Here is a 288,358-nt window from a genome sequence, read left to right as displayed (position 1 = left end):
GGTGTCAAATAATATTATATGCTTCTGTTTCCTGTTTTAATCTGAGGAGGTTAAAAGATTAAATAATAAAAAAAGGATTTTGCATGAGGGATATTTATAGGTTTATGTTCACTATCCTTAATTGTTTATGTAGTCTATAGTAAAGCACTTTTCAACTGAGTGATCGACAGAAGATAAAGTCTGTCTATTAAGTACATACAGACGGGAATGAGTTTGGGCAAGCTCAAAAGTTTGGTTTTTGCTTTCCAAAAACATCAGTCAAATAACTTGTATTCTAAAAACAATAATTTAAAAACTTCACAGCACAATATATGAATATTAATACTGTATGTTAAAGTACAAACACCAATGACACGCGGAATTCCTCCGAACTCACCAATGGCAAAGAGTTCAATTCCGGAATCCTTCAAGCTTCTGGCAGGGGGTATAACGTCATCTTGGGATTTTCCATCCGTAATCAAAATGCCAATTTTTGGAAGATCCGCTCTGGCTCCGGCTTCTGGCTTGAAACTATTTTCCAGGATGTAGGTTAAGGCAAGGCCTAGAGAAATATGAGGTTAGCCATGACGCCAGAGGTCATTTAAGAGATACGCCTCACACAAGGCGAGTGATTGCAGAGGAACATGGATGAGATTGTTATGGCTTTGATGGAGGAAACATTTTTTACAGTGTAGTCGGATATTTTTATGGTCTTTCTACCATGATTTATAAATATTAAAATGCAATGGAAAAGGATGTTCGGCATTAAGAATCTGCTCATTAGGGCAACCCTGCACAATTACTCCAAACATGTTCAGTCTTTAACTCTATAATGTCCAGATCAGTCAGCATAGAGGCAATAAGTCTTACGCCATGCGCTATACAAGAAAAACAAGGGGAACATACTTTATAGGCCTCTGAAAATCTCTGATCAAGACACAAACAGGACCACATTGTAGATTACTGTGCAGTTAGCCACTGCCTAATGTGTATTAGAATCAAGCTGAGAATTTTCCCTCAGCTTTGAAAAACCAATCAGATTCTAGCTATCATTTATTTAGAACATTCTACAAAATGAAAGCTAGAATCTGATTGGTTGCTATAGGCAACATCTCCACTTTTTTCAAACCCTACGGAAAACTCTCAGCTTGATACATTTACCCCCAGGGATGGGCACTTCCATTAAAATGACTGCTGATAGGTTATTACAGATAGGAGTCTCTTTCTTTGATTAAATGTATTGTTTTAACTTATTACTGAGAGTAAGGGTAATGCTGCGGCTCTATAACCTTTTGAAGGTTATAGAGCCGCACCATGCTTCCCTCTAAGTGTACCAGGTTGCCCATGATGTACTCTGTACTGGATTCCTAGCAATATTGTTACACCACCGTACTTATTTATAGATACTAAAATATTGCATGCAGGCTCACCCAAATCCTTAGCCAGGTGTTATTCAAAGTTACTCACAATAACAATACCATCTATGCCATGTATGTATAGTATAGCTGTAGGACAGTACCCGTGAGTGTGTTTCCGCCTTTGTACGGAAGATTTCGTACTGCATCTATCACAGCTTCCTTGGTGTCGTAGGCATTCAGGTGCCACTCTATCCTGGGATCTCCGCTGTACTGTGCCAGACCTGGAGCAGAGAGAAGAACATCCTCAGCTTTATGATGTAGTAAAAAGTTCATCTGACGTTTTTTCGGCTGTTAGACCAACAGTGACGGCCATTTATAAATGTACCGACGGCCGTCTTAATTTAATCAACTATCAAATTTATTGCAACTCACCATGAAATGACATTACTATTACCAGTAGTTTACCTAAACCTCACGTGCCCAATTTTTCACCTTGGTAACCTTTGGCAACAACCGTTTTTCCCAGAGTTCAAACTTCTGTTGAACTTTGAGGAATATAATTGGGAAGAAAAAAATCCTATGAATAGTTTCCTATATTTGGCATTGTATAGGAAGCAACAGGGGGTAAATGTATCAAGCTAAGAGTTTTCTGTCGGGTTTGAAAAGTGGAGATGTTGCCTATAGCAAACAATCAGATTCTAGCTATCACTTTGTAGAATGTACTAAATAAATGACAGCTAGAATCTGATTGGTTGCTATAGGCAACATATCCACTTTTCAAACCCGCTGGAAAACTCTCAGCTTGATACATTTACCCCCATGTGTCTTTAATCACTGAGGAATTTTTAAAACATCTGAGAATCCTGGTGTTCACCTTAATAAATATCAGGGACCTAACATTGCCTAAAGAAGAAGGGACGATGGTGAATGGACATTATTTGTTATTTTTATATAGCCATACAGTGCTATACACAGGGTTGTTAGACACAGCGTCTCTGATCCGTTGAGCCTACCATTTTAATTGTTGTGCTTAAGACACAAGGAGACAAAGCAAAACTTTCCATAAGGGTACATGTATTCAAACCGGGGTCTCCATCAAGTTTATCAAGGTCACCTTCATATGACCAGTGTATTTAGGGGCATATTTACTAAACTGTGTGTTTGAAAAAGTGGAGATGTTGCCTATAGCAACCAATCAGATTCTAGTTATCATTTATTTAGTACATTCTGCAAAATGACAGCTAGAATCTGATTGGTTGCTATAGGCAACATCTCCACTTTTTCAATCCCGCAGTTTAGTAAATATACCCCTTAGCCTTTAAGTTACCCTCTGTACTTTTTATACAGATTAGACTAAAAGTTATTGTGAAAAAAAAAATTCCCACCATAAAATTATTTTCTATTGAAACCATGTTTCCTCTTATTCATACCAGTCTAATGTATTATGTTTTATACTCAATTGTGCAAGAAAAACAATGTTAAATACATAGCAAAAAAATGTATAAATATGTATAAAAAAAGTATTAAATTTTAATCAGCTATATGTCATTTATTTCATATTTAGAGGGTTTTCCTCCTTACAAACTCATTATAATTGAAAGACATCCTCATCTATAAGTACTTTTAGGTGATTTTTAATTGATTGCTGTGTAAAATTAAACATAAGGAAGAGATAAGGTTAAAGGGCCTGATTCATTAAGGATCTTAACTTAAGAAACTTCTTATTTAAGTCTCCTGGACAAAACCATGTTACAATGCAAGGGGTGCAAATTAGTATTCTGTTTTGCACATAAGTTAAATACTGACTGTTTTTTCATGTAGCACACAAATATCAACTTTAAAATTCAGTGTACAAATAAGCTATCAAGTATTTGTGTGTTACATGAAAAAACAGTCAGTATTTAACTTATGTGCAAAACAGAATACTAATTTGCACCCCTTGCATTGTAACATGGTTTTGTCCAGGAGACTTAAATAAGAAGTTTCTTAAGTTAAGATCCTTAATGAATCAGGCCCAAAGTGTAACTGTTACCTATTATTTTTCATTAAATTAATTAATATCGCCTAATCATTCGCATAAAAACAATAGACGTTACCTATTCTTGTTTTATCAGCGCCGACATTGAAAGCGCCGACCAAATTCTCTATGAAGAGCCGGACAAGTCTGAAATTAAGTCTCCCGATGCTCCACGATCCGTCCACCAGGATCACTATGTCTGCATTGGCTGGAGTTTTACAAGAAAACTTAGCATCTAAAATTGAAAGGGGAGAATATATTATCAGAATAAAGTCATTACTTCATGGGAGTCACAAAATTTTACATTAAAAATTTACAGGAGATTTCCTTATAGGTGATCTGGTGTGCAGATGGAGCAAGTGATTAAGACAATACAAATCTACCAAAGTAGTAATAAAGATATAGTTCAAAAAATGACTAGGCTTAAAATTATAATTCTGTGGCTACCAAAAATTGTATATGCCCAATAAAAATCTGATGGAATTGACAGGATCTGCCAGTGAGTGGCCAGTTTAGGAGATTAGTTTGTGACTAGGGGTAGATTTATCAATCCTTCTAGAAAGGAAAAGTGGAGGTGTTGCCCATAGCAACCAATCAGATTCTAGTTGTCATTTATCTAGTACATTCTAAAACAATGATAGCTAGAATCTGATTGGTTGCTATGGGCAACAGCTACACTTTTCCTTTCTAGAAGGATTGATAAATCTAACCCTAACTGTTCTCGGCAGACAACAATAAACTTAAAAGGAGAAACGTCAGAACTAAGACAATAAATATAATCAAAACATGTTTTTTCTAATTAAATAAACTGCAATATCCAATTTTTTACGCAAATACACAAACTTTTTAAAAACGTGATAATTCTTGGTTACATAGCATAAAATGATGTTTTGCTGCAGTTAAAGTAGATTTGTTTTATTAATACATAAAATAAAAGTTGTTAATGTGAAACATTTCGATGGAAATAAAAAAAGTTCATATTGTAATTTTTATAAATAAAACTTTCAACGACCTTCCAAGAATTATAACACATATGTAATATGCAGACATTTTGCCACGTATTTTAATATCAATTCCTAAAAAAAAAAAAAATGGTAGTTATCAATATATTAAACTGTCCAGGAGTGGTGTCTGGCGTGTTGAAGGCCTTTTGGGGTATTAAACATTTAAATCATTCATAGATATTTGCTTTTGGCTGCTCCTTTCGGGTGAAATTAACCAGCATTTCAGGGTTCCCTAAAACGGAATAAACAAGAGTGAGTAAAGAAGTAATATACAGGGTTAGCATCACACAGAGAGGGCACAGACATATTTAAACTGCTTCTCTATCACATCACTGTCTGTTCCATCCATCTCATTGTCAGACACATCCACTGTAAAGGGATAATTGAACTGCAGACGTCAGCTTCCATGGAGACAGACTGGAAATGCCGATTTTTGAAAGTCTGAGGGTAAATCTATGTCTAGTACGAGGATTAAGTCAGAACTGAGCAGCAAAAGGAGATGTCTACTATAAATGAGGTTATAACAAAGCTATAACACACAATAAAGCCTTCAGTGGTTGTACGTATGGCTATTCCAGACTCAGAGCTGCATCACAGTTACCTAATACATGTAGTGGAGGAAAGACCTGAAGCTCTATGGAGGTGCCTCAGGTTACCTGGCTGTATGTAGCAGACACTGTCACAGAAAGTACTGAAAGTCTGTCTGTGCAATTATTTATTTAAATATATTTATTCACCACTCCGTTAGATAAACTATAAGTGACTGTTTTAAAAAATTTATGAGGTGTGAGGCTAATGATGGCCAGGCTAAGTAATAGATTACAGAGCGCCAGGCTGCACCATAGATTACAGAGTGTCAGTTTGAACCATAGTTTATAGAGTGCCAGGCTAAACTATAGATTATAGAGTGTTAGGTTGAACCAAAGATTATAGAGCGTTAGGTTGAACCATACATTACAGGGCGCCAGGCTGAACCATAGATTACAAGCCACTAGGCTGAATCATAGATTACAGGGCGCCAGGCTGAACCATAGATTACAGAGTGCCAGGTTGAATCATAGATTACAGGGTGCCAGGTTGAATCATAGATTACAGGGTGCCAGGTTGAATCATAGATTACAGAGTGCCAGGCTGCACCATAGATTACAGAGTGTCAGTTTGAACCATAGTTTATAGAGTGCCAGGCTAAACTATAGATTATAGAGTGTTAGGTTGAACCAAAGATTATAGAGCGTTAGGTTGAACCATACATTACAGAGTGCCAGGCTGAACCATAGATTACAGGGTGCCAGGTTGAATCATAGATTACAGGGTGCCAGGTTGAATCATAGATTACAGAGTGCCGGGCTGAACCATAGATTACAGAGTGCCAGGTTGAATCATAGATTACAGGGCACTAGGTGAACCATAGATTACAGAGTGCCAGGTTGAATTATAGAGTGCCAGGCTGAACCATAGATTACAGAGTGCCAGGCTGAACCATAGATTACAGAGTGCCAGGTTGAATCATAGATTACAGGGTGCCAGGTTGAATCATAGATTACAGGGTGCCAGGTTGAATCATAGATTACAGAGTGCCGGGCTGAACCATAGATTTCAGAGTGCCAGGTTGAATCATAGATTACAGGGCACTAGGCTGAACCATAGATTACAGAGCGCCAGGTTGAATTATAAATTACAAGGCGCCAGGCTGAACCATACATTACAGAGTGCCAGGCTGAACCATACATTACAGAGTGCCAGGCTGAACCATACATTACAGAGTGCCAGGCTGAACCATACATTACAGAGTGCCAGACTAAGCAATAAATTACAGAGTGCCATGCTGAACCATAAATTACAGAGTGCCAGACTGAACCATAGATTGCAGAGCGCCAGGCTGAGCCATAGATTATAGGGCGCCAGGCTGAACCATAGATTACAGAGTGTCATGCTGAACCATAGATTACAGGGCGCCAGTCTGAACCATAGATTACAGAGTGCCAGGTTGAATTATATATTACAGGGCGCCAGGCTGAACCATACATTAGAGAGTGCCAGGCTGAACCATAGATTATAGTGCACCAGGCTGAACCATAGATTATAGTGCACCGGGCTGAACCATAGATTATAGAGTGCCAGGCTGAACCATAGATTATAGAGTGCCAGGCTAAACCATAGATTACAGCGTGCCAGGCTGAACCATAGATTACAGAGTGCCAGGCTGAACCATAGATTATAGTGCACCGGGCTGAACCATAGATTATATAGCGCCAGGCTGGACCATAGATTACAGAGTGCCAGGCTGAATAATGGATTACAGAGTGCCAGGAAAACTATAGGTTACGGGTTTCCATAGAATTTGGATTTAGTGGGACTACTCTGAATCATGAATTTACTAGACTGAGACACCCTGCATTGTCTGTACCTCCAAGATGTATTGAAACATATTTCCTTTCTTATCATCCCTAGTATTAGTGAAGGCTTTAAATTGCGATTTTAATGTTATATAGCACTTAAACCTTTTTGGAGTGTTAATACATCGATACTGCTTTACAATGGCTGCTATTTAAGATCTGAATGATTTTGTAAATAATAAATAACATCTGTATAAATAGCAGTATCTAATGCGTTATACTGATCATGTCGGTGATCTTATAATGTGCTTTATGGGAAATTGCAGCTAATAAAGTTACAGTTTTTAGGCAACAGTCATATTTTAAAGGGGGAAGGTTCAAAAACTTGTCATAAAATTGCACCAGTCATCTACACACGATGGAGTCAACAATTGTGTGAGCTGGGTCGTATTTAATCTGTCAGGTTAGGGTCACACACAAAGCAATTGTTGGCCAAAAAAACAAACCAGCTGCCAATATCTGTACCTGTGTGACCAGTACTGCAGTCAGGGCCGGATTAACCCTAGGGCTAACTGGGCTACAGCCCAGGGGCCTATGGCATCCAGGGGGCCCTTGAAAGTGCTCAACAGCATTATTGATGGGGCGGGGGCACCACCGGCGCGATCAATGCTGCTGAGCACTTTCACTGCGGTCCTTCCCCAACGCGCTGTAGTCTCCTTACTGAGGAGATCTCGTGAGTCTCACTCTCACGAGATCTCCTCAGTAAAGAGAGCATACAGCGCGCCGGGGAAGGACTGCAATGCCAGGAGACGGAGGTAAGTGCCTTGGGGGCGGCTCGGATCACGGGGGGGCCCTCACGGGGGAATGGAGGCCCCCTTAGCCCAGGGGCCTCCATTCCCTTAATCCGGCCCTGACTGCAGTATATATAACTTCCTGATAAGAAGACGTTTCCTGTCCATTCTCTTCAGTTACAATGTTTGGGGTTGGAATGATTACACTGTTTTATGAGAACTGAACATCTTCTATGTATCTTCTCATATTACTGAACCAGAGTCATTGTTACAATATAAGATGTAGGAATTCTATAATTAAGTTGCTTTGGCGGTAATCCTACAAAGTTACTACAATAAACAAGCCTTGAGGCCATTCTCCCTTAAACAGAGACCAACTTCAAAACTGTATATAATTTATATTTATGTTTCATAATATCTCTAGAGGGTATAACGGTATAACTGTTAGCAGCTCTTTCAAGTGATCAATTGCATCATTTGTACTTCTCAGGATCAGATCAGGTTCTCATACAGAAGGCAGCAATGTAATGCTAAAGTTATCCTTGCATGCCCCAAAATTCCACCCTCCACCCTCTGTCCTCCCAGGTCTGTAATATTAAAGGGACTTCTAGGAAATAATCTGCAGACATTATACAGTTCTTATGTCATGAGTGGGTTCTCCTGGGCTAACACCGGAACCTTGACTGTGCCATGTAATCAACAGTGAATAGATATTTTTGTTGCTGAAATAAATGTATATTCACAGTGGAGCTGCAGCTGTTATCACTGTAGATTTTCTCACTTAGGTCCTGATTCAAGTCTGATCATATATTGGCCGTAATTTGTGTTTGAAAAGGACATGCATTGTTCCGTCCACATTCACATCAAAGCACTTCTTAAAATACGTTACGATTTGAGCAGAGGTGGAAATACGCTCCGTATAAATAGTACTCTGCGCTTTACGTAGACACACTTAACAGACCGAAGTATACGCATACCCACATGTACAATCATTTCACATCAGAACACACGTAACGGTTATTATATAATAACAACTGCTAACAGTATAATAATAAACTGTTTTTCAAATTGAATCCATTTTTTTAGTTTCATAAATTATTTAAAATTAACTAACAATTTAATTGACTCTTCAATGCTCAGTGTGTTTTGAAAATAAATCTTAAATGCACACAGTTATTATGTGATAGCTGCTGTTTCGCAGACGTGTAATTTTTTAATCAAGGATGATACAGTGTTGGACCTCCCTCGTTCCATCCGTCTCTCTCCTACTCTGTGCTCCTTCAAACGTGCACTCAAAACTCACCTCTTCCTCAAAGCCTACCACCCATCTACTTAACCCCCATCTCCTCCCTTTAGCTCGTCCTCCCTTCTCTCCTCTTGCCTCAACTGGCTCCTCTTGTGCCTGGTCTGTTTACCCTCCCTTAGGATGTAAGCTCGTATGAGCAGGGCCCCCTCCCCTCCTGTCTCCATACCTGTTCTTCTGCTCCGTCTTTACTGCATATGACTAGCCGGAGTTTCTGAAGTATTGGTACTTTTTGTTCATTGTTCTGTATGGTTTCACCCTGTATTGTCTACTGTTAGTACTGTGTGCGGCGCTGCGGATACCTTGTGGCGCCTAACAAATAAATGATAATAATAATAATATCATCTAGCACTTTCACCTACCTTGTAGCAGGTATAAAATATACAGATGAAAACATCCATACTTGCTATAAATACAGAATTTGAAGTTCCTGCTTCTGGTTTAACACCATTATTGTACATGGTCTAAGTTAGTCCGACCCTTTCCTCCCACTCAAGTCATAGGGGATCGTGTCAGAAGTGTATAGATATGAGTTACCTGCATTTGCGCTCATTGGTGTAACGTCCATTTCTTGGCGGAATCGCTCAAGATATGCTATGCAAACATATGTACATGACTTGAATCAGGCCCCCAACATCAATTATTTGTCAGTTTTCATATGTTGGCATCATTAGGTCGTGTAGTTACATTATTTTCACTAATGCTGGCTACACACGAGCAGATTTGTTTGGCAATTTAGTCATTTTAGATCAAAGTGATTGGTTATTGTCAAGTGTGTTTGAGGAGTCACAAAACATTACCATTGCTAAAAAAAAAAAAAAAAAGAATCAGATCAGAGATGCGACTTTGTACATGGTATATACGATTATTCGATGCCCACATTGGCTAACTGATGGTCGACAGAGAGGAAATCATGGAGACACATCCTTTGTGACGTAGCAGAGTTAAGTTTGACCCGAAGGGGTATATTTACTAAACTGCGACTTTGACGAAGTGGAAATGTTGCCTGTAGCAACCAATCAGATGCTAGTTATCATTTTGTAGAAGGAAATAAATAAATGATAACTAGAATCTGCAAATCGTCCTTCCTCTGCTGAGCCACTCTGCCAGTTTTTACATTGGTTGACTGTATTTCAACGAATCCAATATACAATTCTTCTACTAACATACAAGGCCGTCAACAAAATTGCACCGACATACATTTGCTCACTTGTCTCAAAATATCTCCCAACTCGACACCTCTGTTCTGCACAAGATCTATGTCTCTCTTCCGCTCTCATCACATCCTCCCATTCTCGGTTACAGGACTTTTTTCGGGCTGCACCCACTTTGTGGAATTCCCTCCCTTGCACAGTAAGACTTTCCTCTAGTCTTCAAACCGTCAAGTGTTCTCTGAAAACCCACCTCTTCAGACAAGCTTATAATATTCCTCAACCACCATCTTAATCTCCCCTATTACTACTCCCTACACAGCTAACACAAGACAACAACCCTCTGACCAACATTGCCACACACACAGCCCACTCAATACTTTTAACTTTGCATTCCAGCTGGTCCAATGTGCAATATGATGTAGCACATGTCCTTGTGTTTCAAACTCCCATTTTCCCATTGATTGTCAGCTTGCGAGCAGGGCCCACTTACCTCTCTGTTTGTCTGTATTACCCAGCATTGTCTTATTAAAGTTTGTTCCAAATTGTACAGCGCTACGGAATTTGCTGGCGCTATATAAATAATTGTTGATGATGATTGGTTGCTATAGGCAACATCTCCACTTTTTCAAACCCGCAGTTTAGTAAATCTAGCCCTAAGACATTTTCACACTGCTGGGAGCTCTCAATTGATATGAATAAAAGTGATCTTAATAATGACCAATGCAGTGCTAAAGACAGGTGGTGGTTAAGTAAAGTTAATAAGAACAAGATATACTGTAGATTTCTAGTAATTTTTTATAAGCTGGGTACACACTAGAGAAATTGCATGCAATTATTGTGCAGATCTCACGATTCAGGCTGGTTTGGTCAGATATCGCATTAGTGTGTATGCTCCCACGATCATGTATTATCATACCAACACACATCACATTTGTTGATTTGGTTTAATAAACTTCCTAAAAATCACAAACAACAATGGAACGATGTCGGGCAAATGTGGCAGTGTGTACGCACTCACTACCAGCAGCGTAGGCAGATACCTGTAGAGTGTACAGAGTCACAATCTTTTCAGCAGATGGTTATGACAGATGAAGATCACAGATCTAAAGGTAAATCGTGTAGGTGTGTACACATGAATCTGCATGATCATCGGGACTTTCAGTCATTGATAAAATCGTTACAGAAATTGCATCTATATAATTTTCTGTAGTGTGCACCCAGCTTTAGAGTTAGACTTTCATAGTCTGAAAATCTGCCTTGTAATAGAGTCCTGGGGGTAAATGTATCAAGCTGAGAGTTTTCCGGCGGGTTTGAAAAGTGGAGATGTTGCCTATAGCAACTATTCAGATTCTAGCTATCATTTTGTAGAATGTACTAAATAAATGAAATCTAGAATCTGATTGGTTTTTCAAACCCGCCAGAAAACTCTCAGCTTGTTACATTTACCCGCTGAACTTTTCTCTTCTCCTAAAGAAAGATGTACTCTATATTCTGCTACTACTAGGGGTCTAGAGAGCGTGATTTAGTGACCCAGTGTCTGGAAACTGCTGCCCTAATCCTAATTCTACCATCATTTTTCAATGAGTAAACCATTATGAAATGGCCTAGGAAAATCATCAATTGTCCACCATAACACTACATCTGCTGTTGCCCTTCTACAAAATGTTGGCTAAGAGGCTGCGATGAAACTTCTGCGCTGGGTCGAAGAGCGTCACCAAAGAAACTGTGAGCTCCGGACAATGACTGATGCACATTGTGTGGAGGAATATGTAATTTGATCTCATTTTCTGCCTTCTGGTTGAAAAAAAAAGCATATATTTATTTTAACCTTTCTGCATTTGTGTTGGAGATTTCAGTTGACCATTATCAATTCAGTTTGAAAAGATAACGGTCTGAGCTTTCATATTCACTTCCCTTTAATATTCACGACAAAAAAAACTTGGCAGACAGCCAGGACTAATGTTACTTTTTAATATTGTTACAACAAAGTTGCATCTTTCTTCATAACAGTAATTGTACTGCAGGCAAGCTACTTAAGTCATTATTATTATTATTATTATTATTATTATTATTATTATTAATAATAATAATAATAATGATGATTATAATAATAATAAATAAATCTGTTTATATATATATTCATATTATATAGTGCCAGCATTCTTCATAGAGGAGCAGCAAAGGTTTATAAATCATCTTATTATCGAATTAAGGAAATAAAATACATATATATTGGACACCGAATTGCAGTATCATCCACATTATTTTATTTATAGTTTATATTATGGAAAATGTCTTTGTTAAAGCGCTACATGCCTTTTAGTTTTTTAAAAAGCAAACCTGCTTCTGTATATATATATATATTCTCTATAGTACACTCAGTTTATAGTTTAATGATTGTCTTTAAAAAGTGTAAATGGAATGAAGATTAATGCTACGTTATTATAAGGTTCAACTTTTATAGACTGAATATTTGCAGTCACAGAACAGCTGTAAGACTCATCATGGATCAGTGCAGAGGAGCGGGGCCACATGGCGTATTTATATATATATATTATACGTCTGCCAAAGAGAACAGAAGGGCAGAAACTCTGATCTGCAATCCAAGATTTCACTGCAAAGAATTTCCAAATTTAAAGAAGAATTCTCCGAACGACGTGGAAAGTCAGTTTCCATCCAGCCCATTCCTGTGCACTAACGATACATTGAACCTTGCACATTGCTAATGCAAAGATGCCTTAAAACCTTAATTAGTAATGATGCATTGAACCTGGCTTATATGTATTATACAAATACAGCAAATCTTGTTTATTTCTATGGCAAAGATCCACTGTACTTGGCTTATGTCACTTGTAATGGATGCATGGATTGCTAAATGATAAAGAAATCATTTATGAAAAAGTAAAGAGAATGACTGTGGTTTAGTAACTACAGGATAATATAGAACAGCGCATGTGTAGTATGACTATGTTCCTCTGTGTGCGCATATCCTTATGTCTTAAATCTTTGTCTTCTGCCTTCTTCTTACTTCATCGATTCTCCTGGATTTGCTCTTGTTGACAGCTCTACAGACTGACAGTGATCAGCGTTTCTCCATTTCCCATATTCAGAATGACTGGCTGTCATCATAGCTGTCACATCTCATGTTTCTCACTGACCTAACCCTAAAATGCTGAAAGCACTTTCTTTTAAAAAAAACAAAAAACTACTACGATTTCTTTACATTATTGCAACAATTAAAAAATATATTGCGGTGAGTTGAGTAATATACTGATTAGTTTCAGTTATTTTTATGTGTGTTGCTTCTCCTCTCTCTCTCTCAATTCATATCTTAAAGAGAAATGTATGATTAAATGTATGATCTGCCTTTACTTTCAATGTCACAGACATTCTAACCATTTGATGACATTAAGCTGGTGGCCCTGCTTGTGCTGTGAGGCCATATACACCGATCAGCAACGACATTAAAACCACCTGCCTAATATTATGTAGGTCCCCCTTGTGCCCCCAAAACAGCTCTGACCCCTGGAGGCATGTGTGCCCCATGGACTCCACAAGACCTCTGAAGGTGTCCTGTGGTATCTGGCACCAAGACGTTAGCAGCAGATCCTTTAAGACCTGTAAGTTGCCAGGTGGGGCCTCCATGGCTCAGACTTGTTTTTCCAGCACATCCCACAGATGCTCGATCGGATTGAGATCTGGGGACTTTGGAGACCAAGTCAACACCTTGAATTCTTTGTCATGTTCCTCAAACCATTCCTGAGCAATTTTCTCAGTGTGGCAGGTTGCATTATCCTGATGAAAGAGGCCACTGCCATCAGGGAATATATACAGTACTTGGTCTGCTGCACTGTCTAGGTAGGTGGTACGTATTAAGGTAACATCCATATGAACGCCAGGACCCAAGGTTTCCCAGTAGCACATTGCCCAGAGCATCACACTGCCTCCGCCAGCTTGGCTGCTTCCCAAAACGATGCACACGCTTCTGGCCGTCCACATGATGTAAAAGATAACGTGATTCATTAGACTAGGTCACCTTCCTCCATTGCTCCATGGTCCAGTTCTGGCGCTCACATTTCCATTGTAAGCGCTTTCGGCCATGGACAGAGGTCAGCAAGTGGACACTGACTGATCTGTGGCTACATATCTCCATCCGCAGCGAGCTGCAGTGCGCTGTGTGTTCTGTCACCTTTCTATCATAGCCAGCATTAAGATTTTCAGTAATTTGTGCTACAGTATCACTTCTGTGGGATTGGACCAGATGGGCACGGATCAATGAGCCTTGGGCACCATGACCCTATCGCCGGTTCACCGGTTGTCCTTCCTTGGACCACTTTTGGTAGGTACTCACCACTGCATACTGGGAACACCCCACAAGACCTGTCGTTTTGGAGATTCTCTGACCCAGTCGTCTAGCCATCATAATATGGACCTTGCAAAGTCGCTCAGATTCTTATGCTTCTCCATTTATCCTGCTTCCAACACATCAACTTCACGAACTGACTGTTCACTTGCCAAACTTTGGCAGGTGCCATTGTAACGAGATAATCAGTGTTATTTACTTCACTTGTTAATTGTTTAATGCTGTGTCTGATCGGTGTATAAACGGTGGCACAAAATAGCGGTCATGAACTAGCGCAAGCAAACGTAAGCTCCTCCCCTTCCATGCAGGAAGGTCCAGTGGGGGGAACAGGAGCCTCCCATCTAGGTAATACTAATAGATCCCTGCAAAATGGATCTAATAATAACTGATATATTACTCTCTATTATTAGTATCTACATGGGAGACCTATTACAGTTTCAGGCAACTCCTCAAGTTCTCTCCTGTTAAAAAGAAAAGCTAGAAAACAAGGTGGGCAGGAATAAAAATAAGGTGAAACATTGGACCACAGGTCCTGGCTCTACAACTACCGACAGCCTGGAAAAAGACAGTATCTGGCATCACCATATTTGTTAATCTTCTGGGGATTTGACAATTGCTTAAAAAAGTAATTACTGCCTATTTGTCATCATCTAATCCCCAGAAAATAACAATACATAACAAATAAATACATTACTAAAAAATAAACTAAACACACAACACAAAAATAAACACACAACACAAATATAATAAACACACAACACAAACATAAACATACACATACAAAGAAAAAAAAGATTATGCCAGACACATCCAAAGTGCAAGAAATTATAATGTTGATTCCAGTTTACTGGACTTTGCAATAATTGACCTCATATTATTCTATTGTTATATTTTATATATATATATTATCATGATTCCCTCTGGATTTGCGTTCATCTTGAGCCTTCGGATGCTTTGTGTCACTGGTTTCGTACTGCTCTTTCTTTATAAATTAACCGTCATTTAAGGACATCATCAAAGTTTCGTTACTAAACTCTCCCCCGTATGCGTTACTCTGCTCTCCAGCAATCAGAAAATTACATCTTTGTCTTTGATCTTGTTGGGTTACAATTCAGCAGTCTTTGATCTCATGCTCGTAACATTTAAACCCAAACAATAAAACCTGCTGTCAAAACAAGAATAACTTTACACCTTAGATAAACACTTTTCATTTTCACGGATGATTTTCACTTAAACATGTTAAGTATTAGAACCTGCAATTACCGTTCTGTTTATGTAATAATACAATGAAATACATTATATAACATCTATTTATAATTGTTAACTGGTTGCTGACTGTTATAGCACTTTAACTATTGTGGTGAGTGAAGTAGGAGTATGAAAGGGAGAATGCTTACCTACCTACTTACCTACCTGCTCCTACTGTCAGTCACTGTGCTACAATAAATGCAAAAAGAAACATGAACGATTTGTGTCTACCTGCACTTTGTTTGAGAGTAATTACTGCAGATCACCCGTAGATAAGTGATGTGTTAGTGAGGACAGGGCTGCATGTGACAGGGGCAGTGACATGATGTGAGGAGGGGAATGGAGGCAGCAGGAAGCCACAGACTGAGAGTTATATAGTGGAAGGAGCAGGGTCCTCCAGCAGCACAGAGTATATCAGGAGATGAGTGATGTGTTAGTGAGGACAGGGCTGCATGTGACAGGGGCAGTGACATGATGTGAGGAGGGGAATGGAGGCAGCAGGAAGCCACAGACTGAGAGTTATATAGTGGAAGGAGTAGGGTCCCCAGCAGCACAGAGTATATCAGGGAGATGAGTGATGTGTAAGTAAGGACAGGGCTGCATGTGAGAGGGGCAGTGATATGATGTGAGGATGGGAACTGAGACAACAGGAAGCCACAGACTGAGAATTATATAGTGGAAGGAGCAGGGTACCCAGCAGCACAGAGTATATCAGGAGATTAGTGATGTGTTAGTGAGGACAGGGCTGCATGTGACTGGGGCAGTGACATGATGTGAAGAGGGGAATGGAGACAACAGGAAGCCACAGACTGAGAATTATAAAGTGGAAGGAGCAGGGTCCACAGCAGCACAGAGTATATCAGGAGATGAGTAATGTGTTAGTGAAGACAGGGCTGCATGTGACTGGGGCAGTGTCATGATGTGAGAAGGGGAATTGAGACAGCAGGAATCCACAGACTGAGAGTTATATAGTGGAAGGAGCAGGGTACCAAGCAGCACAGAGTATATCAGGAGATGAGTGATGTGTTAGTGAGGACAGGGCTGCATGTGACAGGGGCAGTGACATGATGTGAGGAGGGGAACTGAGACAACAGGAAGCCACCGACTGAGAATTATATAGTGGAAGGAGCAGGCTCTCCCACAGGACAGAGAAAAGTCATAAGGCTTCTATTTTAGGGGATTGGGATGTCAAATGCATCTTTATATAACTTGTTTTTCCAATCATCTTAGAATGTATTGCATTAGCTCTTACAACAATAAGAAGCACTCCGTACAGAACATACAGTAAATACTGCCAGTCCTGCCCTATAATGATTTATCCGCTGCTAGTAGGGCTACATATAACCATGTGCTAACAAATGCACCCAAAATAACCACAATGTTTAAAAAATTAATGAACTTTTAATGATCTATATAAGGCAGGGACATTGAGAGAATGCCGTGCACTTACTTTCACTGGACAGGCAACATGGCCCATTAATCTGTCCATTATAGTCTAACTGTACCTTGTCTTCCCACTTTGTTCCCAGATTCCTGACCTTGGCCTTTTACCTTATTTCTGTTCCTTCACTTGTGATCCCTGACCCTACAACACACAATGAATATCCTCTAGAGCGAAGATTACTAATCCAGAGACACCTCCCGGACCAGTGTCCCTCTAGGCTGCACCCTTCCTTATTACACTCCTTGACAGTTGCCAGTTTTAATAAGATGTTTTGAACGTGGGAACTTCTCATTCAATCATCACTCCGGGGCATTGAAGATGTCAGAGTGAGAGTGACAGACTTGTAGTGTTCTTCATGTACAGATTGGTGGAATCACATTTATATGTCCAGAGGTGTCATTACAGTTCTGAAGGGAAAGACCTAACATTTCTTCCTTTGCTATAATGGTGGAGGCGGAGAGAATACTCCATCTCATTTTACAGAAAATAGTGCACTATGCATTTGTGCAATAAATGAAACTATACATAGGTGATAAGTACTATATTTCAGCAATTACTGTAAAAATAACTGTAAATATTATTATAATCTGAAACCACTATCAGCATCTAAATCACATTCCCTCCAGTTATTTAGCATTAAAAATAAGCACTTAATCAGTGTGGGCAGACATGGGACAAACTAATGGGACATTTTAAGAATGTACCTGTCTTTGTTAATCTCATTGGAACTTTATTCTACCTTTCTGACTCAGTCTGTTCTTGGTTCACTTCCTATCTCTCTAACCGCTCCTTCTCTGTCTCTTCCTCTGGCTCCTCTTCCTCCCCTTCCCCAATTCCCATAGGAGCCTCTCAGGGCTCCGTCCTTGGCCCTCTGCTCTTTTCTTTGTACCCCTTCACTGGGCGGTCTTATCAGCTCCATCGGCCTCCAGTACCACCTCTATGCCAATGACACTCAAATCTACCTCTCTTCTCCTGTCCCCTCCCCTTCCATCCTCTACAAGGTGTCCTGCTGCCTCTCTGCCAACTCTTCCTGGATGTTGCAACATTTCCTCAAATTCAATATGGCCAAATCTGAGTTCATAATCTTCACCCACTCTAGAGACTCCTCCCCTCCCACCCTCTCCTTCACGATTGGTTCTACCATCATCTCCTCTTCACCCTAAGTCTGTTGCCTGGGGGTCACCCTTGACTCCTCCCTCTCCTTATTCCCTCACATACAATCACTTGCTCAATTCTGCTGCTTTCATCTCTGAAGTATAGCGCGGACCAGACCCTTCATCTCCACCGATACCAACAAAACTCTTATCCACTCTCTCATGATTTCCTGCCTGGATTACTGCAACCTCCTCCTTACTGGCCTCCCCCACACCTGTCTCACTCCTCTTCAGTCCGTACTGTGCGCTGCAGCTCGATCTACCTCTCCCGCCGGTCCTGCTTTACCTCACCTCTCTGTCAAGGTCTACACTGGCTCCCCCTCAGCTGCAGAATCCTCTTCAAACTCCTCACCCTCACCCTCACCTACAAAGCCCTCTAGCACCACTGCTCCAAATCTCTCCAACCTCGTCTCTTCCTATACTCCCTCTTGCCCTCTACGGTCTTCCAATCACCGCCGTCTCACCTCCCATCTGGACACCATCTCTCATTCCTGCTTTCAAGATTTCTCCCCTGCCCAGGGCCATCTTAACAACATTATGGGCCCCCGGGCAAAGCAGAGCACCGGATATAGATATAGATATAGATATATAGATGTATACAGATACAGATATAGATATAGATATATAGAGATAGAGATAGATAGATGTACTTGCTCAGTGACCCTTGAAGGTTTTTTTTTGCAGGTTTTTCTCTTTTGCAGGATTATTTATTCTCATTAAGAGCCGTGCCTATGGGGCCCCCTTGCCCGTGGGGCCCCCGGGCAGCTGCCTATCGTGCCCAATGGAAAAGATGGCCCTGTCCCGTGCTGCCCCCTTCTCTGGAATGATCTCCCCCGTGCTATCAGGCTTTCCCCCAGCCTGCCTAACTTCAAACGCTCCCTCAAAACCCATCTGCTCAGATTATCCTATCCTTCCTCCATCTAACCCTGCCCTCCTCTAACCCTCTTCACTATCCCTCTACACTCACCATACTCTACCTCCCCCTCACTCATCCTCCGCTCCTTCTCTCTCACGTTCATCTATTCCCTTACAGTCCTTGTCCCCTCACCCTATATCCCGTCTCTGTGTCTCCTGTCAGTCTCCCCCTCACCTTTAGATTGTAAGCTCCCTTGAGCAGGGTCCTTTATCCTCACGTCCTCTTCCTCTTACCTTTGCCCCCCGCTCCCCCCTCTTTTCTCTTTTGCGTCACTTGACTCCTGACGCTGTCTCTCCTCTTCTCCTTTGCCTTGGCATCTCGGTCTTTGCCCTGATCCTGTTAGTGGCGCCCAGAATAGTGAGCACAAGTTCAGTCTTCTCTCTTCACTCCCCACCTCCCTCCCTCCCCTCTCTATCTGTGCACTGGTCACTTCTACCTCTCTGCCTGTGCACCTACACTCTGCTGAGTTTGTACTTATTGTACTTATTGCACTCTGTCTCTGTTCTGCCTGTATGCTGTGTACTGTTACCCTGTACTGTTATCCCACGCTCATTGTACGACCCTTTGTGGCGCCTCATATATAAACGATAATCATCATCATCAACGTCAACATTTATTTATATAGCGCCAGCAAATTCCGTAGCACTTTACAATTAATAATAATAATAATAATCTCAATGGATCAATACTCATAATTTGTAGAATTCCCCAATACTAAAATGACTGATTCTCTTATGAGATCAGGGAGTCTGAGAAACGGAATCAACAGACAATGAATTTATCCGTTCTCTTATTTCTTCAAAACCTGAAAATCAATATCCTGCAGAGAGATCATACAAATCACCAGGCAAATCCCATTGTTTATAGATATTACTTGTCTGACTCAGAATTGTTTAGGATTCGCCTTCCAGGTTTGCAAGACGGTTAAGTCTGAACGTCTCTAAAGGTGAAGGGTAGCACATTTTAGCAATCATTTAGCACATTTACTTACTCCAAGAACCAGAGGTCAGGTCCTCCCAACATTCCAATAAGATTTCGGCGATGTTACAGTATCAGATGCTGCCAGGAGATGACTAAGCCGTCAATGCAGCGTTATACTCTATATGTAATCCCCAATTATTTAACTAGTATCTCTCCCAGCCACAGTCAGCAGCAAAGTATCAGTAAAATGAGGATCACTTACGATTCTGCAACTAGTGACATAATTGTTCACTAAGATTTCTGAATGACCATGTGCGGGTCCAGGGGCGCACGGAGGATTGTCGGGGGGGGGAGGGTTTCTCCCCGCAGACCCAAAAAAAACAAAAAAAAAACAAACCCCAGAGAGAGCTGCTGCGCACGTGCAGCAGCTCCGTTTCGCCAGCGCTGTCCTATACAGCAGCCACGGCGCTGTCTAAGAAGCGTCTGCGGCGGTGCTGTATACAATACAATACAGCACCGCCGCGGACGCTTCTTTGACAGCGCCGCGGCTGCTGTATAGGACAGTGGGCACTTAGTTAGCGCAGGGGGGGGTTTAAGAGACTCAGAAACCCCCCCTGCGTGCGCCACTGGGGTCAGTAAGGTTCATTGGCTCAGTAGACAACAGCTTTGTACCAAACACAGCACAAAATATGGCAGCTTTTTTAGTTTAATATTTAATGGGGTAAATAGGAAGCTGTATGTGGAAATGAGGCTTGCTCTTCATTTATAACTTTTCCAGGGGCGAATTTGTAGGTGTGCTTGGAGGTGGTGAATTGGGAATCTACGCACGCTACCATAAAGTGCTTGGCACACAAATGTTTCTTCTGAAAAGCAATGAGTGAAATCTTTAGTAAGGACAAACCCAACACATGTGGGACACAAGTCCCCACATTGTCCCAACATTTCCTTGTTTTAGCAGCGATGGCAGTACTTTGGTTAGATATTTGTAGGTAGGTGATATGGACAGGGTAGACAGTGCTTAGGCATTACAATAGTCTCACAAAGAGGCGAAAATCAAATATATTTTTTTCTGCAGGAAGCAACAAAAAGAGCACAAGGCTCCAAAAAGTGATGCACCCGGTACCCTCATTATGTATAAGTCTCAAAAAATAATTATAGGTAAGAGCCAAACTTATGAAAAGATTTTAAACTAAGAAACTTTGGTTTCCAACAGAAAGCGCGGTCGTCCCTCCTAATAATGTCAACATTAAATAAACTATTTCCCTTGTAAGAAGTTTCTGTGTAATAATTCTTCTTCTATTGCAAAGACAATTGAACAGTAATATCTGGCATCCGAAATGTCAGATGATTAATGATGACAACGCTCAATGAATTCCTACCTTCTGCCACTGCTACGTTTTCACTTTCAACCTTACGACTTGTGGTTTTTTTCTTTTTCTCCAAATCCTTAACTAAAGACAAAATAAACACATTGTGAGTTGAACTGAACCAGAGACTATCTATAATATTATTGGTGGAAGTAGGTGAGACATAAGCATTTATTGATGAAGATAAACACAAGGGGACTGGAGCCAATCAGAGGCAAGCTCAGCAAGGGAACAATACAATGTATTACAGACACTACCAGGGGCAAACGCAGGATTTGTAAAGGGGGGTTTCCACACTATGCCGCCAGTGGGCGTGACCAGCATGCATGGGGGAGTGGCTATAATATTAGACAGTGCTTGGCTGCTCTCCAACTCTTCCTAACCCCATTATATACATGGGCAATGCTGCGTGGTGCACGCAGCTCTCCCTTTTCAAGTAGAGCTGTGTGAAGGCGGGAGCAGGATCCAGCCACCTCAATTATACAGTGGAGGGGGGTTTCCAGGCACTAGGACCCCCCCCCCCCTCGGTTTGCCTATGACTACAGGGAATGGAAATAAAAGACACCAACCTCTCTCCAAAAGCAACAAGACCAATTCTAGGTAAAGTTCTCTCAAACACCAAATAAACATCTCCTTTTTCCATCCCACACTGAGCAGAGCTGCATTTCCTCACGAGGAAACTACACGCCCTGGAGGATTGGCAGCCCCCACCCTTCCACAAAAACTTGTGTACGGTCCAAATATTTAACTGTCTCGCATTACCACTTGCACTGTGGCTCCAATTCACAAATAACCGTTTACAAATGCTAAATCTTTCTTGCGTTGAAATGTAAAGACCCCAAACTGGAATACTCTTAAACCCCTTGAATCCTGAAAAACGTCTATTTCGTTGCATAAACCCTGTTTACATTTATTCCCCTCACTTGTAATACTGAATATACCAGTAAATATCTCTTCAGGACTGAAGGCACTATACATTTACACCGGCTGTATCATGCCTGCAATATTTATAGGGAATGATACCTCTTTGCTATAATCACATGGGGCTTGATTCATTAAGGAGCTTAAATTAAGAAGTTTCTTATTTAGGTCTCCTGGACAAAACCATGTTACAATGCAAGGGGTGAAAATTAGTTTTCTGTTTTGCACATAAGTTAAATACTGACTGTTTTTTCATGTAGCACACAAATATCGACTTTAAATTTCAGTGTACAAATAAGCTATCAAGTATTTGTGTGCTACATGAAAAAACAGTCAGTATTTAACTTATGTGCAAAACAGAAAACTAATTTTCACCCCTTGCAATGTACGATGGTTTTGTCCAGGAGACTTAAATAAGAAACTTCTTAATTTAGGTTACTTAATAAATCAGGCCCCTGGTGTTTTCATTGCATAAGACATTAGGTAATATGGCAATTATAACTACAATTATAATGATACAATTAAAACTAAAAAAAATATATAAATAGTTATGTAGAGTTACATAAAATGTGTTTCATATTAATAAATCTATAGTTAGACTCATGACTAATTACTTCAAGCATAAATCCATAGTCTTTATACCAGTGTATCAGCTATCAGCGCTGGTCACGGTTACCTACTTTTAAACTCTCCCCGAACTGGCTTGCTTTCATCGTCTTCATTAAATGCGATGACCTGTACGGCGTAACTGCGTTCGGGATCGAGTCTTTGAATGACTGCTCTGGTTGCAGTGTTTTGAAGATTTAGTTGGTTGGTTTTCCCACCTGAACAGGAGAAGACATTGGCTCAGATATCTTTCATCATGTGGGAATATTGGAAGTACAGTATCACCTACACAAAGGCTGGTAACGTTAATATTAGGGTCAAGTTAGAGCTGTGTCATAAGAAGTAGGAGTCATTTGACATCCGAGATACATTTTAATCTGCAATGCTGATCATTTGGTATGTTTAATTAACTTTTACTGCAAATACAGTACCGTTATTCTGCGTGATTAAAATGTGAGGAGCTACGGTATACATAAAAATGACATGAATCATTTTGCCAGCTACAATGCACAGTAGTTCACATATAGAAAGAAATAGGTACCTGTCTAGGGGCACACATTTCAGGGGGCCGCAAAGAACCATCGCATTCTTTTTTATTTTATTTTTTTCACTATTTAATTTTCCCTACAATATTATATTTGTGCTTGCACTTGGCATTTTCCCAGTAAAAATTATAGCGGAGGGAGTATTGGTTTGAGTGGCACGAGCATGAGGGGGCAAAATAATTATCAATCTAGGGTCTATTCACTTATAATGCCTAAATATGATGCAGCAACATGCGTATAATGAACTTTCATCGGACAGCACCACATTTATTCACTGGGCTTTAATTTGGATTTAAAAATGCAATTTTAAACACCAGTGAAAATGCATGTAAAACGCGTTAGGTTTACTTGCATTTGAGAGGTTTTTGGAAATCACTCCATTGAGCTCAATGGGACTGATTCATAAAGGAAAGTAAAGAAAAAAAAATGAGTAAACTTGGCAAAACCATGTTGTTTTGGAGGGGGAGGTAAATTTAAAGTGTAAAGACAGATTTATAGATGGGTAGGACATGTCCTAGATCAACTTTAAACTTCAGTGTACAAATTAAGTTATCAAGTATTTGTGTGCTACATGAAAAACAGCCAGTATTTAACTTATGTGCAAAATAATAAAGTCATTTGCACCCCTTCATCATCATCATCATTTATTTATATAGCGCCAACATATTCCGTAGCGCTTTACAATTGGGGTCAAACATAGTAAACTAATAAACAAACTGGGTAAAACAGACAAAGAGGTGAGTATGCCCTGCTAACAAGCTTACAATCTATTGGACAATGGGAGTTTGACACATGAGGTTAAGTCTACATTTGCAGTCTGACTGGGCCGACTGCAAAGGTAAAAATGACTCATAAGCTAAATGATCCTGTCACACAACAATGTTGGTCAAAGGGTAATTGTATAACGGGTGGTAATAGGGTAATGTAGTGAGGTTAAGAGGGTGGTTGAGAAATATTATAAGCTTGTCTGAAGAGGTGGGTTTTCAGAGAACACTTGAAAGCTTGTAACATGGTTTTGTCCAGGAGAAAACTTACTTCACTTTTTTAATATTGTGAATGGGTATGGGTTAATTGGAAACAATGGTTTACATTCAGGGGTTGAACAGTGTATCTGGGCCCTATATCAGGTTTTGGTTAGGAGCCCGGTTAAAAAGGGGAAAACCAAAACTTTACTTAATCACCTTTCCATGTTGCGCCATAACCGGCGCAACATGGAAAGGGGATTAAGTATAATTGTATTGTGAGCACTCTGCGTTCTGTACTGATTTGTCATGATATTCAAAGAATCCCGTTGTCCGTTTTATGACGCTTTGTATTCTATTCAGCCTGTAACAAAGATACTTCCTGAAGTAACTGGTCTGTGGGGAGCAGAATAAACTCATTTACTGTTTGTTGTCTGTTTCAGTCAGCTGCCTATGATATTAGACAAGTCCTTTTGGAAACAATGTACAATTGTGTCTCAAACACCAGAAACATTTCTCCAGAAAGATCCCAGTTATGAGTTTGTATCAGGCTGCAGAGGTGGAGGGTAATGTGCTAAGATAAATGGTATAATTTATATAAACAAGCAGAGACGAGGAATGAAATATAAATAGAGTTCTCAGGGAATCCTAAATTAGTCCAGGCTGTTATGCCTGGAGAAGAAACGGTTATCAGCACCAGAGAGTAGATAGTGAACCAATCATCTATAATGCGCTGTACAGAGAATATATTTCTCCAAGTCGTTCTGGACCTTGTGTGATCACGTGAGTGCAGCATAAGACCTCTACGGACGTTCCTACTCAATGGGGTCTGTTGAGAACAATGGGTTGCTTAGAAATATCTTCCCATCTCATTGCCGCAATGTAGCATTACTGGGTCATTCAGACAAAGTGGGATTTTACTCCCTCGCTTATGTCTGTGTCCTACTGCAAATTATGCACAGGGAACATGCCAGTGTGAGCCGTTCTGGAGAATGGCATCAAATATTTATGGTTTGAAGTCACATATGCAATCAATGGGCCTCATTAGAACATAAGTCATTTGTTGGGGGTAAAAATACACCATATAATAATCTTACACCAAGGGAGGTGGGCCATCCTCAGTACAGTACAGTGACCACTGTAGATGTGTAATTAGTCTTGGACGAATCCACAGATCCGTTTCTTGGGAGCTACCAGCAGCCTGGTGTAAAGATATATGCTGATAAGGATGACACCAGCAGCTCATCTGATTGGCTGTTTGAAATATTGACCCCTTCACTTTATAAAACTTACTTAATTGGTGATTTGGTTATTTAATGTCAACCCGCAGCTGTTTATGTGGATTGGCTGCTTAAATTTCATCACATTTATTTTAAATGGAAATTGCAAGTTTCACATTTATTAATGGAAGACATTCAATACTCGTATAGGATTGAAATTATAACACAGGTACATGTGCTGAGACAGACAGATAGATAGATAGATAGATAGATAGATAGATAGATAGATATGAGATAGATAGATAGATAGATAGATAGATAGATAGATAGATAGATATGAGATAGATAGATATGAAACAGATAGATGAATAGATAGACAGATATTATTACTATTATTATTATCCTTTATTTGTTTGGCGCCACAAGGGTTCCGCAGCGCCGTACACTGTACAAACAGTAGACTATACAGGGTAAGACATTACTGAACAATAAACAATAAATACCAAACTTCAGAGGCTCCAGGCAGGCTAATGCAGTAAGGACGGAGCAGAAGAACAGGTATGGATACAGGAGGGAAGAGGGCCCTGCTCAAGTGAGCTTACATCCTAAGGGAGGGTGAACAAGACTCAGGCACAAAGGGAGTCAGTTGACGCATATGGGAGGGAGAAGGGACCGGGAGGAGAGAGGGGATAATGGGTTAGGTGGAAGGATGGTAGGCTTTCAGGAAGAGGGGAGTTTTCAGTGCTCGTTTGAAGGACCTTAGATTGGGAGAGAGGCGGATGGAGCGAGGTAGGTCGTGCCAGTGAAGAGGGGCTGCACGGGAGAAGTCTTGGATTCTGGAGTGGGAAGAGGTGACCAGGGTGGAGGAGAGGAGATGGTCATTGGCCGAGTGCAGGGAGCGGGCAGGAGTGTGAATGGAGAGGAGGTTAGAGATATAGGGGGGAGTGGACTGGGAAAGAGCCTTGAACGTGGTGGTCAGGAGTTTGAAAAGGATTCTGTAGGGGATGGGGAGCCAGTGTAGGGCAAGGCAGAGGGGGGATGCGGAGGAGGAGCGGCGAGAGAGGAAGATGAGTGTTGCAGCCGCATTGAGAATAGAGCGGAGGGGGGCAAGGTGGGAGAGGGGGAGGCCGGAAAGGAGGAGGTTGCAATAATCGAGGCGGGAGATAATGAGTGCGTGGATGATGATTTTGGTGGCATCCTGAGAGAGGAAGGGCCGGATGCGGGCAACATTGCGAAGCTGGAAGCGACAGGCTTGGGCGAGGGATTGAATGTGGGGTACAAAAGAGAGAGAGGAGTCGAAGGTAACGCCCAGGCAGCGAAGTTGGGTGACAGAAGAGATGGTGGTGCTGTTGACGGTGATAGAGAGGTCATGGTGGAAGGGGAGCCTGGGGGGAGGAAAGACAATGAGTTCAGTTTTAGAGATGTTAATTTTGAGAAAGCGGGAGGACATCCAGGAGGAGATGGCAGAGAGGCAGTCGGATACACAAGAGAGGAGGGTGGAGGAGAGATCAGGCGAGGAGATGTAGAGTTGGATGTCATCGGCATTAAGGTGATACTGAAGACCGAAGGAGGAGATGAGAGCACCAAGGGAGGAGGTAGAGAGTGAAAAGAGTAGAGGGCCAAGAACAGAGCCCTGAGGGACTCCAACAGGAAGAAGGGAGGGGGTGGAGGAGGAGCCAGACGTGGATACAGAGAAGGAGCGGTTAGCGAGATATGAGGTGAACCAGGCGAGGACAGACCCAGATAGGCCAAGAGAGAGAAGGGTTTGTAGCAGGAGGGGGTGGTCTACGGTGTCAAAGGACGCAGAAAGGTCGAGGAGGATGAGTAGGGAGAAGTGACCCTTGGATTTGGCTAAAAGTAGATCATTGGTAACTTTGGCCAGGGCAGGGGGCGGAAACCAGATTGGAGAGGGTCGAGGAGGGAATAGTCCGAGAGGTGTCTGGTGAGGCGGCTGCAGACAATCCTCTCAAGTAGTTTAGAGGCGAAGGGGAGAAGTGAGATAGGGCGATAGTTAGCAGGAGATAGATAGATAGATAGATAGATATGAAATAGATAGATAGATAGATAGATAGATATGAAATAGATAGATAGATAGATAGATAGATAGATAGATAGATATGAGACAGACAGATAGATAGATAGATATGAGATAGATAGATAGACAGATAGATAGATAGATAGATAGATAGATAGATAGATAGATAGATAGATAGATAGATATGAAAATATAGATAGATAGATGTGAGATAGATAGATAAATAGAGAGATAGATAGATAGATAGATAGATAGATGATCGATAGATAGATAGATAGATAGATAGATAGATAGATAGATGTTAGATAGGTAGATAGATAGATAGATAGATAGATAGATAGATAGATAGAAGAATAGATAGATAGATAGAAGAATAGATAGATTAATAGATAGATAGATAGATAGATAGATAGATAGATAGATAGATAGATAGATAGATAGATAGAGATGGAGATAGATAGATAGAGAGATAGATGATCGATCGATAGATAGATAGACGTTGGATAGATAGATAGATAGATAGATAAATAGATAGATAGATCGATCGATAGATAGATAGATAGATAGATAGATAGATAGATAGATAGATAGATAGATGTTAGATAGGTAGATAGATAGATAGATAGAAGAATAGATAGATAGATAGATAGATAGATAGATAGATAGATGATCGATAGATAGATAGATAGATAGATAGATAGATAGATAGATAGATAGATAGATAGATGTTAGATAGATAGATGTTAGATAGGTAGATAGATAGATAGATAGATAGATAGAAGAATAGATAGATAGATAGAAGAATAGATAGATAGATAGATAGATAGATAGATAGATAGATAGATAGAGATGGAGATAGATAGATAGAGAGATAGATAGATAGATGATCGATCGATCGATAGATAGATAGACGTTAGATAGATAGACGTTAGATAGATAGATAGATAGATAGATAAATAGATAGATAGATAGATGTTAGATAGGTAGATAGATAGATAGATAGATAGAAGAATAGATAGATAGATAGATAGATAGATAGATAGATAGATAGATAGATAGATAGATAGATAGATATAGATAGAAACCTATGTTTACCTGATTTTGGTGTCACAAGAAGTTTATATCCTTTTATTTTATCTTTGGATGCTTTCCATGAAATCTGAACACTATCGTGTGCTACAACGTGGTATCTTAGTTTTGTCGGTGGGGTCACTGCAAAGTAGAGAACAGAAAAGTTTATGGTATATAAAACATATCCCAGGGATCATCAGACATGCAATAAAAACTCCTTAAAACCCATAAATTGTTGTTGTTTTTTAATATCATTCACATTACTACACTGAAACCAACATACATTATATTCCCGCATGACATACCATTCACAGAGGCTCTTACACTTACATTAGGACAAGACAAGTCATGTTAGAGGTTAGAACATTAACAGGCAACACTGAGAACACAAACTAATGGAGTGTTTAAGAGTTTTAACCCAGGATTGTAGAGAGAAAAACACCCTTTCATTAAAATTCAAAAAACTAATACATTGTAAGGGTTGTGTACCTTCAGATGACTTTGAAGCAGCAATCCCATGAAAAAATCAGGTGTGTTGTTTTTTTTAACAAAAATCATTGTGGCAGATTATAAGAAGAATGTTGCTATTTACCACTGGTTTTTTTCTTCAGGCTGCTAATAATGATTTATAATTGTGGATTACCATGGCAACCACAGTCACATAGCACATGATGTAGTGAACAGTTAGGCTTTGAAATGCCCCTCTGAACGCTGTTTGCACTGTTACCCCGCCCCCACCTCCCCCCTCTGCTCTTCCATCACATGACATGCTAACAGTTGTGAGCCTGTGTTTGAGTAACAGATGAAAGTGTCTGTGGTTGGCAGCCATTTTTGCTTGCCAACCAAATAGCGTTTGAACAGGAAATACTGATTTATTGTAGGATAGCTAAGAAAATTTAATATCACATGCATACATAAAAGGTACTTAGCTATTTAAGAAAAAAATATTCTATGTGGGATTGCTGCTTTAATTTATTGTCTGGTATGTGCCTTCCTGCTTCTCTGACATAAAATATTAAATTACCTTTATGGCTTTTTGAACTTTTTTTTATTCATCAGAGTTTTTAATTTTTAATGCTAAAGGATACAGCTCAACCCTGCCATGTCCTCTATATTGAGACCAGCTTTGGGGCATATTCATATAAGTGTTTGCACTCATCCCATCATCTCACCCTACAACCTGTCCCCTCAAACCTATTCCCTCCAAACTTCTCCGCTCCCTCTTCTCCACTGCATGCCCATCTCTAGTTCACTTCTTCAACCTGTCTCTCTCCACAGGCACATTTCCATCCTCCTTTAAACATGCGCTCATCTCACTAATTCTAAAGAAACCATCTCTTGATCCAACCTCTCTCTCCTACTACCGCCCTACTTCTCTGCTCCCCTTTACCTCCAAACTAATTGAGCGATTAGTTTACAAAGGCCTGTCTCACTTTCTCTCCTCTCATTCCATTCTCCACTCTCTACAATCAGGCTTCTGCCCTCAACATTCCACTGAAACTGCTCTCACAAAAGTGACCAATGATCTACTTACTGCAAAATCTAAGGGTCATTCCTCCATACTCATTCTCCTGGACCTCTCTGCTGCTTTTGACACTGTTGATCACCCTCTCTCCCACACACCCTTCACTCCATTGATCTTCATAACACAGTTCTTTCCTGGTTCACTTCCTACCTATCGAACGGCTCCTTTAGTGTTTCTACCTCTAGCGCATCATTCCATCCACTCCCACTGTCTGCTGGGTCCCACAAGGCTCTGTTCTTGGCCCTTTACAGATTTCACTGTACACCTTCTCTTGGAGAACTAATTCGCTCCTTCAGCCTCCAACCACCTCTAATCTGATGACACCCAAATCTCTATCTGTTCCCCTGACCTCTCTCCTTCTATACTATCTCATGTAACCAACTGTCTTTCTGCTATGCCCCACATGGATGTCCCAACGCTACCTGAAGCTCAACATGTCCAAAACAGAGCTTATTATCTTCCCTCCTGCCAGAGTCACCACCTGCCCTTAAATTTCCCTCAATGTCAATAACACCACAATTGTCTCAGTCTCCCATACCCGCTACTTGGAGTCACACTTAACTCCACCCTCTCCTTTATTCCTCACATCCAGACTTTCTTCCAGTCCTGGTGACTCCAACTTAAAAATATTGCCAGAATACGCCCTTTTCTTCCTCAACATGCTACCAAAACTCTTATCCTTTCTCTCATCATCTCCAGTCTTGACTATTGCAACCCCCTGCTATCTGGCATTCCTGACAACCGTATATTGACACTTCGATCCATCCTAATCCTGATCTTCCTCTCTCATCGCTCCACATCTACTGCACCACTTTGCAAATCCCTACACTGGCTCCCTGTGTCCTCCAGAATCAAATTCAAATTACTCACCCTTACCTAGAAAACCCTCAACAACACCACCCCTGCATACATCTCAAATCTCATATCAAAATACTCTCCCTCCCGCCCTCTTAGATCTACCTCTGACCTGCGCCTTGTCTCGTCTCTGGTAACCACCTCTCACTCTCGCCTACCAGACTTCTCCCGTGCTGCTCCCCAATTATGGAATTCCCTACCATGCTCAATAAGCGTTTCCCACAGCCTTCAAATCTTTAGACGCTATTTGAAAACCCATCTCTTAATAATATTTTTCCTAGGCAACAGAGATTAACAAGTCTGCTTGTCTATATAAACAAATGCTGAACAGCGCAGTAAGAATCCAGAAATGTAAAACTATATAGTTTAAAATCTAATAATTTAATTTAATAATGGAGCATTTTTATGGCCCGTGCACAAATTTATTCTGGGCAAGATACAACAAGAAGTATCAGTGTCTCCGACTATAACCACGTCAGGTGAACGGTTTACTTGGCTGATAGCATGTAATGTGTTCTTACGGTGATAGCGATCGCTTGAGGAAATGCTCCATTACGAATAGCTCCGAGGCTGAGTATTTAGAGAATGGCATCTGCTAATGAACCTACATAGTTTCCATTCCTCCGTTTACAAGATCAAACAAATGTGCACAAATTGTACGTATTCTGTTTGCAATTTCTATCCACTTAGGGTTGCATATGAAAAATACTAAATTGTGCATTCAAGATAAAGTAATATTTTATGGTAAACTCATTTTAAGATCTAATTTTTATAATTAATAAGATAATTATTAAGAGTACCTATTTTTTATATGTTTGTAATAATCTATGTGTCAGCTATAATACTGCTGTAATAAAATAGATTAGTCGCTACTTAGACTCATATGTAGCAACAAGTCAGGGAGAAGGAACATCAGAATAATACACTAAGGGTCAGAGTGTTAGGCTTCTACAGAACTTCGCACTTAATTAAATCTGTGCCTAATAGGACAGTTTTTACCTATGCACCTCATGTTATTTATTTAGATATATTTTGTACAATTTTATGCAGATTTTTCTACTACTTTTTTTTCTGGAAAATTTCGGACCAAGCATAATTTTTCTTACTATCTATAAAGAAGCTACTATGATTGAAATAAATTCAGAAAGAATTGTCACTAAAGTAAAATAAAGAATTTTCAATGAAAAATGAAAAACAATTTCCCTTCAGAAGGTTCTTATTTCTTTAACTTTTTTTGCCATTGTATTTTTTTAAATGTAATAAATAAATTTGATTTTCCCTTGGTCAATTATTTATTTTATTTTTACTTTGTTTTATAGTTAATGACCACTGGTCACTCTTCATTTTCTGCTTTTCCAATTTTTCCTCATGGTCTGTACGTCATTTGGTAGTTAAAAAAAAATCTGTTTATGCACAATTCTGCTACAAATTTTAACAATTTTAATCTATTGCATGGAAAATAATTTTAACATTATTTAAATGGTTATAATGATGTAGGCAGTTTTTTAGTTGCGGTAAGTTGCGAACAGAATTGAAACAAAAACATAAATAGGCCACAAATCCAAATAAAATTATGCATACATTTCATAAAATGAAAAGATAAGTTCAATTTATTTTTTAAACCAACTACCACACACATATGTGTGTTGGTGTGTGCGTGTAAAATAAATTTCTTCTAAGTACTTTAACGTAATTGTGCCTCTATTCTTACAAGGAGATAACCATCACCAACAAAGAACAAGCCATTGCCCATCACATTTCACACAATTCACCTGTATGTACAAAGAACAACACATTTTGTAAACACATTGGCCCTGATTCATTAAGGAAAGTAAAGCAAAAAAATGTGTAACTTTGAACCTTGGCAAAACCATGTTACAATGTAAGCAGTGTAAATGAGTTTATTATTTTGCACATAAGGAAAATACTGGCTATTTTTTCATGTAGGACGCAAATACTTGATAGCTTTATTTTTACACTGACGTTAAAAGTTGATCTACGACTTGCTTTATCCCAAATATAAATCTGTCCTCACATTTTAAAATTAGCTCCCCCTCCAATGCAACATGGTTTTGTCCAGGTGCAAAGTTACTGATTATTTTTTTTTTGCTTTACTTTCTTTAATGAATAAGGCCCATTAAGTACTACAGTGGAATGTATAGACTACAAAATATGCCAACAGCTTCACATAACTAGTATGTTTGCTGAATTTGCCTCTTATCTAAATATTCACAAATTGGGAGTTATGAACAATGAAATAAGCAATAGTCATAATTTCAGGTATTTTAATTCAGATATTGATATTTAATTATAAAGTGTTAGAGGCATACTAATGTAGTAATAATAATAGTTTTCACTTTTACTTTCATTTAATTTTTAATTTTTATTTTTTATTTACTTCACTGTTTAACTAGCTATGCAAAACTGGGTTGGCACATAAACACGTACAGCTAGGACATAAATCTACACACAAAATAAATTTGGGATTATTCCGTCGAGTCACCAACCTGTGCAGATTGTCTCTTATGTCATTGGGAACTTAGTGTCTGTGGAACAAAAGCTAATTTCTTGTGATAAAAAAAAATAAAAAATAAAATAAAAATAAAAAATAAACAAATAATTAAAATGTTGCTTGAGCTGCTGTACCCCCTCCCCCCTACAAAAATAAAATAAAAATGAAACATTAATAAAAACTAAAAATAAATTTAAAAAACACACAAAAAGTTAGCGTTTCCGAAGTGCACATAGGAATTCACAATGTGGATGGTCACAAACACTGTATCTATTTCAAACAGACAAGATTAATCCTTTTGTTGAAATATACTGATTATCCCACCGAGTGATCACTTCTGCATTTTAGACATATAGGTGAATTTGCATTCAAGTCGAAAGAAAGGTATTTGAAATCATGTCCCAACTTGACGATGTCCAGACATCCATCCATCCACGTTGTGTAACATATTCATAATGCAGAAATATGAAGTTTGTACAATAAGAAAAGCGAGATGACATTGAAATGAAAGGAGAAGCAGTGGACACATATGTAGTTATGCTCAGTGCCGTAAATGGTATTATATACATTGCATATTACTTATAAAGTTCCTGGAAAGCCTGTGACAAGGAAAGCAATTGTTAGTTAAGCAACTGTTTAGCTGATCTGAAGAGTTCATACATTCGAGTACATAGTTGTGTGGTTTCTTAAAAAAAATTGTAAATCTGTCAGAATCAAAAATTATATTATTTCAAGAGAAGAAAAAGAAAAATGTATTCACTTTGTTTACAAGGAAAAAGTTTTTATTTACCGTTCTGAGCTTACTAACTATAGATAATTATATGCGTAAAATAATTTCTTAATCGGGTGGAGGAGTGGAGGGAGAGAGAGAAGGAAGAAAGAAGGGAGAGAGAAAGAGAGATGATAGATAGATAGATAGATAGATAGATAGATAGATAGATAGATAGATAGATAGATAGATAGATGTGAGATAGATATATAATGAACAACATTCAATACTCATATAGCATTGAAATTATAACACAGGTAAATGTACTGAAACAGATAGATGTGATATAGAAATGAGATAGATATGAGACAGATAGATAGATAGATAGATAGATGGATAAATAGATAGATAGATAGATAGATAGATAGCTAGATAGATAGATAGATAGATATGAGATAGATAGATAGATAGATAGATAGATAGATAGATAGATAGATAGATAGATAGATAATGGAAGACATTCAATACTCATATAGCATTGTAATTATAACACAGGTACATGTGCTGAAACAGATAGATATATGTGATATAGAAATGAGATAGATATGAGACAGATAGATAGATAGATAGATAGATAGATAGATAGATAGATAGATAGATATGAGATAGATGGATAGATAGATAGATAGATAGATAGATAGATAGATAGATAGATATGAGAAAGACAGATAGATTAATAGATAGATAGATAGATAGATAGATAGATAGATAGATAGATAGATATGAGAAAGATAGATAGATAGATAGATAGATAGATAGATAGATAGATAGATAGATTAGATAGATAGATAGATAGATAGATAGATAGATAGATAGATATGAGATAGATAGATAGATAGATAGATAGATAGATAGATAGATAGATAGATAGATAGATTAGATAGATCATAAGACCACAATCTTGTACAGTCACTGTACAAATAACATCAATGTTCTTAGATCTATCTCAGTATCTGTACATGCAGGTAGATTGTAAAGCATATTTATTCTCTATATCTGTGCTAACTGGATCCAGTAACATCACCAGATAAGTCTGGTAAATTTAATGGTGCTGTTTTCATGGTGTCTAATGGGAACTATTCATTATGAGATGAACCAACATTTTGTCCATCTCTTAATTTCCATATTGCAAATAAGCCATTAAAAGGTTCTATTTCTATGCTTTACATTGAAGGGTAAATTAGGAACGAATAAGTTATTTTTCCCAGTTAAAATTATTTCTCATTTAAGGAATCACAATATTATATTATGATAACTTGAATATGCAAAGTTTGCACTAATGTAATAATTAATTGCATTTGCAGGAGCTGCCTGACATTGAGAACTAACGTCTCGTTTCAGGTATAAGAAGTCCTCTAGAATGTATATACATTCTGCAAATTAATTATGTTCAACAATTCTTAACTAGTTGTACACATTTAGGAAACCCACTATATAAATAAAAGAAACACTAGTTTACATTTATGTTCCATTATTGAATTGCACAACATTTTAATTTCATACCCTAACCTGAATACCAATAAATCAACCTAGATAAATGCCTAGGGTCTGAGGTAGGTAAAAGCAAAACTGGAATTATATTTGGGGCTACTGTTTGGGATCCAACGTAAACCGGCCAATCAACTAATTTACTTTCCAACCCGACCACATGTTCTAAAACAAATTATTAATATAAGGGAATTAAATAAAACAGAAAAGTGAAGTACACCCTCTAAAATGTTCCCTGCGACCTTCTTTGAGCGATACATTTTCTGTTTAATACACGCAATATCTTCCTGTGTGGCACATTATCAAAGCATGTAAAATGACAACTATTTTGTTCTTACGTTCTTATGTCTTCCCTACAGAGTGGGATAACTTCCTTTGCCTTCATCTAGGCATTAGCCCATTCATGAAACCTGTCTGTACTGGAACCATCACTCAGAGCCAAGATCTGCGTGATTTATCATTTGTAATAACAGAGATTCCTGGTGATGTTCAGTCACCTTAAAGCACCTACATTCAAATCATTTTTACGAACATTTCTAAACTCGGTAACATTTTGTCCCAATTTTAGTTATAAACCTTGTATGCAAAGTCTAATTCTCACTATATGCTGTTATTCCGCATGCATGAATAACTACACAGTACCACTTCTCTTGTTGTCTATGCTAGGTGTAATTTCCAATAGATTTTCTCATTCTCTATGTCTAGACTATTGCACAGTACCTCTGCTATGGTTCTGTATAGTTGGTTAGCTGTTCTTGTACAGTGTGAATGGACAAGTGAACAGAACAGGATACTTTGTTCTGTATGTAGGTTGTGAATTTGTTCTGTATAAACTAATACCCTTTATGTACAGAGAATTGCAGAGTAACATTGTTACTTCGGTTGGCGGAAACAGTTCCTGGTTCTGCATTCATGAATAAAAACTGCACAATACCACTACTCTTACTGTGATTGCTGAGTGTCATTCCCAGTATCCATTCTTATTCTGTAGCTCTTAGACTACTTTGTAACTGAATCCCAGACAGGACTTTAGTCCCCTCATGTCCAAAGAAGACAAAAGACCTGCTTTCGAGAAGTATTCAAATTTAAGACCTAGGGGTAAATGTATCAAGCTGAGAGTTTTCCGGCGAGTTTCAAAAACCAATCAGATTCTAGGTATCATTTATTTAGTACATTCTACAAATTGATAGCTAGAATCTGATTGGTTGCTATAGGCAACATCTCCACTTTTCAAACTTGTCGGAAAACTCTCAGCTCAATACATTTACCCCCTAATCCTAATCCTTACATGGCCCTATTCTAACTCTAAATATAACTCTATTATAACTCTAAATCTGAGCCAACATTAGCCAACGTGATTCTAGTGGGGCAAAAGATTCCTTTGTGAGAGAACCAAGAGATCACAGTGGGAAAAGATCTATGAGATTTCTTAACCCCTTAAATGCAGAGGACGAGTGGGACGTCTCCTTAGCACTCACGGAGTTAATGGACGAGTCATATTGGGAGTTTAGTACCCTACGTCCACTAAAGTGCACTGAAGGTGATGCACAGCAGTAAAGAAAAGTATTCAAAATTTAGTATCTGTGAAAACGCCAAATTGCTCAAAAGTCCTGTTACAAAGGATCACTGTAGTTCCAGGGAACTGTCCAAATTTTTCATCAGCCCAGCAGTATCTGGTGGGTGATTGGTCTCTTAAACCTTTGCTAAAGGGTAGCAAAAGTACTTTATCACGTGTTACTAAGAGTTCTATATGTTAAACAACTTTGCACTTTTGGCAACAACGAAATAAAACCTCGCCCAACAAAATGACTTTGCCTAGTCTGCAACTATTCAGCTTTTAACAAGGCAATAAATCGGTATCTTTATAACGTTCCGGGACTGGCTGACTTTACAAGGGGGGTCTAGGCGTGTGGGAACCTGCCCGAGCTAAATCCATCAACCTTTTTTTTTTTTTTTGCATAATTTTACTGTATCCAATTAACCTAATCCTGCGGGATAAATATGCTTCATAATTTACCTGTAGATATGAAAACCCCTCCGAGAGCATCTTAAGTAAACTGATATTATTTATAGAGTGAGGGGCCATCCGTTAAGATTAGTTTGTAAATCATCGGGACCCCAAGGCTTGTGTTCTTTGGCACTTAATTCAGCCCAACACAGCACTGCATCCAATTAATTCATGTTTCCATGTAGCGGCCTGCACTCGGCTGGGAAGCCGCTCTAATAATACGGCTATAAGCACCAATGTTATAAGCACGTTATAGTATAGACGCTAACTAACTCATTTCCATGGGCAGTCCAAGGTTTGTGCCTGGAAAAAGGTTTGCAACTGCCAATGTCCCTATTTTTCAAAATTGACCGTATGCGCCATATAATTTACTTTATTCTGTATATAAAATGCAAATACAATTATTGTCTTAACTTCCTTAATACGCCTTAACTTGTGAGCATTTAATAAATGTCAGTATAATCTTGTTTAGTGGACGTGTAACGGAATCTTGTGCCCCACAACACAGATCCAGGTGCAAATAATGCAATTAGCAATATCTTCCGTGACCAAATGACCCCATTGTTGTCGTGATTGCCAACCATAACGATAATAATAGCACTCGCTAACGTGACAATTAACACTTTACAATATTTGACATGTAATAAGCAATAACATGTATTAGAAAAACATCAAGGGGAAAAAAATGTTATTATAACACTGTGTAGAAATGTAACGGAAGTCTTGCGTTAACATTATGATTATTAGACAGAGAGTCGCATCCAGTTTGGATCCTTATTGGCTGTGACAAGCTAGAAGAGGTAAATGTGAGATAGAAGCAATACAGTTTATTATATATTAATATTACATTGGATAAACAGTTAAATGATAACACTGCTGAGCTACGAACGCACTGTCACATCTGCACACCAGATAAACCAGAGGCGGGGATGATTACCTTGAGTCTGGCCAAGGCTGGATAAAAATATTGTCACTGCCAGGAGTGAGAGGAAGACCATTGTCTGTACGCTGTGTTGTGTCCTCATTGTGTCCACTGGAAACCAGTCAGCAAGTCTGCAAATAAAACATAAAAAACATATATATTGTTCAAATAAAGAAATGTAACAGGCGAATATTTATACATTCAAATTTATATTTGTACATCTAGAGATAAGTAAAGTCTTTGAGACACTGTAGAATAGAACACACAACCTCCTAATGGTGCCCTGTAGCTGGTGCAAATGATATGGCTAATAAACATGTATTGGAGAGATACCCAGAGCTTGAATTGCACGAATGTGCGTACACTTAACCTCTGCACGCCCTACTGTATGCTGCCTACTTGCGGACACCCATGCCCGTCCAGTTTTGGTCCTTCATGTCGAGGTTGTCATTCATATTTGGACATGAATTGCATGTAATTCCGTTCACTGGCGTAACTCCTGCTCTGGCGCATGCACAGAACTATCTCACACAAGATACAGCACGCAACGGGACTGGATATAATATATTTTAACTGTGATGTAAAGCCCATTAAAGATATATCCATCAGTGCCAGCAATCAGCCGGTGAGGTGGCATTAAGTTGGAGTCATTGAGTTGGATGTTTAGAGGAAACGTCCACCTTACAGTATTCTCCACCTAATGGGCCTTATTTAGAGTCAGGAGCAAAACAAACAAACAAATGAGTAACTTTGCACCTTGGCAAAACCATGTTGCACAAGCAGCCGGTATTTTCCCTCCATGCCAAAAAAAGGCATTTGCGCCCCTTGCATTGCAACATGGTTTGTCTGGGAGCAAGTTTGCTCCTTTTTATCTGCTTTGTTCCTGACTCCAATTCAGGCTCACAATGTTTTAGATTCATCTTAAGTCAGGTCAGGGTACAGTTGAAGAAATGAATGTACCTATTGTGCTGCCCTCTGCTGGCTGCCGATGTCCATAACAAACTTCAAAGTTTGACTCTAATTTAACATCCTGTGACAGTGGCTCTTATAGGGTTTCCATGATTATTAAATGAAAACAGGGACACCCACATGACCTGAAGTTTATTTAGGACACAATCAACCTCATTCTTAATTTTGGTGTCAAATAAAGTAAAACAGAGGAACCTCTACATAGGCAAACAGAGGGGGGTTCCTAGTGCCTGGAAACCCCCCTCCAAGCCTGGGGCACGGTATAATTGAGGTGGCTGGACCCTGCTCCCGCTTCACACGGCTCTGCTTGAAGTGGGAGAGTGACAGTAGTGCACGCAGCATTGTCCATGTATATTATGAGGATAGTTGGAGAGCAGCCAAGCACTGTCTAAAATTATAGCTACGACCCCATGCATGCTGGAAACCCCCCTCTACAAATCTTGCGTTTGCCCCTGCTCTACATGCTTATCTTGGTACAGCCTCATCTAGAATACTGTGTTCAGTTCTGGAGGCCATATCTCCAGAAGGATATAATTACAGACTGTACAAAGAAGGGCAACTAAAATGGTGCATGGTCTACAGCACAAAACTTACCCGGAAAGACTAAAAGATCTTAATATGTATAGTTTGGAGCAGAGAAGGGAAAGGGGGACATGATAGAAACTTTCATATATATCAAGGGTTATAACAAGGTGCAGGAGAGAAACATTCTACAAAGGAAGAGAAGTATTAGAACACGAGGACATGTACTGACACTGGGGGGAAGAGAAGTATTAGAACACAAGGACATGTACTGACACTGGGGGGAAGAGAAGTATTAGAACACGAGGACATGTACTGACACTGGGGGGAAGTAGGTTCAGAGGGAATCTGAGGGACAATTACTTCACAGAAAGGGTAGTGAATACGTGGAAGAGCCTCCCATCAGAGGTGGTAGAGGCTAATACAGTACAGCAATTTAAACATGCTTGGGATAGACATAAGGATATCAAAGAACTAAGGATCAAATAGGGTTTGAGGTTACCATAGGTTAAAAAAAGGGCAGACTAGATGGGCCAAATGGTTCTTATCTGCCGTCAAATTCTATGTTTCTATGTTTGGTGCACCAGGAGGAGGCTGTATTGTGTTACCCATATATTTGTAGCCATATTATTTCTGAGTGTTGAGGAGCAGGTGAAATCAACAAATGATGAAGATGATAACAGTCTCTGGCACTCCGGCTTCCTATGATTGGACTGCTGGAGGTGATTGGTGCTTTCTTTATCACTCAGGTATATATTTTGCTTTTGTGTGTGTTTTAATCTTTTTTGTTTTACATGAGAAGTGGCGTTAAAATGAATGAATGCAAACAAACGCTAGTGTCTGTGATGTGTGCCTGGCGTAAGCAGTGCGCATATCCCAGGTGCACGGATGGGCGTAAATATGCAATTTTTAAGTCTGACTGTTTTTAAAGGTACATTACACTCATTTTGCAGCCATCCGGCATCAGCACAGAATGCGAACAACACGAAGTGATGAGCATAAAGTAAGACAACTATACAGCGTTTCTTCATCTTGCCTTCAAATAGTTTAACGCTCACTACAACGGTCTCATAAATAATCATTGGAGGGAAGGTGGACTCTGCTTGGTCTTGTCCCCACTGTAAACGCCTGTGTGACTGAAGGAAATTGCATCCTTACTTAACAATCAAAAGAATTATGAATATTTATAAGAAGCTATTTTATTGGGATAATATGCAGGCTAGTAACTCCAATCCAGAGCAATATACTTCTGGAAAATGCATGTATATGGCGGAGCTGCTCAGCGCAGGATAGGAACTGCTGTGAGTAAACTTTGTAAATGTATTTTCCTAAAAATATATTCTCCAGAACGTTATTTCTCTTACTTCCAGGCTATCACAATGGGTTGAAAATTCTCCAAAAGGAGTCACCATGTTTCCTTCTAGGTAATATAATGTAGCACACAAATACTTGATAGCTTATTTGTACACTGAAATGTAAAGTTGATATTTGTGTGCTACATGAAAAAACAGTCAGTATTTAACTTATGTGCAAAACAGAATACTAATTTGCACCCCTTGCATTGTAACATGGTTTGGTCCAGGAGACTGAAATAAGAAGTTTCTCAAGTTAAGATCCTTAATGAATCAGGTCCTACATTGTAAATAGGTGATATAATGTCTCCTTATACAATTTGAGTGGGGGGATTCCAGGTTGGTTCCATGCCCACAGAATGGTTTTCCTAGCTGCTACGCTTATTGTGAGTTAAAGCCTCTTCACTCCCCTTGAGATCCTCTGGTCCTGTAGGATTGCCCATAAGATTACCCCCAACTTACTACATTTGCTAAAGCATATCCCCTGAGTTTGAGCCAGAAAGTATGACCAGGGGGCACGCCCACAGCAGAATAGATGCTTCATCGTCATGACATCTGGGACAGTTATGGGATGAGTATAAATATGATCTGTGGAACACATCAAGAAATAGTTTACACTAACGACTGGCCAGGATGAGCCCACAGGATTCTGATGATACTGTTAGAAGGGGGGGGCCATAGGCAAACCGAGGGGGGGAGGGGTTTCCTAGTGCCCAGAAGCCCCCCTCCAAGCCTCGGGCACTGTACAATTGAGGTGGCTGGACCCTGCCCCCCACTTCACACGGCTCTGCTTGAAAAAGGAGAGCTGTGTGCACCTAACAGTAGTGCACGCAGCATTGCCCATGTATATTATGGGGATAGGAAGAGTTGGAGAGCAGCCAAGCACTGTATAATATTATAGCCACGCCCCCATGCGTGCTGGTCACGCCCACTGGTGGCGTGGTGTGGAAACCCCCAAATCCTGCGTTTGCCCCTACCCACAAACTGGAGCAACCACTGGACCGGGCTTGTTGTGGTTTCGCCGTATTCCCAGCTGTCCCGTACAAGTTGTAACGTGTGGTTATAGCTTTGTGTGACGGGGGTTTCTGAGCTAACTATACATCTAGAGGGTTATGTCAATCCTGGTCTGGGAGGACTCTGAAAACAATACTGATATAATGTTGTGTTTGGATTTAAGAAAAGAGGAAGGAATTAAGAAAGACAAATTTTTCTACTGCCTGGTGAGAGGTTGGCGGATGACTTGTCTATCAGACAACCAACTAAGGTGATGACATTTTTTTACATGCAATAAAGCGACAGGCTGCTCTCTTGTAAGTCTGAGGTCTGCACTAGAGGCTGATAGTATATATTTATATTATTAAGTCGTAGTAGTGGAGTACAAGGTAGTAGCTTAGCAAAATGTGGGAACAAGAGTAGTCGTGCATGTAATATGTAAATGTTCAGATATTTGTGATAGTAATAACTGGAAATGTGCCTTGTTGTGACAGCAGGATGTGGATATTTGGGTTTGGAGTGTTGATGACAGGAGATTGCCACAATACTGTTGACAATCAGAATGTTTACACCATAGTGTTGACAATCGGAATGTTTACCAAATACTGTTGACAATCAGAATGTTGACTGCATAATGCCAACAATCAGAATGTTGACACCATACTGTTGACAATCGGAATGTTGACACCATATTGTCAACAATCAGAATGTTGATACCATACTGTTGACAATCAGAATGTTGACACCATACGGTTGACAATCAGAATGTTGACACCATACTGTTGACAATCGGAATGTTGAAACCATATTCTCAACAATCAGAATGTTAACACAGTTAGAATGTTCATTATGTCGCCACAGTTAAAATGTCGAGATTGTGACTGTCAACGGGTTGCAATGTCGACAGTCACAATGTCGACAGAAAGCATTCAATTTCAAGCGGCAATGCTGGCACTACCGCCAGCAGTATATAATAAATAAACAAATAAATAAACAATCATCCATCAACCCAACAGAGATGTAACCAAGGAAGGGACATGATTCGGTTCTTAGGCTGTTAGGCGCATGGGCCAAACCTCACAGCCATTATTATGGCAGGGACAATGAAGGGAGCCAGCAATGTAACCCCCCTGGACTGGAAGCACTGTAGAACTCCCAAAAATTTGCACCATTGTTCGATTTTCGACGATGACCAATCTTTTAAAAGTCAGTTTTTTGTGGCTATAAGAACCGTACGGAAATAAAACTTCAGAATCTTGGAAGTAAATGCGCTTTGTGTTCAAATATATCATAGTCATCCCCGTATACCCACTGATGATGAAGATCATGATCTTCCACACATTTCTATGTAACCTATTGTTTCCAATGACACCATACCCAGTTCCGGATGTGACTCTGTTGTCTCTTCACTCACATTCACGGGAAGTGAACACAAGGGGGTGAAATAGTTAGATTTTAAGCCTGTCTGATAATGTTCACTTGAGAAAGCTTCATTCATTCATTTTAGTGTGACAGGGTAGTTAAAACATCTCTAAACAGCAAAAATTATGACTCAACAATTAGCATGTATATAAGGTCTAGACTAAATTCTGATGAATAATTTCAATATAACATAAAGTTGCAAACACAGCAACAGACCAGACAGATTGCAAGGCCTGATATCAAAGTTGCAAACAAGGGATATAAGTATTAAGTGGAGAGAACCCTTTCTCCAGCGATAGTGTCTATTTTCACCAAATATATGGTTTCTTCCTATTTATTAAACGCTCCCAGCAGTAGCCTTCACTGGGTCTTCCCTATGCAAAGCAAAAAGGCACAAATACCGCTACCGTCCTCCTATCACTATCTCAGGTTAGTGACAGCAGCGTTGGCACACAGGACAAAATGCTTTATTAGTTACTTACAGCACGTTTCCAATTTTATCTACATGAAAACTTTTTATCCTGTTTTTTTATTTATTTGTTTATACTTATTTAAATTTTTATTACAGGTTAGATTGACCAATATGGTTGCAGCTTTTGACATGTTGTGACATATGTATGAATGAAAGTAGCAAAAAATTATTTTAAAATACATCCACAAAATCCTAGAATATTTGCAGGTGCAAAATATACATCTCCTGACAGGCGTACACGGGTCTCCGTGCTGGTCTGGTCTGCTTAAGCTGCATTTGTGGGAACACGTCGCTACTGTACTCCACCTGCATGTGATCACTCCCTCCCTTGTTCCACCTCTCCTATTGTTAGCTGCCCTCAACTCTTCATATGCGCATAATTGGAAGTTCTCAGGCAGTCATCCAACTCACACCAGGGGCTAGATTTACTAAACTGCCGATTTGAAAAGCGGAGATGTTGCCTATAGCAACCAATCAGATTCTAGCTGTCATTTATTTAGTGCATCCTACAAAATGACAGCTAGAATCTGATTGGTTGCTATAGGCAACATCTTCACTTTTGAAACCCGCCAGAAATTCGCAGCTTGATACATTTACCCACCGGACCGGAATATGTCACACACTATATGGACAAAAGTATTTGGCCACACCTGTTAATTATTTAATTGAGGTGTTTCAACCTGATCCGTTGGCAGAGGTGTATAAAATCAAGCACCTAGCCATGCAATCTATATTTGCAAACATGTAGGAGGAATAATGATACGGGGCTGTTTTTCAGGGTTTGGGCTAGGACCCTTATCTCCAGTGAAGGGCAATCTAAATGCTTCAGCATATCAAGTCATTTTGGACAGTGCTATGCTTCCAACTTTGTGGCAACAGTTTGGGGAAGGCCCTTTTCTATCCAACGTGACTGTGCCCCAGTGCACAAAGCAAGGACTACACAGACATGGTTTGATGAGTTCGGTGTGGAAGAACTGGACTGGCCTCAACCCCATCGAACACCTTTGGGATGAACTGGAACGGAGATTGCGAGCCAGTCCTTCTCCTCCAACATCAGTGCCTGATCTCATAAATGCTCTACAGAATGACTGGGCACAAATTCCCACAGAAACACTCCAACACCTTGTAGAGAGCCTCCCAAGAAGAGTGGATGCTGTTATCACTGCAAAAGGGGGACCAACTCCATATTAAAGTATATGTATTTGAATACAATGTCATCACAGTCCCTGTTGGTGTAATGGTCAAGCGTCCGAATACTTTTGTCCATATAGTATCTATATATATATATATATATATATATATAAAATAAATAACCATAATAATTTAGGCAAGTAGTTTTCTGCAATACCTTATTGCCACGTGGCAGAGCATCATGTAGCTATGAGATCTACAGAGATTGCATAACTGCTGACAGAAAGCTCATTGCCTAAGGGAAGATATTAACCATTTACTGGAGTTAGTGACAGAGTAGTCTAACTTCATCCAAGCCATATAATCCTAACCAAATACAACATAATGTATTAATCCCATTCATTGTGATAGGTGGTCTGTGCCTAATAAGTGTACTCGGGGCACAGGTATAATGTCATTGTTGCATGGCACGGGGTACTCCCCAATTAATGGTGTCACTTTAAGTAAAAACAAAATAAATAAAAGTTAAAAAAGCCAAAACAAAACTCTTACTGTGCATCCAGCTCCTTCCTACATTGTGCCCCTGTCACATACTCCAACCCCCCCTCTCCCTTTCTTCTAATATGTGGAAGTTAAGGCATCAGATGTTCTGCACAGAGGGTGTGTGCCCGCACACGTGTAAACCTTGGCACTATAGAGGACATCACATACATACTAGTTGTAGTTATCCCAGATATTTGGTGTTTGATACCACGTGGGCACTGGGATGAGGAGAGAAAGTCCCTAAACATTGTGAATTCTAAATCTTGATTAGGTCTTTTGGGTCTGTATATCATTTAATGGTTATATGTGAGATGTCCTATCGCTGCCATAATCATCTCTCAACACTATTTAAGAGAATAACATTTCCACTGGGGCATGTGAGTGATACTCAGCTCCACTGGGGCGTGTGAGTGATACTCAGCTCCACTGGGGCATGTGAGTGATACTCAGCTCCACTGGGGCTTCTGAGTGATAGTCAGCTCCACTGGGGCATGTGAGTGATAGTCAGCTCCACTGGGGCATGTGAGTGATACTCAGCTCCACTGGGGCATGTGAGTGATTCTCAGCTCCACTGGGGCATGTGAGTGATACTCAGCTCCACTGGGGCATGTGAGTGATACTCAGCTCCACTGGGGCATGTGAGTGATACTCAACTCCCCAGCGACACTGACTGGCGGCTTTAAGGCTGAATGTACCACTTTACCAGGCAATATATATATATATATATATATATATATATATATATATATATATATATATATATATATATATATATATATATATATATATACTGATGGATGTGGAATCTGTATACCAGCCCACATAGACCACTGTATATACATATAATACCAGTAAGTATATATGAACCATAACAGTAAGTATATGTGAGCCATCATCATTAATTAGTTATAAGAGCTGACAAAACTCTGCATCCCCGGCAGTCAGTACAACAAATCATAGAAACAGTACAAAGACATTAGAGGTTGGCAGAGAAGGCGCAGACTTGAGACAAATGGCTTGGCCCTGAGAGCTTACAATCTAGAGGCAATAGGAGTAGATGTATAGGATAAATAATCTACATATTATACAGTGGGATAAATAATATATATATTATACAGTGGTGGATGTGGGGGTATATGGACAGTAGGAGCCAGGGATCAGGTATACTCCTTGTAGGGCCCCACAAATTTGACAATGAAGAAAGGAATTTTAATCAATGCTATAACTATACTGACTGTGTTCATTCAGACATAACTGGATAATGGACTGTTGTGAATAAACTGGTTTCGCCTGTCAGATTGAGTTATCTCTATGAAGAAATGTCAGAGACACAACTGACTTATTTAAATAAATGTTGAGCTTATCAACATGACGTGATGCTGCCCATAGCAGCCAATCAGATCTCAGCTTTGTATCAGTCTGTGTGCATCAGTCTAATGACAGCTGCTCTGGGCTACATCACATCATTATTCTTCGCTCTGTGTTATTAAATAAGCCCCATTGTGTCCTACTGTGTTTTCTTTCCACTGCATTGAAAATGAAGGAAGATGGGAGGGGCTCAGAAATGAATGATTGACAGGTGAGGAACCTCTGAGAAAGAGGAAAATCTCATGTTGCACTGGTCTGAGCATTCCCAACAATGATAAAAAATACATTCAATAAATAGGAATGGGTAAACAATGGGTTAAATACACTGATGAAAGCTGTCCACAAACAAGCGGATTGGGCCGATCACTGTCAAATTTGGCCACATACATGGGTGGCCCAAGTTTATGTAAGTCTGGCCAATCAGCGCTTAGCCCAAAAACCGGATAACTTCCAGACCGCAAACTCAGGCCAGGTGGTCTGTCATGATTCGATCAATTTTGGTCAGATTACAATCGAGGGTAGTGTTTGTTATGGGGAGACGCATTTGGTGGTATGGGGCCAATTGGCTACTGACAGACTGACGGACTTACTGGAGAGCCCTATATGATCTTCAGTGTCTGTACTGTATGACCATGATCATTATTTTCCATGGTTTTAGTTAGATTGTAAGCTCAATTTGCCAGAAAATCTCTGGCTGAAGACTATACGGTGATGTAAAGTTGTACGGAAGACTATAAAATAAAAACATAACAATTCATCAGTAATTAATACATCAACGTCTTCCCATCAATTCAAATACTAAACCCACAATTAATTTGCTACAGACAGTACATGTTGGGTGAGTTCATGTCCTTCGTTTCTTTACTCCGATGGCAATTTTATTTTGTAACACAGGTCTGGAATTCCTGGTCTTAGGAAAGAAAAACAGGGGAAAGAATCTGGAAGAAGCAGGTGGAAAGTGTTGAATTATCTGTTTTACAGAAGGTGTTCTGGATAAGTAGAATAACATACTGTCTGCCGAGTTTTTAAGGTTTGTTTAACTATAATCTAAGCCCTTTTTTATATAATTATTCATCTCACGCCCGTCCAGTGTCCTCAGTTTTGAAGTGGACTGGGTTAGAACAATTGTTAGCCAATAAGATGATCATAATGTGCACAGGAGCACAAAGCATTTCAGGAAACGAAGGAGCCTGGTCCGGAACCACGTAGAGTATTGTCTCTCGTCAAACTGATGTGCGAAGACTATGGTGTCAAACACAACTCTTTATACAACGCAGCTCATACATCCAACTTTTTCCGTGTATTATTTGCATTATAAGGGCTAAGTTTGAGTGACAGCCACAATCTCTTCCTGCACAGTTGCACAGTTAAAATTATATAGTATCCGGTTACAGATACGGTTGTGTAACATTTGTGGAACACAATCTTGGCTTCTCAGGTCCCCTGATTGATTTTGTCCAACTCCGTGGTACTTTATACAGCCAATAGGAAGTTACCAGTAATATCACAAATTCACGGGAAACATAATTACCAGGCTGACTCGCTGAATCTGTCAACGTGACTACACAAGCGCTTTATCCGCTTTACTAAATAATGTCTGTACACTGTAATGACTATTGCAACAAACTTATTGCCTCAACACGCCAGGAAGTCATTCTATGTGTTATAATCTGCACATATTGTGCATTTCAGCACTAAGGACAGGGCAAAGTTGGCATTTACTCTTCGGTCACAGATTTAGATGGGCTTCCGTGGCTAGGGACTTGTCATTGTCTCCAGTAACAGTTTTGTACTGTACACATTATTTTAGGGGCCTATTTATTAAGTGGAGAAAAGTCCCTTCTACAGCGAAACACCAGATAGAACGTCTTTTAGTTTATCAGAGCCTACCGTTGGCGGTAGCTATCGCCGGGCACAGAGACTGGCTGGAAAATATAAGCCCGGGGGTGAGACTCGGCTCAGCAGTCTATTAGGAACATTTTAAGGGAAAAAATGCATGTAGCCCAATGATCCGACCCAAGGAAGCCCATGATGGCACCGACCTGGGTGGGCGATACCCCCAGCCCACCAGCCCCTGGCTGTTTACCACAGGTGGTGGTTTTGGCTGGGTCCCCAAGTGCGGGCCCCCAGTTCCACTACACACGTGTGAACCCACAATGGGTTGCGCAGAGGGACCCTGCACTGGCTGGCAAAGGGGGTCCTCTTATCGCCAGTACCTCTGAGCATCAATCAGCTGCCCGCCGGGGACCTTTCTTTGGTAAATTGGAAGATAAGCACCAATAGAAATTCTTCCGTATGACCCAATATTGATCAATAGCCCCCTTAGTTGAAGTGTTTTATAATCCTGACATTGTGTCTGATGGAGGCGACTAATTGCCCATTCATGGTTTGGGTTCTGTATAGTTAAATCAATCTACTCAACTAAGATTCCACAACCGAGACCACAACCACAATACCACAGGCGTTGGAGAATTGCCCTCGAATATGGCAAAGAAATATACAGCGGATCCCAGAATATATATTAAAAACTGCTGTAAGAGTTCGAAAGAGTGCGGGTTTGAAAAAGTGGAGATGTTGCCTATAGCAACCAATCAGATTCTAGCTGTCATTTTGTAAAACGTACTAAATAAATGATAATAAATGATAAATGATATTTACTAAACAGCGGTTTTGAATAAGTGGAGATGTTGCCTTTAGCAACCAATCAGATTCTAGGGCCTGATTCATTAAGGATCTTAACTTAAGAAACTTCTTATTTAAGTCTCCTGGACAAAACCATGTTACAATGCAAGGGGTGCAAATTAGTATTCTGTTTTGCACATAAGTTAAATACTGACTGTTTTTTCATGTAGCACACAAATACTTGATAGCTTATTTGTACACTAAAATTTAAAGTTGATATTTGTGTGCTACATGAAAAAACAGTCAGTATTTAACTTATGTGCAAAACAAAATACTAATTTGCACCCCTTGCATTGTAACATGGTTTTGTCCAGGAGACTGAAATAAGAAGTTTCTCAAGTTAAGATCCTTAATGAATCAGGCCCTAGAATCTGATTGGTTGCTATAGGCAACATCTCCACTTATTCAACCCCGCTGTTTAGTAAATATAGCCCCACGTCTCAAGCACAAGCCCAGGGTCACTTTTAAAATCTGTCATTTTGAATCTTTAACAGAGCTATAGCAACTTATTTGATCTATGTAAACTTCTGGGTAGTTCTAATAACTGCACAACTATAAGACGTAGTCGGCTCTTTGGCTGTATGCCGTATACAGGAATGGTTAGGACCTATGGGCCTGATTCATTAAGGATCTTAACTTGAGAAACTTCTTATTTCAGTCTCCTGGACAAAACCATGTTACAATGCAAGGGGTGCAAATTAGTATTCTGTTTTGCACATAAGTTAAATACTGACTGTTTTTTCATGTAGCACACAAATACTTGATAGCTTATTTGTACACTGAAATTTAAAGTTGATATTTGTGTGCTACATGAAAAAACAGTCAGTATTTAACTTATGTGCAAAACAAAATACTAATTTGCACCCCTTGCATTGTAACATGGTCCAGGAGACTGAAATAAGAAGTTTCTCAAGTTAAGATCTTTAATGAATCAGGCCCTAGGTCCTGAGTCTATTGATTGCCTAATAACACCTCTGACCACAAAACTTCCGCCTCCCTGGTGCTGAGAAGTGACATCCAGGTGTTCATTTGATAGGGGTGGGAATTTGGGGGATTACAGCTCAGTAGGAGCTTTCAGTAGGCGATGTAGGGCTTCTCCCGTACCATACATACTCCATCGCCAGCAGACCCATCCTGTGCTAAGCAACAACAGCAGCCAGATGGTGTGAGCTTTACCTGTCCTTAGACATCAGCGTGCGACTGCAGACCCGTCAGTCACACACACAAACAGGGAGGAGGAGAAGCTTCCAAACATTCATCTACAACACCCACTGACGAATGGATTCTTATATTCACAGCTCGGGGCCAAAACACCTTTTGCAGAGGAATTCTTGACAAATGACTAATCCCTTTCTTCAGGTGGAGCAATCCTCATATCTCACCCCAAGCGGCAGATAGGAGAGAGGGATAATGCCTGGAAAATTAACCTCTGCTAGCCTTGATGGGAGCAGATAATTCCCCTAAGTGGAGGTGAGAAGAGCAGCAGAAAACAGAACTTGTGCACTGAAATAATATCTAGATAACACTGTTTGCAGGAGCCAAACTTGTTCAAACGGAGCATTAAGGCTCCACTCTCCTGGGGGGGGGCACTGCGTAATAAATACACAGCGAATGTGTGATCTGTATATTATATATCATGCAGGGCTCACATAAATGCATCCAATAGTAATACTTTAAATATATATTACTAAGCCGCAAACCAGACAGTGACCTTATGTAAGTAAATGTATATGAGATTCGGCTGCATTTGGGGGAAGGCAGACAGGACGGTTGCATTGGGCCTCCAGGTTAAGGGGGCAGTTCTCGACAAGGATTTGCTCTACATTCCAGGTGCCATATTGACATAACAATATGTGTTATATTGATGTTATTTAAGAAAAATAATAACAATAATTCAATATTTTTTTATGAACTGAAACTTTAATTTAGCCGAATACTCTAGCTGTTGACCACGAGCCTCTCGTTCCTATCCCTGGTTCTGATCAGAAGCAAAAACCAAACTAGCTAAACTCCTAAAGCATAGCGCTGATGTTACAAGCTGTTAGAACTTGTATATATTTGTGTTTCCATTGATAAATCTCAGGAATACACCATCTCGCCTACATGCAAACATTAAGTGCTACAATACCAGGAACATGGAAATTCAAAACTACTGGCCCATAGAAAGTCACTTAGGATTTCTTGCCAAAAGAAAACAACTTTTTAAATCATTTAAAGGCATGTGAACACCTGCAGTCTGCTGTATGTTAATTCTCAGTACAAGGACACCACCAAAGGAAGAGTTTACCCATCCAAATCCACACTTCGGAACTAAAAGAGGGACAGGGGTATTTGGATATAAAAAGGGGGACAGGAGATTCATTGCAATGGCGTTTCACCAGGCTTGCGCCACACGTGCCGCGCTAAAGTCTATAAAAGTTGTCTTGAGGATATTCTGGAAGAACATCATGTAGACGAGCAGCAGAGTGATATACTGAACTACAAGACAGTGAAGATAGGACCCCAAGCTACCAGTGTAATCTTGCAGATTCTTCTGTCTAGTACCAAGCACTTTAGTCCCTGCAAACCAGTCTGTAGTAACCCTACTGTTAGATACTTTCAGTAAGTTACATAGAAAGCAAAACATACCAGACATTGAGCATTCCCCTTAGCCTACCGGATCACCAGAACTGCTCATTTCTAAACACACAATAAAACCACACAATTTCAGTGATTAAATGGTCATTTTCTTGCAGCAACAATGTTAATGATTCTTCACTACTGGAAGATGTAATAATGATTAATGTGACAGTATTTAACCTCCATTATAAGTAGTAATCATATTCAAAAGATTAGGGTAGTGTTAGTAAGATGTGAGACCACCCTCTGGCACCAGCATTGCTCAGATTACACAGATAATGAGAATTCTATCTAGAATACAGACCCAGAGAAGTGGTGCTGTGCATTTGTCCTTATCCACATAATAACAACATATAGTGGGCATTATATTAATGACATAAAAAACAAGAGAAGTGATACTCTGCAGCTTTTTGTATAATAATATTATTATTATTATTATTATTATTATCACTATTTATTATTATCATTATTTATTATTATTAGTATTATTATGAATTATTATTATTATTATCATTATTTATTATTATTATTATTATCATCATTATTTATTATTATTATCATCATTATTATTATTAATAATAATAATAATAATAATAAATAATGATAATAATAATAATAATTCATAATAATACTAATAATAATAAATAATGATAATAATAAATAGTGATAATAATAATAATAATAATAATAATAATAATAATAAATAATGATGATAATAATAATAATAAATAATGATAATAATGATAATAATAATAATAATAATAATAAATAATGATAATAATAATAATAATAATAATAACTAATTCATATCACATATGCAGAAACACTTATTTAATGAATCACACATACACAGAATAAAACTACAGACCGTGAGACTTACATCCAATATACAGCACAAGAGACACTTAGCTGTTCGTACATTCAGAATGAACCCGGGCGTTACTGCACGATTGCCCAGACTAACAAAATAAAACCAGACACTGGTAACTGCCCCCAGAGTAAGAGAAGTCAAACTATGCATCTGCATCTAAAAAACACAAAAAAATCTCTCAATCACTAAAACTTCCTAAGGACAATTTTCTGAAAATCAGGACAGCCCTTGTAAAAAATAGGGACAACTACAGATATATTCAGTGACACATATACTATCAACTTACAGCAATGGTAATATATTAATGTATCGAGTCTGATACAAAGATTCCGCTCTCGACGCCTATTCCTATAGACTAATAACATTGCAGATTGCTGTGTGCATTAGAAAATGTATTTCGCACCCTTCACTGACTTCTTGTGTCTTCATGATAAAGCACACAGGTAATGCACAGAGCCAGAGCGCACATGTAACTAGATTGATAACTACAATAGTGTGTATTACAATCCCAGATATTGTGTTATTAATGACACAAATATTTCATGAATCATTGACAGATACAATGAAAGTTTTCAGGACAAGACATAAAACTCACCTGTAAAATCATTAGAAATAAAGTGATTTCAAGTGTTCTGTGCGGTGACCACTGAAGTTCAGATCCCTCTTGATGTTCTCATTTGCCTCCTACAGTCTGATCTGGGTCCTTCCCAGGCAGCCAGTGTTCCAGCTGCTCCCTCTTCCTCCGTACTTAATCTCAGCAAGTGGAAGAGAGGAAGAAAGCAGCGAGACAGCCAATTATACAACAAGAAGGTGGATAGAGAAAAGCCCCAACAGCTAATCACTAACATCTCCCAGCCGGCCCCTCCTTGTACAATTACCGTCCCAGCTCTGAATGAGGACTGAGCTGAGCCAAGCCTCCAGCCCCCAACTGCGCTGATCTGCACCCCTTGTACATGTATGTTTCATCTGACATGTGTAGAAACACATCTACTAATGCGTTACTAGTATGATTATTGTAATTAGATTGCAAGCACTGGGGGACAGCTCTGTGACAGTCTTACTGCTGTTTTTGTTCTGGATAAATTAGAGATTCTCAGGCTCGGTTCCTCGAGAACCGAACACACCCGAACTTAGGAGATCCGAGTCGGTTCGGTACTTTCGCACGCCCTCGGAATCGAAAACGAGGCAAAACGTCATTGTGACATCGTTGGGTCTCGGGAGTTTTGGATTCCTTTTTAAGATCCAACATAATGGTGGCTGGGAGGGAGGGCAGACCCCTATTTATCTTTTCTGCCACTGCTGTGTGTCAATGTGTCCTAGATGTGCTAGGAACTGCCGTGTGTTTGTGTCATTGCTCTGTCGCTTACCATCCAGCCAGGTCGCTGCAGTATTTGTCCAAAAGTGGATGAAAATAATATTGTGACCTGTGAGGTGGTCAAAATTTACTGTAAATTATTTGAAATTAGTGTTATTGAGGTTAATAAATAATGTAGGAACAAAAAAAGAGCAAAAATATGTGATTTTAGCATATTTTAGGCTTTTTCCTAAAAAATCCAAACCCAAAACCAAAACCTACGAGGGCGGTTTTGCCAAAACCAAAACACGAAGCTAATTCAGATCCAAAACCAAAACCACTTCACGGGGGTCAGTGAGCATTTCTAGTATAAACACCTTGCGTACACAACGCATTATTGGGCGCAATTAGTGCGATCTAGAGAACTATTTATCATGCACTTTTAAGCCTTAATTAATGTGGAAACGGCTGCACGATCAAGGCAAATTCAATTATAGCTACGACTTATCAGTAGGCTACCACTGGAGATATTGTAGATATTTTCCTGTGTTAACCAAAGTAACGCTGATACGGCTATCGCCATATTTCTCTGGGGAGACGGTGATTTTATCAAGCTATGAAAGGTTTAGCTATGTTAACAGCGGGGCCGCCCAGTCTCGGTGGAGGCGAATGCGCAGACTTAGGGGAGCGCATCATCAGTGAGCAAATCCGGCGAGAGAGCCCAGAAGTTTTCTTTCGCCTCTGGGGTTAGCAAGAGCCGAAAGTGTCTTATTAGGGTCCTTGCTGGGGCAAACGCTTATCCAAGGATAATCTTACATTTCTCCAAAACGACATCTCTGATCGAAGCGAAATGCGTCGATAGGAGATGCTTCTCGACAGCAGAAAATTGTGGGCAATGATAAATATATCCCTTAGTGTAAACCCAGCATTTATAGTGCTAATATGCTGGGAAGAACGCGGATACGTGTCTCCCGCATAGTTCCTGAATCCCTTCCGCCTGGGATGTCTATGGTGATGTCATTGTATGATGTCAGAAAATAAGTTCCGCTATAAGAAGTGTGTGGATCACAGTGTCCATTGTAAATTCTCGGCTTGGCATGAACTGATTGGCATGATTCCCGCAACAGCACTAGAACCGCCAGGTCTGGTCCAGCAATGGTGGCTGCAATTTTTTTTTATTGGGGGTTTACGCTAAATAGGCTTGGAGACACCCAGCAGCATGGGGCATTATGTATTTATAAATAAAGAAAAATTATAATAATAATTTACCCGGCACATCTTGTATTACTGAACAAAATAACATTAGGATGACCTGGGTTACACCATGCAAGTTCCATAAACCAATTTTAAACCAGCCAAAACCTGGCCAAAATGACTGAGCCTCCGTGTCCGGTGCTGGGCGCTGGTTCTGAGAGTCGTGTGGTTCTAGGCGTTGGTTGAAGATAGCGTTGAGCAGTTGGCGCAGAGCTTTGTCTCTGACTGGCTTTTGTTAATCAGTGGTTCGTGGCTGCAGGTGCTATAGAGTGGCTATTGGAGACTAGCGCCACACATGGGTTGTTCTTGGCTGGTGCTAGACACTGGATCAGGGTCGCTGGTTCCAGAACTGACTTTGGCCAGCTAGCCCTGGGCACTCTGTTTGCATCGCTGCCATTTTTCTCCGAGTGTCACTGGGCTCTGGTTCTGACACTGGCAGCTGGTGATGGTCAACAGCTTTGGGTGGCGGGGGATGTTGGGGGGCATCGGGTGGTCGTTTAGGATGCCTCAGAAACATATTTATACACAAATTGAGTTTTCCTCTTCAATAAGTATTTATTTCTATCATTTGGACCACATATGTGATGTCACCGTGGTCATACTACTGCTCCATGAACACGTATGTGACGTGTCCATGTTTACAAGACACTATAATGAAGGCAGATGATCTATACGGCTGTCATGTGGAAGAGGGGAGGAATGGAGGAGATAATTTGTAGGTCATTGAGTGCTGTCATTTACTGTTTCCCTTGGGAAAAATCTACACCACTTATTTTTGCCATCAAAGAGCAGAGAGCAAACAATGCATTTGTGATGGGAGGGGGAAGGCGCAAGGGTTCAAAGGTTTAATAAACAATAAAAACCCACCTAATCCAACCCTCGTAGTGGAATCTCAGGCACGACTTCTAACCAATCAGGTGGGTCATAAGGTAACAAATCAGCCTAGATTATTATTCAGAATACTTTATTCAAAGCAAAGGGAGAATTAAACACAGAACGCTGGATATAACATGAATTATTTGTCCTGTGCGGATTGTAGAGACATTTTAAGTAGTTATATTTTAACTGAGACTTTACAATATAATCTAAGGAGCTCAAGCAAGCATTAAACGGTTTGTCCTCCTCCTTAAATAGTGCAGAGTCCAGGACAAGAGAGAGGGGACAGGGGGCTGTAAACGAGGTACAGACCCCAACACTCGCCTAAAGAAGAAAGTCGAAAATACTAAATGCCACTATATAAGTAAAAATCTTTTCAGCCACTAGAATTCTTTGTCCTCTGACGCGGCAACAAGCGCTAACTCTGTATTTCTATTTGTATAGTGGGGTTTGGCGACACAGGAGTTCAATTAAAATTTGGTAGCGCAGAACAAATTGCACCTCCTTTTGCCTAGTTGCGGCCCATTGGTCACTACGTTCTCTGTTTGATCAGCTGATTTCACCACCCAATTGTTCCTGGTGGTCCTCTATACATGGGGCTGCGACATAATTGTCATAATTGTCCTAATTGTGTACTTTGTAACATCAAACATATTGGTAAACGTGGTTCCTTTCCACCAGCCAGACACTAATCGCATTCGTTTAAGCAAACAACACTTCATTGAGAGTAATTTATGACACAGTCTGCGAGTTATTAGTAACATCAAGGTCTTCTATGCAGTGAACAAGCCCAGACAGTTGTGAATATAGTCTATCTCCAACCCTTGCCCTCAGTGTACTCTTTTGTGCACATGGCAAAACTTTGTGTTAGTTAGTTATGAGCTCTGAGACAAACATAATGGAGAAGTATTGCAAAAGGAACCCCTTTCCCCGTCATATAGAGCATTGATGCACAACCAGCAGGACCACGAGGCCCCAACGGACATTTGTGGGGGCCCACGAGAAGCAGATAAAGAGGAGCCTTGGGGGCCTTGGGGACTGTAAGAGAAATACTATAAAAATATTTCCTGGGCCCCTCTGTACCAGATCTCATCATGGCTGTGGGGATGGACACTGTCCCAGTCCCCAATCCAGAAGCCCCAGTGAGTCCTGAAAATTCGTCAGTGCCGGCGAATCACAATGAATGAGATGCCAGATCTTATCACACTCTCATCACATAAGACTAAGATGCTTGGGCCCCCTACCACTAATGGGCCTGGTCCTCCTACCACTAAGATGCCTGGTCCTCCTACCACTAAGATGCTTGGGCCCCCTACCACTAAGCGGCCTGGGGCCCCTACCACTAAGATGCTTGGGCGCCTCTACCTCTAAGGGGCCTGGGCCCCCTCACCACAGATAAGTATTGGGCAGGAGTAATAAGTTAAAGAGCTGGGATGGGGAAGGAAACATCTTACGAGGAGGGGAATTAGCCCCCTGCATATAATTCTATCCCCATGGGGACTTTTAACTATGCTGATAGGTGTGGCGTGACCTCAAAAAGGTTCCTTCAACCCCTTCAAATGACTTCCAATGTGGCCCTAGGACCAAACAAGCTTGTGCAGTCCTGAGCATAGAATATCTCCTGCATAAGACAGGTGATAACGCCATAATCATCTCTATATAGCTGCATAAAACCAGGTGCAAGAGAGATCAAGTCAATGACAATGATATTGCGATAAATGTTTCGTTCTAGACTGTCGGGTTGTAAGTCAAACATTTTAATGTAAGCCAAAGACGCCATCTAGTGGTAATTTATGGGAACTGATTGTTTTTTAGTTTATTGCTATATACTGTTCTGATTTACATGTTTCTGTATAGTTATTTGCAGTATGGTTTGTATATCGCTCCAAATAATAAAGACCCAATAGCTTTTAATTGTAACGTCTTTTATTGGATAATCTGCCCCATTATAAACCTTTTTATTAGATATCTGCAGTGGCGCACGCAGGGGGGTTTCTGAGTCTCCAGAAATCCCCCCCTGCGCTAACTAAGTGGCCGCTATAGCTGCACTGTCCCATACAGCAGCCGCGGCCCTGTCAAAGAAGCGTCCGCGGCAGTGCTGTAGTGTATACAGCACCGCCGCGGACGCTTCTTAGACAGCGCCGCGGCTGCTGTATAGGACAGCGCTGAAGAAACGGAGCTGCTGTGCATGCGCAGCAGCTCTCGCGGGGGGTGTTTTTTTTTTGGGTCGGGGGGGAAACCCCCCCGACAATCCTCCGTTCGCCCCTGATCTGGCAGTCTAGACACTCAGTTGACCTAGAACACATGTCCTTCAGCAGCTCACAATACATTGTCACGCATATTTTTTGGTCCCACTCCCATGGGGTTAAGATTCTAGACACTGGCATTGAACCTATAGGACTGTCTGACTGTGCTTTGATTGGTTGATTCTAGAAGGACAGACTCCGTATGCTGGTCATCGGCAATGGAGATTTCCCAAAAGTCTTTCCCACTCACTTTGATTTTGCAATATGTTGGAGGCATCATGTACTCTTATACAATCAATAATTAACAACATAAAAATGATCAGATACTTTTTTGGCAAACTGCTAAGGCAGTTCTTTGGGGGTATACGATTTCTTTCATGACTAAATATAAGAAGACTCAAATGGAAGCGTATTTAGTTGCCCAACGGGAACTGACCAATGCTTTTACAATATGTAAACTGAGACCCACACATGAGAATAAATCTCTTTATTGTACCAAGAAGCCACAACTTTGATAACATAGTACAACAACAAGGGAATAAACAGATAATGCCTGACAAATAAGCATTTTATAAGTTTGGTAATAAATCCGGCAGATACTTATTAAATGGTAGCAGACCAAATCCGGATATTACAGCATTGTTTGACATGTAGGGAGAGTTACAAATCTGAGACAATGCCATTACCAAAGTTTTATTGGTTTTCCACTATAATCTCTATGAACAGGATCGGATAGATTATGATCTTAAACAGTCCTTCTGGAATTCGTTCACTTTACCTACAATTACGAGATCACAGGAAGAATCTCTCACCTTCACCTATCAACGCTAAGAAGTTTTTACGGTGATCAAAATCCTGGAATCCTATAAGGCTCCGAACCCTGACGGATTCAACGGTCAATTCTATAAGTTTCTCCAAATACCAAGTTACCGACCCTTTGAGGGATTTTTTTAAATCACATAGGGGCATATTTAACAAATAGTGATGGTGCACTATCGTGCACTTACCGTATAATCCATGGCCCTCTGTGTGTCCCGCATATTTCAGAAAGGTGCATCGCAGCAGATATCGTATAGTCTTACCCAATATTCTCTCCCTTACTAAAGTGACTTTATTCAGATACATTTCAAAATGGTTCCTGGACCAGGAACATTTTACAAATCATCCCTTAGAGGGGGAGCTCTCCCACCCCTACTCCGCAGCCTCAATATTGCATCTTCCAAATGCTTCAATTCCACCACAATTTCACCACGATCTTCTCTTTTGGGATCATCATCATCATCATTTATTTATATAGCGCCAGTAAATTCCGTAGCGCTTTACAATTGGGAACAAACATTAATAAAACAATACTTGGTAATAAATACAGACAGAGAGGTAAGAGAACCCTGCTCGCAAGCTTACAATCTATGGGACAATAGGAGTTTGAAACACAAGGACATGTGCTACATCATATTGCACAATGGACCAGCTAGAATGCAAATGTAAAAGTATTGAGTGGGCTGTGTGTGTAGCAATGTTGGTCAGAGGGTTGTTGTCTTGTGTTAGCTGTGTAGAGGGTGGTAATAGGGTAACCTACGTAGATTAAGATGGTGGTTGAGTAATATTATAAGCTTGTCTGAAGAGGTGAGTTTTCAGAGAACGCTTGAAGGTTTGAAGACTAGAGGAAAGTCTTACTGTGCGGGATACATATAAAGTTTGGACTCTTTTAATTTGGGGGAACCCGGGATTCTCTCGGAGTTTAGATAATGCCACTTTCCAAGCCTGGAAATTCAAGGGAATAAATGCCATAAACGATGTATATGACCCAGGGGGGAGGGGGGGGGGGGCGATATATATGGTTTTCTACGGCTTCGGGAGAAGTTTGACACTCCTGACACTCACTTCTACATGTTCCCACAGTTGCATCATTATATTTCTTTATTACTTACAACCGACTTACTTCCTAAGGCCATGGATAAATTAGACTCTCTGCTTGACTTTCTGAGATCTGAAACATTTTAGATACATTATTATTATGCAGAAATCATAGATGCTGATGGGACTGTGTCTGGGCTAGAACACAAGACTCTGGCATAAGGATATCCCAAGTTTGATTGATCCTGAGTTCTTTTTAAAACACTTTAAACCTACATGGAAATTTCTCACCTGTTCTAGGCTCCAGGACTTCCACCTTGAGACATTTAACAGGGGCTATATAGCCCAGTCTTAGAGCCAAAATATGGGTGAGGAGGAGACGGGGATGTGCCCTAAATCTAAGACACAGCAGGCAGATTTTATGCATAACTTGTGTAACTGTCGAAAAAAAATGCTAAATTTTGGAACAAAGTTAGAAATGTTATCAGCACATCCTCTGTCTTCCCCCCCCCCCCCCCCCACCTTCTTCTCCTCCCCCCCCCCCACCTTCTTCTCCTCCCCCCTCCTGCTGAGCACTCAACCACTAGCTAGAGCTTTGATCTTAATCATAGCCGTGTCATTTTAAACTTGCCGTCATGTCAAAGCCTAAACTCTCTTATAGTTCCATATATCTGCTGGTATTATATAGACAAGCTATTTACTGTTGTAGTCAAAGCACATCCTGATCCGATAATGCCATGCCTGGACATTCAGAATTCTCATCTTGGTTTTTAACTAAAAATCTTTGGATACCTCGACCATCCAGACCAGGGGTAGGCAACCTTAAATACTCAAAGAGCCATTTGGTCCCGTTTTACAGAGAAATAAAAACTTCGGGAGCCACAAAACCCTTATTATGCAGCCCCCTCTTATAGGTCCTACTTTTATAATGTAGCCCCCTCTTGTAGGTCCCATTTTTATAATGTAGCCCCCGCTTATAGATCCTATTTTTTATAATGTAGCCCCCTCTTATAGGTCCTTTTTTTTATAATGTAGCCCCCTCTTATAGGTCCTATTTTTTACAATGTAGCCCCCTCTTGTAGGTCCCTTTTTTTATTATGCAGTCCCCAAGAAAATATTTTTTTATTTACTATTTACTTTCTTCACTCAGGTGGTGTCCCGGTCCTGGATCTTCTGTTCTCTGCTCCTCCTCGGCGCGCTCTCTGTCAACTGAATGACGCTGGCGCGAACTTGGAGTCACGTCAGCGTCATTCCGTCATTCAGCCAGCAGGGAGCTGCGGCAGGGGAGGCGCGCTCTCTCCTCTGCCGGCTCCCATCAGTTTTTTAGATTTTTAGACAGAGCGCTGTCACCCCCTTTGCCACTGACAGCCAGACGAGCCGCAGCAGATGTCTCCTGGGGCTGCGGGTTGCCGACCCCTGATCCAGACACTTACCTTTTGACAGTTTACCAACAGTCAAATATAGACTTGTGGTAAGGCATTAAATTCAAATTGAAAACGGACTGCAGGATCCTTCACTACACATTTTGGCCAATGTACTGTACATTTCCCTCCAGGCATAAGTCGTGAATCATTTGAACCTTTGACATCCTACAAATCCTTTTCTTTTAAGAGACAGCACCGGGCTCTTGATTTTGCACTTTATGACAAACTACTACATTCCAGGGACCTAGCACTTAGACACTTACAAATTAGACATTTCCTCATACCTCGGGGGCTTGGGGGAAGACCCTCTGATGAGAGTCTTCATATCCCCATCACATTACTATATCTGGCCCTTTCCTTTCTTTGCAGCCACTGAGTTTAGGCAACAAAGTACAACTAGGTGGGAAGTGGACATTCTTGGCCAAGATCTGGGGTGACATGTCCAGGACTCCGATTTGTGCAATTACAAGATAAAGGGTGAATAGAATTTTATTGCACTGGTAAACTCAAACCAGACTAGCTAAAATATATCCTAGTACCTGTTCTATATGGTGTTTTAGAGGGCACCAAGATGAAGGCACTCTATCACCCGGTCACACAGGAGCTCTGTCAGGTGGTCTAAAATGTACCTTTAAACAGGTCCACGACCGCCCTTGTGCGCTTGTGATTGAGATCTCTGGCTGAGGTTAGTGGGTCACATTCTTACTGCAGCAAGAGGTTTTTTTGTTGCCCTTTGCCAGGGTCATGTATCCTGATTAAGGAAACCAACTTGATTCAGTCTATAGAAGCCATTGGGGCTCATTGGAAAAATGTTTGGCTACAAGCTTCAGTGGCTCCCTTGACCGGAGTTCAATTCCGCAAGGAAAACTCTAAAGCTGAACAGAATGATCATTTGACCTGGACTCCCAACTCCAAAGAAGAATAGAATGACAATTTGACCTGGACTACCAATTCCAAAAATGAAGAGAATGACCATTTGACCTGGACTCCCAACTCCAAAGATGAACAGAATGACCATTTGACCTGGACTCCCAACTCTAAAGCTGAACAGAATGATCATTTGACCTGGACTCCCAACTCCAAAGATGAAGAAAATGACAATTTGACCTGGACTTCTAACTCCAAAGATGAAGAGAATGACCATTTAACCTGGACTTCCAACTCCAAAGATGAAAAGAATGATCATTTGACCTGGACTCCCAACTCTGAAGCTGAACAGAATGAACATTTGACCTGGACTCCCAACTCCAAAGATAACCAGAATGATCATTTGAACTGGACTCCCAACTCTAAAGATGAACAGAATGACCATTTGACCTGGACTTCCAATTCCAAAGATGAAGAGAATGACCATTTAAACTGGACTTCCAACTCCAAAGATGAAGAGAATGACCATTTGACCTGGACTCCCAACTCCAAAGATGAATAGAATGACCATTTGACCTGGACTTCCAATTCCAAAGATGAAAAGAATGACCATTTAACCTGGACTTCTAACTCCAAAGATAAAGAGAATGACCATTTGACCTGGACTTACAACTCCAAAGATGAAGAGAATGACCATTTGATCTGGACTCCCAACTCCAAAGATGAACAGAATAACCATTTAACCAGGACTCCCAACTCTGAAGCTGAACAGAATGATCATTTGACTTGGACTCCCAACTCCGAAGATGAACAGAATGATCATTTGACCTGGACTCCCAACTCCAAAGATGAATAGAATGACCATTTGACCTGGACTTCCAATTCCAAAGATGAAGAGAATGACCATTTATCCTGGACTTCTAACTCCAAAGATGAAGAGAATGACCATTTGACCTGGACTCCCAACTCCAAAGATGAAAAGAATGACCATTTGATCTGGACTACCAACTCCAAAGATGAACAGAATAACCATTTAACCTGGACTCCCAACTCCAAAGATGAAGAGAATAATTATTTGACCAGGACTCCCAACTCCAAAGATGAATAGAATGATCATTTGACCTGGACTCCCAACTCCGAAGATGAACAGAATGACCATTTGACCTGTACTCCCAACTCCGAAGATGAACAGAATAACTATTTGACCTGGACTCCCAACTCTGAAGCTGAACAGAATGAACATTTGACCTGGACTCCCAACTCCAAAGATAACCAGAATGATCATTTGACCTGGACTCCCAACTCTAAAGATGAATAGAATGACCATTTGACCTGGACTTCCAATTCCAAAGATGAAGAGAATGACCATTTAACCTGGACTTCCAACTCCAAAGATGAAGAGAATGACCATTTGACCTGGACTCCCAACTCCAAAGATGAATAGAATGACCATTTGACCTGGACTTCCAATTCCAAAGATGAAAAGAATGACCATTTAACCTGGACTTCTAACTCCAAAGATAAAGAGAATGACCATTTGACCTGGACTTACAACTCCAAAGATGAAGAGAATGACCATTTGATCTGGACTCCCAACTCCAAAGATGAACAGAATAACCATTTGACCAGGACTCCCAACTCCAAAGATGAACAGAATAACCATTTAACCAGGACTCCCAACTCTGAAGCTGAACAGAATGATCATTTGACCTGGACTCCCAACTCCGAAGATGAACAGAATGATCATTTGACCTGGACTCCCAACTCCAAAGATGAATAGAATGACCATTTGACCTGGACTTCCAATTCCAAAGATGAAGAGAATGACCATTTATCCTGGACTTCTAACTCCAAAGATGAAGAGAATGACCATTTGACCTGGACTTCTAACTCCAAAGATGAAGAGAATGACCATTTGACCTGGACTCCCAACTCCAAAGATGAAAAGAATGACCATTTGATCTGGACTACCAACTCCAAAGATGAACAGAATAACCATTTAACCTGGACTCCCAACTCCAAAGATGAAGAGAATAACTATTTGACCAGGACTCCCAACTCCAAAGATGAACAGAATAACCATTTGACCAGGACTCCCAACTCTGAAGATGAACAGAATTACCATTTGACCTGGACTACCAACTCCAAAGATGAAGAGAATGACCATTTGATCTGGACTCCCAACTCTGAAGATGAACAGAATGACTTCACCTACATGCCACATTTTGTCATGGTGTTGATATTTCCATAAAAATGGACATCTTACATTAGCTTCTGGTGTTTAGGCAGGAGAATCCCTTTTGTCCTCCACAATGGAAGTCTTAATGGTAAAAACCCATATGGTCCTCATCTGAGACCAACCTATATAAGGAAACACTTATTAACCGATTTTGACTGCCGTATAGAATTGCAAATGTTTTTTGCAGGTATTGATATAGGCGTGGGATCTGTTCTCCAGAAACCAATTATCCAAAAAGGTCCAAAACCAGAGAAAAATAAGAGTAAACGATTGTTGAGAATTTCTAACGCACAGACATAATCACTAAGGGACCTTGGATGTTAAACATGTTCATATTAAATCATGATTTTGATCTTATTACAATATTTTAATATTGATGTTCCACAAATTAATATCTAAGGCAGCATTAGGTTGACCCGTTACCAGCAAGTTTGGGAACCACAGAATTATCCAGTACGGTGCAATGAATGAAATGGTTTGTTGGAGAGTACTGTCAGCTCTCTTGTTTTACACGTGCTTCATATGAGTGACATTGACCAAGACTTTGAAGATTGCTATGAATGTCATAAACAAACAAGGCTGCACTTGAAGTTCACCATTCATCACAAGGACATGTAATTACCGTGATGGGGTTGCTGTTCTGACAACATGATTGGTGACCTCCTTTAGAAGACAGGTAAGTATCTGTATCCACATATAGTACAAGTGTACATTCTTATTCAGGTCATCTTTCATGACATTGTCTTAAGCATGTTTACATCTGCAAATGCCTACAAGTGTACATTCCTCATTTTACTATTTATTAACAGTTATTTATTGCCTACATATTCGGCGGGGTTTTAAAATATTTTTATTTTAGGTATTCACATTAGCGTCTGCCCTAGTAGAGCTTACAATCTATATTCCCTGCCAATAAATTAGTAGGGTGTGGGAGAAAACCGGAGCACCATGATGAAACCCATGCACACACGGGTAGAACATACAAATTCCACACAGATAGGGCCCTTTCTGGGATCAAACCCATGACCCCAGGGCTATGAGACAGTAATGCTAACCACTGTGCTTTCTTTAAAATAAAGGGACATTTCCAAATGGAAAAACGCAAACATGTTGCTATGTGGTATGATATCCATGTGCATTCCTCTGGAAGTCGCACTGGGCAGACAGTTTGTGTTTGCAGAATTTTGGTGGAATAATAAAAACTCTGCCTGTTCGAGATAAAGGCTTTAAGGGAACACACATAGGATGACAGAAAGATGAAACAATCTCTGTAGTAAATGATGCAATAGAGTATCTACAATTTATAGTGAAATCCCTTTAAATTTGGAGTTACTAACACTACATTCACGAATGAATTGTACCTGCATTATTACTAGAGATGCTCGGGCTCGGTTTTCTGAAAACCAAACCCACCTGAACTTAGGGGATCCCAGTAGGTTCGCAAGCCGGCTCGGTACTTTTGCGTGTCCTCGGATCTGAATTGAGGCAAAACGTCACCGTTGTGTTGTCGGATCTCGCAGGTTTTGGATTCCATAAGTACCTCCCTCCCCAGGAGATCCAGCGCCATTGCTCACACAGAAACAGGGGTAGTAGTGTTCTTGTCACTCTCCAGTCTCCAGTGACATTGCTCAGTGCCATTGCTCACACAGAAACAGGGGTAGTAGTGTTCTTGTCACTCTCCAGTCTCCAGTGCCATTGCTCAGTGCCATTGCTCACACAGAAGCAGGGGTAGCAGTGTTCTTGTCACTCTCCAGTCTCCAGTGACATTGCTCAGTGCCATTGCTCACACAGAAACAGGGGTAGTAGTGTTCTTGTCACTCTCCAGTCTCCAGTGACATTGCTCAGTGCCATTGCTCACACAGAAACAGGGGTAGTAGTGTTCTTGTCACTCTCCAGTCTCCAGTGCCATTGCTCAGTGCCATTGCTCACACAGAAGCAGGGGTAGCAGTGTTCTTGTCACTCTCCAGTCTCCAGTGACATTGCTCAGTGCCATTGCTCACACAGAAACAGGGGTAGTAGTGTTCTTGTCACTCTCCAGTCTCCAGTGCCATTGCTCAGTGCCATTGCTCACACAGAAGCAGGGGTAGCAGTGTTCTTGTCACTCTCCAGTCTCCAGTGCCATTGCTCAGTGCCATTGCTCACACAGAAGCAGGGGTAGCAGTGTTCTTGTCACTCTACATTCTCCAGTGATATTGCTCAGTGCCATTGCTCACACAGAAACAGGAGGGGTAGCAGTGTTCTTGTCACTTGAAAAAAAATGAAAGGAAATTAATGTTATTGAGGTTAATAATAATGTAGGAACAAAAAAATTATGTGATTTTAGCAACAAAAATTGGGATTTTAGAAAAAAATAGGGATCCAAAACCAAAACCAAAACACACAAGGGCGGTTTTGCCAAAACCAAAACCAAAACACAAAGTTAATCCAGATCCAAAACCAAAACACGGGGGTCAGTGAACATCTCTAATTATAACTTGTGAATTTGGCCTTAAGGGTGTTACCCGGTCATCAGGTTTGTTAATTCGTAACCTTTCTAACATACCATGTACACAGACCATGAGGGTGCCATCTCCGACTACACCAATGTTCCCCTGTCAAGGACTAATAATAATCCCTGGCCCCCAAGAGCACACCAACTCACATTTGTAGCCACATGGTAGCAGTGCACATGAGCTCTCCTATATAATAGGGCAGAGTTGCTCAAACCCAGTCCTCAAGAGCTACCAGCAGGTCATGTTTTCAGGATTTCTGTCTGTAGAAACAGTGGGGATCATTACTGACCCAGCCAAATCGATTGTGCATGATTAAAGAAATACTGAAAACATGAACTGTTGGTAGCGCTTGAGGACTGAGTTTGGACAACTCTGAAACACGTGTAGCTCGGTGTGAATAGAGTTCTTGTTTTTAAGATACACCAAAATGGCTACTTTTTGTATCCCTGCCTTGGTTTATATATATGTGAGAAATTAATATGACTAATATAAAACATTCCCAATATAGAGTATTTGTTTGTCTCTATAATCTTCTAAAACCTTTTTTTTTCCTTAATCGTTTTTAATAAGTTTTAGCAAGTAAAACATACAACATGTGTATGTTTTCCCCGTGTTTGTGTGGGTTTCCTTCAGGTGCTCTGGTTTCCTTCCACACTCCAAAAACATACTAGTAGGTTAATTGACTGCTATCAAAATTGACCCTAGTCTCTCTCAGTCTGTGTATGTGTGTTAGGGAATTTAGACTGTAAGCTCCAATGGGGCAGGGACTAATGTGAATGAGTACTCTGTACAATGCTGCAGAATTAGTGGCGCTATATAAATAAATGGTGATGATGATGATGATGATGATGATGATGATGATGTACCACAGTGGTGTTTTAGGCTGAGTCTTCTGTATCGACCTGGACACTCGTGAACACTACCTAGACGGGTTGCAGGGACAACATTGTCGGGTGGAGAGGCAGAAAGAATCGCTTCTGGAGCACCTCCACCTTCTGTCACAAATATATGTCAATCAGACCATTTCAAGCATGGAGAGGTTGGATTCCTGGAATAAGGAGCACTCAGGGTTTCCATCTTAAAACTAAACTGGACTTTAGTTATTACCTTTGTTAAGGTGGGAGGGGGAGCAGCGTTCCATGCCTGCGCTATAGCGGCCCTGGCAGCAATAAGGATATGGTTAAAGACATACCGGGCATGTTTCTGGGCTTGTGGAGGGTAACATTGGAGGAGGGCAATTTCAGGTACCGGGAAAAGAGATTGGTTGGTGACCTTATTAGCCAGGTCAGAGACCTGTACCCATAATGATTGTAAAACCAGACATGCCCAGAAAATATGGAGCAAATCCCCTTCCATAGGGCATTGTCTCCAACATAATTTCGAGTGGGACGGCCACATTCTGTGGATTCTAGTGGGGGTGAGATAAGGTCTATTAGTCAATTTGCTAAACATTTCAGTATGATTTAAGCATTTGGACATACAAACAGAGTTTACATATACGGCGTAAGGGTTAACTGTAGATCTGTTTCCCAAAGGAGTTGACTAGAGTTTTTAGAAGATCATAAACCAAATGTTCTATTCATAATCAGAAGGTATTTCTCGCTTAGGACTCAATGATGTCATCATATGAAATGTGTACATGTATGGAAAAACACAAAAAACATACAAGGCCACATAGCGTATTATGTGTATACACAGTGCCATCCGGTACGTGACTTTTATATTATTATGTGGATGCGTTTGCACATGTGTGCTATCCAGTTTTATTATTGTTTTTATCTGTGCCATTGATATTAAATGTGTATTTTGGGGTAATGCACGAAGTTGTCTTCGTATGCTTCTTTTTACATATTCCATGCTCTATCGCTCTTCTGGAGATATTTCCGTATTTGTTCATATGAGGAGGAGGAGATTGGATTTGAAAAGCGCATATTACTCTATGGAGATGTAAGCATACACCCGAGAGGGTTTTTGAGGAGAAGATATCACGAGTGTGGTGCTGTGAGGAAAAACGACATATTTTAGGACTTTTACACATACTATCCTTCTGGTGGTGGACTTGAAGTATTAGATGATATGTTTACATAATACGTTATGTGGCCTTGTATGTTTTTTGTGTTTTTCCATACATGTACACATTTCATATGGTGATATCATTGAGTCCTAAGCGAGAAATACCTTCTGATTATGAATAGAACACTTGGTTTATGATCATCTATGGGCATGAACGGAAGCGCAAGTGTATGTACTCAATTTTTGTATATATCTATGTGATTTTGAATTAGTTGTGGAAATTCTAGAGTATACACGCGGCTGCATGCCGGAGTGGAGCGCCTGATAGAATTGATTATCTATTCTATATAAAGAGTTTTTAGAAGTTGGCTCCCGGGAGGTAATCCCATATCAGAAAGTAATCCCTGTTTTATTGTCTCCGTCTGTTAGTTTTGTAAGGAATAGGGCTGGGGGGGGGATTGGAGAGTCCGGTTGAGTCTTGGGAGAGAGGACGCCCAATGCCTAATTGCATATGAAATTGGTTCTGCATTGCATGAAAGAAATGAAGGAAAGTGCACCCTGAGCTTCAAATAAAGTACCTATAACTTCAATACCATTAGTTATCCATAAAGACAGATTAATATCTGGGATCAGTTTAGCTAAAGCCATAACAGATAGGCTTTTGGTCGGGAGGACAATAATAGAAGATGTCTCCACTAGCCTGTCCCATGCTCCCAACGAGTCTCTGGTTAACCAAGGTAAAGGCGCACTAGGGGGGCGCCACTGCTTGGGTATCCAAAGTAAATCTTGTAAGGGAAAGTGGAGGTTGCCAACCCTCTCCAAGTCCACCCAAAGTTTTCTTATGTAGGGGGAGCGTCTAATCTCTAAGCTGGGACAATTGGCACGCAAATGATATCTAGCTAGGTCTGGGAGCGCCAATCCTCCTCTTTGTCTGGTTAAAGAGATTCACGCGCTAGCTATCCGTGGGGGTTTATTTTTCCAAACATATGAGCACATGATAGAGTGTAACTTAGCAAGCAAAGGTTTTGGTAATGCCAGAGGTAGTGTACAGAACAAATTTTCGGCAATATCATCATCTTAAAGGATGCCAGCCTACCCAACCAGGAGACCTCGCTGCACATCCAAGACTTCGTCAGGGTGAGAATTTGGGGAATCAAAGCTGCAAAACTAAGGTCTAGAGTATTATCTACAGAGGCGGTAATTTGGATGGCCAAGTAAGATATCGCCGCCGCCTTCCAAGAATATGGGAAGGAAGCCCCGAGGCTCGTTACTCTGGATTGAGGTGAATTGATAGGTAAGGCATCTGATTTGGTGGTGATTAATTTGTAATAAGATGCTCCACTGTAAGAGTCTAGTATATCATGTAAGGATGGCGGCGAAGCCTCCGGGCTAGAAACAAATAATAATATGTCATCAGCAACAAGACACAGTTTGTGTACCATATGATTGATAACAACAGCGGGGAAGGTCTTGGCCTGTCTAATAGTTTGTGCTAAGGGTTCAATTGCTGACGGTACTAGACAACCTTGTCTAGTACCGTTCAAGACCTTAAAATGATCGGACAGGAAGCCATTACTGTAAACTCTGGTTGTAGGATCACTATAAAGGACTGTTAATCCCATTCAAAAGCCTATCTTTAAGGCCAAAGCGGAGGAGGACCTGCATCATATAGCCCCAATGCACCCTATCGAAGACTTTCTCTGCATCATACTAACTCCGACTGGGCCTCCGAGATACTCTCAATGATGTTTAGGACACTCCTTGTATTGTCTGAGGCCTGTCGACCGCTAACAAAACTCACCTGATCAGGGCGGATTAGGTGTGGAATGAGGCTTTGTAGTCTATTAGCAATAAGCTTGGCGTAAATTTTTATGTCAGTATTCAACAAAGCAATAGGTCTATAATTGGAGCAATAGGTCTATAATTGGAACAATATGCGGGGGTCTTTTCCAGGCTTTGGGATAGTGATCAACTGAGACTCGAGCACTTCAGTGGGAAAGTGCTTCTGATCAGTACTAGCATTATAAAGTTGCGTAAGAATTGGAGCTAAGTCTGATTTAAAAGTAATAAAGAAATTATTAGTATAGCCATGTCACGGGCACTAGGAGTCTTTGCCCAGGATATCACCAGATGATGGACTTACCAGAGTGATATAGTTGGTACTATGGTTCTCTGGTAGCAGGGTGACAACGGAACAGGAGAAACAGCAGATGGTGAGAGAATGCTCGAGGAAAGTCTATGACTAGCAGCAACTGGTAATGAGTAGATGAATGTACACGAGGAACCAGATGGACAAGGGAACGTGAGGAAAGTCAGTGGTCTGCGTATAGCAAGTTGTACCACTGCTATAGTGAGGAGGAACGTCCAGGAGTAGCAAGGAGGTAGTGAGAGTCAGCGGTCTGCGTATAGCAAGTTGTACCGCTGTCTATAGTGAAGGAATGGAATCCAGGTGAAGGTAGGTAACGGGGAAGTCAGTGGTCTGCGTATAGCAAGTTGTACCACTGCTTATGTGAGAGGATACTTGAGGCTGGTGTCACAGGGAACAGGAGTCAGTGGTCTGCGTCAGCAAGTTGTACCACTGCTATATATATGTGAGGAGGGACACGAGGAGATGAATGTAAAGCAGAGTATACACGGGGCACACAGAACTTGATCCCACGATGATATCCACAATACAACGATAACTGACAAGCACTGCTTGAAATATACAAAGTCACAATAGCTATCCAGGCAATAGTAAACAAAGTCAATGGTAACAATAGCTTCAATGGATAGGAGGCTCCTGAGGAGAACACAACTCAGTCCAGATGGATATGCAATACAAAAGCAAAGTCAATGGAAGGTATGCATACCGCGGTTCAGGAGAGCAGGCTGTCAGAGAGACGTGCAGGGATACCTGAACGGCTGAAGGCCGGCAGGAGGAGAGACCACTGGAGAGTGGAAGCGGTAATCAGGTTGGTGCAGCGCACGGCAGGTAATCCAGAATCAACGAAGCAATACTCAGGAAGCCGTAGTAAGTGGAACTGGAAACATGAAGAACACGGGAGAGTTGAGGTTGTCTGGTATCCAGTAGTAGAGGTGGAGGCAGCGGAGAGCTGACACGATAAACCCTGGAGAGATGAGACGATCAGGAACTCTGCAATAGTAACGGAGGCAGCGGATAGGAATCAGCTGAGTGCAGGTACGATGAACACAGGAGAGTTGAAGTGAACAGGAACTCTGTAGAAGTCACGGAGGCAGCGGATAGGAATCAGCTGAGTGCAGGTACGATGAAGTCACGGAGACAGCGGATAGGAATCAGCTGAGTACAGGTACGATGAACACAGGAGAGTTGAAGTGGTCTGGAAACCACAATAGCAGCAAACAGGAATCAGCAGGAGCTGAATACACGAGGAACACAGGAACACCTTCAGAGGCTCATGGGGAATGAGACTCCAAGATCAGGCAACCAGGTAATGATCACAGGTGGTTTAAATAGGGAGGGTTGCCTGATCATCCAATCAATTAAAAGCAACAGGTACTGAAGGCTTGATAAGGGCTGCACATGCGCAGACCCTCAGGATGGCGGACGGCCACGGTTCCTGAACACACGGGAAATGGCACTCACAGTCCGGTGAGTGACAAGCCATCTGGGCCAGGGGTTTTGTCCTTCGGTATGTATTTTATAACATCTTCAATTTCTGTTTGTGTCCAGGGGGTATCAAGGGTCGTGGCAGTGTCAGGATCTAGTACGGGGAGATTCAGGTCTTGTAGAAAAGTGTCAATTGCTTTACTATTGGGTTAAGGGTCCTCCTTCAAGTTATATAAAGTGGTACAGAACTTTGTAAATAAATGTGCTATGTCTTTAGGGTTAGAAGTTTTTTGTCCTCTCTCATCTATCAAATATTTGATTCTATTCCTGGCTTGGTGGCCTCTCAATTTTCATTTACCAGCTCTATTACCAGCGACATGACATTTTTGTTGCAATCTATTCAAGTCTAGTTGGGTACGTGGCATAAGTAGCTTCTGTATTTGTGCCCTTACTTGAGTTAGTTCACTTTTTAACTCTCTAGAGGGACGGGCCTTGTGTTGTGTTTCAAGTACTTGAAGATTGGCTTCTAGCTCATTTTAATAGTGGTCATTAGCTCGTTTCAGTCTAGCTCCAGTCTGGATAGCGACTCCCCGCACCACCGCCTTCAGGGAGCACCAATAATTTGTCTGACAGAATAGATAAGTAGCTTCACCCAGGGCGAGATTAGCTTCTAGCAGAGAAAGCAAATCAACTGGGAAGCGCCATGGCCTAGGAGGTGTTTTGGGTCATGACAGCCGCCAGGACCAAATTAGCGGAGCATGGTCTGACCACGCCAATGGTAGAATCTCCATTCAGATAGATCTTTGTCATGTCCACTTATCCGTCAACAGAGGGTCTACACGTGAGTAAGAGTTACGGACATGGGAGAAATAAGTATAGTCTCCCCCTTCTGGGTCTGAGACCCTCCAGACGTCATACAGACCATGTTCTGCCAAAAGTCTTGAGAATGCAATTGAAGAGCCCAACTGAGAGTGGGTTATAGAGGGATGGGATGAGGGTGATCTATCCAAATTGGGGTGGGCCACAATGTTGAAATCTACCATAGTTATCAGACAACCCTCCTTATGTTTATCTATACCTCCTTCAAAAATGGTATCTGGCGGGAGTTCGGGGCATAAAGTGAGGCAAAGGTAACTAAGGTATCTTCAAGTAGGCCAATGAGAATCAGGTATCTACCCGCTTTATTAACTATCTGCTTTTGAAGAGTGAAGGTGATTATAGAGCTAAACAAAATGACGAATCTGTTGCGTTTTAAGGGACCATTTGCCGTATAGACTATAGGATAGTGGTTATCCCTAAAGATGGGGGGAGAGGAAGCTGAAAAATGAGTCTCTTGGAGTGTCACAATATCTGCCTGCTGTTTATGAAAGGAAGACAGAGCCATGCACCATTGTTTGGCGAGTTTAGACCACGCACATTAAGAGATAGGAGCTTAACCATCTAGCTAGAGGGGAATATTCAGTTGACAACCTCTGGGAAATACATAATTTACCCAGTCCAGATACCAGAAAAATGTACCAACCAAAGTAGCATCAGGAGGAAGGATGTGTTCCATATTGGTAGGAAAGACAATGAGGGTAATGAGAAAAGAAAGGGGGAAAAAACAGGATAAACCAACCGATATAACCCAAGACATTGAGTTAGCGCATTTGCTGGGGGAAAGTAAAGGAGAAACCAGCAATATAGGTATCAGGGGGAGCATGGACTTAAGAGAGGGGTCACATCACCCAATATTACCCTGTAACATTTGAAAACCCGGATGAACAATTTGAAAAACACTCTGGAACTATGTAATAAACAATAAACAATATCTTAAACCTTCTAAAGAGACAGAACAAGATATGGAAAATGCTAAACAATACGTCCACCATATAAACGGCCTGTTGCAGATCAGCAATTGTAGTGCCTGAAACATAAAACATGTAAATAACAGAATAATACTTGCAAAAGAGATACATAATACCGTCAGCCCCTTCTGAATGCAACAGGACACTCCAGGTAGCCTCCACAAAGGGGCTCACTCCCTCCACAATTCTACAACTTGAACTTCAGAGGACCAGGAAGGGCAACCAGGCTGCCGCCCGGAAAAGTGAGCAAGGTAAGAGATTATAGACATCTCATGAGGCTCACTTCGACCAATCACTTCTCAATCTCGATTTAGAGGGGAGGGACGACTCTCGTACAGGGATGTCCCAAAATTTCAAAAGTGTGATGCCGTCTTCCATCGTGGAAATCACATGCGTGACATTTTGTCGACGCACAAATAGCTTTTTACTGGAAAGCCCCAGCAGTACTGGATGTCTTGCTCACTTAAGGCTTCGGTTAATTTTCTGAAATCTGGAGAACATATCTGGATGAATGCTTAGCTCATAATATGAATAATACTGAGATTTATAATATGCGGTCTGCGACAAAATGGCGCCTATTGTCAATGTGTCCCCTGATGAAGTCATTGGATTACGAAACACATAGGGAGTAACCCAGTTCTAACTGGCCTTGGTGCTCCTTCAGCATATCTTTGAATGCAGCTGTCAGGTTGATTTTCCTTATTAACTGATCATCATCATCATCATCATCACCATTTATTTATATAACTGATGATGCTGTTTCTTCCAGCATGCAATTCACTATACCGGTTCTTATTTACAAATCTCTCCTTAATGCTGCTTCCTCCTACATCTATTCTATTACCTCTGTTTACCACACTATCCTTGTTCTACAGTCAAACAATGACCTATGACTATCATCCTCCCTTATCACCACTTCCTGCACCGGTCTCCAAGACTTCTCCAGTGTTGCACCCATTCTCTGGAATATACTACCTTAGACGATCAGACTAACCTTCAACCTTAAAAGATTTAAGCATGCCCCGAAAACACATATCTGATAAAAATTCCTAATTATTACCTGATGTTATATTCCTTAGCTTTGAATATAAACCCATCCATGTAACCATAATTGCCTAGTTTTTGGACCTCTTCCCTGGTGGATTCCAATGGGGAGTTCCGAGTGACAAATGAGGGCGTGTGTGATGATGATTTTTGCCATGTTGGCGTGATCAGAAGAAAATGAAGCAGAATCCAGAAGGGCGACCAGCTCTGCTGGGTTTCGGGGAGGACTTCCTGAAATTTGGGAGTCTCCTGGACATTCTAGGAGAGTATGTAAGTAAATATATAACATACACCTGCCTTTAACAGCTTATTTACCCAATCTCACTACATCCTCCTGCACTTTGTGTCATCCACCAATATCTGCTTTTCAATACATTTTATTTTGGTACCTTTAGGCTAGGTAAACACTGGAGAAATTTCCGACCAATCTGTTATCTACAACTATTGTACCTACGACTGAAGGTCCGAACGGTCGGGTGATTCATACATACACACGGACACGATTTACCTTCAGAACTGTGCTCTTCATCTGGCCCTGTAGTCGTTTAGAGAATGACAGCACAATATTTATTCATTCATTCATTTCTATCACACAGGTTGAGTACGTTCTTTCCTTTCAGATTTTTCCAACATTGACTACAGTGACATAAATATACTGAATCTGAAGACTATGAGGCCGACATGAAAAAAATGTAGACGTACCATCAAACAGACACAGAACATTTCCGAAACGGGTCCTATTAATTGGGTTCTATTAACAGGGCCCGATCAAGGGTTCTGGCCGCCCTAGGCTATTTCAGCCGTAGCGCCCCACCCCCCATCCTTCCCCCAATATAGGCTATTTCAGCAGTAGCGCCCCCCCCATCCTTCCCCCAATATAGGCTATTTCAGCAGAAGCTCCCCACCAGCCACCTCACCTGCCCCCTTCAGCCACCTCACCTGCCCCTTTAGCCACCTCACCTGCCCCCTTCAGCCACCTCACCTGCCTCCTTCAGCCACCTCACCTGCCCCCTTCAGCCACCTCACTGGCCCCTTCAGCCCCCTCACCTGTGCCCTTCAGCTACCTCATCTGCCCCCTTCAGCAACCTCATCTGCTCCCTTTAGCCACCTCACCTGCGCCCTTCAGCCACCTCACCTGCCCCCTTCAGCCACCTCACCTGCCCCCTTCAGCTACCTCACCTGCCCCCTTCAGCTACCTCACCTGCCCCCTTCAGCTACCTCACCTGCCCCCTTCAGCCACCTCACCTGTGCCCTTCAGCTACCTCACCTGCCCTCTTCAGCAACCTCACCTGCCCCCTTCAGCCACCTCACCTGCCCCCTTCAGCTACCTCACCTGCCCCCTTCAGCTACCTCACCTGCCCCCTTCAGCTACCTCACCTGCCCCCTTCAGCCACCTCACCTGTGCCCTTCAGCTACCTCACCTGCCCCCTTCAGCCACCTCACCTGTGCCCTTCAGCTACCTCACCTGCCCTCTTCAGCAACCTCACCTGCCCCCTTCAGCAACCTCATCTGCCCCCTTTAGCCATCTCACCTGCCCATCTGCCTCCCCTCCCCCCGAGACATTAGAACGGACTTGCCTGCTGTGGAGTCCTCTCTTCACTGCTGTGTATGACAGGCAGTCTGGCAGCGATCGCTGCTAGCTGCCTGTCAGTGTGACTGTGTGAGATGTGGAAGTCTTGAATTCACGTGACCAGAGTAAGAAGCGCCGGCGGCCGCACTGACAGGCAGCTAGCACCGATCGCTGCCAGACTGCCTGTCATGTGATAGTGACAGTCGGGACCGCTCCTTTAGATCAGGGGCGGTCCCGATAACTCCGGCTGACACATTTAGAATAAAAACAACATCAAAAAACCATCTCGGCGACGCTGCGCCCCCCTGGCTCCAGCACCCCAGGCTGCAGCCTGATTAGCCTGTTGGCCCTGATTGCGACTACATAAAATGCTGACTGTTGAAATATACGTCACATAAAATGAGGACACTGAGTTTTCCGGTTTTAAAGCGACAATGGCAGGACCCGGCGCCTTACCCTAATGTTAACACTAACCGTAATCCTAACCCTAACCATAACCCTAACCCTAAAACTCTTAGTTTGGATTATTCAGGCGGGGGGTCCTGGCATTGCCGCTTTAAAACCGGAAATCTCACTGTCACTATTTTATGTGACGTATATTTTTTTAATGTCTGCCTCATGTTCTTCGGAATATTTATGTAGCTATAGTCAGTGTTGGAATAATCTCACTCGGAATGGTGACAACCACCGTGTCACACTGATTAACCTCCTTGTTATAGCTATCCACATATCATAACGATTTTCGTTAGCTTCTGTGACTCTGAAACGAAATGTTCAGTCTCAGAACGAACAAATTATTCCATCTACAGCACTGTCTACGTTTAGTCACCAGGACATGTTCATTGCCGGCATCGGCTGAAAACACCATGACTCTGTAAACTGTACGGAGATCGTGATAGTGAGTGTATATACACTGCGTGATTGGAAGGTGATTGGAACAAGATTATTAAACAGTACGACCAACCAAATGAAACGACAATCTGCACTTTGGAACAACTGTTCATCGGGTGATTGGCCTGATGATTGGCTGAAAAAAAATCTTCAGTGTGTACCTAACCTTAGATTGTAAGCTCTAGTGAACAAGGCCATCTCCCCTTTTCTTTCCTTGTTTGGTATGTTTGGTAGGCTATTTGGAAATCAGTGTATGTTCAATTAATTTTTAATATTTCTACCACTAAAGCAAAAATTGTTCATCTATTTTAAGTAGAAATAATGATTTGAGCACCAGACTAGTGGAGGCAGATGATACATTTCTGTGTGTTTGTGTGTGGAGGCGAAAAAATAAATTATTATTCCTTATACTGAGTACTATAGAATTCTTATGAGCAGAATCCACTTCTAGTTAGTTATATATAGTTTGTCTCAGCTGTTGTCATGATGCGGCCAACAGTTATCTTAGTATTATTTAAGTCTCTAATGCACTTTGGAAACATTAGGGGATTGACCCTGTCGATCTGATGATGAACTGGTGAAGTAATTCATTCTGTGGTCTCTCTCATAAGCTCTTCACTTAAAAGACAGGGATTTGTACATAGTCGGATTATCGCCAAATGTGTTACATCTAGATCTCTGGACCTAGATATCCCCCTTTGAGCCTAAGGGTCCTACATGCCTTTGTACCACGATATATTCCTGGCCCCCTCTGGCAGTCTCTCAGGTGAGGATATATAAGGTATGCAAGTTCTCCAGAGAGCTGGATAATTGACACTTCTGAGTTCCATTCCATATACCTGACCAGACACGACGAGACATTCCTCTGGTCCTAAGTATGACCTTACCCTAAGCTGGATCTCGCAAAATTCAAACAGATACTGCATACACCAGGCTTAGAGAGCAAAGAGAAAAATAATATTCATAAAATAACCTAAATGTATATATTTGGACTTAAACATAAACGTGGTATAGCTCAGTAAACACAAAAGTTTCGGGCTATAGGTCCTATAGTGGATGGGAAGACCCAACTTTACACAAGGAGCTACATCCTGTGGCGCCTAGTTAAGACCAAACTCTCAGGGCATCCAAGTCGCCCCAGTTGACTGGTTTAAATACGGACCATGCGGAAACATAACATAGAAACATAGAATTTGACGGCAGATAAGAACCACTTGGCCCATCTAGTCCATTTTTTAACCTATGGTAACCTCCAACCCTATTTGATCCTTAGTTCTTTGATATCTTTATGTCTATCCTAAGCATGTTTAAATTGCTCTACTGTATTAGCCTCTACCACCTCTGATGGGAGGCTATTGCACTTATGCACTACCCTTTCAGAAGACCCCACCGCTCATATGGTCTCAGATTCTAAAGAGTTGTACTAGAAAACATACATTGACAGACGGCTTAGACTATGAACAGGGTCAATCAATCTCTCTCAAGTAGACTAGGTCTGGCTATTCTTAAAGAACGAACATGCTCAGATAATAAATCAGCCTATATGAAGGTAAGGAGAGAGGTAAGAGTACAATCTTTAGAGATTCTGGTCATTCTGTTTCATTACAGAATATATCTCAATGCTAAAGGCAAACAGTATGGAACTGTATGATTGTGTGGTAATGCAACAGGTCTATAAGGTCTTCCCAAGGGCATCCACATAGAAATGAAGAAGGTGGACAGATGTTAGGCTTGAAGCTAACCACAGGGGGGCTTGGCTTTAGATGACGCCTGTCATCTACAGCAGTTTAGATTTCAATGCTTCCAGTGGAGCCGAAGGCCAGAGCAGCTGACCGCCCACAGGAAGAACAGAGAAGCGTTCTGTTGCTTGGTAACGGAGACGTGAGCAAACTGCACATGCGCAAAGTAAGCAAGGCCTGGAGAAAGAAAACGGCATCCTGTTGCCTAGCAATGGAAGGCGTCCGTCCCTGGCACCGATGGTGAGTGCGGGGACAGCACCTGACACTCACTGTGTGTACTGTACTCAGTTGTGTACTCATTTATTATTTGAGGAAAAAAATTAAACACTTTTTTCGAATTATTGGACAAATTGTGTGTGTTCATTGATTTTGATCAGATGAGCAGGAGCACCAACCAGCTGCTGGCACCAAACATGATGATACTAGTCCTTCAACGTCATCTACTAAAGCCTATGCTCAAGGGCATAGTGAGTTTAAGTCAGGCAAACTGAAATCCAAAAAATTAAGCTTTTACATTTGTAAAGAAAAAAACACCACTAATAAAGGGAAAGTTTATTGTACAAAACATAAAATTGACAACATGCCATTCTACATATTCCATGGCAAGGATAGATTCTGGCTTTCGCCTTTATTTATGAGTGATAGTTCTGCAACTGTCAGTGAGGCATCTTCTTCTGTCTGTCATGACGATGCAACAACTTGTCATTCAGAGTCTAGAAGAGGTGCCAAAAAATTATATGAGTAACATCGGTGCATTAGAACAAACTGTGTGTTCGGAAATGTCACAAATCAATGAGGAGAATTTATCCACGAGTGTTATGTGTGAAACTGACCTTTCTGATGCTGTACTCATAAAGAAGCCTCCTTTCACTTTTTCTGCAAATGTGTGGATGAGCAGCACAAGTGTAGCTGGTGACATAGAAATTGAGGATTTACAACAGGATGAGGGGGATATTTGTGTAGCTGACAACGGTGCTAATGAAGATGAATGATGTTTATGTAAGTCCTGCACCAGTGGAAGCAGTTCTTGCCAGTGATAAGAAGAAGACCATTGTCATGCCAGGGCATAAGAACAAAAAATCCCCCTCTTATGTGTGGAATTATTTTTACCCAAATTCTGACAACAGTTGTGAAGCCATTTGTAAAGTCACAGTCAGTAGAGGTAAGGACCTTAACCATCCTGGAACCTCATCCATTTGAAGCGCGTTCATGGCAAGCTTTTGGGAAAATCTGAAACTTATGCTAAAAAAGTAACAACAAGCAGTCCAGCATCAGCTAGCTCCTTGCTCTCAGTTAGCCTGCAATCTGCACAGGCAACAACTTCATCACCAATATCCTCATTAGTGATCGGAGTTAGTCCTGCATCCAAATTGCTACGGCTAGATGACTCCTTCTCTATCCAGGATTCCTCAGAGGAATCCTTGACTGTTAGGCCCACTGCTGCTGCTCCTGCTACTGTGGGTGGATCTTCATCACAGAAGCAGACCAAGTAGAATACTACAAGTAGTCTAACAATACAACAGTTGATTGTTAAACAATCCCTTGCGAGGAAGCAAGTATGTCACCCAGTCGCAAAGCGTATCACAGACGCCATGGCGACTATGCTAGTATTAAATCTGCGTCCAATATCCACCATTAATGCAGCTGGTTTTAGACAGTTAATTGAGGTCCTGTGTCTCCGTTACAAAATTCCATCTCAACACCATTTTACTAGACAAGCAATTCCTCACCTATACCAGGAGGTTAGAGAAAAACTAATTATTGGGCTACAAAATGCCATTCTACCCTCTGTACTATTAACCACCGATATGTGGACAAGCGGAACTGGACAAACTAAAGATTATATGACTGTGACAGCCCACTGGATTGGTAAATCACCTTCAGCAGCAGGAACAGCAGCAGCATCTAACAAACAACACCAGATCCTTCAGAGGCAGGCTACTCTGTGTATCATCTGCTTCACTAAGAGGCATACCGCTGACAACGTGTTCGAAAAACTAAGGGATGTCATTGCAACACGGTTTATCCTGCTTGGACTGTCTTCAGGATATGTGATTTCTGATAACGCCACCAATATGAGAGCTTTACAGCGGGGAGAATTCCATCACATTCCCTGTCTTGCTCACACAATCAACTTGGTGGTAGAGAACTTTTTAAAAAATGACAGTGACGTGCAGGAAATGCGGTCTATGGAATTCCATCCTTTATATTCTTCAGAGGATGGAGGAACAGCGAAAAGACATCCATGCTGACTCAGCAAGCCATGACATTGGGAAAGGAGGGGAAATGTATTTTATTCCTCAACCATCATCTTAATCTCCCCTATTACCACCCTCTACACAGCTAACACAAGACAACAACCCTCTGGCCAACATTGCTACACAGACAGCCCACTAGGTACTTTTACCTTTGCATTCTAGCTGGTCCAGTGTGCAATATGATGTAGCACATACCCTTGTGTTTCAAACTCCCATTGTCCTGTAGATTGTAAGCTTGTGAGCAGGGTTCTCTTACCTCTCTGTTTGTATGTATTACCCAGTATTGTTATATTAATGTTTGTTCCCAATTGTAAAGCGCTACGGAATTTGCTGGTGCTATATAAATAAATGATGATGATGATAGTTCAGCGCAGTGGAGAATACTTTCCGTGTTGTGCAAGGTGCTGAAACCACTCGAAGTAGTCACCTGTGAAGTGAGTTCAGACACTGCTAGCTTGAGTCAGGTGATTTCCCTAATTAGACTTTTGGATAAGCAGCTCGAGAGATTGAAGGTGAAGATGAAACAAAGCAATTCCGCTAAGTATGTCGGACTTGTAGATGAAGTACTTTATTTGCTTCACTAGGATCCAAGAGTTATCAACATCTTGAAATCGGATCACTACAATTTGGCAACTGTCCATGATCCTAGGTTTAAGAGCTATGACTTCTCTTTCTTTCTAACAGATCTCAAGAGATGCAAAGAGCTCCTGGTGAGCAAGTTGACAGCTCAAGTGTTATGTGACATGACAACATCTCCTCCTTCAGTTTCTCATGCAAGTGCTGCAAGGAAAAAACTTTCCCAAGAGACCCAGTGGTGATGCAGATGAGTTAGCACAACATTTTAGTTGTGGGGGACCAAACTAACCAAGCACTTCAGCCACAAAAGTGGCACTCCTTGTTGCTGAAATACTTGGTTGCTAAAGTGTACATGTAATTTTCAATATCAACATGTGGGTGGGAGGGCTGAAGAACAATTCCATCTTGCACCACTTTTCTTTTCTGTCACTGCTGTGTGGCAATGTTTCCTAGAAGTGCTATGAACTGCCGTGTGTTTGTGCTATTGCTCTGTCGCTTAGCATCTAGCCTGCTTGCTGCAGTCTTTAGCCTAAACTGGATGAAAATAATATTGTGACATGTCAAAATTGACTGGAAATGAATGTTATTGAGGTTAATAATAATGTAGGAATAAAATAAGAGCCAAATTATGTAATTTCTGAATTTTTAGCAATTGTTGCAAAATAGTACAGATCCAAAACCAAACCAAAACCCAAACACGTGAGGTCATGTGATGAGGGACAGGAGGGGGCGTATTAACGCCATTGCGTCTCTGTGCTAGGATATGCACAAATTTGTAAGTGTCCTGGAAATAACACATAACATATGCCATGTATATATTGTTTCACTATCATGCGAGGAATACTATACTACAGTTAGTATATTCTTCTAGTATACATTTTCTGCTTCAGGCCTATATTGAGTATGCAAATAAGGGAGAGAAATTGTAGAAAAATTTGCCTCTGCTTGTCCTGAACAATGTTAACCACTAGAGGTCACCATATACAAGACATAATTCTATACAGTAAAATCTTACATACAAAAGGATGTACGTGAAGACATGTCTCTTTCATAGTGACATAACACGCAGAAAGGGGGTATATCGACGTACATTAACTTTTTTTTTTCTTTTCTTAAAGTGCAGTAAAAAATGTTGCAAAGTTTGGCATGTATAGGTAAAGGATACTAATACATTTTTTTAAATACATATCTCAGAACACGTTAATAAAGAGCACCCAATGTCTGTACTGAGTGAAGACACAGGTACTTTCTGGGGAGCTAAACCACTGTGCATGAGAAAACAATACAAATTCACTAGTTGCTAACGTCATTATGGAACGCAAATGTGCAGTTTTTGCGTAAAAAATCACTGCCGCACAGTAACAGCCAATTAATTTTTGAGTGCAAAGGACCCTTATTACTGCCTACATTACCATGCCCAGAATGGGGAGCAGATTGGACGTATACACGTAGCCAATATACAGTAAGGGCGTGCCAAGCTTGATCCACATGCAGCTGCGCATTTTTACAGTTACTATTAGATATGGTCACTGACCCCCGTGTTTTGGGTTTGTTTTTGGATCTGGATTACCTTCGTGTTTTGGTTTTGGTTTTGGTTTTGCAAAACCGCCCTTGCGTGTTTTGGTTTTGTTTGGTTTTGTTTTGCTATTTTTGAAAAAAATACAATTTTTGGGGGTCTAAAATAACCTAATTTAGTGTTCCACCAGTTTCTTAGATAAGTGAGGTAATTCTAAAGATAATAAATTATGAAAAAAACAGTTTAATCCCTGGTAGGCCGTCCTTAATTTGAACACTTGTCTGCAAATTATACAGACAAACCTGGTTGTCTACCTCCTCCATCTTTGATTATTGGCAATGTAGCCATCGTCTTTGGGTGTATATTACACCCTCCACTTGTAGTTGAATAAAAAAAAAAAAAGCCTGCACAGACTGTGGAACTAGAAAGTAAAATTAAATGGACCACGGTAGTTTGGTGGCTCTCTATGCCCCCCCCCCCCCCCCCCCGCCCTCCACTCGTAGTTAAATAAAAAAAAAGCAGCCTGCACAGACTGTGGAACTAGAAAGTAAAATTAAATGGACCACGGCAGTTTGGTGGCTATCTATGCCCCCGCCCTCCACTTGTAGTTGAATATAAAAAAAGCAGCCTGCACAGACTGTGGAACTAGAAATTAGAATATACAAAGAAATGGACAAAGGAAGTTTGGTATCTGTCTGCATCAGACTCCCCCCCCCCCATCCACTTGTATTAAAATAGAAAAAAAAGCAGCCTGCATAGACTGTAGAACTAGAAATTCGAATATACGAAGAAATGGACAAAGGCAGTTTGGTATCTGTCTGCATCAGACCCCCCCCCCCCCCACCCATCCACTTGTAGTAAAATAGAAAAAAAAGCAGCCTCATAGACTGTAGAGCTAGAAATTCGAATATACAAAGAAATGGACAAAGGCAGTTTGGTATCTGTCTGCATCAGATGCCCTCTCCACTAGGAGTAAAATAGAAAACTATTCAGCAGTTATATAATCTAGGATATAAATAGAAATTGATAAAGGCAATTTGGTATCTGTCTGCATCATAATCATCAACATCCTCATTAGCGCCCTCGTCACCTCCACAAATCTCCCCCTCATCCTCTTCTATTTCCAAAGTGGCATCCTCAATTTGTGTATCACCGGCTAGACTCGGGCTGTTCAGGTACACATCAGCAGAACTGCTGAAAGGGCCCTTCTTTATGGGTACACTAACAGAATGCTCACGATTAGACATCCCACTGTTGGATGCACTCTCCACAGGGATTGGTGTCATTTGTGAATCAGAGCAAACATTATCCTCTAATGCCTTACTGTTATCTTGCAGCTCGGCTTTGACGCGTAACAGTAGTTGTGCACCAATTGTAGGCTCGGTAACTTTTTGGGATCTGCCACTAATAGCCAAAGGTGAAGGCCTCATTCTCTATTTGCCACTGCGTGTGTAGAATGGCATGTTGGCAATTTTTTTTTTATCGGCACTTAACTTTTGCTCAGTAACACTTCCTTTTTGCTTCAACACAGTACATTTTTTGGGGGTTTTTGTTTTTTGGACTGATTTCGAAACACTGTGTAGTTTGACATCGGCTTGCCCAGATGACATACTGGGAACACTAACATCAGGACTGGTGACAGAACCTGGTTGCTCATTCTGATCATATGTGGACTGCTTTGAATCCATTCTAAGCGCAAAGCACTTGTAGTGGTAAAAAATATTTGGTAAGATACTGCTGACAGATATGACTTTTGACAGCCAGAAATATTTATGCACAATTATGGGGAACACCCCAAAAGCACTGGGGAGAGCTAAAAATTATTTGGTAGATACTGCTGACAGATATGACTTTTGACAGCCAGAAATATTTATGCACAATTATGGGGGACACTCCAAAAGCACTGGGTTGTGCTAAAAATTATTTGGTAGATACTGCTGACAGATATGACTTTTGACAGCCAGAAATATTTATGCACAATTATGGGGGACATCCCAAAAGCACTGGGGAGTGCTAAAAATTATTTGGTAGATACTGCTGATAGATATGACTTTTGACAGCCAAAAATATTTATGCACAATTATGGGGGACACCCCAAAAGCACTGGGGAGTGCTAAAAATTATTTGGTAGATACTGCTGACAGATATGACTTTTGACAGCCAGAAATAATTATGCACAATTATGGGGGACACCCCAAAAGCACTGAGGAGTGCTAAAAATTATTTGGTAGATACTGCTGACAGATAGTAATTTTGACAGCCAGCAATATTTATGCACAATTATGGGGGACACCCCAAAAGCACTGGGTAGTGCCAAATATTAAAAAAAAAAAAAAACCTCTATCCTCCTCTCTTCTCTAGCGATTTTTGTTACAGCAATTGGAATCAGAATATTGGATTCTCTGTCCCTACTCTAAGCAGCCTGTGACTACACCCTGCTCTCTCCCTCTGTCAAATGGTGATGGATTGCTGTGGAGGCGTGTATTTATAAAGTTGAAGTATCGCGAGAACCGAGCCCCGAGATCCGACGACGTCACGATGACGTTCGGCCTCGATTTGGATTCGGAGCGGGCGGGAGAGTACCGAGCTACTCAGCTCGGTACTCGGATACCCAAAGTTCAGGTGGGTTCGCTTCTCGGGGAATCGGACCCGCCCATCTCTAGCTACTATGGTACAAATATCCCCTCATTTTTCCTCACCCCTCTATGGGGTGTGAGGAAAAATCAACCGAGATTTCTGTAAAAATCGATGTTCATTGAATCCGCCTGAATATCTCTTAAAATTAGTAAAACCGAGTCCTCCCCTACGAGATGGTCTCTGTATAAATGCAGTGTCTCAGCAGAATATTCATTTCCTGTAACCAATATGTTATTGATATTTCATGGTAACAAAACAATAGGTTATATATAATAGGTGACATATCTGAGTCACATAGAAAAATCTGCATATGTACATCAGGGTTATAGAATATAAATTTTAATCAAATTTACTCAGCCTATCCACAAATTCAGGAGTTTATTTCAAGAAACTAGACTTTATGGTTGGTATAATGAGTGGGAATTGATATAGTTGATGATCATGTCTGGTAATATATATTCAGTAATATTTAATATTATGGGGTGGACACTTGAAAATATAGTTTAGTTCAAGGATAATTTTCTTACTATATATACAGTATATATATATATATATATCCTTTATTAAATGATAATTGTTTGTGAAATTAAGTTGGCTTCTCCCCTTGTAGCTGAATATGTTCATTGGGAACATAAACTTTCTTAAAAGGAAAAGTGGAGGTATTGTCCGTAGCAACCAATCAGATTCTAGCTATAGAATGTACTAGACAAATGATAGCTAGAATCTGATTAGCTAGAATTTAATAAACCTTATTCACCTATTGTGTTACCCTCTGATCACATATACTGCTCACACTCCTGGTTAAATCTCATGAGGTGACTGACTGTTGTGCCAAGTAATTCTTTGTGTGTGTGGCTTCGGCTTATTCTCCTCTTATTAGTTTAGAGGATATTATTACTCTCCAAAATGAAGCTTGGGGTCTAAAAAGTCTACATGGAGTCTAAATGGATGTATATGGGGCTGTATTTTGCAAACTGGTAAATTCAAGTCTGTTGGGTGACATCCCCACGCTCTTCGTTTTCCGCAGGGACGGACTCCTTCTGCTCCCGTCGGTGCACGCCAAACTTTTAAAAAACATATCGGCAGTCAGTGTGGCTTCACTGACCTGCGGAACTGCCTCTTGGCAGCCTATATAAGGCAGGTTCTGGCACTGATCCAGTGCCAGACTATTGGATCGCTTCTGAAGTCTGTTCCTTTCCCTATATTGGAATTCCTGGTGCTGACTTTGCTTGTTCCTGACCAATCCTTTGCCTGACGTCCTGGTTCTGTTTGGATCTCCTGGTTAGACTTCAGCTACCCTGACCATTCTACTGCTTCACATATTGGCTTTATTTGCATCTTCTGGTTCTGATCCGGCTTATCCACTATGCCCTGCGAGTTAAATTACCACGCTAGCGACTAGCTCTGTGAGCTGCGACTTGCAAGACCAAACCTCATTGTGGGAGTGCCTGGTGAACTCCGGGGGGGTGTTAAACTTGGCGCCTCTTTGGTCAGTAGCAACAACTACAAGCAGGTGGTCCATTCCCCCCCAGTGTGATAGTGACAAAGTCCCAAAAATGGGCGGAAAATAAATCTCCTTTATCACAGGGTAATGATTTTTTTCACCATTATGAGGCCCTGGCTATTAAAATACCTAAATTGGGGTTTTTTACGCATATCATATATTTATTGTCATTACCCAACTCTATTTCTTATCTATTGCAATATTAGAAAAAAAATCAATAAATTACCACTTTAGGACATTTAAGTATAACAATATCTGTGTTACAAAACTGAATAATATACCTGGAATACAGGGTGTGTTTATACTTAACTGAATCTGTTTTGAAGAACGATATGTTCTATCCCGTCTTAGAGAAAGTGTGTATTATACAATTAGTAGAATGGCCTAGTGCAGGGTTGTCCAACCAGCGGCGGCCCAGAATGCCTGTAAATGTGGCCCAGCAGGAGTTTTGGTTGTGATAAGGGGGCAGCGCTGTTAATGAAAAAAAAAATCCTGCAAAAAAAGAAAAAGATAAGAAAATACTTACCTTGTGGTCACGCGCTCCCTCCCTGGTCTCCTCCTCCGTGCGGCGCTCGCAGTGAATGTCGGGCGTGACGTCATCACGTCCGACATCCATTACGGAGCACAGCACATAGGAGTCACCCGCGTGAACTATCAGCAGCAGTGAAACAGAAAAACAAGAGAAGAGGATCAGAGAACAAGCCGATTAAAGGGTAAGTTAAGTTTGTTTTTTTTATTATTTCAAGGGACGCTGACCAGTGCATAAACTCACCTGGTCTTGGAGCATCACGGACCTTATCTTCCTGTCTTAATGACTGCTGTATTGAGGCCCTTCATAAAATGTTGTAACAATATCACTTGATGTTTGACAGCAGCCATTAGCATGTCATTGAAGCACTGAGCAACAACAAGGAGCATTAGCAATGTTTTCTATGTTTTTTTTGGATGATCAGCTATCATTAGTGCTAGTTGTGTTTTATGTGCGGCCCAAAACAACTTGTCACCTTCCAATGTGGCCCAGGGAAGCTAAAAGGTTGGACACCCCTGGCCTAGTGTATCCTGACGTATCATCCTGGTATGTGCAGAAAATAATTCGCATCCCTGAAAATAAACTTTATCCATGACAGGAGGACGACTGGACGTTAACACTCATGATCAAAGCAGGGATGGTTTCCCCTTAGCCGTGTAAGTTTCCATATGTCAGATTTTCAATATCAGGAAAAGACAAGTTACGCAGCCCTGGCCGGAAGCCTGTTTGTAAATTCACAAATTTATTTCATACAGATGAGAAAATGTGGGACCTTTTAAATGTGTGTTTATAATTATGTGCATATAAGGGGCTAGGGCCTACCCATGTGCCGAAGGAGACACTAATACAGTAAATAAACTACTTTTGCTTTAACCAATATCCGTCTCAGTTATCTGTAATCAGAACAGTTTTGTCAATGGCTTTGAATTTTCTGCTTGCAGGCAGAGGGGGGGACCTGCCCCTCGGGGGTAAGGAGCATTACCCCCTGAGCCATCATCTGTCATACACGTTATAAAACATGCAGCCTTTTTATTTCTTGTTGCATCTCTGTTAACTGTTCAAGCTCCTGATGTTAGTTAGTTCCAGAGAATGCGTTGGATTGCCCAGCGTCGTGAGTTCAGATTTCATTTTTAAACGCTTGCTGGAAAAGAGCAAAGTATACTCACCGATTATTTAAATTACCCCACGACAGTCCTCATGAATGGGTTAATCCTTTATCAGCGGAGTAGAGACAGAAGCAAAATTTGACACCCCCAGAAGGTCTAAAAACCTTTGGCACCTCACGCCCATTCTTCTTATAAACCTGTAAAATGACTTCTCAAATCCACCTTGCAAGAGTATATTAAAATTCAGAATTGTCGCGTAGCACTACTTTATCTGCGTTAAAAAATGGTTTCCTACACCATGAAGCCTGATGTTCTCCCAGTCTTCTAGCAGATATAATTGCCACCAGTAATAGTACCTTGGGTGTGAGCCATTTAGGTGAAACTTCATGGAAGGGTTCAAACGATTCTGATACTAGAGCCTAACAAGATTCAGTCCGTAGAGGTTAGAGACCGAGGATGTTCTAAGAGAATCTCCTATGTCACGGCCAACTAAGGCAGAACGGAAGAACCTTTATAACCTCTTCTGCGTCTCCAATGACCTTCTTCAGTGAGCATGCAATGTTTGGAAAAGAAGGAAGCACAAACCCAGTTTGAAGCCCCAATGTCCGTTAGAGCATTTATTCCCTCTAATGTAGTGTCTCTGAGCATAACATGATTGTTGATACCTCTGTCATCGTGGCTTTGCTCTCGGTGCCTCCTTGTCTGGTTATAAATGCCACTACCATCCAGTTGTCTGAAAAGGTCTGGAGATGTTTGTGTTGCAAGTCCATCGAAGGCAAAAAATGTTTTATTGCACGCCCTACCGCTGTCTGACCCTGGCTCTTTGACTTTACCTTGGATTTCGGCTTGTTTTGTCTCCTGGTAACCTGTTTGTTTATTTAGCATAAGCTTCCTGGTACCTTTTATGGTGATAACATGCGACCAGCACATTCCAAGTCACCTTGTGGGATTCACTGGTGAGAACAAGAAAGGACATTAAACTCTGCGCCCCAATGGAGCCAGTGCCAATTACCAGAGGAACGGGTGGTTCAATTCCTACACTGACCCTTAATGCTGCATTGCTAACAGGTTTCATATAGATGTGTGATTGACACCAAAGTCTTCCCATGTCAAAAGCCTGTCAATCACTACTCTGCTGCTCCATTCATTACCACAATCTGTACCCCCTGCTAACCTCCATTCCCCCTCCTCACATCATCACACTGGTCTTATCATATGAACCCCGGCTTAAGCTGGGTACACACTACAGAATATTCCACCAACTTGTCGATCGATTTTACATGCGATCGATTGTCCGATCGCTCGGTCCATAGACTGCATACACACTAGCCTTGTTTTAGAAGATAAAGCGGACTTCCCTTTAGCGACTTTTTACAGCCATGTTGTCGTGAGCAATGATTGTAATTTCGTACACATCGGTCGGAAGTTTATACACACTACATAACGGAAACGAGATTGGAACGAAAATATTTAACGGTACGACCAACCAAATGAGGCGACAATCGTCCATTTGGGCAGACTTTCGACCATCGTGTCACTACACACACTGACCCGACTTTTGAACGAGCGGTCGTATGTCGGTTGATTGAGCCGATTATTGGACAAAGCCCTGTAGTGTGTACCTAGCTTTAGACACTTACTGCCTCCCTCAAGATCTGCACACAAATCCTCTGAAAGACTCCATGCTGCTGTGAGCATTCAACAATTCCAATTGGCTACAGATGGTTCTATCCCCACCCACTAGGAGCATAACTGGCAGTAGGAGATTGAATACAGAAATGTGCTCCAAACGCATATTAAAAGGTTAACACTGAATTTTGGTCAGCTGTAAAAACCCTAATATCCGTCCGACACCAACCCATATCCCTTATCTTCAAAACTGTTCTACAAACAAAGTACATACTTTACAGAAAACAAATAAACACTGTGAACGTACCATAATCACTGGCTGTTCTCTAGATTATAACGTTGCCAAAACAAACAGTATGTTTACTTTCGTTAATTCGACTGAACATACCAAACAGTAACGATTCCCACATAAATCAGGCAGCTTTCTGCAGTGTATGTAATACTTCCTAAGCTATTCAAACTGATCTATTTATACAGACTTTCAGAAGTTACTCCTTGAAATAGGAAAGCACGTGCAATATCTTTTGAATGCCTTACTTTACAATAAGAAGAGCATCCACTTGTTCCGTCTTACAATGTGGATGGCAGCAGAAGACAGTCTTGTAGAACAGAAAGTGAGGAGCGATTGCACAAGCAATAACTTAGTTTAAGTCTTCGCTACTCTCTCTGGAAGATGAATGCGGAGTGAACGAACTTCATTATAGTGAATCAATAGATTATTATGAGACCGGCATGGTCTGCACACTCAGGGGGTATATTTACTAAACTGCGGGCTTAAAAAAGTGGAGATGTTGCTATAGGCAACATCTCCACTTTTTCAAATCCGCAGTTTAGTAAATATACCCCTCAGTACTGATTTAAAAGGAAAGATGTGGCAAATATTCATCAAAGTCTGTTCCTGGTGCTATAACCTTCTGGGAACGTAGCAAACAGCAATGTCCTATCAATGGACGTAAACCAGATAAGAGTGTATATCCTCATTCTGTTAAATTGTGGTCTGAAGTTATTTAATCCTACTTCAGATGTTTCCCAAGAGATCATTGTTTGGAGAATTCTCCTATATAATAATCCATGTCACAATTACTGCAGGGATAAGAAGATCCTCAGCCTGTTTAGGTATTGAGCAGCCACATGACTATATTGGAGACCTTTTCCATAAAATTGTGATACTATAAAATCTCTGACAGTAGAGGAAGGAAGGTCATGCTGCGGATGTTTGCACTGAATGTACCTGGTGGTATAAAGAGGTAGCATTGTATATCATCTATATGCATATTGTGTCCTCCCTTCTCTGTGTTGTGTTATTGGTCTGCAAATGTAAATTCATGCAATTTGTATTTGCCGACCAATAACACAAATTCATGGAAGGCTGTTACTGCTGTCAATGATTCAGACTCTGGGTCCTGAAGTGCAATTTGCACCTTGAAAAAAACCATGTTGCACTGCAACGAAGAATGAAGCTGAACCCTGAAATATAGGCCAGAAATTTTCCCCTTATAAGTACTTCAGTTCTTCACCTTGCAAGTTGATTGCACAAGGCCTTAGTTCTGTGTTGTAACATTCAGGGTGAAGTTTTAGATGAAGCCCCCAGTTCCATTCTATTCTCTTAATAACACCAGTGCGTTGGCCGATGAAGGGCTGCTGTGTGCAGGAGACAGATGTCCATGCTCTTATCTGTGCCCAGGAACAGTATGTTACCTTCTTCTAAGGTGGACAACAGTTCTACGTGGACTTCAGTAGAGCATAAGGCAGTTATCTGGTCCTGGTGCCCATCTAAGGATAATAACCGCCTGCCCACAGGCCGAGGGTGGTGTTTAAACGTTTGACCAAACCTTGACCCACTACCACTTGACCTTAAATGTAGCCCTACATTTATATTGGCAACGTACCTTTAATTTTTTTAGTGAAGCAGCCTTCAGTTCTTAGAAATAATCATGATTATTTAGTATTCTATGATATATGTTAAAACGATGTAGGTTACCCATTCCCCCAAACAAATAAGTAAATTGTCAGAAAGCCACAGGAAATGCCAAAAGAGATGTGAGACAATCATCTAACACCACAACACTAAACAACATGTAAAAGCGTCTCTGAAACTTTTTATTACGAGTAAAAGACTCTATTGTAAGATCAATCTCTACTGTAAACCATTTGTTCCTGGTTTAAAAGGATGAATTGAGAGATGTCCAGAAAAAGACAATAAACAATCATAACGTCTGTAAAAGAGTATTTGTTAAGTACAGAGACAGTTAGCATAAAGTTTCAAAACAGATTAAAACACTATAAAACTATATTAGAGACTAAAGGAAATAACAACTCCAATCCAAGATGACTTTAAATATCCATAAGGATTGATAGTCAGGGGGGGGGGGGGGGGGGGTTATATATATTTTATAATAGACTAGTTTACACTTTAAAGACACAAGTAACAAACAAATATTCACTGAAGATAAATATACACACAGATAACAACTACACAAAATAAACACACAATAGCAAACCACAAAATACACCATTAAGTAGGAATGCTTTCATTAATCGTACCTGGTATATTTTATCCATGAAATACATCGCTGGCACAGGCTAACAATGTGATCACTACATTTCAGTGCTGGTATCAATACAACTCCCATGCTGGGTACAAGCCACGGCTATGCACACACTACAGGGCTTTCAGACGATTTTTTTTTTTTTTTTTTTAAATTTTTATTTTTGGAAGGTCAAATAACAAACAAAACCGATATGCAGTGTCAGCAAGAAAAAAAAACCACATCACATAAAACATGATATAAAATCAACAGAATATCGTAAAAAATCAGTGCAAGGAGGTCAAATTACGTGTATAAAGAATGACCAAAATTTTTTTTTTAAAAGATGTAAGGGAGAGAGCGAAATGCCGCGAAAGAGGAGGGCATAACGCAGGGAGAGAGGAGAAGAGAGACTAGAACAGAGCAGAAAAGTAAAGGAAGAAAGGGGTTCTCAAAAAGAGGACGGATATATGTAGGTGTAAAGTCAAGTGAAAGGGGAGTAAGCCTGAAAAAACGAGAGCCATGGGCTCCATACCTTAGTGAACGATCTTGATGTCCTATTGATAATGCTGGTCATGTATTCCAGGCGCTGAACCTGCCAAACTCTGTTAATAACGGCCTGAAGCGAAGGTGGAGATTGCTGCCTCCAGTCTGCTGCTATTTGGCAGGTAGCTGCCGATAAGATATGCCTAGCTAACTTATTCTCATGTCGAGTCGCCGCTGGTGCTCCCAAGGGCAAAAGAAAAAATTTAGGCTCTAATGGTATCGCTATCTGGAGAATCGATTGGATCAGGTGTTTAATCTCGGCCCAGAAGTTTGAGAGTTTAGGACAAGTCCACCATATATGGATAAAGTTACCCTCATGGGAGCACCCGCGCCAACAGCGATCAGAAGAGTCTGGAAGAATTTTATGGATCCGGGAGGGAACGTAGTACCATCGGTACAATACCTTATAGACATTCTCTTTTATTTTAACGCAGATTGAGCTGGAGGCAGCATTCTCATAAATCTCCGACCATTCCTCGCTCAAAAGAACTTCACCAAGGTCACGTTCCCAGGCCAGTTCATGCGAAACTCTAAGGTCTGAGGAAGGTGGGGCGAGTTCATAATATAATGTTGAAATAAGGCCTTTCGTGGAGGACTGACGGAGACAAAGATGTTCAAATGTGGTAAGGGGACGGGAGGAGAGGCGAGTTTTGGCAGTATGGTGAAAATGGCGGAGCTGGAGGAATTGGTAGAATAATTTAGTGGGAATATTTAATTGCGATTGGATGTCAGAAAATGAGGGGAACACAGCCGTAGAGGTGAGATCGTTTAAGAAACGGGCCCCTTGTGAGGTCCACAAGGAGAATGCTTTAGGAGTAAGGCCTGGAGCGAAGTCTGAGGAGTTAAACAAAGGAATTAGGGGAGAGGGATGGGGGGAGAGGCCAGATTTCTGAGAGCATGAGTCCCAGACCGCCAGGGAATGAGTAATGACCGGATAAAGGGAGACACGTTTTGGTCGACGAGCCCGTGGGAGCCATAGGAGATTAGATAGGGAAAGCATACCCAGACTCTCAGCCTCGATCTCGACCCAGACCCTGGAGGGAGTTAAACTACACCACAGAACACATTGAGCAAGCTGAGCGGAGAGGTAATAGCGTCGAAAATCAGGGATTCCCAGTCCCCCTCCCCGCGGGGCTCTCTGTAAAAGCTTGAAACGGACTCGGGGGCGCTTACCTGCCCAGATGAATTTAGATACATGGAAATGGAGAAACTTGAAAACGTAGGGGGGACCCGGATGGGGAGGGTTTGAAAAAGGTAGAGGAGTCTAGGGAGTATGTTCATCTTGACCGCATTAATACGACCTATCCAGGAGATGTATAATTGCGACCACGAAACAAGATCCGACTTAATTTGAGCAAGGATGCGAGGGAAGTTGGCCTGAAAAAGCTGGTGAAGTTGCTTAGTCAAGTATACCCCAAGGTACTTGAGTTTTTGAAGCCGCCAGTTAAATGGGAAGGAACTTTCTAAAGACACCTTGTCTGCTGAGGAAACATAAAAGTCTAAGACTTCTGTCTTGTCAGTGTTAACTTTATATCCTGAGAAGTGGCCGTAGAGATTTAATTTGTCTACAAGAGGAGGAACGGAAAGATTTGGGTGAGCAATAGTTAACAGGACGTCATCCGCATATAATGCTATCTTATGAAAAGAGCTACCCACCGGGATGCCTAGTATCTGCTGGTTAGCCCGGATTCTAGCTGCTAATGGCTCTATGATAAGGGCAAAAATGAGCGGGGAGAGGGGGCAGCCCTGCCGTGTGCCATTGGAAGGGGACCGAGGTCAGACCATTTGCAGAGACTGTGGCCGATGGGGAGCGGTACAAGGCTGAGATGGCAGTCATAAATTTGCCAGAGAAACCCATCGCTCCCAGCACCCCAACCATAAACGACCAGGAGATGCGGTCGAACGCCTTCTCAGCTTCTAATGACATAAGGAGGGAGGGGAGCTTACCCCTGTGAATTGTGTGTATCAGGTCAATTGTTCTCCTAGTGTTGTCCGGGGCTTGACGCCCTGGGAGGGCTTTCAGACGATTATCGGGTCAATCACACGATAAACAACCATTTGGCCTGATATCATATTAGTATGTATGCTCCAACGATGAACGATAACTTTTACAAAGCACATCGTATCGTTTCATTTGATTTTCAAACCGGACTAAAAATGTTGTTCAACGATGGAACAATGTCGTTCCAATCCTGCAGTGTGTATGTACTCAGGACCGGCAGTGTCCATAGATCTCTATGGAGTGTGCGGAGTCACCATCTTTTCAGCCGATGGTTATGGCAGATGAAGTGCACAGATCTGAAGGTAAATCTTGTAAATCGACTTTTTTTTTTTTTAATAGTTGGCAAAATCGTTAAGGATATCACATTGAGAGAAATGTGAAATGTGTGTGCCCAGCTTAAAGCTCTAAGTAAAATTGTAATCTACAACCCGTCTGATCCTCCCACTCCTCACATCATCCGGTACCACACTCCTTCCAATTACCTATCAGCCCCTCTTTAACATTTAAAAAAATAATAGTACTGCTGTTTTTGAAATTCAAAGAAAATGTTATTTAAAATGATCAATTTTTTTTATTTTATTCTGTTTATACTCATTATTTCATATTTATTTATATATTATGTTGTTTAGAATTGTGCCACTGATCACTGTTTATGTGCTCAATTCATTGCTATAATAATTAAAGAGCTTTAGAAGACCTATCACCTGCAGACATAGGGCTAGATTTACTAAGCTGCGGGTTTGCAAAAGTGGGGATGTTGCCTATAGCAACCAATCATATTCTAGCTATTATTTTGTAGACGGTACTAAATAAAATTTATTTGCAAAGGAACATTCAGATGTCACTGCTGATATTTATATATAAAAAAATCCTGACAAGGGGATAAACGATCTGGCTTCTCCTGAACATTGATTAGTATTATAGACAGATTTATATAAAAGACAGATTAAAAGGTACTGGATACCACTGAACATTTGCAAGAAGAAAAAAAAAATGGATGATTTTGGCAATACCTTTATTACGGGGTTCAGGTTTTCTTACAAAACAGTGTGATTGATTTTTCATAAAACATTAAGTCATATTAAATATTCCTACTCCCTTGCAGGAGTGTGTCAAGTATTGCAAACATTTATTAAAACAAAGAAACAATAAAAACACCCACAAAACACACAAAAAAGATAAAATTAGATTATATATATTTTTGGGGGGGAGGAGGGGGGTTATAAGGTGTACCTATGGCCTACACACAACGGGGGCAGTCGTTGTCCAGGAACTGGTGACATCACAAAGGGCCTCATAAAATTGATAGGCTGCGTTTCCGTTAATATAGCGTCCACCAGACGGCGGCCTCTGCTGTGCGTAGACGACAGCTCCACTTCAAGAGAGAGCGGTGAGAGTCTCCGGGCGTTACATGGCCAAGGCAATAGCGACTATTTCCGTGTGCATATAATTCTTATAAGCAATTACCCTTTGTAACACAAATAGGCCCATAAAAGGCTGACGGCCTCACACACTCCTGATATAAAACCTCAAATCAAGTTTGCATACAAAACAAAGTTCTTCTTGTGCAGACAAATGCGCAGCTACATACATGGCACTGTTATATCTGTATATATGGAGCCGAATTATGGCACACCATAGTGATCCGAGACAGCTGCCTGGGTACTCGCCAAGCGGACAAATACACAAGAATGCGTCAAAAGAGGCACCCACGGCACTTGAACCCCTGAAGTATTAAGGACGGGTAGGAGGTGTCCTCTAGAGGACCCGCTACAGAGCCAAGGATGAGTCCCAATCGCCCTCTGGATTTAAAGGGTTAAGAAAACCCACAGATCACTTCCCACCGTGACCCATGTACATGCAGTCTATTAAAACCAATGGGAAATACCAGGGATAGGGGGGAGAATCTTAGAAAACTGGGGGTACCCTCGTATGATAAAGGGAAGTCCCCTCTTTCAAATAATGGTACCCGATTATTATTTTGCCTGCTGATTGTCTGCTCATCAGAAACAATCAATAAATAGAGATTCATGTAGGGCCAGAATCTTGAAACCATTTTTTCACTTTGTTCACATTATATAAGTCCTGCCAGTGCCTCTTTAAATGCCTTTCTTGTTATAATATTATCGTATATTTATATATATATATATATATATATATATATATACACACACATACATACACACACACGTATATATACATGCACGCACGTATACATATTATCTTGCAGCAAAAACATGAAACTAAATATATCTGAATAGTCACATTTTTATACTTAATATAAAACCTCACTTTTATTTCCCTTTAAAAGAAAAATGCTACACATTATATTATGCAAATTTGCTTTTACAGGTTAACAAACATGTACCAAGATACAATCTTATGCAAAAATGTATTATTGGCAACAAAAAAAAAAAAGATTTCCTTTTGTGTAAAAAAAAACCAAAAAAAAAAAACGACATTTATATCTCAAACACTGTAATACAATCAGTTGTGTACGGTTTGATTCAAGTATTTTTCCTCTACTCTAGCTTATGGCTGTAGTGAATAAAACACTATATTAAGACGTCTACATTCTACATATGATACTAACAATCTAACAACATCACTGTGATTCTTTAATGGCACTTTTATTTTTTTTTGCTTTTTTTTTATTAAAATGTATTTAATATACATTGTAGTTCCACACATGTAATTATTACAGTACATATAGCTACTGGTTTCTCTTGTGATTGTGTTGGTTTAGCTTTGGTTAACAGTCGCTTAGCCAGACACATCCCGCTGCCGACTTCCCCTTCAAGACGACTTGACTTCCTCCATTACTTCCATAACAATTGTCCGTGGGCCGGTAAGAATGAGGTTACTGACCGCTCTGAACTCGCACTGTAGGACGTTGAGGCCGTTTACAGACACCACAAACTGGCAGGTCTGGAAGCAAAATTAGACAAAATATCAGTATATCAGGTTCATTTTCCTCCTGAGGCAAAAAAATATTCAAACAATTTAAAATGATTCACTTTCCGGCCTGTGCTCGGTCACTCTGCTGTATGTACAGGTTTAGCTTGTGCAAAAAGATACATATAATAATATATAATAATACATACAAAATACAATCACTGCAAACATTATAAAATCAACTCATTTAGACTTTGCCACAAACAAAATAAGCATTTATTATGGTGCATTAGATTAGGGTCTGAGCGTCTTATTGTTTTCAATCCCTCATCTCCTACTCATCTGGGCTGTCGTTAGTTTTGAAGGGGGCGGGGACATTACAACCTGTAGCCAATCAGATTGTAGGAATGGTCACAGAGATGAGATGATCCTGAGGGAGCCAGTGACCTGACCAATCCTCACTAACGCAGTCACAGGACAGGGCCAGTGACATGATGTGAGGAGGGGAATGGAGGCAACAGGAAGCCACAGACTGAGAGTTATATAGTGGAAAGAGTAGGGTCCTCAGCAGCACAGAGTATATCAGGAGATGAGTGATGTGTTAGTGAGGACAGGGCTGCATGTGACAGGGACAGTGACATGATGTGACCAGGGGAATGGAGGCAGCAGAAAGCCACAGAGTTATATAGTGGAAGGAGCAGAGTCCTCCAGCAGCACAGTGTAGTGATTTGAGACTCCTCATATAGGAAGACCGTGGTATGAAATACATCTCTATATGAAACAAAGTTAACACCAAATGGTTAATCAATTCACTATATCCTGGCGTGAAGTCTCCCAAAGCAGCGTTTGCACTTTTGCGGTTTGTCATTTAGAGAGAAAAAAAAAACTAGAAGGTGCAAGATTAAATAAAATACAATTCCGAAACACTCCCTCGTAAGAGGCATCAGTGTGTTTTATTGTCTCCTTTATAAATTGGTGCTTTATAGTCCCATGCTTTTATGTAAGAAATATAATTCTATTTAGATAGATATTGACCACTGAGAGGATGTTTGTAAACAGAAGATTGGAGGAAACAGGAGAATGGAGCTGGTGTGGGGACCAGCAACCACTATTTCCATCTGAACAAATCACCAGATCGAAACAATACTTATGTTTTTATAATTTAAGTGAAATTAAAGATTCCAGTGGGTAAGATGTTTTACAAATGAATGCTAATAATTTTCCTAATGCCATACGATGGTCCCAGACGAAACTTGCATAGTATTATAGTGGAGCACAACTATGGTTGGTGTATAGACTGATTGGCTTTCTTAAAGCTGGAATTCCAGTAGGCTTTTATAAAGAGAATATTAAAATATCTTACTCTACTTTACGCCCAATCCTCCCACTAGTTCTGATCTCGGCAGACACCCAACCAGTAACACTCAGATATCTGATTACTTTAAAAAGTATGGGGGGGGGGAGACAGCACGGTGGCTCAGTGGTTAGCACTTCTGCCTCACGAGTTCAGTTCCCGAACGGAGCCTTATCTGTGTGGAGTTTGTCTGTTCTCCCTGTGTTTGCGTGGGTTTCCTCTGGGTGCTCTGGTTTCCTCCCACACTCTTAAAGCATACTAGTAGGCTAACTGGCTGCTATTAAATTGACCTTAGTTTCTCTCGGTCCGTGTGTATGTATGTTAGGGAATCAGTCCCAGAGGGGCAGGGACTAATGTGAGCGAGTTCTCTGTACAGCGCTGTGGAATTAGTGGCGCTATATAAATAGATGACGATGATGATGAAAGTAGGTGCATAGATAACTCTGAATACTGCAGATAAAGCTTCCCACACAGTGACTGTTTTCTAAACAAACCGGCAAACGCTGACACTATCCATCAAGATCACTACTGTAATGTTCCTTACACCGGCTCCACGGAAGCTGTATACATAAAAGCATAAATGGGACCATTCATACTGGCGGTGAACTCCAGAGGTGCAGTAACTGGAATACGCGCACACAAAGTCTGGAGCGTGTCTGAACTTCACCACTCCAGATGAAATGATTTACACAATCTGGCAGCCACAACCATTTCAGCACAGCTAGGTGGTTATCTTACTGAAAAAGCACAGAAAGTGGTTAGTTTGATTCTATCATTTCCTTCGGCACAAAGGCCTATTGAAACATGCGAGACTTCCCCTACTTCTGGCACGGGGCCCGGGAGAACGAGGGGTTGGCAAAAGATTTGGCATTTGCAGCAGGAGAGTAACATGTTCTGCTGTGTGAGCAAATGAAGCCTGTTTACGATACAAATGTAAATCATCCAGTGATCGTTCTGTCATTAAACCCGGTACAACCCGGTGCTTATGTAATATTCATATCGTCATCTGTAAAGCATGATACTTAATAATGATTGTCTAAACCAGCAGCTGTTCAGGAACTACAATCCCTACTTGCTCTCCCCTGCAAGAATACAAAGGGTCTGTGTGTTCATTATCGCTCTCGTCTGTGGTTTTCTTTGGCAAGAATTATACCACTTCCCTTAAGATACAGAAAGAAGATTATAGCCTGAAAGAAGCAGCTGCTTTCATGTGCTCACAAAAGAAAATCGATTACCACTTGTGGCCAGCAGAGGGCGCTGCATAAACTTTCCAGTGGTGTGAATGGCAGACAGTTCAGCAGCAGAAATAATTCTCACAAATTACTATGTAGGTTGATCATATATATATATATATATATATATATATATATATATATATATATATATATATATATATATATATATATATAATCTCTGGTGCATGTACAGGACTGAGTACAACCTACCTTCATTCCTGCGGCAGCTGCTGGTCCGGTGGGATCTAACGCCTGTATGTGACATGGCGAATTTCCACGTACCACAAATCCCCATCCTACGGCATCACTCACAATCTGCGGAGTCGAACAGAACAATAAAATAGCTGTTTTATCTACAAGACACTACATGGCTGCAGAACACCATGATGCAAGATATTATACATAAGTATTGGCTTATTTACCTAAGTGGAGAACTGGATCTTATTTCATATGCAGACGTTATAGTTGCATTTTGAAAAGCCAGACACATAGCAGAGCAATTTATTACAAATTTTTTGGATGGCTAACGTAGATGTTGTAGGGGTGAGGTCTGATCAACATCCGAAATGGAGCGATCAGATGTGGATTGGGAGTAGCGTAAAATTTGGCTTGTGATCTGGTCGTCCGAGGGATCCTCGGCCGACCGCATTAACTGGGCTCAGCCTGACCTCCATCATAATCATCAGCTATTTATATAGCGCCACTACTTCCGCAGCGCTGTACAGAGAACTCATTCACATCAGTCCCTGCCCCATTGGAGCTTACAGTCTAAATTCCCTAACACACACACACACAGACTAGGGTCAATTTGATAGCAGCCAATTAACCTACCAGTATGTTTTTGGAGTGTGGGAGGAAACCGGAGCACCCGGAGGAAACCCAAGCAAAAACGGGGGGGAACATACAAACTCCACACAGATAAGACCACGGTCGGGAATCAAACTCATGACCCCAGTGCTGTGAGGCAGAAGTGTTAACCACTAAGCCATTGTGCTGCCTATGCAATCAGATCTGTACAATTACATCTGTCAGTTGTGAGTGTGACCATACTAGGTGCTGTCGCAGTTACTCAGCTCTCAGGCTATATGACAGGACCTGCCCATCACTGGCAAGGAAAACAACCATAAGATGGGCGTAAAATTATATGGAAAATTTTACAAGTTATTCTCCAAATATTTTTACAAGGCAACATTTTTTATAGCACTTTATTATTATAACACATATACATACATATTTACATTAGTGGTCACTGGGCTTGTGTATTAGTTACAATGACATGCAATACAGAGTGGAGGGAGACGGCGCTGCCTTGTTTAGAATGTTTTGAAACCTGCTGCACCGATATACATGCCAAAAGAATGTTGCGGTAACTTATAGTAACCAGACACTGCTTTTACTTTCCAAATTACACTATGACTGGTTGCTATGGGTTACAGCTCCTTTTGAAAGTGCATTTGATTAGAGTCAGAGCACCTGGTTATCACTCATTATACTCTGTGTGTGTCCAGTTTTGAAGTGGGTGGGGATAGAACACGAAGTAGCCAATCAGATCACCAAACTTTTCCCAGCAACATAGAATATTTCAAGAGATGTTAGTGCCATGCTGAGAGGAGGAAGTAGAGGCAGCAGGAAGCCACAGACTGAGAGTTATATAGTGGAATGAGCAGGGTCTTCCAGCAGCACAGAGTATATCAGGAGATGAGTGATGTGTTAGTGAGGACAGGGCTGCATGTGACAGGGGCAGTGACATGATGTGAGGAGGGGAATGGAGGCAGCAGGAAACCACAGACTGAAAGTTATATAGTGGAAGGAGCAGGGCTCAATGGTAGCACAGTGTAGTGATTCATTCATATATTATTAGTTATAGCTGTCTTAAGGCTCCACCCCGCTATTGTTTTATTTCCATTTCACCAATGGAAATATTAAGAGATGAATGTATAAAAAAAAAAAACTTTTGTTATAGGATTATGCTTAGTTTCCATGGTGACCCTAGTAAGTTTGCTTGTAGAGCTCACCGTACAGTTATGTTGCCATTGTTTTTCTTCTCTTCCTCATAATTACTCATGGGAACTTTTCTCCCAGTACTTTTTTTATGAGGTGATAATGCTTTTGTGTCACATTAACTTGGGGGTGTGGCCTAATGGTATGGGATGTGTGTGAGGTCACAATGATGTCACTGGAGGCGTGGTCAGATCAGGAACCAAAAGCTATAGCAGACAGCAGTATCCTGCACACAGTGATTACATAAGACCCTGTCTGGAACATACATTGCCCTGAGCAACTGAAAAATAACATTTCTGAGGATATCGGTCCTTTAAGAGAGATCAATACTTACAGTCAGGGTTTTCCTTACATAAGGTGCTCCTGGGGCCAGCAGCTCATCCAGGGTAACCGGCCTCTTTAACACTGCATGGGAATAAACAGAATATTGCCATGTTACTATAACTTACACAGTGTGTTTTCTGTAAAATGAGCAGGATTGTGGAGCAATTTATTGCATCTACACACACAGAACATATTTAGTAATAGGGATCAGCAATGTACATACAGATAATGAATTATAAGCTTACAACTCTCATGGAGCCAACAGTGGACTGAATGGTATAATGAGGCCATTTATAATTCTATAGATATATATAATACCCCCTTCAAAGAGGTAGTACCGTCAAAACAGACTTAAATACAAAGTGTAAGGTTGTAATTGATCATAAAAATAAATTTAATTAAACATACTGTTTTTCTACTTCGTTTTAACTGGGTGCAGTACCTTATTTTAGCCTGCAGATATCACTGTTGCAATCATCTACAGAATGCATATTGCAGTATCATAAACAGCAATGGCACCAGTGACACTTTCAGGCTACATGATATATAAATATATATCTTACAAACTAATTGACAACTCTTGAATCACACAGGAATGTTTTCCAACATGTACGTTTTTAACAGAATGGTGGCAGATGACAACTAAATGCAATCATGGGAGATTAATCACAGAGGTACTGTATAGGTATTGTATGAGGGACGGTCACTATAGCCAAACATTTGTGTATCTTCCTACTACAGCTATAAGTCCCTGGGCTTCTTATAGGGCAAATAAAGTCACTGTTTAAAACATATATAGATCAAAGGCTGAGTATTACAGAGATGAGAAATGTACATGAAATATGAGTGTTTATTTCCTCCATGGTCTTTTCTATTCCTCTGCAGACTGCCATAATAGGAGGGAGGAGCTTCTCTAGCAGCGCAGATACAGGAGGACTGACATCTTTACAGACTTGCGTTGCAGAAATGCACAGTCTGTATTGGTGGATTCAGAATCAGAGAGGACCAGTGATGCCAAACAAGCTAAAAGGACAGTGGTCTTAGCTTATTTACCCATGTGAGATCCAATCAGGACACCATCCTAAAGGTGTGGGAGGAGCTTCAGCTGGAATGTAACAGGGAAATAATACTTTGCTTTGTAACACAGCTGGAGCGGAACGTCATGGTAACGCTTTACATATATTTTACCTTCACGGTTTACATCAGAAAACTTCAATGTTCTTAAGTGATATTTTAATCTGCTTTAAAAACAATATATTTTCAGTATTTCCTTGTATGTGGAAATATTTAACTATGATTGGGTCTGTCAATTTCATAAATTTACCATTGAGGTGTCAGTTATACCCTCCAGACAAGGTCTTTTAGGGTAATCTGAGGTTGGGAAAGACTGATACATTGAGAAATAACATAGTTGCAATAACCACACAGCTTAACAGCCAATACACATAGTAACTGGAAACAGCCGTGGTCGGTGTGACAATGCTGGAGAGTGACAGTCCACATTATGACCTAAATACAAACACATGTATAAAAACAATGCCCAGTAAATCACAAGATCACTTCCTGCTTGCCTTCACCCCTGTGCTCATAGGCCTACGATGGGAATTACAGAGAGTTAATTTAGAATTTCAAAATACATTCATCCCATACAGACAATCTGTCCGTTACACCAACATTCATGGGAATGCAACCAAGGACTGAACAGTACACGGACGGATCCCAGAGCTGTTCTTGTCTCCCGGACCCCCCTCTGCTCTCAAATATATAATCAAATACGATTAGTTATAGCTGTTTTAAGGCTCTAACCCTCTATTGTACTATTTCCATTTCACTAATTAATATTAATAGATGAATGTATAAAAATATTGCTGCTATAGGATTTTACTTATTTTCTAGGGCGGCCCTAATAAGTTTACTTGTAGAGCTCACTGTTCAGTTGCAGTGCCATTGTTTCTCTTCTCTTCCTCATAATCACTCATGGGAATTCTCTTCCCAGTTTTTTCTGAAAGCGATAATGCTTGTGTCACATTGACTTGGGGGTGTGGCCTAGTGGCGAGGGATGTGTGTGAGGTCATCAGGCGTGGGCAAATCAGGAACCAAAAAAATTTGACTGACAAATGTATTTTATATTTAATGTTTATTTTTTTTGCCTTTCCATGTTAGAATTCCTGTACTTTTATTTAGATTTGTTTTACACTGAGAGATTGTGCAGAAGTGTTGGATTGCTGCTGGGTGTCTTATCTCTAAGAGCAGATTGTTGTCAATTGCACAATAAGTTAGCGGTAGCATTGTAGTGTCCAGCGACTAGCAGATACTGAGCAGAGGAATGCTGGTGAGATTGGCAGACTTCCTGTATACACTCGTCAACTGTCAGATCGTTAACGAGCTGGATGTTGTAAACTCACTAAAGACATCGAACTTTAACTACGTCACAAAATGGGACATAACCGACAAGTCTGAGCTGTGTATTAGGATATAACTGGTCCACACACAAATATAGCTATAAGACTCGCTGCCGATATAGGAAAATATTTGTATTGCACTAAATAACATGCAGCATAGCAGCAACTATGGAATTTTTAGAAACAGTAAAAAGGAGACAGTCACCGAAAACGAAAAAAATTATATTTACTTTGGGTGTGGTTACACTAAAATGCTGGGTCCCCTTTGAAGACACACGGTTGAGGTTTTTTTTTGGGGGGGGGGGGGAATACACAGCGGTATTTAATCGATGTAAACAACGCTAAGACTAAAACTAGGCTTTGAGTATATGAGTTCATGTGAAGTCATAACAGTGATGTCATCAGGGATTTCCCCATTGTAGGGAATCCCAGGCGACTGCCTGCCACCACTGCTCCATACAGTGATATATGCGTCTAACTGTATGTAACATTTCAGCGGCTGTCAGATCTAAGTTACATTGAGCCTATCAATGTAAACAATACGGGAGACCTGAGACAGGCTACTTTGTTACAGAAAAATGATATGTAACTTTATTTCTAAGCTTATAGCTCCCATCATACCTTAAATAATGTCCACTTATTTACACTCATGAAAACAGGACGTTATCTACGGTTGTACTAAGTGGATAGAATAAACTTTTGGAAGAAACAATGAAAATAGTTTTTTGTTGCTTCTAATGTCCTGTATCATTTAAAGTACAAAATTATTTAACTCTGCTACCTAAATATAGTCCTCTTACTTCCAAAAGTAAAACTGATATTTAATACGGTGCTCAAAGCTGTTCAAAATATATAAATATTCTCACAGCAAAACTGTGGGATGTGGTCTGGCCACAAAGGTGTGAGATATCACACCCATATAAACCCAATTTATTAAAACCCAAGGGGTTTAAATATGGTTTTGAAAAACGTTTTTTTTCTTTGGACCAACAAAGCTTAAGAATCTATTTAAGACAGGAGCCCAACGATGGTCCCCTGGTAACATTAGTGGCTGGTTTTGTACTGTGAAGAGCTAAAACTCACAAAAATAAAGTTCTCTTTATGGACTAATAAATTGTATATGAAATATTTTCATGTATATGGACTATTTGGTAAACTGTTTATTATAATAATTATCATTATTATTTTATATTATTATTTACACTGGTAAATGGATTCAAGATTAGAGTGGCCAGGAATATAATAAAATAAAAAGAATGTGATAGCTAGACAGTAAACATCCCTATTCCTTCTGAAGGCCTGTACATGCAGTACTCGGCTTGGCCACTAGGCACGCTAAGGAGCTAAGGGGAGGGATTTTGGAAATCAATCATCAGTCACAGCTCTAAAAATGTCCCTGGCAGTACTGCTTTAAAGAGGAAAAACACACCGTTAAGTCATAATTAAGCCACGGTTCTATTCATGTGATCATTACTCCTCCTGACAAGCGTGGCTCAACTCAGCGGACATACCTGATCTAGGATTGCAGAGTACCACAGGTGGGGTGAAAGCAACAGGAGAGGCGACACTGAAGTACCCGCTGCTGCTGCTGGTGCTCATGCTGCTGCGTCTGACGGACGACACCACTTTCTCTTCGTTGCTGGTGCTCACTGTACGGGAATACAAACAGCAGAGGTCAAGGTGCATTCTCTGATGGAACATGTATATATTAGTCTCCTTGCATATTAGAGCACATAGGTGCAGTGTAGTTGTATTTCGTTGGCCCTGGGACAAATGATTAACGACTGATACGTTAAAAGGCACCTACAAACCGGTGGGGTACCTTGCAAAACATCAAGGGTCCAGAACAGGCTAAGCCAACCTTTAACTCTCCAGGTGTTCCAACTACAAGCCCCAGGATGCACTGCCAGTAGATAGCCAGCCTATAGCTGGCAGGGCATGCTGGGACATGTAGTTTCACAACACCCAGAGAGCCACAGGTTGGCCAGGCCTGGTCCAGAGTAACTAATTGAGGGGAGGACAGTTTATTGGAAATAAATGCTTTAGCTGGAGTCATTCATATAAAGGAGATATTTTACTAGCATACAAGGTATGGTGCTATAATTTTAGTTGCTGTTGTTTGTACCTGGATGGAGGTACGGAGATTTATCATTTCTGGACCTTGATACATTGATGTTCTTGCAACAGGGCCAGTATCAAGTCTGTAGCAACCATCTCATCCCCGCTTGTGTGGGAGAGGCTCCGTAGCCTAAATGAGCATGAAAAGCGTGGCCACTGCTCTGCACAAATGACAATCACTGGAGTCCGGTAGAGAGCATTAAGGAACAGTCCTGCTGGGGTACACCATTAACATCTGGGGGTATATTTACTAAACTGCTGGTTTAAAAAGGTGGAGATGTTGCCTATAGCAACCAATCAGATTCTAGCTGTCATTTTGTAGAATGTACTAAATAAATGATAACAAGAATCTGATTGGTTGCTTATAAGCAACATCTCCACTTTTTCAAACCACAGCTTAGAAACCAAAAAAACCAAACAGGACTATTTAAAAGAGGGCACTCTCATTCCAGTCAGTTACTTGCCCCTTCCAAGATCTCATAGGTACGAAAATAACGATACTAAGCTCAACCTTCTCCTTATTATATTACACCAAGTTGTTATAACATAATGAACTTTACTTTTGCAAGTTACCCCTGGGGAATGGGGGCCATCTAATATCTTTTACAATCTCTGACAGTGGACACGAAAGGAGTGCTTTTTATTTTAACTCGTTGAACTCCAGCCAAAACTTATTTGTAGTGCTGTGTGTATTGATCTTTTAATTTCTAAAAGCAAAAACATTTTTAAAAATCACTTTATAATAACTGCTCCAATATTGACAATGGTTTGTAATTGTTAAAGGGAAAAAAAAAAAGATGGTTGACTGTCACGTCGCTGTCCCACAAGGAACAGAATATTCATATGCAGTCATTTTCTATTTGCATTGTGTATGAGGTTATGAATAGTATATGTAAATACCTCCCCCAGACTTCTGTGACCTGTGTATGTTTCTGAATATAACAGCATTTTCCAGTTCCTATTTTTTCAGTGCAGTTATGTGTAAATCTTTCTAGAAGTCTGTTGAATGTCTGCAACCTGTTTGGCAATCTCTTCTATTACAATCCTTTCTACGGCAATGATTTTACCGCTTGTTACTAGAGGATGGTTATGGGGGAACATCTTTGTTGTGTTACAGAGAACCAAGATTTGGTTTTGCCCTGTAACACTTTGTAGGGGAAAGAATGGGCGACAGTAGACAGGATGATCTACCAGAGCTGAAGCTTGCGGACTTGTCATGTCCCTGTTTCCGCAGGCAGAACGGGCTGTCCTGACACTCCGGAACGGCTTCGGGTTTTTTAATGAGAACTTCCATGAACCTCCGTCTCCGCCTGAAGTTCAATCGGAACTGGTACAAGAGGGAGCTGTCCACAAAATGGTGTTTGTTCGATACTGTTGGCAAAACATAAAAAACACAAATTAAACTTCTAAACAAAAGGTAACCTAATCCATATTGGCATTAATACAGCCATCCTTTAGTTCTATAGCGGCAACATATTCCACAGCGTTGTACAACGAGACATTAAAATGACAACTTTAACTTATTAAATGACAAACGCACCACAAGATATTGGCTTCAAATAAAAGTATGGAGGATATGGATACTATAGCAGCAGATTCATGTTACTCAACCATATTATTAAGACTTTGTTTGTCCCGCAATGTTATTACGTATCTGTGTTGAGAAGAAATGGTTCTTGTCCCTTCAGATATATAGTATCTCCTTGTATTTATTCCAAGAACCTTTATGGTTACTTTCATCATCACCATTTATTTATATAGCGCCACTGATTCTGCAGCGCTGTACAGAGAACTCACTCACATCAGTCCCTGCCCCATTGGAGCTTACACTCTAAATTCCCTAACATACACACACACAGACAGAGAAAGAGAGAGAGAGAGAGAGAATAGGGTCAATTTTAATAGCAGGCAACTAACCTACCAGTCTGTTTTTGGAGTGTCGGAGGAAACCGGAGCACCCGGAGGAAACCCACGCGAACACAGGGAGAACATACAAACTCCACACAGATAAGCTCATAGTCGGGAATTAAACTCATGACCCCAGCGCTGTGAGGCAGAAGTGCTAACCACTGAGCCACCTTGCTGCCAACTTTTATTTTGAATCTTTCTACTTTTCCTTTAATCCAGATGCCACAGAAAAAAGGTATTTTGGGCAGTGATTTGTGGTCAACTGATGCCAACAAAAAGGAATGACACCACAGAAGACTAAAAGCGGATTGTCCTATACGCATCTATCCCAGGGGTAAGCTGGCATATTTTAGCACGGGGGACGAGAGCCAGCTCAGCAGCCTATTGGCAACCTTTTAAAGGGGCAGGTAGCCAACTGTGGATACAGCCTGGGAGGCAGATACCCCCCTGTCCCCCTAGCCCATGATCTAGCCAGATAATTGCTTCACTACGCATGAAAAAGTTTGGTAGTAGAGACGTGTGCATGGTACGTGACGAATATTCTGCCCCCATTGAGTGATGCCCCTAGGGGTGGGGTGGTGCTAATACAAGAGGAATAAGAGTTTTGAATTCTGTATTTTCCTTAAACTCTATTGTAACCAGTACAACCAAATAGATATTTATGTCTCGAAGAGCCCGCCACTGCTGGTGAGAACCATTTCCATCATCTCAATGTCCTTGCTGAACCCATCCCCTGACAGAGGTTGCAACACAAGATTTCTATGGACATTGGAGCGATGCTTTTGCATCTGTCCGTAGGCAAGCCAGGAGAGACTTCATGTATTATGTATAGTGTGTGGTGTAATAGGAAGAAAGCTGGATGATGAGCGATCAGAAACGGTCTGACCACATGGACAGGTTTATAAACCTCTGCACTGAATGTTTCCTTTTCGTCCATACCCACCATTGATACATACTACGTGCGGATCGGCAGCATAGATCAGAGGTGTTTCAGGAAGACTGAAGCCAACACTACCAAGGGAAAATTACCAGCATTTAATCAGTTCTTGCCTGCTGTTACTTATGGAACGTCTGTGGGTCACTGTGAAGATCTTTCACTATTATTTTGGGGTACAGGAAATCAGAAGTTCCACTTTCCCTTTTGCTGTAGGATTTCTGCTCATCAGGCTTAACCCCTCATATTAAGCAAAAATCAAATGTCTTCTTAGTCTGTTGATCGAGAGGATGATTCCAATTCTATTTGTGGTGGGCAGGATAGTGGATTAGTTGCAGATATAATTAATTTAACAGATCCCAAGGGGTATATTTACTAAACTGCAGTTTTGAAAAAGAGGAGATGTCGCCTATAGCAACGAATCAGATTCTATTTATCATTTATTTAGAACATTCTACAAAATAACAGCTATAATCCGATTGGTCGCTACAGGCAACATCTCCACTCTTTCAAACCTGCAGTTTAGTAAATATACCACCCAGACCTTTTCATTCTTTTACAGTTTGAGACACCAACCCCTATTGGAAGCTCGGTCAGGGTATCCATTGCCCCTCCTGTAAAGTAAATTTTCTAACATCACTTCTGTACTTTCACCCTCAAAACTTTTCACCTTGCACCTCTACTCCCAAATATAACCTATTTTTAAGTAGGAATTATTTATTTTATCCAATACATTTTTTTATTTTTTTTTACTACACATTAGGGACCTGGTGCATTAAACTTTCAGCAGTTTGTGTTGCCTGAGTTACACAAATTCGCATTGCGTATATCCACAAGGAGGGGTTGGGTACTAAAGTGTAGAAAGATTAGTGTCGGCGTGCACATCAATGTCATTCTGTGCTGCTGGCTGTTCATTCATCGCATTTACTACAAGTCATTCTGTTCATTCATCGCATTTACTACAAGTCATTCTGTTCATTCATCGCATTTACTACAAGTCATTCTGTTCATTCATTGCATTTACTACAAGTCAGTTTCCTAAACAATCGCGTGATTAAAAATATGTTGGAATAAGAAGACGGAGTACAGTAAGAAGATCACCTATCTAGCCATATATCTATATATGTCTACATTATATCTATTATGTGTAATAGATATTCTGTTACATATTATATATATATATATATATATATATATATATATATATATATATATTTATTTTTATTTATTTTTTTGATGGATAGTTGGGTGTTCTTCTACCGATTTAAGTCCATTTTATTCCACTGCTGTCCAAACACTCCGCTTGGATAGCTTTTTATAGAAGTCCAGGCTTTGATACAAACATAAGCAAAAGTTTCTACATTTTACACCAACGAAACAACGACACTAACAACATAAACAAGAAAAAGGGAACCAAAACCTATTCCTGCTCGACCACAAAAGCTACAAAAACCTACAAAAGCTGCAACAACAACAACCGTCATGGGCTGTTCAGTGACATAAATAACGCTACTTGTGCCAAGACAAAAGAATCAGGGAGTTTCACTTAACCCCTTTGCTACCAAAAGATTTGGGAGTGGGGGCAGTTGTGGTAGGGGATACTCAGGTAACACTTTTCTTTTTGTAACATATTGGAATAAAAATATTTTTTTGCCTTGCAGATAAAATAAATTAAGCTGAAAAATGAATATATTCCCATAATACAGCAATCACTAAATTGTACCCCATCCGTATATTTATACTGCAACCTCCATCATATGTCCCGACATTAGAGATATGAAAATCAGGAGATCTTTGGTGAAAACCTCAAAGCCCAATCACAAAGCCCTGACGACTATCAGTTATATGAACATCAAATATGAATTATTATTATTAGAGGCTAGGTGCCTATACAAAAATTTGTGTGCGTTTTAAAAAGTTTGTTTTCTTTACGGTTAAATTTAGGGAAGCACCGAAGGGATTGGATCGGGATTAGCAAAATTCCAACTAAATTTGGATCTTGATTTTTCCCCGACATTTCAGGGAGCGGGGGACAGAAATTGGAAACAAGAATTAATTTTGCAGGCTCCAACTGTTCCCCAAAATGATGGATTCAGTGCATTTGCTGATATTTATCATTAGGGGAGTAATACCCCTTTCAATGCAGTATGAATGACTCCAGATCTAATTTCCGGGTCGGCTGACCCGGGAATTAGACCCGGAACTTTTGGTGGGGTAATTCCCGGGTCCGACCTGGGTCGCCCGCACTATGAATGGTGAGACTTGGGTTTGTCTACCTGGGTCTCACCAGACATAATGTTAAAAATTTTAATAAAAACATCACAAGAAGAGCCAATCAGAGCTCCTCTTGTGATGTTGCCATGGAGACCCGGGATCAGTATGAACAGGGTCTACCCGGGAATTTGACAGGGGAGAGCCTCTGCCACCCGGGTTCATATACCCGGGACATTGCCGGGGCGGCAGTATGAAAGTGGTATTACTGTTTTTATGGCAACAGCATGTGTCAAAATACAGTGCTATAATGATATTGGTAAATTATTTTGTAGGGAGCACAAAAGACGCTCCTAGTTGGCCGGCCCATCACATAGCAAGATGAACACTAAGGCTGGAGGGAACACACTACATGGTTTTCAGCTGATTATCGGGCCAATCACAGAATAAATGACCATTCGGCCCGATATCGCATTAGTGTGTACGCTCTAACGATGAACGATTATCGTTCCAAAGCTCATTGTATCGTTTTATTTGATTTTTAAAAATCGGACTAAAAATGTCGTTCAACGATGTAACAATGTCGTTCCAATTCTGCAGTGTGTACGCACTTAGGACCAGCAGTGTTCATAGATCTCTATGGAGTGTGCCGAGTCACGGGGATAAATGTATCAAGCTGAGAGTTTTCCGGTGGGTTTGAAAAGTGAAGATGTTGCCTGTAGCAGCCAATCAGATTCTAGCTGTCATTTTGTAGAATGTACTAAATAAATGATAGCTAGAATCCGATTGGTTTTTCAAACCCGCCGGAAAATTCTCAGCTTGATACATTTACCCCACGATCTTTACAATCGATGGTTATAACAGAACTGAAGGTATATCGTGTAAAACGTGTTTAGTGTGTACACATGAATCGGCATGCTGATCGGGACTTTTTTGTCCAGTCGTTGGTAATATCGTTAACTATATACCATCGGGAGAAATTTTTTGTAGTGTATACCCAGCTTTACTGTCTACTCTAGGGAGATATCTCCATAAACTAAAACTGTAAGAGGAAAATGGAAAGTGGCCAATAGAGAAAGACAGTAAAAAGTGGCGAGTACCGTAAGAGGCTTTTCAACTGGTTATCGCCAACGGCAACATACGTAGCAAACATCAATTAAAGGAAACTGGGGAATAAAAAGGATGCTTTGTTCAGAATTCTCTGGTGAGATCATCTGCTGATTTAAATGGAACTAGAATTCAAATATTCCCTTAAAATATATTGCTTTATTTCTCACAGAAAAGAAAGCAAACTGTGTTTGTTTGGGAACATTGCTGGCACTTTGAAACATGCTGAGCCATAGATTTTGTATTCTACTTGAGGGTGTTTATTTATATTAATAAGTTCGCCGCACACTTAAAAAATAGTGTTGGGAGAAGAGACCCCTTTTAGGGCAGTATTCATGTCCTCACCAGAACTAAAAACATGCACATTTAATTAATATTCCTGTTAATTTTATTTAATTTGTGCAAACAACTTTTATACAGCTCAGTCACATAACTGTGAAATGATTGTACTTAAATTCTTTGTAATAATACACTGTCCACATGAGGTGGCTGAAGAGAGATAGAGATACTTTGTACAACAATAAGAGGAGATTAGTAACGAACGCAACTGATGTTTATGTAACAGTTGTAGTGTAGTTCTTAGTGTAGACAGGAGATGACAATCTCTAAACTCTTCTCTGTAACAGAGGAAGCAGAAGGAATCGCAAGAGGAAGCAGAAGGAGATATCTAATCTGTAGATTGCTACATTGCAAGGTGACCGGCCACCTATTACACACTTTACCCCTCCCTAGCCCTTACGTTAGTGTGACAGGATGGACCGCCAATGCCACCCTGTCTGTTGTTGCTGGGAACCGGCTGGGCTTACTTTGCCACCGTTCCCTTTCGTTATCCCAAATGCGCCCTCTTGCCGCAGTAGGAGGGGCTTATACGAGCTGCCACCACTGAACTCCTTACCGGCATCCAGTACCGGGTATCTTCTGGGTAACTGATGCTGCTAGCGTATCTCGTTGCTGGTGTACCTGGGCTGGTACCCCTGACCTCTCGCTATAGATCAGGGATGCTGTGGATTGATCCCCCCTGGCCTGTCACACTGACCAGGGCTGCTGGGTAGCAGGCAGAGCGGTGGTACTGGAAAGCTTGGGTCCAAACCTCAGACAGCCGGCGAACGGATTAGATTTAGGGTCTAATCTGTAGATCACAGGAATACACCAATATGGAAGATGTTTCCAAGCAGGTCTTTGCAGCTAGATGTTTATTTGCTCACACTGGTTAGTGGTACCAGTGATCAGGTCAGTTGATATTAGAAGAACATATTTCAGTGTACAAGTCAGTGCATTTATACATTTCAGACACGGGCTATTTTTAGCATCAGGATGTACTCTATTTACACAAACATAGATTTACATGCATCTCAAGGCTAACAAAATTTACACTTATCTATGAAATTCACTCTTGCAAAAGGCCCCACAGTAACGACCCCCTGCTGGGCCTTTGGCCAGAGCAGGCATGACACTTCATCACAAAACTTTGTTAGCACTTCTTGCTATCAGACTCCCTTCCACTAGCAACCTTACAAATCCTAAACAATGACACTTCCATACTAAATACATCCCAATACACACAAGACCTCCATCCACAAAGGCCTATTGTATCAGATATATGCATGAGAAATAAGACATATCCTTTAGTAAGGTGAAAACAGGAAAAAACAGTTTCTACCCTTACCTCAGAAATAACGATTTCCTATCTCGGAATATATACAATACAAAAAATAAGTGACTATGCAATTATATAAATATGCGCCCCGCGCTATTTCCCTTCAATAAATTGATACCATAAGTTATTTATGAGTGATCCAGTCACAGTTAGGTTGATGGGAATTTGATTCTCAATTTAGATTGCAAAATCACAACCCCCTGCTTTCTCCTCTTAATTTATCTTGGAGCAACATCCTAAGCTCTTCAGGGCCAAACGGAAAGTCCTTCTCACTTGTAGGAGAACTATACCATCCAACCTACCGGCTTGAGGCCAGATATTCATGGGGACTTGGGTGGTGTACGTACCCTACAAGGCAAAAAGAAGGAACATGAACTATTACTTAAAACCTCTTTAGGGCTTCTGTCGTCGACTGCTTCAGAAAGGGTACCCGCCAATTAAAGAAGGTGCATGGCATGGTAGGACTACCAATGGGGAACCGATCAGGGAATTGAAGACACAAAGCGGGCATCAAACTTGGCCAATGGGGCTTAAATTGAAACTGGTTGGCATAGAACAGAGATGGAGCTTACTGAAAATCTCCTACGTGGTTGAGCCATTGCTTAAACCAATGATGGCTAACCTATGACACTCCAGGTGTTGTGAAACTACAAGCCCCAGCATGCTTTGGCAGTAGATAACTAGCTGATAGCTGTCAGAGCATGCTGGGACTTGTAGTTCCACAACACCTGGAGTGTCACAGGTTAGCCATCACTGGCTTAAACACTATTGGAAAGAGATATTGGGATACGAACTGTGAGTTAAAATTATTATAGATTGGAGAGAGAACAACAGAAATTAAATAACAAAATAAAATTACTTTCTAGAGTTACATTCTATATGTTAATGAGATTCCATTTAATATTCTGAAGATCTTTCCCGCCTTGAAGTGGACATCTCGCCTACACACAGTGAAGATGGACATTTTATGGGCTAAATTATTATTCATGAAAATATAGCTTAGAAATTGACCAGGAACCAGTACCATATGAATATAGGGGCTCGTACCCACTGGCAATTTTTAAATGCGTTTCCAATGTATGTAAAATGTGTGTAAATGTGTCTGAAGCCATAGGAACTGTATTTTCTGGTGTTACCATATGCATTCATGTTTGTATGGGGTTGTAGAAGCAACTACTTCTTTCTTTGCAACTAAATGTTAATATTTTTTGCTTTAACCGCATGTATTTGCATCAGGAAGCCTAAAATACCAGTAAAAAGCAAAATCGGTATTAGGCCTCAGTCAAGCCAGATGAATATTTGCGCCGTAATGCCTTGGTTACTTGCAAACTGATAGGCTGCATGATAGCTCCGCCCACAAAATGGATGCCTCTGTATAGAGGTGACAGGTCAACTTTAATTATCCCTCTTTACAGTTTCTATTCGACACACAGGAAAATCGCAGAGCATGTTCACCGAAACAACTCCCCCACATCTGCAGAGAAGAGGCACAAGCTGACATGTCAGGAACCAGGATTCTAAGAAATTATTAATTTTCCGCATTTTGGGAACTCAATCTCTAAATCGCCTAAACCACACAGCACTGCCTTCCCGCACTATGCTAGCTTATAAATGGATTGTCTACTCTGCTTCTCCAGTCTAAGGGCTCAAAGCAACATTCAGCAGATAATGGACACATGAATTAGGCCATTTTTTAAATGAAGAGGACAAAAAAAACAAATACACACTTCCTGTACATAAAATGCAGCAAGTACAGCTTATATATCAGTCATCTACTCAGAAGAAGCAGACAATTTGCGTGAAAGAGGCAAATTCACGGAGAGCCACAAAATGCCTCATGTAATGTCACTGCTTCCTACGGAGGATGCTGATAGGCTACACTGGTATGAACATTGGTTTAGAATATAAAACGTCTACCTTCATAATACACTGACACTGATCTGGAAGTAAGGTGCTGTAAGTAAAGAGGATGTGAAAAATTATTTGTAGGAGTAAACCTCTCGTATGTGCTTCACAGTTTCATCTAGTATAATTATAACGGTGAAACATTTATAGGCATAAAAGAGTGACAATGCAAATATAAAATGTTAATAATAAACCTGTAAAATCCAGAAGATTATATATCTATATCCAAGTGAAATAAGAATTATAGGTCTGTAGCTGCCCCTGACTATCCCATTCTTTCTGTCGGTAAACAACTACAGAAGAAGAAGAAAAAAAAAAAAAAGAGAAAAGCGAGTTCTCCATAATGCAATTAATAATATTAAAAAATAATATTAACAAATAACAGCCTTAATAAAATCTTTGTACCAGATTAAAAAGCCAATGTAGTTTAGTAGTAAATATCACTGAAGGCACTTCAGGGTACCACTTTGGAGGAAGAGAGGGGAACGTCTCTTAATCCAATATCAACCATGGACTGAATGAAGTGCCCCGTGTTCCAACGCACCACGTCAAGATAGACATCGATGTTCTAGGGCTCTAGGCCATGGTGAGCAGGAACATAGCTCCCAACTACACATGGGTTGGGACAAATTGGACAACTGGCAGGATAGTCCCCTTAAAACTTGAACTGTCCTCAATAGGGACTGCTGAGAGGTATGTATTTAGAAACTCTCACAGGATATAAGATTAATTCTTGAAAGGTGGTGGCCATCTTTGTTGAGGACAACGTCATGTGCAGTGATCGCAATTTTTTAATTTACATCAGCTTAGCAAAAACATATAATAAATCGCTTTCACATTAACGAATTCAGATCTGCAGAGAAAGAAGGTTATTTGCGGGAATAACATGTCTACATGGCTGCGCTAAATGTATACAGGTAGGTTATATTTTCCTGTTAAAATCAGAGATCCGTGGAAGAGAGACTATACACCAATCCAGACACATTGGTGGTAGGCTGCTAATCAATATACGTCGCCCTGTACACCCCCCCCCCCCCCCCACCAACATTTTGCAGAAAAGTTAAGGCAAAAGGGGTGTGGCCTACAGACAAGGGGTGGATAGGGGTCATAGTAAAACCGAGAGGAGGAGGGGTTCTAGTGTATGGAAACCCCCCCCCTCCAAGCCTGGGGCACTGTATAATTGAGGTGGCTGGACCCTGCTCCTGCTTCACACGGCTCTGCTTAAAAAGTGAGAGCTGCGTGCACCTAACAGTAGTGCATGCAGCATTGCCCATGTATTATGGGGATAAGAAGAGTTGGAGAGCAGCCAAGCATTGTCTAAAATTATAGCCACGCCTCCATGCATGCTGGTCACGCCCACTTGCGGCGTGGTGTGGAAACCCCTCTCTACAAATCCTGCGTTTGCTCCTGGGAGTGTGGACAAGACAGAGTAGGAAAATGGTGTGGTGCGATACGTCAAGATTTTTTTTTATTAGGGTACATAGTCTTGTGCTGTGCGGTGACATCATAGCCCAGTGCCACTCTCCCAGCTCAACACAGACGATGAGGAGCTGCAGCCGACGTCTTCACAGGTAAGACGCTGCAGGCTGCTTCTCCTCCATGTCAGCAACTGGCGTCTACAGTGGGGGGGCGCTGTGGCGACCACCAACTTTGCGAAGTGATAGCACTGGCAGGTATCGCGGAACTCGTCTCTGTCTTTTGTTCAGACACATTGTTCACCGACAACTTTCTGCCAACGGGAGTGCGCAGGAGCAAGACGGACAGTGGTAGACACGCACACAGTGCCGTTTTTTGCTGAAATTTACCGTATTTCCCCATGTATAAGACGCACCTTGTTCCCCAAAATTGTGGGTCTAAAAACTGGGTGCGTCTTATACAGTGGTAGTAGCGCTGACCGTGTCAGATGCTTCCTCTGTCCGGGAAAGTCTTCTATTTTCTGTCCCTTCTGATCCTGATGCTGGAAAGTCGCTTACTGTCCTCTGTGCGATGACCGGATGTGGTGCATGAACCGCAGTTATAACGCACACTTCCGGTTTCTGCATTTGGCGGTTTGTCGAATCAGGACCATGTCAAAGTCCTGATTGGACATCCGGTCATCGCAAAGAGGACGGTAAGCGACTTTCCAGCATCAGGATCAGAACGGACAGAAGAAAGAAGACTTTACCGAACAGAGGAAGCATCTGACAGGATAAGGCAGAATTAGCAATAGGGTTAGAACTCCGTTCTCCTCTCTGTATAACCCGCTGCACCATTAGTCTGTGAAAAATTTGAGGATAATGTTTATTTGCAGTCACCAATTACTCTGCAATAGACTATAAACATTATCATCAATTTTTTCACATGATTTATACAGGTGCGTCTTATACAGTGCAGCGTCTTATACATGGGGAAATACGGTACATTTAATCCTTATACAATCTATTACCATGGTAGTCACCACTCAGAGTTCCAAGCAAGACAATTAGCGTTTCTATGGAATTCCACAGCCACGGACATCTAAGACGGTTCTCTGGACTCAGAATGACTTGATGCAATAATAGAATTCTAAATGTTTTAGGATGGTATATTCTTTTAGCATAAATGATGCAATACTTATTTTATGTAAAAATTTGTATCTGTTTATTTTCACAGACGTATTGACGTGCTGCCATAGGCGTTAACGGCTCTGTGTAGATAGGGTTGGGTGTGTACATTTTTATTTTCTCTTGGTTTGTATCATTTTATTGTTGTAGGCAGTAACGAGTCACTTGTGGTTATACGGGTGTCAAGAGTGATGTCCTTTTCCGGTTTGATTTTGTCTATCTGCTAACCCCTTATGTGCCAATCCCCCTGTTAACTTACTATTGATGTTACTTTATACAGCTAAAACCCCAACACACCCACTGTGGTTCTGACCACTCTTTAACCAATTGTTTAGCGCTGATCGCTGGTCGTCTCTCCTGCTTATACCCTGGCGCCACTAGTTTTGTTTTTTCCATTTGCTTTCATGCATTCACTATTGGTTTCATTAAACCCTGTTCACCATCCACCTTAATACCCCTCTACATGTACGACTCCATTCTTCCCTTTCCTCACCGTTAAATTCCATCCCCCATGGGATACAGTTCTCTACTATGATAAACGTTACAATAAAAAAAGCAATAAATTGACAACATATTTTTAACCGTTCTAAAATACTACTCTATGTCATACTTGGGCAGCACGGTGGCTCAGTGGTTAGCACTTCTGCCTCACAGCGCTGGGGTCATGAGTTCAATTTCCGACCATGGCCTTATCTATGAGGAGTTTGTATGACCTTTCAACTAAGTCCTCTCAGTAGAAGTCGGGTATAAAAGCAATTAAAAACAAATGAACACTTTAGGCCACTAGGATGCCTACACTGATGAGCTCCAACAAGAACAGAACAGTCTGGCCAGTAATAAAACAGAATCCCTTGTACAAACGTTATGATGGTGTGAATGCACATTGGGCTAGACAATTACTAAAATGCCATAATGTAAATAACCCAGAAGTCAGTGCTCCAGAAATACAGTGGCTTACTTATCTCCTTGTTGTAAATTTCAGGCCTTCTCATTTTATATTTGTCTAAGAATTCATCAGCTAGACATCTCCTCACTATGTAGACTTGTCAGTAAAGCCAGTTCTTGCGTTCTCGGACAAGGAACTGATCCACAAAAACAGCTGCCACACTCCGGAGAGATTAGATAAAATGTCTGGGGTCTTAATTTGAAGTTGATGGGAGGGGAAGTTTAACAAAATATGTAGGGAATGATGTATACAATTACATGTATCAAGAGAGCATGTGAAATCAACTGGATGCAAAAATGTCTGCACAAAATATAATAATTGTAGACATGACATAAAAGTGACCTCTCTGTTGTGTGGGTTTGATGCAGGGGTATAGAATAAATGGTGGTTCGGCCACCTTCTGAACTACGAGCGAACGTGGCCTATAACGTTGCTGTTATAGACAGGGACGGACAAAATAATTTACAACTCTGTAACTAGTCACATTTAGTGAACCTGACATTTCCAAGTAAAAACATTGTTATCTAACACAAATATTTACAGAGGGCCATGTTAAGGAAACTGTGACTACTATTAACGGTTGTCACAATTTTGGCCAATTACAGCAGATGGTGGGGCTAAGATGACGCGATATTAGTGTCATTAAGCCAATAGCCACTTATCTCTTGCAGGGACGAGAACCGGGAGGTTGCCCTGCTCTCCCGGAGCCTGGGATGTCTCCCAGAAATGTGGGAGTCTCCAGGACATTCCGGGAGAGTAGGCAACTATGCATTCAAGAAAAGCAGCTAATGAATCTCTAGAGACTGAAGTGTCTTTTACATTTCTGTCTCCATTACTGAAGTCATGTTGTCTTACCTGTCAGTCTTTGATTAAATCTTGGTCTCCATGAAAATGGCCACCTCCATAGACATCAATACATGGACATAGGACACAATTTCTGAACTGTGTCATCATGCCACAGATGGCGATGCCAACCACGTCTTCTACTGGCTCAGCATCAGGGAGAATGCCAGACTTTGAGTTTGCCACCTATTGATCTGCATGCATATCAATGAGGTCACTAATTCTTAGTGACTATAAATAGTTCTTACAAATATGGGATAAGTGCACAAAATTGCTGCCTCTCTGTGTACAAGACGGATGCACCTCAAACTACTAGACTGAAAAGGGGTGTGGTTTGGAGATATAGGGCATTATTTAGGCTGATCGTGGCCATGGCCTTATTTTTCCCTGATTTCGAACTGGAAACATTGGGATCTATAACGTCATGTTGTTTAAATTGTACATTGCTACAGAGAAGGACGACACTTAAAACGCACTATACTATAATATACTTTATAAATACATAATGAAGATCTACATTCTATATAGATTACACAGTAATCCTAATCGTGCAAGGAAACAAATCCTGAACAATTTTGTGTATTAAAATTGCATGGCTTAAAATGAAAAAAAAAAATACAAAATCAGATAAAAATCTAGATGTTGAAAAATATCATAGCTAGCTGGGTACGGCCCCCAAATGAGCAGCCTGGTGTTAAAAGATTAATGCTTGGCACTGCTCACAAACAGGACATCCCGTTGCCTTGTTCAGAAAGCCAGGGTCAGTTTTTAGAAATATTATAAACATGCGTGGGAAAAAAACAAAACAAAATCATGACCCCATTTTTTTCAAGCAAACTCATAGAGAACGTTATTGACGATTTTTGCATCTTCTTTTAATCTGTAGAAAACAAGGAGACCATTCCATCCCATTGCTGTGGATTACTTACATTCTGCACGTGAGAGACAAAAAGCACTAAGATAAAAATATGTATTTTTAATAAAGGCCTTAATCCCGCTTTCTGTGAAGCATCTTGCGAAATCCGTGGCGTTGACAGACTGATACATTAAAGCAGTTATGTATAATTTATGGGAGGCTCGCTACAGAAGGGATGGGCCGTGTCCTACCCTTCACTTGAAAGAATACTGTTACAAGAGAAGACTCTTGCCAGGGCTGTGCTAAATTACACATAATCCGAGCTGACTCGCTCAAAGCCACTTTACATTTGTGCTCTAACATCTGGATGCAATTAATGAGAGAGGAGCCTTGCATCACTGCCAATCAGGCATCCTAAAGATAAGTACAATATAATTCTGCAGGCTCCTAACAAGAGGCCCTTGTTCCATTCATGCAATGTGTGCTGGGTCCACGTCAGTGTAAATGCTGCGTGTCAGATGTAGCACTGTTACAGAGATGAAAATATATTATCAACCATTTTCTAAAGGATGCATGCGTGGCACTGAGCAAATTACAGCCACAAAAGGAGCACGGTGGCTCAGTGATTAGCACTTCTGCCTCACAGCACTGGGGTCATGAGTTCAATTCCCGACCATGGTCTTATCTGTGTAGAATTTGTATGTTCTCCTCGTGTTTGCATGGGTTTCCTCCGGGTGCTCCAGTTTCCTCCCACACTCCAAAAACATACTGGTAGGTTAATTGGCTGCTAACAAATTGACCCTAGTCTCTCTCTTTCTCTCTGTGTATATGTTAGGGAATTTAGACCTTAAGCTCCAATGGGGCAGGGACTGATGTGAATGAGTTCTCTGTACAGCGCTGCGGAATTAGTGGCGCTATATAAATAAATGGTGATACTGATGATGATTATTACCTGCAAATTTATTAGTTACAATCCACAAGGTTTTACTAATAATCACTGAAGCGATGATGTCAGAACTCACCGTTTATAAAAATATTATTTACAGAATTCTTATATAGATCTGCATCACTTATGTATTATAAGGAAATAAACACAATAAGGCAGATGGGTGCCTGGCTCTGGCACTACTCCCGCTAGAAGATACCCGCTGGCAGGGTGGGTAGAACTTTGGCTGTGTGTACAGGATCACACATGAACAGGACCACACCTAGGGAAAAAAACAACCCCCAGGAGTTAACAGAGCCACAGTACTAAAGAGAAAGAGGACGGTAAATAATAACACATATTAAACACAAAGTAGGAAGACTGTCTGTCTGTAATGCACTCCCGCCTTCAGCTGTCGTCCGCAGCCTATTCTCACTCTTTGTAGTCTTGCAGCTGGTTGCTGAGTATTCTAGAGGCAAGTTGACTCTCTTGTTTCACCGACAGCCTGCCAATGCCTTGTGCCAACTTTCATACTTCTCCTGGCTAAGTGTGTTACAGCACTACTAAGGGAGGGTGAGGGATGCCAACTGTACCCTTCAATAAGCGAAACACGATTAACACTGGCTGCAGCTGATTGCATAACGCTGGGGTGCGTTTAAAGCCTGTGCACTGTGTCACAGGACAAAAATAAATGCTTGGAGGTATGTAACTGGGACCAGGCGAGTCCCAATAAGATGTGCCCTTTACTAAAGGGATAAGTAAGAAACCCCCGGGGTCCATTTATCCAGTCGTGGAGGATTCAACCATCAACTGACTGCAACAATTTTGTTTATTACCCAGGATCTGTCTACAACAACAACCTCCTATATAACGTTGTGGAGCCTTAACCGGAACTGAACACGTCTGTAACAATTATTTCATTAGAAATTAAATCAGAATACTTCAAAGTATAACATGACATTTTCAAGATGCATATGGTTGGCAATAAGGCTGGTTATACGCTCTCTTCAGTCTTCCTCATTTACACCTCCTGCTGGGTTAATGATCATTTACAGAGCAGACGGCTGCGACATTAATGGAAGGGTAGGGTTAATCCTCGGGTATACAGCAGACTTCAGGTTCAGTAACGACAGGTAAGGGTTAATTATCTGTTACACAGCAGCCGTGACTTCTTTAACGATGAAGGGAAGGGTGCCCTAACTTGCCACGTCCCAAGAACTGGCACACACACAGCAGCTACACAAACAATCACGGTCCTTCACCACCTGGACCCTCTATGAGCAGTCTCTACGGTAGCTGTGTGTATCCCATACATAAGAAGGAGAAACTTGTTCTTGGAAGGCTTCAAGCATGAATAGGCAACCGATTCTCCTGCATAAGTATCGAAGACATCAGGAAAATCTTTAGTGGGGTGACATCCTGTGGGACACAGAACGCTTTCCTACTTAGAATAGGCACAACATGGACTTCAAGAGGACTGGTGGTAATACTACTGCGGCATGGAGACAACTCCATCAGGCTGCCCTCTGTTGAGTGTCTGGCAGCCGACACAGTCTTGCACATGAAACGGATTAAAAAAAAGCATTGGTTACTTTCCCCCGCGGTTCCACTAGGTACAGGGAGGTGGATTATTATGAAGATTGTATTGTTAGGAGGAGCTGTCCTATAAGGAGGACTATAGGCATTGTTGTGGATGAGTTCATTCATATAAATCTATAAAATTAGTCCCAAAAGAGGAGACAATTTGAATACAAGTGGGGAAGAAGGATTTGTACCCTGGAAGGTGAGAATAAAGGCAGAAGGGGCATAATTAAATAATTTTTCCCAACCAACTTGCCCCTCACACATCCCACACATTGTGGGCCTGATTCAATGACACAATGTGAGTGCTATGTACGTAACTTGTACTCGCGAATGCCCGTTCCCACCCCTGCTCCGCCCTTCATGTGAATAGCATGCAAATGTGCTCACTGGTGCACGTCCGGTTCTGGTACATGCGCAGAACTTGCAAAATACGACCCACAAACGGGTTTACATCCGACGATCAGGCCCTGTAACTTGTAAGCTCTCACACTTTATAAATACCTGATAACAACAAGAACTATATCCAGAAAACGCAGGTCCTATGTGAGCACAGGTTGCATATTATAAGCATAGAAAGGGGAACACGGTTTTAGAAAGCTGCGCTTTACGGCTCCAAAATACCCCCAAAAGATTAATGCAGAACTAATCTTGGTGCAAAAGAAAGAAATCTGACCGGTTCTGCTACAAACCAGATATATTGGGTTTATGACGGATTCAATCTGAGAAACCCTCTCAGAAGTCAGAAAGTGACCACAGACATAATTTCCACATCACAAACACTCACTATCTTGAGGTTAAACACAATAGAGGTCTCAAAAAGAATTACACAAATACATATAGACAGTTAAGTCTTTAGACAGTTAAGTGTACACTATTGTATTACATCAATTATTATTAATAATTATATGTAGCAACAGGAGGAAACAGTTTGACTCTTTGTACATTAAAATCATTGTGACAAGGTTGCCTTACTATTGAGCTAGAACCCGTAGAGCATTGCATACTTTCAGGACAATAGATCATACAGACCGTGGAGCACTGCATATGTCCATGATGATAGAGAATACAGACCATAGAGCGCTGCATATCTCCATCATAGAAAGACAGAAACATAGAATTTGACGGCAGATAAGAACCACTTGGCCCATCTAGTCTTCCCATTTTTTTTTTTATTATTAACCTATGGTAACCTCAAACCCTATTTGGTCCTTTAATCTTTGTAAGGATATACTTATGTCTATCCTAAGCATGTTTAAATTGCTCTACTGTATTAGCCTCTACCACCTCTGATGGGAGGCTATTCCACTTATCCACTACCCTTTCTGTGAAGTAGTTTTTCCTCTGATCCTACTTCCCCCCAGTGTCAGTAAATGTCCTCGTGTTCTAATACTTCTCTTCCTTCATAGAATGTTTCCCTCTTGCACCTTGTTATACCCTTGATATATAAGAGTTTCTATCATGTCCTTCCATTCCCTTCTCTGCTCCAATCTGTACATATTAAGATCTTTTAGTCTTTCCGGGTAAGTTTTGTGCTGTAGACCATGCACCATTTTAGTTGCCCTTCTTTGTACAGTTTCTAATGTATTTATATCCTTCTGGAGATATGGCCTCCAGAACTGAACACAGTATTCTAGATGAGGCCGTACCAATGACCTATACAGTAGTATTATTACTTCTTTCTTTCTGCTACTAAATCCTCTCCCTATGTCACCAATCATCTGACTTACCTTCCTCATTGCTTTGTTTCATTGCTTACCTGCCTTTATGTCACCTGAAATAGTGACTCCTAGATCCCTTCCCTCCTCTGTAGTTTCCATTATAGTTCTATTAATACTATATATAGACTTTGGGGTTTTTTTGAGACCCAAGTACATGATTTTGCATTTTTTGGCATTAAACTGTAGCTGCCACTCTCTTGACCATTCCTCTAGTTCACCTAGATCATCAATCATTTGATTTACCCCTCCTTGTTTTATATAACGGAGGACGGCGCTGAGAACAAGACTTTTTTAAAATACACATACACAGTGCAAAAGGCATTCTGTTAAAATAATTATCCTAAAAAGTTTTTGGAATGTTTCTGTAATACAGTAATATGTCTAATCGATTAATGAAAAAAAAAAAAAAAAAAAATAGGGTCACCTAGATTCACCTATCAAGCAATGGGTGAGCAGGGGGACCAATCGGAAGCAGCGGTCACAGAGACTGTGGCTTCTGATTGGTTCTCCTGCTCATACATACCCAGTCTGCAGCAAAAAACTAAATTATTTCCCATCCAATGCAGACTTGTAAAATCCCTACCTGCCAGCCAAAGCTTTAAAACAATATACAAAACACAGTGAGAGCTGCAACCGGCCATCGTTACTCTGCAGAACAATATTGGCTTCAAACCATGTTCTATTCTTGCCAATGTTTTGCAATATTTATTTTTTTATCCGGAAGATACTGTTTTGGCAGGGAACGGGAAACTGTTCTCCTTTATGTGAGCTGAACTTCACTTCCACATAGATCAAAACTTAAAAGAACACAAGATGTAATATAGAAACGGACAAGCTGGATGCAAGTTCTCCATTTCATTTAGAGGTGTGTTTGCCCTCAGTCTTCCCGAGCCTCACTGCTCTGGCCTGTTCTTAAAATTGAGATGTTGGGATTGGTTACAATTTAAACTAGCCCCTCCCACTTCAGATTTGCCTACACATGGACATGCAGAAGCTCACTGAGCTGAAATACTATGTGCTGCTCTTAATCTAGGGCCTCATTCATTAAGGATCTTAAATTGAGAAACTTCTTATTTCAGTCTCTTGGACAAAACCATGTTACAATGCAAGGAGTGCAAATTAGTATTCTGTTTTGCACATAAGTTAAATACTGACTGTTTTTTCATGTAGCACACAAATATCAACTGTAAATTTCAGTGTACAAATAAGCTATCAAGTATTTGTGTCCTACATGAATAAACAGTCAGTATTTAACTTATGTGCAAAACAGAATACTAATTTGCACCCCTTGCATTGTAACATGGTTTTGTCCAGGAGACTGAAATAAGAAGTTTCTCAAGTTAAGATCCTTAATGAATCAGGCCCCTAGTGCTTTGATTGGCTAATCCTAATGACTGGCAGGACGTGTTGGTTCTCACCTTCCATCCATGGATTAGTGGCATCTAGGCTGCGTGGCTCATGTGGAACACTGACATTAAAATGAATATAAAACAATGTACGTGTGGGCACCTGGCTGGGAGGCCACCGCTGAGCGTTCAACCAGACCCCTGAACGGAGCGAGATCCCCACCAGTGATTAAGAATGACGACACATCTTACCGTGCTGTATGACCGCGTGTTCCAGGAGCCTCCGACTGAGAACTTCGGCAGCATCTCTCGTTTTGGCCTCTTGCACGTAAATCAACATATTAACAAAATCAGAGCCTGTAAAGGCGCGTTCGTACTTGACACCGTCCTCTTCTCTGGCTTGTAGCAACGAACCATCAGCGTTCATTATTCTATAATGGAATATGTTCTTGTTAACTTTTTGTGGCCCAAACACATCTACTTGCAACTGTGCATTACACCATCATCTATTCTCAAATGCAAATACAGAGCGTGCATAAAAGTTATGTTGGTGAATCCTCCTTAATAGCCGGTACTTTCTCATTTCTCTATAACCGCCAACTTACAAATTCCGCTTTCTGTCTGAATATAAAAGGATTCACTCAAATAGGACTTATTTCTCAGTACACATATAGAGCTACTATAAACCTTAAATACATCCACAGATTTAATAGACCCATAACAGATATAACGTCAGATGTTTGAAGTCATATGTGATCTTGTTTATGTTCAGTACAAACTAAATGGCTAGGCAGCATGGTGGCTCAGTGGTTAGCACTTCTGCCTCACAGCTTTGCGGTTATGAGTTCGATTCCCGACCATGGCCTTATTTGTGAGGAGTTTGTATGTTCTCCCCGTGTTTGCGTGGGTTTCCTCCGGGTGCTCCGGTTTCCTCCCACACTCCAAAAACATACAAATAGGTTAATCGGCTGCTATTAAATTGACCCTAGTTTCTCTCTCTCTGTCTGTGTGTGTGTGTTAGGGAATTTATATTGTAAGCTCCTATGGGGCAGGGACTGATGATGAGTGAGTTCTCTGTACAGCGCTGCGGAATTAGTAGCGCTATATAATAATGATGATGATGATGATGGCTGCTGTGTGACTGAGTACTGACCGATCCAGCCACTACTAAATCTAGATTTGTAGCTGCTCACACACGGAAACACCGAACAGACCTTGCAATGTACTTCAATAAGCTTACACACAGGAACCCCAGTGCCCTCAGTATATCCGCCTCACTTAACATTTTAGGATTTTTATTTGCAAAAATGAATAGCATATAATTTATATAAAGGAACCGTGCGAGTTAGATTTAAACATTCCTTTAAGTGTGCCCACAAAATTAGCCATTAACTGGAGAGTATCATTGGCTAAACAAAATAACAACCCTATTTAAATATATAAAGCTTATTTACAATACAACACTTAGGGGTAGATCTATTAAACCTTGTAAACAGGAAATATAAAGGTGTTGCCCTTAGCAACCAATCAGATTCTATCTATCATTTTGCAGCATGTACTAGATAAATGATAGCTAGAATCTGATTGGTTGGATACATCTACCACTTAGAACCAGTTTCACATTACATATTGGGCTACTGCAAGTTACATTATAAAAGCAAGTGTCTGATTGGTGTGTAGAGGGAGCGTGTGACACTGTGACCTGCAGAACGCAGCTACGTTATGTGTATTGTGTATATTTTATGGGTATGCACACAGAAGTACATGGCTGGTCTGCGCTGGATCATTGTGGTTTAGAAGGTGGGACTCCCCAGCACGTCTTGTACAAGGGATAAAGTTACCACTAAGCACTGAGTAATGTCACATTCACAGCCTCCCTCTACCTTACTGAAACTTTATCTTACATTATGCTGCTTGTTTCACAGTCCTGACTCCTAAGGGGATATTGTGACAAGTGACAAATACCCTAACTTGGTTTCGGTGCCTTGATTGAGGGAGATATTACAAAAATTGACTGGAAAGCTACTACTGTAGTTTTAGGTCCATTTACATGGCTAAAAATTCTTTCATAGCCCTGCAAAATCCAGAATGATTTAAGAATGCATAATCTCAGCAACATTTTTGTGACAGGGAGCAGTATAAACTGAAGTTAATTTTAAAATGTAAGAGAATAGTTGTTCTCCAAACCAAAAAGGAAACATTAAAGAAAAATATAAGCAAGGTGTTTTTTTTTTTTTTTACATCTTCCCACAGCAAAGGCGGAAGACGATGAGCAGGGTGGGGCTTAAGTATGACAGCCTCCTCCCCCTTCACATCTTCACCCTCAGTATCACTGGTTCATGGATGGAAAAGATTGCCATCACACTCTTTTTAAAAAGCCAAGTGGGGGAGTGGGGTCCCTACGACCAATTTTTTTTCAATGGGACAGTCCCAATTTTCTGCGGGAAAAGGAACCTAAAAGTTTGCAGAGTGTCTTCAGTACACTGTAATAAATGTATATAGAAACTTAGCTATATTTTCAACGGGACAATATTATTTTATTACATGATATCTTCTGCCACCATTTATGTAGAGCTGCTGAGAATTTAATGCATTGATCTCTTATCTCCGCACAGTCGCATCCCGTGGACTTCACTCTGCAATTCCATATGAATGAGCTCTGACTGTTTTATGAAAACACATCCAAAGTTTAAGAAAATGAAACCAGCCCCATATCCAAAAATCCCAACGACACACAGTAGGTATAAATTGGGGAGATTCATGGACCCGGACGCAACTTCCAATCATTTCTACCCTAATAAGCCACCGGTTGGCATTTTACAAAATACTGTAATTGCAATCTCCCAACTAGAGTTGCACTTTGTATGCACCGTTTTACTTACAGGCTTTAATAGTTCTTTTAACGTCTATAGTATTGAGTACGTTTTTTTTATGCTGCAAGATGCTGCACGGTGGCGTAGTGGTTAGCACTTCTGTCTTACAGCACTGGGGTCATGAGTTCGATTCCCGACCATGGCCTTATCTGTGAGGAGTTTGTATGTTCTTCCCGTGTTTGCGTGGGTTTCCTCTGGGTGCTCCGGTTTCCTCCCACACTCCAAAAACATACTGGTAGGTTAATTGGCTGCTAACAAATTGACCCTAGTCTGTGTGTCTGTCTGTGTGTGTGTGTGTTAGGGAATTTAGACTGTAAGCTCCAATGGCGCAAGGACTGATGTGAGTGAGTTCTCTGTACAGCGCTGCGGAATTAGTGGCGCTATATAAATAACTGATGATGATGATGCTGTGTGCCTCTTGTGAATCAACATAGAAACATAAATACGTTGGGCCTAAAAATAATACATCCATTCATAACTGCGTGAACACGACCTTGCTGCACCCGGCTTAATTTAAGACGCCCCTTTCCTGCCCTGCCTATCTAGACCCAGGCTGGAGTGCGTGACAGAATCACGTAAATCTACAAGGGTGCATGTGTGTGTACATACACATTCTGGACGTGCGCAGAGTGATTTCACGCTATGCAAACTGGCTTAGTACTCACTCTGCATCATTCTATTTTATTTAATATTATTCGAGCATTATTGGCTAACCAAAGATAAATTCTGACTTCTGAATTTATGGAACTTTTGGTTCATATACGGCTCAGTAAAATATTCTTTATGTAGACTACCCAGCCTCCAAATTTAATTTCTGCAGCAGTCACCAGACTCAAAATGCCCTCAGGATTTACTTCATTAATATCCACCTTTATACAGATATTGTTTATATCATTCGTATAACCTATTAATAAAAAACATAACATTTGACCGTGTTTATTTTCACTATAATCTTAAGAATGTTCATTAGCAAAGTGTGCCTGCTTCAAGGCTGCGTTCCTTGACCTTCAGCTGGAAGATTTTTTTGTCCTAGTTAGTTTCGTTCTTGGACAAACTCCATCAACCCTGTCAGCCAAGAGGATTTGCATATGATCCAAGAGAGAGTCACTGTGGGATTACTCCTGCATTAAAGATGTCAAGCGTACGACTGCAGTAGCTGGATTACAACCAGCAAGCTGGGCCCGTGAGCGGAGTAGTTTTAGAAGCAAGAAAGAGCCTGTGGGAAGCGGAATTGTGTAAGTGTTAATTACTATTTGGAATAAAAAGGAATCCGATACATGAGCAGCCGGTGGACAGAGTGTCGCAAGATCCGTGTTGCATCCAGTTGGTCAGACGGAGTTTTCTCACTCGTACCAATAACAGCGAGATGGCACGGGTAACAAGGTAACGTCGGCTAGGGGGAGGCAGAGCCATGGAACTACAGCGGCTTTCAAGCTAAAACAAAAAAATTAACTATGTGACCAGTGCACAGGAGGTCTCATCCACAGTGATCCGGTGAAAAAACGGCACCTCTCCTAGCTCTTGGCAACTGTTTTCCTACAGCAGGCAACTGCACAGGGACAAGCTGCAGCTCTATGTCTTCTGTAGGCGGCTTGGAAAACAGTCCACAATTACAGGTAGTACTAATAGGCTGGGTACACACTCCAGGGTTTTCAGCTTGCTATCAGGCAAAACACCTAATAAAACTACTGTGCGGCCCAATATCCCACTAGTGTGTACGCTCCAACGATGAACAATTATCGTTCCAAAGCACATAGTTTCATTAGATTTTTAAACCGGACTAAAGATCTCATTCTGAGATGGAACAATGTTGTTCCAATTCTGCAGTGTGTACGCACTCAGGACCAGCAGTTTTCATAGATCTCCATAGAGTTTACAGTCACAATCTTTTCCGACAATGGTAATGAGAGATGAAGAGCACAGATCTGAAGGCAGATCCTTTAAAACATGTACAGTGTGTACACATGAATTGACATGCTGATTGAGACTTTTTTTTTTTTAGTCGTTGGTAAATTCTCAATGGGAGAAATTTTCTGTAGTTAGTACCCAGCCTTAGTTTTTGGCTTTAGTTGAAGATGCACTGATGCATTAAGCACAATGCATCAGTGCGATACCCAGAAACCGTGGGGCATTAGAAGCCAGTGCAACAGCACTGCCTCACAGCATGATACAGGAGAGGAACTAGGGCCCAGGGAAAGCCAAGGTTAATGGAAAGTTCCAGTTTTGTGACAGAAACTGGTGAAAGGAGCCTCAGACTGAAGACGGAGACATTTTGTGAAAAGAGATAGGTTTTTGCTGCTGTGAGAAAAAGTGAGAGATAGAATGCTGCAGAAGGCTGAGATGTGCTGCCAGCCAGAACCCTGAATTTGCAAAGACTTGAAGACAAGGGCTGATACCAGTGAGTCAGATTGGAGCTGACAACTATCTACACAACAGGAAACAGGTCGGTGTAATCAAACTGTGTATTCTCACACACCACACAGTATATCCTACATTTTAAAAGCTGAGAGCCAGATTTACAGAGACATTTGCTTAACAAGTGGAGTACCTCACCCAACCTTCCAGTACATACCTGAGACACTAACTGCTATATGTGAACTCTGTACTGAAGTTACAAGACTGCCATTATTATTGTGTGCCTCCATTATAATAAAATTGCCTCCTATACGGTCATAACGTGCACAGTTACAAAAGTCTGGCCAGTGAAAACATCTATGCCAATTCGCTCTACTGAAGATGGACTTCATTAAAGGGGATTCATAGACTGTGATATCATTTGTTTATGGTATATTATTTGAAATTAATGTTCTTAATGATATTAGAGATTAGAAGTGTATTACTTTATTCTTAGATTGTTAGAAAATGGTACTCAGAGTACTGCAGAGCATAGTTGTGATCAAATTGTTTAAGTTATAGAAGTATTAACATATAGGAATATAGATATTGCTTTTGTTATTCTGAATTAAGGCCCAATAGCGTTGCCCATAGTAACGGCCAAGTTAAATGCGCTATAACAGTGTTGGCTAATCTATGGCACTCCAGGTGTTGTGAAACTACAAGTCCCAGCATACCTTTCCAGGACTAAGCTGCTATACATTGGCAAAGCATGCTGGGACTTGTAGTTTCACAACACCTGGAGTGTCACAGGTTAGTCAACACTGCGCTATAAGGTACCATGACTGACCTCTATTAGCTCAGGTCTGTGAATACTGTATTTAGATTTTACTTCTTGCTAATCATTCTTTGTTAAGATATATTTTAGTGACGCATTGTTCCTGTATAATAAATCTGACGTCACTTCACACATTTAGTGTTTAATTTGTATTGGGGACTCGGGGGTTCTCTGTCCCACTGCCGTGAGTGAGAGAAGAGCATCTGGAGACCAGGTATGATGCGCACTCCACCCTAATACATACTTGCCAACATGGACAAGATGTTTCCCGAGAGGTGCAGGTGGGTGGGTGTGGGCGTGGCTCAAATAATCGCATCACTAGCCCCGCCCCCAAAACGGTCATCACTAATCTGTAAAAGCAGGGGGCGGGGCCACGATGAAGTGTAAAATGATGTCACTAAGCCCCACCCCCTCCATTTAGTTTACACAGCCGGCCAGGATCAGGGCAAATTGCGGGAGTCTCCCGGACATTCCGGGAGAGTAGGCAACTATGCTCTAATAACACCCGCCTCTGGGGGTGATACATCAGTACTGGACAAACACTCCATAGAACTGGTATTGGCAGATACACTCTGAGCCTGGTTTACAACAAGTCATCGTCATCTGCCCTATAACAAGTACAAAGAGGCATATATTCGTGTTTCCGATGGTTAGTATGAGTCACATTGTGTAAATACGTCTGTACTGTACTAGGCCAACGTTTGCAAACCCCTCCCCGCCTCTCTTAGTAAGTAACAGAATCGTGCAAGTCTGCATAGGTACACGCCCACATTCTGGGCACGCGCGCAGCGATTTCGTGCAAGACACGCCAGGCAAACTGGCGTACGCCCCACTCTGTACTGGTATTATTTTTCTACCCTCTTAGTTGACTTGCTGGCTGGCACATGCCCTCTTGCAACCGTTATTAAATACATTGTATTTTCTTCATGGCTTCCTTTTGTGCTTTTCAGCCATGCAAGTATAACACTGGGCAGAGTTGCTTCTTTTTCTCACTCGGCAGCTTTGTGTTGTTTATTTCAGGGCAACAATAAGTAAACAACTCTGCTGTCCACATAAATATACTGCTGAACATCACACAAGCAGAACAGATAATGTATTTAGTGAAATGTTACGACATGGCACCTGTTACAGGTCTGCAAATAAATCAACATAAAACTTTTAAAGACAAATTGGACAATAGCGGATTAATTTGTCATATTCTCTATCTGACGAGGGATTCTAGGAATAAACACGAATATTTATTTTTTACATGCTAAATAATGATGCAACTAGTCAGGTAACAATGTAACTGTGTTCTCCTGTTGTCTTAGTAACCCCACACACTGCAGATTACAGATCTTATAATAGACTTTTATGTATGCGGGCGTGTTGCAACTCTGTTATCCCATATTAACTAATAGCTGCCGGAGGCTGGGCTCTTAACAGCCAATAAATACCTAGGAGTTATTGAGCACTATTTAATGGCACATTCACCTTGATGATGTGTATCTGTAACACGCTTTCTTGTTAGTATATAAAAACAAGTATATACTGGGAAGAAACCCAATGATACGGCCCAGCGTGAATGCAATTTATGTCCTCAGAGCAGGTTTAAGCAACTTGTGGCTCTCCTGCTGGTGTAGAACTACAAGTCTCAAGCTACCCAACCCTGTCCAAGAGAATGCTGGAAAGTATTCATCTTAAAATATTTAATTATTATCATTTATTATCATCATTTATTTGTTGGGCGCCACAGGGTTTTCTCAGCGCCTTACATAATTTAATATAGTATTACCTATAATTAAGGCTTTCTTTGTTATGACTTATGCATCGATCAGATCGGTGTACATGTTTTTTTTTATTTTATTTAAAGCGTTAATTGTCAAGTGGCACCACTGTAGTCACAGCCGATCTCTGCCAGTGTTCTGGGTTTGGTGGCACGTGTGCCAGTGCTTCTCCGCTATGGACTGGCAGAGGTTTGTCCTGCAGTACGTCCTGGATGCACCACTGTTACTTGTTGTTCTTCAGGTGTTTTGACCCGGCCTGATTGCTGATCTTGCCCGTTTATCTGCCCGTCCTGACCTTGGTTTTGGAATATAACCCTGAACGCTCCTTCAGTACTATGGCTGCCTCACTGCTGCTTGATCTTGACCTAGTTTTTGGGTCCTCAAGAGGGCCAGTGTACCTTGCACTGACCCTCTCCATTACAACTGTACCACACGCCACCAGTAGCTGCACAGAAATGCCAGTTGCCAGTGACTGATTTAATATTGGCGGCTAATAATGCATAGTTGCCTACTCTCCCGGAATGTCCGGGAGACTCCCGAATTTTTGTGAGTGCTCCCGGACTCCCGAGAGAGCAGGCAAAAATCCCGGATCCAGCTGTCTCCGTTGTTGAAGATGGGTGCGGCCGGGGCTAAACGCGGCATCGTGGTCCCGCCGCCTTCTGCGATTGGCTGAAATTGCTAACGGCACACCACACGTGGCCACGCCCCTTCGACGGACCCCCTCCCGGTCAGCTGCCTTCAAAAGTAGGTAAGTATGTAATAATGCTTCTGCATTACAGTAGTCACACACACTTTCCCCAACACAAGCTTATAGAGTTATTCAGCTACCTTATGTATCAAGTGCACCCAGCCCTCTTATAGATTGTAAGCCGATTTGGGCATTTGGCATTGTCACATGTGTCAGACTCACCCAACTGAGCAGAGCAGCTGCAGTTCACCCAATAGGGTCATGTCACATGTTCAACTGGGTGGAGCTGTTCAACCAAGAGACTCCGCCCACTATAGAACATTGAGCAAAAACTAAAATTTCAACGATGTAAAAATGTTTTTCATTAGAATACTGAGATTGGAAGTTAGGTACACCCTGCATTTTCCATATAATATATATATATAATTGATACAGAATATAATGCAACAATTCCAGATGTAAATTCAGTGCTGGGCAAATAAACTCCAGGTTCATAAAATGTAATCTACATGAAATAAATTTGTTCAGGTCCGAATTAGAAGCTCATACATAACCCCACCCTGGAGTTATACACATACTTTTCATAGATACGTTGTCCTCGCACAATAACCTTCACTTCCATCGGTATGGGAAATGTTCCATCGTCGTTTCTGAACCGGTAGTAAAGTCTGGCATCTCGGAAATCCTTGAATTCATCGCACACTGCAACATTAAAGAGAGGATTAGTCCACGGCTCACTTACACCGAGAAAGAATAAGATATGGCCACGTTAATCTGTCATTATTATTTTATCATATACGAAATATACAGCGCTGGCAGCGCATGCTGGGATCTGTAGTTCCACAAGGGCTAGAGAGACATTTGCATAGTGAAATTACACATTATTTAAGACTTAAAGCCGTTACGGTGAATAGGAACTGAAATTATCTTTTTTATTTCCTCTCTCCAGTCTAAAGGAACAATGACAATCATTCTTTTTGCACTGACAGAAAACCAAATGAATCTGTCGCCTCACAGAATGCTTCTGAAAGTATTTCTCTGTGAACACTGAAACATACGTCCTGGTGTCCTATGAACCACAGGATTCCAGAGCTTTATAGCCAAAATAAATGCAGCGGCTAATGTGTGTTTCCTGCCATTATAACCTATGTAGATCCCTGGATCCAGTCTCACACGTTGTATGGCTTAAAGCTACACAACTCTGTTCTGTAGCTCATGTGACACCAGAAGGCGGAAAGAGCGGCACAGGAGGCTTGTGCATTTTTTTTTCTTTTAATCAGTTATTTTTATTGAAACTTTTTTCAAATGATTAAACAAACAAAAAAACAAAACAAAAAAACAAAACAAAAAAAACCGTACAGATTAAAAAAAAGAAAAAAACTAACCACAAACAAAGTGGACAAAACAGAGGTTCATTAATATACAAGCACAAAGCTCCAGGGCATTAATAATGTTTCAAGATAAACAAAATTCTTATTTGAATTGAGTGACGTATAGATTACAGAGAGGCAGAGCCTCCACTTGGCTTTGAAGTGGCCCAGAAATGACCACGGAAGCATCCATTTACATATAGGGTTTTACACGTTATGCACATAAAAGCGATCAACGAAGATAGAGAAATATCTTGACGCATGTGACCCGTACAGGGCTGGACACCCCAGGAACCAATCAACCGGTTCCATCTTCCCAGCAATACAATGCATATCTGGACTTGGACCAACATGACCAAGTTTTATTATATTTATGTCTGATCTTTCCACTAGACCAGGCCTGTCCAACCTGCGGCCCTCCAGATGTTGTGAAACTACAAGTCCCAGCATGCCCTTCCAGCAATCAACAGGTAGTCTACTGGCAAAGCATGCTGGGGCTTGCAGTTTCACAACACCTGGAGGGCCGCAGGTTGGACAGGCCTGCACTAGAGCAAGTAACATGCTTGTAACACACCACGTCACTTACCAGGGCTGCCCAACTGATTAAAAAACATGCCAGGTACCACCGTCATCCTTTCCTAATGAAAAAGTGGAGCTTCATAGCAGCCAGTTATCTAGTACATTCTAGAAAATGACAGCTAGAATCTGATTGGTTAGTATGGAAACACTTCTACTTTTCCTTTGTAGAAAGTTTGATAAATCCACCCCTTAGAATACACCGTGCATTGGGTGTCTGTGTGTGATACACACTCAGCACTGCCGCTGGGCACCATCAGCCTTTAAGGGAGCGTTGGGCAATAGGAAGCCCCCCCCGCCCCCCCCCCTTTCAAGCCTTCACCTCCGGCCCACTAGCCAGAGAAACCCAGCCTTATCCTCCGCTTAATAAGCAGAGATAAAGCAATATGGGGGCAGCCAACTCAGAGAGGAAACGCGGCATATACCAGGAGGAAGAGGCGGGAGGGCACTGTGCTCTCCCTCCTTCCTCTGTCTGGACCCCTTTCAAGGCTAAAGTGTTGTCCATCACAGCCTTAAGTCCTCCAAGGAAAAGAACTGAAGAATATTGGGGACTCTGCGAAATATAAATGTTTCAGGCAGGACCAGCACAAGGTGTTCTTGTTCCACAGCTGATGGCACAGAACGTGTGTGTGTGTGTGTGTGTGAAATTGTGTAACAAATATTATTAGAATGCGCTCAGTAAGCGTGGAACCTAGTTACATTCTAGGGCAGGGGTCAGGAAACTTTTTTACCTTTTACCCCAAAATATATTTAGATATGCCGACGTTACCCCCTTGATTTGAAAGGAAGGAAATCATATATTATTAATTATTGGAATTTAAAATTTTATTGAATCTATTGAAAACTTCAGGTTTTGGAGAAATGATGTTGCATCAATATTGGAGCATTTTGACGTCAGAGCAATGTGGATACAGTCTTCCGCGTCCAATCGATTTCTCTGCTTTGTTTTTATGTTCGTTCGAGTGGAAAATCCTTGTTCGCAAAGGTAGGTTGTTACCAAAGGCAGCAACTTTTTGACTGCCTCCTCATGTGCAATTTTGATGCCTTTGCAGCTGTTGACATCCAAAAATATGACAGATCTGCTTTGTTTTCAAATGTAATACGTGCTTCATTATTGCATCGAAGCTCAAGAAGTGCCTCTGCCAACCCTTGAGGCTCTTCTGGTACAACAGCAATTTCACATTTAATGGGGTCTACAATCCAACTGACAGCATGTGAATCGGCAGCATTACCCCCAGGAATTTCACTTTTACCCCATTTGGGGTAATTTACCCCTGTTCCCTGACCACTGCTCTAGGGTCACTTTGTGCATTCTTGTCTGTATTTCTTCTCGCAACTGAATATCATTTTGTCCCACACACACACAAACAAAAAACAACACACACACACACACACACAATCAGACATATTGGGTCTGGGTGAGACATTAACTTTGGCCAGCACAGCTAACAGGAAACGTAAGTGCCACCAATAAGAAGCCACTAAAAAGGTTGAATTAAACAAAAATAAATAAATAAATAAATTAAAAAAAAACAACAAATAAAACAAAGAGACCTGCACAGGTTTTGAAGCTCTCACCATGATGAATAGTGTTATTTTCAACCATTTTTTGCATCAGTTCTATGGCTACGGTCCTATCGGAAGCCTCCTTGCGATCAATAAGCCAGTCGACCCCTTCCCTGGCCACAAAACAGTTTGGATAGGTTCTCAGATGGCGTCTTCTGTCTTTTATGATTTTGTCTTCGTGCAGTCGAAGCCTGGGGAGGGGAAAGCATTAAAAGCATTAGGACGATAACAAATGTAATGCTGAACATGGCTGGGGCTTGGCTGGCAAGATATCACGGAACATAAGCAATATTACTAGTTGGAGCAGCAACAGAAAAACCAAAATCAAAACAGATGTAGCAGAACAAACTATAAGAGTATTACTTGGACTAGTTCAAGCACATTAGCTTTTACGACGGCTTTGTAAATGATATAACTACACTATAACGTTTGCAGAAATGGGTCTGCAGGGCCACCAGCGTTTCACAAATAGGTCATGATGCTCAGATATGGGTTTGTTTTATTGATGGGGAAACCGATCCATTCAAGGTCTAAGGAGAACAGGTTACACACAATAGAAATTTTTTGCATTAATAAAAAAAAAAAAAAAAAAAAAAAAAGACATATACAAGTTTGATTTAAATATTGTACTTTCCTATACCTGTGCTACCAACAGTCTAACCCATAGATGGACACAGCAAACTAGGACATAAGAGGAGCTATTTATCACTTACTTTCAGTATACATGTATTCCTAAATCTGATTCATGAGTTTATATGGGGCAGCACGGTGGCTCAGTGGTTAGCACTTCTGCCTCACAGCACATGAATTCAATTCCCAACCATGGCCTTATCTGTGTGGAGTTTGTATGTTCTCCCCGTCTTTGCGTGGATTTCCTCTGGGTGCTCGGGTTTCCTCCCACACTCCAAAAACATACTAGTAGGTTAACTGGCTGCTAACGAAAAATTGACCCGTGTGTGTGTGTGTGTGTGTGTGTTTAGACTGTAAGCCCCAATGGGACAGGGACTGATGTGAATTATTGGCGCTATATAACTAAATGGTGATGATGATGATGATATGGCGGCTTACAAGATCTTTTAAAACTTCTGTCAAAGATAAAACTTTTGGTGGCGCACTTATGGCTAACATCAGATATTAAAAGCACCACTTGTAATACCCCATTCATACTGCCTGAAAAAATAGGGTTTTTGCCGGCACAAGCCCAGACAACCCGGGTTTAGGTGCAGTATGAATGGTGCTAGTGGAAAAATCCTGGTTCAGACCCGGGACTTTTGGTGGGGTAATTCCCGTGTTGGCCCTGGTTAGCCTGGAGTATGAATGGTGAGACCGGGTCTACCATAAAGCAGCAGATTGGGTATCTGGGACACTGGCCCTGAGAAAAAACTCTCCTCCTGAGCATATACAGATGCTGAGTATTCTCCCTCTGCGCCAGAAATTACTCTTTTCTCCTCCTGAAATGACACTGTGCAGCTGCATCAAGCTCTCGTTTGCTGTATAAAACAGCAAATAAATGCAATAAAACAGGAACCCTGGGCTACACAATAGTGACTCGTCGGCCATGATTACAGCAATGCTGTGAACAGTCACCTCCTACTTTGACCTCATCTCTGTTTGCAAAAAAACTATTCCCCTTTAAATGACTTCAGTATTTTTCAGCCAATGAAAGCTCCTCTTGTGAGGACTCACACTTACTGCCAGGGCAGACCCGTGTTCAGTATGAATGGGGTCGACCCAGGAAATTTCTAGGTCCAAGGTGCAGTGCGTATGGGACGCTCCAAGACTTGGCAAAAACTTGGCTTGAAAAACCCGAGAAATTGCAGGGGCGGCAGTATGAAAGCGGTATTAGATTCCCTTCTAATTATGAGAAGACAGCAGAGACCCCAATCAGACCACATAACTTCTCTAATATTATTCATAATAGTCTATATAATACATATACTTATGAATTATTCATTTAATTTGTCCTGAGAATTCTAAACAAACCTCTGGTTATATAGTTCCGTTAACAAAGCAGAATTACTACAATATAGTTTGTTTAGTGTTGGTTCAACGAAGAAAGTGCAATTTGTAAACTATCCGGCAATCACTAGGAAAACACTTCCAGAGATTTGTAAAGCTGGGTACACACTACAGGTTTTTCACCCGATCATCGTGCCAATCACATGATAAACGATCCTTCAGTGGGCAGCACGGTGGCATATTGGTTAGCACTTCTGCCTTACAGCACTGGGGTCATGAGTTGAATCCCCGACCATGGCCTTATCAGTGTGGAGTTTGTATGTTCTCTCTGTGTTTGCGTGGGTTTCCTCTGGGTATTCCGGTTTCCTCCCACACTCCAAAAACATACTGGTAGGTTAATTGGCAGCTAACAAATTGACCCTAGTCTGTCTCCGTCTGTGTGTTAGGGAATTTAGACTAAGACCCAATGGGGCAGGGACTGATGTGAGTGAGTTCTCTGTACAGCGCTGCGGAATTAGTGGCGCTATATAAATAAATGATGATGATGATCATGAGGTTCAATATTGCATTCGTGTGTACGCTCCCACGATCATGTTTTATTGTCCCAAAGCACATTGTGTCTTGATTTGATTTTAAAACCAGACTAAAATTCTCTATAAACGATGGAATGGTTCTGCGCCAATCCTGCAGTGTGTACGCACTCATGACCGTCTGTCCGACAATACTGCCAACAGTTCCTTCAACAAAGCTGCCTTTCTGGGCGTGAGTTTTTACATCTATGTCTCCCATGGGCAGTGTTGTCTAAACGTAAAGCACATGGTGATCTTTTCATAGTGAATCAATAAACCTTTTCACATGCTCTATATGGCATGACATGAATTGGTAACACATGTGAAAATACATATTCTCAATAAAGTCTCATTTGTTTACTCATGTGACGCGTCCATTTCTTCCATTCTGTATTATCTACCTGTATTCAATTTTCCTGTGGGTGTTGATCACACCCTTAAGTTAAACTAAGTTAGCATATTTCTTCTTTGGTCGGCCTATGTCTGCACAGTGTGTAAGGAATCACGATCTTTTGAGCCGATGGTTACGAGACGAGAATCACAGATTGGACGGTATATCATGTAAAACGTATAAGTGTGTACACATGAATCGACATGCTCATCGGAACTTTCGGACGTTGGTAAAATCGTTAACGATATCGCATCGGGAGAAATTTTCTATAGCGTGTACCCAGCTGAGGCGAGCTAGAGCCAGGACATACACGGTTTATTTTATCAGATATTGAAGCCTGGGATCGAAGGTGACGTCGGAGAAGTTCTATATATTTCTGTAGACATCTCCCCTTTGTTTATGGCAAAGTGAATGTTAGCGATTGGACTATTTGAACAATCGCTTTACTGGAAGTTTTGCTGGGAAGAAGTTTTGACTTCAACCACAAATAGGAGGTAGGAAAAAAAAAAGTAAAGTTAAAAGAATTAGGATGTATGAAACCTGTCTCACAAAGATGTGTTTGACCCCACAAGTTTCTTGCACCAGGTTAACAGAAGCACTGATCATTACTGCACTGTCATTTATGTTTGACACATGGCCTATGCATTACATTTCAAATCTACCTACTAAAATCTCTCCCTGGCTACAAGTTACTATAACCCGGTCTACTGTCCCTGTTCATCCATGTTTCCCCAGTTTTGAAGAATCATCACCATTTATTTATATAGCGCCACTGATTCCGCAGCGCTGTACAGAGAACTCGCTCACATCAGTCCCTGCCCCATTGGAGCTTACAGTCTCAATTCCCTAACATACACACACAGACTAGGTTCAATTTTGATAGCAGCCAATTAACCTACCAGTATGTTTTTGGAGTGTGGGAGGAAACTGGAGCACCCGGAGGAAACCCACGCAAACAAGGGGAGAACATACAAACTCCACACAGATAAGGCCAGGGTCGGGAACTGAACTCATGACTCCAGTGCTGTGAGGCATAAGTGCTAACCACTGAGCCACCGTGCTGCCCAAATAATACACTAGGTGTTCTGACACAAAACATGCCAGAATAGAAAAAAAGATGTAGGGGTTCTTAACTCATTGCCCAGTAACCAAACCATGGGTCACTGTGGCATTTAGGATGGGTCCACAAGATCCACTCAAGCACCCCTGTAATATAAATGTACTGATATTTCTGGCAATAAAAGGATTTGTGCACCAGTTAGCTGCACCCTCAAAATAATCACAATAAAGATAAACTGCAAAATACCGGTCTAGGGAAGAACGCACTCCATAAAAGTATTTTGCCGTCGTAGGAAAACACCAAAGCGACCGAAATGTTTATTTTATCTTTTTCTCTTTCTTTCTCTAATTTAACTTTAGTCAACTCACTCCAATTTTACGCCCCCTTATAGTACAATTTTTAATTTTATTACTATAATATTCAGTGGTCGACGTGTGGAAAATGTAAGTGAATGGAATTTGATAGTGTTCCTTTTATCTCACTGCCTTCATTGTGGCAGTATGACCCCCGTATACCAGCTCACTTATCCATCACTGATAATATTGGTTTATTGCCTACACCGTTTCCTGCATTATATACCAGAACGCACTCCCAGACACAGCACTTTGGACTGTTTACTGCTGTACAGTAGCCCTTTCTGGTGTTTTACTGGTTAGGGTTCATTAGAGTACTTCATGTTTTAGTAATGCAAACATTCCACAACGCCCTTCATAGAGTAAAGAGGATGTTTGCTTTGATTAGAATTTTTTTCCTTCAAGTTAACATTTCATTTTACAGTTCAAATGTCTGTTTTTCCACGGAAGTGTCAGCATGTGTATTAGTTTTAGAAGCTGGAACAACACAATAAACAAACTGTGGCCTATTGCAAATTGTCTTGAGTATTTTTCCCCCAATCCTAGCTGATTGTTCAGGGTGTTTTTAGTCTTTTTGTTCATTTTACATCAATTTTTTTATTGGTACCTTGAAAAACACGGAATGAGGGCTCGATTATAAATAATACATATATAAACCATTGTCTATGTACGTTTAGTGAAATAACAGTGGCTAACTCAATATCAACACACACAAATTATTAAACGCCTCCACTAACCCTGTTGCCAACAGTTGTAGACGGTTCGAGTGAAGGAGAGAAAATAAAACCCTCAATATCACGGGCACGTCTTTCCACACCGTGTACTTTACAGTAACTGCATCCACCAGCTGTAGATGGTAAGTCTCCCTCTCCTTCACTCACTCCAACCAGGACGATTTGCTCCTCAGGGGAGGAGCATATCGGGCAATATGCTCCTCGGGGGAGGAGCATATCGGGCAATATGCTCCTCGGGGGAGGAGCATATCGGGCAATATGCTCCTCGGGGGAGGAGCATATCGGGCAATATGCTCCTCGGGGGAGGAGCATATCGGGAAATATGCTCCTCGGGGGAGGAGCATATCGGGCAATATGCTCCTCAGGGGAGGAGCATATCGGGCAATATGCTCCTCAGGGGAGGAGCATATCGGGCAATATGCTCCTCAGGGGAGGAGCATATCGGGCAATATGCTCCTCAGGGGAGGAGCATATCGGGCAATAAGCTCCTCAGAGGAGGAGCATATCGGGCAATATGCTCATATCGGGCTCCTCTGCCTCAGTGGGCCCAGGCTGAGATCCCATTGGCTTCCCTGTAGCACAGGAGGTAGCGGGCATACACCCTGTCACCTGACATCACATGCCACACTACCAGTACCTGAGACAGTGGTGCCTCATCTTCCACATGACTGTCTGGAGGTTCATTGTGAGTTAGGACAGTCTCCAACGATAGCCATCCCCATAGAATTAGGAGAGTCTCCGTGTAGAGTTTGAGCCCATGCAGAGCTAGGAGTATCTCGAACACCGCAGTCATGTGGAGGATTCGGCGGTAGATGTGGCACAGCACTGCCTTCAAGATTTTAGGAATAGTGAGAGTGTTAGTTCTGTGCAATGCAGAGGGGAGTTTACCTGTCCAAGAGTCTATGTACAATTGCTGCTTTCATTGTTCAGTTTAGCTACAGAAAACACTGGAAACCGGCGCTTCTGCACATAGATTTTCCCTTGAATGTGGAAGAGTGGGCGAGTATAGTTTTCTATGGGAAGTAACCGGCCAAAACACTTTGGGCTAGATTTACTAAGCTGCAGGTTTGAAAAAGTGGGGATGTTGCCTATAGCAACCAATCAGATTCTAGCTGTCATTTTGTAGAAAGTACTAAATAGATGAAAGCTAGAATCTGATTGGCTGCTATAGGCAACATCCCCACTTTTTCAAGCCCGCAGCTTAGTAAATATACCCCTTTGTCCTCTCTTTGGAAGAACCATCACGTTTTCCGTTCTGCCTTAGTGCTGGCAGCCGAGGCCCCATTTGGCTATGATTGCAGGATAAACCTCCACCTTCAAGAGGACATTGAAAATCACACTGTACTGTTAACTGGCTGATCCACCCACCTCTATGCCAACTTTACCACCCTAGATGCCACCATATTGGCCCATATATCCATGCACATTCCTATAAAACCGGGTGTAATTACAGAAAAGTAAGCTTGTGACTCCATGGAAGAGCGTGAGCTCTGTGGATTTGCACTTTTGTACTGGGTATATGACCCTTTATAAACCAGAAAGTGAAAGCACCCTACCCATATTATAGAGTGGTTCTCTTGTGCATTCCAGGCAGACCATAGAGAAAATTGCAGGCAACATAGATCAAGATAGGGATCAACAGATCCCTATAGCATTCCGCTTCTGATGCCAAAAAATACGCGGCACAGACAACAAGAAAGCTACACGGATAATTCAGTAAACTCAACCACATAATTACATGTGCGTCTAATTTATTGTTCAGTTTCCAGTTTTATTGAAATCACGTGAAAGATTATTAAAAAAAAAAAAAAAAAATCCCATATGGCCACATCAAAACGGTGTTTGCACTTAGCAGTGATATCCAAACAGACATTAATCAGTCCTTAGATACAAGCTGCTCCGAGATGAAAACACCACCTGGTAGGTGCGGGCAAACAGAGGAGATGATAAATTACTGTTATTTATTTAGTGCACTGGCCACTGTGACGCCTTCATATGTATAATAAGATTAGATTGGATGACTTTGCACAGGGCTGTGTGATGATATAGACGAAGCTGAACTCTGGCGAGTACCCCAGCTGTAGCCGATGAAACACAAATCAATGTTCAGCCTTTGCTCCTACCAGGGGTGGGACAAGCTGTTTTGGCATCCGAGGCCAAGTGTGCAAACTCCACCCTCCAGCGAGCAAGTGCCCCTTAATATTACCCACAGCTATTTACACATTTCCCAGTTGTGTCCCAACCCCAATAGAGCAAGCAGTGATCCTTACACATTATACTAAGTAACTAACACAACAGACTAGTGCAGTGATCTCTGAACCCATTCCTTTAAGAAGTGCACAATAAAGGCCCCATTTCTGTCATAGCTAGTGTACAATATAGAACCCAGAACTTAGCGGCTATATACACAATACAGAGCAAATTGTCTGGTGGTCAATAGAACACACTCCCCGGTGGCCCACTGAAACGACATAGAACCGCATTCGCCGGTGGCCCACTGACACGACAGAGAACCGCATTCGCCAGTGGCCCACTGAAACGACAGAGAACCGCATTCGCCGGTGGCCCACTGAAACGACAGAAAACCGCATTCGCCAGTGGCCCACTGAAACGACAGAAAACCGCATTCGCCGGTGGCCCACTGAAACGACAGAAAACCGCATTCGCCAGTGGCCCACTGAAACGACAGAGAACCGCATTCGCCAGTGGCCCACTGAAACGACAGAAAACCGCATTCACCAGTGGCCCACTGACACGACAGAGAACCGCATTCCTCGGTGGCCCACTGAAACGACAGAAAACCGCATTCGCCAGTGGCCCACTGAAACGACAGAGAACCGCATTCGCCGGTGGCCCACTGAAACGACAGAGAACCGCATTCGCCGGTGGCCCACTGAAACAACAGAGAACCGCATTCGCCAGTGGCCCACTGAAACAACAGAGAACCGCATTCGCCAGTGGCCCACTGACACTACAGGGAACCGCATTCGCCAGTGGCCCACTGAAACGACAGAGAACCGCATTCGCCAGTGGCCCACTGAAACGACAGAGAACCGCATTCGCCGGTGGCCCACTGAAACGATAGTTGATATTCTGGTGGTCCAGTAGACAACACAAAGACTTTAATTCGAAATTAACCTTGGCGGTTAATTTCTACTTATATTCATCCACTCCCACAGCCACGTCTCTGAATCCAAGTTGTTTTCAGCCACCACCATATCTGCCAATAACAGCACCATGTTCTTTCCACCACTAAACACCATCAGCAAATCTGGTTCCTAGAATTGTTTTATCGTATAATGAATTGACTCATGGGATGCATGGCTGGAGCAAAATTGCAGGTCACATGCCTGTCCTGTTTAGATTTTCATTCTTATTGTGGCATTTAGCTATATCTACTAGTAAACATAATATAAAAGCAGCTTTTATTCATGTTTGTTTTTTGTGTAATAATATGTTGGGAATTATATCAATAGTTGTATCTGTTGACTAGAAACATTAGGTTTTTAAAAACCACTGTCCTTGGTGTCATAATAAGTCCCATCGCTCTACCCCACTTAAACATTTTTAGCCTTCTTTAGTTATCCCAAATTCTGACAAGTCAGCAGTTACCCTCTAACCTAATGTGTCAATACATCTGTCACTTTCTATTAATTGTGGCTGATTAAACAGGGATGCTAATAGTGATAACTCCCATCAATACACCAACTAATAAGTTAGTTTCGTGAAATGATTAGCTCTGCATTGAACCGTAAAAGCCGCGTTTTACACACATGCCCGATATTGGATAGCCAACAAAAGCATCTACACTAAACTAATACCACACAGTCTAAAGTTCAAGTAAATAATTTCCTTCTCTGTATGTTTCATTACACCATATTGGGGGGCAGCTATGAAAACTGTTCTGTTGAAAACCGGGAATTGTCCACAGCAGCAAATCAGATTAGAGCTGTCATTGTTCTAGCACTGTGCAGTCAATGGACAATGGTTGCTATGGACAACGGCACATTTTCATTAAACTTACTTGCGGGACAGTTTTGATTCATTTTCCTCGCGGTAGTTACCCAGTCCCTGTGTATAACAAGGTCCCAGGCAGTGACAGGAATCGTAATAAACGCCTTCACATAAATAGGATTAGCTGGAGGGGTATATGCTTAATTAGCAAGCATTAACTTCATGGTACTAATTAACTGGATGTCTTTCTCCATAAATATGCCTCTCTCTCACTCCCCGTGCCCTCCAGTTTTACGATAATCAGATAACTTCATACATTTCTTTGATCACCAAAGCCTCTCATTAACTGCTTTCAGGTGATTAACGACCCAGTGTGAATTTCTGGCAAAGTGGGAGACAGGCTCATGTGACAGCTAAACAAACACACAGAATCTGCATGGAAGTAAACATAGATTGCATTTTAACTGTATTTAATCATGTTTTAAGATGACATATCAACATCTTCATTGTGTAATAAGGCATTAAATATTAACACAAAAGCAAATTTAATTTTTTCCAACTGGGGTTTGGAGCGCCGCGCAAATGTTCCGAAAATGTTCCCTTAGTCGTCTTAGGCTATTAGGCTCTCCTGCTCTAAGAGCAGGGATGTTCCCTGGGAGTTGGGCTCAGTGATCTTGTATATGTGAAAGCAAATTGGCACTTGTGCCCCATATAGTTAGTTATATGGCAACAGAGAACATGCATTAGATTCCAATTACACGAGCAGATGTTGGATCATTATACGCACGCACCCAGCTTTTTGCGTCATTAAAATAACGTGTACACCATAGAACGGATGCAGTCACCGATTTTATAGATTAACCTTTCCATCCTAAAAATGTACTTAAGACTTTGTAAAAAGGACTCAATAATATTTTAATAACATAACACTATTTTTATTCTGCCTTTAAATTTGTGTAATATAAATCTTAATGAAACAAAATGAATACAAATTGCCTTTGGAATGATAAGACATGATCATTGCAGTGTACGCACAAATGCAATATTGGAACCAACAGCCATTTATTGTGAGATTAGCTCAATTGTCGGGGGGGAAAACCTGTAGTGTGTATCTGGCCTGTCTTTGTATATTTTTCTGTTAATCACATCTCTATACTGATGCACACAAGTCACAATCTTTTTAATATTTTCAGATCCTTTTTAATCAGATTGTAGCTCAAAAAACAAATAATTGCTTCATATACCAATATCCATCTGTCAAAGCAGAAAGACATTTGCAGTGTACGCACGATGTAGTAGTGTGCAAGGATTGGTTATAATCATACAATCCGACCCATGTGGATGGGACCGTTCCAGTTAATCAGATTGCCTTAACGATCAATTTGACCATATACATTTCCTTGTACAGGATCTATGGTCACCCACATCTATTTTGTTTTAACAATTCCATATAAAATGATAGGATTGAGTGCTGGCATTATATCACATCACCAGTGTAGTTATTTCTACACCTTTCATTCTGAACACTTTGTCCATTTCCCGTGAGCACCAGCAGTAGCCGGCTGTATAGTCACCAATTAGCAGACCCACTGAGTGAATGAAGTACCAAAATGTGACTCAAATTCTGTACCAGGCTCTTGTAAATGTTATCATGACATTTTATTTTGTAGCAGTACTAACAGGCTACTGGGTTATTTTTAAGAGCATTGGACACAAAACCCATTTTTCCATCAGAGCCCTAAATTAATTTAATGAATATTAGATCAGATTTGTTTTGCTGAAGCGTTTTACAAAGCACTTCCGCACTCACCCATGTAAATGTGTATCCTATTGTACGTCAAAGCAACTAAAAATGACAGGTGATATTAAAGTGTGACCAAGGTGCAGACGGTCATTTGTAAAACTTATACATTTGCATAATGCTACAGTAACAGGTGTGTGCACGCCCCTTGTCATGGGTCTACGCTGCCGTTAGTTCAGAACAATGCAGAGCAGACAACTACCGAAAATATTAGCAAATAATAGCGAGCACATTCCCCCCCCCCCCCCCCAATGATTATTGGAACCTTAAAATGTCACCATTAAATATTCCCTTCCTTTTGTCCCTCCTTTAGTTTAAATTACTTCATTTTCTCCTAACCCTGCTTGTTTCACTCCATTTATTTTTACTGTGAAAGTAATAGTACACCTGCCTTCCTTTGTTTCATGTGTCAAACATACAAAGGTCCCATCACATGGATGTAAACTGGGACTTAAAATCAAGCAGATTTACACATCCTTTTGGTGAGACATTTCAGGCCCATTACAGAATCCAAAAAAAACAATTGCATTTTCTGGTCTGAGGTGTTGCATGTTTGCCTCAAATTCCCCACTTAGAGGTACATTTATCAAGCCTAAAAAACGAAAGCGGTGGTGTTGCCCATAGCAACCAGATTCTAGCTGTCAATTACTCCTAGCGCAGTCTATACAGTGATAGCTGGAATTTGATTGGCTGCTATGGGCAACACTTCCACTTTCATTGATAAATCTACCCCTTAGACTCATTCAATAACTCAATAACTTCCTAGTCCAATGATATAAAAACACAAGGCTGCAGCGAAGTAATGGAACAGAGGAATCAGATTATCCCTGGGACGTAGATGTCCCAAGAAGCTGGGCCATGTAGTCTTCAGGAAGCGTACCAAACATATATACATTTCATAAGGTGAATATGTGCAAACATAATGTATACAAAGATAAAATATCTGTATACTGGATGTAGATACACATTTTCCCCAAGATGTTTCCCCTTAAATGATTTTTGTATATGCAACTACCACAACTTGGTTCAGCTGTGTGAAAATGGAAACAGAATGGCATTACCAGCAGAGGGGCGCTAATAAACAGCGATACAAATGTCTTTACAATGTGAGTGTATGCCCTCAAAAAACGTCCTACAGAAAAGCCAAACAGACTTGGGTATCCCAACTATGATAATTACATCTTACAACAGAACTGGTTTTTGAAGACCATATGGCCTATGCAGAATTTCCTACTCTCCCGGAATGTCCGTGAGACTCTCTAATAATGGGAGACCTCCCAGACTCCAAAATAAAGAGCTGCCAATTATACCGCACTGGCGATTGCCTGGAGGGTCTGTGAGGAGACAACGCAAGCCACAGCAATACCAAGATGGAATGATGAGACCTGCTGTGTATAATAAAATACTGGGTGTGAGTGGGCTTGTTGTCTTCTAATGAAATGTAACCGCGGAAAGTGTTCTGTAGCAGATAATAAAATATTCTGAGTTTTGTGGGAGATGAGCTAGAAGTAGGTGAATATGGGTTTCAGAGGTTAACCACTACCAAGTGTGACTGGTAGTTTTACATCACTGCCACTGTCTGAAACGCCGAAAAGCAAAAATGTCACCTAAACTAGTAGTCCTGCATACCACAGCGGAACAAAATCATTATAAGTCGTTCTAGATGAAAGTAAACATTCCTTCAGCTGAAGTTTGTACTGTATTTGCTTTTCTATAACTGTTTACAGGAATGTCACTTATCAAGTGTCCCTGATGGTGGAAAATGGGCGATCTATGAACCTCAGGATTCCTATAATCTCAGCGTCTTCTGGGAATTATACAGTAACCTTCTCACAGTCAGTAATAACACGCTAGATACACAAAAAGCAAATAAGACTGTATTAGAAGGGACATGATCTGCTACCATTTCCTAAGTGAAAGACAAATTTGCTGCAGCATAAATTGTATTCAGCAGGTTCATTGCTTAAAGTCAGTGACTGTCAGTGTGGTACAAGTTTTCAGTGTAATATGGCAGTGTGCACTCAAACTTCTAAATAATCTGATAACCCAAAGTTGGGTGGGGAGGCACCATTTACAGCCATCGTAGGGTGTTCAGTTTGTTCCCTTTATTGAAACAAACATGTTAGCATTCTAAAAACGAATAATAGAGGTTTACAAATAGTGACACATTATTAGTCTGATACACATTTGTTTCCAGAGACCAGTCAGTAGGAAATGAATGATGAGATTATTTTATTAAGGTCTGCTGGAAATTGTTAGTAACTAGTGGAAGTGTCCTTTCCTGTCACCATACAATGAGAGGAATGGTCAGGAAGTGTGAAGTAAAGATCACAGATATAGGAATTACAACCATCTTCAATACTATTGTTCTTTTAATGAAAAGGGTCAAACAAGCAACAATAAATGACTAACCTTTCTGAAGAGAACTGTACAGGGCCACTCACTATAGCTCCTATTATGAAAATGGTGCACTGCTACACGTTAAAGTGTGTTTGCGTGGGTTTCCTCTGGGTGCTCCAGTTTCCTCCCACATACTGGTAGGTTAACTGGCTGCTATTAAAATTGACCCTAGTCTCACTCAATATGTGTGTATATTAGGGAATTTAGACCGTAAGCTCCAATGGGGCACAGACTAATGTGAGCGAGATCTCTGTACAGCGCTGCGGAATTATTGGCGCTATGTAAACAGCCAATGATGAAGTCCATCAGTGAGGCAGCCATTTTGTGGGCTGGACCAATATTCCTGAGAATGTAGTTCACTAGGAACCAGTGGCATGACCGAGATACTTCATGGCCAATATTCATGATTAATAAGCTGCATTCTCAAGAACTCTGGTTCAGGCCACAAAATGTCTTCCACTGCAGGAGACATGCATAGATCCAAACGGTCACGGTTTCGGCAGGACAGTCCCGATTTGAAGCAGAGGCACTACACTTGCCCCTCGTGCGTGGCCATGCCTATTCTGACATGGACATGTCCCCTTTCCAGAAGAGGCGGATTTGTGTCCCGATTTAACATATTGGGATGTATGGTTCTGTTAGAGGGGGGGGGGGGGGGGGGAGATAGAGGAAGAAAGATGGCTGCACGTTTTTAGCTTCTTCACTTACTATTAAATAAACTATTGTCTCAAAGTACAGTCAGCCAAATTGTTGTACCACTGTATTTCTTACCCCAACACTCTCTCTTAAGCACACAATTTTTCTAGCTCCACTGAGAGATCCTGGAGGTGAAGTCAGACGGTAGCAGCGCTGAGTGTGACGCAACGATGCGCTGAAATGACGAGACTCAATTCTCATCATTGAGGGCCCCAGTCCCCCCCACTTCACTAAGAAGGGAGCAGGATGTGGGAGGGTGCTTGCTCTCCCGGGAGTTCTACCCAAAATTAGGTATTCTTCTGAATAGTCCACGAGAGTAGGGCAGTATGACTAAGCAGTGTGGTAATCTAAGTGGAGATGCGTGGTAGTGGTAATATAAGTGGAGGTGCGTGGTAGTGTAATACACACAACCCCCAAACACAAAAGCAAAATAACTCTCATACATTTGAGTAAAGTTTAGGATGTTTAAAATTCTTTAATGTGCCATCCAATACCAACTGATCAATGTTCTAAGAGGATCATGTAAAGCTTTGCCCTAGAGATCAATAGTGCGCTACTGTTTATGTCTTAGGCACCAAAAACAGATTTTTTTTTTTTTATCTAGAAGGCGAGGACCGGTAACACTGCTTTTGTCTGTTCTACGTCTTGTCTTTCCAGATTCTCCACTTAATGAACATAAAAGATTTTTCAAATGACACTTGCCCGACTTGTATTTAAAGAGGAAATTTAACATACCCCAGGGAAACGGATATTTCAATGCCATATATTCGGTTTAACCTGTTTGGATAACCGTATCTTGAACAATGTCATTTTATTTTCTCTATACCATTATTAGTGCTAAATGTGATTACGATGTGCAATCAAAATAAAAGGAATCTGCACGGTTTTCAGTAGACCCAACTGAAGTTTCCGCTTTAAGGGGAAAAAAAAATAAAATTCTAACTGCAGCAAAAGTTTACTTACAGTTCTATGTGCATAATATTAGGATAGGGAGAGCCGACAGCCGCTGCCCCCTGTCCACAGGAAGATGTCGGTCTTGTAGTCCGAGGCTTAGAGCCCATGACAGATGTCTATATCTACTGCTGGCTCAGTATAATCAAGAATCAGCTCTCACAGAGACTTACGTGCGTGATACAGATAGCGTTTATAGCATTAAGCAGAAAGTGTAATAGATTTAACACAGCCAGCAGAGTATTCCCACTGGAAACTAAATTCTTAAGCAATTTATCCCTGAGTACAAGAACGGAGGATGTCCCACACCTTGGCCCTGCATTTATGTCACCTATAGAACAGTGTTTCTCAACCCCCGTCCTCAGGACCCCTAACTGTGCAGGTTTTCCAGATGACAAGGTGAATAATTACACAACTTGTAGATTTGTTACAATGTGTCAGTCAGTAATGCATACACCTGTGCTTAAGCAAGGCGATATGGAAAACATGCACTGAGGACCAGCTTTAAGAAACACTGACCTAGGGCACTCTCCAACTGAACTTTGATACATGGTTGTTTGTCACAGCTGGAGTTGGAGATGGCTATGTCCCTGGCAGCAAGCAAAACAATCTGTATTTGCATGGATAAATCGTGGAAGTGACGAGAAGCAAGGTAGTGCCGCAAAGAGCCGCAGCATACAATCACACGTTCAAGCCTTTCTAAAAAGCCATCATCATTTTATTCAGGATCTAGTTGTAGGCAATATATTATGAGGTTACTGCTGTTACCCATCTGTAGTAACTCAATGGACCATTTTTTCCCTTAGTCATGTGACTGGATATTCCACTGCCCAATTGGTAATGACTATTCTCCTGAATTCAGTTTGGAAACTTATGTGATCTAATTTTCTGGGCATTGTCCTGTATCCGCCTGCCACCATTTGCCCCAGCTTTGGTTTAAAGGATGTCCACTTCTAAGAGACATCTTTCCAATTTATTACACCTCCCGCCAGGGACCTGTCCTATTATCTGAAACCAGGTTCTGGACCACACTGCTTTGGAGACCACCTACAATTACCCACTGTTCTGTAGAGTTCTATTGAAGAGTTCTGCAGGGTTTCAGTTATCCAGCGCTGCAGTATGATTTGGCTTTTAGTTAAAAGTAATAGGGGAGTTACTTTCTGTAGAGGAGGCCTTGTTCTATGAAGGAGAGGTTGTGCAAATGATTATAACCCCTTTAAAAGGGCTCTCTACCTCCACTATTTTTTTTACGAGAAAACGGAAAAGCTGTCAGCTGGTTGCACAATTGACTTTTGTTCGGTGATCCTATTTGTGACAGAAAGCCATATGTACTGTCATACCTAAATGTGGTAAAGAAGAAAGACAGGAATGAAGGAGAGAATATGTAAGTATTGTGCAGAGACAGTAAATGAACAATAGTGAAGTTTAATATTTTGCCACTTTCTTGCATAAATGAGAAATGTCCTGAAGAAGCCACTGTAGTGAAAGATGTTATTTTCAATGACTGGTGTCAGATTGTGTGTATGACAAGGATATCTTTCCCATCTGTTTATACAAGCATTCCCATCACTCATCAGCTGCCCTTGCATATTAAACCTTATCCCCTCTTAAACTGGAGGTTATTCACAAAGCAAGAGACCGCAAAGCCACAGGGAGCTTTGCACCTGCTGTGAATGTAGATTTTCACCTGGTGGGGGATGGTCGAGTTCACAAGTCCCCTCCCCCACTTCCCCGAGGCTACAAGACGGTCTACTTATATCCAAAGTTGCCAGGACAGGGCTCACTACTATCAGTGTAATACAAACAAAACAAAAACTCTACATGCACAAAAGTGACACATTTTATATAAACGCTCGTGATTAATCCAAAAATGAGACTAAACCAAGCAGTATTTTAGGAGGAGAAAAACAAAAAAAATAAAACAGAAAAGTTTAAATTGAAAAGGGGGGTAAGAAGTTGGACATCAATGTGATGTTCACATTTGCAGAATACATCTCCTAAAGTTTTCTCCACATCGGAGGAGGACTTCTAGTTTTGGAAACTGTTCCTGAATGGAAGTGAGGACTATCATGTCTCATTGGGACAGAACCAAGGTATTTTGCAGTGCGTCTTGGGAGGGGTTTGTAAAATGACCTCATAAAATTCTATAAGTCCTGTCACATAAATGAGCGGTCTTTTCTCTAACTAAAGACAGCAAGGGATGTGCAAATGGTACAACAGGGACTACAAATACTACATTCTTTTCCCTTCATCTAACCATCAATACATTTTACTTTTCACTCAGGTCGTTTCTTTAATAACATTTCTCCACAGCATTATAACCAATATAAAAATTTGGTTTATTAGATCAAAGTATTTTTAAAAACTAATTTAGTAGCATTACGGCCCTTCTGTCCTGACTACAAGGACATTAGCGTTGACCACAGTTACAAGATCTGGCACAGCAACCTCACGATGACTTACAATATCCATATAATCTACATTGCAGAATGCTGTATCCAGTGTCAGATCTGGGAGGGGGGGAGGGGGGGAGGGGGGGAGGGGGGGGGGGGGTCAATCACCCCCCCCCCCTAGCAGGGACATTCTGCCTGTGGCTGCACACTATGGGAGGGGGTTCAATTGCCCACGCTACTGTAAAGAGTAACGCGGCATGCGCACTATTACGGTAGTAGCGCGCATAATTACTGTTAATATAGTAATCTCAATGCCGGCTTTTTGCTTGCGGCATAAATCTGTTAAAATTACTGTATTAACAGTAATAAACTTTGTTCTTTATTCTGTGGGGAATTGAATTCCCCCTATGTGCTGCAGATCCGTGTGCTTCCGCAGGCAGTCCATTGATAAAAATTACAGGGGCACCTACAAAAAAAAAAAAATAATCTAGATCGTACCAACATTTTAGGCCAGATGTAGTGGGCCTTGCTGAAGAGCACTTACAACACAAGGAGTTATTGAGGTGTTAAATGTGAGCTACATTTTCCCAAACTCTCTTTTATAATCTCCAATACTGCAGGCTCTTTCCTGGTTGTTGGAGGCCTGTTTCAGTACAAATATCAGGAGCCTGAAACATCACAAATTCACCTGGTAACCTTTGCTGTTCATGTTTAACCTCCTCACATTCCTTGGTTCTACAGAAAGCCAAGAGCCAAGAGCCATTTCCAAAACCAGACTTCAAAGGCTCCTCATACATTGTAATCCGGAGCCTGGGATGCAGCTGAAGGCCCCTAATATCATGTGAACCGGTTCTGAAGAGTTAGAAGGCACCGAACGTTTTGTTATGCAATTTAAACCTTGAAAACCTTTTTATTTGCATTTACTGCAAACTATGGAAACCGTATTTTATAAATGAAATGCAAATACATTTGATTCACTGACCTCATGTAAGTTATCTACTAAACCACCCCCTCTCAGAAAGACCTGCTATAACCATCTAAAAATAAATAAATGATTACATTTATAAAGAGGCCGGGGCAAAGGGCGTCATTGTTGCACAGTAAAAATCGGAGACCGCTGTTCTCTGGGCCAAACTGATCTTTCTACACCTACACCGGATTATGCAATACAAACTCAAGCCAGCTAAAAGTATACTACAACAGATAAATGCCAATAAGGTCATACACGCTGACTGTGCAACAAACAAGGTGAAACAGGCGTTTTTTGTTTTTTAAACTACTATTTGATGTGAATATATTAACCAACGTTATACCCTACCCTAATGGGCCTGTACACGCTGATCCCACTATGGTTTGGGTGGAGCCGACTCTTTCAATTATTTAAGTGGATAATTTGACATTGTAATAAAGTAGTTGATTCCTCTTAAGTGAACACTTTTCTTAGAAATGCAGATATAACTAAATGTAGATACATAAAAAAAAATACACCTATATCCACCTACACCATTTAAGGGACTCCTCTGACTTTAAGTCCCAATCAATGGAGCCGAGATTACTGTGTAAAACTCGGAAGTCCCTGTTCAATGGTCAGTACAACAAGTAGCAGCCAGATGTAAGAACCATGAGCATCACTTGAAGCTCAGGTGCAGAACATTTAGTGAATTCTAAGAATAAGAAAATGTTAAACAAATATAGTTCACATGATTTAAAGGGAACAGGTCATAAAAAAAAAAAAACAATCACAATGTGGTTAGAGCAGTGGATCCCAAACTTTTTAAGTTCGAGGCACCCTTAGGGTCTCCATAATTTTTTCAAGGCACCCCTAAGCCAAAATAGTTACCAAGTAGTCCCCTGCTTTGCTTACCACCGGCCTTGGCCGCGGCACCCCTGTGAGATCGGCGCGGCACCCAGTTTGGGAACCACTGGGTTAGAGTAAGAGGGGGAAAAAAAAAAAAAAAAACTTCTATGTAAATGCTACAAATATACTCTAACATCTAAATCTTGAATCAAACCTCTTTTACAGATGGTCTCATGCTATGGGGGTGGGGTGGGGTGGGGTGGGGGGTTGGGTTTCAATTGCAAGCGTTGGTGCACATTATTACCGCTAGTAATTTTAACTCGCGGCTAAGGGAGCTACGAGCAAAAATCAGCGTTGAAATTACAGTAGTGACTGTAATTGTGCAAGAACAATGCGGGGAATTGAATTCCCCCCTATTAACCTTTGTTTAGCAACACTGCTATTATGGCAAGCAGTAAGACAAGGGAACAGTAACTGAACTATCTTCAGCTTTTAAGCGAAGACACTATTTATGTCTAATAGTTTTTCTTTTATTCTTTTCGTTTTAAAATGACAGCATATACAATAAAGTACAAATGAACAAACCAAAGTGTTCATTAATACAAAAACTCCTACAATAAGTGAATATCAAACTGAAAAAAACAAACCATTGTCAATGTCTCTATTTCCAAACGTTTTTCTCATTTAAGTGAATAAAATACTAAAGGGAAGAGAAGGGCAGAAGGATCCAGAGGAAGGGATGGAATGCCGTACCCAGCAGGGGAGAGGGATGGCTTGTGGGTAAATTGACTCAGCAGCCTATCAGGAACATTTTAAAAGGAAAAAATGTCCCAGTTACCCTAGACCAGGGGTAGGCAACCTGCGGCTCTCCAGGTGTTGTGAAACTACAAGTCCCAGCATGCTTTGCCAGTAGATAACCAGCAGATAGGTGGCAAGGCATGCTGGGATTTGTAGTTTCACAACACCTGGAGAGCCGCAGGTTGCCTACCCCTGCCCTAGACCAAGGTAGCCCACTATGGGACAGGCCCGGAAAGCAGATGTCCCCATAGCCCCCAGCCCAGTCAGCCCCTGGTACTCAGATATCCGGAAGTTACATATTAAGCCCAGTGGCCACATTTATAATTATCATATGTTGGTCTATTTATCCACATTTCAACTTTTTGGAGGTTTGTTTTATACCATATAAAAAATATATATAAGAACTTTATCTCCAATACCCTGTGGCCACAAGTTGCCCATCACTGATAGACAGCTTCTACCGATACAGCAATTAATACTTTAGCTCTGTACAATCAACAGATGAACATACAAAGTACAGAGCTGACACAGCCCTAATAATCCATGGACTTCATATGAAGACAACTTAATAGTTTTTACGATTGTTATTTTGGATGGAATCTAAATGGGCCCCATTGAATTTCGGCTCCTATTGCTCGTACAAAAGAGACAAAACAGTAATACAAGTACTAGTGCACATCTGTTCCCATTCATTTTTAACTATCACCTCCATAAACAGGAGCATAAGTTATAAGTAACATAAAATGTATGGTCCTGATAATGCAGAACAAATCAAATGAAGAAACAAAAAAAAAATGACCAACGATAATATATTACTTTTTGTTAATATAATGCATGGCCCATTAAAGCGAAAAAAAAAATTAATGTATTAAAATTTCTGAATGCTCAGCACCCTCTACTTGCACTGATTTTATGGGTGTAATAAATAAAGAGATGTTTAAAGGGGCGAAACAATGAACCACTTCAGCGGAGAAGGATTACAGCTCGGCATCCATGTAACACAGTGAAGTTTCCTTGACCTCTGTGGGAATGTGGAAGGTCAGGAATTTACTATGAAGAATTCAGCACTTCTCACATAGAATGTGAGTCTAAGCTTCATCTGCGTTGGTACATTCAGGATACTTCATTTAGAAACAAGCTGTTTGTAATATAAGCCAATGCTTTTAAAAAAAGACTCTAACCTCTTTACTAATTGTGCCAAGAACAGGAAGATGTTAAATGGACTCTAACTCTAAAATGTGGATTTCCCTGCAGATTTGACCAACGTAAATAATTAGAAATAAATGTAGAAAATATTATTTATTTACTTTCCATGATGGCCATAGAAAGTCTGCGAGCAAAGCTGGGCCGATTCATGTTCACACATAGGGTAATTTTTGTAGCGTATCTTGCGTGAAATAACTCCGCGCCTGCCCCGAAGCCGATATTACACCAACGAAGGCAATTCGTGTTTGAATGCAAATGCCGACGACTTGAGACACAGAACTGGGGAGGGAAAGGGCAGACATAGTCCATGTACAGTAATGGCGGTTCAACACAGACGCGTCCAATTCAAGTCCCGTTAGTACACTAGTTTTCATCCAAATCTCTTGCACACACTACATGGCAGCTGTAAATACCAACTGATAGTTACGACTGACCTGGTATAGTCTTCGAATTAAAGAAAAAACCAAAACAAAAACAGGGATGTGTGCTACGAGCTATCACAGAACAATTGTATGTAACCAAGGGGGAAATAAATATTTATATAAATGATTATACTGGCAAGAGTTGTTATTTTATGATCACATAAAAGTTTTATGCGTTTTGATGTGACATTTGATTGTATTTATACTGCAGTTTGTTCTGTGACACTTGCATTGCAACATGAGTTGTCCACGTGCAAATCTGACTGCTTTAATTATATTTGCCCCTGCCTCCCAATTAGGCCAAATTATGAGCTCACAGAACAAGTTTAAATGTTTACCCATCTTAAACTACAGCTGACTAGTAAAGCTGGACGAGCCTGCTAAATAGACCATCTCCCCCTGTGGCACTATAAACACTAGTAAGAAAACCAAAGTGGGCAAAAGTACTCTCATAATCAGTCACTGCCCCAAAAACAGCCTTTTTCACACTGTGCTTTCCACAACACCCACACCTGGAAGCAGACAAGGGGAGTGTGGTTGGACCCCCACCCATGTTGCATATTCACAGTTCTAACAAATGTTTCAGTCTTTTGAAGTACATGCTATCCAGATTTTCAGCCCCTTCTCTGTGTGTTGCTGTGATCTTTCACACCCCCTTTAACCACGCCAACAATTCCATGAACATTTACTTAGGAGATAAGGTATGATGTAGCCTGTCATCCCCACCATTCTCCAGCGATTTTGAAATCCCTTTTAGTCCACATTCTTTGTTTGTCCAACTACTCGCTCCTATTAACCTTCTACTTGGCTTATCCCAGTGGACTGGCCCCACTACACATGATGGGGTGATCTTGTTTTCCCCGGAGTTTGCTCAACATCTGATTTCTTTAACACTACTTTTCATCCCTCACCCACAAGAGCTCTTTGTACCACTAACCCCCCTCGAATGTCAAACTCTATGAAGCCTCCTCCTATCAGCAGAAATCTAATTTCTATTGATTTTTCACCACTCTACCCCATTTTCTACATAGTCTACAATTTCTCCTGACCTGGTAGCACCTGAAACAAGCCCTAGCAAGAACCCATGATCCAATGTCTCCAGCTATACCTTACTCACACTCAACTGTGACACTAAACTGTGAGGTCTTCAAACACTCTTGCAAAATCTCACACTTCTAATGAGTTCTCTAAATACAATGCTATCTATCATTCATATTGAATTGTTCTGGACACTGTCAAACACATACTACCCAATCTCTCATCTCCACTTCAAACCCACTTTGACCCTAAACACCTCATTAATACAAATAAACTTCATTCAAACTTCCCAAACCAACCAGGGGGCAAATGTATCAAGCTGAGAGTTTTCTGGCGGGTTTGAAAAGTGGAGATGTTGCCTATAGCAACCAATCAGAGTCTAGCTATCATTTTGTGGTATGTACTAAATAAATGATAGCTAGAATCTGATTGGTTTTTCAAACCTGCCGGAAAACGCTCAGCTTGATACATTTACCCCCAGGACGAACATCAATGCCCAAAATCTTGGTTCATACTTCAAGGACAAGCTAAAATTAAATGGTATCCTCTTTACCAAGCTACAAACTGCTCCCATAGATTGAGATGACCCAATACCATCACAACCTCGTTGATCACTGTCCCATCTGCCCATCCCAAACTTGGCTAAAATCCATCATCTCTTTCTCTACTGGTATCTTTTAATCATTATTCAAGCATGTGCAAATTACACCTCTTTTGATTAAACCCCCCCCCCCCCAAAAAAAACCTTTAAATTCCGACCCAAACCGTCCCATCTCAACTCACATGTCCCTCAGATCATCTTGAAAGGCTCGTCTACACAGCCTCACACAACCTATTGAACCTTCTGCCATTAGGCTTTTATTCACAACACACCATAGAGACAGCACGGACTCAAGTGATCAATGATATGATCCCTGGTAAATCTAAAAAGGACACTACATGATTCTACATCTCCTGCAATTCTTGGTGCATTTGACACTGTTGAATCACTTACTTCTCCTATTCCTTATTTCTTCAGAACAATGTGCCATTCTGGTTCTCTTCCTACGTTTGAAACAGCTTTGTCGGTGTTCATTTCTTTTGATCCTCCTGTACGCTTCTCTAGCAGTTAGAGAAGACAGCCTAGTAGTCAACACTGTGGTTATCCATCTATAGCACTTCTCTTAAGCCAGGTACACACTACAGGGTTTTCGTCCAATAATCGGATCAAACAGCCGACAGGCGACCGCTCGTTCAAAAGTCGGGTCAGTGTGTATAGTGACACAATGGTCGAAAGTCTGCGTAAATGGACGATTGTCGCCTCATTTGGTTGGTCGTACCGTTTAATATTTTCGTTCCAATCTCGTTTCCGTTGTGTAGTGTGTTAAAATTCTGACCGATCCACAACAATCCTCCGATACTTCCAAATTATTGGTCACGACAACATGGCTGTAAAAAGTCGCTAAAGGGACGTCCGCTCTTCCCTTTATCGTCTAAAGCAAGGCTAGTGTGTATGCCGTCCATGGACCGAGCGATCGGACCATCGATCGCATGTAAAATTGAACAGCATAAAACGATGGTGGAAAATTCTGTAGTGTGTACCCAGCTTTAGAAAACCAATAAGCCCCTTTCGATTTCAGTATCATCTTCTCCGGATCTCTCACCCTCTGGGTTGGCCTGTGTTATTGAACGCCTTTCTGCCATTTCATCTTGGATGTTCTCAAATTGATCAAACTCCATCTTCAAAAACTGAGCTAATAATATACCCATCAGCCAACAGAAGTTACTTATCTGACATCTCGATTTCTGTTGATAACACGGCAATAAACCCTACACATGCTCGATGCCTAGAGGTCACCCTTGACTTTGTTACCCACATCCAAAATGCATCCAAGAACCGTTACATACACCCGATGACCATTTCCAGAATATGCACTCAATATTTAGTGCAGGATACTGCAAAACTCTTAAATGATACAGTCATTACTTATCACATTGCAATTTCCTTCTTAAGGGTCTTCCTCCTCTACAATCTGATTTGAACACTGTGGCTAGACTCATTTTTCCTTGCAGAAGTTCTTCTATGGTTGCTCTTATCTGACAGTCTCTACATTGGTTGCCTGTACTCTACAGAACCCAATATAATATATTGCACTGGTATACAAAGCCATTAACAAAACTGCTCCAACATACATCGCTTTGTTTCAAAACATCTCCCAACTTGACCCGTGTGCTCTGTCCAAGGACTGCATCTCTAAACCACAAACAATACCTGCTCCCATTCCCAGTTACCAGACTTGGCACCCATCCTGTGGAATTCCCTCCCTTGTATAACAAGACATTCCTCTAACTTCCAATTGTTCCCTGAAAACTCGGCTGTTTTGGCAAGCTTATGAAATACCTGAACCACCCTCTTAATCTCTCTAGGCCATTACCACACCTCAACAAAATTCATTCATTCAAACCTTTAGCAAAAACTCGCTGGACAAATATGCTCTATGAGGCGTTTAACCTCATGTATCAAACTCATTTTCCAACAGCATGTAAGCTTGCCAACAGAACCCTTGTACCTCTTTAACCGTCTATTAATACCCAATGTTAAAATAATGGTATGGTCGGGAGACCCACTTTCGAACTCTTAGGGTCATTGGTTGCTCCTTGCTAATGTAGTTGGACTGTACACAGTTTTTCCCACTTTATTTTAGTGGGGGCGATTTAAGGAGGGCAAAATAAAACTTATTTGATTGGAATTTTTAGCAGTGCCATTAAAGAGAGGCGGCACTGTTCTACCATAACCTTTGCTCTGTATTCACAAGTATATTTAATGTAATGTCCAACTTCACTACATGTCTATACTGTAGGAGAACGGCCCAGGACACTTCTGGTTACTTTTCTGCCATGTGGTGTGGCCCTCTAACCTTCAAAAGGGCCACACATTACCCATACCCTCAGTAATAAGTTAAAACAATACAAACAGAGAGAGACACTTATTTGTACTAACAATCACCAGGCATTTTACACAAGTGTTACAAGCGAACAAGACAAATTAGACAAGTTATGAAGGAGCTGATGGCCGTAGGTGTAGGCACTGAGGGCCGCATGGGGCCCTAGGTCCACCCGCTGTCCATTGCCAATTTAAAATTATATATGGATACAATTGTATTAAAGGGACTTTAAAATAGTCAGACATGAACAAACCAGGACAGCAATTTTTTAATTCAACTTTTCACTTCTTACCTAAACTGTTCACCAATGATGTGTATCTCTGCCATTTGTTCCACCTCTGCGGCTCTCTTCAGAATAGCCATGCTGATTGTATCCATCGCTACCAAAACAAAGTCAAGCGTGAAATAAAGACCCATTGATAAAAATCCCAGTAATGCAGAGAATTCCAACACCATCTTCCGCCAGTCATTAAAGGCTAAATCATCTTTACTTAGGCACACTTATTAACATTTAAACCAACTGCAATAACTCCATTTACTATATTGACTTCTGTTTGGTGTATTTATTATTAACAGGAGTAGGTGTGCAATGTCACAACTGGTAAGCCACAAAGACAATACACAGTACAAATGTACACAAAACAATATAGATACTGCAAGATGAGTCATGTGGTTTACTAAACATCAGTAGCATTCTAGTTTGGAATTCTAGATAAGAAACACTTATATCAGCAACATTCATCACAACAACAAATAAACACGTTTCCAATACTGACCTGCAGCTTGTAGTGGTGGTGGTGGTGGTGTGTCCCAGCCACAATTGCACCGTTGGAGTTGGGAGCCCTTTTGCAGAAATCGCCGGGCTCCTCTGCCCCCCACCCCCCTCTTTGAGCTCAGCCCACAGGCACAGAAGTGATTAGTAACTGTACAGTGGGGGGAGAGAAAGCACTTGCATGTCCTGTGCAAACAGAAGACTTGCTCTTAACACACTGCTGTGATGTCAGCCTTGCAAGGGCTGAACTTTGAGATTGTGTGATCTCGTGTGAGACAGATGTGAAAGTTCTCCCAGTGTCAACAAGATCTCGACTCATTCACAGTTCTGTCTCCTGGCTCAACACACACAGATCATTGTTACACACTACAGACAGCAACAAAGGGCTGGTGATCCTGCCCACCCCAAGGCAATTAACAGTTTGTAGAGCAAGCTGGGGGGTGTCCACGTAAAGTAGCTTTATAGACAGAGGAGATCCTTGCAGCCTGTGTTGTGCAATGTGCATTTCAGCTCTGGGCACACAAGCCTCCAGCAGTCAGCAGCACACATGCAATATTCAGTTTGTGTTGGGATCACATGTGTGCACAGGATACACTGGAGTGAGTTCATGAGACAGAAAGATACATTGTATCACCACAAGCACTGTCCCTCCTCTCTGAGCTGGGGTTGGAGACAGCCAGTGAGGGAGGGGGGAGGGAGGGAGAGCTGGGAGCCTCACTACGGTGACTGGGAAGGTACAAGAAAAACCAAAACACATAATATTACTCAATACTTCCAGTTATACACTGACATAGGCAGTAGTGCTGCCAACTTTTGTAAATATTTGTTGTTGACAATTGAATGTTTACTGACAAAAGAAAGCGAGAGTTTTGCTGATATCACCATGTCAAAAGGAATATAATAGTGGAAGTAATAAAGGGGACTGGGGTGATAAATCAGGGGTGCATAACAGTACACATTATCAAAGTCAATGCTGGGGCACTTCTGAGGGTCTCAGCATTTTACAGACTTCTATTTATTTTACTGACATATGTCAGCTGTTTACTGACTGTTAATCCTTCTGTGGATTATAATGTAAATGAACACACACACACACACACACACACACACACTCTAAAGGCATTTAAATTAAATTATATATATTATATATACATATATATTTTTATTTTTTTTCAAACCACCCCGTCAGGGGCTGCCAACTTTTGCCTTAGAGATTTAGTTAAGTGGCATTATTGAACATAACATGTCTTTCTTTTTTGCAAATTAATTGGAGCTCTGTGCATAGAGGTGAATCAGAAGTTTGCATTCATAATGTAACATACGTTAAAAAAAAAAAAAAAAAAAGCAAAATCTGGCAGGCAGCAACATTTTTGTAAGCAATACCCCATTAAATAAGCAGCTAACTTACAATGTAAAATAGTACAATAGTAATTTGCCTCCTGACAGTCAGCATGGGGGACAGTCCCACCTAAATCGGGACAGTAGATAGGTATATAGCAATTATTTTTGGGTCTCAAATGGAAGTATTTTTCATCATCATCAGTTATTTATATAACAGCACTAATTCTGCAGCGCTGTCCAGAGAATATTTGTCACTGAAGTGCAGGGGCCCTGGGGGCAGTATTGTGTCCCCAGAGCCCCACTATACAAAAACCCAGAAATCAACAGAATTGAACAGTGGCGCAGGCTAAGCCCCGCCTCCAAAGATCTCCAGGCTGTTGCCTGCTCTTCCAAGAGGACTCCCACGAAATGCAAAATTGTTATGCTGACTCGGCACAGCCTCATCCAGTCTCCTGGTTAGAAAATTGCTATATTCTAAAACACCCATCTGACCTTGTCTTTATAAATGTTTAAACGATTGCACCATGCAAGCAAGTTACAACCATTTGTCTTTATAAGAGTATGATTTGGCTGTTAGTAAAGATGAAAAAACAATTAGGCAATAAGTTCTTTTCTTACGCTCACGCCACATCCCAGGAGCGTCATTTCCACACACGTCACCAGCGTTTTCTCAAAAAAAAAATGTGGCGATAGGCAATTAATCTGTGGTTTGTCTTTAGACTCAAGTACACGGACAGGCGATCTAGGACTGTGTTAGGAACAGATCTCTAGCATCAAATCGCTTCTATTACTCTCCAAAAAGTCCTTTTAGACACTACTTCGCCTTGTCGTGGTTCAGAATAAGGGTACAGGCTCCACACCCATGTACTATGTAGTTAATGCACCCCAAACCTATCTAATCCTAGAAATCCTCGTTCCGGAAGAGGGCTGTCTAAATACAGTGACATTTGCTTTTAGGAGCTAGCTAGACCAAATATAGTGTTAAAGCAGGGGTGTAACCCTAGGGGGTGCAGTGACGCCCCTTATAGAGAGCAGAGCGGAGGAGAGAACGGCGTTGTCAAAGCAAATTCGGATATAGGCCAGACAACTGAGTCACAGGCAGTGCTTGAAACAAGAGTTTAGCAAGGTACACACTACAGGGTTTTCGTCCAATAAACGGCTCAATCAGCCGACATACGACCGATCGTTCAAAAGTCGGGTCAGTGTGTGTAGGGACACGATGGTCGAAAGTCTGCCCAAATGGACGATTGTCGCCTCATTTGGTTGGTTGTACCATTAAATATTTTCGTTCCAATCTCGTTTCTGTTGTGTAGTGTGTATAAACTTCCGACCGATGTTGCTTCAGTGTGTACGAAATTGCAATCATTGCTCATGACAACATGGCTGTAAAAAGTCGCTAAAGGAACGTCTGCTCTTCCCTTGATCGTCTATAACAAAGGCTAGTGTGTATGCAGTCCATGGACCGAGCGATCTGACCATCGATCGCTTGTAAAATCGATCGGCATAAAAAGTTGGGGGAAAATTCTGTAGTGTGTACCCAGCTTTAGTGTGTACAGACCAAGCATTTCCCATAAAGCTCAAAATTCCCTATGATTATACGGAATCAGTGGCTGTAGCAGTGCACAGTAAGGTAGTCATAGCATGCAGAAAATAGGGACATGCAGGGTAAGCGAAATTATACAGACATGAAAACAAAGGGTAGGGAGGGTCCTGCTCATGAGAGATCACAATCTAGTGTGAAAAGGCCACAGCTGAGACAAGAAAAGCCAGTGTGCATTAGAGTGGGGGTGGGGTAGACTCTTTAAAAAAAAAAAAAAAAGTAGATGGGTTTTTAGAGCATTTAAAGATTTGGAGGCTGTGGGAGAGTCTGATCGGGCGTGGTTGGGAATTCCACAATGTCAATGTATGCGACTGAAGGGTACTGACATGGAAATTTGTATTGTATGTAGACCTTTTGTTGGATTTTGCCCATTTTGAAGGATTAAATCTAGGTCAGGAGGTTGGGTTATAGGCGACCATGGAAGATCTGAAACTGTTAAATGCAAACAGCCAAATTACAAGCATTTATTTTATAAAACATGACTTTTTAGGGTACCAGAAATAAAATACTTCAGAGTCAGCGGACTGCTTGATTTGAGTTTTATACTGTGTGTTGATAATGTGCAAACAGTTTATGTTAGATAAACAATTTGGAATTTAGCAATACAGGCATTATATTAAGCGTAGGACTGCAGTTTTAATCAACCAACCAAAAAGTGACCTTTTCGATGGTGGTATAACAGGTGAAATGAGGGAAGACAATGAAAACGCAGCTGCCGTTCCAACGTACTCAAGTGAGAGATAAAACATTTTGGCCACGCTTATAAAACTACAAGCATGTGTAAAGCGTCCCTACAATGTCAGACAGTTTAATAGGCACATTCTTAACATGACTGGACACGTGTGTAAATCATATGGAGTAAAAATAGCAATGTCAGTGCGAGTGATTGATACCGTATTACCGTTGGCAGCGCTCCAGGTTTGCCATCACCGGCAGAGCCGTAACTTAGAATACTAGCGCCCGGGGCGAGAAAGACAAATGCCACCCCCCCCCCCCCCCCAGCCCTCAATTTTAGCCAAATGAACCTAAAATATTTCTAAACTGCGCCCCACCCCCTCCCCTGCAGCTTTGCGCCCTGTGCGGTCGACCCTATCGCATAGCCCTAGTTACGGCCCTGATCATCAGTTCCGTTAACCATCACCGGCTGCAGAACCAAGTCAGACATTCTACTCCGGGAACCCCTGCTCCAGCGCTAGGAATACATAAAACCTGAAATAATTAGGGGCCTATATTTATATATCAACGGATTTTAAGCCATTATTTTATTGTTTCACTGAATTTATAAAATAGTGAAGCCAGAAAACTCAGATTTATCCACCGGTAACGGTTATCGCTGATTACCGCCTTCCCCATAGAACGCTATAAACTGAACTTACCAGAAGGAGCATAAAATGTAGATGTTATGTGTACAGTACCATACAGTTCCCACGTACAAAGATTTACTTCCCGAGGACAAACGTCCATGGTAACAGGCTCATATTCACAATCCCTATTTCCATTCCAATCATGGAAAACAGCACTTATGCCACAAGCCACTTATTTCAGAGAAGCTCTACAAGACTACTTCAGTTTGTATTATTTTACAAGGCATGAATATGGTTTAGATGGAAGTAAACTTTATTGTGCATAGTAAAGCAACATTATATACTTGATGTTCCATCGTATATAGATGAATAGTATACGCACAGCCTGCAGAAAAGGTAAAGACTTGGGGCAAATTTATCAAGCTGCGGGTTTGAAAAAGTGGAGATGTTGCCTATAGCAACCAATCAGATTGTAGCTGTCATTTTGTAGAAGGTACTAAATAAATTATAACTAGAATCACAGATTTTGGGGAGTTGTGTCTGCCTCCTGGAAAAGTCACTCTTCCAGCAAAGTGGGTGGGAAGGGAATACAATGACGCATTTTGTGTCATCACAGTTCTGCTGCGCGATGACATCTTCACTACTAAGCCACCCAGTTCAGTCTCTGCCCTGTCTATGGTCACAGATCTTGGCCGATTACACGTTTAAGCAGTGAACAGATGAATCATTATGGGAACTGTCCCTAGGCAGTGCGTGCATGACCTGCACAATGATGGAGGAGGGAAGGGGAACTATTGCCAAGAGCCGAAATTCTTCTAAGAATACACTTGGTAATTACGGTGTCCAACAACAGCAATGAACGGTTGCTGCTGTTGGACACAGAACAAGAAGAACCAATGAAGCAAAGTAGTCTGCCATGGCTCACATTGATGAGCATTGAGGCAACTATATAGTGCACCAACTGGTTTTCAAAAGTATCATTGAAATATTTGCCTACCTGAATCTTCAGAAGCATAATGGTCTCCTTGTCTCACATATGTTACCCAAACAAACATATTACGTATTTACATGCATCTGCTCAGACGGTTTACTGAATACAGGTGCAGGTATAATTGTTTAGGTAAAAAAAAAAAAAAAAAGTGTTTTAGTTTCAAAACAAACTAAAGAACTTAGTTTCGTCCATTCTGTTCTATTTTAACATTTTCAGTGTACCTGTGCCACTATTCCACCATAGCCACAGGTGTTAGTGCTCATTCACAGATTTCCCTGAAGCGTGTTGTATTTAAGCCATACGATTCCACCATTCATACTAATCAAAAACAGGGTTAACTCCGCCCCAATACACAAACTCCACCCACTTACCAAAGCTCCACCCACTTGTCAGCTTGTTACAGTTGGGATCTAAGTTTGTGGTGCAGTTTGGCCATATGTACAGTACACTGATGACTGAGGGGGGCATTGTGAGAATTGGTATCAATGCCAGCTCTCCCTCTCCATTTACCAATTTAAAGCACAACATTTCAGTTTTATGTGCATTACACTTTAGATGGGAAAAGCACTACAGGAAATCACTAAAAATTAGCCATATAGCTGCTCTATTTTCAGTGCATATGGCCAAACCGTACAGCATGGACTGAGCACTTCTACATGGCTATGTGTTGTCCTTACTCTGCAGACATGTACATACACATGAGCATTACCACATGTATGCAAATTTATATTGCTGATCTATAGGGGAAAAAACAAGAAATGTCCCATAGGACAATTGTGATGGGGTCCTCTAAGCATCATCTTACCCACCACAATATATTAGTGCAGTGGTTCCCAAACTGTGCGCCTAGGCGATCTCACAGCGGTGCCTTGGCCAGGGCCAGTGGTAAGCAAGGCGGGGGACTTCCTGATAATTATTTTGGCTTAGGGGTGCCTTGAAAAAATGTTGGAGACCCTAAGGGTGCCTTCAACTGAAAAAGTTTGGAATCCACTGCATTAGTGTCTAAGTTATATATACACACACATTCATTTTATCCTCTTAATTCTTCCAAATCACAGACACCTGGATAAATGCGTTATGAAGCCATATTAAGTTTATACTTTCATCTGGGACAGGCTCCCTGTGCTGCAGTCACTTGGACATCTAAGACTATAGTTAAACACTTGCTGACCTGGGAATCTGAGTCATGCACAAATGTATACTGCAAAGTCAGGATCACTATAACTACTACACCAGCGCCGCCTAGGGACCATTCTATAAAACTACAGCCTGTAAACTAACAACTTTTGAAGTTATACGTTTTGCAACATTTTGAAGCCCTGTACAGTTGAGAAGTAAAAAACTATGGTTTAATACCAAAGCGAGATAAGTCCCTGAACATGAGACCATAACCCCCCTCCCCCCAGCATTACACTGCTTTTGGAAGGCACACAAAGAGGGGACACTGCCCTGCACAATATATAGCAGGTAAGCGTGAATGCCACACAAGTTCTTTCCCTGCCACTCCAGTGCTTGTCAATCTGAGTTCACACTCCCTGCTAAAAAATAGCCACGCTCTCCCCGATCCATCCAAACCCGCATTTAATATATATACCCCACCCCAAAACTGTTGCACTTCATAATTCAAAGTTAGGACTTTCGCAGAAGTAATGCGATTTTTTTTTTTTTTTTATTGAAGTGCAATCATTGCCATTGCAGGAAGTTGTGAAGTTACTGCGCCCCACTATGACTAAACATATGTGTTTAATGGACTTTGTGTACCTTGGCTAAATGTACAGCAGAAATGTAAATATGTATAAAAACACGATATGGAGAAAAAAATGTATAATAGTGGTAAAAAGCAAAGTGGGAAAACAGCAAAAAGTAGATACTGTACACGAGAGAGACAGCATATTACATAACCACATTGCCATTAAATACAGCGCAGTTTATACTATTACATGGCCTATACATAGTTCCATGCCACCATAATGCCCCATTCAATTCTGGCACCATATTACAGCTCCATACCAGACCAGTACCCACCCCTGGACAATGCACAAAGCTGCTGCCTCTCTGTTGCCAGATACACTATGAAGCAACATTAGCACAGTCAGTCGCTGACCAATGATTGCACTTCCTGCTGAATTCCGGTCAGAAGACGTTCACCTTATGAAATGCAGCTCTAGAGCTGTAGCCAGTGATCAACCAATGAGTGATGAAAGATGTGACATTTTCAGCACATTGGACTGTAAGGGGCATATTCAATTAGCTTTTGGATTCGCGGTAACGCGCGTTACCGCGAAAAGTGCGCGTTCTTGCTGGTATTACGGTACCGCATTAACGCGGATTTTCGTTCGCAACCCTATGGGCTGCGAACGAAAATCCACGTTATTGCGGTACAGTGTATTACGTTTCGCGGCTGTTCCGGCGCGTTACCGCGAATCCAAAAGCTAATTGAATATGCCCCTAAGTGTTTTCAATACAACACCTGTGGGACAAGAGGTATATAAACAGGTAGGAGTGGCTTGATGATGCAATTTTAATAATCAAGTGGGTGGGGCAGTGCATTTTCACAGCCACACCCACTCATGACAATTTGGCATGGTTACACAATTTGTATCCCCCACACCATCAATCAAGACACTGATGTGGAACTGGCTTGATGATGCAATTTGTCCCACATCCTCTGCCAAACTGTTGAGAATTGTCCACTATTCCAAGAGATCAGCCTTTTAACTCAAGAGTCTCCTGGACATTTCAGGAGAATAAATAACCATGTGTCACAAATGCCAGGTTTTGGCGATCCAGATCAGGACTCTTGGGCTTAGCAGAGAAGTTGAAACTGGGCACCTTGAGGAAGCTCCCACTCAACTGGGCCTTACCCCAAAGGCTGTCACAGCTTCTGTGGGTACTGGTGGCCCAAGACATAAAACTCAGAACTGGAGTCTGAACTAGGGAACTCAGAAGTGGAATCTACAGCAGCAAACTCAGGACTGGAGCCAGTCACATCCCGGGACACTCAGGACAGAGACCTGGAACCCAGTACAGGAAACTCAGAACTGAAATGAAGCACAGAAGAGCAAGAACTGGCACCTGGTAAAGCAAACAATGGGGGACTGAACCCACAGTGAGGAGTGCAAAATGGACGCAGAAGGAGGATGCCATGAACAGAACCAGAGGTAGGAGTTACCACAGCCAGGAACAGAGCACTTGGCAATGCTGGCAGAATATACTGCAGCCAGGAACAACCTCAGTAACAACATTTCTTCACTTAAATGATGAGCACTGTTATGACAATACACAAGCAGTGATTCCTGGTTTAAGTAGGGTGCCCTGTGTACTGATAGGCTGGCTGAATCATGTGACTGGATTTGCTGGAGACTTGTTTGTCAGAATGAATCATGTGATGTATCCAAGATGGCCACACCCATGAAGCAGAACAGTAGGGTGTGTTTGTTTACAGATAGTGACCCATCAACGGGTCACGGATGGCCATAAAGGGACATCGCCGGACAAGGTAATGGGGCTATGATCCCGATGAGTGACACTATGGTTCAACTGTGAATATTAATTACAGTGATTAATGATACCTGTGACTTATATTTTTATCCTCTATACCTAAAGATGTTGATTATATGCTCAAAAGTAAAAACAAATTGTTTTTTAAGGGGTGCTTGACTGGTCAGACCAACTTACTGTAGTCAATTTTTACCTCCTTCTCGTCTGTTATGTACCCAATTTACTAGCCAATCAGACCATCTGAATGCTCACATGAGCACATAGTACATAGATGGGCAACCGACAGTACTAGGTCTGCATGGGACTCTCACATGTGGCCCCCAACTTATTCCTTCTTGCCCTATTAATACTTTTCTCTGCTATATGCCCATTGGCCCCAGGTCTTACTCTTTGGCAAATGCCCCCTGAGCTTAAACTGCCTCCCAGCTTTTATTCTGAGAATAAGGGTAATATGTGGCCCTATTGAAGGCTACAGGGCCACACGTGTCCCTTCAAAGGTATCAGATTGCTCATCACTGATATAGTATAGCAGGAGATAAATTTGCTGATCTCATGTTAGGCAGTACCAATATATGTGACACGGGCAGTGACATGATGTGAGGAGAATGCAGAAAGCCACAGACTGAACGTTATATAGTGGAAGGAGCAGGGTTCCCGGCAGCACAGAGTATATCAGGAGATGAGGGATGTGTTAGTGAGGACAGGGCTGCATGTGACAGGAGCAGTGACATGATATGAGGAGGCGAATGGAGGTAGCAGGAAGCCACAGACTGAGAGTTATATAGTGGAAGGAGCAGGGCCCCCAGCAGCACAAAGTATATAAGTAGATAAGTGTGCTGATCTTGTGGTAGGTAGTTACCTGTATATGTGACAGGGGCATTTTCATGATATGAGGAAGACAATGGAAACAAGCAGCGAGCCACAGACTGAGAGTTATATAGTGGAAAGAGTAGGGTCCCCAGCAGAACAGAATAGTGATAAGAGACTCCCGTTGCCCTGATGCAAGAATATTGCGCTGTAACATGCAGAACTATATGATATGAAGTTCATATGAATACTTGTTTCTCTTACAACAGATATGATACTGCAATCTAAGCCGGTTTATAAGGTGTCCAGCTAGGTTTACACACCACACAATGAAACACTTAAAGCAACTATGCAATTATAAAATTAGGAGCAGACCCTCTTTTTAGGAGACAATGGAGATTTACATTCAGCAGAATAGATCATCATCAGATCAAATTGAGAAACAGCTTCAATAAAACATTATTTGGCTTCAAATTATACTGCATTCATTCCCTTCCACGACTATCATTCCACCATAAGCATCTGGATCTCAAAGTGTCCACATTTACCATGCTCTTGGTGTCCTTTGCTGTACAGCAGTCTTCGGGAAAATGGCGCCTAGAAAGCAGACATTAATGTACAGGATTGATCCCACTCTGTTTTTAAAAAAGATTCGGGAGGAGTCTTACGTCAATGTGGCGGGAAACCAAAATGGTCACAGTGTGTGCTGGTTGTGACTATCTCCGGTACCATCAGGGAGCTACTGACAACTGATCTTCCTAAAGCCCCCCCAGCCCGGCCGGGACGCATCGTCCTCTAGTGTCCGGTGTGTATGTGCCGCTGATCTGTGTCCTTCATGTGTCTGCAGCTGACATGTAATCTGTGCACCACTGTCAGTCATGTCTGCAGTGCACTGTATTTTGCCATAGTACATGTAGTTTCATCAGCTCTCTCATTTAAAGCCAATGCACTTAGTTAATGTACCTTACATTGCCATGGTATATTCAGGTGACATTGCAGACAGTTCCATTGTAACCCAGAGCTGCAGAGCACTTTAGATCATTTAACAGTACATTGTCTATGTTATTCATGAAGTTTATTATTTATATACTTGACACCCTATTTGTTTATATGATTTGAGAATATAATATCTATTAAAATAACATTTTGGGACTTTTAAAGAAACTGGTGTGTACAAAATGGTGTACTGTAACTGTTTACAACCAGGCATTTGATATCACTTTCTAAGCTGCTCTAGGTAATGACACATAGCGAGTAATTATTGACAAAATCCCATCAGAGCCTTGTGCAATGAGACTGCAGCATATAAGAGTGTTAAAACTTTGGTGTATTATTTTTTTAAGTAAATCGGTTTTGTTTGAGATACCGTAGTCCCTGCAAATGCATACAGGTGCACATCAGGCGAGGCACCGACGAGAGTGCTCAGATTTGCAATCCCTCTTAGCATGATATTGGTTGCTGTAGATTACAGCACCATTTTCCATTGCATCTGTTTTCATAAATGTCCATCATTGGTCTCTAGAACAGGGTTATTATGCAAAGAATGTATTATTGCTTAGTAACAATTCTGTATTAAAAAATATTACTTGGGCATCATGGAATTTTTAATGATGTATTACAAAGATGTTCTGTTTGATTGGTGTTTATTAATGTCTCGGCTGCCTTCAGAAAACATTGCTTTAAAATGGTTAAACAGAAAAGTGGCTCTAAGGACTCTTTCAAATGAACGGATAATGAGTATTTAATAAGAATCTGCTTGTGCGTTGTTCCAGATAGGACATGTGAGCAAACCCCAGTGACTATAACTGAGATTATTGGTCCTAGGGTCTGCACACCTGCTCCTCTAACAAACAGCACTAAAATGGTACATGGTTTACAGCACAAAACTTACCCGGAAAGACTAAAAGATCTTAATATGTACAGTTTGGAGCAGAGAAGGGAATGGGGGGACATGAGAGAAACTTTCAAATATAACAAGGGTTTTAACAAGATACAGGAGGGAAACATTCTACAAAGGAAGAGGAGTATTAGAACACGAGGACATGTACTGACACTGGGGGGAAGTAGGTTCAGAGGAAAAAGTACTTCACAGAGAGGGTAGTGGATAAGTGGAATAGCCTCCCATCAGAGGTGGTAGAAGCTAATACAGTAGAGCAATTTAAATATTGGGATAGACCTAAGGATATCCTTACAAAAAATAAAGAATCAAAAAGGGATTGAGGTAACCATAGGTTAAAAATTGGGCAGACTAGATGGGCCAAGTGGTTCTTGTCTACCATCAAATTCTATGTTTCTATGAGAAGCCACAGGTCACCCCCAGATGCCGAAACATACTTGCTATTTCTGCGCTTGTGGTTCCCAACATTTGTCTGTCTGAACCGCAGAGGTGTCCAGGCACCGGTATTGAGACCCCAGGTGCCTGCCAAATACTCAGAGTGGTTTGCTCGTGTAACGTTCACTAGGAACCTCATGTACCAAATTATTACAAAATGTTCATTATCCACTCGCATTGCAATTCTGAACAACACAACATAAATCTTGTAACATATATCCATACCCTGGAGTATATTCTGCCCTGAAATCACTTACTTTAACAATAAAGAAACTTAAAACACATTTTGTAGTATGATTCAGAATAATTGCATTTGTGCTCTTTCATGTATAAGATTTCTAAACTAGAACCAACTTGTAGGCTTACAATATATATATTTGACCCCCTACGTGGTACACATGGACAGTGCTGCCTTAGATAATTGTGTATCTTGTTAATAAATATATATTTGTTTATATTGCAGCTGTCATTCATTTCAGTCTTCTGGTTTATGGTGTAATTCCAAGGTCAGATTTACCGTTTTTTTTCTATAATGAGCCGGTCCCTGGAGGAAGTGGAGGCGACGCTGCAGATAGCGAAGCTTAACGTGGAGGAACTGCGCAGCACCGTACAATGTCTGACGTTCAGTGATACGTTTACTGCCAGTGATTACAGCCTGATGGAGCTGGATGACACGCTCTGTAAGGAGATCGAGGCTGGAGACAGGTAAGAGGAGTAACAATATTATTGGTGCCGATGTCACCGTAGTTTCCTTTTTCTAAATACCATGCAAGATGTTGAGATTGAGTGTCCCGTTTAAGCAGGGGCAGCTTGTCAACTACCTCTGGACCCTGTTTCATGCATCCACTGCTGTTTTATTAAAATATTTTGTAACCTAGTCTATAGCAGTGTTGGCTAACCTGTGACACCTCCAGGTGTTTTGAAACTACAAGTCCCAGCATACCCTTCCAGCAATAAGCTGCTATATATTGGCAAAGCATGCTGGGAATTGTAGTTTCACAACACCTGGAGTGTCACAGGTTAACCAACACTGGTCTATAGCTACCCCACCACTGGACTCAGAAACGAACCCTTGTTAAAGAATTTATAAGAAAAAATAAATACTCCTCTAATAATGGTGTAAATCCTTTATAAAGATCAGCATATAAATAAATAACACAGAAATGCATAAAATAGTTTCAAAACAGAATTTACTTCTTGCTTTACACCTATGCACCATCTTTTGCGATGTTCGTGGCAGGCAGGGATCTTTTTGTGACTGTTGAAATATCTGCTCATTACAAGGTCACAGTTTCCAAAGCCTGAAGTGCGCGTGTAGTTTCTATCCACACCTCCCTTGCTCTAGCTGGGTGGGAAGAGAGAACGGGGCTAATTTGCCTTTGCGATCTGAATGCTAATTGGTCAAAAAAATAAACAATCCAGTCTTTGATTTAAGATGGGTTCATTTATTTTATTTTGTTTGATTGTTTCAAAAGTGACTGCTTCTCTTTATCCGCTGTCTTGTGTGCTGTGCATATTCAATTGCTGGCGTTTTGGCACGCGGATATCGTGCATATTGCCTGTTATTACGGTAGGAATCTCGGCTCATTTTTCTGCCGAGCTCTATGGGGAGCCAGAGAAAAAGAGCGGAGATTCCTGCCATAACATTGACGTGAGGTGTCTTAATGGATGTTCCGGAGTGTCCGAATTCAGTGTCTCCCCTAAGTGTTTAAAGATGCCAACTGTCAGCAAACGGATGGGAAAGATTGTCGATTTATTTAGTTGAGTATAAACACATTAATTATTTGATATATATTAATGTCCAATACTTTATTTGCTCTTTAAAAAGACTACAATCATTGAAGGGAGACACATGTAAAAACTACATAACTTTTACCTAGTTTTGATGGTTCTTATTTGTTCTGAAAGCAGTAAGTAGTCTCAACAGTAAGATATTATTAAAGTAATTCTATCGTTTTCCAATAAGCATTGTCTAAGCGATTTGTGTTTCCAAAGCACAAATTAATTTATTTTAGCAGATGCAATATTTAGCAGTTCAATACATAATTCTAATACAATACAGCCAATACCAAAAAGATTCATACATACTGCGCCTGCATGCGCTCGCTACGCTGCGCTCCACTGGTACCAGTGTACAGTACTTCACTACAGAATACTGTGGTCAGAGAAGACTGGGCTAATACCAACTAGAGCTGTATTATATACACTCAGTGTTACAGTGAAAACAATGCAGATGGTGTGGCTTGCTTCTATTGGTCCAGGTATCAGGAAGGTCCAGTGTGCTGCAGGTCATAGGCCAGTTCAAACCAAAATATCCAAAGGTGGGGGTCATCTTTCCAGGGGTTGTGCTCTGACTTTCCCGCCAAGACTCCAGTTTCAACTAGTCTGTTAACATTTTACAGTTGGTATCACTCTGATCACTTATTCGCTAACATCAATAACTAGAGTATGCAAAGTGTGATCTCTTCGGCGAATGAACCGGACAACTGCTGATGAATAGGGGATTAAAATGATACCAAACTTGACACAGTTCCTGAACCTCAAATAACACTAAAGTGTACATATAATCATAATATATAAACTAATAATAAACTAAATACTATCTGCTCATAAATCACTGTAGAATGGAACCAATATGAATATGAAATATATAAATAACTAAATGTTAGAGTGCGAGTGCGTGCGTATTTTACTGCGCGATCGCGCTATGCCACGCGTTAGGTGGCATACTGATCACAATCGCACGGCAAAACAATATTAACCAATATACTTTCGTTCATCCAATTATACGACTTCGACAATACTCTATATTAATCTGAACCTTTTGTTTTATTTTTAGTCTTGTGATTCGGGGGGACAAAAGTGACCATGTTGTCCTTTGTAGCCAAAGCAAAACCTATGAGATGAAAATCGCAGACACCTCCAATTTGCTGTTATTTCTCCCAGATTGTAAAATACCCGACCAGCTCCCTTTGGACCAGCAGTGCCTCAGTGTTTCTCAGTGCACGGTGAGGCCAGGGCTTCTCTTCATCCCTGAAATGCCCATTCACTTGTTTGTTTGTGCAGTGAAAATTTGATAATAGACATAGTGACAAAACAAATTGGTTAGTATTATGTTACTATAACTAAGTGACAATATCGGATACGTTTTGAAGTGGTTCACAGCAGCTGCAATTTCTAGCTATATCATTGATCGTATTTTATATTGACTCAATTTTGCAGTGTGTAATGCCAAAACAAAAGCCTGATGCCCGATTAGGTATGTTTACTTTAGAAAAGAGGCGTCTAAGGGGAGATATGATTACTATGTACAAATACATTTAGGGTCAATACACAGAACTTTCATGGGAACTTTTTACCCTAAGGACTATACACAGGACACGCGGTCACCCCCTAAGGTTAGAGGAGAGGAAATTTCACAGCCAGCAAAGGAAGGGGTTCTGTACAGTAAGGGCAGTCAAGATATGGAATTCATTGCCAGGGAAGGCTGTGATGGCAGATTCAATAGATCTGTTTAAGAAAGGGTTAGACGATGCACCAAAAACCATGGGTAGACCTGGAGAAAGCTCTTAACCCGCATTTCCCATTGGCAGATTTGATCTGGGTTCCAAAAAATTGGCGCCCTGTAAATGCCCAATTACCAAAGACAACTAGGGACTCCCTGTTGGTGTGGGACAAAGTGTTAAAGGCCAATTCTATGACTCTGGTCCCGACCAAAAATATCTCCTTAGCTGCAGTGGCTAAATTAATTCCTAATTTAAGTCTCAGCCTATGGGTATCAAACGGAATATCCTCATTCTCTCAATTACTAGACGATCAGAGTTTACTATCTTTTACACAAATAAAGGAAAGATTTCACCTCCCTTCCCAGGAATTTTATAAATACCTGCAGCTCAGACATTGGTTTAATTCCCTTCCCAAACTAGGTCTACCCATTACATCACCACCGCCCTTGCTGTTCACTAAATTAACAAAAGAAGATAATAGAGCCAGCATTACCTTCTGGTACCGCTATTCTCTTCCTCTACATCAGAAAATAAAACTAAAATACAATTGCAGTGGGAATCTGACCTTCAACTAGAGTTGGAAAGTGAAGATTGGGAAGCCATTTTCACAATTTTGTTCCGAATGTCCAAATGTATAAATCACACAGAAATGATGATAAAATTAATTAATAGATTGTATCTTACCCCAACTAGACTTCATAAAATGTGGCCTTCCCAGTCGAAACTTTGCTGGCGGCAACGCAATATTCCGGGGGATTTGATGCATATATTCTGGAACTGTCCCCATATACAGTCGTTCTGGGTACAAATCTTCCAGCTAGCCAATAAGGTTACTAGACAAAATCTCTCTCCTACCCCGGAGGTCGCGTTGCTGCAGCATTACCCCCCTCAGTTTCCATCACATGCTAAATATGTCTTTAGTCATATTCTGATTTCCGCAAGGGCCTCCTTAGCTCAAGGTTGGAAGTCACCACAGATACCCTCGATATCGAAAGTAGTGGCCAAGGTGCAATTCAGCTTTGAAATGGAGACACAGGGGATGCCCTACTCCACTGCCACCTCGTCCCCGATAATGAAGTGGTTCAGCTGGCATGTGTATGTTACGGACGGAGAGGGAGCGCGTCCAGACCGAATAGACTCTGATTTACTACCTGCATCTCCTACACTTAGCGAAGTTCCCCAATGTTCCTACTAGTAGTCCCCTGGTGACCATTCAACTAGTGTAACTTTCACAAATTGGAAGGGAACCTATTAGGTTCCCTCTCTCATGTGTTCAATATGGTTTAACAGCAGAATTGTTTAATGTGTTCCCCCCCATTATGTACCCCCTCAACCCTTCCCCCTTTTAATTTTGTGTCCTTTCCTTACCCCCCCATCCCTTTCTTCTTTCTGTACCCCATAATTTTTGAAAAATTAATAATAAAAATACTATTGAAGTTAAAAAAAAGAAAGGGTTAGACAAATTTTTAGCGGAAAAGTGTATCCAGGGATATGACCGTTAATTAAAATGAAGGATAGTAGTGGATATAGGGTAAAATTAAGACCGCATTTTGGGTCTGGGGGGGATTTTCACAATTGAAACAGATGGGCGGTTGCTTACTCTGGATCAATTTCAAATATAAGTGCAGGATCGCAGGAGATCCAAAATAGGTTGAACTTGATGGACTGGTGTCTTTTTTTTTTTTTCAACCTGATCAACTATGATTATAAGCCTTAAGATCCAGCTGGCCAGTAAATCTGGTTGGAAGATAACCACACACAGGTTAATAATGGTTATCTTCCGATCATACTAACAGAACCCAATGTGTTTCGGTTGCTTGGCCTTAGTGCAATGGTGTGGCCATATTTGAAACTGATCCTTGTGCTCAGGTTTGAAAAACAGGATCGTAGCCGATATGGTTTTCTTGTCTCTTGAAAATAAATATTAAATCTTGCAATTCCACATCAATGAAACTGATAGGCAGGAAACAAATTTGAATCATATATATTGTTATTAATCTGCTCCCTTTTGCAGATTGCTGGCTTCTCTAATCACTTCTGGGAGCTGAGAAGATGCCGACCTAAACTGAAGAACTTAAAGAAACTTCTGCTAGAAAACCCTTATGAAGGACCAGAGAATGAGCGAGACGCCAGCCAAAATATTCAACTGGTGAGAAAAATAACATGGTCTCGTGTATCAACTTATTATCAGGCGTTTATATTGCAAGATCATTAGTTTCAACAACTTTGTCTATGATACATTTATATCTATTTGTGTAATCCAGTAATATGTTCTCTATCAGTTCTAAGTCCTCTTAGTTGAGATGTCTAAAGGTTTTAGGGTAATTCTAGGTAATATTATTGAATTGCCAGTGGCCTGAAATAAGTCTAGTGTCTTGTGATACGAGTGAGACAGTCTGTTTGATTGTCATATCGAGTAATCTTGTATCTTTAGATATATATATCTAGTTGCAAAAACTGCGTTTATAAATACCTTGAAGTAAAGTTTTTGTATCTTGTAGCATCGCTAGTTAGTCTTTGACCTAACCAAAGTTCTCGTGAATGTCTCCTATTTGGCTCTAGTGCACAACTGAGGACCTGCTGAGTCAGATTCAAGCAAGCTATGAGGAATTAATGGAGCAACTGAAAGTTTTACATGCATACAATATTAAAGGTATTATTGCGTACCTCCATGGTAAATTTGGCGTAAGTGACACTCCTGGTCTATGGCGAGGTAATTGAACAGTTTGAATATGGATGTTTGGTGAGGCTTTAACTCCTAGTGATTGTGTCTAACAGCCGCCTACATTGTTGGAACTGCTGTCAACACTCGCTGAAATATTTTTCAGAAGCCGTTAAAACCGGGCATTTTACAGTGTCTGTTTATATTAAATCATTAGTATTATTAAGGTTATTAGAACTTTGTCAGTGCCCATATTGTCGGGGATAGTTTAAGTTGACTGCTTGGGTGTATGCCAATTGCGGACAGTGTTGTTCAATCTCCTTTCTCCTTTTCACAATGTTATTCATGAGTGTTCACCTGGTGGTCTACAAGCCTTGTGCGACCCTCCGTGGGATGTTCTGGCCTATGGAGACGTTGCTAATATGCAGCAGATGTGGACAGCATTGCTGTAAGTTACATTCTGTGAAGCGTGAACATTAAAGACACGGTGGCTCAGTGGTTAGCACTTCTGCCTCACAGCACTGGGGTCATGAGTTCAATTCCCGACCATGGCCTTATATGTGTGGAGTTTGTATGTTCTCCCCGTGTTTGCGTGGGTTTCCTCCGGGTGCTCCGGTTTCCTCCCACACTCCAAAAACATACTGGTAGGTTAATTGGCTGCTATTAAATTGACCCTAGTCTCTGTCTCTCTGTGTGTATGTTAAGGAAATTAGACTGTAAGCTCTAATGGGGCAGTGACTGATGTGAGTGAGTTCTCTCTCTCTGTACAGCGCTGCGGAATCAGTGGCGCTATTTAAATACCTGATGATGAGGACTAAAGACAGCCACACACACAAACTTCAGATCATCCATACAAATAGATTTTTTTTTGAAATCTTACTGCATATGCTAGTGAAGGAATACATAATTAATATGAAGTCACTTGCAGAGCCCCCCTAATTTCTATTGGTCACAGTTTTCTGGAAAAGGTTGCTGTTTTAGATACAATCGCTTCTACAGCGGTGTGTGGGGTGACCAGTCAATTTCCATTTTGCTAGGAAAACAGTGGCCTTTAGCATATTAAAATAATTATATTTTGTACATATGTGCTTAACCTGTCCGATGTCTGATCATATTTCAGGATTTTGGAGAATTTTGGACTTTGACTATGAAATGAAGCTTCTGAATCACATCACCCAGCTAATAGACTCCGAATCGTGGTCTTTCAGCCGAGTACCTCTGAAAGTTTGTCTGGAGGAGCTGAGACCTCTTGAGCCAGAGTAAGAGATTAATGAGGAGAAACTGGAATGTGTGGTCTTATAGTCCAGAACTGTCCCGTTGTCATCTTTAAATTGCTTTGTCATCCAACAACACTTATGAAGTTAAGAATAATTTGGCCTATTCCATCTTCATGATGTTTTCTTGCACAGTTGTCACAAGCCACCAGTTTATCCAGGGACCTCTTCTAGAACGGGCTAGTGCTGTCATTTGTGGAGTCTTTAATCTGGACATTCCGCAGTGGAGTTCAGTGCTCCTAACATCTAAATAGAAAATCTGTGTACATACAAGATAAACCATTTTTATCAGCTGTCAAAATATTTACAGACTGTTTATTGTAGACAAGTGACAAATCGGAATTTAACCATTGTTGGCAGGTGAGCCAAGGTACTGACTGCAATCTACCAGCATATGTGCAGTTCATGTGGCTCAAAATTGTTATAAATATAGTTATTCTTTTCAGTGTTATTGTAGTTGTCCTTTTCTATAGGGACCTGAAAACTTTCCTGGGAACTTGTTTTTAGCTATTAATATTCCAGTCCAGGACTAGAGTATTCCTATTAATTAAAAAGTTAGTATAAACCTTCGGTGTTCTAAAATCTATACTTTTTTGGTTTTAGAGAGATGATTCAGCACTGCCTAGATTGTTATGGCAAAAAGTGTACAGAGGAAGGTAAGCTGTGGTGTGAAGTGTTACTATGTGTGTCATTCAGTTTAAGGTTACTAATAATCCTGTTGGTTTTTTTTTTTGTTTGTTTGTCCTAAATCCTCTCCCTTCCTAATATTAGTACCTTGGCTCGTGCCTATAGCCGGGATCATTAGTGATCACTGTCGACTCTCTTGTAGCGGGAGCGATCAGACACAGGGGCTCTAAGTAAAAGCCGTATAGTGACGTTGTCAGATATCCCGAGCCTCGATGAAGTTGGTCGATAGAGGTCTCTGCTATGTCCCAGTGCAAAAACACTAATATTGAGAAGGGAGACTATTTAGTACAGGGGTTATTTAAAGTGAAAACCGCCTTTAACGTGACTATTCTTTCTCCACAGACATTTAAAAAAATACTGATTTTGTCAATTGAATCTTCTCCTTTTTTTTTCTTTTTCTTCAAAAATCCCATCTGTTGAGCCAACAACTTATTTATTGACTTGTACCGGAGCTGTATAAGGAAGATAGTGGAGGGCTCTAGCTAGCCCCCCTTATTATAGACCAGGTGGGAGCAGTATAATAACACAGTGATGTCAGAGCCAGCACACATCGCTGTGCTTAAGGGGTAGGGGAGAGGAAATGGTTAACAAAGTCTAATGCGGGATTGAGATCAGCAAGCGCTGCACCGTTTCTGTGCAGCCGTAATCTTCACTCTGTATAAGGACACAATGGACGCCTACTGGACTGTATTCATTCATTTATGCTGTGCTGCTTCACCTGATACATTGCAAGGGAAGCCCCTCCAAATTAAGGTTTACCCCCCACCCTTTCCTCACCCAAATCACATGAATGATAAATATGAACCATCTGCACACGACACTTGATGCAATATAACCAACACAACAGTAGGAGGCGCTGTACAGTATACTCAAACAATTATACAGTAGGACAGTTGTACAAAGTATGGGAGTGCCCATGTTTTTAAATCATTAGGTGGTAAAATCTTCCAACATATTTCAATAGCATGGGCTGCACTGTGGTTAGCATTGCTGACTCTCAGCACTGGGGCCATGGGTTTGGATTCTGTGTGGAGTTTCTGTGTTCTTCCTGTGTTTTGCGTGGGTTTCCTCCCACAGTGCAAAAACATATTGGTGGGTTAATTGGCTGCTGACAAAATTGGACCTTAGTGTGTGTGGTAGGAAATTTAGACTGTAAGCTCCAAGGGGAGCTAATTAACTATTCTCTGAAAATATACAGTATTAATAGCTCTGGGGTGACTGTATTATGCAGAAAAATTTAATGAACAAATGATTCCAATTGTGTCTACATTTTGTTGAGAGGCCTTTTACTGATGCTATAAAGCTTCGTGCTCTGAGCTCCGGACTCACGTTATATGAGAACAATGCAGGATCTAGAAAATCAGGAGAACAGCTTCCAAGTAGAACAGAATGAAACGCGTTTGTGTCTTGTTTAGATGAGGTGCTCTATGCGTTAGACGAGGACAAAATCTGCTGCGCGACCGCCCAGATGCTGCTGCAGAACGCAGTGAAGTTTAATCTGTCGGAGTTTCAGGAGGTTTGGCAACAAAGTGTTCCCGAGGGCATGACTGCCAGGCTGGACCAGCTGAGAGTGAGTCCTGTGGAGCTAGTAGTTTTATTTCTAAATGCTGATACAGAAAGGTCCAGTAAGACCAGCAGCTGTGGCCCTTTATTTTATTAAAGGAAAATTGCACTCTGCATTTGAGAGGGAAGAAGTAGTTCGGAGTTAATGAATCAGTTATTAATTAATATTTATTAATCTTTATTTTTTTCATGATGCAAACTTCATAATAGAATTGAAACCATGTCACACAATACAGGGACTTAATCCGATCTTTCTTTCTGATGCTGGTGATTCTCTAGGGACTTGCGTTGGTGGACCGAACCTCTCGTCCGGAGACCATCTTTCTGCTGAAGACCGAGGACTTACCCGAGGACACACAGGAGAGGTTCAACGCCTTGTTTACTATGAGAGAGAAGTGGACCGACGCAGATATATCACCGTACATCCAGTGAGTTATACCCGCAGTAATTACACTTCCTGTTCTCTCCTTGCCGGTCCTTCCAAAAATATTTTGGTTATTAATCCCTATGATTTTTCATGTAGCAGAAAACTAGTTAGGCGGCAGAAAATAAAGTATACTCAGTGATTCCAAAAAATGATTCCCCGTGTTTATGGTAGGTCCCCAGTAACCTCTTTATGTACAACTATACTGCAGAACCAGCTATTAAAATTATTTTTATTTATAGTTTAATTTCATTTGTGCAAGTACTCATTTGCCTATAACAGTTATCTTGTAGCCAGTCATAAACGTATTAAAGGAATTGCCAACTTTTGAACAAAACACCTTGTAAAAAACACAATCCGTTTATTCTGCTCCATTGAATGTTGTGTGGACGGATGTAACTACGGCGGCTGCCATTACTTAAATTTCTGTGTCCTACTCCCAGTATTGGGCAGTAGTTAGAGTCCCAGGGAAGCCCACCCCCTATTTGTTACCTCTCTGTACATATTGTCCTTGCTGTGACCCTGAACTGTGATTAGATATTTTCCCGGCTTATTCTGGTCTCTTGATAGCCATTTTTTTTATTTGTTTTTCTTCTCCAGGGACCTATGCGGGGAGAAACAAACCATTGGTGCTTTGCTGACGAAATATGCCCGATCTTCTGTCCAGAATGGTGTTAAATTATATAACTCTAGACGACCACTCTCCTAGCGCAATACTCTTTTATGCTGTGTAATGTAAATATGTCTGTTAACCTTATAAAGCTTTTATTGCAATAATATCCTAGTCATCCTTATGCTTTCTATTACTGTTGGGTAATAGGATTGAAAGAGGCCCCTGTGCAGTCTGGGTGATGATGTATCTCCTATAGTGCACTTACCAACAGCGGAGGTAGACCTTTAGGGCATGAACAAAACGCTGCGCCCTATCAGGTCGCTGAAAAGGATTGATCGCTTTTGGACAAATCGAACCTTCCGTCTGGGAGACTTCTCTTCCCCCATTTCTTATATGTTACGAAGGGATTCTCTAAACAACGACATGGGCTTAGCCCACACTTGTTGCTGTAACACAAGCATTGAAAATTTGTTTGCAACATCTCAAGAAATAGTAGCGTTTCTGTTGTGATGTCTGATGCCCTTATAATATGTTTATAAAACCAATTCTCATTGTTTATTGTAGTTTTGTGCCATATAATATACAACATTTTATACACCCATTAGGGTATAAGTTGCCCATCAACCTTAATAATCTTGTATTATATATGTGTTGGTTTGCAAACATGACTTAGAAGTATATGTTTTTTTTTATTAAATCCGTGTACCAAAGTAACGGTTAGGATAATGTAGTGTAAAAATAAAAGACATTATTGGTAGACCAGTAGGGTAATGTCACTGTTGACAGTCTTGAAGATTTTTAATCCTTTTTGAATAAGACCGCCAAGGTAAAGTGAAGACTTCCAGCGATAAGGACTTTCTGACACAACCCGCTGAGCTCTGTTGTGCACGTATCTACTGAGCCAGATGAACGCACAGTGCACTAAAACTGCAGCTGGCATACTCACTACCTGGGTAAGGACTTGGTGTAGATAACCACAGGTGACAACATACAACAAGCACACCGCTACCATCACACAGGCCTGCTGGTGGCACCTATGTGTTCTGTAATGGGAGCGTCCCTAATTGTAGAGCTGAATGACAATGACCTCCTGATCCTTACAGAACTGACCAGTGGGGATCTTTGGACGATCTGCTGACCTATTCCTCAGGGACTTAATACCCTGTAACCAGCTTGTAGAAGAGACCTACACCTAGGGGTATATTTACTAAACTGCGAGTTTGAAAAAGTGGAGATATTGCCCATAGCAACCAATCAGATTTTAGCTGTCATTTTGTAGAATGTACTAAATAAATGATAATTAGAATCTGGTTGCTATAGACAACATCTCCACTTTTCAAACCTGCAGTTTAGTAAATATACCCCCTGGTGTGTATAACTCTGGACCATTCTGAACCTGTTGATGGTACAAGTTCAGTTGTGGCTGAACAGACTGTCGGATATGCTGCCTGAGTTCTGGGTAGCTTCAGCTCTCTGCACAAGGACTTCCTGGTATCCTGTTCTACGTTGGCTTCAGACTCTTACTGTACACAACTGGGTAAAAGTGTGAAGCTTCAGCCATAGCAGGACTGGATGCCAGGATGTCCCTGCACAGTGACCATGGGGTTGCCATGTGAGATGAGTACTGTGTTTTTAAAGCCCCCTTCACCCACACATATTAGTAGAACAAGAAAACTTTTGTTTGGTGATGTAATTTAACAGCAAACTCCCTCCAGCTCTCCATGGAATGTGTGTAGGTTTTAATCCTGTGCCTTCTTGTTACTGAGGGTAGTCCTGTGTATCACAACTTCTACTATATTGAATTTCATGTCCGTGTCGCTGATTCTATTATCAGGGCCATTTTTAGAGAAAAATCAAGGTAGAGACCCTAAAAGCTGCAAGCTTGGTGAAAATAAGAGCCGCAAAGGGGCTTCCTGCTCCAGAGTGGACCAACGTATACAGAACCATCACCATGTGCAGATATTAGTATTACTGACCGGAAGTGCAGCATACCAGCCCCTCTGTACAATATATTAGTCCAATGATCAGCAAAATTGTCCCTTATTCATGTCCAAGATAATACATGTAAAATATATTACTTTACCAGCAAACATGGTCCAGGGATAGATGAATCTATTCACATTTCTCTCAATCATCTGAGTTAACTTGGGCTGAATTAATGCTGATTTTTGCCTGCCTGTGTCAGCTGCAGGGTTTTATTATACATGACGGGCGGTGTGTTAAGTGTATGACTTTTACTTGAAAAAAACTCTGTATAAGTCATGACACATTGGTTTATAGCACACTTCTTTACTGTTGCTCTCCTTATATCACACGATACGAGGTTTGTCTATTAAGTAACGAGACTGTTTTGTTTTTTTGTTTTTTTTTTATGTATTGGTATTACAAATTTAATGTTTGTCCCCTTCAATATACTCCCCATTTGCACTAATACATCGCTGTAGTCTTGTTTTCCACTGGTGGAAGGCATGGAGCAAATCAATTTCTGTCACTTGTTTCAACATATCTGCTGTTTTCTTCTTTACAGCATCAACTGACTCACAATGTGTCCTTTTAAACACTGATTTAACTTTTGGGAAAAGATAAAAATCGCAAAGGGGCTAAATCGGGCGAATATGGAGGATGTTCAAGTCTTAGTGATGTGTTTGTCGGTCAAAAACTGCTTCACAGAAAGTGCTGTGTGAGCAGCGCATTGTCCTGGGGAAGAAAGAAACAATTTTTCCACAGTTGTGGCCGTTTCTTTCTGACCCTTTCTCTCAGCTTTCGCAAAACTTCCTTATAATAATGCTGATTAACTGTTGTGTCTTCTGGAACCCATTCTTCCACAATTACACCCTTGATATCGAAAAAAACAATGAGCATTGCTTTGAATTTTGACTTGCTTTGACAAGCTTTTTTTATTCTTGGTGATGACGATGTTTTCCAGTGCATTGACTGTATTTTGGTATTTTCAGGATCGTACTGGAAGATCCAGGTTTGGATCTGTATCAGTCTGTTGGTGTTTTGTGCAATTTTACTAAAAATTTCAAATTGACACATTGATCAACTTTTAAACTTAGCATTTTTTCGGCACTCTACAGAAAACGCAACCAAACTAAATGGCGATTCGCAATCAACTGAACGTCATAGAGTGTTGCAGCTTGTCATGCAGGTTCAGATATGTTCAAGGTTACTACGTATGCAGTTATACCGGTTCTGACTGTTTTGTTTACTAGGTGGAATCACAGTCTCGTTATTTAATAGACATACCTCGTACAGGGTAATTATATTCACACGTCAATATAAAGAATACAAAAAGCGATCCGGTATATCTGTTCGCTGGATAGACCTAGTGAAATACGTCACACTCTTGTGATGTTGTCCTGAAAGCCCCACATTCCCCAAATGTACTGATATTATGATGTCCATTTGTGCCTTGTCCTCTATTGTTTGGTAATCTCTTAGCCACACCATTAGTGGCTAGTTGGTGGGGACCAGACGTAAAATGTTTAATGTAAATTTTCTTAATGAACTTTTGAAATTTTGCGGACATGAACTAGGGGCCATTGATACTGCATACTGGCTCAACCAAGCTATTTTGTGCAAAGATTGTTGTCAGAAAAGCAATAGAGAACTTTTGTCCATATAAGTAAATTACCCCAAATGGGGTAAAAGTGAAATTCCTGGGGGTAATGCTGCCGATTCACATGCTGTCAGTTGGATTATAGACCCCTTTAAATGTGAAATTGCTGTTGTACCAGAAGAGCCTCAAGGGTTGGCAGAGGCACTTCTTGAGCTTTGATACAATAATGAAGCACGTATTGAATTTGAAAACAAAGCAGATCTGTCATATTTTTGGATGTCAACAGCTGCACGAGGAGTCAAAAAGTTGCTGCCTTTTGCAACAACCTACCCTTGCGAACAAGGATTTTCCACTCTAACGAACATAAAAACAGCAGAGAAATTGATTGGACGCTGAAGACTGTATCCAAATTGCTCTGACGTCAAAATGCCCCAATATTGATGTTCTCGTGTCAAAAATGAAGTTGAAGCTTTCAAAGAAATTTTGAATAGATTCAATACAATTTTGAATTCCAATAATAATATATGTTTTCTTTCCTTTCAAATCAAGGGGTTAACGTCATTGTATCTAAATATATTTTGGGGTAAAAGGTAAAAACGTTCCCTGACTTAAGGCCCTGAGCATAATTTCTCTCTGCTACTTTCAAGGAACTTGAAGCATCTCCCTTCCATCTCTCGTAGAATGAAACAACAGTGCTCCTATGCCGTATGCTCAGGAATCGTATGTCCGCTTAATGGGCTGACATATCAAAGTTGGTAAGTAGTTTACCAGATGTGATCGGTTTCTAAGAAAGATTTTTCAGTCTTTAATCCACTTCCAAAGTGTATTTTTCTGTAGTAGGGTATTTAGTGGGTGCAGTACTATGGACATATCCGGCAAGAACTTTTGGTAATAATTCACTAGACCCAAGTAGGGTCTCTGTTGTGAGAGAGGCTGGGGTGCAATCCCTCCCTATCAATTACACGCTCATAATAGGAAATACTTTCTTTGAAGAATCCACATTTTATTTTATTCACTCTAAGCCCATATTATTGCAGTCTGGCCAACATTGTTTTTAAATTATTTAGATTGTCCTCGTCATCTTTGTTACTACTATGTCATCCAAGTAACATTGTGAGCCTGGTATTCCGGGATCCATTGCTGTTTGCCAAAAGAAGGGACAGAAGCTACTCTGAACACAAGGTGCTTGTATTGGAATAAGTCTTTGGGCTAGATTTACTAAGCTGCGGGTTTGAAAAAGTGGGGATGTTGCCTATAGCAACCAATCAGATTCTAGCTTTCATTTATTTAGTACCTTCTACAAAATGACAGCTAGAATCTGATTGGTTGCTATAGGCAACATCTCCACTTTTTCAAACCCGCAGCTTAGTAAATCTAGCCCCTTGTGTGTAGAGCTAGTCAGGTATTTCTTGGACGTTTCTTCTGTTTCCTTCTAGAATTACGCCTGTGCTAGGTCGGCACTGGTGAAACTTTCTCTGTGAGAGCTACAAAGATGTAATTTTCTACAGTCCTTGTCCTTAAACCAGCACTGACTGGCATCATGTGAGAACTTCTCATGACTGTCTCTGATTCCATTGAATCTTATATCTTGTACATTCTAGCCTGTTCTGCTGCTACGCAGATGCAGTCTCCATGAAAATAGAGATGGACAATGTCCCCTCCAAAGTCAGGTCAGGCTCAATGAATGATTTCTTTTGTCTACTTTTCATCATCATCATCATCATCATTTATTTATATAGCGCCAACATATTCCGTAGCGCTTTACAATTGGGGGCAAACATAATAAACTAATAAACAAACTGGGTAAAACAGACAAAGAGGTGAGAAGGCCCTGCTCGCAAGCTTACAATCTATCAGACAATGGGAGATTGACACATGAGGTTAAGTCTACTTTTTTTTTTATTTTTTTAAATACGTTTTATTAATAACATCTAATCTTGAACAGCATTACAGAATATAAAACTCTTGAAAGGTACATTAGTGAGATGACAAATGCACATATAAATTTAACAAATTTAGCAGTGTGTGTAACACAGTGCTTTTACAAGGCGAATTCAGCTTCATATGAGTATGGTACCATAGAGATGTTATTTTGTTTTAAATTATACAAATAAAATGAAAAAAGTAAAGAAGGGGGGAGTAAGGGGATGTTATAGGGCAAAATGGGGGAAGGGAAAGAGCACATTAGGAAGGTTAAGGGAGGGGAGGGGGAATTCCTGCTTTTAAGTTTTTAGCAGAAGGTGATAATTAAATCTGGGGTTTCCAGTAACAAACCGAACATGACTAGAATTGAAGTAGGGGTTGATTGCAATATGAAGCCCATGGGGACCAAGTTTTGTTGAAGGACACGGAGGAGCCCCTAAGCACGCTGGTGATATATTCCATCTGATAGGTGTGCCAGACCCGACCACAGACCATTTGGAGCATTGGAGGCGTGGGGTTCTTCCAGTGGGCAGCTATTTGGCAAGTAGCTGCACTGATTACATGCCGAAGAAGCTTATGGGTGTGTGTTGGAAGGTCTGGGAGAGGTAGAGGCAGTAATATGTGCTTAGGATCGGAGGGTATAGGAGTATCGAGTATAGTTCTTGCTAGTGTGAGAACCTCTGTCCAGAACGGGCGCAATTTGGGACAGTCCCAAGTGTGTATGAAGGTGCCAGTGTGGCCACAGTCCCTCCAACATGTTGGACTTGTTTGAGGATATATGATATGGAGCCTAAAGGGGACGTAGTACCATCTATGTAGCAATTTATTGGCGTTTTCTTTGATACGAACATTTATGGAGCAACGAGCTGTCCACTCATAGATGTCCGACTATTCTTCTGGATCTAGGGGTGCGCCCAAATCTGCCTCCCACTGTGTCTGAAAACGATCCTTGGTTTCCGTGGAAATAGGGCATTGTATAGCGTAGAGATTAGGCCTTTTGGGGATGGTCCTGATAGACATAAATTCTCAAACACAGTGGGGGGTCTGGCAGACAACTGAGCCCTGACCTGTTGGTGATAGCATCTGATTTGCAAGTATTGGTGGAACTGTCCCATCGTGAACCCGCACCGCTCAGACAATTCCGAGAACTGAGGAAACGTTAGGGTCCTTGTTATGTGGTTTAGCAGTAGCAATTTACCTTCCCTTGCCCATTTTGCGCATATAGGACGTGATAGGCCTGGTGTGAAGGCTGGATTAAACCAAAGAGGTATGAGTATCTGGGGTGCGGGAGATAGAGATGCCATTCTACTACACCGAGACTAGAGTGAGAGGGAGAGGGCTATTACTGGATGGGTTTGAGAGAGGGCTGGACGCTGTGCAGCTGGGAGCCAGAGGATAGAACAAATCGGTGAGCCTCCTAATAGATCTGATTCTATATCAACCCAGACCCTGGTTCCAGGCGGAGAGTGCCATTGGATACACTGAGCTAGACGTGCCGCATAATAATATTTGCGGAGATTGGGGATGCCGAGGCCACCTGCCATGGGTAGGTTAAGTCTACTTTTAATCATCATGCCACATACTAAACTGTCTCTTAGGGCATCGGATAACCCTGCTCCAAAGATAACTTCAGCAATATATTCTGCAACATTTTCACCTCTCATTTCATCTCTTTGTTAATAAAACCGAAATCTCCCAGCAATCACTAAAGGTTTAGGATATAGATGATTTTGTAAAATGTCCACTATCTCTTTGAAGTTGCTGGCTGGCTTCTCAGGTGTTATTAAACTGCTCAGTAAGCTGAATGTTTTGGTGCCCATCACATGGAGTAATAATGCCACTTTCTCGTCTCATTGCACAATGTTGGCATCACAGTAGAGTTCCACTTTTTCAATGTATGAGCCCAGTTTTCTATAGCATTGTTAAAAGCAGCTATTGCGCTAATGTATCCTGACATCCTGGGGGTGAGTCCTCTTCCTCCATTTTGAGATCCTGGGTGATCCTGGCATCATCATCATCATCAACATTTATTTATATAGCGCCAGCAAATTCTGTAGCGCTTTACAATTGGGAACAAGCATTGATAAGACAATACTGGGTAATACATACAGACAGAGAGGTAAGAGAACCCTGCTCGAAAGCTTACAATCTATGGGTCAATGGGAGTTAGAAACACAAGGGCATGTGCTACATCATATTGCACAATGGACCAGCTAGACTGCAAAGGTAAAAGTATTGTGTGCTGTGTGTGTGGCAATGTTGGTCAGAGGGTTGTTGTCTTACGTTAGCAGTGTAGAGGATGGCAATAGGGTAATCTAGGGAAATTAAGATGATGGTTGAGGAATATCATAAGCTTGTCTGAAGAGGTGGGTTTTCAGTGAACGCTTGAAGGTTTGAAGACTAGAGGAAAGTCTTACTGTGCGTGGGAGTGAATTCCACAAAGTGGGTGCAGCCCGGAAAAAATCCTGTAACCGAAAATGGAAGGATGTGATGAGAGTGGAGGAGAGACGTAGATCATGTGCAGAACGGAGGTGTCGAGTTGGGAGATATTTTGAGACAAGTGAGGAAATGTATGTCAGTGCAATTTTGTTGATGGCCTTGTATGTTAGTAGAAGAATTTTATATTGGATTCGTTGAAATACAGGCAGCCAATGTAGAGACTGACAGAGTGGCTCAGGAGAGGAATAACGGTTTGTAAGGAAAATCAATCTAGCCGCTGCATGCAAAATAGATTGTAGGGGTTCAAGTCTGACCTTGGGAAGACCAGTAAGGTGGGAATTGCAATAGTCGATGCGGGAGATGATGAGTGCATGAATTAATGTTTTTGCGGTGTCTTGTGTCAGATATGTGCGTATTCTGGAAATGTTCTTTAGGTGTATGTAACATGATTTAGATATAGAGTTGATGTGGGGAATAAACGACAGTTGTTAATAAAGGATTACACCTAGGCAACGAGCTTGCGGGGTGGGATTTATGGTCATGTTATCAGCAGAAATAGAAATGTCAGGCAGGAAGCTTCTGTTATTGGGTGGGAATATAATTAATTCAGTTTTTGAGAGATTGAGTTTGAGTTGGCGAGAAGACATCCAAGATGAAATGGCAGAAAGACAGTCAGTAATGCGAGACAACACAGATGGTGAAAGATCAGGAGAGGATAGATAAATTTGTGTATCATCCGCATAGAGATGATACTGAAATCCAAAGGAGCTTATTAGTTTTCCAAGAGAAGTGGTGTAGATAGAGAATAGCAGAGGACCTAGGACTGAGCCTTGTGGTACTCCAACTGATAACGGAAGCGGAGCAGAGGTGGATCCAGAGAAATTAACACTGAAAGAGCGATTAGATAGGTAAGATGAGAACCAGGATAGGACAGTGCCTTCAAGACCTAGGGATTGTAGCGTTTGTATGAGGAGAGAGTGGTCAATAGTGTCAAATGCAGCAGAGAGATCCAGCAGAATTAGAAGAGAGTAATGGTTATTATTTTTTGCTGTGATCAAATCATTGACAACTTGGTCAGCGCAGTCTCTGTGGAGTGTTGAGAGCGAAAGCCTGACTGAAGAGGATCCAATAGGTTGTTTGCTGTAAGACAGTGTGTGAGGCGAGTGTAGGCAATTCCCTCGAGAAGCTTGGAGGGGCATGGGAGATGGGGCCGTAATTTACGAGAGAGTTAGGGTCAGAATTCTGTTTTTTTAAGATTGGAGTAATCACTGCATGCTTGAACAGTGATGGAAAAATACCAGTAGAAAGAGATAGATTACAGATTTGTGTACTGCTCCTCTGCACCCCGCTCTGTGTCTCTCGCTGGTGCTCCATGGATTACTGGATCGACTCTACTGAAGATTTCAATCCTCGTCTCCATTGAGTCTGTGACTTACCTGAATAAACTCTGAATAAGCAATGACAGCGGTTTATAGCCAGCATCGTTGATGCTCTTGTAGTGTGATAGATCCATATGCAAATATAAAGATTACAAAATTAGTTCCTGTATATCCCTCCACCAACTACACACAGTACAGTAAGAACTACACCCACCACACAGTGACCTGGGCACTGACTGGCAGCCCCCCTGCCCAGCACCCTATAGGGAGCAGATCACCTGAATGCAGGGTGCTGGGGACACAGGAGGTGATAAACAGAGATATTCCGCCCCTGCTATCACTAGTTGTATTATCCTTTTTGCTGCTATCTCCCTCATCACTGCCCAGGTATAATACAATGCACACAAACCTGGCTCGGTGACTGGACGTGTGGGCACTGATAATACAGTGCAATACAGTGCCCGGTTTCCCAAAAGAAAGATGGCCGCCTAAGAGCCGTCACGTGATGGCGACGCGTGGCTCTCGCGAGAGTTGATGCTGGAAGCGGAAGTCTTCCAGCTGCTGCTGAGGGGAGGCTCAGTCCGGGGAGCGGGAGACAGAGTCTTGATGCTGGGGAGAGTTATCAGTAACCATAGCAACGGAGGCTGAGGGCCCCTCTGGAGGGCCACGGTCCCTAGGGAGCCGGAGGAGGTGTCACCATGAACAGAAAGAAAGGAGACAAGGGCTTCGAGAGTCCCCGGCCGTATAAACTATAAGTATCTAACCCAGTGTTACACATGTATTCCTGTTACTCTGCTGTACCTCATATACATACATGTGTGTGCTGTCCCTCGTACATGTGTGTGTGTGAGTGCTGTCCCTCATACATACATACATACATACATACATACATACATGTGTGTGTGCTGTCATACATACGTGTGTGTGTGCTGTCCCTCATACATACATACATGCGTGTGTGCTGTCCCTCATACATACATACATACATACATGTGTGTGTGCTGTCCCTCATACATACATACATACATGTGTGTGTGCTGTCCCTCATACATACATACATACATACATACATGTGTGTGTGCTGTCCCTCATACATACATACATACATACATACATACATACATGTGTGCTGTCCCTCATACATACATACATGTGTGTGTGTGTGCTTTCCCTCATACATACATACATACATACATGTGTGTGTGTGTGTGTGCTGTCCCTCATACATACATACATGTGTGTGTGCTGTCCCTCATACATACATACATACATACATGTGTGTGTGCTGTCCCTCATACATACATACATACATACATACATGTGTGTGTGCTGTCCCTCATACATACATACATGTGTGTGTGCTGTCCCTCATACATACATGTGTGTGTGCTGCCCCTCATACATACATGTGTGTGTGCTGCCCCTCATACATACATGTGTGTGTGCTGCCCCTCATACATACATGTGTGTGTGCTGCCCCTCATACATACATGTGTGTGTGCTGCCCCTCATACATACATGTGTGTGTGCTGCCCCTCATACATACATGTGTGTGTGCTGCCCCTCATACATACATACATGTGTGTGTGCTGCCCATCATACATACATGTGTGTGTGTGTGCTGCCCATCATACATACATGTGTGTGTGTGCTGCCCCTCATACATACATGTGTGTGTGCTGCCCATCATACATACATGTGTGTGTGCTGCCCATCATACATACATGTGTGTGTGCTGCCCATCATACATACATGTGTGTGTGCTGCCCATCATACATACATACATGTGTGTAAGCTGCCCATCATACATACATGTGTGTGTGCTGCCCATCATACATACATGTGTGTGTGCTGCCCATCATACATACATACATGTGTGTAAGCTGCCCATCATACATACATGTGTGTGTGCTGCCCATCATACATACATGTGTGTGTGCTGCCCATCATACATGTGTGTGTGCTGCCCATCATACATACATGTGTGTGTGCTGCCCATCATACATACATGTGTGTGTGCTGCCCATCATACATACATGTGTGTGTGTGCTGCCCATAATACATACATGTGTGTGTGTGCTGCCCATAATACATACATGTGTGTGTGTGCTGCCCATCATACATACATGTGTGTGTGTGCTGCCCATCATACATACATACATACGTGTGTGTGTGCTGCCCATCATACATACATACATGTGTGTGTGCTGCCCATCATACATACATACATACATGTGTGTGTGTGCTGCCCATCATACATACATACATGTGTGTGCTGCCCTACATACATACATACATACATGTATGTGTGCTGCCCCTCATACATGCATACATACATGTGTGTGTGCTGCCACTCATACATACATGTGTGTGCTGCCACTCATACATACATACATGCGTGTGCTGCCACTCATACATACATGCGTGTGCTGCCACTCATACATGTGTGTGCTGCCACTCATACATACATGTGTGTGTGTGTGTGTGTGTGCTGCCACTCATACATACATGTGTGTGTGTGTGTGTGCTGCCACTCATACATACATGTGTGTGTGTGCTGCCACTCATACATACATGTGTGTGTGTGTGTGCTGCCACTCATACATACATGTGTGTGTGTGTGCTGCCACTCATACATACATGTGTGTGTGTGCTGCCACTCATACATACATGTGTGTGTGTGCTGCCACTCATACATACATGTGTGTGTGTGCTGCCACTCATACATACATGTGTGTGTGTGCTGCCACTCATACATACATGTGTGTGTGTGCTGCCACTCATACATACATGTGTGTGCTGCCACTCATACATACATGTGTGTGTGTGTGTGTGCGCTGCCACTCATACATGCGTGTGTGTGCTGCCACTCATACATGCGTGTGTGTGCTGCCACTCATACATGCGTGTGTGTGCTGCCACTCATACATACGTGTGTGTGTGTGCTGCCACTCATACATACGTGTGTGTGTGCTGCCACTCATACGTGTGTGTGTGTGCTGCCACTCATACATACATGTGTGTGTGTGTGCTGCCACTCATACATACATGTGTGTGTGTGTGCTGCCACTCATACATACATGTGTGTGTGTGTGCTGCCACTCATACATACATGTGTGTGTGTGTGCTGCCACTCATACATACATGTGTGTGTGTGTGCTGCCACTCATACATACATGTGTGTGTGTGTGCTGCCACTCATACATACATGTGTGTGTGTGTGTGCTGCCACTCATACATACATGTGTGTGTGTGTGCTGCCACTCATACATACATGTGTGTGTGTGTGCTGCCACTCATACATACATGTGTGTGTGTGTGTGCTGCCACTCATACATACATGTGTGTGTGTGTGCTGCCACTCATACATACATGTGTGTGTGTGTGCTGCCACTCATACATACATGTGTGTGTGTGTGCTGCCACTCATACATACATGTGTGTGTGTGTGCTGCCACTCATACATACATGTGTGTGTGTGTGCTGCCACTCATACATACATGTGTGTGTGTGTGCTGCCACTCATACATACATGTGTGTGTGTGTGCTGCCACTCATACATACATGTGTGTGTGTGTGCTGCCACTCATACATACATGTGTGTGTGCTGCCACTCATACATACGTGTGTGTGTGCTGCCACTCATACATACGTGTGTGTGTGCTGCCACTCATACATACGTGTGTGTGTGCTGCCACTCATACATACGTGTGTGTGTGCTGCCACTCATACATACGTGTGTGTGTGCTGCCACTCATACATACGTGTGTGTGTGCTGCCACTCATACATACGTGTGTGTGTGCTGCCACTCATACATACGTGTGTGTGTGCTGCCACTCATACATACGTGTGTGTGTGTGCTGCCACTCATACATACGTGTGTGTGTGTGCTGCCACTCATACATACGTGTGTGTGTGTGCTGCCACTCATACATACGTGTGTGTGTGTGTGCTGCCACTCATACATACGTGTGTGTGCTGCCACTCATACATACGTGTGTGTGCTGCCACTCATACATACGTGTGTGTGCTGCCACTCATACATACGTGTGTGTGTGTGTGCTGCCACTCATACATACGTGTGTGTGTGTGTGCTGCCACTCATACATACATACATGTGTGTGTGTGCTGCCACTCATACATACATGTGTGTGTGTGCTGCCACTCAAACATACATGTGTGTGTGTGCTGCCACTCAAACATACATGTGTGTGTGTGTGCTGCCACTCAAACATACATGTGTGTGTGTGTGCTGCCACTCAAACATACATGTGTGTGTGTGCTGCCACTCAAACATACATGTGTGTGTGTGCTGCCACTCAAACATACATGTGTGTGTGTGCTGCCACTCATACATACATGTGTGTGTGTGTGTGCTGCCACTCATACATACATGTGTGTGTGTGCTGCCACTCATACATACATGTGTGTGTGCTGCCCCTCATACATACATATACATACATGTGTGTGTGCTGCCCCTCATACATACATACATGTGTGTGTGTGTGTGTGCTGCCCCTCATACATACATACATGTGTGTGTGTGTGTGTGTGTGTGTGCTGCCCCTCATACATACATACATACATACAAGTGTGTGTGTGTGTGTGTGTGCTGCCCCTCATACATACATACATACATGTGTGTGTGCTGCCCTACATACATACATACATGTGTGTGTGCTGCCCTACATACATACATACATGTGTGTGTGCTGCCATACATACATACGTGTGTGTGTGTGTGTGCTGTCCCACATACATACATACAAACGTGTGTGTGTCTGCTGTCCCACATACATACATACGTGTGTGTGTGCTGTCCCACATACGTACATACTTGTGTGTGTGTGCTGTCCCACATACATACATACATGTGTGTGTGCTGCCCATCATACATACATACATACATGTGTGTGTGTGCTGCCCATCATACATACATACATACATGTGTGTGCTGCCCTTCATACATACATACATACATACATGTATGTGTGCTGCCCCTCATACATGCATACATACATATGTGTGTGCTGCCACTCATACATACATACATGTGTGTGCTGCCACTCATACATACATACATGTGTGTGCTGCCACTCATACATACATGCGTGTGCTGCCACTCATACATGTGTGTGCTGCCACTCATACATACATGTGTGTGTGTGTGTGCTGCCACTCATACATACATGTGTGTGTGTGTGTGCTGCCACTCATACATACATGTGTGTGTGTGTGTGCTGCCACTCATACATACATGTGTGTGTGTGCTGCCACTCATACATACATGTGTGTGTGTGTGTGTGTGTGCTGCCACTCATACATACATGTGTGTGTGTGTGTGTGTGCTGCCACTCATACATACATGTGTGTGTGTGCTGCCACTCATACATACATGTGTGTGTGTGCTGCCACTCATACATACATGTGTGTGCTGCCACTCATACATACATGTGTGTGTGTGCGCTGCCACTCATACATGCGTGTGTGTGCTGCCACTCATACATACGTGTGTGTGTGTGTGCTGCCACTCATACATACGTGTGTGTGTGTGCTGCCACTCATACATACGTGTGTGTGTGCTGCCACTCATACATGTGTGTGTGTGTGTGCTGCCACTCATACATACATGTGTGTGTGTGTGTGCTGCCACTCATACATACATGTGTGTGTGTGTGTGCTGCCACTCATACATACATGTGTGTGTGTGTGCTGCCACTCATACATACATGTGTGTGTGTGTGCTGCCACTCATACATACATGTGTGTGTGTGTGCTGCCACTCATACATACATGTGTGTGTGTGTGCTGCCACTCATACATACATGTGTGTGTGTGTGCTGCCACTCATACATACATGTGTGTGTGTGTGCTGCCACTCATACATACATGTGTGTGTGTGTGTGCTGCCACTCATACATACATGTGTGTGTGTGTGTGCTGCCACTCATACATACATGTGTGTGTGTGTGCTGCCACTCATACATACATGTGTGTGTGTGTGCTGCCACTCATACATACATGTGTGTGTGTGTGCTGCCACTCATACATACATGTGTGTGTGTGTGCTGCCACTCATACATACGTGTGTGTGTGCTGCCACTCATACATACGTGTGTGTGTGCTGCCACTCATACATACGTGTGTGTGTGCTGCCACTCATACATACGTGTGTGTGTGCTGCCACTCATACATACGTGTGTGTGTGCTGCCACTCATACATACGTGTGTGTGTGCTGCCACTCATACATACGTGTGTGTGTGCTGCCACTCATACATACGTGTGTGTGTGCTGCCACTCATACATACGTGTGTGTGTGTGCTGCCACTCATACATACGTGTGTGTGTGCTGCCACTCATACATACGTGTGTGTGTGCTGCCACTCATACATACGTGTGTGTGTGTGCTGCCACTCATACATACGTGTGTGTGTGTGCTGCCACTCATACATACGTGTGTGTGTGTGCTGCCACTCATACATACGTGTGTGTGTGCTGCCACTCATACATACGTGTGTGTGTGTGCTGCCACTCATACATACGTGTGTGTGTGTGCTGCCACTCATACATACGTGTGTGTGTGTGCTGCCACTCATACATACGTGTGTGTGTGTGCTGCCACTCATACATACATACATGTGTGTGTGTGCTGCCACTCATACATACATACATGTGTGTGTGTGCTGCCACTCATACATACATGTGTGTGTGTGTGCTGCCACTCATACATACATGTGTGTGTGTGCTGCCACTCAAACATACATGTGTGTGTGTGCTGCCACTCAAACATACATGTGTGTGTGTGCTGCCACTCAAACATACATGTGTGTGTGTGCTGCCACTCAAACATACATGTGTGTGTGTGCTGCCACTCATACATACATGTGTGTGTGTGCTGCCACTCATACATACATGTGTGTGTGTGCTGCCACTCATACATACATGTGTGTGTGTGCTGCCACTCATACATACATGTGTGTGTGTGCTGCCACTCATACATACATGTGTGTGTGTGCTGCCACTCATACATACATATACATACATGTGTGTGTGCTGCCCCTCATACATACATACATGTGTGTGTGTGTGTGCTGCCCCTCATACATACATACATGTGTGTGTGTGTGTGTGTGCTGCCCCTCATACATACATACATGTGTGTGTGTGTGTGTGTGCTGCCCCTCATACATACATACAAGTGTGTGTGTGCTGCCCCTCATACATACATACAAGTGTGTGTGTGCTGCCCCTCATACATACATACATACATGTGTGTGTGTGCTGCCCCTCATACATACATACATGTGTGTGTGCTGCCCTACATACATACATACATACATGTGTGTGTGCTGCCCTACATACATACATACATACATGTGTGTGTGCTGCCCTACATACATACATACATGTGTGTGTGCTGCCATACATACATACGTGTGTGTGTGTGTGCTGTCCCACATACATACATACAAACGTGTGTGTGTCTGCTGTCCCACATACATACATACTTGTGTGTGTGTGCTGTCCCACATACATACGTGTATGTATGTGCTGTCCCTCGTACGTACGTACGTACGTACATGTGTGTGTGCTGTCCCTCGTAGTACATACATGTGTGTGTGCTGTCCCTCGTAGTACATACATGTGTGTGTGCTGTCCCTCGTAGTACATACATGTGTGTGTGCTGTCCCTCGTAGTACATACATGTGTGTGTGCTGTCCCTCGTAGTACATACATGTGTGTGTGTGTGCTGTCCCTCGTAGTACATACATGTGTGTGTGTGTGCTGTCCCTCGTAGTACATACATGTGTGTGTGTGTGTGCTGTCCCTCGTAGTACATACATGTGTGTGTGTGCTGTCCCTCGTAGTACATACATGTGTGTGTGTGCTGTCCCTCGTAGTACATACATGTGTGTGTGTGCTGTCCCTCGTAGTACATACATGTGTGTGTGTGCTGTCCCTCGTAGTACATACATGTGTGTGTGTGCTGTCCCTCGTAGTACATGTATGTATGTACGAGGGACAGCACACGTACGTACGTACGTACGTACGTACGTATGTACGAGGGACAGCGTACGTACGTACGTACGTACGTACGTACGTACGTACGAGGGACAGCGTACGTACGTACGTACGAGGGACAGCGTACGTACGTACGTACGTACGTACGTACGTACGTATGTACGAGGGACAGCACACGTACGTACGTACGTACGTACGTACATACGTACGTGTGCTGTCCCTCGTACGTACGTACGTACGTACGTACGTACATACATGTGTGTGTGCTGTCCCTCATACATACATACATGTGTGTGTGCTGTCCCTCATACATACATACATACATACATACATACATACATGTGTGTGTGCTGTCCCTCATACATACATACATGTGTGTGTGCTGTCCCTCATACATACATACATACGTGTGTGTGCGCTGTCCTACATACATACATAAATGTGTGTGTCCTGTCCCTCATACATACATAAATGTGTGTGTCCTGTCCCTCATATATACGTGTGTGTCCTGTCCCTCATACATACACACGTGTGTGTGTCCTGTCCCTCATACATACGTGTGTGTTTGTGCTATCCCTCTTGCATACATACACACGTGTGTTGTCTCTCTCGCGTACATGCACACACGTGCGTGCTGTCCATCTTGCATACATGCACACGCGTGTGCGCTGTCCTCCTCTCAAATATGCACATGTGTGGGCGCTGTCCTCTCGAACATGCACACTCGTGTGCGCTGTCCCTCTCGCGTACGTCTGTACATGCATGCGTGTGTGTATGTGTGTGCTGTCCCTCTCACATACATATATATACCGTATTTCCCCATGTATAAGACGCACCTTTTTCCCCAAAATTTTGGGTTTAAAAACTGAGTGCGTCTTATACAGGGGTAGTAGCACTTACCCTGTCAGATGATTCCTCTGTCCGGTAAAGTCTTCTTTTTTCTGTCCGTCTGATCCTGATGCTGGAAAGCCGCTTAAGGTCCTCTTCGCGATGACCGGATGTCCTTTCAGGATCTTTTAGGACCTTGACAAGGTCCTGAAAGGACATCCGGTCATCGCGAAGAGGACCTTAAGCGGCTTATCAGGATCAGACGGACAGAAAAAAGAAGACTTTACCGGACAGAGGGATCATCTGACAGGGTAAGGCAGAATTGTCTATAGCGTTGTCTCTCCTCTGTATAAGCTGCACAATTACTCTGTGAAAAAATTGAGGATAATGTTTTTCCTCAATTTTTTCACATGATTTATATAGGTGCGTCTTATACAGTGGAGCGTCATATACATGGGGAAATACGGTATGTGTATATATATATATATATATATATATATATATATATATATATATATACATATACATACACATACATACACGTGTGAGTGTGCTGTTCTTCTTATAAAGGTGCAATTATGTGCTGGTCCATGTACTGAGTATGCAGTTTTAATCATGTGTAAAGAATCCCTTCTTTATAACTGGTAAAATAACTTGTTTATTTCTGTCTTTCCTGCACGACCCACCAGGTAGTCTGCATCAACAATATCAATTTTCAACGAAAGTCTGTGATCGTAAGTACTGCTCACCTAGTCTTGTATTCAAAGTAAATCACAGTTATCTGAGAATGTAACATTCAGTTGTTAGGAAAATAGCGTGCCTGTTGTTAATGTCTGGTAGTGTCATATACACTAGAAATAAAGTGCATTATTTAATGGTACACAATTGTGTGTGACCATTTTTGCTTTTACAAATTTGCTTGTAATTTAATACAACATGTATAAAATTCATGCAGTGTCTTTTAGCATCTTACACATGGTGGCTGCCTGCTCTCTGTGTTTCAGCTATTGATTGGCTTCTCAGACTGTTATCTAGCACATTGCTTTCGGTGTACCACAAGCCTGCAGGGTGCTGGGGATAATTCTTTTGTAATTAATATGGTGATTTTATCTGGGTAGCAAGTAAATACCGTCACTGCTACAGTACATCTCTGTTGTTTTATTGTTTGTTATTAGTATTCTCATTACTAATGTACAGTGTACAATTATCACACTTTGTTACCCAGTAAATTATGTTGTTTTCCAATCTTTGACATGCCAGGATTCGGCAGTCAGAGTTTTGCTATGTCCCTACGTGTGAATTTGTTCTACCATATTGACATTTATTTTGAATTGATTTGAAATAAAAGTTAATTATTATTTTTTTATTTTATTTTTATATACTTATTTATATTCATGACATTCATATGTCCTATCCTACCCGTTAGGCCTGTCACTGTGTATATGAGGAAAACATTTTTGATTGGGCAATGTGCGTTTTACAGTGTGCTTGTATTTCTTTTTTCCAATTATGGCTTTTGTTTACATTGGCTTTAAAAAAAAAAAATCACTTGGATTCAAAATGGATTTATAAATTGTTTTTTTTTTTTATCACTAATCAATACAAAATACTTGTAATGTCTTTCTTCTAATTTATTTTGTAAAAAACAAACAATTGTTTATGTAAGAATTTACCCTCGTTTGTTTTTAATACTTGGTAGAAGTATCTTTAGTAAAATGCATTAGAATGAAGAACAGATGAGAGAGTGCAGTTTTGGAGCAGTAGGTGAAAGTGACAGATTGGGGACATATGTGAGGTGGGCGGGCATTAACTGCATAGCTCCACCCCTCCACTCAATCTGTCATGTCTGTGCAGTTGTATGGGTCCAAGTTCTACTGAGAACAGTACATCCAAAAGAAAACTAAAATGTTGTGCTGTAACAATACAATATTGTTGTTCTGTTGTTTTTTTGGTAACTGATATTGTTTAAAAGTTTGCGATAAGAAAGAAGAAAATCTTTTGACATTTTTTTTTTTTTTTGTTCTTTAGGGATTTGTAGAGTTAACAATATTTCCCACAGTCGCTAATCTGAACAGAATCAAGCTGAACAGCAAACAGTGCAGAATATACCGTGTGAAGGTTAATGATCTGGAGGCGGCTTTCATATACAATGACCCCACATTGGAAGTTTGTCACCACGAGACCAAGCAGTGAGTATTACACAGGCTGCCCTGAATTTACCAAACTAATAGCTGCCACTGAATTAAGGAGCGCGGGCTGTATCGGGAAGAGCAAATATTTCAGAATTGGAGCAATACAGAATAGATGTCGGAAGTACTTAAATCCTCACCACCAGCATTGTATTATATAGTTACAGGTCCCAACTGGTACCCGCAGCTGCTTAAGCAGTGTTCTAGTTACTGGTTTTGAGTCGCAGGCTACCAGCTTCTACCTTAAACAGTTGGCGCGTATAGAGCCCTTCTGTATCTGTAACAGGAAATAAGAGACGTAGGTTGGGGTTGCAGTGTTGTGAAATTGAAAATATGCAGCATTTGATCTTGTAATTATTTATGTCCGCATCTTTGTATACGTAATGTAAGAGGAATGCTGTGTACTGTTTGTAAGAGCACGTATGCATCAGTCCAGTAAGATTCATGCTGTTTAGTGACTGGAGAGCGGAACACTTGTGTCAGCCCAGTAAGAGGCAGGGCTCCTAGTGACTGGAGAGCGGAACACTTGTGTCAGCCCAGTAAGAGGCAGGGCTCCTAGTGACTGGAGAGCGGAACACTTGTGTCAGCCCAGTAAGAGGCAGGGCTCCTAGTGACTGGAGAGCGGAACGCGCTTGTGTCAGTCCAGTAAGAGGCAGGGCTCCTAGTGACTGGAGAGCGGAACACTTGTGTCAGCCCAGTAAGAGGCAGGGCTCCTAGTGACTGGAGAGCGGAACACTTGTGTCAGCCCAGTAAGAGGCAGGGCTCCTAGTGACTGGAGAGCGGAACACTTGTGTCAGCCCAGTAAGAGGCATGGCTCCTAGTGACTGGAGAGCAGAACACTTGTATCAGCCCAGTAAGAGGCAGGGCTCCTAGTGACTGGAGAGCGGAACGCGCTTGTGTCAGTCCAGTAAGAGGCAGGGCTCCTAGTGACTGCAGAGCGGAACACTTGTGTCAGCCCAGTAAGAGGCAGGGCTCCTAGTGACTGGAGAGCAGAACACTTGTGTCAGCCCAGTAAGAGGCAGGGCTCCTAGTGACTGGAGAGCGGAACGCGTTTGTGTCAGCCCAGTAAGAGGCATGGCTCCTAGTGACTGGAGAGCAGAACACTTGTGTCAGCCCAGTAAGAGGCAGGGCTCCTAGTGACTGGAGAGCAGAACACTTGTATCAGCCCAGTAAGAGGCATGGCTCCTAGTGACTGGAGAGCAGAACACTTGTATCAGCCCAGTAAGAGGCATGGCTCCTAGTGACTGGAGAGCAGAACACTTGTATCAGCCCAGTAAGAGGCATGGCTCCTAGTGACTGGAGAGCAGAACACTTGTATCAGCCCAGTAAGAGGCAGGGCTCCTAGTGACTGGAGAGCAGAACACTTGTGTCGGCCCAGTAAGAGGCATGGCTCCTAGTGACTGGAGAGCAGAACACTTGTATCAGCCCAGTAAGAGGCATGGCTCCTAGTGACTGGAGAGCGGAACACTTGTGTCAGCCCAGTAAGAGGCATGGCTCCTAGTGACTGGAGAGCGGAACACTTGTGTCAGCCCAGTAAGAGGCAGGGCTCCTAGTGACTGGAGAGCGGAACGCGTTTGTGTCAGCCCAGTAAGAGGCATGGCTTCTAGTGACTGCAGAGCGGAACACTTGTATCAGCCCAGTAAGAGGCATGGCTCCTAGTGACTGCAGAGCGGAACACTTGTGTCAGCCCAGTAAGAGGCAGGGCTCCTAGTGACTGGAGAGCGGAACACTTGTGTCAGCCCAGTAAGAGGCAGGACTCCTAGTGACTGGAGAGCGGAACACTTGTGTCAGCCCAGTAAGAGGCATGGCTCCTAGTGACTGGAAAGCGGAACGCGTTTGTGTCAGCCCAGTAAGAGGCATGATTCCTAGTGTCTATAAAGCGGAACGCGTTTGTGTCAGTCCAGTAAGAGGCATGGCTTCTAGTGACTGGAGAGCGGAACACGCTTATATCAGTCCAGTAAGAGGCATGGCTCCCAGTGACTGGAAAGCGGAACACGCTTGTGTCAGTCAAGTTGGAGGCATACTGTCAAAATTGTGTTAAACTTACATGATCGTTTCTGAAAACTGATTTGTAAGACTCCAGTCTTGTTTTCGTGACAAAGTTTCCATAACTGATATATGATATAGTCACATTTAGAGTTATGGGGCAGTGCTAAGACTTGCTCTATTTGCTAGGATTAGATATCTATTGTACTGGAGATTATCGGTGTATTGACTCCAAGTGCTTACTGTCTAGCTGGATAAAATGCAGAGCGAGCTGCAATACTGGGGATCTGCAGAGGGAGCCAACTGCTCACCAATGGAATTAATATTAATAGAGGCATTGATTACGTTTAGATTCTGAATAGTAGTCCTGTAGTGCATGATATAACTGAAGCCGCACAGTGTGTATCAGGAGGTATAACTGAAGTAGTTTCTTTTTAACTGTTATTGTCACCTCATTCAGCTCTTCAGTAACCGATTTATTAAAAAAACGTTATAGGTATTGTTGCCGTCTTTTCCCACTTTTCTGTTGACACTTGACATTATTGCAAATAGATAGTGATTTTGTGCTATCGCAGACTTCTCACAGTTCTGTTTTGTGCTTTAACATTCCCATAGGCGAAACCTCAACTATTTCTCCAACGCATACGCAGCAGCTGTCAGCGCAGTCGACCCAGACGCAGGAAATGGAGAACTCTGCATCAAAGTCCCGTCTGAATTGTGGAAACATGTCGATGGTATTACTAGAACCCAGAATAACCTCTGTACTCTTATTTACTACACAAAACTACCTTTCTCTAATGAATTAATTCTTCTACTAATTCTTGCAGAGTTAAAAGTGCTGAAAGTTTACATTGAGTTCTCCCTGGACCAGCCGAAAGGGGGCCTCCATTTTGTCGTTCCCAATGTGGAGGGAAGTATGGCAGAGAGAGGGGCTCATGTGTTCTCCTATGGATACCAAAATTCCACCAGGTAACCATGAACCCTATATTGTTTCCTTACCTCCTTATTGGGTACTCTCCAGCCTATATATCTGCGTTTCTATAATTACGTCTCCCTGTTGTTTATATGCTTTCAATCAAAGATTAAAGTTAATCTGTCTATTTTATCATTCACCCTATTGAGGAACATTACCAATCATGGAGTGTAGAGGGCGCTGTGCTGGAGTTGGTACTATTAAAACTAGAGATGCTCACTGACCCACATGAACTGGTTTTGGATCTGGATTAGCTTTGTGTTTTGGCAAAACCGTCCTCGTGTGTTTTTGGTTTTGGATTTTGTATGAAAAACCCTAAAATATGCTAAAATCGCATAATTTTGCTCTCTTTTGGTTCCTACATTATTATTAACCTCAATAACAATAATTTCAAGTAATTTGCAGTCAATTTTGACCACCTCACAGGTCACATTATTATTTTCATACACTTTCGGATAAATACTACAGCGACCTGGCTGGATGCTAAGTGACAGAGCAATGGCACAAACACACGGTAGTTCCTAGCACATCTAGGGCACATTGTCACACAGCAGTGGCAGAAAATAAAAATAGGTGTCTGCCCCGTTATGTTAGATCTTAAAAAGGAATTCAAAACTCGCAAGATCTAACAATGTAACAATGACGTTTTGCCTCGTCTTCAATTCTGAGGGTGCGCGAAAGTACCGAGCCGGCTGTACTCTGGTCCCCTAAGTTCGGGTGTGTTCGGATCTCGAGGAACTGAGCCTGAGCATCTCTAATTAAAATTAAACTTGTTCAGTGTTCTAGCTCTTTTCTTTTTTTCATATTGCCCATGGAGTCGCATATTTTTCTATGTTACTTATTGCAGCAAAAATGTTATTTTTCAGTAAGGAAGAAAAAAACTACTACTAAACAACAGGGGTACTTCCATAAGGGGGAGCGCATGTGATAGGAGCTGTGGCATATAGAGGAAGCCAGTCCGGGAGCATAAACTGTGTTTGGAATTACAAGCTCTTTCCAGAGTGAATGGGGTTGTCCAGGAACTCTGTTTTGTTTTTGTGTATTGTACAAAGCACTATGTAGTTAAGCGATAAAAAAAGAACATATGTCACCAGGGCCTCTATAATTGTGTGCATCATTATATGGCTTATCCTGTTGGTTTTTGTATTGCTCCCTGACGTGAAGTTTTCATGTTATGTTTTTGCAGTAGACAGTGAGTGGCCACAGGTACAGAAGCATTGTGCGAACTACAATATTTTTGACCATTTATTTTTATTTTTCGTCTTAAGTATAAAAATCACTTGCTTATTAATATATCCCTATTGTTCTATTCAATGTACAACCTGTACATAAACAAAATATGTAAATAATAAAAAGCCTCATCAATATGAAGTCTGTTTACACTATGACTTTTTTTTATTTTGTGTACAAACTGCAGTGGTAGGGGTATAGAAGGATATAGTATTGAACAATTTAAAACGGGTATTGCATACATTGTCGTCGTTAGAGTGATGAAGCTTGGCGTTATGTTATAGCTGTTGAACATATACGTTATTAGGAAGCATATGAGGCACTAACATATGTGGAGATAATTAGGGTCAGAATGGAAAATCACAGAAATGCCCCTAATGTCACTGTTCTTATTATTGATGGGGTTTAGTTCAGACTTGTGTTTTCCTTTTATGGGTCATGTATGTATTGCTAGACGCGTATTCTCTGTTGATCTGTAATCCCAGCATGCAGTGTCCTGTCTCCTCTTTAATAACCAGGATATATTTGTAAATGTTTCCAATGTTCTAGTCCTTTGTCTCACTATGCATCATTCTCTCCTTAGGTTTTGGTTCCCATGTGTGGACTCTTACTCGGAGCTGTGCACATGGAAATTGGAGTATACAGTTGACGCCTCCATGGTGGCTGTTTCCAATGGAGATCTGGTGGAAACGATCTACACCCACGACATGAGGAAGAAGACCTTTCATTACACCCTCGCAATCCCAACTGCCTCCCCCAACATTTCTCTGGCCGTGGGGCCTTTTGAGATTCTTGTAGACCCTTACATGCATGAGGTAATAATATATATGGTCACTGCGTATGATATATTTTTATATTAGTCTAATGTACTTTACAGCCTTGTGCAAGCAGAACAACACATTCAAAATCTGATTTATTGATACATATGGCAGGAACAGATTCTGTTCTTTGCATTTTAAAAATGTTTGCTAAACCTGGTTAAGCCAATATGGAAAACTAATATTTACAGATGTCTATGCAAATTTCTGCTTCCATTTCTCTATGTTGCATTTACTGGGTGTTATGGAATACATTCTTTTTAAAGTGTGTGGAAAGATTGCAATCATCTGGGCATTTCTAAATATTCAAGATTTTTAATAAAATTCTGAGAGAGGAGGAACAAATCACTCCAGCGCCTTAATACCAAACTGGTTACAGGACGCGGACTGGATCCATTAAGGCTGATGTGCTCTTACCTAGTTCTCAGAGCTATTAACAGGTCACGTTTTCAGGATTTCATTTGACGACCCAAGTGGGCGGAAGAGAATTGTTGGGAATTAAGGTTAGAAATGTAGGGAGGGGAGGAGTGGGGGAGGCATTTGCATTGGGTGCTATTGGGGAAGTGTAATAAAAGAGAGGCAGAAGTGTAGCGATGAGAGAGGAAGATCAATCTTGCAGCAGCATTGAGGATAGATTGAAGAGGGGAGAGGCGGGCGAGGTGGAGGACGGACAAGAGGACATTGCAGTAACCAAGGCCAGAGATGATTAGAGAGTGAATAAGACTTTTGGTGGCATCAAGAGAGAGGAAGTGTCTGATCTTGGTGATAGAAGGAGCTGATGAGTTCAGCAAGGGAGGAGGTGTATTGAGAGAGAACTCTACTGGGATCCCTATAGGCTCCTAGAACAGGGAGGGGAGAGGTACAGGGTGTGAGTAGATTGAGACAGGAGAGTTGGAGAAGTCTGGGATTCCTGCGTGGGAGTGCCTGAGACAGGGGGTGAGGAAGAGGTCACTGTGAGAGGGAAAGAAGTTTCATGGTTATCAGTAGGGGTGGATGTTAAAATCGCCGGTATGATGGAGGGGGGGGGGGGGTCAATGGATAGGAAGTGGGGGAGCCAAGCCATAAAGGTAGCTGGGCCAGGAGGCGGTAGATGACTGAGACATAGAGATGGGTGTAGGGGACCTCGAAGAAGGAGAATGAAAAGGAGGGCTCAGAGAATGGCACTGAAGGTGCAACTGGGGGAGAGAAGGACGCTCACACAGCTGCCTGGATGGTCTCCATGTCTAATGGAGTGGGTGAAAGAGCTTCCACCATAGAAGAGAGTGGCAGGGAAAGTGGTATCCTTGTAGGAGAGCCAGGTTTCAGGGATAGCAAGGAGTTTAGGGGAGTTGTGGATGAAGAAGTCATGGATGTAGGCCAGCTTATTGCAGATGGATCTGGTGTTCTAGACCGAGGTGACACACCCATTGTTTGATACCCTTGCCGACTCTACTTTGTGGTTTTGCATATCCAAATTAAGGTCTTCAAGGAGTTTCTAGAGCTTAAGAGGAGGACTCTGGTTAAAGCTTCAATATTGGATTGTTCAGGCACCCAGTGATTGCTGGAACAGGCACCTCCATTGTCTGTATTGAAATGATGTTTATTGTTTTAAAGTGAAACCACCACAACCTCTTAAAATTCTATCAAAAGTGGCTGGATCTTCACTCAGATTAGTGCGATCTAATATGCTGTGACATTGCCGTTGTAGACCCCTTGTTGTGTTTCTGTATAGAAATACAAATCAAATAAGCAGAAATGTGAATTGTTTACCAGGGCCTCTTGTATAAACATTACCTGTGCCCCCAGCTTCACATGAACCTTTCACTGTTCCACTCTGGGTTCAGTTGATTTCAGTTGTCTTTAATTTATTTTCCAGGTGACACATTTCTGTCTGCCCCAGCTTCTGCCGCTGCTGAAACACACAACATCCTACCTCCACGAAGTGTTCGAGTTTTATGAAGAGATCCTCACTTGCCGTTACCCGTACTCCTGCTTCAAGACTGTGTTTGTAGATGAAGCGTATATGGAAGTCACAGCATACGCATCAATGAGCATTTTCAGGTTGGTCTGCTTAACTGAGCAACCTATATTATGTGCCATATTGTATCACTTTCAGATGCCTCGTTTCTAAAAACTGTTGAGCCAAAAATGTGTTTTATTACCATCTAGATATATCTGTTGCGATATAGATAAATATATATATAATGTTTACCCTTCTCTGTGCTTGTGGGACGGTGCAAATTTCATGAAGATGAAGATCACATTTCTAGACATTATCCCCAATAGCGCAAAATAGTTTAATTAGTCACATACTGTAATTGATTTGCTCCCTGCACCTGTATGTGCATCCCTCTCTGTAGATAAGCACTGACGGGTCTGATTGTATCCTGTTATTCGTGGGTGCGTGTCCATTCATACGCCTGCCAACATCACCCACTTGATCTACATTCCAGAAGTATAGCCTGAGACACTTTTCTTATGAGTACTTATGTAGTTCTTGTTGCTAGTAGTGTCTATCTGTTAATCTTACTGACCACTCTTGTTTGCCTGTGGCCCGTACCTCGGTTTGCTTACCAACTCCTTTATATATGTATATTGTTATATATATAATGTACTGTTTATTATTGTACTGTTTTATGTTTAGGTTTTTTTCAACTACTGTATTACATTGGTCCCAAGTAATTCAGGCCCTAAGTCTTTATATTTATTTTTGTCATCTAACTAGAACAGTTTGAATCTAGTTGTACAGTATACAATTTGGTTAGGCGCTCATTGACTTTGAGCTTGTGTTTATAAAATTAAAGTCTAGATAAGTATGTATATATAGAAAATGCTGTATCTAGATTGACCAGTGGGTAGAGTTTGGAATTGGAATATTTGAATTGTATAGGTGTAATTGTGTGTAGTTTCTACCTAGCTCTGATAGATTGATTTGTACTAAGATATGTGGTTAATAATTGTAAAGCGCTACGGAATTTGCTGGCGCTATATAAATAAATGTTGATGAGGATGAATAATCCGTTTTATGATACAAATTGATGGGACTAAATAGCTTCTTAGACACTTGGCTTAAAGAAACGTACATTTATTGCCAAAAAAACACAACCAATTAAACTGTTGAACTTAAGGGAGGGATCCCCTTGGTGTGAGCTGCTCTTGCATTCTTGAAAGAGAGTGCAGTCCTTTAATGCCATACCGCCACTTCTCTGATTGCCGTCATCGTAACACTATCAATTCCTTTCACTTTCAGTTTCCATACCGCCACTTGTAAATTTCCACTTCGACCACTGGTTGTATGTAAAATTCACAGCATGTTCCATTAAATGGTAATGGTTCCTTGGTAGTAGTATATTATGATAGTGTAGCAAAGTATAAATGGAAAATGTCTGTTTGTTATTGTCACTGTGGCACATTATGTTTAATGCTTGAGTTAGTTATTGGAACACATTGTAACAATTATTGTGAACACTTCCTCTCCACAGCCAACGTTAGGGCCGGTTGCTGGTTGGTAACGTTATTTTTCCTTTGTGCAGCATAAGATAATCCGTTTATTTTTGTCACTGTTTAGCACAAACCTCTTGCACAGCGCAATGATTATTGACCAAACGCCGCTGACTAGAAGGTGTCTCGCTCAGGCTCTTGCTCAGCAATTCTTCGGCTGTTTCATTTCAAGAATGTCCTGGTGAGTTCCTGCTGCTTGTCGAAATGACCGTTCAATGTGATATTCCATATTATTTGCCTGAGATTAAGTTGGCCCCTAGAGGGCGTACTGCATCTACATATTGTACTCTCCTGAGTAAATGAATATGTTTATTTATTGGTACCTGCTATATGGCTCCTTGCTTCTGCATTTTTAGGGGCTTTAGTGTCTGCAAAAAAAAAATAAAAAAAATAGGGTTTCTATTCCTCTGTAAACATAAGGCCATAGTAATCCTCTAATTTAGGCAATTACTTAGTGTTGATTTTCCCGACTGTCTTCTTTTGTTAGGGTAGGTACACACTGGAGGTTTTTCAGCCAGTCATCGGGCCAATCAGCTGATATACTGTACTTCCGTTTGGTCAGATTTCACGTTGTTGTGTATACTTACACGATGAACGATAGTCATTCCAAAGTGCCGATCGTTGTTTCACTTGATTGGTCGTTCTGTTTAATAATCTCGTTCCAAGCACTTTCCCATCATGCAGTGTGTATGCACTCAGAGTTTAGAGTCAAGATCTTTTCAACAGATGCCGGCAATGAACATGTCTTTGGGCCTGATTCATTAGGGATCTTAACTTAAGAAACTTCTTATTTCAGTCTCCTGGACAAAACCATGTTACAATGCAAGGGGTGCAAATTAGTATTCTGTTTTGCACACAAGTTAAATACTGACTGTTTTTTCATGTAGCACTCAAATATCCACTTTAAATTTCAGTGTACAAATAAGCTGTCATGTATTTGTGTGTTACATGAAAAAACAGTCAGTATTTAACTTATGTGCAAAACAGAATACTAATTTGCACCCCTTGCATTGTAACATGGTTTTGTCCAGGAGACTGAAATAAGAAGTTTCTTAAGTTAAGATCCTTAATGAATCAGGCCCCTGGTGACTAAATGTAGAGTGTGCTGTAAATGGAATAATTTGTTCATTCTGAGACTGAACATTTCCTTTCGGAGTCACAGAAGCTAACGAAATTTGTTATGATATGTGGATAGTTGTAACAAGGTGGTTAGTCAGTGTGACAGGAATGAATGAATAGATACTGTGCTGACATTCTCTAGTAGTGTGTATGCATGTAACGCCTGACCGGTCAGAACTTCAGTTGTAGATACAATCGTTGTAGATAGCACGTCGGTCGGGAAATTCTTCAGTGTGTATCCAGCCTAACAGTCCTAACACAGGAGTCCCTGTGATTAAATGGGATTCCACTTGACTATTCTGAAACCCACTCTATTTGCCTACACTGATACATTGAAGGTCTTCTCCTGGGATTGGTACTTTGTTGAGAGTCCTTCCTTGATACCCCTACCATTTGTTCTATACAGCAGGGTACCTCCACTGGTCTAATACAATAATGTTCAGCATGCCGCATGGTTCCGACTTAAAATCACAGCCAGCTTCTGATTGGACAAACATGCAGCCATCCAATCAGGACCAGGCTGCCTTTTCAGACATTAGATTTCAAAAGAAGAAAGGGACTCTCATCAAAGTATTAGTATTAGGAATGAGTGGCTTAAAAAAACCCCCAATGAGTTAACTTAAGCTAGAAAACCCCTTTAGATGCATGCATACAAACCGACTGACAGAAAGTTGTACATTCTACAACCAGACCTTTATGCGGTCTTACTGGCAGCGCATGTTAATGCCGTTCTTTGTATTCACAGGTCTGATGAGTGGGTGCTGAGAGGTATCTCTGGTTATATTTATGGGCTCTGGATGAAGAAAACATTTGGTGTAAATCAGTATCGGCACTGGATCAAAGAAGTGAGAACATCTTTGTTTATACTTTTTTCTGTCCAGTTTAAACATAAAGTATACAACATTGAAACTTCTCCTAAGGCCATGAGACTGAGTGAACCTGGCAGTCTACTGTAAGAACGACTACCAACACTGTTCTTGTATTAGACAGTGTATTAATGGATGCAACCACTAGGGTGCAGTGTGCACCTTTATTTGTGGTGGTATTAGTAATTCTATGTCTCTTTTTATCTCCTCTTTTTCCTGTATTCCTCCAGGAGCTGGATATGATTGTAGCCTATGAACTGAAAACAGGTGTTGTGTTGCTGCACCCAATATTCTCTGCTGGAAAAGAGAAGGACAAGTACGTTTTTATTCTTGTAGATGTATTCGACAAATTGGATCATTTATAAAATGTTGGGAGTTTTTTTTGTTTTTTTGTTTTTATATCCTGCTGTAGTCTTGACACAGTGAGACCATGTACATTAAACTTGTCACTGATACTGTTTTAAACGCTTGTCCACTTTTAATCATCACCCTATTTCGCAACTTTAGGGGACAAGACCTATGAAGATCGTATGGGAGCAGTTTAGTTTCCTACTGTCGTATAGTTTATGAATTAAACTTAATATATGTTGTGTTTGGCCGTTTATTATATGTGTCTTTGCCTATATATAGTGATTACTATCACATAGATAGTGCTATCAATTGATTGTGGTATTTTTATATTTTTTCTGTATAATTTTATGGTGGATTCAGTGTTCTCCCCAGCACCTATTTCCCTGTTCCTCCTATTAGAACGGGCACTATGTGAGCACTACAGCCAGCAGTGTTAGACCACTGACCACCAGTCTGACCAGTCCTGGCAGCTGTGGGCAATAACCTCCAACATTTTTCAATATTATTGCAAAGTATTACAACTGCCCCCACCCGGCTGGCAAAATTTTCTGGGTAGAACACTGGGATTATAATTACATGGTTTTTTTTTTTATTTCCTACTTATATAAATTAGTAGTAACATTCAAGCCTATTTAGGTTATTTTATGTGGCTTTAATTTAAGATATTTTGATAGGGCTAATTTCTGCACTGTTCATTGTCTTCTTTTTAGTGTTATAAATGCTAGGGGTTCACGATCATCTTATGAATAGCTGCGATTAGAACCCTTGTCCTCATTGGTTCTAGGTTTAAATTCTCAGCGTCAGATATTCATTCTTCTGTCTCTTAAAGAACTGACCGATTGGAAATGGGTCAATATCCTTAAATTTATTTTTCCCAAATCTGCCTCTACCCTACGCCCCTCTTTTGGAGAAATGGGCTCAGGATGTTTGGACAGAGCATACCTCTTCTCCTCTGACTCTATGCCACCACTGGCCAGGCAACCTATGGAAGGTGCATAATACACCCTTCATATTGGTAAATCGATGGGCAGGGTTTCAGACAAATCAGGGCTCATGGTATGCACTATGGGTGAAAGTCAGGGGAGATGGCTCCAACTCCATGAAATCCTTGGTTTCCATCTCTAGAACACATGAAAATCTTTTTGGCCTGCAACTAGAGAAGATGATTTCTCTGGCGGAGGACGAGCAAGAGCATGTTATTGTTTGCCAAAAGAGTGGATTTGAGGGCTCCCCTCTGGAGCCAGCAGGATAACACTCAGAGATCTTGTGTCGGCCATTACATTCCCACGGCGGACAGACCCTGGTCCTTGCAAAGTGGTCTCTGCATCTGTAGGTCTTCAGGCCACTGGTCAGCCAGAGTGTGGGATCCCGTAGCTCTAAAGATAGCACAAAGTTATTGAACACTCTGGGTTATCTTTTTGCTGCCTTAGATCTTCCAATGGTCTTCAAAAACCATCAGGAATGCAAAAAAATAAAAAAATAAAAAAAGACAAACATCAGGAATGCAGTCATTTGCTTTCAGACTGGCCAAGGCAAAGTTGGTTCTAAGATGATCCGTGGCAACAACCTCTTTTCCCGGATCTTCTGTCCCAGGGTGCTTTCTATCGCCCTACGCCAGTGGCTCTTAAGGCCATCATTCTGAGACAAAATGTCGAAATGGGTCACCCAGACAAGGCTTTGGTGCAGAAACCTGTCTCCTCTAAGGCCAGTCACACAGTATGGGACACCTATATCCAATATCTTCCTTGTAGGCTTTTCACCTATAATGCCTTCTCTCTTTCCTCCCAAGTAGTTTTAACAGAAGACTGACTCAACTCAGTGAAGGTCCAGTTTTCAGCACTAATCATTGCTTTCCAATGGATTTTAAAATTATATACTTTGGTTAGAACCTATGGGGAAGGGTTGTGAGAGGGTCAAGGGAAACTGAAGGACTGATCAAGCAGTTGTGAGTAAATCTGAGACGTGTTTTCTTGGTTCAATAGTCTATGGTGCTATTGAAGTATGTTACAGATTTAGAAGTGCTGCAGGAATTACTATAGTTCTTTACTGAATAAATATTCAGAGCCTGCTAATGTAACACTATCGGTTGTCAAATTTTGGGTTTTTTCATTGTTTTGAAACACTTACCCTTTTTTATCTCTAGTAATGTAACATGGTCTAACCAACTCAAAAGTAGGCTATTGACAACATTTATAATTGAACCTGACCAGCATACACTGAAGTAAGGTAAAACAACACTGTGAATTGCAAGAGAGTAATCCCTAGACTAATCTCATTAATTACTATTTTATACACTACTGATCATTTTCCCTGGCCCCTCACAACCCTCCCCCATCTGCAGCTTGGTTCCTGCCAAGTGTATATAATTTTGACCATTTGAAGGGTACAGACACCCCTTCTCAAGGCCTTAGGCAGCTCCCACACACCCCTTTCACCTGCCTCACCTAGGAGTGCTAAGAATTGTTTGCTCTTATTTTATTTTTCCACTGGTAAAGGCAAATCTGTTTCCTCCTAGTCCAGTCCATGAGTCCAAAAGACCACGGGCAAGTGGTCTCCGCTCAGTAAAGGCTCATTCTAGTCCTTCCTAGGCCTGGATGCTTCAGAAGGTAGCCACACGGTCATCTTTGTACACCTTCACAAAGCTTTATCGGGTGCACAGGGTTTGCTCTGCTGTAGAAAGATGTGGATAGTAGCTAACCCTTGCTGTCTTCCAGAGTGTCCATTTGTGCTACCCTTGGCTGAAGGAGAAAAGAAGATTTTATTTTCTCTTTCCTGCCATTGGGGGACACTGCGAGACAATGGGATATAGTAGTGGGTGTATTTTTACTTGCCTGTAAAACCTTTTTCTCCAAGACCATGGTGATTTTATGCAGTGTTGTTGTTTCAGTTCATACTGTTTAGTTTTTCTTGTCCCTATCCTGTTCCTGTTAATACTGGAGTCCAACCTTGCGTGTCTCCGCTAATTACCATTGTCACAGATCCCCGGGATATATTCATTTTGCTGTGCTTGTATTTATTATTTTTATATGGCAGCTGGAAAAATACCTGATATGACACAGCATTAACATAGTTGAGGGTCGCCAGCAGATTTTGTTAGTTTATTGAGAAACGTATTGAGATACTAGCTGGGATGGGGGTTAGTTACCATGGAATTTCCATCAGTTATACATTCATCTATATTTGTGCTCATAGTAAATATATAAATAATCTAGTTTGTTCATAGCTGGCTGTTTACAAGTCACTTTTGGAAAGTTCCCAAAATATCAGACCAAAATGAACAGACTCTTACCAGTTCTACCTCCGAGCTAAGAAGGTCAACACGAAAATATTCAATTAATCCCTTTACTAAGAGCCTTTTAATTACATACATTGGCGTAACTGCATTTTAAAAGGGTTATGTAACATGAATTAACGGAACAAGGTTGATCTTGTTAATAGAAGACTTTTTAAAATAAAAAAAAATTGTATTGCACCTCCAGCGAAATAGTCTATAGAAACAAATAAGAAAAACAAACAGCTTTTCTTTTTATTTACTAAATTTGCCCACTGCATGTTTGGTTTAGGTGGGTTCCAGAAATCTACTGCTGGCCAGTCTGCACCTTATACCTGAGATTGTGCTTGTTCGATGAACAGCGTTGCCATATTGCTGTGGAGAGTCTCCTGCTAAACACATGGGCTCTCATCTACAGTTAGGATCATATCCAACTATTTGCACCCGGACAGACCATGTTGCGACGCAAGGGGTGAAAATTATATCTTATTTTTTCATGCAGGGAAAGGACCTGGCTGTTTTTTGTATATATTTTAGAGTTGAGCAAGGATGCTCTCCTGCTCCCAAATCTGTTACAACAGTTTAAATTTCCCGCCTTCCTTCACCCCGCAGTGCAACTTGGTTTCACCAAAGTGTAGAATTAAATAATCTTGCTGATTATGCTCATATCCTAAATGAGGTCAATTGTTGATATAAATAGGAAATCCAGTTTCAAGAATCCCAAACAGAAAGCCTCACATGCATTAAACAATAAATAGTTTACAGATAAATAACTCAGTGGCTGATACCTTCTAGTCCTTTTATACCAGCAAAATTGATCCTAAATTATTGTAAGGTGATGAGTGTGTGTGCAATCCTTGGGCATCCTCACTAATGGAGCCCTAAAGTACTAATCCTACTAGAACGAATATATGAACCTTACAGTTTAAATATACTGTTCAGTGTTTACCTGAAATTTCAATATTGCTTTGTAAAAAGTTTATAAAAAGTATTACCTCCCCTCTCCACAATGAAAAACTGAAGCTTCTCGCACATCTTAAGGGGGCAGTGTCATGATACAAGTTAGACAGCTGATTCTGACATGTATGGTGCTGTTATATCACTGGCCTTGTCCATATGTAGAAATCCCCTGAGAGCATTCCTGAAAAGCAAGTCTGCCAAGCTGTCAGTCACTGTCTGCCTGTTTACAGAACATGTATACAGTGCTAAAATTATGCAATGTGTAATATAATTAATATATAATTATTAAAATGAAGGCTTGCTAAAATACAAAAAACATTTATTATATAACCTCTTAATAGTGAAACAATAAGAGCACACACAAAATAAATGCTTAAGATTTAGAATAATCATAAAGGGAATTCTCATACATTTATTACTCAGTGAATAATTTATGTAACTTAGAGATCCTGATATTGATGAACAATGTATCCAGACCTATCTTCAGAGTACAAACATAGAAGTCCACTTATGTAATGTTAACAGGCAGAATACATAGTTCAGATAAAATGAAACTATATTTTTATACGGGTATCAAAGTAGAATTGTAAGAAAAGCAGATTGCATTGAATCTTTAAAGTGAAGCAGTCGCACAGATAGTAAACCTTATATTCTGTTCATGTGTCTCCAGCAGACAGAGCGGTCAGCGGTAATGATTAAAATCAGCTGCATCTCAAATGTCATATTATGGGGTGAATTGTGAAAATAATTTCTCCCACCATTGTCAATACTCACTTTTGGTATATTCTTCATGTATAAATCCCTGTAGGTTTCCTTGTTATTGTGCATGGACTGCGTACACCTGGGCCTTTCACAATATGAACATTGTCTGGAATTTGTACAAATATCTGACACTTCCTCTTTCCTTCTTGTTTTTTACAGCCCAGCTTCCCACCTTCATTTCTCCATAAAACACCCCCATACATTGTCATGGGAGTACTACAACATGTTCCAGTGTAAAGCTCACCTGGTCATGAGACTGATAGAAAATCGCATCAGTATGGAGTTCATGCTGCAGGTACGTGCTGCCCTTCTACAAAGGTGACTTCCCTTGAGATGAAAGCCATCGATGTATTAAACTCATGGCCTTAGGCCTGATTTTAGAGTTGGACACAAGTGCGTTTGCTCCACGTAAAAATGTACTTGCCTAAAACTTGCTCAAAAGCAGACACGGAGTTTGAGTTGAGTGTATCTTACACTTGCGTCCCCTTGAGCTTATATAGAAGGGTAAGGGGCATTCATGTTTAGGTTCAGTACAGTAGGGGTTTGGAAACGCAAGTGTACCGAGTACCTTAGAGAGTCTTCCGATTTTGACTTGCTTGAAGATGCCCCTTTTAGGAGACACACAGTATGTTTACGCCTCCCTCGCACCTGGTGGAGATGATGATGAGCACGTTTTTGTGCTCCACGTATGTTGCAGCTCATTATACAGTCAAAGAAGCGTAAGTGTATGGACGTATTTTGTGTGCGCGCAAAAGTTGCAGTTTTGTATTGAAGTCAAACCAGAAAAAGTTAAAATGAATATGAAGTCACATGGTCTGAGAGAAGCATGTTGTGAAAATAGACCAGGCATCTCTAAACATAGAGGAATATTAGAGAGGGAAAAAACCTTATAGAATAAAAAGGTACATGACTAATGACAAAAACAAAATCTTAACATGCCATAGAAATGTCATTTTTATATAGTTACTAGAATCCTATGTTATATAAAAGAACTAAAGTTACAGCTACAGATATGTATAAAATATTTGGAGACACTTATTAGGGCTAAAGATATTTGTGATAAGTCTGAAATCATGAGGAGGACTTACCCTGAATGTCTAGTGGCTGATAACAGCAAATAATAGTTTATAGTGATATTAATAAAACATTTGCATATATAGTCCAACATCTCAAGCTCTGTTTTGCATAGGATGCAATATGCTGTTTTACATGGAATGAACATATTATATTGAATCAATTTTTATTTTCAATTCAACCCTCCATATTTTGATACCTCTTACTTTTTTAATTCAAATCTCCCAATGATTAGACCTTGTTCTTTACTTTTTACTGCTTTCTGGCTAAAGTGCAGAACTTGTTTGAACGGTTTCACCTATGCAGATTTTAATGAACTGAGTTTGCAAAGAAACCGTTCGGGGCATATTCAATTGTCGGCGTAAACGCCGAAAATCTCGTGGCGCGCGCACATTTACCGTTATTATGGTGATAGTGCGCGTGAAAACCGTTATTACGGTAGTTTTCTCGCTGGATTTCAGCTCGCAGCTCCCTGAGCCGCGAGCTGAAATCCAGCTAACTATTACCGTAATAACGGTAGTAGTTTTAACGCGGCGGGGAATCCGGACAATTGAACATGCCCCTTCATGTTTTTCACAGACCACCTAGTTCTGATACATTTTTGCAACATTGTGGCAGAAAGTCAGCTGCTATCTTTCAGAAATCTCTGACTTCAATCGATGCTGCAGAAAAGCAGCACTCAGAAGTGATGTATTTCAGCAGTAAAGCAACAAAGGAATGATTGGACCTTGATTTTACACATTGGCTTAATACCATTTGGGATATACAATTAAAAAAGATGGATGGTTCAAAATTCCATTTTGGAGCAGTCCTCAAATTGAATAGCATGTAATGACAACTTACAGTTCATGCTGAGGACGTAAAGCGCCTATATTATACCACATATGGGTATGAATCTTTTGTGTCAACCTTGCTTTACCTTTAAATTTTGGTCTTTAAACCTTCAATCTAATGCTGTTTTCCAACAATGATGGTATAATAGAAATTGCTGACATGACATTTAATGGACAGCGTTCATTGCTTAGAAGGGTCTAGTGAGCTCAGAGGTCAAGAGAATTTTTGTCCAAAAGAGAAGTTGTGTTGTATGTCCTATTCTCAAGTGCAATTATAGTGGTAGCAATGGGCTTCTAGGAGTTCACTAGGGATAATTGTAGTATATTGGAAATTAAATTTCTAAATTTTAGCAACTTGCCGTATTGTTGATCCAAAGTCTTAAGAGTTTCCGTTTCAATGTAAAACCAAATTTTCAATATATCTAATACCTTAAGTGATTTAAGATCTTTTTCCCAATGGGGAATTGAACACACGGTGTTTACCTGTTTTTAGCTGACTGTCATATCGCTCTTTCCTCTGTTTCTGATCAGTCAGGCTGATGTCTCTCTGTTGTTTTCCATTTAGAACATGTTTGGCCTCAGGGATCCCAATTAGTTTGATGTCTCACTCTTTAATTCCACATGGCTAGCACATTTGTAGTACTTAACATCTCCTGCTTAGGATTATGTGGTTAACAACAGAATGTGTTATAGACTGCCAGGAAGAACACTTTTTTCTTTCTTCCGAGGTATTTGATTGATCCACAAGTAAATGAGTGTTGTAGTAGACGGAGCTGTTATTAGAGCAGACACAAGAATGGGAAGCAGACACCAATAACAGGATGATTTAACTACTGCTGAAGCACCTCACCCTCCCCTGGTCACACCCTCCTACCCAGACATGATCCATGCGTCCAAAATAAATGGAACTGGGTGTTGACACTGGCATGTGCAAGTAGGAGCGAGCTTGCAGGGCGCATGATAGCAGATCGACAGAGAAAAATATAGGACGATATCAGAATAAAGAGTAGGAATGTGGTGAAATTCACATTTATTTATATCTGACCTTAGATCACAGACTCTATTGAGTCACAGTTCTGATGGCTAATTATAAAAAGGATGTATGTCTATTATGTACAAGTTTATCAATGCCATGTCCTTCTCACTGAGTTACAACAGGTCTTTATTTTATGCAAACCCTGATATTCGGGCTGCTGTGGAACTGTAAGTCCCAGCATGTCTTGCTGTACAGCCAGCTACAGGCTGTACAGCAAATGCAGAAAGCGTACTGTAAAAGTTCAAACATCTACTACCAATACTACTAATTTTGATGTATTTATATCACCAAATAAGTCTTTGTCTCTATAACATGAGTAAAGTAAGGGCGCTAATGTCCCAAATCAATTAATGAAAACATAAAAAATAGGAAAAAGTAAAAAAAAAACCCCAGATATCAGTGATGGTCTTTGTACAGCAAATTCTGATCACAGTTCTTTCTTTATCTTTTTTTTATTGTCTCCAAAATCACGAAAAAGTATCTCAAAATAAAATGAATTACAAATGCAAAATGCATATAAAATACACTCTTAAACTGGGTACACACCTATGCAATCTTACTTTAGATTTCTGTAACGATTTCACCAACGACTGAAAGTCCTGTTGAGCATGTCGGTTCATGTGTACACACTTACACAGTTTACCCTCAGATCTGTGATCTTCATCTCTTACAACCATCTGCTGAAAAGATTGTGACTCTGTACACTGTACAGATCTCTGCCTACACTGCTGGTTGTGAGTGCGCACACACTGCCACATTTGACCGGCATTGTTCCATCGTTGATTGTGATTTTTTAGTAATTTTATAAAAACCAAATCAACAGATGCAATGTGTTTTGGTACAATAAAACATGATCTTGGGAGCGTACACACTAATGCAATATCTGCCGAAACGCTTGTGTATCGTGTGGCCTGCACAATAATTACACAGGTGTGTAACCAGCTTTAGAATCCATGCAAATACTTCATGATGTGGTAAGTGATTGGTGTCCACTTCCAAGTGCCAAAAAACATAAAATAAAACTGCCTGCACGTACCGCAATGACACCAGGTATGACTTACTCTAATCCAGTGCTGTGTAAGCTTCTCAGGAAAGCAATGTGTAATAAGTACATGATTGTGCGCAGATTCACCATTATAATATATAATATTGTTGCACAAGTGGAATGTAACAGGAATGAATAGGTTTTCCCTTCCCCAAAGGAGCATGATACGATCAGTCACAAAATATTTATTGCTTGGTCACCAGGGATATTATAAGTGAATTAATAATAGAAGATGTATTGTGTGTCAATGATTAAAGGTATAATGTATTTGCCTCCTGTTAAGAAGTAACTGATTTCCCATATTTGTATAATGAAAGGCAGGGGGGATGTGATTTCATTCTGGAACAAAACGATGATCAGATCATTTGAGGTGTGTCACTTTCTGATGTGTTCTACACCATCCCTCTCTGTATAACATAAAGCCTGCTTGCAATGGCAAAACGTTTAAAAAGAGGGTGCATGTTCAAGGTTGTAGAAAGTGGCTTCTAAGGCAACAAACACTCCCCATTTTCAAAGCTCTCTCGCTGATTACTTTGAAAAGCACAGATGGGTATTTGCAGAGAGGAGTGGTGTATAGCACTTTAAGAGGACTTGACCAGTCCAGCACCAAATTGAGCACAGTGCCGGCTTAAGCTGGGTACACACTACAGAAATTTCGACCAACTTTTTATGCCGAGCGATTTTACATGCGATCGATGGTCCGATCGCTCGGTCCATGGACTGCATACACACTAGCCATGTTTAGGACAATAAAGGAAAGAGCGGACGTCCCTTTAGCGACTTTTTACAGCCATGTTGTCGTGAGCAATGACTGTAATTTCGTACTCACTGTTGTGGATCGTTCGGAAGTTTATACACACTACACAGCGGAAACGAGATTGGAACGAAAATATTAAACGGTACGACCAACCAAATGAGGCGATAATCGTCCATTTGGGCAGACTTTCGACCATCGTGTCACTGCACACACTGACCCGACTTTTGAACGAGCGGTCGTATGTCGGCTGTTTGAGCCGATTATTGGACGAAAACAGTGTAGTGTGTACCCAGCTTTACATCTTATAAAGCGTCAGTTGGGTGTGTAAAAATATTCATTAAACATCCAAGGTCACGTTTTCAAATTCTGAGAGCTGCCTCATCAACATGGAGCCTTCACAAGCTTGAAGCTACAAAATGGGTCTACTTTACAGGATAAAAATGGTTAGGAGACAAAATATTTGCATGTGCTCTAATGCTCTCTATCCTATAAATATGTCTCAGGTCCCCTTTAAACTGGATACTGATTTAATCATTTGTACATCTGTACCATTATACATTGTTTTTCTGTTTAAATCACACTGTGCAAGGAATTAACTCAACCCGATTCTGTGCACACACAAACATCTACAGATTAGTTTCTGAGTTTAATTACTTTTGAACACTGACTTAGAAGTATGAGCCGTCTGTCATTTATACTCTTTCTGTGTAATGTTGATTACGGTACACTGCTTCACTTCAAGTGCGATAATGTGTTTCTATCTCCTGCCCAGTTCTGTGTAATGTTTCAGGGGTCTTTTCTTCTCTCTTCACTCTAGGTTTTCAACAAGCTTTTAAGCCTGGCCAGCACGGCCTCATCGCAGAAGTTCCAGTCTCACATGTGGAGTCAGATGTTGGTTTCTACATCTGGCTTTTTGAAATCTATATCCAATGTGTCTGGAAAAGACATACAGCCTTTAATAAAGCAATGGGTGTATCCTTTTTGTACCAGAATTAGATTAGTAGCGAAACCCTTATCTGGGGCATGTGAGGGATGTGGCACCGGCCACTAACAAGTGGTGTAAAAATAAATTCCAGGCAACATGTTGAAGACAAACCTGTGAAAAGTGCAATAATGCAGCTCTTGTGTGGAGTCTTACCTGATACTATGTATAAACATCTCGATTGGTGTCCTTAAAAGAGGCTGATTTACATTTCGCTACATTCTATCCATCTACAGGAACAGTTGACAGGTAGTCGTACAATCTGTCAATCGATACTGGGATAGAAAGATGATATTCCATACACCATTAGCTTTCCTGGATGCATTTAACATTTTAATGTGTACCTGGCATCGGGACCTGAGAGTCCAGGGGCAGGATCATGGTTTTTGACCGTAGTCTGGCCATTTTGTGTGTCTGCCTAGCAGCCAGAGAACTTGTGGCTTCATCACCAGTCTGTTGGTGCTATCAGAAGATGACCAGACACACACACAGGCCCATGGCTGTCCTCTTCTACTGCATCTTCCACCACACCTATCAATTTGCACAGGAACATTTATTTGGTACACTGTTGCTTTTGGGCATGTTTTGGAAGCTTTAGAGGGAATCCTGAGGACTTGTTCACACACGTGTGCTGGAAAATTGGGTAAGAATGCAAGAAAACTAATGGGTTATTCACACGTGTAATCGGGTGCTTTCAGTGCACGTCTTATGTGTATTTCGATTTTACCTATACAGTCTATTGTACTGGTAAAGCATGTTAGAGACATTGCTTGTGCTGTGTTCTAAACATGTAAATATAGTGGTATTTTAGAACACAGGGGTGTATATGACACCATTTCACTCATTTGTCCTATTTGTAATGCACATTTCATGTGTTAAGTTAAAAAAACACAATACAGTTTGTGGTGTAAATGATAGTTATGTTTTCTTCAATAAGCAAAGATCTTTACTTCATCTTAGTTCATTATAATGAATGAATAAGGACATGTAGAAAGTTCAGTGCCACATTGGAAGTTATATATTTAATGTTTTCTTTGAAGTGTGGCCGATTTTTAGACTTGTGAGATTATATCCCAGAGTGTTTCAACATGCGATAGTCTCTCTGTCAGCCGGACTACTTCTGATTTGTCATGAAACCTTAACGGTGTCATCCAGGGACCAAAGTGGGGTTGTGAAGTTTTATGGCAGCTTCGCTTTTAACAGAAAACGAAACGTTTTAGAATTGGAAATAAAACAGGACTACACCTCCTTGGGAACACAGAAATATGTGGTAAGAACATCTCTGTCTGTGTTATTGGTTTCAATGGGTTTTTAGTTTATCTATCGGTTTTATTCGTTATTAAGAGTAAAATAATTATATGTTCCCAGAAACCAGCTTATATTCTCTAGATTAGTGTGTCCATCTTCTTGTCTATGATGGACCGCACGTTGTATTGTGTAAGAAAAGAAAAGAAAAGTGAATGTGGTGTACTATAGTGAGTTGGATATTCTCAGTGTAGTACAACACACGGAGTATATCCATGTTGTACAGTGATAAGATATGACAGCTGCAGTCCTAGGAATGGGATGTTCTTAGTGTATCATACACAGTATGTGCAGATATTTACCATGGTGAAAAAGTAAATATTGTTTATATATGACAAATGGAGCGTGTAACAGCCAGATGTCCACCACATGCACCTCTATGCCCTTCATTTACAGTCATATGCCCAGAAAACTCCGGAGCTCTGCCAATCCCAGTGTCCAGCATAGCTGCCCCATGTTCCATATTAGTGTTCTCCCCAGCACCTATTTCCTGGGTGCTCCATCCGGCTGTGTTTACTTGGAGCCCAACAGAGTCCTATTATAATAAAATAAATCTATGTGAGCACTACAGCCAGCAGGGTATGTGTTAGACCACTGACCACCAGTCTGACCAGTCCTGGCAGGTGTGGGCAATACCTGAAAACATTTTTCATTATTATTGCAAAGTATTAGAACTGCCCCCACCCGGCTGCTTCTTAGTGCCACCTGGCTGGGAAAATTTTCTGGGAAAGCACTGCATATACATTACCCTGTGCCCTATATAACAGTCACTTGTCCTCCACATAAACCTCCTTGCCCGTTTACTGTACCCAGCATGAAAACCCTATGCCCAGCACACTCCTGTGCTTGCATATCCCAGTGTCCAGTAACTTCATAGCAGAACAGCCCCGTACCCATCGTACGCCCCCGCGTCCTGTATACCAGGCCCGTACCCATCGTACGCCCCGGCGTCCTGTATACCAGGCCCGTACCCATCGTACGTCCCCGCGCCCTGTATACCAGGCCCGTACCCATCATACGTCCCCGCACCCTGTATACCAGGCCCGTACCCATCGTACGTCCCCGCGCCCTGTATACCAGGCCCGTCCCCGCCCCCTGTATACCAGGCCCGTACCCATCGTACGTCCCCGTGCCCTGTATACCAGGCCCGTGCCCATCGTACGTCCCCGCGTCCTGTATACCAGGCACGTGCCCATCGTACGTCCCCACGCCCTGTATCTCAGCCCCTTACCCAACGTACGTCCCGGTTCCCTGTATACCAGCCCCGTGCCCATCGTACGTCCCCGTGCCCTGAATACCAGCCCCGTGCCCATCGTACGTCCCCGTGCCCTGTATACCAGCCCCGTGTCCATCGTACGTCCCCGTGCCCTGTATACCAGCCCCGTGTCCATCGTACGTCCCCGTGCCCTGTATACCAGCCCCGTGTCCATCGTACGTCCCCGTGCCCTGTATACCAGCCCCGTGTCCATCGTACGTCCCCGTGCCCTGTATACCAGCCCCGTGTCCATCGTACGTCCCCGTGCCCTGCAAAAAGGATTGAAAAGTGCACCCATCACCTGATCACAGTGGCTGCAGGCAGTTTGTTATTGCACAATTACATTTTTTTCTGTTAAGTTCTTTAAAAGTGGCACTGAGGATCTCTGCTGTATAATGGCTGAAACTGTTTTTTGTTTTTACCATAGGGCCCCCTAAAAGTGACTGTCCAGGAGCTTGATGGGTCTTTTAACCACACATTACAAATTGAAGAGAACAGCTTGAAGCATGACATCCCCTGTCACTCTAAGAGCAGAAGGTGATCCATAGTCCAGTCCTCTGCTGGGTCCGCCCCATGCTTTATTTTCATTTTCTTTCTGTGTTTTAAACTAAATAATGCTACACAGCACTGTGGGCACAGCTTGAAACATTACATCGTTCCCCAATGTTGATACAGTTTTGAGTGTCCTATTACCACATGTGTTTCCACTTTGTTGCTCTCTGGGGGATCCCGTTTCTGAATACGCATTGAATCTCGTATAAACAGAAGGCTGCTTACATGGATGTATTGATCATAACCTGCTGTCTAAACGTTAAACAAATGAAGAACACATTCAGAAGTTTACTTTCCTCCTTTGTACGTTCTGTGTCTTAAACCTTTGTTATATGTACCTTAAGTGAGTTGTCTAATCGGCCGTGTTCTCTCGTCATTGCACACATTTTGACACCAATTTTAAGGTGTTTGAGCAAAAAAAATGTATGTATTCTTTAAAAGGGGAAAGATACCAGTGAGATTAGTTTTTTGTTTTTTCTTGATGGTTATATCGTATATCTAATATATAAATGTCTAGTGGCGTGTGTTAGTCTGTCTGTGTGTGGAAAAAATAAAACCAAGCTGCAGCGCCACCTGCTGGGCGGAGTTATACACTGACCTACTAAATTCTTGTGTGTGGAAAAAAAAATTCAGAAAGGGCTGAAATTTGGTATACTAAGATGTTTTTAATTTGTTAATTTAATTTGTTAATTGTTAAAAGTGTTTATAAAGATTTTAAAAAAATATATATATATTTCTTGAAGGAGAAGTGACAGTTGGGAGTGGTTGGTGGTTGCCGGGGGTGACAGTGGGGAGTGGTTGGTGGTTGCCGGGGGTGACAGTGGGGAGTGGTTGGTGGTTGCCGGGGGTGACAGTGGGGAGTGGTTGGTAGTTGAGGACTGGGCTATGGCCCAAATGCATGAGAAGAACCTTTTTAACACCTTAAGTAGCTTGATTTGACTAGAATGCATGAGTATCATGCACGGGTTAACTTGTACTTTTATATCTGTTTAAGCAGTGTAACTACTGATTGTGCGGCTCAAATGACAGAACTAACTTATATGTGCTGGTGACAGTAGTCTGTTAAAATGATGCCATTTGTTTTCCAGTTTAGTGCATTATTTTGTTGTGAAAATGTAATCCTCTGTCTAGTTTATTGGTCATGGTGATGCATCTGCCATAATTGTATTAGTTTGTAGGTCAAGGCATAGGACACTAAATCAGACATCTTTGGTGTATAATATCATCAAAACCATTTATATTTGTGTTTTAAACATAGTGTATTTTTAATGAGGGTGTTGCTTTTTGGTGTACATACAGTTTTTGTTTAATTTTAGCATAAGTCATAATGTTTGAAGGGGTTGTACAGCATCTTTGTCAGTTAATGCTGACAACCAGTTATACGGTCCCCTGTATGGCAATGAACAGCCGTTCTGATTTTCTACTACTGATCGCCGGGTAAAACAGGTTTTTTTTTTTTACTTATCCGTGTTAACGATTTGTCATATTCATTGTTCTGTGAGCAGTCTGTAACCTAGATAGCCTGAGTAAGGCTCGTTATACACCAAAGGGTTTTGACCCCATTATCGGGCCAATCACACGACCATTCGGCCCAGTAGCGCATTAGTATGTATGCTGCAACAATGGACGATTATCGTTCCAAAGCACTTTGTACAGTTTCATTTTATTTGTAAACTAAACGAAAAATCATGTTCAACGATAGATGAATGTTGTTCCAATTCTGCAGTGTGTTTGTACTCACCACCAGCAGTGTTCATAGATTTCTGTGGTGTGGGCAGAGTCACAATCTTTTCAGCCGATGGTTATGACAGATGAAGATCACAGATCTGAAGGAAAATCGTGTAAAATGTGTGTAATGTGTACAAAGAATTCGGCTGCTGATCGGGACTCTTTTTTTTTTTTCCCCGTTGTTGGTAAAATCGTTAATGATGATGCATCGGGAGAAATTTTCAGTAGTGTGTACCCAGACTAAGACTAATTGCATGAATGGAACCAAATGAGACTTAACTCTTGGTCAGACACAGTTGAACTACATACATTGATGATTCCAGATTAGGAAAACTGGTGGAAAAACATTTACTTGATCTATTATTTATTTTACATTGATTGCAGAGCACAACTCTATATGTTAGTACAGAACTCAAAAATATTGTTATGTTGGTGTCTTGCATGGCTGTCTGGCCCTTGTAGACCCACTGCTTGGAGTCACAGCTTCCCTTTCTCCGTATGGCATTAAACTCTGGAATTATGTCAGAGCTGCAGTGTTTTAAGAATTGTTTTTCTGTAACCTTCTCAGAAATAAGAAGAAGAAAATCCCGTTGATGAACGGGGAAGAAGTGGATATGGATCTGTCTGCAATGGAGTAGGTTGAACACTTTTTTCATTAAATTTACATTTTTAAATTTTTTAGTCTCTGGGAATTTGCTGTTGGGAATGATTTAATTGGGGCTGGTTTGTTTTAGCCTTCTGTGCTATGTTTACATCTATGCATTTTAGACAAGAAAACATTGTTGCATTTTAATATCTTCAATGTAGCGTTAAGATTTCAGAATATAGCGAGACAAAGTAATCTGATTTTCTTATGTTAAAAAGATTTATGAAAAGCCATTGCACTGATTTTATGTAATAATACAAACACTAACCTTTAAATTAAAGGTCTAAAATGATGATCTCTCTCTTGGTGTCATTTGAATTTAACTTGCTTGCTTTTTCCGTTCATGTATAAATAGCAGAGATACGCTGTTTGTGAAATTATCACTCTTTTATTTATAGCGTCAACATATTATGCAGCGATGTACAGAGAATATTTGCCATTCACATCAGTCCCTGCACCATTGGAGCTTACAGTCTAAATTTTGTAGCCCTCCCACACACACGTATGCTATGGCCCATAGTCGTCATCCAGTTAGCCTACCAATATGTTTTTGGAGTGTGGGAGGAGACCAGAGCACCCGGAGGAAACCCACGCAAACACAGGGAGAACATACAATACACAGATAGGTCCCAGGTCGGGCATCGAACCCTCTGAATGGCAACGCTAACCTCGGTGCCACTCTGCTGCCCAATACGGGTATGACACTAGCGTAAAAGGGATTTTAGAAAAACTTGGTTCCATTTAAATGTGATGTTGCTGCATTCACTTGTTGCTACAGTCTCCCATTGCTGGTTCTAAGAAAGCGTTCTGTTAATTATGCGCTGGTATTTCTTGTTCCAGTGCGGATTCCCCATTACTCTGGATTAGGATTGACCCGGACATGTCTGTGCTGAGGAAGGTGGAGTTCGAGCAGGCGGATTTCATGTGGCAGTACCAGCTGCGCTACGAGCGAGACGTGGTCGCCCAGGAAGAATCCATCCTCGCTCTGGAAAGCTTCCCCACCCCGGCCTCTCGACTTGCACTGACAGATATCCTGGAGCAGGAGCAGTGCTTCTACCGAGTGCGGATGATGGCGTGCTTCTGCCTTGCCAAGGTGAGTTTACCGATCATCCATCCAATAACGTGGACAAGGTCTGTACATCTGGCGGAGCAAAAGACCTCACTGTGTCTCATCCAGGTATTGTATACAGATAATTCTGTATACCATATCTTTCAGTAAGTCCCATTCATGTGTATGTGCTGTTCTCATTACATCAGTGTTCTCCCCCAGAAAATGTGTTGCCAGCTGGGTGGCATTAAGAAGTAGCTGGGTGGGGGAAGTTGTAATACTTTGCAATAATATTGAAAAATGTTGGAGGTTATTGCCCACACCTGCCAGGACTGGTCAGACTGGTGGTCAGGGGTCTAACACACACTGCTGGCTGTAGTGCTCACATAGTGCCCGTTCTAATAGGAGGAACAATGGTTTATTCAGTGGCAGCACGATGGCTTAGTGGTTAGCACTCCTGCCTCATGAGTTCAATTCCCGACCATGGCCTTATCTGTGTGGAGTTTGTATGTTCTCCCCTTGTTTGCGTGGGTTTCCTCCGGGTGCTCCGGTTTCCTCCCACACTCCAAAAACATACTAGTAGGTTAATTGGCTGCTATCAAAATTGACCCTAGTCTCTGTCTGTGTGTGTATATTAGGGAATTTAGACTGTAGACTCCAATGGGGCAGGGACTGATGTGAATGAGTTCTCTGTACAGCGCTGCGGAATCAGTGGCGCTATATAAATAAATGATGATGATGATGATTCAGTTATAATAGGACTCTGTTGGGCTCCAAGAGCCGGGTGGCAAGTAAAAACAGCCGGGTGGAGCACCCGGGAAAGGGGTGCTGGGAGAACACTGTACTTGTGCCTGTATAGAGATTTGTTTAATTGATACAGGACTTTCACTCTAACATACATGTGCAGTATAAAAATAACCACCTCATCTATCAATATCCATCCTCTTACTGCAGCATCATGTACATTGTTAATCTGAAGTTCTTCGTTTCCCAACATTTACATTTTAAAGGGAACCTGTCGCGTTGTAGGTCATCATTGTACCTACTGCTTAGTGCATTATGCAAATGTGCCAAAAACGTGGAAGGGCCACAGTGACCGACTGTAAGACGGGAGCGGGTATAGAGCTGAATGCAGACTGACTCTCATTCACACCACACTTACGAACAAGGAGCAGCTCTTCTATGCTCACTGTGCAGATGGAAATGGGGCTATCTTGTTGTTTGTTGTACACATTTGTATAGTGCACTAGACCCTTTGTAAAACAAGTACGTTCTGATCGGTTCTCTTTACTAAAAGCAATGCATCTGGATTTTAGTTTTACTACTTGCTCACTTCGAAAGTCAACCACGGATCACAAAGATGATCTTGCCTGATAATAGTTCTGTCTACTGTCAGAACGCCTTTGTAATACTCCCATCATTTAACTAAACTACCTGGTAGTCAGATCATCAAACAAAGAGATTAGCTCCAGGATAATCATTCAATTTATCTACACAAGTAGGTGCCCAAATTCATCTCTTGTGTCGGGCAGCAGGATCACTTCCATCTCCATTGATTATACACCTTGGAGGGATATTCTATAAAAGAGGAGGAATGCAGATTCCGCTTCAATGCCATTGTCACTCTTGTTTTTCCATTTTCTATAAAGTTATAAAGGCATCTTATATAAAATAAAGTAAAAAGTTAGTGTCTCTCAGATAAAGCCTCGATAAAATGTATATGTTTACTTTATATTTAACTCCATTTTCAAAGAGTAGAAAATGATCTCATCTGGAGAGTATAGATAATGACTAGTAAACATCTGTTTTCTGTAGAAAGCACTGCAAGAAAGATGTATTTCTTTTTTACATCCTAAAGACTTTATAAAAGAATACGAAGGAAAATAAATAAATCTGTTTAATCCTTCATGTATAAGCATACTTTCCATGTCCTCATTGTTTTGTATAACTCACAAAGTATTTGTTTTAGGTGTCTGAGTGTATTGAATTAAAATGTGCATATATACTGTATATATTGCTATAATTCTGTGAAGCGACACGTGCATCTTTCGCTTTAGGGTTGAGGATGGCCGAGGGGGGAGGGGGGGGGGGTGAAGGCGAAGGCTGTACGTGACTGATCTGCGGGTGAGAACGACGCACTCTTGTTTAAACCAGTGAATGCTCTATATCAGGCTTGGCTAACCTGTGGCACTCCAGGTGTTGTGACACCTACAAACTACAAGCCCCAGCATGCTTTGCCAATATATAGCAGCTTGTTGCTGGATGGGTATGCTGGTACTTGTAGTTTCACAAAACCTGGAGTGCCACAGGTTAGCCAAGTTTGCTCTATATGCTAGTGGAAGAGGAAGACCAACGTATGCCCACGGGCTTTATAAAGCTGATTGTGTTGCATTACTTGGTAATCAATAGCAGATTAGTCAATGTCAATACAACCTAGATGGTGCCACCATCAGTACAAAACACAGATTAGTTCCATATCACTGTGCTATTCTAGTAATTGTATACAGGTGCTTGACTAGTAATTGGGGCAGGTAAGCTGTCTAGTATACATTGTTTGTACAACATGACATTAATTGTTGCCGTTATAAAGAAAATATCACTGCATTGTGTGCCCAATCAACGTCATCACGGTTACTTACATGCAAAGTTGTGTATCAGAAGTTTGTATTGTCCAATACTTAACGGGCTACCTATTTGTCTGACCCTAGATTGCTAACTCAATGGTGAGTACATGGACCGGACCGCCGGCAATGAAGTCCCTGTTTACACGGATGTTTTGCTGCAAGAGCTGCCCAAACATTGTGAAAACAAACAACTTCATGAATTTCCAGAGCTACTTTCTACAGAAGGTAAACTGATCGCTGTATTTCCTCATGGCTGAATACTGGTCATGTTACTGTACGTTTATAGCCTTGATTTTATTGTTCAGTTAGAGCCAACTCTGGCATCACACAGTAGTTGGAGCCCGGTCTTTTGTAGCTTTATAACCAATATCTATAAATGTTGAATAATTAGTGCTCATGTACAAGAACTTCATTGTGCTCCGTTAATGATCCGTTAGGCGTTCGGCGTGTTTGTGCCGTTTTAGCAGCTTTTCTATAACGTTACATTCTGTATTGTGTGTTACCTGATGGAGATTGGGCCAAAGCTGGACATCGGGGTACAACACGCTGCATCATTATCAGAGCACAGTGGTACTGGAGGGCCCGAGCTCCTAGTCACTTGTATTTTTATACAATATACCTTCATACACAACATATAATGCAGCCTTACTGTATAAATAATCAGTCAGTTATCATATTTATCCAACTCTCGGGTATATTTTCTAAACTGCTGGTTTTAAAATGTGGAGATGTTGCCTATAGCAACCAATCAGATTCTTGCTGTCATTTTTTACAATGTACTAAATAACTAGAACCTGGTTGCTATAGGCAACATCTCCACTTTTTCCTTTTTTTTTTCAAACCCGCAGAATAGTAAATATACTCTTGAATCTCTATCTGTATAGATCAATTCATAGTTTTAGTCTACATTCTTGAAAGCTATATATAGTTTTGTTTCTGAACCAAGCTGGTCACACACACACATTCCTGCCTCTCTGAGCAAAAGGATCAACTTCCGATCTGGTCACACACAAGATCCAGCCATTCAACTTCCGATCTGGTCACACACAAGATCCAGCCATTCAACTTCGGATCTGGTCACACACAAGATCCAGCCATTCAACTTCCGATCTGGTCACACACAAGATCCAGCCATTCAACTTCCGATCCAGGCAGAGCAACTAGTTTGTTTTTGGCGTCACTGAGGCCCGTTAGTGCAGTTGTAAGATGATTGCACACACAGGAATATAGCGGTCATCTCATGAGCAAATTTGCCAACATGCCAGATAAAGATTGCATTAGTTTCCTTCAGACTGCTTTTGGTTATCAGGGTCATTTCAGGCCCCATCATGGTAACTATTGGGAAATCTCACTACATCCGTGATATGTAGCAGTGGCATGTGTCTGCGCAGGATAGGAGGTTAGACTTGCCTACCTGTGTGCTTAACTGCATCTAGTGCTGCCCTTCTTTCTTCAAGAGTCACCCCAGCACATGCAAGAGGGTACCAGTACAGCGGGGTTCAGTGCACAGGTCCAAAGGGTATTTCATTTTTAACAGGACATATCCAATAGTGGAAATAGTAACATTTAATGCCATGCACAATATAGCGAGGAATACATGTGTGAGATTTAGGGGCTCAGGTCCCTTCCCGTTTGCTTGGGCGGAAAAAAAGGTTAAAATAATTTCTAATCTTCTGTCTTGCAGACTATGCCAGTGGCTATGGCTTTGCTGAGAGATGTTCATAACTTATGCCCCAAAGATGTTCTATCGTTTATCTTAGACCTCATTAAATACAATGACAACAGAAAGAACAAGGTAAGACTTGTCGCTGCTTACTGAGGTTTTCTTTCTTGGGTATAAGAATGCTTCACATTGCGGCACTGCTGGAAGGAATGACATTGACTCTTTATTTTACGAGCTATACCAATAGCTTGTGTTCTGTGCAGTTGGTTTATTCTGTAGTATCCTAACAAAGGTTACTTTCTGCATTAGTGTAATGTTTACCCACCGGTAACGGACGGCATAGAGGCAGCAGTTTGAGTAGCAGTAATCTGTGATCCACGGCTGCCAGTAACAACCATTGTAATCGTTTTCTTCTCGGCTTCCTGGATACATTCCCAAACTGTGTAATCTGTCAGTCATTGGCCTCCGTGTCCTCCAATAAATTGAATAAAGGAAAGTCTTGTAAGAATGCTTTTCTTTATGCGTTTGTAGTGGAAGTGTCCCAAGATTAATATGTATATAGAAAGCCAGTTGTGTGAGATCTGGTGAACGTTATAGCCGGCTCCTTGTATCTGATCTATGTCCCACTTGTTGAATCATCTTCACTGCAGAGACATTTAGCTAATTTGTTTACATGGTCTGATGCCAGGAAATTACTGTAATTGGTTTTGCATGGGTACATTTTATTTTTTACCGTGTACATGTATTTTCTTGTCTACTGACTACTACGTGTATGTATGTAAGTATGTATGTATTTATGTATAGAGATAGAGATAGAGATAGAGATAGAGATAGAGATAGAGATAGAGATAGAGATAGAGATAGAGAGATATATAGAGAGATATATAGAGAGATATATAGAGAGATAGAGAGATAGATAGAGATAGATAGATAGATATAGAGAGATAGATAGATAGATATAGAGAGATAGATAGATAGATATAGAGAGATAGATAGATAGATATAGAGAGATAGATAGATAGATATAGAGAGATAGATAGATAGATAGATATAGAGAGATAGATAGATATAGAGAGATATAGAGAGATAGATAGATATAGAGAGATAGATAGATAGATATAGAGAGATAGATAGATAGATATAGAGAGATAGATAGATAGATATAGAGAGATAGATAGATAGATATAGAGAGATAGATAGATAGATATAGAGAGATAGATAGATAGATATAGAGAGATAGATAGATAGATATAGAGAGATAGATAGATAGATATAGAGAGATAGATAGATAGATATAGAGAGATAGATAGATATAGAGAGATAGATAGATAGATATAGAGAGATAGATAGATAGATATAGAGAGATAGATAGATAGATATAGAGAGATAGATAGATAGATAGAGATAGATAGATAGATAGATAGAGATAGATATAGATAGATAGAGATATATAGATAGATAGATAGAGATATATAGATAGATAGATAGAGATATATAGATAGATAGATAGATAGAGATATATATATAGATAGATAGATAGAGATATATAGATAGATAGATAGATAGATAGAGATATATAGATAGATAGATAGATAGAGATATATAGATAGATAGATAGATAGAGATATATAGATAGATATATAAAATATATATATATATATATATATAAAATATATATATATATATATATATATATATATATTATAATATTCTGTACTGTTCATTTATATTTAAAATCATGTAAATAATAATGGGCATCAGTGGTTTCATATTGTTCCTCGCCATTGCACTAAAGCCAGGGATTGCCATATATGAAATGGGAACGAAACAATTCTGTTATTGAGAAAATATTTTTTTTTTTTATACATATTGGGCCCGATTCCTCTTGGAACGCAAGTTGCGTTTTTTAAAATCCTGAGTAACTTACAAGCACATACGGCCATATTTAAATACAAGCGGATCTCAAGAAACGTTTCCGTTTTAATCTGGGTTTAACTATGCTATGGCTCTGAGTACGGAACACGTGCAATATAGTCCTATCAGAACGCATGGATAGAAAAAAATTAAATATGTTAACAACTCGTATTAATAAAAATACATTTATGAAAGGAAATTTAGTTGTTTTTGTTTTGGGTTTTTTAACATGAAATACATAAATCAGATTGGTTTTTAATACGCACTGTACATAAAATGCATTTTTATAGTTTCTCTTACTTGCAACGCAAGATACTCACTGACATCCAAGAGATGGATCGGGCCCATTGTGTCATTTTAACCTTATTGGAATTCTTTAGATCTAAAGTAGTAGTAGGTAAATAGTGGGATTTTTAATTTCTGCTGTCAGGACCCCAATTAAAATATAGCATCATCATAAATAGGAAATACATCACAAAACAGAAATGAAACATGCGTGTAATTCGTAATTAAATCATCATTTTACCTCTTTGGATGTTACAAATTGGGAATAGGGCCTTAAGCAGCATAACATGGTGTCTGCAAACTGCAGTCAAAGATTGACACACTTTCTTCTCCCTGTGTATTACACAAGTCCCAGGCCCCGTAGACACAACCCAGCAGGGTTCTCGGAAGCCACCTGGCAATGGCTCAAAACTGTGGGATACTGGGAACAGATGCTGAAATTCCTTGGTAGCAATGTGGGAACACCAGCTCCCCTGGATGCCAGAGTATCCCTACTGGGTATAGGCTCAAGACTTAACAGTCCTTGGCGCAAACATTTTCTATCAGGAAACCCTCTTTTTTGCTAGGAAAATAGTTGTTAAAAAATGTCCAGTTTATTCTATCCCTGGACCTTGTGAAGAGATTTACAATGTTAACGCATCTGTCCCTTATGAATGCAACATGGATGTGTGAGGTTTGTTTCATATAGAGGTGTGCCACAATCTTCCTACATCAGTGACAGGAGCCTCATAACACTACTCTGTACTGCTGGGGGACCCTGCTCCTTCCACTATATAACTCTCAGTCTGTGGCTTCCTGTTGCCTCCATTCCCCTCCTCACATCATGTCACTGCCCCTGTCATATACAGCCTTGTCCTCACTAACAGATCACTCATCTCCTGATATACTCTGTGCTGCTGGGTACCCTGCTCCTCCCACTATATAACTCTGTCTGTGGCTTCCTGCTGCTTCCATTTCCCTCCTCACATCATGATCAAAATGAATGATACATACTGTTGGGCTCCCTTTTCTATACAACAGGGTGATCGTGAAGTAGGGTACACTCTCCTAAAATAATCTTCCAAGTGATCACTGATGGTAAATCCCTATGCCTTCAAAACAAACTCACAGACACAAAAAGGCAACCAACATGGTGTAATTAAATACAGAGGTGTCAGTAAATACAACAATCCACCAAAAGTCCACCACCACTTAAATAGAGGTCCTCCAATCTTCACCGTGAAAAACAGATGTATGCCAAAAAATACAGCAGTGCTCTTCCTGCTCTCTACCCCCTAAGGATATATCCTTACGGATATACGCAGTAAAGATCTTAAACTCAAATTCTGTTTTTTTCCTTTCTTATTAAAACGTTGCCCAGATCTCAAATCAATGTACCCGACCATGGAAAATTAAAAGAAAACCACCAGAGGGAGATCTCGTGCATTAACTTTTAATAAGACATCACTCATGGATAAACTCGTACCCGACGTCTCTGCAATCAACAGCATATAGGAGACTAAGTTCAGATGGCTTCTTCCTGCTACAGCTCCAATCCCCCCAATGCCACACGATATTCCAAGACCGCTGGGCCAAAAGATGATCGCCAACGTGTTTCAACTTACTCCGAAGTCTTTATCAAGGCTGTCATCTTCCTCCAAATTGCACATCAGACAATCGGACTCATCCTGCCCCCCTACTTCCATTCTCACTTCCGGTTTCATAATAGGATGCCATTACCCCACAACGAGGCTTGGTAGCAAACAACTTTATCAACAATGAACAAATCCTTCCATCTCTCTGACGGGGTCCCTTTAGATTCAATGATACGGAATCCATATAGTCCATAAGATCTTGTGAACATATTCATGTCCTTAATAGGCAAATTCCTTTTTAATATTGATGATAATTACAACTCCAATGTCCATTGTTATAAAGAAAAAATATAAGAATATATTAGACACTATAATGCTCATGGTTGGGAAACATCCCTCTCCAATAGCATATGGACGTACATTCGGAATAATACATAGGTCCAAATAGATCGCATAAATCAGTACCGGGTATATGCATGCAAAAACCATGCTGAAATAGGATCAAGGGGAAGGTCAATTGCATCCACATAAAATCACATAAAAAATGATATACAAAACATCACATAAAAAAAATCACATGGAAGATGCACATACAAAATTATAAAAAAAAACACATTTTATTTCAAAATCTGTGTTGAGTCCGTCTGGTGCTAAAGCTTTCAAATTATTAATCCATCTCATCTCTGCCCTCTCCACAGTAGTGGCCATATTCCTATTCCTCCAGCTCTCTTCAAAAGTCTGTATCCCCCAAAAATGCTTAATCTGATCATGTGTACACAAATGAACCATTTTAAAATGGTGAGATAAGGAATGCGTCTCTAATCCCTTCCTTATATTGTTTACATGTTCCCTTAATCTAACTTTTAAAGGGGGTGTGGTCCTCCCCACATATATTTTACCACATTCACATTGTATCACATAAACAACATTCATTGTGTTACAAGTCACATATTGATCAATAGAAGGTTTATAACCATTAGTTTCCAGTTTAGTGGTTTTCATGGTGACCGACCTGCAGGTCTTGCAGGCCATACACATACCACACCTGTGGAATCCCACCGTCCTTATCGATCTCTTTGTGTTATCAGGTAAACTACTTCTCACCAAACTATCTTATATATTGGGGGCATCCATTATAGATAAAAACTGGTCTATCCGGAATAGCTTTCCCTATTACTGCTGCATCCCTTCTTAGAAAACCCAATTTTTCCGAAAAATCTTGTCTACCTGTCTATAGTCCTTAGTGAACTGAGAGATGAATGCCCATTCAAATCATTGGGATTGTTTCACCCCCCATCTGTCTTTGGAAGTAAGGAGAGCTTCCCTATCCAACTGTTTCACTACTTCCTCAGCCTTGTCAACATTGTCTTTACTATAACCTTTATCCATAAAGGAGGTCTTCAGTTCCATAACCTGAGCCTTAAAAATCTCTTCCTCAGAGCAATTCCTTCTCACCCTCTTCATCTGCCCCAACAGTATATTTTCCAACCATATATGATGGTGATTGCTATCATGTTGGATATAACGGATATTGTCAGTAGGTTTCCTATATGTCATAATCTGTATTGCCAAATCTTTGATATATACCGTTATGTCTAAAAAATTTACACTCAATTTACTTGAATCAAAAGACAATTCGATGTTAGAATTATTGTTACTCAAATGTTGGCAAAACTTGCAAAGATCCTTGTCTGTTCCTTTCCAGACAAAAAACACATCGTCAATGTATCGGTACCAGGCTTCCAGTTCGCCCCAAAGCCTTGTAGGGAAAAGCCTTTCACAGAACAGACAACCATTGGTTTTCCTGCCTTCTATATAACTGCCACCACATAGATGATGTCGGCTATCAATTTGTCACTGTACAAATCCACCTAGTTCACTTCTGTCACTTCCAAATGTTATACAAGTGCTACTGGGGACCCTGCTCCTTCCACTATGTAACTCTCAGTCTGTGGCTTCCTGCTGCCTCCATTTCCCTCCTCACATCATGTCATTGCCCTTGTCACATGCAGCCCTGTCATCACTAACACATCACTCATCTCCTGATATACTCTGTGCTGTTGGAGATCCTTCTCCCTCCACTATATAACTCTCAGTCTGTGGCTTGCTGCTTGTTTCCATTGTCTTCCTCATATCATCATACTGCCCTGTCACATATACAGGTCTACCTATCACAAGATCAGCACACTTATCTCCTGATAAACTCTGTGCTGCTGGGGGACCCTGCTCCTTCCACGTATGTTTGACAGACCCTTGTTAAACATTCGTTTACAACAACTCATTTATGCATATTGGGGTCGGCTTGATAAATTTGCGAACAATATGGAGTCATTGATAACCTGAACCAGAATGGGCGGTACGAGTGGTGAGCAAGTTTCAAGGAACGATGGCCCCTCTCTCATGACCTGTTTTAATATAGAACGTAGTGTGTACCTTTTCTTTTATAATGACATATTTCTAGATTAGTATTTTAGCTCATTAAATGGATACTTTCCTGGATCTTCTAGTGGGAGACATCTAAGCACTAATTAATACATTGTACATATTGTGTATTGCTTAATTGTTCTTTACAGTTTTGTTTTACTTTTCTTATTCTCTTGTGCGCAGAACATATTTAAATGTTAACGTCCTGTATTTATGTGTAACTCATTATTAACCAGTGGTGACACAATTTGTTTATTGTTATTATGCTGTTTATTTGTTTTATTTTTTTAATAAACTGCCTTTAATAAATATAAAAAGAATAAAATGGATCTTTCCCTTTTTTGAAATTGATTCTTCAATGAGAAAAGAGGTTTTAACAGGTGACATAAATTGGTCTCCTAAATCCGTTTTGTTTTCTTGTTCTCTTAGTTTTCAGATAATTACTACAGGGCAGAGTTGATTGATGCTCTCGCCAATTCCGTAACCCCGGCAGTGAGCGTGAACAACGAGTCCCGCACCCTGGACAATCTGAACGCTGACGTCCGCCTCATTTTGGAGGAGATAACTCGCTTCCTCAATATGGAGAAACTTCTCCCCAGTTACAGGCATACCATAACCATCAGGTATGATTTATATATTGGGGTGGCTGTAGTACCAGATTCACCCCACACAATTACATGTATCCTAAGGTTTCACCATACTGAATGATATGTTCCTGTAGAGCTGCACATATATCTGTATCTTCCCTCAATCGGCGATCTTTTTTCTTTTTTTTTTTTGTTCTATAGTTGGCTGTATTGTCAGTAAGTAGCAGGTAGTGATGTCTGAAGCTCAGAGATTCGGATAAGGGAATGGATAAAGGTATATCGCCAAGCAGGGCCTTTACTGACGAGCAGTGCTTTTATAGAAACATGGAGTACAGGATGCTAACGTGTTGAGTATATAGTTTTTACACAATATTGTCCCTTTATCAGTTTTTTCTTCCCGCAGCTGTTTGCGAGCCATCCGGGTGCTTCAAAAGAACGGGCACGTGCCCAGTGACTCAACGGTCTTTAAATCATATGCGGAATACGGACACTTTGTAGATGTCAGAGTTGCAGCCTTAGAAGCTGTAGTTGACTACACAAAGGGTAAGGCTGTATCTTTTCTTTTATGATGGAATATTATCATTTTATTTCAGGTTTTTTGTCTTAGACCCATAATAAGCAGCCTCTGGCTGGCCGGGCTCTCTGGGACTTGTAGTGACCGTGGAAGAGCCACAGGTCGCCCCTGTCTGCCTCAGAATAAAGTTACATCTGACTACAGTGATTTGCTTCTGACAGCTAAAGATTAGTTATGTGTCTACTCCATTCAGCATTACAGGGAATGGGAACACGAATTGGTGTCCGTAGTAAGTTCTTTAAAAAGTATGTCCTTGCAGGTTTTTATAAAAAAAAATGTTTTTACCCATTTGTTGCACCACAAATTTCACTGTACCGTGTGCATGTACCAGAACATAGTGTTCCAGGCTCCTGGCATGTATGTTGCCAGCCCCCATCAGAATGTTCATCATTTCATCGCCTCTCGAGGTGTTGTGCTGCTTGGAAGGGGGGTAGGATCGTTGACTGGACTCCCCTGGCCTATGTAGCCGAATTTGAGTGGCTTTGAATATATATATGCTCTTAACTTACTACCTTGTTAATACTCCTGTCTTAACCATTTCATTGATGGAAATGTTTTCTGTTCCCTGTCTTCGTACGAGTTAAATGAAAGTATTGATAATTACTACGATATTTTTTTTCCTGTATATAAACGTTTTCATTACTGCACCAATAATATGTGTCAGTGAACATCTTGTCATCAAGTCTGGGCCCTACTTCCTCTTGTCTACAAAATTCAAGAGTTTGTACGGGAAACAAAACACTGAAGCCTAACCTCTGTTAGAATAGCCAGGCAAAAATGCCTGTGGTTTTCCTCTTGTAATAAACTGAATGGAACCGTATAGTGTTCTTTCCAGTAAAACTGTTGTTCCGTAAAATTCATGAACCAGCACTTTGTATTTTTAGGAGGAAAACACTTTTTTTTTTACATTATTATTATTATTATTATTATTATTATGATGGTGGTTTAAAAAGGGGTGGACAGGTGAATGTTTACATAAGCGGTTATGGACGTTTTAGTGATTGATTTATAGCATTCTGGCACTGGATTATATTGCTTATGTATGAGACATATCTAGTTCTATTTAAATCTCAGCGCTTGAATCTCAATATTTTGATCATTGACCACTTCTGGGCCACTTTGTTCCTTCTCCCCCTCCGACTCCGCACTGTCAAATTACCAGAAGCTCGCCCTTGAAATTCGTTGTAAGTTTAGATCTGTGTATACATCTATCTAAGTGGGGAACTCAATTAGCCATGGTGTTCCTCTGAACATCGCTGCAGATTTCTCCTCGCACCCCATAGGCACTCCACGCATGTTTGAATCCCCCCCCCCCCCCCCCCCGAAGATAGAGCGTTATGGGGAGAGTTGTAGACATGTTCTGCCAACTGTAAGATGTAGCAAAGTAAATGACGTATAGAGTGATCTGACAAACCTGAAATCTACAATTGAAGATTTCTCATTAAAAAAGTAGATTTGTAAAGCGAGGTACTCACTACAGGTTTTTTCATCCAATAATCTCCTCATCCAACCGACATACGACCGCTCGTTCCAAAGTCGGGTCAGTGTGTGTAGTGACACGATGGTCGAAAGTCTTCCCAAATGGTCGATTGTCGCCTCACTTAGTTGGTCATATCGTTGAATATTTTCGTTCCAATCACCTTTTCATGGTATAGTGTGTATAAATTTATGATCGATCCGTGATGATTGTCTGATACTTCCTGGAGCTGGAGCTCCGTTGGGAGCATGTGTGTATTTTAAAAAAATCGCTACCGAAACATTCTCTCTTCACTTTTATAGTCTAAAACGAGACTAGTGTGTATGCAGTCTATAGACCAAGCGATCGGACCATCGATCGGATGTTAAATCGATCGGCATAAAAAGTTGGTGGAAATATAGGCAGTGTGTACCTAGCCTTAGTCTAGATTTAGTGCAGCCCTGAACTGAAATTCCTATATTGAGATTTGTGGGGTGTAAATGTATGTGTTGTGTTCACAGTTGACAGGAGCTACGATGACTTACAGTGGTTGCTGAAAATGGCTCAGGATGACTCTTTACCGTATATAAGGTAAGTTTTTCTTTTAGTTTTTTTTACCTGTCATTTCAAATGCTTTTTAAAGCACCACCAAACTCCAAAACCGACACTTTTAGAAACATCCACTGCAAGTGTGGAAACAAATAGTGGAATTGAGCAACTTCTCTTCAGCTGTTACAGATATCTGTGGGCCATTTGTTACAAGACAAAAAATTATAATGCAAAGTATAGCTTGTCAGGTATTTTGCTGACACTACCCCTGGATATGAATCCACCAATCTGCAGCCTGTGCCATCCCCCTTGTGCTGCCTTTGCTTTACTGTAAGATAGAGGAGCGCCACCCTCAGCAATACCTTCACTCTCTGAAGGATAGAACAGTCCGAAAAATTAGTTAAGTATAAACAGGTAATGTCATTAATGTTAAAGCAGCAATTCCACATAGACTTTTATTTAAATGGCAAGTTAAGTACCTTATTAGGCATGCATCATTTTTCCAGTTATCGTCTATAAATCATCTCCTTTTCAAAAGCTCTCCAGTTGACAAACAAAAAATGTCTGCTGCACAGACTCAGGATCTCAGCATGTCATGTTATGGCAGAGGGAAAAGAAGGTGGATTTCAATGTGCAGACTGAGCTAAAAGAGGGACCAAAAATAACCTTTCTGCTCACTACTTTATGTGCCATGGGAATGTGGTTGCCATGGTAATCCAGAATCATAAATCCTCAATAGCAGCCTGAAGAAAAAAAACAAGTGAAAATGGTAAATGCCACCATTCTTCTTATACCTGGCCATATTAATTTATGTCAAAAAAACATCATTTTTTTTTTTTTCCCCATGGGATTGCCACTTAAATGGTGATACTTGCACTTTAAACTGGAAAGCTGACCATTGGTGGTGTTGAGGTGTAATGCTAGAAAATACTTTCTAAATCTGTATATTCATTGGTAATATAAGAATTGATTTACATTTGGCTACACCTTGTCTGTTTATTTTTCCCTTTAGGGTTAAAGAGCCAGTTAATTTGCAAAGATTATTATTTAGTTTGGTATGTACGCTATTGCTGGTTCTCTAAATTATTGGCACAAAAAGGAACTTTAAAGCCTACGTAATATCTTTATCTCCCGCTAGATGGCGGTAAAGTATCGGTCTGCTGGCCATTACATTCAGTGAGCCAACAGGAGTGTACTGTAAGCGGGTAAGCCTTAAGTAGGCATACCAGCAATGTAAAACTGAATTTCTTTACCTGCCAACTCTCTGTAATTATATAATCCAGATGCTGTTAATCTGGGCTGGCCAGATCGTTGCCAGTTTCCAGTGAACTGAGGCTGTATTGTTAAGATCGCTGTTTATTGTTGTGCATGGTTAACCATTTACTGGGAAGGTTTGCATATGAAGTTACAGCCATTCAATCCTCCTTATTTGCAGACATATACAAATAAATTGTCACCTATACACAATTTGAGAGGCCATTTTATAGGTAGATTCAGTATTCAACCAACCAATCAATTTGCTAGGAACTAGTAATATCACTTTGTGTATCATGTCAATGGGCAACACGGAGGCACAGTAGTTAGCATTGCTGCTCACAGAGCTGGGGTCATGAGTTCGATTTCGACCAGATCCCTATCTGTGTAGAGTTTGTATGTATGTTATCCCTGTGTTTGCGTAGGTTACTTCTGAGTGCTCTGGTTTCCTGTCATAAAATATATTTGTAGGTCAATTGTCTGCTATCAAAATGCCCCCTTGTCTGTGTGTGTGAATTTAGAGTGTAAGCTCCATTGGGTCGTAGGTACTGATGTGTATGATTATATACTCTATGCAGTGTAATAAATAATAATAATGCCACAGTGACATCAAGTGAATTGATCCAGCATGTCGAAGGCTTGATTCATCAAGGAACACAAAACAAATATATTGTGCACTTGTTTTCCAAAATGCAAATATACTGGGTACATGCACGTCCGTATTCAACAAGGAGCGGATCTAAAGATGCGTCTTCGATTAATACGGGTCTAGGTCCGTGTTGCGAACACCTAGCCTGTCTCAGATACAGCAATCTGAACAGCTGTCCGTGACTGGCGTCACCTTAGTCACTTAGCAATGAATACACCTTTTTCTGCCACCACAAAGGATTTGTTATGGTGTCCTTACATTCTCCAGAACCACTTTCACACTAAATCATATACACATGTAGCATGAGCCTCCCTGGGCTTCGTAACTTCACAAAGAGTCACGGAGAACACACTAGATTAAATGTATTTAATCTGAAAAAATGTTTCCAAGGCTTAGTTACAAAAAAGTTTATAACAAGACCTACAATAAGTTGCACAAATAAGTTTCAGAAATAAAATAGGAAATAAAACTAGAGTCACTACTTACTAGTTTAAGACTAGGCATGTGAGGGAACACAATTGAGAAATATAGGACATTGCAGTCTTGATATACCCCCTCATGAAAATGCACAATGTGATGTCTAAAGCAGAAGATTTTAATCCCTTCTTACAGGCGCTTCACCCCCCACCTTAGGAATTACATTTTCAATTAGGTCAGATTGATTCCCAAAATGACACAGAGCATTCCGAAGTGAGTTTTGGATGTCCTAAGATCTGGAATGTTCACAGGGCCTGAGTTCTCATCTCTGCTCATTTGAGTGGCTAGATGGTTTCCAACTTTGGGTCTTCAAACTCTTCCGAGATGCTTATCTCCCCGGGCCTGGATAGTTTCAAAAGATTATTGACACTTGCATAGGTTCAGACTCACGTCATTTAGCAAAGCACATGTTGAGATTACATTGCAAGGTTACATATGATATACATGGTCACTCCTGAATATTAGGGGAAAATAACAGTAGTACATAATCGTCACAGTCAGCTGTGCTCTAACAGACAATACACTGCAGGATACGTCCAATACATATGTAGACTGTAAAGTCCAAAAAGTATGCACAGAAAAAAACTTCAATTAATGCCACCTGTTAATAATATAGTCATTAATGATAAAACAAAATACGTTTTATTTTTTTCCATAAAATACGTTTATTAGGATGTTCTTAATTTCTACTGCACATAAAATGCATTTTTACAGTTCCTCCTGAATGTAAACCCATGTTATAGCATGCATACACAGCCGTCATCACTAGTAATCTCTACGTACACACGACCTATAGCGGGTGCAAGTGATATGGCAGAAAATCACGTACCTTTGAGATGCGCAAAGCTGCTGTGTGCATTCGAGCTTGGCAAGTCCTTACTGTACATTGACTACGTGCTTACACCCAGTCCCCTATCCCCATTCAGCCCATGATAACGTAGGCTGCAGTAACAGTCCTTTACTGTCAAAGATAATTTGGATGTTTCTGCATTCGCTGGTGTATGGTCTGGTGCTGAGCGTGTACATAGAGCTTTTACATGAAATACCACAAGTATCAGCATTTATGTGCATTAATAAACCAGGCCCAGAATAGCTGCATCCTCTATGCAAATGGGGATAGTTTTAAAACAAAAAAAATTATTTGTTTCGATTTTATTATCAAGTCAACAAGGACTGTTATAATTATAATCTGTCTACTGTTTAAAGCATAACGCTCTAATGATATAATGAAATGTGTATCCGAACTTAAGTCATCGCTGCCATATATGGAGCGAAAATGAATTCCTTTTAAAAGTCTGCTTTATTCTTAAACAGAACACAGTTGTCATGAAACCGATTTGTAAGTTGAAGGCTTCTTGAATCAAATTTCTGAAAGTAACCATTTTCTTTATTTTGCAGATATTGCATTTGTAGACCCAGGGATACAGTGCTACATATTCTAATTAATTGCATTTGACAGATTATCACCAATTGAGAGGGGGGGGGGTGACTTGGAGGCTCTCTGAGCACTATTACTGGGTCTATAAACGCATCTAGTCTTCTCTAAACACAAAGCAGTATACAAATATGTTTAGGGTTAACTGACATTGTGTGTGTTCTTTTGGTTTATATGTACAGTCTTATTTTTATTTTTTTATTTTATAACTTAACTGCTGTCCGTGTTGGTTACCACAAAACAGCAGAGAGTAAGTCTGAATATCGTGACTCTGCTGTTTCTATGTTCTAGACTACGAACGATGATTTTAAGGCGCTCATAAATTGTAAGAGGCCCCTCTGTGGGGTTAACCACAACTTTTAGCAGATGGAGGGGCGGAAGCAGGCAAACAACTGGAGGTGATCTGTCCGTACAGCATAATTATTTTACTTACTGCAGTGATCTAGCTGGTGATGGCTGATTTTTAGCATTTAATGAACAGAAAGCCAACTCTAAGTGAAATTGAAAACAGGCAATGAGTTGGCCCTAAAACATATGTAATATCTGTTTTCTAACCGTGATGTTATTGTATACCTGGGTACAACACACTGCAGCCTGTTCGTAATAGCTTCTTGCCGAATTAAACCAGTCAAAAATACTGCTTTATTTGTACACTATGGGCTAGATTTACTAAGCTGCGGGTTTGAAAAAGTGGGGATGTTGCCTATAGCAACCAATCAGATTCTAGCTTTCATTTATTTAGTACCTTCTACAAAATGATAGCTAGAATCTGATTGGTTGCTATAGGCAACATCCCCACTTTTTCAAACCCGCAGCTTAGTAAATCTAGCCCTATGTGTGAGAAAATTGACGCTCTTGTTCCATAATGGCATGAAATCCAGAATGAAGGCAGATTAACTTGTTGAGATGTGTTTAGTGGGTGAATTTGAGTCTGTGTCCAGTTATATAGTGTGTGCACAATATGGCAGCGCAATTGTTTGTGTTTGTATTGTATTTGCTTACAGTGGTGGCAATGATAACCATAACAATGATTTTAAACATAATTAATGACCTATTTATTTATATCATGAGTTTGAAACACTTTGTTTTCAGAGAGCTTCCAAGTGTCTTAAGATGCAGTAAACATGTTGCTTGTTTTAGTTTGGTTGTGCAATTTCTCCCTGGTGGTCTCTCGCTCCTCGTGTGCGGACACCAGAAGAGCAGCCATCTTGGAGCTGCAGCATTCCCCTTTTTGTCCTTCCCCTGTAAAGAACCAGTTTGTGCGGTTGGTTTTCTGAGTGGTTAGTCCCTCAGATTTATTGAGCTCTGAGGCTGTATGGTAGGCCCATTTTCTTTTCCCTGACTGTGTGCGGCTTCTGTCTTTTATTGTGTGTTTCCCTTCTATCTCTGTCTTATCATGTCCGATAGGGGGAGATCCTCAAGGGCTAAGGCTGAGGGGACTTCTATGACGATGCTTACCTGTACCAGATGCAACGCTAAATTGCCTTCTGGACAGCCAGCCGTGGAAGCTTTGCGCACAGCTTGCCAGTCTGTGGATCGGGTGCCTGGGGGCTCTCGTTCTGACATGTCGGTGCCTGCCTGGGCTAGGTCACTAGCCAACTCCTATGGCTGAGATTCCTAACCTAGTCGGGAGCTTTCGTTGCCAGGTTCCCTCCGGCTCTTCAGGGAGTCTGTTGGATTCTGTTGTTTTTAGCGCTAAACCAAGTTCCTGCGGGTCCTCTAATGGCGGTCTCAGAGGAACCAGCATGAGTCAGAGATCTAGCGACTTTGGTACAAGGCCTGGTTGTGGTTTACTCCTCTTTAGAGAGAATGTTGGAATCCACTACGCCATCTTCCTTGCATAAGCACAAGAGGGCGGTGGAGCTCCACCCTTATAATGTATCAGAAGTGGGCGAAATGCATCTTGCATCAGACATGGAGGGTTCCTCTTTTTGGGAGGAAGTCACCTCTGACTGTCAAGGAGGTGGAGGGATTGATACGGGTTGTGCGTCTGGTGTGTCAGTCCCAGTTCAATGAGTTGTTTGGATGAGGCTTTGAACTCACCGGATCAGAAGTTCCAGGTGTCTCATAGCCTGCAGTTCTGTTATCCTCTTCCCTCTGAAGATATTGCTGAATGGTGTGCCTCCCAGGCTAGACGCACCTGTTCCCTGGTTGTCTAAGACAACCATTATCCCCATTCCCAATGCAAGGTAGGGGCTGTCCTTAAGTCTATATTCATGGCAGTGGGTGCCTCCATAAGACCAGTCTTGTCATCTGCGTGGCTGAATAAGGCTGAGGAACGCTGGTCTGAGCAGCTTTCACAGAGCTTGTTAGCTTGCAAGCCAGAATTTGAATTTCTTCCTTTGGTGGAACAAATTCAGAGAGCTACAGAGTATTTGGGGGAGGTGGCCCTAGACACAGGACTGATTGGGTCACAGATATCATCCTCTGCAATCTCTCTGGTTTAAGTCCTGAGAGGCTGATGTTTAGTCTAAGAACACTCTTGAGTCACTTCCTTTTTCTGGAGGTGTCCTGTTTGGGCCGGAGCTTGAGAACATTATTAGTGAGGCAACAGGAGGAAAAGGTGCTTTACATCCTGTTAATGCTCCAAAGCATAAGGTGGCCAGCCGTCCGCACCCCAGGAGGTGGTTTGCTACGTGGACGCCAAGCTTGGACTGCTAGGCATCCAGCAGCCAAGTATTTCGACAAGCAATTGCTTGATCCCCGTTCTGCCCACACAGGATCCGATGTGGTGGGAGCCAGTCTACTCCTCTTTTGGGATCTGTATTTACAGGTTCCTATCTGAGAGGTCCATTCTCCGTTTTTCTGTTCAGCCAGAACATTACCAATACAGTGCTCTTCCTTTTGGTCTTGCCATGGCCCCACAGGTCTTCACCAAGATCTTGACAGCGCTGTTGCAGTCTAAGGGAGGGACAAGTGACTTCTGTCCCATATTCAGGTGGCGGTGCAGACACAGTTGGATCCTGAATTTCAAGAAGTCCAAATTGACTCCATCCCAATGTATCATCTTTTTGGATCTCCATTTTGACATCTGCATATAGAGCGTATTCTTGCCACCAGACAAAATTCAGGCCTTAGAGAAGATGGTACAGTCTCTATTGGCTATCAGACAGACTTTAGTCCCCTTTTGCATGAACGTTCTGTTCAAGGTGGTCCAGTTTGCTCAGTTTCATATGTGGGAGTTTCAGCTTCAACTCCTCATTTTCTATGCAGGCTGTTTTTTACCTCCTGGTGAATGAATGATCTCTGCATCCAGGTGCTTCGCAAGATTATGGGCAGGTGAGGTCAACAGATGTCGTCATGGTGTCTCTGTTGAACCGCAAGGTGGAGCATTTCTGCTCCAGGCCTAGAGGTCCTCGGTCAGTCTTGTTACACACCATGTCAATTCCCTGGCAGTTCCAGCTGGTTTACCTGTTCCATCTGGTAGCCATGCTTCTTAGTTGATCCAGATGGGCATTGAAGGGCCTGGTACACGAACATTCTCTCCATGGCGGTGGGTGAGTCATGACGTCTGCTTCTCAGATCAGACCTGTTAAGGGCTGATCCTCATCTCTGTTTAGAAAGTCTGGCTTTAATAGTATGGCTGTTGAAGCTATAACCCTTCGAACGAAAGGATTGCCTGACCATCTGGTGCAAACTATGCTTCAGGCTCAGTAGCCAGGTTTTGCCAAAAATGATCATAAGGTCTGGAGGACTGGTGTGAAAGACAGGAGTTCCCTTCTTTTTTTTTTTTTCTTCTTTTTTTTTGGTTGTCCAGTTAAGTTCTTACTGGATTGGCTGGATGCTGTGTGTGCTTTAGCTCTTTTAAGGTTCAGGTGTCAGCTCTTTTGGTGGTGTCCAGATTCAACATTAATCAAGTTGTTGTTCTTTGGATGTGGCCACAGCATAGCGAACTGAGGAACTTTTGGCCATCTATGATGCACACAAAAGGGACTGGCCAGCCTCTTAGGTTACTATTGCTAGACCGATTACAGTTTTGATTGTTCTGGTTTATTCTCCTATTATTCTTACCAAAGCAGATGGTCAGTTATACTTTCTGCCATGACATCTGGTCCCACACAATCATCTAAATGGGGAAGAGTTTGGAAAAAGTAAAGCAACCTAGGTGAGATGTTCATTTTGAGGATGTCTATTGTAGCTTTTGTAACATGTAAGGTAAATTCCACATTGCTAGATCCCTTTCTGACTGTATTTGACAATGGTATGTGGGTTAAGGTCACTGTAGTTACATCATAACCTCTGCTATCTGCAGTTTCAGATGTTCATTGCTTCTGGTTTTGTGGTGTTGGTTTTAAATAAGATTGCTAAAGCTGGTAAATGGGCCAATTAAGTTAGGCAACACAATGTACAGATTTGTTAAGGAAGCCATGTGCTTATAACGCAAGGTTGTCAACTAAGAGTCCCACTGTAATTCCCTTTTCCCAATGTGGGCCACAAGGACCTCCATACATATGGAAATGAGTGACGCCACTCCTGTCTTTAAGGCACTCATTAGCAGATGAACCCCGACGAAGGGCTTAAAAAAATAGGATGGCAAAAAATGTGTTTGTCTCCTAGTAGTATCCTGTCCATCACACATTGGACAAAATCTTCTGTATGTATGCCGTAAGCCAACAATGGCAATTTACCACCATTTTTGCATAGGTTTTTATGTCTCTGTTTAACAGACCAATTGGGTGTTAACTAGAACATAAATTGGTGTCTGGTCCTCCTTTGGTAACTGAGCAAATAAACTTTATTAGAACAATTAGAACAATGAACACTGTTGAGATCAGGAACTGGACTGAGTTGTCGGGAGGATTTGATTTCTATCATATTTCCAAATAAATTGCTCCCCCTATAAGTAGCATCATGGGGACCATTCCCTGGGGAAAATACCCTGCCATCTGGGCGATTCACTGGCCGTTCTGGGGCCTCATGTGGCTGTATTCTATTTTACAATGCCTTTCCAGCGATGTTTGTGGTTTAAAGAGGTTTTCTGGTATAATTCACTATCAGACTAGACAAAGGCTGATGCGTCTGTCATTCCTCAATCTTCAGGCTCTGCTTATTTGTATCGTACAACCGTATTCTGTGATGGAATGCATACCTGCCTCTGGAAACAAAGCACATATTAAGCCTTTTATCTCAGAAGGCCCCATCTTTCAACGGGTTGGGTACTGTAGTGCGGCTTCTTCAAGTCTGACAACACTTACTCCGACATGGATTTTTCGAACCTCTCATCCCGAACAGAGCGCTAAATCTGAGTGTTAAAAAAGCAGAAGTTTAACAATTGCGACGACTGAACGTGCAGGGGCACCTAGATGACGTCCCCTTTCATATTTCTCGTGTTAAAATTGTAATGAAATGAGGCACCGCCTGTACAATGTAGAAGCGTTACTAAAACACATGGACACAGGTGGCACCTGTGTGCATTACCTTTTAACACGAGAAATACTACTGTCACCCTTGAAAGTGACGTCATTTAGGTATCCCGGCATGTTGATTCAGGGATTATTGCTCTTTTGCTTTTTGAACAATCTGATTTAGTGCTCTGTCTGGGATGAGAGGTTTGGAAAATCCAAGGTGGGGTAAGTGGTGTCTGGTTTGTGGCAGTCACTCTAATAACTACCAACACTTTCAAGAGGGCCTGAATGACGGTGGTAGTCAATATTACAGCTATGGAAAAGCCGACATACTTTTAAACAATGTGACAATAACGATTTGTATAAGCCCGATAATAGTAAAATGACCATTATATTACCATATAACAGATAACAAGGTTGAACTGACCGCCCACTGTAATATCCGAAAGGGCTAAACAGGTACACTGCCAAATTACATAATTTATCATAGACCAAGTGATAATGACGGGTTTTAAAGCAGCAATACCAGGCCCCACGCCATGTATAATGGATTACAGGCGTGGGGTCTGGTTATTGCCGCTTTAAAACTGGCATTTTCACTCTGTCTATGGTAAATGATGTGATTTGGTAGTGTGCCTTGTCCCCAAGTGTGAATCGTGTCTCACTACAACCTCAAAAAAACGGCAGTAATGAAAGGTACAGATTAACCTTTTCTTAAACATATTTCATTAACAATAAAGTGCAGTGTTCCTGGAACTCTACAGAAAACGAATCTGTAGATACAGAAAAACCTGATAAACCCTCACTCACAGGATTCCGATACATTGTAGGATAAACATGAATTTGTTATGACAGATCCACACTTAACCATCTCTGCTGCTTTCTGCATATTATGACCCTTGTGTCCTTTGTCCAGTTTTCTTCTACTGCAATGTAATCATTTTTCAGTTTCCAGAATACTTTGTCAGTGACTAGAATGGTGATATGTTCTTTCGGTAACAAATTGTGATTTGTTTCTAGGCACAAGATCTTTTACATGTTGGCGAAGAATCCGCCATTCACAAAGAACATGGAGTCTCCGTTGTATAATGAAGCTCTGGTCGACCAGCTATGGAAGCTTATGAATTCAGGTAACTCCGCCCAGCCTCCCTCTTGTCCTGCCGGTGTAATACTTGTACTAACGGTCATTCAAATGTGTTTCTCTAAAGTCTGATGATAATGCAGTAATGTAAAGGCCCTGTTTTTATTAGCTTGGGGATTCAACTTACAGTGTGTCATTAACTATCTGATATAGTGTAAAATAATGCACTACATGAGCTATGCATTAATTATTAATCCCCTGCAATAGTAGCCACTGTCATCACCTTATGTGTGTTATATGCTAGTGTGTGTGGATATTGACTAACTGGGCCCCTGTAATCTAGACACTCACCCTGAGAACACATACAAATGTTTCAGGGACTCCTGTCCGTACTGCCGTCCTGAATGTAAAATCGCTGGGTGTGCAATATTCATGATTGTTAAACCCCCTCCAGCGCTTTCTATCGGCCCATTTCGTCCCTGATCTCACGCATGCATGCTTCTTTACCTAGTCTTGCATTGTCTCTCCAAGGGGGGCATACAATTCACCGGCACATGTCTTTAAAACAGTACGCGCATCGACACCATGTTAATGACAGAATCTCTGCCAATTTTTCCTCTCTTCCCATTGAGGTGCGCAGAAAAATGAGCAGAGACTGCTTATCGTGGTGAGTGTAAATGTGTGCATCTGAACGTCGAGGTGATGCTTGGTGGCACCTCGTTTCTAATTGAATCTCCCCCAAATGTCGGTATGGACTGGATTAGTGGACTTGTGCCGACCGATGGCGAAACGACACAAATGTGTCTCTTTAAAAGAACAAATTCTTCCTGACCTGTCTCTCTCGAAGCCTGAATACAACCGGTACCCAACCCCGGTCTATGTATGTCATTTGTGACGTTGCCTGCAGCATTCAGAGTCCTTAACACTTAGTACACTGTCATGATGTTCTGTAGCAAAGCACATTACGCTGCAGGGATGCACTTCTACTGCTCTGTTAATGGTGAGGGCAAAGGTTTTAGCTCTGCTTATAGCTAGCATTGTGTACTGCATGCGTGTGTGAGCCCTTGGTAAGACAGGTCTGTGATTGGTGGTGCAGGAGAGCGGGGGTACTATTGCTAATGTAGATTTAGTGTAAGAGACAAATATCTGTCCCCTCTCAGTGTCACAAATAAAGACAAAATTCTGCACCCACTCCTTTTGGAAGAGAGAAACTAGGTAACTATTTGCTTACATTGAATATAGGGCACTGGCAAGGCTGAAAAGAAATATAATCTGCACCCAGTGAGACCGTCCAGTGTAAACACTTGTTTCTGAAGCCTTTCATTGAGAAAAAAACCTTGGCATCTGTCTGTGACCACACTTTGTACATCCCGGGGATACCACACACAGACAGCCAGGGTAATTACTTATTGAGGCCTCCTTTAGGGAGCTTGCCTGGTTTTCCGACTCGGGTTTCCTTCATAATGTGTGAAAGGGATATTTGATTCCTGTCACATGAAGAAAGCGTAAAACTTTTTGGAAACCACGTGGCCAGGAGTGTAAACTTCCTGCATCGAAAGAATTAATTTTCCCCTGAGAGTTTATTTTTAATAGTGTGTGAAGTGTATGCATCCAGTTCTCCTATGGAATAACTTAAACTCCAACTTTAGTGGAACTTTCTTTTAATTAATTCCCTCCGACCTTAATAGCCAAAGTCCGTTTCTATCTACAGTAGATCTCTAGGGAATCTGTTGAGAGCTGTGTAACTAGGGGTAATGGGGGTGTTCCTGGTGGGGGTACTTTCCAGTTGGTATTTGTGTAGGGTGTAGTTCTTAACGAAAACTCCATGACAGGTGGACTTCTCCTTTAAAGCCCCCACTTCACTAAACCTTTACAGGGCCAGTGAGTTGTCGGCTGGAACTAAAAAAGAATCTACCGCTCTTGCCTTTTCCAGGTAGCTAGCAAGTCATGCTTGAACTTGTAGTTTCACAATTGGAGAGTCTCCACTTTGTTACCTCTGCTCTAGGGGAATATAAACATTAATTATTTGGAGAATATGAAATCTTGTTCATGGCGTGTCATATTGTGTACTCCCATGCACGGTGGAATGTCTGGGCCCTGTACTGTAGAAGGGCCCCCATTACATTACCCGTAATGTCACATGCAACTTGTCACTGATTTGAAGGAGCTTCAGCTGGGAGAATGGCAGACAGCGCTGTTTCTAAAACGCCCTCCACTTGCTCCACACAAGGTAAAGTGACATAGCGCCTTTTGCCAGTTGGGTACGTGTCCCCGACTAGCAGTACACCGACAAGGACTTACCCGACTTGAGAAGGCAGAAGGTGGCAATCACAAAGCAATGTTAACAGCGAAGGTTTGAAATCACTATGTATCAGAATCGCGAGGAATGCAGAAGCCGGCAAAGTCATGTGACTTTCTGGGACTATGCAATTATTAGGGGTGTTAAATGAGTAATGCAGACGTACAATATTTTATAGCAAGGCTTCTATTTTGTCCATTCGACGCTTCTATGCATTGCTTCAATAACACCCCTAATAATAGTATAGTCCCAGAAAGTCACATGACTTTGTCTGCCGGCTTCAGGATTCCTCACGATTCTGACACTTCGTGATTTCCAACCTCCGCTGTTAACATTGCTTCGTGATTGTCACCTTCTGCCTTCTCAAGTTGGGTAAGTCCTCGTCGGTGTCGGGGTAGTGGCATTAGTGACTACCACCGATTTGCTTCCAGTACCCTTCCAACGGCCCTAGTTTACCCACCAGGGTATACTGTGTTTTCCTTCTACCGTCCTGCAGTTATTCTGTGATGTCTCTAGGATGCCTGAGACTCGTGCAAAGTAGGTTTTCCTTCTGCCTGCACCCAGAGGCGTATTTTGAGCCCCAATTGACATAACAACATGCCCACCTACAGATAGACCCCCTCCACACTCCTGTTACCGGCCTTGCTCCCACTTTCTCACATTCTTTATTCAAATTGCATTGAACATTATTGCCAACGTTTGTATCATTTTCAACCATAATTCTGCCACTTGGCGATACTAATATTGCTGGTTGTGGGCAACATTTTAATGTAATATGTGCAGAATGAGTTCATTCCATTTGTATTTTACTGACGACTTACGAGAAAGGCGATTCCTATTTCTGTGACAGAGAAGACCAGGATCTGACCTCGGGTAAACGACGTGCTTGTTTTTAGCAGGATTTATTTTAAATGAAACCTGAAAGAAATCTTGGTTTATTACATGATCTGAGGGCTCTCAGTGATTTATGTTGTATCAGGCTTTTGTGCTAGAGAGTTATTAAAGTACTGAAGTCTAGGAATAAACAACATTTATATAAATCAGTCATTTCGTTTCTTGGTGTAACTGGATAACTAACTTAATAAGTGTGGAACAGAGAGGACTGTGCAAAAAAAAATATTGCACCCATAATTCTTGGCATTGTATTGTGTATTTGTGCCAAGTTTTGGTGTTATTTATTGCTCTGGGAGGTGGGGTGAAGTGAGACACTGCCTGTCGGACGCACAAACTGTCCCATGGTAGAATACAAATCACTGAATTCTTAGGTCCCCGCAGAGAGTACGTTTTGTTTATCCGCCTGTTCCTCAGATAAGAGCGCAGCATGTCTGGGCTATGTTCCCTGAATGACGCTTGAAATCCAAGTTACATTGATTATTTGTATTGAACAAGGCTGCAGTCAATTACTAGTAAGTAACACATCAGCGGTTTTAAGCTTTACTGTAATATGGTATTTGGCCCAGCACATATATGTGCATGACATATTATTTTCCTATGTTTACCATTAATTTTCCACCCTATTCCAGGTACCTCTCATGATTGGAGGTTGCGGTGTGGGACGGTGGATCTGTATCACATACTATTCGGCCTCAGCAGGCCTTCATGCCTGCCATTGCCAGAGCTCGGGTTAGTCCTTAATCTGAAGGAGAAAAAAGCCGTACTGAACCCCACGATCATCCCAGAGCCGGTAACCAGCAGCCTGGATCCTCTGCCAAATGCCAACATGCACGGGCAAGCCGCAGGATTTCTGAACGACGTAAGATTAATGGAAAATTTATGCACTTCTTACATGTTATGTTCTTAGCTCTGAAATAATCCATTATATTGGCAGTATTATATAGGCAACCGAGTACAAATCGACGTGGCTGAGAAGCTTTTAACTAAATCCGCTTTTTGAATTTGGCTTTTGTTACATAAAACTACCCATTTGCGTCACTGTAAATTGCTGTTTTGCTACACTTCTCCCCTTATAGCTGCTTAATAACCTCTGTGATAATCCACAGTATGTACTGACCATCTGATATTACTAAACGGGAAACACATACTATTTATAAGGGCATATCATTTTGCTCAGTCCTTGTATCTATATTATAATGAATGCCCAGTAAATCCTTTGTGTATTTGAGTGGTGATTTCACCTGGCTCGTTTTGAAACGGTTCTATAATGGATTATGAAGGTGAGGATCACCTCGTACAAGTAATTCGATCTGTTTCCAATTTAAACTTGTCTATTATAAATATTAATGTACCCCCTACTGTAAATAAAAAAACAATTGTCACCTATGTGTATTACGTGGCCCCAAGCTGCTTCCCTGACTGCAGGGAAACACCACAGATTCTTAGACTTTTAGTTCCACAACAGTTAGTAAGACAGGAAAGTCCTTACTTAGCCTTTTGTTGTCACTTTTGTTAATATGCTCTGATCCCTTTCAGGACGAAGACTCTAAAGAAACCCTTTCCTTAGCAATTGCTCATCTGCAAGGGATAAAACGGAAAGCAGAGGTGCCTCTCGACTCCGCACTGGAGCCCGGGCAGGTGCTGGAGAAGATTGAGGACAGCAATAAAGTGAAACTCAAAATCAGAGTAAGGATATGTAGCTTCAGCTTCCAATCTCAAGCTCAGGAAGCCTGCCTTATAACATGGGTTAATGTGTAGTGTTTTTAGCTGCTGTATGTTTGACACTCTGGGTAAGGTTAATACTCTATTCGTTGACAACACAGTTCTACGTTAATCGTTAACATTGAGTTAGTAAACTGACACATCTTATTACATTGCTAATGTGTCTTCTGACTGCAGACACTGCAAGCCAACCAGTTTGATTCCAGGTCTCCCGCGTCTTCGCTGCATCATACTGATTGAGATTGCTGGCTGATATTGTTCCGTCTAACTTGACCCCTGCACAACGTTATACTGCAGAGCCATTCAGATTAGATAAAACAATCCTAGCACAGAGATTGTCCGTTACAGTGCTACTACGTTAAGTGTCAGAACAGCAGTGGTTAGTGTGAAAATGATTTGGAGGTTGCTTTCTGAGCGTTGCCATATTTCTGTGAATTCCTTCCCTTTCCCCTAGTTACTGACATTGTTTAACGAAGTGCCCATTTAACAGCAGTGTAAGCGCCTCCATTGACAAACAATGATGTAAAGCAAATATTAGGAAAACAATAATAGAAAGGTAAAGCCAAAGTGTTTCCTGTATCACTACATTGTATTTGATCTCTGCATATACAGTGCAGTAGCAGCTCTCATTCTGTAAAACAGGAAACTATAGAACTATTATAGGGGGTGGGGACAGAACAACCTGTGGCCAATCCTATCATCTGAATGGTCGCAGCAGGAGGAGATGAGTGCACCGATATTGTGGGAGACAGTGACCTGTCATGTGATTATATTAGTGAGGACAGGGCTGCATGTGACAGGGGCAGTGACATGATGTGAGGAGGGGAATGGAGGCAGCAGGAAGCCACAGACTGTGAGTTATATAGTGGAAGGAGCAGGTTCCCCAGCAGCACAGAGTATATCAGGAGATGAGTGATGTGTTAGTGAGGACAGGGCTGCATGTGACAGGGGCAGTGACATGATGTGAGAAGGGGAATGGAGGCAGCAGGAAGTCACAGACTGTGAGTTATATAGTGGAAGGAGCAGGTTCCCCAGCAGCACAGAGTATATCAGGAGATGAGTGATGTGTTAGTGAGGACAAGGCTGCATGTGACAGGGGCAGTGACAGGATGTGAGAAGGGGAATGGAGGCAGCAGGAAGTCACAGACTGAGAGTTATATAGTGGAAGGAGCAGGGTCCTCCAGCAGCACAGAGTATATCAGGAGATGAGTGATGTATTAGTGAGGACAGGGCTGCATGTGACAGGGGCAGTGACAGGATGTGAGAAGGGGAATGGAGGCAGCAGGAAGTCACAGACTGAGAGTTATATAGTGGAAGGAGCAGGGTCCCCAACAGCACAGAGTATATCAGGAGATGAGTGATGTGTTAGTGAGGACAGGGGCAGTGATATGATGTGAGAAGTGGAATGGCGGCAGCAGGAAGCCACAGACTGGGAGTTATATAGTGGAAGGAGCAGGGTCCCCAAGCAGCACAGAGTATATCAGGAGATGAGTGATGTATTAGTGAGGACAGGGCTGCATGTGACAGGGGCAGTGACAGGATGTGAGGAGGGGAATCGAGACAGCAGGAAGTCACAGACTGTGAGTTATATAGTGGAAGGAGCAGGGTCCCCCAGCAGCACAGAGTATATCAGGAGATGAGTGATGTATTAGTGAGGACAGGGCTGCATGTGACAGGGGCAGTGACAGGATGTGAGAAGGGGAATGGAGGCAGCAGGAAGCCACAGACTGTGAGTTATATAGTGGAAGGAGCAGGTTCCCCAGCAGCACAGAGTATATCAGGAGATGAGTGATGTGTTAGTGAGGACAGGACTGCTGGTGATGGGGCAGTGACATGATGTGAGGAGGGGAATGGAGGCAGCAGGAAGTCACAGACTGTGAGTTATATAGTGGAAGGAGCAGGGTCCCCAGCAGCACTCATATATCATTTGGAAAATGGCAAAAGTGATCTAGGACTTGTACTGTGGCAAATTGATAGCTGACATCATCTATGTGGTGGCATTTATATAGAAGGCAGGATAACCAACGGTTGTCTGTTCTGTGAAAGGCTTTTCCCTACAATTGTTGCTATGCATAAGATGTAATCTTTAACGCAAACTCCCTAAAAAATGAAGTGAGAGGTGTCCGTAGTTTAAGGAATACAATTGAAATGTTCTTCCAGTTGAAGGAATTAAAATTAAAAAATATATTTCCTGCTGTATTCTCAGTTCTCAAACTCGCAGGAAGAAGAGGAAATTGATATGGACACTGTGCATGACAGCCAAGCTTTCATATATCATCACTTAAACATGCTGGATAGACCATCAACACCAGGTATCAGTGCTTTTTGTGCTCTTTTTCTATATTTTTTTTAATTTTGCTTACAAATATTCCTCTATCTTAAGAACCAATATGAGCATAGAGAGGGTAGATTATATTATCATAGCACTGCGCTCATGTTATGTCCCCTTTCTTTAAAATGTACATATGTCACTGTACAGTGACACTATACGGTTTCTCGTGCCTCAGTAGACAAGAGGAGATTTTTTTATTGCAGTCTTTGCAATGCTTGATCATGTAAATATTTGTGTTAAACTCCATTAATTTGAAGCAATATATAAGGATGTGGGGTATTTGTGTGGTGTGCGTTTATGTGAGAGCTTTAAAGCCTTTTCATACGTGATATCGTGTTTGCACAAACTCTGGGACAGATCTTGAACATCAAGGTTTATTAACTTGAAAATTCAGAGTAACAATGACCATCTTTCTTTTTTTTTTTTTCTTCTTTCTGACCTTACTGCATTGTGTAGAGAGCAAAGGACTGAGGGGAAGATTTATTGAACTTTCTAAAAAGGAAAAGTGGAGGTGTTGCCCTTAGCCACCAGTTGGATTTCAGCTATCATTTATCTAGTATATTCTAGAATATGATAAACTTGAAACTTTGATTGGTTGCTGTGGACAACACCTCCACTTTTCCTTTTTAGTAGGGATGTGCACCGGCCACTTTTGGTGTCTCGTGTTTTGTGTTTTGGATTCGGATTTGCTTGAGGTTTTAGGTTCGGATTTGTTTTTCGCAAAACACCTGATGAAAGGTTTTGGTTCGGATTTAAGGTTTTGGATTCGGATTTTTTTTGAAAAAAACAAAAAAAGTGCTAACAACCAGTTTTGTGTTTTCTTTTCACTCCTACGCTATTATTAACCTAAATAACATTCAATAACAATCATTTCCACTAATTTCCAGTCTATTCTGAACACCTAACAATATTGTTTTTAGGCCAAAAGGTTGCACCGAGATAGCTTGAGCACATAATGCCAAAAAAAGAGGTACAAGATGGAATTGTTCTGGGCCCTCCCTCCCACCCCTCGCGAGATTCGACGCGAGACTTGGACGACAGAGCCTCGTTTTCAATTTTTTGCCCGCCGGAAATATCCGAACAGTGCTCGGATCCCGTTCGGATCCGCACTGTTCGGGTGGGCTCGGATTAGCGGAATACGAGCCCGCTCATCTCTACTTTTTAGAAGGTTTGATAAATGTGCTTCAGTGTCTGCAGTGATCCGGTTAGATGATCCTGTGAAAACAAGGCCCAATGACAAATAGGTCTATACTTCTCTTCTCATCGACCAACCACATGTTCCCAGCCATCAGTATCGATCTAGGTGAGAATTTGTTTTGTTACAGCGACTGACTCGCACACGGGGAAATGTCTGTCCACTTGTGGCCAGCTTTAGTTACCCTACACAGTTAATTAAATGATATTTTCAAAGACAAACACCAGAAATCACTTTCACATGTGTCTCTTACACAAATGTTCCACATCCTACTTGTCCAACAACTGAATCTGCACTTCTGGAAACACCTGTTTTTAATAAAGCCTCCTTGTAACGGAAATATAACATTGCAGAACAGCCAGCAGCCGCTACTAGTTACGTTCTCAAATAATTCATATCAGCAAAATAAGGCGCGCTGGGGTACGGGACTTGTCCGCACGTGTGTACGGCTCCTCACAATGAACACATTTGTGTAGTGACGTCAAAGGTTAGTGAAGGCTGATTTCTCAGAACTTATATATTTATATAATCATTTTATAGCAATTTGGGGTGGGGGGGGGTACGACAATAGATGCTGAGTGATTTCTCACCCACCCTCTGATTCAATTCAGTGCGATATCTCCAGAATGGTCCTTTTCCTCTGTCCCTATAGAGGTGTGCAGTAAAATGAGCCAAGATTCCTTACCCTATGTGCCCAGCCGAATATTTTGGTCTTGGACAGCTCCTTGCGCTAAATTTAATCTGACCCTATGTAAGCCCTTGTCGATTAATGGTTTAGTTAAATGTAAAATGTATTTTGTAGTTGGATATGACTTGATAGGAAAATCTATTTAAACCCCTTCTTTACGAAGTTGAAGTTCATACAAATGTGAGGCGTCATTATAAAACTTGCCTGAGGGAGAGGTCAAGTGACGGGGATGAGGGGATGTGGTGGCTCCATTGCGTCACCGTGGCCCCACCCCCTACTAGGAAATGACACTTCCTAGCAGGAGCGTGGCTTAACTATGTAAAATAGTGCTATTAATTCCCGCCTCCATCGCTGTCCGGGAAGATGCTTACTCTTCTGGGAGGGCACCCCCGACAATCGTGAGCCACCCGGGAGAGTAGGCAAGTATGTTATAAATAAAGTCCTGAAAAAGCAGTGTAAAGGTCCTCCAAAAACACACTATCATCACCATTTGTTTATGTTGTGCCACCGATTCCGCAGAATGTTTGTCCCCGCCCCATTGGAACTTACCACTTGGAGCCACCTCCACCCTAAGGAAATATTTTTGGAGTGTGGGAGGAAACCCACGCAAACACAGGAAGAACATACAAACTCCACAAATATAACGCACAAATCGAACTCATGACCCTAGCCCTGTGAGGCAGAAGTGCTAACCACTGAGCCACCGCTCTGTCCACATGTGTACTATTGAAGCATCTTTTCAAATCATAATGCATTTAAACCCAAGCTCTACTTAATGCTTCAAACACACTTCAAAACCGCTAAAAAAAACCAAAACCAACAACTTTGTAATTTATAACAGGGATCACTTGGCTGTCACTGATCCTAACGTCACTCGTCTGAAGAGTGATAACAGATGAGAAAATTATTACATCTACCCTTAAAATGGATTTATTGCTAAAAGGACCTGGGGCAATAAAATACATTTCAGTAACTCTGCGTACTCTTCACCTCATGTTCTAAATGTGCTGTTATTTCTGTGGAAACACTTTAATTACTTAGAATGTTGGAAAAATCAAATACTGAGGAATTTTAACTTTTCTCAAAAAGAAGTTGAGGTAAAATTACCAATTAGTCACAATATTTACATAGAAATGAGCTGTATGCCCCATGACATCACAGAGACCGGGGGGGCATCAATTAACGTCTGGCAGGTCGCCAAACTGCTGGTGGCATCGTTAGTGTCCTGTGTGTGAAAGCATTAATGACTCATCAAGACAGTACTGTGTATCATGTGATCCACTGGGCTAAATTGCTGTCTGTGCCAATAGCCAGCGGCTTGCTGGACATCTGAAGTCATGGATATCTGTTTGCATCAGTTCTCAGCTGAATTACTTGTGTGACACTACCCTAAGAAAAGATTCTTTGTTCTACATATCATATCTCCTGACCGTTTCACAGCACGGTCCTGGATGTTGGTGGTTAAAAGAGACGTGGCCTTTTAGGAAACTGAAGTGGCCTCCTCGGGTGCATGTACTAATTAGTCCCAATTTTCCAATAAGGACTGCTGTTATCTATGCATGTACTGCAATATATCTTAAGCTTAAGTCTCTTTCTTAATAAAACCCAGTTCACTAATGTAATATGTTTGCAGTATACAATCGTGGCCAAAAGTTTTGAGAATGACACAAGTATTGGTTTTCACAAAGTTTGCTGCCTCATTGTTTTGAGACCTTTTTGTCAGATGTTGCTATGGTATACTGAAGTAAAATTACAAGCATTTCATAAGTGTCAAAGGCTTTTATTGACAATTACATGAAGTTTATGCAAAGAGTCAATATTTGCAGTGTTGACCCTTCTTTATGAAGACCTCTGCAAGTCGCCCTGGCATGCTGTTGGTCACCTTCTGGGCCACATACTGACTGATGGCCGCCCATTCTTGCCAATGCTTGGAGTTTGTCAGAATTTGTGGGTTTTTGTTTGTTCACCCGCCTCCTGAGGATTGACCACAAGTTCTCAATGGGATTAAGGTCTTGGGAGTTTCCTGGCCATGGACCTAAAATTTCGATGTTTTGATCCCGAGCCACTTAGTTATCACTTTTGCTTTATGGCAAGGTGCTCCATTATGCTGGAAAAGGCATTGTTCACCAAACTGTTCTTGGATGGTTGGGAGAAGTTGCTCTTGAAGGATGTTTTGGTACCATTCTTTATTCATGGCTGTGTTCTTAGGCAAAATTGCGAGTGAGCCCACTCCCTTTCCTTCTCCGGACAAGTGTTTTTCCAGATGCCCCAAACAATCTGAAATGGCATTCTTCAGGGAAAATGACTTTACCCAAGTCCTCGTCAGGCCAATCTCTGTACCTTTTGCAGAATATCAGTCTGTCCCTGATGTTTTTCCTGGAGAGAAGTGGCTTCTTTGCTGGCCTTCTCGACACCAGGCCATCCTCCAAAACTCACACCTACCTGCTGCCATTCCTGAGCAAGCTCTGCACTGGAGGTGCCCCAATCCTGCAGCTGAATCAACTTTAGGAGATGGTCCTGGCGCATGCTGGACATTCTTGGACTACCAGAAGCCTTCTTCACAACTATTGAACCTCTCTCCTTGAAGTTCTTGATGATCCGATAAATGTTTGATTTAGGTGCAATCTTACTAGCAGCAGCTATCCTTGTCTGTGAAGACCTTTTTGTGCAAAGCAATGATGACTGCACATCTTTCCTTGCAGGTAACCATGGTTAACAGAGGAAGAATAATGATTTCAACCACCACCCTCCTTTTTAAACTTCCAATCTGTTATTCTAACCCAATCAGCACTACAGAGTGATCTCCAGCCTTGTCCTCGTTAACACTCACCTGTGTTAATGAGAGAATCACTGACCTAATGTCAGCTAGTCCTCTTGTGGCAGGGCTGAAATGCAGTGTAAATGTTGTTTTTGGGATAAAGTTCATTGTCATGGCACAGAGGGACTTTGAAATTAATTGCAATTCATCTGATCACTCTTCTTGACATTCTGGAGTATATGCAAATTGCCATCATAAAAACTGAGGCAGCAGACTTTGTGAAAAATATTTGTCATTCTCAAAACTTTTTGCCATGACTGTACTATGCTTTTTAGAATGGGGTGAGCATCGCCTCAAGCTTTTCTGTCTACAAACGTCCACAATGTCTGTGTCCACGCCAATGGAATAAACCTGACTCTTGTAGGTTGAACTACAGACAAGAGTTGCTCCCTGATTCCAATGTAAAAATACAGTTACAGCATTTGTAGTTCTATATTTTGTAATTGCAATACGTGAAACATACATTTCCATGTTTATATATTATACTATTAGGCCATGTTTGGAAGTATGAAGTGTCTTCTAGTTCTTAAAGTGAACATATCCTCTATACACAGTGAAGGTGGCTATTTTTTGGGCTGCACCAAAGTTCATGTGAATGCAGCCTATCCACTCCCTACGGACTAAGTGACCTCAGGTGTTCAGTTTGGTCGCTCATTTCTAGTGAACAGATGGAATACTCCAGTGTGTCCAAAACTTTCCGGTGTTTGGACACAGTTTCCAGTACAGATTGAAAAGCCATTGTGAATTTCAGCTAATGTGTTTCATTTACAATTAAACTATAGTTTGCATGCAGTGTTAATGGCATAACTTCAATTTATTTTCACCAGTTGTGACAGGTTATTGTGTCCTGACACACTGGTTAGGAATTCCAGAAATATTTGATTAGCGCACATTGGCTGATTTCACTTTGCTTACTACATCATATATTTTGGTATAGGGGAACGTTCTGGGTTAATCCTCTGTTTGATTTCCATATGATATAAAGGCTGTCTGCCTCCTGTACAACCTTCTTTCAAAAATATTTTGGCCAGCAATATAAGACACATTTGCCATGGGCATCTGGGTTCAAAGGGCAACACACTTTAATAGAATCCAAATGGGCAAATAATGAATGGAGGCTTGATTGTTGTAGGTGAATGATAGTGTATCTGTATTTGTGATTGATTTAGTTATAAACAAAACGGTATATTACCGGGATAGGTAGAAGTTCCAATCGTGTCTTAGCCTAGTATAGATCATTAATACAATTCTATGTTTTGTGTTGTAGTGTGAGCTCAGTGTGTTTTTCTTTACCTCCGGTGGCTACAATTCCAAGACAATGTACTTCTGCGTTTGCTATTTAATATTGCGCTTTCAACATGACTTTGTCTTAAAGATTGAACGCATTTGAGCATTGTTAATGTTTTGCCCATTTCCTGCAGAATATTCACAATGACCCTCTCGTTTTAACAGGAAAAGAACAATCGTCTATGGAGTTACACATGCTCCCGGTCCCCCAAATACCCTTGTCGTCTTTTATCAAAGAGTCCAGTTCCTCCAAGCACAGCGATCATCACCATCATCATCACCACGACCACAAGAAGAAGAAGAAAAAGCACAAACACAAGCATAAACACAAACACAAGCACGAAAGCAAAGAGAAAGAGCGGGAGCCAATCCCTTTCTCCAACAGCCCAGCCAGCGGACGATCCATCCGTTCTCCCTCGCTCTCCGATTGATATCTCGCAGTCGCGGAACAGACCAACAACACTGCCCGAAAGGTTGCTGAACACTCGGTCGAACGATGTTGGTGAACGATGTTTGTGAAAAAGACTATTGGCTTTGCCAACGTGGGTTGGGGTCCCGGTTTCACACCACGTCCCCATCAGACATTTATTAAAAAAAAAATTAAGAAAGCAAATGTTCATTCTTGTCTAAACTCTTGTTACCACTGACTTTTCACAAATCTAGTTCAAAGAAAGATATTTATGTGGTTCTGAGGTCCAGACTGCTTCCTTTCTCCCGTGAGTTTCCAAAAAGGACACATTCAGCAGTATTCCCGTACAAGCCTACACCACAAAACATTATTGATAAAACGTGTGGGGCACAAGCACATACCGAGGCACTGGTAAATACACTGTAAAACGCAGTGAGTTGTATTATCAGATGCATACTTCCTATGGAGGCTGTCTTTTTATTCCAAGCACTGTTTTTCTTTGTATTTGTATTAATACCGGTAGCTGTGTCTTGGTTTAAGTACAACGTTTTAATTTTTATATATATTCTTTCAATCAAATCACATTTTTACAATTGGTTTTTACGTTAAATGAAATGGAGAACATACTTTGGATTGTATTATGGTAATCATGAGAAAACCTTTTACGATCATTTTTACTTAAAGTAAGTGTAATTTGCTTAGTGCAGATGCAAAACAGGATTCTGCAGAAACAAACCCACATTATAAAAGAAGAAAAAAATATTCGAGTCTGCAGAATGTTTTACGAAGTCAGATAATGTTATTGCCGTTTGTTAAACCAAGGCTATAATATTATAAATGTGTTTGCCTGCTAAATGTGTCCATGACTTATATGTTCTATTGTATGTGCGTCCTTGCTGAATATATAACGGCACAATGTTGCTGTACTGCTGAATAATAAAACATGGGTGACCTAAAGCAGACCACTATTTTTAATAAATTATCAAAGCTTTGATTGTAATCTTGCAGTCTTCATGAACTACACACCCCTCCCTCCTGATGGGAATAAGTTCCCCCCTTAGTCATTTTCTTAAGGTCAGGAATTTGGTCCAGTCATACAGTTGCTACAGCAGGGTAACCAATGGTTGTATGGCTATATCTTATTAGCGAAACGCGTTGTAATAGCTGCTTAGGCTATGTTGTACAGTTCATGCTAGTGTACTGGTTATATAATAAAGGCGATGGGCTTATACCATAATCGTAGGGATGATTACAGGACATGACACTGGGAGTGATAAGATTTGGGCCCAAAAATAAACAAGAGTGTTTAACATTTATACGACTAAGGAATGCTGAAACTCCATGTTTATTCATTAATTTTTTGTAAACTATTAGATTTTGTTGGGAATAATGTGTTTTGTTTTAAACCATTTAAATGTGTTTTTATTGTGTGTGCACAAAATTAGGGTAGGGTTATTGTTTTTGACCTTCTGTTGGTGACATATAGTCCCCGGTGACAATCATGAGATTTACTCACTTAAAATAACACGTCCCTGCGGGCTTCTCGGCACACGCCGGGCTGCCCCACGTTTGATAGAAGAGTTCAGTTACGTCACAATTTCACTCGCTGTGGCTCGTCATGTGTAAGCGAAGTGTTACATTACCAAGAGACTAATTTTACACAACATTGACCCACGGTCACATGCAACCGGTTACGTTAGAATTGCCAATGTAGCTTAGCCCATTAATATGCATCATCTTTGCGTATTTACTTGAATTTTTTTAGCATGTTTTTATTTATGTTCCAGTACAGATGTGCACATCTTTAGAGTAGTCTTTGTATTTTACTGTAGAGTAGCATCAATGTGGACATTTTTTAAATAGCAGGACAGTGTTAAGTGTGCATTTGAAAATGAAAAAGAAAAGGTTTCAAATACAATAAAAAGCAGAATTTTACGAAATTAAGTGGAGACGCATGAGCCCTCGACTGTCATTGATGTCATTTCGTGTTTTTACAAATTCATTAGTAACTTTACAATTACAAAGCGCTCAGAACTGTTGGCATAACTGTATAAATTATTGTGGATGACCCTTGTTCTAAACAGTAATAATGCAGTTTATTTATTCGGACGGAACTGCTACCTGTACTTTGCACAAATAAATGTTTACACTTCTAGAATTGTTCCCTAAATGATTTAACATTACAAATGTTTTAATTTTTTGGGGTGTAAATGTGCATGGAAGGAAGTTTGAACATTTTCTTTTTGAGTTGTTTTTGCTTTCACAAATTCAGCATAACACACTATCTAGTCTGTTGTATGTGAAGCAGCTGTTTGTAATTCTAACAAATGCACAAACAATTGTCTCAAATTTTTCAGAGGACTTAAGCCCTCGTTCACACAATTCTTGCAGCATAGGTTCTCGCTACAGGTAGTCTGGTTGCTGCCTGTTAGGGATGCTGCTGTTATACCTCTTGTGCCTATATTAAAATAAATGATTGGTTCAGTATGTTCCCTAACAGAACTACAACAAACACTGCTGAAATTCTTGATGGCTGTGTTGTAACAGTCATGATGCCCAGCGAGCATGTACTGTACAACTTTGCCTCCCCCTTTTTGAGCCCTGTAAAGTGCAGGCAATTGCTAATGCAGATGTCTCCCTCCAAAGAAGGTTTATGGTTGTCCTTTAAATTATTACAAAGTACTTTTGTGAAGATTGCTTATTCATCAAACCTACAACTTGCTTAGAAATCAAACTTATATGCCCATTTTTCGCCATCAACGCTATATACAAGACCACCATTTTTGTATTTGTAACTAAGTGAAGAGAGATGGTCGAGGGAGAAACACAAATGTTGTAGTTTGGTTATCATTGTAAATCGACCTGTTTGTATAATTGCTACATAATTGTGAATTAAACCATTTTTACATTTCATTTGTAGTTTTATAAAGTTTGTCACATTTGTTCCAAACATTTTAAATTTAAAGTGGGGGGAAAAAAAATCTTGAGTCCAAATAGCAGGTTAATCGAAGTGAACACATTCGTTAAAAACCTTTCCAATTATCTAGACACACATTCATGAGTTCAAAATGCACTTTATGGTGCTCCTATACCTGGGATTGTGCTAAATTGACTAAATAGCATATTTTTTTTATTAAAACACTGTACTGCTGCCTCATTATGGTACTCTTAATAGCTTAATTCATCACCAGTCGTCACATTCTACCGCGTGACAGCCGCCGCACAGAGATGTCCTCTACTGGTCTGTACATTCAGTTAGAATGTTTCTGAAACGACACACAAAGAATGTACTCAACTAGCCGAAGCTCAAAAGGCGTTTCATAGACCAGTGACAGCTTCAAAAACAACTAGCCACACAGTAGCCCACTCCACTATTAAATGTTATTGCCAGCATTTTTGCTGTTATGACATTTCAGGATACTGACAGCTGAGAATTGCCACTTAATAATTCCACAATGTTTCTAATTACAGTCATGGCCAAAAGTTTTGAGAATGACACAAGTATTGGTTTTCACAAAGTTTGCTGCTTCAGTTCTTTTAGACCTTTTTTGTCAGATGTTGCTATGGTATACTGAAGTAAAATTACAAGCATTTCATAAGTGTCAAAGGCTTTTATTGTCAATTACATTAAGTTTATGCAGAGTCAATATTTGCAGTGTTGACCCTTCTTTATGAAGACCTCTGCAATTCGCCCTGGCTGTCAATCACCTTCTGGGCCACATACTGACTGATGGCCGCCCACCTTGCCTAATCAAAGTAATTTTGCTACATTATACCACAGCAACATCTGACAAAAAGGTCTAAACACACTGAATCAGCAAACTTTGTGAAAACCAATACTTGTGTCATTCTCACAACTTTTGCCCATGACTAAATCTACTACATGCTGAATAATTAAGATAATACATTAACTACACCACAAATCCTAAATATTTTGACTGAAATTCATTTCAGTCAAAATATTTCGGATTTGGAAGAGTTCATAAGTGTTTTAAATGGTAGAAAAAATAATAAAAAGATATAGATAGATTATATAGATATATATATTTATAATGCTCTCTATATATAATATTACACTACCTTTTTACACAATACAGGTTTTTCAGCGAACTATTGGTTCAGTCGTTTGGGCCAATATCACATTATACGTGTATACTTGAACGATGAATGATAGTAATTCCAAAGTAGCGATCGTCGTTTCATTTGATTATTATTATTATTTTTTATTTATAGGGCGCCACTAGGTATCCGTAGCGCCGTACAGGGACAAACAAAGTTACAATACAAAGGTGAGACAGCACGATACAGTAAACAAAACGCACAGTAACTCCGTGAGCTCAAAGCACAGCTAGAGGGGCGAGGGGGGGGGGGGGAGAGGGGAAGGTCCCGCATACGGCGGAGCCCAAAAGGGCACGGAAGGCAGGGAAACCCCCAGAGTGGAGAGGAGGGAGCAAGAGGGAACGGGGAGGAGGAGGGAAAGGTATTCAGGAGAGCTATAAATCTCGTTCCAATGTTATTCCAATCCTGCAATGTGTATGCACTCACGATCAGAATCTCCATAGAGTTTACAGAGTCACATTTTTTTCAGCCTATGGTTGTGACCGATGAACAGCACAGATCTGTATATGTAGCTGTGTATCGGCATGACGATTGTGACACACTTGTTGTCAGTCATGGGTACAATCATTGTAGATAACACATTGGTCAGAAAATTGAGTGAGTTCTCTGTACAGCGCTGCGGAATTAGTGGCGCTATATAAATAAATGGTAATAATAACCTGTTTATACAGTGAAGATATGTTACAAAGCACTTTACAACAAAAGACATGATTTATCTTTGTACACTGTACAATGTACAGGCTATAGGCAAGTTTAGGCCTAAGGTGCACACACCTTTGTAATGCCATTTTGTGTTTTATTCTAAAAAAAAAAAAAAAAAAAACATGGACGACCCCTTAATCAAATAACACCCATCGATAGAAAATAGAGGGACAGAGTTCTTTTACATCAAGCCAGAGAACTCCATCAGTCCATAGCTCCACAATATTGTTCCATGTACGCGCTATGGATGGAATGCAGTATATTCAGTAAGTGCAGTTTCGCACTAGTCAGTTCTCTGATTCAGGTAACTGGTGGGAGATCCATTCTATATACTTTTCGTTTATGGAGGGCTTGTCCAAAATTGCAGCTATTTATGAAAAAGGAATGTTTATGTTAAATACTTGTCTCTGAGTCACCTGGGGGACACTGGAACACCCAAAGGCTCAGTCCTGGAGTTAGACTTTAGTGCCCTAAACCTCTTCTCCTATAGCCTGCTGAGAACTTCAGAAATTTGTTAAGAGAACCCCACAGGGGGAATCGAAATAGATACAGGAATGGTGCTGGTAACTAATGTAAGATAACAAAAGATAAAGAAAAAAGTTTGATAAAAGAAAATAGTTCAATCAACAATATTCACATTGTTGATCCTTTATGTTATTATTATTATTATTTATTTATATAGCGCCACAAATTCCGCAGCGCTGTACAGAGAACTCATTCACATCAGTCCCTGCCCCATTGGAGCTTACAGTCTAAATTCCCTAACATACATACAGAGAATAAGGTCAATTTGTTAGCAGCCAATTAACCTACCAGTATGTTTTTGGAGTGTGGGAGGAAACCCATGCAAACACAGGGAGAACATACAAACTCCTCACAGATAAGGCCATGGTCGGGAATTGAACTCATGACCCCAGTGCTGTAAAGCAGAAGTGCTAACCACTTAGCCACCGTGCTGCCCTATGTTGATTGAAAATCTTATTCATATGTGCTTGAATATTTCCAACGTCTAGCCAAATCGGCAAACTTGTATCCCAGAATACCTTGTATGTCCTCATAGGAACGTATATAAAATACAAACAAAAAGAATAATCATAGTATAATCCAGTTATAAAAATCTGTATACTTTATTCTCCTTGTGGGTTTAACATGCAACAAGCACCTTATCTAAAGGGAATCCCCCTTAGGGGTGTGCACTTATAAACACTTTCTTTTATCTATGCGGATCCTCTTCTGAAGCATGAATGTCCATCTTGTATCACTTAATATATGTGAGGGGAGACAAAAATTGCTAATAGTGCATTACCTTTTTGGCGCAAAGGGTTTTTATTACAGCGAACAGCATAAAAAATATACGATCAACTATATAAACATATAGAGAAAAAAGATTCAGCACATCCCGCGTAAGTTGGCACAAGTGACGGTATAGTCACAATAGAGTCGGCATTCCACTGACCCAGAACACAGAGGAAGAGATTTTTCCAAGCGAGGGTGGATCCCCAGACCCAACGCGTTTCAATCTTACAATCTTTATCAAGCTGTGGGGTTGTAACTTCCTATTCTATTTAACTTTATATCCACCAATCATGATATCCAGTCTGTTTTCTGCACCTGAGTATAATTCGGTAATGCGTCTCCGCTTACCTCACATAATCACTCCCTACTCTCTTTACATTGATCTTCCTTCCTTCGCAGTATTTTTAAAAAACAAACCTTAAATATATTCTACATTAATATTACTCATACAATGAGATACATAAATCTGCAATAATATTACTCATACCATAAAGTAAATGAATCGGTGTCATGGGAGTTCTTACCATATCCTCCTTATATGGTATACCAATCGCTTCAACCAATGCCTGTTTTTTTTTTAACCTATTTCTTAGCCACATTCAGATTGACTTTTTAATTATATCCCTGCACATAGGGGTAGATCAGAGCGACACTGACACTTACTTTGTTCATTATAGTATCTGTGTAATAATTAGCATGTCCGCACGCTCCTAATTCCTCTTATCATTTCCATAATATAAACAGGCATATTTCATATGACCACAAAATAAAAAAAAAATTTAAATTCCTTCCGATATATTATAAAGCCAAAACCATGTTATCTTTTGTATAGTGTGCACAACCTTTATGCAGCAATATTTTGTATATTGTTTCCTAATCAGATCATTCTCACAACTATACCCATATGTTCGTAAGTGTCTGACATGGACCAGGTAAAATGTAGCATTACAGATTCATGGATACATGATCCCAATGAATGAATCCCTATTATTCAATTCTACATATAATGACACCAAAATAACTATTATATACACCTATTAAAATCTTCGCTGTTCCATATATAATACAATATTAGCTGGTTCTTACATAATACGACCAATGGAACAGCCCTTCACGCAGGGCCGGTGCTAGGGTCCATGGTGCAATAGGCAAAATCGGCGCCCTCTCCACGCCCCCCCCGCAAAAATCGGCGCCCTCCTCCTTCCTCCCCCCTCACCCCGTCTTTTCTTACCTTGTCTCACCACCGCCGCCTCTCTGCTCCGTCTCCTCCCCTCCACTCACTGACACTAGTGAGTGGAGGGGAGGAGACGGAGCAGAGAGTCGGCGGTGGTGAGCAATAGCCTCTCCCCCCCCCCTCCCCATGCATCTGAATGCTGTGCGGCGGCCGTGACAGGTATGGTCAGCGGTCGCCGCACAGTTTTAAAATTAATTTCCAGTTCTGTGGCGCCCTCCAGAGCCCGGCGCCCTAGGCAAGTGCCTAACCTTGCCTAATGGGAGCGCCGGGCCTGCCTTCACAGATACTAAAAATAGGGTATCCGTGTCTATAGAACAATTTATTCAGGAGACACAAAAATATCTTAACTACCACTGTTAAACTATAACTTTAACCAGGAGAACAAGAAAAAAAATGATTTTAAACTGTGGGACTTTAGTGTTCAATATAAAAAAAACTTTTTTCTCTTTGATCCTATGGGGAACACTGGGGACATCCCAAAGCTTCCCCTACAGGATGGTATGCTCAGAATTTGCAGTACGCCAGATCTTATGTCCAAAACTTACATCTGGGCTTAAAAATGTTGAATTTGTAAAACTTGTGGACCAAGGACCAGGTGGCAGCCCAGCACAGTGTGCCAGAATGTGCCATTACATTTTCAAGAATAGGCTGTCCGATTCCAAATTAATCCACCTAGTAATAGTATGCTTAGTTTCCTGGCGACCTCCTTTGTGGGAGAGGTGCAGCTCCTATGAACATAGATCCTCAAAGCTCTGTCAAAGTCTGGGGCCCTATTGTTTTGGTGGAACTTTGGGCTGAACGGAAGGTTTAGTCTGAAGAACAACCTTATTTTCATGAAATATAAAATATGGAGACCTGCAAGACAGAGTACCCAGCTCCAAAAGTCCATAGCTGTGGAGATGGCTAAAAGAAAATTTGTTATCCAGGTAAGAAACTTTAACTCCACCGACTCCAGAGGTTCAAAAGGAAGATACTGTAAGGCAGTCAACACGAGGTTGAGACCCAGAGGAGTATTGGGGAGAATATATGAAGATTGCACATGCATGACATTCTGTAAGAAAGTCTACACCTCTTATAAAAAAATGCAAGTTACATTTGAAAGAAAACCAAGAGTGATGAACCCTGAACCTTCAGATAGCTAAGTCTTAAACCACCATCAGAACTTCATGCAAGCAGTAGACAGGACAACCGTAAAAAAAAGAGGTAGGAAACCCCTTCCTTCACACCTGGAGATGTAAATCTTCCCCACCCTGTGATAATTGTCAGATTAAATTTAAGCAGGTATTAACCACACTGTCTAAAAATGTTTTAGCCCCAAGGATCATAGCTCAATAGCCATGCCCTTAAAGCCAGCAATACTAAATTTTGGTGATGAAAGGGTTTAACAGATTTTTTATTAGGGGCAGATGCCACATAGAAAATTTCTTTGTACCATGACCACCTTGGATGCCTTCTCTTTTTACCAGCCTTAGGACCCTCAGAAGCATTGCTATCTGAAGGAACCAACATGGCCCAAACCAAACCAGCAGTGCCTTTGATCTCTTGTCTTTGAACAGAATAGATCCAGCTTGTGGTTCAACGGAGATGCCATAATGTTGACATCTGGCTGACCCCATGTTTCCATGGTCCGCTGTGGAAAGCCTTCCGAGTGAAGGGACCATCCACTGGGAAATGGTTCAGTCTGATTTCTTCTAGTTGATGATCCAAACATGAGATTCCAAGGACTGGTCCGTCTTCTGTACATGCACCTGTAATGAGGGCATGCTTTCATAATCCAAATAGGGAATGACCGCTATCTCCTTTAATCACAGAAGGACAGCCATCACTGCCATGATCTTTGTGAACACCCCTTGTGCTGTCAGTAAGGAAGATCCCAATGCCGCCAACATCAGAACCCAAAATTTAGAATGATGGAACTGAATGGCAAATCTGCAAAGGCTTTGGCATTCCTAGCAGATCCGAAATGGCAATTTGCTTCTTAGATGTCCATGGACATCATTAATTCATTCTGTTTCATTCGGTTTATGACAGACCTCCAGGGTTTCATCTTGAACCTCTCCACCTGAAGCTGGATGTTTAGGGATTTTAAGTTCAAAATATGCAAAAATGGATCTGTCTAGCATATGAGTCAAGAACAGATTTGAGTAAAAATGCTTCTGCTCTTCCAGGACTGGAATGACTACTACTGAAGATATCAAGGACCCATGTAGCAAAATGCTTTGTTTTGTCTCCAGGAAGGCCGTTGGTGAAAAACTGTCTGGGTACGGATGATTCCACCCAGGCATCTGGGGTAGATATAACCACTTCTCCCAAAATAAACCAGATTGGTTCCGACCACAGTAGTTCCCAGGTGGGCAGCTTGCCCATTATACCAGCAGTTTGCCAGAGGGCATAGATGCTAGATACTTAACAGCCCAATCCTGCTTTCCTTTCTGCTGACTGCCACAAAGAGTGGAAGATTGTCCTGTTGTGGTCTGACTCACAGCTTTCCCTGAGGAACAGAAGATGAAATCTTGCTCAGACCCTGCACCGACGTCACCATTCATTGTGCCCAAGCTGGTTCATCTGATGCTGCAGGCGAGGGAAGCAAAGGCCTGTGGTTGAGGGTCCCAGGAGGGGGAGGGTTACGGCCCCAGGTTCCACATGGGAAGGGTGGAGGAGTGGGGACCCTTGCACAGCTGCCTAGGAAGTGCAGCAAGTTGTGTAAGCTCCACAATAGACTGGGCCAAAGATCATGCCCCAAACTCTTCACACACTATTTCCCTGTAGATGGAGAAGGGGCGGAGAACATGATGCTGCCGTCTGTATTGCTGTCTCTTGTTGGTTGCTGCGGAAGCCCACCAAGAAAAAAGTGCTGGATAGGGATTGCACCTCTCACCAGTGCCCAGCACCAAAGGGTGAACACCATCTTCAGCCTCATTGTGTCTAGTGCTGGCTGCCATGACAGGCAGGCTCCACCAAAGTGTCTCCCCTGGCTCCTGGGGACCCTGCCCCCACTCCCCTTTTCCAGGTGCCAGGGGTTGACTGTAACTGAAGTGCCACTTACCTTGTAGCCACGCTTCCGTTGCTCAGTCCAATGCTTTTATGCTGCGTGATGTCGGCAGCGACCAGGTCACTTGGAAGCAGTACCATGATGGAAGCAGGTGGAGATTCTGGTAATAGTAAAATAAAAATAAGTAAAGAAAAAACGATTTATAAATTCCAGCTGCCAATGGCAACTATAGAAACTTGCACCCTACTCCAAACAAAAAGAAAAACTGAAAATCCCAGCAGGCAATGGGGGTTGGACCTTTAATGCCAAATATAAAGTGCCATAGCGCTGAGTCTCTATGTTCCCTATAGAATGTAAAACTAAGTACAGAAAAATATTTTCATGTGTTGGAGAGCAGGCTGAAAGTTCTGGTTAATAATTCAAAAGTTGCTCACTGAACACTCCCATGTGTGTGCAATCCCACATACCTCTTACAGAATATTATCAACAATAAAGTTGTACTGTTAGCAGCAATGTACAGTATTTATGTGTTTACATACCACACAAGAGGTCTGTTCTGCTGACAATATTTTTTGCTTAG

The 288,358-nt window shown here is 41.2% G+C and overlaps 4 protein-coding genes across 7 annotated transcripts in view; 2 read left to right on the top strand and 2 right to left on the bottom strand.

Annotated features, from left to right (window-relative positions):
* Positions 1-54,528, bottom strand: part of COL14A1 (collagen type XIV alpha 1 chain) — a 134,002-nt gene extending 79,474 nt beyond the window's left edge. For 2 of the 4 annotated variants that reach the window (XM_075214008.1, XM_075214012.1), the window contains exons 1-8: positions 53,748-53,827; positions 38,810-38,925; positions 28,740-28,856; positions 22,957-23,100; positions 21,368-21,439; positions 3,434-3,589; positions 1,499-1,618; positions 377-541 (exon numbers count right to left, since the gene is read on the bottom strand). In XM_075214008.1, the coding sequence (XP_075070109.1) occupies positions 377-541; positions 1,499-1,618; positions 3,434-3,589; positions 21,368-21,439; positions 22,957-23,100; positions 28,740-28,856; positions 38,810-38,925; positions 53,748-53,788 (931 nt within the window). In that variant the 5' untranslated portion in view covers positions 53,789-53,827. Of the gene's footprint in view, positions 1-376; positions 542-1,498; positions 1,619-3,433; positions 3,590-21,367; positions 21,440-22,956; positions 23,101-28,739; positions 28,857-38,809; positions 38,926-51,424; positions 51,474-53,747; positions 53,828-54,333 lie in introns of those variants that run through there. The other 2 variants (XM_075214011.1, XM_075214009.1) reach the window with 2 other exon arrangements.
* A 44,263-nt stretch (positions 54,529-98,791) lies between these two features.
* On the bottom strand, positions 98,792-169,556 carry DEPTOR (DEP domain containing MTOR interacting protein). Its single transcript, XM_075214007.1, has 10 exons — positions 168,879-169,556; positions 168,395-168,482; positions 142,668-142,846; positions 139,722-139,845; positions 130,897-131,075; positions 111,314-111,493; positions 109,516-109,653; positions 105,613-105,683; positions 103,488-103,592; positions 98,792-100,721 (listed from the first exon to the last, which is right to left on the bottom strand). Exons 2-10 carry the CDS (start codon positions 168,478-168,480, stop codon positions 100,590-100,592), a joined length of 1,194 nt encoding a protein of 397 aa, XP_075070108.1. The 5' UTR covers positions 168,481-168,482; positions 168,879-169,556; the 3' UTR covers positions 98,792-100,589.
* Positions 169,557-179,065: 9,509 nt separating this feature from the next.
* DSCC1 (DNA replication and sister chromatid cohesion 1) lies at positions 179,066-192,035 on the top strand. The gene is made up of 10 exons (XM_075214006.1): positions 179,066-179,223; positions 181,214-181,455; positions 183,590-183,758; positions 186,271-186,405; positions 186,819-186,909; positions 188,039-188,177; positions 188,796-188,848; positions 190,295-190,449; positions 190,722-190,870; positions 191,467-192,035. Exons 2-10 carry the CDS (start codon positions 181,283-181,285, stop codon positions 191,573-191,575), a joined length of 1,173 nt encoding a protein of 390 aa, XP_075070107.1. The 5' UTR covers positions 179,066-179,223; positions 181,214-181,282; the 3' UTR covers positions 191,576-192,035.
* An 18,258-nt stretch (positions 192,036-210,293) lies between these two features.
* TAF2 (TATA-box binding protein associated factor 2) lies at positions 210,294-280,348 on the top strand (the record flags this gene model as incomplete). Its single annotated transcript, XM_075214004.1, has 25 exons — positions 210,294-210,368; positions 211,663-211,823; positions 214,425-214,543; positions 214,637-214,778; positions 216,596-216,827; positions 218,686-218,870; positions 220,378-220,491; positions 222,175-222,274; positions 222,526-222,611; positions 227,799-227,934; positions 233,202-233,356; positions 234,522-234,636; positions 236,354-236,463; positions 238,775-238,840; positions 239,693-239,945; positions 242,609-242,749; positions 244,209-244,319; positions 250,814-251,007; positions 251,375-251,514; positions 253,523-253,592; positions 263,731-263,840; positions 267,614-267,843; positions 268,521-268,670; positions 270,913-271,018; positions 277,192-280,348. Coding segments are annotated over 25 exons (3,567 nt in total), but the record flags the coding sequence as incomplete, so codon positions are not given.
* Positions 280,349-288,358: the final 8,010 nt, after the last annotated feature.

Source organism: Mixophyes fleayi, chromosome 5 (genome assembly GCF_038048845.1).
Source record: "Mixophyes fleayi isolate aMixFle1 chromosome 5, aMixFle1.hap1, whole genome shotgun sequence".
Classification (NCBI taxonomy): Eukaryota; Metazoa; Chordata; class Amphibia; order Anura; family Limnodynastidae; genus Mixophyes; species Mixophyes fleayi.
This window is presented reverse-complemented; position numbering and strand designations above follow the sequence as displayed.

Coding starts and splice junctions, on each gene's coding strand:
- DEPTOR (XM_075214007.1), bottom strand. CDS start 168,480: ATGGATACAATCAGCATGGCTATTCTGAAGAGAGCCGCAGAGGTGGAA. Junction 111,494..130,896: donor ACACGCGGTCATACAGCACG/GTAAGATGTGTC, acceptor TTTTGCCAACAG/TATCGAACAAACACCATTTT. Junction 103,593..105,612: donor ATGTAAGGAAAACCCTGACT/GTAAGTATTGAT, acceptor TCGACTCCGCAG/ATTGTGAGTGATGCCGTAGG.
- DSCC1 (XM_075214006.1), top strand. CDS start 181,283: ATGAGCCGGTCCCTGGAGGAAGTGGAGGCGACGCTGCAGATAGCGAAG. Junction 183,759..186,270: donor TCAGTGTTTCTCAGTGCACG/GTGAGGCCAGGG, acceptor TCCCTTTTGCAG/ATTGCTGGCTTCTCTAATCA. Junction 186,910..188,038: donor ACATGCATACAATATTAAAG/GTATTATTGCGT, acceptor ATCATATTTCAG/GATTTTGGAGAATTTTGGAC.